This window comes from Pseudorasbora parva, chromosome 9, assembly GCF_024679245.1.
Source record: "Pseudorasbora parva isolate DD20220531a chromosome 9, ASM2467924v1, whole genome shotgun sequence".
Lineage (NCBI taxonomy): Eukaryota > Metazoa > Chordata > Actinopteri > Cypriniformes > Gobionidae > Pseudorasbora > Pseudorasbora parva.
Window position 1 is genome coordinate 23,677,561 of NC_090180.1, and position 231,106 is coordinate 23,908,666.

A 231,106-nucleotide genomic window follows, 5' to 3' on the forward strand; every position below is an offset into this window, starting at 1 on the left:
ATTTTGAATGACCTTATAGATGAAATGCCACATCACAAGAAGACCCTTGTGGTTATTCAAATAGATCAACATTGTTCAGCAACTGTAAAAACATTATAAAAGCTAATAAGCTTGTCAAAAACGCAATCAAATATGGTAGGCTGCTCATTTTATTGTCTCTTGTAGCTATAATAAAAAATGACAATAATTGCATTAGGGTCAGAGGTTAAGAAACAAAGAAGGACAAAATATTGTTGCCTCACCCAAATGTCACTCAATTGCTGGAACAAGATCTACAGAGCTCAATATCTATAGCAAAAAGTGTAAATAAACACTTTATTAATTACTCATATTTTATAGTAGGAACACTAACTATAAAAAGGTGAGTTAAAGGCCAAATGCAGGCCAATGGACAATAAGACGCTAATTTTTCCTTACAGCTTGGAACCTTATAAATTGAATGCCACATCACAAGAAAAAACTTTTGTTTATTCAAATAGCTCAACATTGTTCAGCAACTGTAAAACGTTATAAATAAAATTATTTCGCTTTATTTATTGCCTCGTGTATAATAGATTGCTTGTAGCACCTAACAATGTAAATTGAAACGACAAAAAATGGCTTGCTCTGCCCATTTCCGGTACTGGCTATAATCTCAAAAGGGGAATATGCAGAACGACGTGAAACGGAATAAAATCAGAAACCACTGTTATAATTCTTAATTTATCGACATGCAGCGTGTAACGGGTACATCGACGTGTTCTCTTTGTGTTCATTATATCGTGCACTGCCTCTTCAGCGTTTCCACTCGTCAGCTGCAATGAAACAAAGACGCTTTATTGTTCTTCCATGACGCGACTTGCGAGGAGCCCTGCGGAACAACGCGAAATGGCGGACAGAAGCGAGCGAGAGGACGGTGAAATCCGACCCAACAATTGAAGGCACGCGCAAATACACGGAGCAGAGTTCGATCTGGATCCGGATCCGCTTCACCACTGATTTAAACAACACGCAGCTTAAGCTTTAGTGACAGACTAGACAGACTAGAATAGCTACTTTAAGAATTCGCTCATTCGAAATTATTTATAATAATAATAAAAAACACATTCTTGCTTGTTGAGGTTGTGTGTTTGTTTTAACTCTTTAAAATAATAATTAGCTAAACAAGCTTTAGGCTACACCACCCAGCAGAAAAATCAGTTCACCTGTGGGGTGAAAGGAATTTTACAGGTGCAGTCTGTCATGTTCTTACATGCTGCGTTTCTTCAGCAATCCTGTGCATGCAGTGTAACCCATTTTCCATCTTTTCTCATAATCTTTGTGCTTTAATAACTTATACCTATAATTTATTTGACTAAAAATAAAGTAGCCCAGGCTACCCTATGTGGTGTTCGTTGTAGCTCTTACACATTTGTTACCTTTGCCCTTTACTAACAAAAGCAAATACTATTCAAGAAGGCGGTCAAATGTATAGATAATAATAGTCTCGGAGTGAGGAGAAGGTTGGGTCTTTGGAGACGTTTTCAAGACTTCAAAGATGTTGTGGTAATTTAAAATGTGGCATATAGGGAGACACCAGGGAGCTGCATTGTCATTAGAATTATAAATATATTTAGGAACACCTTAAGCTGGAACCTTAAGACAATTTGTAGACAAAGAAAAGTCATCAGGGATCTAGTTTAATGCTAGTATTTCTTTTAAGAAGAAAACAAATATGTAACTATTATTATTTTAGCCAAACTATTTAATTTAGCCAAACAATGCATGATACCTACTTGAGTTGGTATAGAAAAAAGGAGGGAAAATGTGCTCTCTTTCTCTGTCCCCACCTCTTCTTGTTGTAACTTGAAACCCTTGGAGGCCAGCAACAGAAGTATGGGAGTGTCCTGCTGATCTGCTCATTAAATATTCATCATCCATGAGAGTTGAGATGATAGTTCATTATCACAGCATAGCTAAAATTATAGTAATATTTATTTGCTGAATGATGCATTGTGTTTATCATGGTGAAGTTTATGAATAAACTAATTTTGATGTTAAAACCTGCTGACACTAGGGAACACGGAGGCCTTAAGAGAGGTAGATCTACATTGCAATTATGGCTGGTATATGATTATTCACCTAATTAGAGTAATGAGTTTATGACAACTAAATATGTCCAGTTTAATATGTCCTTTCATCGTAAGTAAAGCCCTCTACATTGGCTTTGGGTCCTGTAATCACAAGGGGGAAGAGGCCTGAGAGACTCCGTTAATCAGGCCTGCCTGACTCAGTGTGTCAAAGCCTGGAGACCCTCAGTGCTCACCATCTGTGCCAAACACAGACTCATTAGTGGGAGTAGACCTGATAAACACACAGGGGTCTATTTAACCCAAGCAGGAGGGAGGCAAGATGCCACAGATCCTATGACACATAATAAGAGGCCCGTACCTTCCCACTGAAAGACATAAACTGACACGTGTAACATGACATATCATCTGAGTCAGAGATATGATACGGGGAGGAGGCTGCCCATATACAAATGAACTGGAGAAATTGTAAAAAAAACAAAAACAAACCAAAGGCCTTAATCTGTGAGACAATTTTAAAATGTAGCCATGTATGAAGCTCAGTTCACAGATAACTCACTTTCAAACCAAGTTTTCTGTTGTTGAATTAGCACGAAACCTAGACTGGGTAAACCCCAGCCTAATCTTCCGGCACTTTTATTTTGCCCCGCAACTCAGTCTAGAAACCTGTACATTAATTTCTACTGCTTCTGTTACACTTTTGAGGGCACCAATCACAGACTGGCTTACCCACCTGGCGTGCTATTGGCGGGTTTAACCATAGACAGTAAAAGAAATGGACAGTGTTCCCATAGACTTCAACTGCGGAAAGTGAGGTAAATTAGAAGCACTCACTTCCTGATGGCTGAGCGTACTGCACAGGCTCAGACTGATCTTGATGACGTAGATGTGACGTGAGCAACCTGTCTGACAGTTGTAGGTCTTCTAGTAGTTGTGGAAAGTAAAAATCTGAATCCCGTTGTTTAAATGTTTTGTCCTGTTGCTTTTGGCTCACTATGGGCTTCTCCCCATTCTTCTCTCTTGACTTTATCAGACTTTGTTTCCACGTCCCCCCGACTGCCTCATAGACAGTAAAAGATTGTTTCTGAGCGTCTCCTCCTGTCTATACGGTAATTTCTCAACTGTGCGACTCGCGTTGGTTATGACGCAATCGTTAGCCTATTTTTACAAAAACAGCTTCTATGGGGCGATAGTGTAAGATACAAGGTAATGGAGCCTTTTATGCATTCGTGTTTCTTTAGAAATAAACAATGGACAAATGGAGTCTTTAAACGCCTCAGATGTAAAGTTATTCACTGCCAAAGTGACTCAAAAATGAATGGGAGTCAATGGGATGCTAACAGCAGGTAATGGCTTGGTTAGCAATGGCCGCCCCTATGGGTGGAAAGCTTTCTGAGTGCTAGATTACCCCCTTGGGTTTAACACAGTGACGGTTAGAGAAATGATAGGTTGTTGCCTGTTGATCACGCCACTTGTGATCTGATAGGTTTAAGGACTATTCAATTTTGTACAAAGTCATTCGAATAATGCTTGTTTATCACGGCTTTTGTGCAATAGAAAATACAGAGCAGACTCCCCAGATCAATGTTCAATTTTAAATTAAGCTTGGTCAGGTGATAGCCAGACAACATGAAACCCTGATCCCGATGCAAAAATCTGCATTCAAGCGAAATTCCAGATTGCATGGAAACTTGTTTCTGACCCTGATTAAAAAAAATGAAAAAAGGTTTATATCACTCAATAAACTTTTTAACTCACAATTCTGACTTTTTTCCCTTTAGAATTGCATGATATAAAATCTCAATTATGTGTCAAAAAGTCAGAATTGCGAGATACAAACACACAATTATGAAATTTCTTCTCAGAATTGAGAGACAAACTCATAATTCCATGTTATAAAGTGTGTATTGCATGATATAAACTGATAATTGCACGTTACAGTCAGAATTGATTGATATAAACATGCAATTACAAGTTATAAAATCAGATTTTAATAATATTTTAAAACGTTTTATTCGATGGTGGAAACAAGCTTTCATAAGATGAGCGGATTCCTAGCCAATCGTCTTTTGATACAGGGATCACCTGCGTTTTTTAATATGCATTAGATAAACCAGCCTGAAAATTAGTTAAGAATGACTTGAGCTTAAAAAAGAAAAAAATGATTGGACCATTATCATCAGATTTGACTGTATATTTGAAGCATTATTGAAACAACTTTAAACCATTTTGGAGGACTCAGTCTTTCCCCATTCAAGACAGAAGATTTACTTGTATAAGTGGAAACAACTACTTTTAACGATTCTTGTGCAAGCTTTTTCCCCCTGCATTGTATGACCGTGTAATGTTTACAACCTGAAAGCTGCAGATTCATTTAGGCATTGTAAGGAGCTCCATAAAAATGCATAATTTCCAGTCCTGCTCCTTTCTTACAATAATCTGCAAGCTTGCATACAAACTGCCTCATTCCATTTAACACCCAATGGAAGAAAGGATGTGCCACTACTTACATCTCGACTGTAAAAGGAACTTTGATTTTATTCATCAAGAGAATGTGTTTTTGGAGTTAAACTTGCCTGAACGGAAAACCAGACTTAAAATAGCTCCATTTGTGACTTTGTGAAGAGTTGAACAGGACAATAATCACAAGCTGACTGACGTAGAAGGACCATTGTGCTAATCACAGTCATAACTGATGAATATAGTAGCTTCTATCGGCCACGTGCGCTAAGACTGATGTGCAGACGCTGCACCTGACTGTGGGAACCGACATGGAGGGACTAAGGGCCTGTTTCCTGACATACAATGAAAGAGGAAGCTGCTGCTGCTGCTACTTTGGACAAATACGATAAAAGCTATTCTCCAAAGTGAAAGCAGGTCGCGAGACACTGGTATTTGAACAAGAAAGATTGCAGACTCGCTCTTCAATGGCTTCTCAATAGTCATTTCCACAGATAATTGTAGCACTCTAAAAAAAGTATTAAAAAGAAAGGTTCTAAAAGGGAGTTTTCACCGTGATGACATAGAATATCCATTTTTGGTTCCAGAACTAACCTTTTGAACACAAGATTTAATGTAACAAAACAAATGATTATTTGTTGTTAAAGACTTTAATGCCAAAAATACTCTCCTTGTTCGCTTGGGCAACCATGTTGCCGCTGTATGCAGGGTAATATCTCTTGTTTGAAGTAGGGTCCTGAGAATTCTTCATTTGAAGGGCTATCTGGCCCTTACATTTATTAATTTTGCAGACACTTTTATCCAAACTGACTTACAAATGATGAATACAGCAGCAAGCGATTCATCATTTAGAGGCAAATAAACACAAAACGTGCTCAAAATACAAAGGTTTGAGACATTGCTTATTAAAGGAAAGTAGATTAAAGCAAAGTGAAAGTCTATGTATGTATGTATGTATGTATGTATGTATGTATGTATGTATGTATACATGCATACTCACCTAAAGGATTATTAGGAACACCTGTTCATATGGCATCATATGGCAGTTGCTTCAATGCATTACGAAGTGTGTCCTGGTCAAGACAATCTCCTGAACTCCAAACTGAATGTCAGAATGGGAAAGAAAGGAGATTTAAGCAATTTGGAGCGTGGCATGGTTGTTGGTGCCAGATGGGCCAGTCTGAGTATTTCACAATCTGCTCAGTTACTGCGATTTTCATGCACAACCATTTCTAGGGTTTACAAAGAATGGCGTGAAAAGGGAAAAACATCCAGTATGCGGCAGTCATGTGGGCGAAAATGCCTTGTTGATGCTAGAGGTCAGAGGAGAATGGGCTGACTGATTCAAGCTGATAGAAGAGCAACTTTGACTGAAATAACCACTTGTGACAACCGAGGTATGCAGCAAAACATTTGTGAAGCCACAACACACACAACCTTGAGGCGGAGGGGCTACAAAAGCTGAAGACCCCACCAGGTACCTCTTATCTCCACTACGAATAGGAAAAAGAGTCTAAAATTTGCACAAGCTCACCAAAATTGGACAGTTGAAGACTGGAAAAATGTTGCCTGGTCAGATGAATCTCAATTTCTTTTGAGACATTCAGATGGTAGAGTCAGAATTTGGCGTAAACAGAATGAGAACATGGATGCACCATGCCTTGTTACCACTGTGCAGGCTGGTGGTGGTGTAATGGTGTGGAGGATGTTTTCTTGGCACACTTTAGGCCCCTTAGTGCCAATTGGTCATCGTCTAAATGCCACAGCCTACCTGAGCATTGTTTCTGACCATGTCCATCCCTTTATGACCACCATGTACCCATCCTCTGATGGGTACTTCCAGCAGGATAATGCGTCACAAAGCTCGAATCATTTCAAATTGGTTTCTTGAACATGACAATGAGTTCACTGTACTAAAATGGCCCCCACAGTCACCAGATCTCAACCCAATAGAGCATCTTTTGGATGTGGTATAGCGGGAGCTTCGTGCCCTGGATGTGCATCCCACAAATCTCCATCGACTGCAAGATGCTATCCTATCAATATGGGCCAACATTTCTAAAGAATGCTTTCAGCACCTTGTTGTATCAATGACACGTAGAATTAAGGCAGTTCTGAAGACAAAATGGGGTCAAACACAGTATTAGTATGGTGTTCCTAATAATCCTTTAGGTGAGTGTATATTATATATTATAAACGATCCTTTAAATATTTATATTTTTGTGTACTCAACGCGTATTCTTGTGTGATACCCCGAACGTTTGAATATTCCGATCTAATATGATTTCTGACCTGTAAGGTTGCCAGAATAATAATCATACACTGTTTGTTAATAGGCCAGAGGAGAACTGGCACCCCGACTGAGTCTGGTTTCTCCCAAGGTTTATTTTTCTTCATCATGCCCTGATGGAGTTTTGGTTCCTTGCCACTGTCGCCTTTGGCTTGCTCAGTTAAGTGTTCAACTTAATATCCAAATAAATTTAATTACTAAATGAACTGTATCAACTATATCACTGATCTGCCCACATTGTCGCTATATGATAAATTTAAATGAGCTGATAACATCACCGTTTTCATCACCGAGTGACTGTACAGCCGAATCAAATTTTGTTGAAATATTTTCCTGTTTAACACTGTTTTGAAACAATCGTCATTGTAAAAGCGCTATATAAATAAAGTTGACTTGACTTAAGTTATTCAGTCCAAAATTACACTTCTGGGTTATTTGGCAATCCAGCACTGGGTAAATATGGACAGAACGCATGCTGGATTATTTCCTGTCGTGTTTCAGCCCTGGTCACAGATTTGTTTGGTATGAGGTAAAATTTCCATGGTGGCACCGCTGCATTGAGTGTAGATTCGTACAGCATGCTGCGTTTGTAGAAGGCTAGCGTTACAAGCAGATGTTAGCTGCGACGTACATGTGAACAAATAAACTAAAATGTGAGACAACAGACATTTTCCTATTTGTACAGTAACAATTCAAAAGGAATACCTTGTAATTCAAACCTTCATTTAATTCAGGAAGTTTTCTCTTTGAAAAGAACACAAAATGACCATTGACCAATGTATACAGTTTTAACCAGTTTCGCAAAGACAACCCAACATTGGGTTACACTGACCCATCGCTGGGTAGGGATGAGAGGGGGTTCAATATCTGCATTGACAGTAAAAATTACCCAGCAGGTAAGTTACAGAAAACCTACCCACCATGTGCGTAAAAGTATTTAAAAAACAGCACAATAAAATGACAACAGACTGAACCCAACATCTCCAATTCCTTCTTTCCTGTATAAAAAAAAAAAAATCGCATGAACTACACAGCAGTACGCTTGTTGCATAACACCTCTGTCCATGATGTGTGAGAATCCTTGCTCCTCACTCAGAGAGACACGGTTCAAATCTTGTACATACGTGTGAACCAGAGGCTAAGATTAACACACTTCCAATATTCCACTTAGCATTCCTGTTCTTTTAGCAAGAAACAAAGACACAAGTGTTCCCTCAGGTAGCAGGAAGCAAAAAAAAAAAAAAAACGGCACCCTTTTCTGAACTTGCATTTCAGAGAGTCTATGGATGTGCAATTACAGCGCACTTTAAAAGAGGGCCGAATGCCTATAGAAAGGGTGCACAGAGACGTCAGAAACAGCTCTGAACACCAAAGCCAGGCCAGATCTCTGTAGAAGTTTGCCTCAAGTGTGACCTAAACGATGGCAAATGGAAGAAGAAAGGTAGACAAAAAAGGAGCAATATTAACCAAACTAGGGCAAGCTTTCCAAATCCCTTTTGACACCATAATGAGGGTGCCATAAAAAAGAAACAGGTTAATTAAATCCACTCAGTAAATTAATGTGGAGTCCTTCTCTGACTACGGATGGCACCAATTCATCAATTCATCTCCAGGGGAGCAAATTCAACCTGGAAACGAGGGACCTGTAGCTTCTGTATCACCTCGCATTACCTAACTTGCATTCAATCTTTAGATGATGACAAGGTATCCTGAATACTGCTTTTGGTACAATGCAGTGCATGTTTTGTTCTTTTACAATAAAATACCATTAGACGATTCCTTCAACAAAAAGGCCTGAATCTTAATATTCTTCTTATTTAAACAAGCTAATCTCAAATAGGAGGTAGATTTAACACACGTTTCATTTCTTTAGTCTTGCGATGCTCAGTTAAACAAAATAATTTGGTCAAATGAGGTTCACATATTCATGCCGTTGAACGTATGAAATGTTAATGCTGCTCAAATGACTAATCAAATACTTCAGCGTGCATTTCTGTAGATCAGACTCTGAGGCAAGGACACCGCAGAGAAACTGCAGAGCATCACGACTTTGAAGTGGGATGTAGGTCACACATCTAGCATGAGCGCACACTTAGCAAGCACTAACACGGTTCTTGAGCTGCAGCGTAGCAAATCATTATCTGCAGCGCTACAGTGCATGGTGGGGGGAAAAAACAGCATGATCTGAGAACGTGGTTGTGCTGTTGACCTCCAGAAATAGCAGCAAAGCCGCTATTAGGTGCACCGTGCTATAGGTAAGGGAGATCAAGTCTAGTATCCTGGCGAATAGCCATGGTGACTGGCCCAGATCTCTCGTCCCAGCATGAGGTCAGCGTTTCCATGGAGATGGACCAGCTGAGTGCTAATCTGCTGTTGTTTATGCATAGACAGAGAGGGGAGGTGTAAGAGAGAGGATTGAGGAAAGGGAGGGTGGGGGGTGGGCACGTGACAGACAACTCCTGCGCTCACATTTGCACACTAGAGCGTGCGCCGCAGCACGTTCAAACCGGAACCAGTTTTGGATTAGACGCGCAAAATGAGGTCAAAAGAGCAGCGGCACAAGATCCCTCTTGTGGAAGACGTTACAATAACACAGATGCCATAGGCGAGCTGTAAGACCGAATGCAGCCACTCACTCATCAAGGTTTTCCGCATTCAAAAAACACCACGGAATTCTATAGGCTGAGGGGAGAAAAGGGGTTTGGCCTTATGCACCACTTCACTGGCTCCACCCTTAACTCCTCCTCCACATGAATAGAATGGGATAATGCATTAAGCCACTTCAAACCCCTCCTGAGGAGCGCTGACTCTAATCCAGTGAGATTTTAAGAGGCACAAGAGACCCTATTTCTGAGGATCACGTTGAAACGCGCTCTCGAGCGTTCAGTAAATCTGTGGGTCAGGGCTGTGTACAACAAGTACACAAGCAAGTCCCTTGCCACGTCGCTTTCTCTACATTAAGGCTCATCTTTATCTCCATGGTTCCAGGATTACATGTAAAGGACAAGGAACTGCTGGCTTTGTATTTGGCGCCACCCACTGACTAAACATCCTCTTTACTGAAATCAATGTTTTTTCACAGCATGCTGTGGTTACGCATAATCCTATTTATAGGTTTCTTTTTAAACATTACTCAGCTACAACCTCAAAAAGTCCCCAATGTGAGAAAATTAAAAATAAACTATACAGTGGGAAACAAAGTATTTTTTTAAATACTTTTTTTAAACAGTAAAATAACTGAAAATAGCCTACATTTTTAAAAGTCAATCAAACATTTTTATTGGCAGAACCTAATTAATAACAACTAAAACGTGGTAACCATGTGTGGTGGCGCATGAGACATCTACAAGATTAAAAAAACATTTTCCTCAATGGTATGTAGCTTATTACATTTACATGTGAGACTTTAATTCTACATGATATCCAGTATGAGAAAAAGGATATGAGCCTTACTGGCTGTGGAGGCTGGGAAAGAGTGGCTATAAACAAAACAACCAAGAAATTAAGGATGAACGAATTCTCACACCACGCAAGCTTATACATTTTATTAGAGCAACACATACATTTGTAGAGGTTTATTTCAGCCAGTCATCAACACTGCAGTAATAGACGCCAAATGACTACTAACCAAACTATTCAAATCAAATTTAAAGCCTCACAAATGAAATAAAGCTCAACACATCAAAGAGTAAAAACTGTATAAACCCAGACTAGCATAGGTTACGCGCTCATTATTTGCTCTGCTGTGTCCTTTTTATCTGAACGCCTGTAATCAATCAGGCTAAACATCTCAGACGATTTATCATATTACACAAACTAAGCATGGTTTTGAAAATGTGAACGGTTGCATTTGATGCTTAACATTTCAACCATTACCTTTTCAAAATAATCCATTTAACTATTCATGATTTAAGGAGGGTGCACTTTTCCGTTCCAGTCATTTGTGTGTTGTCTCAAGGACACGCCCACAATACAGCAAATATAATGCATTTTCATGCATGCTCCACCCACTGGAACAGTTTGTCACAGGAACTGAATATTACACAACACCAAAAGTGTTCTTAAAGGCTGAATAATTTCCCAAATCAACTTTAGTTTGACAGAAAAATACAACAAAGAATATCATTACATATAGCGCGTCAATTCTATGTGTTATGTAAGACTCTCTCACTTTTGCGTACGAGAAAAACATGGGAGTGCATTCATTTAAGCAACGCGAGTCTGCGCCTTCGTTTACGGTGTGTGAAATATGCTGCACATCAAAATAGAGCGCTTGACAGAGAGCAAAAATCTCAAATTCAGGACCAGTGAAGGTGAGTAAATATATATAAACATAAAAAGCTAAACTTATACTTAGTCTCAAACTTAAACATTGGTGAGTGAAATCTAACAATTTATTAGCCAATGACTAATGATAGGCATTGCTTATTCGCCTATAGCATGAAAATGTAGTCGTATACGCAAGTGATTTACTCTCATTGTGGACGGTTGAAAATATTTAATATTCTGCACTATTTTTGGAACACATGCCAAATACTAATTCATTCTGTAAATTAGAAAAAGTTTCAGTGAAACTTTAAACCCAAAATATGCTGACAATTTTAATATATAATATATTTTTGTTATAATAATCAAGGTGTCATTTTTTCCAAAGAAATAAATATCCCCACAAATAGTTTTGAAAACATTATTTAATCAAAATGGCTGCAAATCCTTTAGTATCAGTAAACATACGCTTTATGAAGTGGAATCCAATCGCAGCAAATCTACAGTTGGTAAATGGGTATAATAATAACAACAACAACAACAACAACCTGGGCCAACTATTTAACTGATTGACCCTGATCTGCAACTTATTTGCAAGTCTTCATTGTGACTGACATTTATGGATAAATTAATAAGTGATAATTTATTGTTTGCAATGTAGATTTTTTGCAATAACCATTAGTATTTAAAGCCACCTGATTCCAAAATTGAGCCGAATTAACCAGAAAATAGTCCAAAAGACCAGCTGAATGACAAACAACTGTGTATAAATGGATCTACATGTACGAGTGAATCTGCAAGGACGCCGGACCCTTGTGTAATCTGAGCCAGAGCAGAACTGTACCGTGAGAGAGGCTCTGCTCACAGTCACGTTTAGGGTGAGGACATAAATATAGTGGCTCTGCAAACACTGCTTACATATGGAATGCATATGTTCTTCGTGGATGACACTCCTCATTTCCCCAGTGACAGCCTGCCAGAGAAGATAAATGCACAGATTACTGCTGAGGGAACAATGCTGACATATTGGGCATCAGTATAAACAGAAAAGAATACTTAGTAAAATGGTTTAGTGCGACATTTAAAAATGTGTTTGGTCTACTGAGTAATTGTTTAACAAGCAAAAAGTGAGACTAGTAATAAGGCCCATTCACACCAAGATAGATAACTATAATGATTATCGTCCACACCAGCGGACGATGTTATTCTGTTTATTCCAAGCGTGTGCTTTAGTCTTGTTTTTGGGCCATTTAAATGCTCAATGAAAGCAAGATGAATTCTGATTGGTTGTCAATGTTTTTAGCATTCATCTGCTGGGAAAAAATAGAGTTCTGAAAGTGAAGTCAAATCACTTTTGTATATAAAAATAGTTTTGTATAAACTCAGACAGCAACAGGTCTGGGACAAATTGTTCCAGGTCATTTCGGTGGAAACGGCTAATGAGTAAATTCTGCTGTAAAGCAGATCTAAAAAGTCATTGAAATCAGTTCAGTGTTAATTTCTTTTGGTTCAACAACTTTGTAAAGTTCATCAATTATGAAATGAGTTCAATTCAGCTATAAAGCAGCTCTAGTGAAAACAGTGATGTCATCATCCAGCTAAGTTGAGTTCTCACCAAATAGTATCAGTGCAGTCAAATCAATAATATTATTGAATATTAAGTGCAAGTGATTACTAACAAGAAGATTTCTCTCTGCCATTTTCATTATAGTGGTGTGGACTGCGTTATTCGTATTATACATTTAGAATTTTTTTACAACTATATCTTTACTATTATAAATATCCTTGTTGTGAATGGACTTTTTTAAAGCAAAAAGTATAATTCTTTTTTTTTAGTGTACGTCTCTCAAACTATATTTCTTTTGACTTATACACGTGCGCAGGTATTCGCCGCATGTTCAGTTTTGAGGAATTACTCACCAGAAGTTACAACCATTGGTGTAAAGTAACGAATTACAAATACTCTCGTTACTGTAATTGAGTAGTTTTTCTCAGGAATTGTACTTTTTTAAGTAATTTAAAAACAGTGTACTTTTACTTGAGTACATTTTAGGTGTTGTACTTTTACTGCACTATTTTCCCTAAAACTGCCGTCGCTATATTTTTTATTTATTTTCTTGTCAACGTGATATGGCTGAGACGAATAATCAGTGCTCTGTGCCATGCGTCACGCGTGACTCCCGTCAAATCAACCATAGCGACAAGCCCAGAGTGAGAGGCACGCGCGCTTTATGAAAGGGGGTAAGTGATATGATGACTGAAATCGTCAAATTGCCTTAAATTACTAAAAATTGACTGCAGAATATTACATTTTCTAATGCATTCATGCACACGCTACTTATTCTGTTAGCGATGCACAAGCTCGCGGTGCCATCTGCTGGAAACACTTCACTATTAGGCATTAACCGATCATCACTACTAGATGTTTGTCCCTTAAATCGATTTTGTTTAACATATAAACACATAAACCTGCTTTCTGTCAGCATATTGAAGTGCATATTTATGTGTTCAAACATGGCGATTTAAAATTGTAGTCCATGTATATAGCAATTAACTTTAATAGAACTTCAGATATTTAAATCAGGTTTATTTATTTTTAATTGCAAGCAAAAATAATCAGTGGGGGAAACTGAGTTACTCTATTCTGATTTCTTAATTAGGTGTATTATTTTTACAGAGAAAACATCTATTGAAAATAAAGCAGTAAAATGAATGTGTCTTGAAAAGAAAGAACTCTGTTTTTTATGTAGAATTGTTAATGTACAACATTTTTTAATCAACCGCAAGAAAACTTCTACAGAGTAGTTGTCATAGATGTTACCAGATTATTGGTTGCTGTCTTTTTTTACTGCTAGTATTTTTAGTGCTAGCAGGAAAATAAAAATACATATTCAAAGAAATATTGAAATACTGTTGATAATCTCAGGCTTTTTTGTTCTTACTGATAATCATCTGTAAAAGAGTAAGCCACATTTTTAATTACCAGGGTATAAGGTGGAATAACATTCATAGCATAATACTCACTACTCTTGAGTACGTTTAAAAGGGCTACTTTTTACTCCTACTTTGAGTAGTATTTAGGACAGGTACTTTTACTCTACTTGAACTACATTTTTTGACAAGTAACAGTACTTCTACTTGAGTATGCTTTTTCAGTACTATTTCCACCATTGGTTACAACCCATGTAAATGCTGCAAAAATTTAAATGCGCATGAGCAACCTGCGTGTACAAAGTACAAATCCAGCAGTGTGCGTTCAGTACGTGTAAAAAGTGAAGTATACTTTGGCCTTAAGACTCAGTTAGTAGAGGTTGTCCTGCACTGCTCTCAGATCACAATATTTCATGAAGAGATTTTCGAAACTACAGCTGGGAAAATTTCAGTTAGTTTTGAAGATTCGCTTTGATTGAGGAAAGAAACATTTTTAAAAATGTTTTTATGTTTAAGTACGTTCAGTGAAAAGCACTAGGATCTTACTTGTCAAAGTAGTCATCTTGGAGGTTCAAAACGAGGCTGTCTGCACTCAGGTACACCTTGTTCTGAGAAGTTGCCACCTGATGATAACAAGATTATGAGTCAAGGGCTATACACACTTGTCATGTGAAAAAAACAACAACAAAAAACACCTTAGAATTCTATGGCTTTACATATACAGGACATCATAAAAATTGATCTGGTCTTTAGCATTTTTTTTCTGTTATGACAGTATCAGTCTCTCACATAATTACAAAATTAACCAAAATGAGCATCCCTAGTTTATACACAGCTCTCGCCCTTCCAGACATCTCATACTTGTTCAGTCTTTGTCTCATTGTACTGTGATGAAATTTAACAGTTAAATGAGGCCTGTAGAGTGTTATGATAGGTGCAACCTGTTGGGACATCCACTCTTGGGAAGATTAACAACTAGTGGTGTAATGATACATTGTTATATCACGATATAAAAATATGATGATGTGCATTGTGAAAGTAAACGATATGATTTGTGATATAGTTTTATCCAAAACTTAGCTTACCGATTTTATAATTCACCCAAAAATGTTAATTCTGTCATGTACTCAATCTCATGTCATTTCAAACCTATACGAATTTCATTCAACTTCTAAACACAGATGAAGATGATTTTATGAAACCTGAGACATTTCTGTTCCTCCATTTAAACTTAACCCCTTAAGTGTCACTGGCCCACCGGTGGGCCCATTTGCCACTTCATGTTTAAAACAATATATCCTATATTTGTCCTGATCTAATGTTGACAAACTATATATCATTCGAAAGCTTACGAAGTCAAGATTCATCCTGTGCAACCCGATTTGAAATCGGACCTTGCGTTACCATGGAAACGGTGCTCTAAATTATTCTAGCGGGCTCCTCCCCAAGTGGCGTTGTCATGTTTCATATTTATTTAACATATTTATTTAATTTATAATAAAAACCTTTTCTAATCTTGACAAAACGCATATCGTCGGAAAGGTCTTAGTCTCACGGATCTATATCTGCAAACTGTTTTGTGATATTTACACAAAAATATATACATTTGACACAGGAAATTGCATTTAAAAAAATCAATGGAATTTAAATGACACCCGGTGGCTATTTGTGGTACAACGCCTAAAAAAAATTTCATGGGAACTTCAATTTTTGTGATATCAACTTCAAATTTGGAACACAAATTGATTAGACATATGGCTTTGATTTGATAGTAATTTTAGAGTCCACATTATTTTGTAACATATATATTTTATATTAAATATTAAATATCTAGTACAGTATATTTGATTTACAGTACATTTAAACTTCCATAACTTTTATAAACTTAATTTTTTTGAAGTGATTTCACTTGAGCAATACTCTGCTGACTGTCTTCTTTAAAATGAGACCAAACTTATGTCTATATTCCAAAGCATTCTTGAATTGCAACCATTTAAGTTTGGATAGTGAATTTTCATGTATATTTTCAAAAAGGGGGGTGACACTTAAGGGGTTAAAAGGTTACTTCAGCGATTAGCATATGGCTTTGTATCAGTAGAAACCCGGGAGTATATTCGAATGATTGTGCTTCCCCCCTCATATCCCCCGGAGACAAGAGATTTATGCATTTTATTTCTGGAAAAAATCTTTGGAGGATTTTTTGGCCAGAAGCTAAAGACTACAGCCAGTAGAGAGGGCTATTTCCGCTTTAAAAAAAAAAAAAAAATTCAACCCGCGCATTTAACAGAAGTTCCCTTTCAAAGCCTACAGGGAATGGCCGGTTTGGACTACACTCCTGCACTTCCTGGCATGAATGACGTCACTAGAACCGTTTGACTAACCCTCCGCCCACAAGTACACGCAAAAAAGGGGGCGTGGTCTTGTTGCTCTCTCATGTGGAGAAGAGCGCGCATTCAACGCTTGCATCTCCCCGTTATGGTAAGAGGCGGGACCTATCTGGGCAAAGTGTGCTAAGCAGCTGTCCAATCACAACACGGGAAGCGCTGGCCCAATCAGAAATCGTTACGCGTTTCTGAAGGAGGGACTTCATAGAACAAGGAAATCATCAGGCCATTTTTAGGACAGAGAAAACAGCGGTGTACAGATTCATACACAGTCAAAAATACTGTTTTTTTTACACGCGAAACATGAACTGATGTTATATTGCACACTGTGTACATAATCAAAGTTTCGAAAACACGAAGAACGGGACCTTTAAGCTTCCAAAGGCATGAATTGAAAATGCACAGTGAATGTATGCCACGAGCGTGGTCGTGGTTACCTCAGCTATCATCACGGGAGCTCATTCAGCTCATTCATCACAAGGAATGTAATCTGACTCCTGCAGCATTTGTGTTATGACACTCGCTCACCGGCTCAATCACATTGAACAGACATGTTCAGTTTTTAATTATTATGTCTGTTCTCTAACTGAACTAATTTAATGAAAATGAACTTGGTGGGCAAATTATCCAGTAGCAGTGGCTTTGGGAGTGGCCTCGTAAGGCAGCGAAGCAAGTGCATTCTGGGAGTTGTTGTCTTTCATGCCATTAAGATAAAATATAAAAAATACATTTTCACACTCTCAGTCTAGAAGGCACCAAAATCAAAAATATTTTCACATTTCTACTACATTAATGACCCAGTTTAAATACAAAGCTTAATGCTAAATCACTGAAGCACCCCCTTTAATTCCTCTAAAACAATCTTAAACTAAATCGTAATCTTGTAATATTTAGTATTAACTCAGATTTTTGAACGATAGTGTATCCACATCTTCCAATGTGAGTAAATGAAATTAAAACAAAGATTTCTTTTGTTTGAAGTGTGCCTTACCGTTTTGGCGATATTTTGGGCTGCTCTGATGCGTCTTAGTTTTAGGTATCCAGGGTTCTTTAAAACAGCTTGACCCAACTGGAGTGCACAAACACAATAAAAACAAAAGCAAATTACTCTGTACCCTTGGGTGAGCCTTTGTTTACCGTCAGCAGACAGCCATTGACCTGCAGCCCATTTTAGAAACAGAATTGCATCATATCAGCAGGAAAGAGTGCAAAAGCAAAGTCATTTCTGAAGAAAATAATATTGCAAAAATACAATGAACATGACAAACAAATTAAAAGAACAACTGAGAAATGTCCATAATGCACAAACAAAATAGAGAACAAATGCTTTCAAAAGTGTTTTTGGTTGCATATAGGCAACAGTTCAAAATAGCCTAGATGAATGACTGCAACAACTGACTGTGGCTTAATTAGCACAGAAGCAGTATTCATTAATTATATCTGATAATTACAGTCATTTACCACTCACAGATCTAGAACATAATAACAGGGAATAATAATCATATGAAATGAGGTGCTTGTGGATGCAAATAGTGCATCTGGGACATTTGAGGGTAACAACGTAAAACAGAGATATTATTTCAATGAGATTGTCAATATTTTTGCATATTAAAGTGGAATGGAAAAAGCTGCAGCGGTTTACCAGTTTAGCAGCCTCTGCTTCACCCTCAGCCTGGATAATCTTCTGTCTCTGGTCCTGTTTGGCCTTCTCTACATAGAACTGAGCCCTCTGGGCCTCCTGCTGGGCTACACATCAAGAGAGATGGATTATTTAATACCCACTCACAGATATTCTCTTTTTTCATGCCAACCCATGGATCATTTTATAAAAGTGATTTAAAAAAAAAACCTTCCAGTGCTTACAGAAATGGTTTCTGCAAGTTATCCATTAATGTTTGGTCAATAGCGAATACTGATAAAAACTAGAACAGAGTGCCCTCTAGTGGAGAGCTCTGAGAAGCAAATATTTTTTCAAGGATACACCACTATGATAACCAATGTCAAAATAATAAATAAAAAAGTTATTTTTCTACAGTTGCAACTCAGAATTCCACAGGAATAAATCTTTAAAAATATTAAAACAGAAAGCAGTTTTTTACATTATATTGGTGTACTTTAAATATTTCACAACATTACTGTTTTTATCAAATAAATGTATCCTTGGTGAGCAAAAGAGACTTCTTTCAAAAACATAAAATCTTACCCCAAACCTTTGAATGGTAGTGCATAGTGCATTACTACATTATACATAAAACCATTTTTCGTCACAGAACATTCATTAAAAAAAGAACTTATTACAGCACAGGTTTCAAACTCAAGAACCTAGGGCCTGCCATGTGTCAGTTATTTTTTTTTCTTTGTGAATATTAATTAGAAGATGCATAAGATTACACTACTGTCTTTAGAAAGTTCTGTGTGTCACATGATCTACATGATCACAGCTGCATCTGAGCAAGAGATGGACTCAATCAGCATCTGTGTTCAGTGTATTGAACAACTATTACCAAAAGCATTTACAGTCTGTAAAAAAAATAATATTTAGAGTGAAGGAAAAATTATTGAAATGACACTGATTATTGCTGATTGGTTTAGCCAACGCCTATACACTGATCAGGCATTACATCCTTCGCTCCTTTACATGCATCCATGAGCCTTGGCCACCCATGACCCTGTCGCCGGTTCACCACTGTTCCTTCCTTGGACCACTTCAAATACTGACCACTGCAGACCGGGAACACCCCACAAGAGCTGCCGTTACCTTGTGAGTGACCGTCGTCTAGCCAGCACAATTTGGAGCTTGTCAAACTCTCTCAAATCCTAATGCTTGCCCATTTTTCCTGCTTTTAACACATCAACTTCAGGGGCAAAATGTTCACTTGCTGCCTAATATAACAGGTGCCGTGATGTGTATAATATATATGTATTGCAAATTGACAACATCTGGCCCATTTTATCTGTTTGAACCAAGACAAATAATGTGGCATTTAGACAGGTAAATATAAGGTATTGTGTGAAAATGTATTATGAAGATGTCTGTCTCATATACCCAATGTAAACAAATCATATTAGTAGGTGAATAAGTACAATATAATTTTTTTTAAAGTTTATGAAGCTTACGCATGCTTCGTTTAGGGTGCTAAATTCAAAGCATTCTGTTACAGGTTAGATGAGATGTATTTCGGTACTACTAACCAACTTGTTTGGCCTCCACAGCAGCGGTGTACTCTTTGCTGAAGCTGAGCTCTGTGATGGCCACGTCATCCAGGATGATGTTAAAGTCTTTAGCTCTCTCGATTAGATCTCTTCTTATGAGCAGTGACACCTAACCACCAAAATAAAAACACACAAATAACAGCTAAGCTGATTTGCTCAGTAACTGATTACCTTATTTAAACCAGCAACAGGCATACAGATACGATAAGGGTCCAAAAGTGAAGCTGCTTACATTTTAAGATGTTCTATTTAATACAAATTATTAATGTCCTAGTATTTGCTATGTCATTGTTTTACTTTATTGATGCCAGCCTTTGAGCTGACATGAAAACCACAAGTTTGTATAAAACTTATGTTACCCAACAAAATTTGATAATGATCCAAAGAGCCTCTTGTGCGTCATTGGAATCACAGATTTTCAATGTGGACTTTTGGACCCCAATGTACAAAAAAATTGAAATACAATGAATCAAATTTGGTCACAAGTTAATATGAATAATTTCATCTAGTGTTTCTCAGCTGCCGTCCCAAAAGCATCAGATGAGAGCGTGTGAAATAACAGGCCATCATCTTAAATAGCACTGTAACTAAATAAAGCCTGAACTTTATATGCATCACTGACAGTTAATCATTTCTTTCTCACACCAGGCTTAGATCAGAGAAGTTGCTAATGGTGTTAAGTCAAAGGTTAGGGGGATGTAAATGTAGCGGTTGGGATGAAATCTTATAAGTTAAAATTGAATCCGCATTGAGAGAAATACTTGATATTGATACCATTCATTTAAGAATATGGTCACTGGCATAATATCTTACCAAACCTTAATGACTTTCCTCCATTCAAAACAAAAGGAGATATTCTAAAGAATGTTCACACTTCTCTTTTCCATGAAGCTCCAACCCCCCCCCCGAAAAACCACTATTTTTTGCACTATAACTCTTTATTTATTCCCAGAATTTCAGTTATTTACTCAAAATGGCGTCCTCTGTAACAGCTCTCAAATATTAGTACTTGTGCATATTCAAATTTGGTTCATCATCAAGTCAATGATCATCAAGTCAATGATCAATCATCTACGGCATAGCTTTTAATTTCTTGTAAACTAACCAACATCAAGTGGTTGAATGGAAAAAATTATAATAAATAAGTCATTCAGGTTTGAAACAACATGACAGAATTTTAAGTTTTCAGGATAACTATTACTTCAATACATTAATAGTGCTTTCATCTTATTCTCTAATACAGACCTGCAGATCTCTTCATTGAAACACATGCTCACACATTCCATCAGTCACACATAAACATTCAGGATTCAGGACTCAAGAGCACAGAAACTTATCTTCAACTCTGCCCTGCAACTTGTATTAATAAAACAGCTTTGCTACTAAAAGCTGCTCAACAATAAGGTGGAAGCAAAGCTGTTTTTTCAATTCACAGCTTAGAGCACATATTCAAAAGCGATTTTGGCTGTTTATGCTGTCTTAAAGGTATAGGGTAGGTAAGAATTATCTAAAACACTTCTGTCCAAATTTGTTTAAACTTTTTTATATGTCAATACATAATTAAAATTTAAGTTCTCTGAGAAGGAGTATAAAAATCGAGTGACTCTAGACTTAAATCTGCAATAAACACCGCTCATTATTTTTGTCCGAGACAAACAAGTGATTGGCTTGTGCGACTGTCACTCTCTTTCGCTACCTGCCTCTACCACCCCTTTTGCCACAGGATCTGCCCACGTGTGCACCTGTTTGTTTTTAGGAGTTCAAGACAAGGTAATCTTCATTCAGGTAATCTTTCATTTTGATTATAAATTGTTTTGGTTAATAGTTTCATGAAGTATGTATCACTAGCACACGTTGCTGCCTAATATACATAACATAATAGCGAGCCATTATTATTGATGATAAATACTCAATATGCTTAGCCCAAGTTGATCACTGTCGTGTTGAATTTTGCAACATTTAACTTAAGATAACAAAAAGCATGTGTAAAAGCTAGTAAAACCCCATCAAGGAATTTTTTTTTAGAACTAAGTTAGCTTTAGCTACTACTAGTCAACAATGCTTTCATCATGGAAACTCTTACATGCAAAACACCGTATGTGTTATGAATCTTTTTTTTTTAAAAATAATTATTTATTTTTCTATTATGACATTTGTTTTATCTGAACAAAGGTCCAAAAAAGGAAACAACGGTACGGTATATCGAATACATTAAAGTGAAGCAATTCTAGTTGAGGATAAGCATTCCTGATATGTAAAATATAGGGGATCCAAACAGACCACAGTGGTAACATCGGGAAGGTAGATTAATCGTTACAAATATGTAATGCAGTATAAGACCCAGTAATGATCATATTCTCAAGTATTCTAATACAGCCTTCCATATTTTCAAAAACATGTCAAGCTTGTCATGATTAATATATATCGTAACTTCTCAATATGAATAATGCTCACTAGCTCACTCAGTAGTAGGGCTGAACGATATATCGTTATTTTATCTATATCTAGATATGAACTTTCAAGATATTACTATCGAAAAAAGCAACGACATAGATTTCCCCTCTCCGCGCTCACCCTGCATACAACTCTGGCAGTCACAACAAACATCAGTTTTACGAGTGCCCTTGAATGCACCGCTAAAGCCTACACTACCAGGCAGGGACGTGGAAACTATATTGTGAGGGGGGGTCCATGGTGACGCATCATCAACACTTGTCAGCTTGTCACATGACACACCGCATGACAATCTGTATGCGCAATGGGCGCCGCCGTGTTAGTTTGTGCCGCAGACGCAGTTCAGAGAATCGGCTCTGTTGGATGTACAACCTCTGTTTACAACACGTGAATTCATCCACTTCTCCTGAAATACTTAAAAGTAAGTGGTTGGTGAACTGAGAATAAAATAGAGTAAACATTGAAGTTACTTACACAATGTGTATCTGATATGAATAAAACGTGTCGAATTATAATGGACAGGATTATTATTACCTCTTCCATAGACATCAGTGTGTATTTTACAAACTCTAAATGTATTGTTTTTTAGTACTTATGTGAAAAATGCTTGGTTTTCCCCGAACACGTAGTCATATCGTATTGTATCGATATAGAGATATCTGGCATGAAAATCGATATATGAAATTTTGGCCATATTGTTCAGCCCTACTCAGTAGCACATCAAATGTTGGAACAAAAATCCAGCTTCCACCTTTGAAGAGTCAGTCTTTTTGCAAGAACCATAAATATAGAAATACACTATTTTTCAAATTTAATAATATAATGTACAGAAGTGACCCCAAAAATGGCAATCATCGGATCAGGAACAATCTACTTTTTATATAATTTAGAAAGTAGGTCAAAAATGTCAGTCCAGTACTTGTGGAGGTTGCAACATGTCCATAATGAGTGAAGAAGTGTACCTTCTGCAGCTTTGAAATTATTACATACCAGTGATACTTCAGGGAAAATCTTATGTGGTTTAGTTGTACACATGTATATTCTATGTAAATATTTGAACTGGATTAAGTTGTGTCTGGTATTAATCGAACAGTTGTGAATGTTTTGTAGACATTCCTCGCATTGTGCATCCTCAACAGTGAAACAAAAATCCTCCTCCCAAGCTTTCCTAATTATAGTTGTGTCACCGTCTACCAGATCGGTTAAAATATTATAGAAATGTGTCACCGCTTAAGAGTTTTTGGCTTTAAATCTGTTGATTTCCTCTAGTTTTTCATTCTTTTTTAGTTGTTCAAAGTCAGGGAAGTACTTTCTGACATAATTTTGGATTTGCAGATATCTGTAGAAGTGAGAATTTGGTAACTCAAACTTTGATTGGAGCTCTTTAAATGACATAAATTGCTCATTCATATATAGTGAACCGATGCAGTCTATCTATTCCCTTCTGTTTCCAGAGTGAAAATACATTATCGGTGAGTGCGGAATTAAGTGATTCTTGCATATTGGGCTATCAAGATATACATTATGTGCTTTAACCTGAGCTGAAGAAGAAACCATGTGACATTCCAGGAACTACCAGACATAAACAAAGCTGCCATAGATCACTATTACATGCAGATAGGCCCGTTTGAAGACAATAAACACAAAATCGCGACAATATATGGTTGGTCTGTGTTCTTTATGCCATGTTGGGTGGTTTCATAATAGATTATATTCATAATGCAATGCTATTCGACATAGCTTTTATCATTGTGTATTTTCTGTCAGATTTTTTGACTCGAAGCCACATGAGTTCACATATGGTTATATAAAACACTCGACTTATAAAGTATAAAGCGATTTTAAGTACGTTTAGAATAAAACATGATTTTAATCTTATAAATTGTTGCTTTGCTGGTATGCTAAGCTAACATGCTAGCTTGCCCTAAGATGCACTTGCCACTGAGCAAATACTTTATTTTTATGAACATTTTTGAAATGTAAAACTACTGAAATGTTTATTTGGAAGAAATGCATTTGATAGTCTCAGGGAAGGTGAATTGAAAAGTTTGATTTAGAAATAAGGTTTGAATAAAACAGTTTGAATATTTAGAGACTAACCGAGTCGTTAGTAAATACAATGCAGACAAAGGAAAAATAATCAGAGCCATAACCAGTCCGCAGAGGTGTAAATGTGTGCTGGGGAGACAAACTGAATAATGCAGTTTGCACCTCTAAACAATAGAGGCAATACACTGAATGAAAGCTCAAAAGACATAACAATAAAAATCAGTTATCAAATCTCAAAATAAAATCACATGACATCTTGTAAAACATTGAATAAAATTCTTTTGGACTTATCATCTTCAGATTTGAAATATAACATGATCAGACGTTGCTTTAGCTGTAGTGCATTTCTAGATTGCTCCAGGACCAACTTCAATTTTATTTTCATAAAGATATTTCATACAAATACATTTCTAATAGCTTTACAAAACTTTGAAGCTTTATTTACCTCTTTTTGATTATAAAAATGATTCTAATTTTGACTTTACAGTAAACTGCCAAGTGTCTGTCAAATGAGACCATAATTAGGCTTTTAGTGCAAAAGATTCATGAACTGTATCTGTTTAGTCTGAGTATGCATTTCTAAGCATTTTTTCAACAGTGGGGGTGCAGCCTATATATACTAATTTGTTTCCAATTTTTTAAAGACTGACCAATTACAAAATGGCTTTTGTAGATAAGCTTGCTAATCTTCCCTGGACTGTTACACAGGTCATGTAATGAAGAGTTAGGGCAAAGGGCTTGTTCAATTCTAAAGCCATTCCGGTCGTTCACAAGATTCATCTATTGAATCAACTCTCTACAACGAAAATATATTCAGATGTGCAGCCCAGTGGTATGCTTTAAAGAAAAAGTAACCCAAATCCCCCCTTTTCTTTAGATTTTAATTAGTGTTTGAAATAGGATTGTGGTACATGAAGGGATAGACTGAAATAAATTGAAGAATCTTGGTAAACTCACCATCTTTACCGCATTAATTTTACCTACCATTGAAATTGGCAACATTCTCCAAAAATCTATATTCTTTTTAAATTGGCTAATTCTCTTTTGCCAATTGACTCGAAGTAGGTTTCTTGAGTTTTTAATTATTATTATACCTAGGTAAGTAAATTCGTTTTCGGTTATCTTGAATAGGATGGAACTTATATACTGCTTACAAGCATTGGGCACAATACTCATCAATTCACTTTTTTCCCAATTAACAGTAAAAGCTGATATATTCCTGAATCTTGTAATTGAAGTAAGGAGATGTGAAATAGACTTGCTGGGATTTTTCATATATGGCAGTATATCATCTGCGTGGAGTGAAATATGTTGTGGGAGACCACCTATCATTAGAGTAGGTATGTGCCGATATCAATTTTTCATGTTGCGATTAATTGCTGAAGCTTTTATCACGGTATACGATATCACAATATTAAAATAAGTTGCAAAAAAGTGGTCATAGCATAACAGCTCTAAGAACTATTTTTGTAATAACAAAAATAACTGAATGTTTAAATACAATAATACAATGCACCAAACATATATACAGCTCTGAAAAAAATTAAGAGAAATCAATGTTAAGTGGCCTCTTATTTTTTTCCAGAGCTGTAAAAGTACAATTTTCAAACAGATTAAAGTGCAAAAGAATTAGGCTATAAAGAACAACAGGTAACAAATTAATATAAGGTCTTATTATTTAATGCATTAACTAAGATTGAGCAATAGCTACATTTGTTACAGAAAGTATAACCAAAGTTTTTGGTAATGTTAGTTAAGAAATATTGATCATTGTTAGTTTTATCTTAGGTCCATTAAAAAAAGTTATTTTGTTATTAAACAGTAACTAAGAAATTAACATTACTTACAATAATTAATTCTTTATAATTATTTTTCATTGTCAGTTTGGTAATAATGAATTAACATGTTAACTAATGAAGTCGTATGTCTTTTGGACAAATAATCCCAAAAATTCTATTCATTATGGCATGTTGTACTCCAGATTATAACAATGTTTAAGTTTGAAAATAAAAAGCCTATTAAGTATTTAAGTATTAGGAATTTGGTCCTGTAATGAACAACATTGAGATTACAAAAAAGTTTACAAAAACGGTCCTTAGCGTTTGCTTTTGTTTGCTGGGTTTCCGGGGTAATCGCTGCATTCTGCAGTTCATCAGCGCCCTCTGCTGTCATCAATCAATCAATCAATCAACTTTATTTATATAGCGCTTTTACAATCACGATTGTGTCAAAGCAGCTACACAGTGTCAAACAGGGTAATATTGCGACAAAATTAGATTTGGCTGTACAGTCGTACTGGAGAAAACAGTGCTTATAAAAATCATTGAGCGGCACTTCATTCAGCAGTGCGTCTCTTTCACTTGTTCATGTGCTTCTCATTTACATCTGAGCGCATGTCCCTTTGACACAGAATACAGCGATGTTGAGCATTTATACGGTTGATGGGCAAAGTATTCTTGAGTGCACTATAACATTTTTAATAATTGTTAATAAATTATTATTTACGATATTTCGAATTACCAAAAATCAGCACATGCCTACATTAGAGGTTGAATATCAGCTAGTTGCCGAATGTATGCTGCCAAGGGCTCCATCACAACTGCAAAAAGAAATGGGGACAGTGGTCCCAATTTTGTTTTTGTTTCCATGGGAATAAAGAAATTGATCTGTATGATGACACTAGCAGTCGATCTCGACCAGGTTTAGGTATAAGAACAATATTGGCATCATACATAGATGTGGGGAAACGACCAGCTACCTGTGAATGTCTAAACATGCATACCAGCAATGGTAAAATAACCTTACTAAATCTTTTGTAAAATTCTATGCTGAATCCATCAGGACCTGGGGCCTTGTTGTTGGATTTGTTCAATTGTGTTTTTCCACCTCTTCAATACTTGTATCTGCCTCTAGTGTCTTTAAAGCCTCTTTGTTTAATTTTGGCAAATTTATTTCTTCCATAAAAGTATCTATATTTTCCTGGTCAGATTTGTCTTTGGAGGTATAGACCTCAGCATAAAACCTTGCAAAATTTAGATTTATTTCATTTGTATTAGTTATCGTTTTCCCCTCTTTACTGTTAATTTGATGTATGGCGCTAGAGACTTGATTTTGTCTAAGTTTGCTAGAAGATTTTGGGGTTTATCACCTAATTCGTAGTATCTTTGTTTAATTTTAAATAACAATTTTAGTACCCTGCCAGATAATAAAGATTTGTATTCATAAGCAATACTTTTTTTCAATAATGTAGTATTTGGACAATTTTTGTGGAAGCTTTCTAAATTGGTAAGAGTACTTTCTAATTTAGTCACGCATTCTAACTTTCTTCCTTTGAGCTATCTCATTTCCCCTCTAACTACAACCTTAAGTGTCTCCCATAAATTTGAATCATGCACTTCACTGTTATCATTAATTTCTATAAATTACCCAAACTTTTTTTCCAGAGTTTCATTAAATTCTTCATCCTTTAAAAGTGTGTTGTTTAACTTCCATCTAAAATCTCTTCTTAAATTATCTAGTCTAAGATCAACTGACTGGGGTGCATGATCTGATATAATAATATTGTGATATTGTGACTTGCATACACTCGGCACCAAATTTGAATCCAGCAGAAAAAAATAAATGCGTATGACTTATGCACATAAGAGTAAAAAGAGAAATCTCTATCTGAAAGATTAAGACTTCTCCATATGTACAGACACTCATTTTTTATACTTTCTTTTTCAGAGTACTTAAATTTGAATTATGTATTGATATATAAAGAAACTTTAATTTTGTTTGGAAAAAAAGTTTTTAACCAATTCTAACCTACCCTACCTTTAAAGGGACAGTTCACCCAAAAATGAATTGCACAATCACTTTCGGTAAGTGTGGTCAATGTGCACAATCTAGCATAGAGATACGTGCGAAAGATCGCTTGCATAAACTACGGCAGATGCTTGATGTAAATAATTATTTAAATATTCTCGCACAAACCAATCATTTCGTGTCTTAAGACATTAACATGTTGTCACGAGCCGCAGGGTTTAATATGCATTTGTCTGTGCATAAAGACTGTTTATTTTTTACTCTCATAAATTTTGCTACCATTCACAGGTATTATACGACTGACAGGCTGCAACGAGTTAAAAATCTTCATTTGTTTTCTACTGAAGAAATAAAGTCACCTATATCTTGATTTTCATTTTTGGGTGAACTATCCCTTTAATGCACAGATCCGATCTATTGACCATATCCAATTTTTTTGTTGTTGTTTACATTTACTTTAGACTGGTCTCCAATACCAGTGTATTTGCATTAACTCCCACCTAAAGTGATTGTTGGTGATAGCTTTATTATGCACATAGCAGATCCTCTACCAACTAAGTGGCCATGCTATTAAAGGGGTAGTTCCGTGGTTTTGGGGGCACAGTATAAAATGTTTTAATACATTTTTTTTTTTTTAAACGCTGTATTTTTCTTATATTTTACCTTTATTCCACACCGCTGTCTCCACTGTCCTTTGAACAGCTCATTTGCTTCTTGCTTCTATAAGCCCATCCCTCCGAAAAATGCAATGGTCTTAGATTGGTTAGATGGCCAAATGTAGTTTCATGTATTTTTATTGTCTGAAGTGCCAAGCACAGGTTGTCCAGAAACGCCACAGCCTTTACCATTACGGGCAGAAGTCCCATCCGGGGTAGTGTTTATGTTAATAGCAAGGGTTTATGATGTCACCAAGCTGAGAAGAAGCTTGTTGTAGTCCAAATCGACCATTTTTATAGGAAATAAACTGCCATAACTTTAAAAGACAATATCTCCGTTTGCATTGAACTTTCAGCGCTGTAACTTTGCAGATACTGTTTATGCTCAAGCAATATTACATACTAACTAAAGTTAAAAAAAGTGAAATCGCATGGAACCACCCCTTTAAATCTATTTTTGACAGCGTGGACAAGACAACAGCTGTCATAGATGTTTTGCAGCACAAAATCTGACCAAACGGATAGGCCTATAGACTGAAAAAAAAAACGTTTTGTTTTGTTATTTTATATGGCTTGTTAGATCTAGAATTCTGAAGTGAAATAATGTAGCACAGTAAGATTTAGATTAAACTTGAATTTGAATTAATTATCTAGATAGCGAGCTAGTTGCCTAATATAGTGAAGCTTGTTGGTTTAATTACAGTAAAGTTAAGTTCCTCATTGCTGAGAAATATAGTGTAGCTTTCAGAAGTGAAGCGGTTTTATTTATAAATCTCATGACCAGAGGTTGAAAACCAGATCCTGAATATATCTGTGTGCACGCCATTTCATTCCTTTATAAAGTTTCCACCACAATAAAAAAGCTGTGAGCAAGCACATACAAGCACGTCTGCTTCATAAATACAACATTAAAAAGATATACTTGTATATTTGCCTTTGCCATTTAGTGGCTTGGAATTCAAAGGGGAATTGGATATACACGTTTAGACGCAAGTCGAAAGTCGAGATATCCAATATATCTGATTTAAAACCACATTTGGAGATGGTTCAGTTAGGATGTCAAAAAAAAAAAAAAAAAAAAAAGATCTCGTGCTTATTTTTGTGCTTACACATGTGCAACAAATTTCATACGTGTCAGATGAGAGTAAAAAAAATATTGTTTTTGTGCGAGTGTAAACGCAGCTTTTGACCAAGGGGAAACCTTTTGGCATATGTCTTCTCCTTGTGTCTTCTAAGAGTGCAATCGTGGTTATCTGGTATTTATAATTGGATGATTATTTAATAATCGCGACAGGCCTATATAGAATGAGAAGACCCTTCTTGACTTTGTTGTTTGCTGTTGGCTTAGTGTGTCACAGACTTTAGTCTGTAAACTGTACCTGGGCTCTTTGTGTGATCAGTTGGGAGGCGTTGAACTTGGCCACCACGCTCTTGAGCACCTCGTTGACGATGGAAGGAAGCACACGCTCATCATAGTCTTTCCCCAACTGCTGGTACAAGGCTGGCAAGGTGGAGGCAACAGGCCGAGACAGGACACGGAGACCTATGTTCACCATCTGAAGATCTGTGATATACAGTCACATGAAGTCAGAAGATGCAGGTCACAAGCAACACATCCTTAATGTGCTGGTTATTGATGAGGACAATGGTAAAACTGAGGGTACATTGCCCTAACAGCAGGCAACATCTTTAAGGATTTTATCATGCAATATTTTAAAAATTTATTGCATTTAAGACAATAAAACATCTGGTGCAAGGTCACCTTTGCTTCCAGTGAGAGATGAAATCTTCCTTGGCCTGGCTCGAATATCATAAATGATGGGATACTGGAACCACGGTATCCTAAATGAAAGACAGACTTCTTGAAGCCACCATATGTACATTTTCAAAACTAGAAGTCACTTATTCAAAACAGCTTGTAGCTTGTTGAGCTATAATGATTAGTTTTGTGTCAACGAATGTATCCAAACAGTTTACCTGTCTAATAATAAACATAATACACAAAGCTTCTTTGGCGTTTACATGATTTCAACAAAATTAAACTACAAATCAGGGTAAGGCGGGTATGATGTCATTGATAGGCGACACATGGACGCTGTCCGTGTCCTGGTTAAAATATTTCTTATTTCTCTGGATTTTAACATTCTTGGAAACATTTGGGATAATGTAAGTCAACAAAATGTATAACACTGTTCTAGTGGTTTTTGGATATTTCAATACAAAAATCTTACTTGTTTGTTCCTTTAAAGGAATAGTTTACTGCAAAATAAAAGTTAGTTTGGCATCATTTACTTTTACTCATGTGTTTCTGACTCATAAAATGTTCTTCCTTTTGTGAAGCATAAAGATGTAGAATGGATGAGTTCCTTTTTTTCTGCTACAGTGTCATACAAGTCTTCTAAAGTCTATACCATAATTATGTGAACCAAAATTAGATTTGTTAGATGATGGGAAGATAAGTCTGTTTTTTTAAATAAATAAATAATTTAATTTAGGATGATAAATTGATCAAAAGTGACAGTATTATATATTCATCAAATCCCAAAAAATGTTTCATGGTTTCCAGAAAAAAAACAAATTAAGCCACAAAAGGTCTTTCAACATTTATAACATTTATATTTCCTCCAAGGAGGCAGTGCCTCTTTAAAAAAATGTAGAAATCCATATTCAGACCTGCAAACTCCTCAGAGTAAAAAAGGTGACATTTTCCAGCGGGGGTATAGGTATATATATTCATTTTTGCGGAAACCACCATACCATTCAAATATTTGTGGTAAAATAAAAAAAAAGAGAGAAATTAATACTTTTGTTGATCAGACATAGGCTACATTAAATTGATCACAAGTGATATTTTTAATATTACAAAAGATAAGAATTGATTTAATAAATGCTGTCCATTGAACTGTCATCAAAGAATACTGAAAAATTAAATGTATCATGGTTTCCACAACATTTTTTAGCAGCACAACTGTTTTCAACACAAATAATAACCATAAATGTTTCTTGATTATGAAATCCTCATATGAGAATGATTAGTGAAGGATCATGTGACACTGAAGACTGGAGTAATGATGATAAATTCTAATTCTAATTTTAATGGTATTTCACAACATTACTGCTTTAACTGTATTTTGATTAAATAAATGCAGCTTAGCTGCAGCTCCAGCGTGACAGTAAGTTTCTACAAATCCGCTTTTGGACTTTCTGTGAGAGCATGCCCTCCTCATATTTAGATGCGAATAAAATGACAGGTCATGCATAGATTATTTTTTTTCTCTGAATTTAAATCTTGATGTATTCACATTGGTTTCTATGTATAAATACGCTTGCCCGTGACCTCAAGAAGCATGCAATCAACCGAGGTAGAGAAAGCTGTCTTTAGCGTCCCTATTAACTTGCCCGACCCCGCGCAGGTAACACCGGATCGAATCCCGCTCGGAGCAGGTTGACTAGGATCGGTGAGACCTAGTAAGTGTGCGGGGGGATGTAAATACACTTTATTTAAAAATAAATCTACCCCCCATAATCTACGCCAATGCTTGAATTGAACACTAAGCTTGCTTCCATCCATCCGTCAGACTCGCGTGGTAGCCTGGCGTCTCATTCAATGGCGAGTTCAACTGACACTGTGCTTCAAGATTCTGACACAAGTGCTAGGATTCCGATTGGCCCAGAAAAATGTCAGTTATTAGAATTATCCAATAAGTTATCCAATTATCCAGAGTTTTTGTGCACGTTGCCGAAGCATGTTTTTTTTTGTTTGTTTGTTTTACTCTCATAGAACCTTACCCATTCACATGATTATACTGGCACACAGCAACGGTTGGAGTTAAAAATCTTCATTTGTGTTCTACTGAAGAAACAAAAACATCTACATGTTGGATGCAATGGGAGTAAGCAGATAACCATCTAATTTTCATTTTTGGGTGAACTAACCCTTTAAGAACTTTGTTCATCTTCGGAACACAAATGAAGATATTTTTTATGAAATCTGAGAGGTTTCTGAATCACATAAAGGCAGCAAGTCATGTCAAGGCCCAGAAAGGTAGAAAAGTTGTCATTAAAATAGTGTATGTGACTACAGTTGTTTAACCTTAATTTTATCAAGAAACGCAAATATGTCACTGAAGCACCAACAAACTACTATAATGAAACCTTAAGGCTTGAATGACAGCCGTCATGTGTAATGTACCTGATGTGCAATCCTTCTGAAAGCACAGTGTCCATCTGCATCCCTCCAATTCTGTTGAAGATAATGGCTCTCTGGCCACCCTCCACTACACACACACACACACACACACACACACACACACACACACACACACACACACACACAATTAGTTACTAAACTCCCAAAAAACGTATGAGTTTAGAACATGCAAGCGAGTAAATAATAACAGAAGAATAATGCTAACTATGCAATCCTCATTAGTGTGTGTTTTACCTGTGTATGTGGCTTCTTTGACCCCGTAGGCAAGGGCTCCGGCTCCTATGAGCAGCTTCACACCGAGCCCAAGCCCTCGAGGTCCGGACCCCATCCTGCCAGCAATCTGCCTCAGCTGCTGCAAAAAGTTCTGAGAAAAACAGACAAGTCAGATTTACATATTCAAATGGTTATTTACATTATATGAATAATGTTGTCTTATAAATAGACCACGTTATATCATATTCAACATGCTGGATCATCCTTCTACTAATGTATAGACATTATGTTTAAAGATAAATAAAGATACTTGAAGCAGCAATGATACAGAGGTGGGAACTGTGTAGATCAGTACATCAAATACTTTAAAGGCATAAAGCTGATCTCAAGGCAGTTTTTTTTCTTTCTTTCATTAACACCACACAGCTACTTAACAAAGTGGGGGAGAAAAGAAATAGGAATATATTATATATATATATATATATATATATATATATATATATATATATATATATATATATATATATAAATAAAAATATAATAATAATATTATATATACATATAGGTTTGCGCAGTAGGTCTCTCTCAAGCCAGCTTTCAAGACTTTTATAAAGTAATAATGTAATTAGTGTTTTTTTCCCTTCTTCTTCTTTTCAAAATACCAGTAGCATGCGAAGTAAGAATTCAGTGAATAAATGAATGTGGTTTCAAGTGTGCCAAACTGACCTTGTCTAGGACAAACGAGGGTCAACTTTAAAATACTGTTTTAAATTCACCATATAAGTGGCACAGATTGTTATTTTAGAAAGAGCTATATCATAATAATTATATCTCAATGAAGGTCACACACACACAATGTTGTACAAGGTGCGTCATAGTGGCATAACTGAACCCTGCAAAGCTAGCACACTACTAGCATAGCTTTTTAAAGACATAAATAAACCTACACAATAACATGCAAACTACTAGACGTCAATTATTTAAACTGCAGTTATTACCTGCAAACAAAATGTTAATTTACGTTCCCAACACTTCCTTTAAATTTTGAAATATTAAGTAACTTACTGAGGGATCTTTACTCGCCATGCTGCTGTCCTGTTCTCGACTGTACGTCACCTGTGACAGTCCAAGCACGTGATGTTACACGTCCTGGTGCACCATGGGAGCTGTATTCTACTGGTGGAGCTGTACTGCAGCAGTGAAAGGAAATTAATGTGATTAAACCGCGACGGTCTTTAACAAAGCTTTCTTTATAGACACGTGGATAACCTTTTACTTTCGTAGTTGGATTAAACTTTAATTACATGTCACTTTTGTGTCTGTTTATGTAAACATTTGAGAGTACTTGAACGTGTCAGAAGGTGGCAGTAGCGAACTCTTGTTTATAGAATAATGCCAAAGACAAACAAACTCTCAAGCTAAATCTATTCATTAGATTCACATTATTGTAACGCACATGTTTTTTTTATATCTAACTTAATGTAATTTTATTTAAATAACAGAAAGGCAGTGTGCAATTAATAGGCTTGGATGCAATGTTTTATTTATAAAATTTTTATGTAAATCAACATAAATTCTTTTTCTGATATATATATATATATATATATATATATATATATATATATATATATATATATATATATATATATATATATATATATATATATATATATATATTTATTTATTTATTTATTTAAATATATAAATTATTATTTCTGTGGTGAAATGTTTATTCACCTTTGAGAACATTTTCACAACTGCAGGATTAATTGCAGTGGCTTGCTTTTCTGAATCTTGGTGTGTGACATATTGGTCCTTACATTTCTATCTCTCACGTCCTGTACTGGGCAACCTGCCCTCGAAACCACAGAGAGATGGTTGACTTTGACTTTGTACATCACACACTCTCTCACTCATGCCAATGCCATCATAGCTGGATAAAATATTTAATCGCTTGAAAATGCTGGAACATTTATGCAAAGAAGACTTTTTTTTTTATCTCAGTTCCAAGAAGAAAATTAATTCCATCAAACATGTAATGAGTCAGAAATAAGTATAATACATTATGATGCAACTCTGCATATCTGCTTCCAACCAACCTAATCATTGAAGACAATCAACCAATGTCCTTTTAATCAAACTTTATTATTTCAAAATCTTTTACACAAGTCAGTCAAACTAATAGGTTTCCCATAGCATGTGTATTTTGTTTCTATGTGTCAGAGATACCTGACGTGATTGACTTTCCTGCTCCAAATCCTTTACTGAATCTGTCACTTTTTATCCCTGCTTGTCACAATAGCAGATGGTGGATGTATGAATTTAACACTGTGACAATAACACCCATGTGATGCTCACTGTGCTGTCATTGTGTGACCTTTGACTAGTTTGACATCAGCCCATCTGGCATCTCCAGGGCTGAGGCATTCATTCATTGGCATTCACTTCAATGCATCCATATCTGATCCGTCTGAGCAACCTCTGGTCAAGCGGGTCAAATAAATAAAAGAGCCAATAAGATCAGCCAGCTCTTTAAATTACATAACACAGATGTAAATTACATCTGTGGTTTTATTTTAAGAATGGTCAATGTAATAGTTTTCTCAGGTTGCGATGTGGGAAAAAAAAGTGCTTCATAGTACCTGTAAAAGTAATTTTTCGGTAAGATCAGGTAGAAATATAGGACTCCAAGGTAACAACTGTGCAATTTTACTTTTTACAGTGTTCAAAAATAATTACTCAACAGTGTATTGTGTTACTATGTGTGTGTTTGTGTCTGTTCCTGTTATATGTGTCATTTGTTACATTTCCTGTTTTCTGCATAGACAGTAAAAGTAATGGACAGAGCGATCCGTCAACGGTGAAAAAATGAAGTCAACCTAGGAGCACTCACTTCCTGATGGCTGAGCGAACTGCGCAGGCTCAGACTGAGCTTGAGGACGTAGATGTGACGTGAGCCTCCTGTCGGACAGCTGTAGGTCTTCTAGTAGTTGTGGAAAGTGAAAGCTGAATCACGTTGTTTAAATATTTTCTCCCGTTGCTTTTGGCTCACTATGGGCTTCTCCCCATTCTTCCCCCTTGACTTTATCAGACTTTATGTCTCCATGTCCCCCCGACTGTCTCATAGATAGTAAAAGATTGCCTGCGAGCGTCTCCTCAGGTCTATACGGTAATTTCTCAACTGTGCGACAGAGTCGCGTTGGTTATGACGCAATCGTTAGCCTATTTTTACAAAAACAGCTTCTGCGGGGCGATAGTGTATAAGATACAAGGTAACGGAGCCTTTTATGCATTGTCGTGTTTCTTTAGAAATAAACAATGGACAAATGGAGTCTTTAAACGTCTCAGATGTCAAGTTATTCACTGTCAAAGTGACTCAAAAATGAATGGGAGTCAATGGGATGCTAACAGCAGGTGATGGCTTGGTTAGCAATGGCCGCCCCTAGGGGTGGAACGCTTTCCGAGTGCTAGATTACCCCCTTGGTTTTCTGTCCCATTTTTGTAGTCCATTGTAGTTTTTTCTTCTTGACTAGTCCTGATTGTTTCCAGGTGTATCTTGTTAGCCCTTCCCAGATAGTCAGCTCAGATCTAGCATGCGTTGAATCTACATGTACCAGATGTGACCCGGGTCTGGGCCGACACTATGTTGTGTCTGGGTTTGCCTTGTACTTTGTCAGTGTTCCCTACGTTTCTTGTTTCACGTTATTGTTTTGCATTTATGTTTAATAGGCCTACACTACCGTTGCAGTTATCCATGTCTGCCTGCCGCCTCATCTTTTACACAGTTGTGCAGTCGTGTCCTAATTATTAGTTAGTTAGAGTGTCAGACTGAAGGTTGCGGGTTTGATTCTCAATGTGTGTGTGTGTGTGTGTGTGTGTGTGTGTGTGTGTGTGTGTGTGTGTGTGTGTGTGTGTGTGTGTGTGTGTGTGTGTGTGTGTGTTTGATACTCACTACTCCTAATGTGTGTGCACTAACTTGTATGGGTTAAATGCGGAGGACAAATTCTGAGTATGGGTTACCATACTTGGACTTCACATGTCACTTTTTCACCTTAATCTGCTTGTTTCCATTCACCTATTTGTATGCACATTACGGGCTATTGCATTAAAAAAGAACGCTGGATGGAAACACCAAGCTGTGCATAAATGCAAAAAATGTGCATAAAAAAACATATGCATGCAACTGAGGTGGATTTTAGATAAAAAGACCATAAACTATATGGAAACGTGTAATGTTTTTCTGAATAAATCTCTCTATTAGCAACAAAAAAACTGTGTGTTCAAATGTGATTTGGGCTCAACAGAGGTTGTGATTGGATAACTGGACTTACCAGCAGACCAATTTCATTGCACAGCATCTCAAATGTTTGTTTGGCAATAATGAAATGCCTGAGCCAATGACTATCATCAGAATAATTTGGTATAATGACCTCTCAGAAGTGCCTCACATGATTGCGCTCCCAAACACCAGGCCTCCGAATGTAAAATGACACAATGACCATTATTGCGTTTTGTCTGCGTGTAGGAAGAAAACAGTGGCTTCCCTGATTGAAGCCTCTCTTGAACACATGGGATGGAAAAGCTGCTGTATTTGCACATTTTTTATGCAATATTCCAGTTTTGTGCCTAAGTTAAATTCACAACTTTAGATGGAAACAGAGATATTGATAGTCTATGCATTTTAACATTATAAAGTTTTAAATATGAATTTTCTTACAGAAACCAATTGATTCACTTCAGATGGCCTTTATTACGCCATTTAGGATGGATGGATGCACTTTTTGAGCTTCAAATTCAATGGCATTATAAAATTAACTCTGACTGTGTTCACCAGAAAGAAGAAAGATATGGCTTGAGGTTGAGTAAATCATTAAAATTACATTTTTCATTTTAAAGTAAACTAATCATTTATGAACAAATTGTCCATTGATGCTAAAAACTGTTTTGATTGGGGGAATAGAAATACACAAAATACAGAAATGTCTAAAATGTAAATTGTTCAACATTAACATCTTGTTTATTTAACTGTTTTATATTACACTCTCATAGTTGTGCTATAATGTGAATTACTGTGATTACCTGTGGCCTTGTGCCTATATGGTCAAATCAGATATATTTAAAAACAACAACACTCTTGCTCTATGATATTGCTTAATTTATATATATATATATATATATATATATATATATATATATATATATATATATATATATATATATATATATATATATATATACAGTTTCTGTCTTGACAGGGGAGCACAAGGACATCTGTGCCAAGAGTGCAGAGAGTTCAAGTTTGACTTAGATGATAAATATTCTCCATCTTTGCTGTTTGCTGTAGAGGGTGTAGGGTCAGTCAGCGTATGAATGTCTGTCCCCAGGACATGGAGATTTGTTGGTTAAGTTGAACTTTTTGTGTATGATGTTTATAGAAAGACAGAGGTCTGTTGAAACAAGTGATTCATATAAGCAAGTGGCTTTATTTAAAGAAGAATGAAAAGATAGCTATATGTCATGACAGAAAAGAATTCAGTGAGGTTCAACAATTCCGTGTGTGCATTTTTGTTTCCACAATGTGGAAACACCACCTTGCAACAAAGCAACACCTTGAACAAAAACAGAAATTTGTTTAGTAAAACTGGCACCTTTTGGACTCAGGTTATATAATCAAAAATATCAGGTTAAATAGTCCCAAATATGCTTATGTGTGGTAATTACCAGAAATCTATATTTTTGTTGGAAAAAAATAAATAAATACATAAACAATGTTAAGTTTACACATCTTTTGTTCATCATATTATATTTTATTTAATATATTTTGCATAATATGCAGTGATCTGCAATTTATAATAATTGACATATTCTTCATAATATGTGTCAATATTTTACACGTATTTGTCTGTGTGTACAATATAGTCAAATGCATTAAATATAAATTGTTTAAACATTACATCAGTCTGTATGTATACACTGTAAGTTCAAAGAGGATATCCAGAATTCCCTCTGCTAATATCAGGGCACACATGTATAGCCACTGCGAGGTCAAATCAGCCAGCACATTAAACAACACAGAGAACGACTGACCTGAACCGCTCAGTTGGTGAATTGAGACCAGTGCAAATGAGCAAATGCTTAATGACATTAAATAATATCATAAAAAGATTATTTTCTCATGCAAAAACAATTCTGTGCCTACAATACATGACCACGAAATCAAGAATTAAAAAACACGTAAATCCACACTAAACACTAAACAAGCATTGGGGGAATATTTTTTTTATTTTATTTTTTTTAAGTAATGTATACGATATTGTTACGCCATAAAAACTAACTATTTGTGTTGCTTAAGTAATGTTAGGTCACATTACTTTTGCGTTACTTGTTCTATTTTTAAGTAATGTAAAAGCCCTTTTACACCAAAAAAGAAAGGAATAAGCCTCAGGCTGAAGGAAATGCAAATTCACACACTGTGCAGCTCAAACAAACCTTTCGGGCCCTATCATACACCCAGAGCAATGCGATGCCAGGGGCGACTCAAGTGTTTTTTTGCTAGTTTCAGCCTAACTCAGTTTTCATTTTCACATCCAGCTGTTATTTAAATGGCAAATGTACTCACGTCCATCTGTTCGCCCATGGGCGTGCTGGTCTGAAAATTAGGTGTGTTTAGGCAAATTGTTGGCGTGCTGCTATTGAGTGCTGAGGCAACTGAAAATGATTGTGCCATTGACCAACAAAAACCTGGTCTAAAGTCAATGGCGCAGTATTTTTTGTGTTAATAAAAGGGCGTGTTAGTTATATGCACCTATACGTGGGTGGACAACGTGCGTACACTCTGCTTGTTACACACATAGGGATGCGCAGCAGCACACAAACTTGCAAAATATTAAAAAGAAAAGGATTCCTTTCTGGAGAAGCGTTAAGTCTTTCCACTCACAAATTCTGCCCAGTGAAAATAGCGATTCCGCCATGGTGTAGGCACAACTGGCTTTTAAAAGGAATCGGAGATGAGACTCTGATTGATTCATTGCACATTGCACTCAAAACACACCCATGACTAAGAGACTAGGTACAACCATTTTGGACCATGCGCCTGGCACGCAGACTGTTTTTGCATCATTAAATTAGCAAAAGTGGATTCGGACACACCCCAAGTGCACCATGCGCTTCAGACCATGCACTCAAATCGTGGTCCCATCAGCAGTGCTGGCATCTGGATTGAATAAGAATAGTATGCAGGAGAAGAAAGTTCAATCTTACGTCTGAAAAAATGGAACACAAATGTGAGGTTTATCTAAGTCCTCTTTGCTTATTGATTGAATTGGATCAGCAAAGACATTGGTTAATAAAGTGAAAATAAATACATAAAGTATAATTGTGTCATTTAACATATTTGCAGATTTGCATAAAATTCTTAGTTTGTATTTCACAGTTTTTATTAATTTTGAAGAATACTGAATACTGAATTTGTGAAAGTGAGATGAATAAATGCATTCTCACATTTAGTCTACAACTAATAACCGTCATGTTCATTCATAGCGCACACAACACCTCTGCACTTACTCCTGATTTCTCCAAACATGAGGACAGGACAGCAAAGTAATTTGCATTACTTTTTTGAAAAAGTAACTCAGATATTTTGTTGTCAATTTAAAAGTTATGTGTTTATTTTCTTGTTACTTAAAAAGTAATCTGATTATGTAACTCACATTACTTGTAATGTGTTACCCCCAACACTAGTAACAAAAACTATTAATTATCCCTAGAAGATGTCTGAAGACATATTTTAGGGTGTTTACATGACAATGTATTAAAAACAGAAGTATATATATATATATATATATATATATATATATATATATATATATATATATATATATATATATATATATATATATATATATATATATATACATATAATAGATGACAATGCTATCAAAATGATTAATATTTCTGAAAACGACAAATAAGCTGCATTATGCATGTCAGATAATAGTTTGCGATGTCACTTTATAAAGAAAGACTACACACCTGTGGACATGCATTCTTTTACAACAAAGCACTCTCTCCAAACATGTAAATGTAATACAAATGCACCGTTTTCACAGATTTGCTTTTTTTTTTAGTAGTTTACACCATGGACAGTAAAAGAAATGGACAGAGCGTTCCTATAGACTTCAACGGCAGAAAATGAGGTCGATTAGTAGCACTCACTTCCTGATGGCTGAGCGTACTGCGCAGGCTCAGACTGAGGCCCTGTGCACACGAAGCCAGCGCTTTCCCAATCCGATCTTTTTCTCCCCTCGTTTCAAGAAATATCTGCGTCCACACGAGATTACAAAAACGGACTAAAAACGATGTAGTTTGCATGCCAGGCCAGTGTGTGGCGCTGTAATTCTGCCACAGAAATACACTAAAAATGGAGAAGAAGAGTTGTGGCTAGCAGGGGTACAGCAGTGGTCGGAGGTGAGGCAAAATCTCACAATAAAATAACAATAAATACATTTGCTACTTAACAGATGTGTTTTATTAACACCTACACCTACCCCAACCCTAAACATACTCTTACAACAATAGAGATATGTTAATTAAATGACGCAATATTGATGTGCGCATGCCTAGTGCCTGCAGTTGTATCCCTTAACTCTTTCACCGTGCTGGACGTAGTGTGATGACATCACCGTTTCAGAAAATATACGGATTCGCTGTACACACGAAAACGGAAGATGATCGTTTTCAGATTTATCCGCTTTGGGACCCGGTTTTGAGAAACATCGGATGCATGCTTCTAAAATGCCGGATCCGTGTGGATGAAACGCTGAGCAACGCGCGAGCAACCTGTCTGACAGTTGTAAGTCTTCTAGTAGTTGTGGAAAGTAAAATCTGAATCACGTTGTTTAAATGTTTTGTCCTGTTGCTTTTGGCTCACTATGGGCTTCTCCCCTTTCTTCACTCTTGACTTTATCAGACTTTATGTCTCCACATCCCCCCGACTGTCTCATAGACAGTAAAAGATTGCTTCTGAGCGTCTCCTCCTGTCTTTATGATAATTTTTCAACTGTGCGAAAGAGTCACGTTGGTTATGACGCAATCGTTAGCCTATTTTTACAAAAACAGCTTCTGCGGGGCGATAGTGTAAGATACAAGGTAATGGAGCCTTTTATGCATTGTCGTGTTTCTTTAGAAATAAACAATGGGCAAATGGAGTCTTTAAACGCCTCAGATGTAAAGTTATTCACTGTCAAAGTGACTCAAAAATGAAATGAGTCAATGGGATGCTAACACCAGGTGATGGCTTGGTTAGCAATGGCCGCCCCTAGGGGTGGAACGCTTTCCGAGTGCTAGATTACCCCCTTGGTTTACACTGAGATGATAATTATGTAGTTTTCAAAATCTGTTTTCAAATGTACACGTTTTCAGTTCTACAAAGCGGTGTTGTCGTATAAATGAATGTATAAACGCATAAACGTTTCCATTTGTAAAAAGTTATGTTCTCTGATGAAAGTAAATTTTGCATTTCCTTTGGAAATCAAGGTCCCAGAGTCTGGAAGAGAGGAGAGGCATACAATCCATGTTGCTTGAGGTCCAGTGTAAAGTTTCCACAGTCAGTGATGGTTTGGGGTGCCATGTCATCTGCTGGTGTTGGTCCACTGTGTTTTCCAGGAAGTTTTAGATCACTTCATGCTTCCTGCTGCAGAACAACTTTATGGAGATGCAGATTTCATTTTCCAACAGGACTTGGCTCCTGCATACAGTGCCAAAGCAACCATGTACCTGGTTTAAGGACCATGCTATCCCTGTTCTTAATTGGCCAGCAAACTCGCCTGACCTTATCCCCATAGAAAATCTATGGGGTATTGTGAAGAGCAAAATGTGATATGCCAGACCCAACAATGCAGAGCTGGGTTAGGGTTAGGTTAGGAGCTGAAAGCCACTATCAGAGCAAACTGGGCTCTCAAAACTGAGCAGTGCCACAGACTCCATCGGCTCCATGCCCCGCCGGATTGCTGAAGCAATTAAGGCAAAAGGAGCCCCAACTAAGTATTGAGTGCTGTTCATGCTCATACTTTTCATGTTCATACTTTTCAGTCGGCCAAGATTTCTAAAAATCCTTTCTTTGTATTGGTCTTAAGTAATATTCTAATTGTCTGAGATACTGAATTTTGGATTTTTCTTAGTTGTCAGTTATAATCATCCAAATTAAAAGAAATAAACATTTGAAATATATCAGTCTGTGTGGAATGAATGAATATAATATACAAGTTTTACTTTTTGAATGGAATTAGTGAAATAAATCAACTTTTTGATGATATCCTAATTATATGACCAGCACCTGTGTAAACTATGATGGAAACACATTTACCAAATAAATCTCTTTATGTGCAATAAAAAACTCACGTGACTTTGCCTCAACCGAGGTTGTGATTGGACAACGGGACTTATGAGCGGACCAATTTTATTGCACAGTATCTCAGATGTTGGTTTGGTAATTCTGAAATTCCTGAGCCAATGTCTGTCATCAGAATGATTTAGTATAATGATCTCCTAGAAGTGCCTCACATGATTTCTCCGGGGGAAAAATGGCGTTTGGGGGGTAAAATGTGTGTTTTTTTGGCAAGAATGCCTGCTAAAAGTCGCACTCATGGGTCTATATATCACATAATAGTCGCTTCAACCCGCGGACATAGAAAACAACCCGTGGGGGAAAAAGCGTGGACTTGGCAACTGAACTACACTGTAAAAAAAAAAAAAAATTGCTCCAATTGAAAATGTTCTAGTGACTGATCACATCTAAATTTTTCAGTTGGCCGAACTGAAATTCTGTGAATTAATACATTTTTCAGTTGGCCAAATTGAAATTCTGTGAATCGGTGCAATTTAAATCACAGGAATTCAATTTGGCTAACTGAAAAATTTAGATGTGATCAGTCACTTGAAAATTTTCAATTGGAGCTATTTTTTTTTTTTTACAGTGTATGTTGACATTTGACAATGCGTCGCTTCGTTGCTCTGATTGTTTGTAGGTCTATCCAATTGATGTCTTTCCTGGTTCGGTTAAAACACGCCCCATAATCACAGCCCAGTGGAGCAGTTTCAGACTCATATTCTGACTAGAATTGAGTATGACCACGTCAGGGTTTGCAGTTATTGAGGATTTCTATGTCCTGGCCTTATTATTACTCAGGGAGGAGAAATATTTGATTACATGTCAGCTCATTAATTTGAAGCTGACACGCAGCGTAGAGTGGATGACTGCGAGTGAATAGGTCACTGTGTGTCTCACTTCTGATTAAGCTTGGACTGCTACACTGAACAAGACAATCAATCATAATGAATGCCTCCAATGAGACAGTGATGAAAGGAACAGAGTACTACTGCCCTCAAAAAAACAAAAAAAAATATTCAATGTACTTATTAATCTGAAAGAATTTTCTGTATTAATTTTTTACAGGTGTTTTTTCTCATCACACACCAAGGGCACCAAGTGCTGAGGGGTCAACAAAAGAAAAGGGGACAACATAAAGGAATTATGGTATAGGGCACCAAGATGGCCAGCAATGGTACTGTTTATATTGCATTGCGTTGTGCTTTAGAGTTAACCGAAATGTCCCTAAAATTAATATATAATGAGCTGCAAGTATAATTTTTCTGTTATTTTATGGATAATTTTTTACACTGTGTACCTATAGGTCCAAGCAAGGAATTTATATGCTAAATTCTTAAAGTTTATATCAAAACATCAAAGGAGAATAAGTCAAATGCAGTTAAATTGCAGAATTACCTCAGTAATTTAGTCTATTTGACAATATATGGGCCAATGCGTTTTGCTATACTGCACTGATTTGAATGAATGAATGAATGAATGAATGAATGAATGAAATTATAAAAATGTCTCCATGTCTCTCTCTCTTCCTGTTGCTATTATAATGATAGCTTTTATATACACTTGAAAAAAAGTGTGTTGGATTTGCATTATTTAAAACTTGTACATCAGCCCCAAATGAATAATTTAATTTAATGTAACTTACGTAACATAATTTGTTCATGTAACTTCAACATCACAGAATTAAGTCATTTTAAGTGATTTAAAATAGTCTCAAAGAGATTTGTATATGGCACTGTTATTAATGACTAATAATTTCAACAAAATTGAATGTTAAATAATACTACACACACTAATTTGTTCAAAAATACATAAAATAACACTTTTACATATAAAATATTAGCATTTACATCGTGGAGCTAGCCTAGAAATCTAGACGCACCCTAGCGGCAGCAAATTTAATCTGCCCGCAAGTGTCGTCTAGCAACTCACCCTTCTGAGCTGTATTCCCCTAACTCTTGCCGGACCAATTGTAAATAATCTTTGATAGCTTGTAATAAATAAAAATTTGGATATATTTAGAATGTACATGCATGTGAAATGCTGTAAAGTGTGTCCAATATTACCAGATTAACATATCCTCTTATCACTCAGCAGTATAAATTGCATTAATAAAAGTGTACAGTAGTGTACCGACGTCTTCCTCCTCCTCCTCCTCCTCCTCCTCCTCGTTCAGCAGCAGCAGCAGCACATCTTGAGTGTTGGATGTTATTCATGGGAGGTGGCATACTGCTCAATAAGGCGTTTCCGCGCTCAAGTGGGCTGGGACCCGGACGTTTCCACTAAGGAGTGTGGAATAAACCGAGGAGAAAAAGAGGAAGACCATACTGCTTTACCCGAACCCTCTACCTCGAAGCTCACGGCGTAATATGAACGTCAGAAACTCGGATGCACGGTCTCGTGAAAGGTCCTGTAAGAGGAATCCTCACGTGGACGTAGCCGGAGCATGAAAACATCTCAGTACCCGAGACTCAGGGATAGCTCCGCTCCTCTTTCTCTTCCTCGTTGACAATTTACAGTAGTGGGTACCAACACACGGCGGGTGTTTTCAGCACTTGGACTGAATATGTACCAGGGACATTCACAGGTAAGCTGGCATGCTTCTTTTATCTATTATTGGCCAACGGCGCGTGAAGCATCTTCTCTACCGGCACGTGCGCATGTGAAAACTAAATCATTCTCAAATTGAGGAGTTTATACTATTCTCGCCGTTCAGATCTCACTCTTTATGCTCAAATTTAGCATGTGAGCAATGGGCAAAACATATTTCACGACATAAGCATGAACTGCATGAATGGGAGGTTAACTCTGAAGAAAAGAGAACGTTTCAAGGCGTTTTGTCCCATTGAAACGTTTAACTGATCTGAACACTCTGTTCTGGTTATATTTGTCTCATGCATTGAATAAAACACTGTTGTTTTAAATGGCCTAAAAAGGTAAATGTGAAGTTTGTATATGTCATATTATCGTTAGATAACTTTTAAAAGGCTTTACTATATAGTAAAATATACTTTTACTATAGTATTAAAATTATAATTATATGGCGTTTCCTCAATATCCGTCATGTAAATATAAGAAGATGCATTTTTTTAATGTTTTAATAACTTTAGGCAGTTTTAAATGCATTTATTTTCCTTTTTGTCTTAATAAAAGATATTCCATCCTTTAAAAATTGATACACGACTACAGGCTCAACATCCGTATTTTGGACTTTATAGGAATTTGACCTTCATAGAGGCAGATGAACTTACAGTAGATATTGCCTGCTGCCATTCACATGACTGATGATGCTGTGCTTGCACTTCAGGGAACTGCCATCAAGTGTGGTTTGCTTCCTACTTCTCACAATAAATATGTCTTCCGTCTCACCAAGCTGTAAATCTGAGTAGTATGGTTAAGAACACAGGTCTGAGTCACATTTCTCCATGGTCGGATAAAGGAATATCCATGTTTACGATTTAAAATTGTCTTTGCTGAAAGAAATTTGCTGCTTCGCAATTTCTGGCTGCTTCGTCTGATAGTATAGATGAACAGTGTGATGTTTTAAGTTGAGAAAAGTATAAAGGATCCAGCTTCCCACTGATCTCTGCCACTCACAGAACTGCATGCTCTGAATCAGCACATAAGACTCTGAGAGTGAGCATGATCGATGCTTAGTTCAGTGCATTTCAATCATTTGACTATTTTTGTTCTCTCTGATATAAGGAAGAACTTTTTTTTTAGGAGAGAGGGAATAATGTTTGAAAGGGCCCTTATGCCTTATCCCCTTTGATAAAGCTATTCCCCATGTATGCATGGCTTAGGCTTTGCCTTCTGAAGGTACATTAGTTCAGCCTTGCGTGGTTTGTGTGAGACTAAACAAGAGAAGGGTGAGAAAGCCCTTTGATGTTTTGTCCCCCTTTTATTATAAAAAATCACTTCCACTAAACCGTTATGTAGAGAATTTTCTTCTTGGAATACTTCTGTTGTCGTATTTAGGTTTGCAGGCTGAGATGTGTGATAATTAACTATTTGAGAGGTCAAGAAATCAAGTAAAATATTTTTGTTTTCTTATTTTTAGATATTCATTACATTGAGCTAGGGCTGGGCGGTATGATAGTATATATCATGACCATGGTATAAAGTGTCTATTGTTGATTTTGCATTATGTAAATATATCCACGTAGCAGAGTACTGCTTAAAGTTATTTACATGTAAGAGTGATTACAAAACATAAATGAATGAGAAAATAAAGAGTGGGACGTGTTTGATGTTTAGCACAAGAAGTACTCAATACGGTTGGTGCTCGCGCTTGCTGACATACATTCGAAGCATGCACATGGAAAGCTGCCTCTCTCAGTCAGCATGCAATCACTAATTTGGAACGTGTATGATGTTTGATAAAATTATTAAGCGAAATAAGCTGTGAAAAAGAGAAGTCAATTGACAGGGTAGTTGTGCATAGTGCTCTCTCAGATCTCAAATTCAGTTCTCTTTCTCGTCTTATTGCACTTGAATGGTCAGAGATGCACAATAATGCCAAAATGCCTGTTGTGTGGAGTATTAAAGTCTGAAATTAACGTAAACAGTTGGTTGAAAACCATATATGTGCCAGTTAATTGGATCCATGCATTTGGTCCTAAAGGGACAGCAGCATGGTAAACTGCTGTCTGTCTCATTAATGTTAATCAAACAACAAAAGACAAAGAGAAAATCACTCACTTCTCTTCACTTAATCATTTTTGTATATTTAATAAGAATCAGTTCATATTTGATTCACAGTGGCTAAATTTACATGCAACAAAATAATCCATTAGTGATCAGATTGACGACTCATTCGGGCTGGAAAAATCATATAAACACTTTAATCGGCCCCCTCGATCTGAATGTTATTTCGATCGGATTGAAAGGGGTGGTTTATTCCTTTTCTAATCTGACCGAGAGAGCATAAACACTTGATCGGATTGAAAAATTAAACCGAAAGGATTTCATTGTGTGTGCACATGCGTTCACATTGTTCACATGCGTGTGGAATGATGTAGTATATAAATAAAGTCTGCTGTTTAAAACAAATAAAGAACCAATGTAGGAGAATTATGTTATTATGTGCAAACAGTGGGAGACTAGCCTGACAAGCCAGACCCACATCAAGATGTTTGGTCTGGAAACTCACCATTGACAGGGCTCAATCCGAGGGGCGGGATAAATGGTTGTCTTTCAAACTCCCTCTGCACGTGATAGGATAGCGCTACCACCAACCAGAGGAACGAAGGTGAAGCAGAGCTAGTTGACAGATGAAACTTTCACTGTATCCGGTCGGCAAAACTCAGAACACATCTTCCCTTTTTAAGAATGACTTCAGTGCCGTTCTTTGTTCTTTTCTCAGAGAAAAGCTTAACTCCAAGTCTTCCAGAGTCGCGGTACAAGCTGATTTGAAAGACCGCCATTCGACAGCCTCTGTGTTTATTAGTAGCACGCAAGCACAACTCGGCCGTCACTATGTTAAGACCCGCACACCGACTCTATACACGATGTGATTAGCCTGACCAGAGTTTGCCGTTTACAGCTCAGAAGTGTATTGAGAGTTGCTAGACGACACTCGCGGCAGATTAGATTTGCTGCCGCTAGGGTGCATCTAGATTTCTAGGCTAGTGGGAAACTGCATATTTGAGCAGTATGCCCATGTCAAAAAAATAAATTCTGATTTTAAGTTTGTGACATATAAACTCGCACATCAACCCGATCATTTTGTTTAGCGTTCATGTAATGACTAGATTCAGATTCATCAATCAAAATTCATTCCGTCCTATTGAAACAAAAGTTGTGCATGTAAACATAGCCAGTGAATAAGTGATACACTTATTCTGTTTCTGTAGTATTTCTTACTACGTTAAAGCTACACTGATATTTTCCCCCATCTAGTGGTGAAAAGGTATATGACCATCCAGTGAATATTAGTTTCTGTTCCTCTCAATTTCCGATTTCGTTTTAGATCCTACGGTGACTGATTTAGTCAAAGATTAATATGGCAATCCCCCTCTTCACATTCGACACGGTGCAATCGAGTGTTAAAACGCGAAAGGCAAAGCTTGAATTTACGGGTATGTCCCTCTTTGGCTAATGTACTTTCAAGATGGAGGGGCAGCATGGCGACCATCATTCAAACCCCTCACCCGTATGTATTTTCAATGGCATATTATAAACTTACGAGAATATTTTACTTTATTACTTGAAAGAATTAAATATACATTAATGAACACATATATTTTTGAAAGAACTAAGAGTTTTTAGTTAAGAAAAAAACTACAAAAGTTACACAGGGTAGTTTTAAATAAACCTACTGTAGCTGAAAAACATTTCATTTATAAAGTTTATCCATAGTTGGATTTTGGTTGTTGAATCAGAACAACGATCCAAAAAAAACATCAAGCTTATGACATTCCCAGCTCTCTGACCTGAACCCTATAAAAAATGATGGGAATGGAGCTGGGAATCTGAAGGATTCTGTGTGAAGGAATGGTCTCTGATTAGGTGTTCTCCAAACTCATCAGGCATCATAGAACAAGACTCAGAGCTGTTATCTTGGTAAAAGGATGTTGCAAAAAGTATTTAATAAAAGGGTTCCAAAAAATATGGCCAACATGTTTTGGAGAAATGCATTTATTTCATAATATGATCCCCCCCCCCCCCCTTCATTTTTTTTTAAAACTTCAATTAAAGTTTTTAGTTTTTTAAAAGTATAAACAATGCATATTTATTTTTACAGCCATATTTGATCATATTTACCGGGGGTGGCAATAATTCCGACCACAACTGTAGAAATAATGTAGTGCATGTTAGCTTGCTATTTAAGTCCACATGTCCCCTAGTGAAAAATAAATATACACTTTTTTTTTTTGAAATACATTTATTTTATGCTAACTATACTAGCAATACATTACATATTTATGTATTTAATATAAATACCCTGCAGTTGTAAATTTGATATACTAAATTGATATAAAGTCTAAATTGAAACTAATTTTGTTTTTAATGTACTAATGCTTAGGTCCAACTAAAGATATACTTAAGTATATTGCATTGTGCTAAATTGGAGCTATTGCTACTATTGCATTATATGCTTAAGGTACACTAAATATCTTGCATATAAACAGAGATCATAGTAACTTTATTTAAAGTGATGTTATGTGATATTAAAACACATTTAGGCTTAGTATTAAAGGCCCCGTTCTTCGCGTGTTTTCGAAGCTTTGATTATGTTTACAGTGTGCAAAATAACACAGTATCTTTCACACAATTTACTTATCTGTGCAGCGCTGTTTTCTCTGTCCTAAAAACGGCCTGATGATTTCCTTGTTCTATGAAGTCCCTCCTTCAGAAATACGTAACGAGTTCTGATTGGGCCAGTGCTTCCCGTGTTGTGATTGGACAGCAGCTTAGCGCACTTTGCCCGGAAAGGTCCCGCCTCTTACCATAACAGGGAGATGCAAGCGGTGAATGCGCGCTCTTCTCCACGTGAGAGAGCAACAAGACCACAACAAACGGTTCTAGTGACATCATTACATCCCTGCACTTCCTGCTGTAGTCTAAACCGGCCGTTCGCTGTAGGCTTTGAAAGGGAACTGTTAAATAAAATATCTCGCTTGGCATTGAACTTTGAGCTTTATAATTTTACAGGTATTATTTATGCTCCAACAGAAACATTACACACTAACTAAAGTTTGAAAGATGGAATCACGAATAACGGGACCTTTAAGAAATGTGCATTGTGTAATAAAGAAGTACTTCAAATAAAGTTTTATTATAATATTTATATTAGTACGTCTCAAGAGATATGTCTGTAAATATGTTGTTATATTTGTACTAAGTGTGAAATAAATGTATTTTAATTGTTGTATAGTTTTTTCATTAGGGTCATACCAACTATGCTGCTAATCACAGGTTGAGAGCTGTTCAAAACAGTTTTTGCGATGCTGTTTGTAAATGTTCATTGGATTTTATGGTTTTGCTGAATTGTTGAGCTTTGATGCTAGCGATGGAACTTAGGACCATAGTTGGCTAACAATTTTTTGGGTTTAAAAAGTTTTGGGAAATACAACCCATAATAGCACAATCAGCACAATAGCAAATTATGCACGCACAATGGAAATTAATGCAACAGTAAACAGTAACTAATGAATTCTGAATGATTTTTGCCATGCATATTATCTGTAGCCTTCTGCTAGTTGTCTTCATGTATGTCTTCATAAAGTATCTCAAAATAAACTTTTATTTAGTTTTACAAAAAACACCTAAGAACACATGAAAGGAGCCATAAATAATGAAAGAACATATTATATATATATTTTTTTTATTAAATAAATATAGATATTTTTTATATAGATATAAACTCAAAGCTAAAAATTAACACATCAAATGAGTACTGTTGCCTTGGAGAAAATATTAAATGGATCTGAAGCACATATATAGAAGCTAAAAAGACAACAGGAGCGCCTTATTGTAACAGTGGACACAGTGATATTCTTGCACATAACAAGCCATATCAAATCCATTGGAAATGTTTAAAGGCTGATTGATGTTTGCATAACAGCCTTCCGGATCAGTGTGGTCTGCACCGGAACATTAGAAAATAGAGGACTGCTTTTTAACGCCAATGAAAGTTGAACCGTATACCATAAAACATTGATCAACGGACATTGTTCACTCATTTAGCTCACAATGTTCCAGTAACTTGAGAGATTTTCAAACTGTCACTAATACTGAGCTCTATAGATAGAGCACCAAATTGAGCTGATCTTACCAATTTCAGTGTAAGCTAATGGATCAGTCCCATTCATGAATTCAACACAGTATACTTAAATGTCATTGAATCCTGTGAGAGTTGAAGGCAGGCCACATATGGAATTCATCCTCTCCTGCCTTGAAAAAATGGGTCAGATGTGAACCCTAAGGCAGGTCGCTCTTCACTGCAGCTTAAACTGCTAATCACTTAAAGCATCTGGATTTGGCTGATGACACTGCAGCTGTTGTGCCACTTTTTCCTAAACCGGATCACATGCCACAGACCACATACCGCCATCTGACACGGCAGCCACTGTGGATGGCACACATATTCCCTGGTGAAAATAGGTGCAAAACGGAGAGAATTATTGTAAATTAAAAAAGCACAGTGCAAATAGCACAGGCTTTTTCCACTTGAACTATAAGTGTGGCGCACATGTGTGGATTAAACTCATATCCTGTCAGGCCTTCAAATGACGTCTGCAAATATGCTCTAGCCAAACATTTTCCACTTGACACTGTGAAGAGACAATTGCATGGATACATATAAAACAGGCACTTTTGTCTAACTTTGAATAGAGTATGGATGCTGAAGGTATGATTAATGCTAATAAGCCTCTGGTGGGCCGCAGTGGAGCCGACACTGACCTCGGATACTAGCTAAGATTGATGCAGCCTTAGGCTGTTTCATTCTCCAAGGTATTACTTGGAGGATTTTCAAGGTAACAAAATATTTCTGTTCTGACCAGAAGCTGTGTTCTTTGCTTGAGGTGTGCAGTAAACTAGAAGTTTGGAATTATGTTTTTCTTCTGGCTGCACAAAAATCACAAGTTTAGCATGTAAGTGTATAGCCTGTTTAATATCGAATGAGTCATAAGTTTCTCAAAGGAGAATGTGATAATAGCATTAGGATGCCGTTGTGAGGTGGGCATTTTTATAAGTGGGCAACTACACTGCAAAAATGCTTTTCTTACTTAGTTTTTTAAAGTCCAAATATCTAAAAATTCTTACATTAAGAAGCATTTACTAGACAAGCAAAAGTTTTTGTCTTGTTTTGGGGGAAAATTAAAATAAACAAAATAATCTGCCAATGGGGTAAGCAAAATAATTTTGTTTTCTGTTTGAATTAATATTATTTTGCTTACCCCATTGGCTTATTTTAAGCAAAAACTCTCTTAATTTTGAGTTATTTTGAGTTTGTCCCCAAAACCAGACAATTTCTTTTGCTTGTCTAGTAAATACTTGGACTAGAAACAAGACAAAAATACGTCTTGTAAGAAAAGCATTTTTTGCAGTGTAGTCAGTATTAGAAGAATTTAATAAAAAAAAAAATTTCTGTCATTTTAAATGTAGAAAACTCTACTGTCACAGTGCACATTAATTATCCTGCATGATCTCAGTGCTTATAAGTAACATTTACAGGTAAAGACTGTAAAGAATGTATTGACAACATACACTGCCCAGGAAAAAAAAAAAAGAGCGAAAAAAAGGCGTTGTTTGGATTTAAATTGGCAAATGCTTAACAGGTCAATTATTGGATTATTATTGCATTATTGTAGTGATTTCTCTGCTTCCAGCATGTTATGTGTTTGGCAACAGTTCTTCCAACTTTACAGAGTGCTGGACTCAAAAACCGATGCACCTCTTGATGGAATAACATCACAGGCAGCATTTATTTTCATCAAGAGGTGCATTCATTTTTGGTCTTGTATTGACAATGTAGGAGTCCAGCACTCTGTAAAGTCTCCTCCAGCACATCCCAATGACTTTCAATGAATATAAGGTCTGGACTCAGAGGTGCCAATTCATGTATGAAAATGATCCTTCATGCTTCCTCCCAACCATTCATTCACAGTTTGAGCCTGATGAATCTTGACATTGTCATCCTGGAATATGTCTTCCTACATGGTTGTTACAGAAATGAAAAGCTACACACTCTTTCAATTAAGGTTGAAAGAACTGTTCCCAAACATATAACATGATAACACAAAAATCACTGCGATAATGATCCATTGACTCTTAAAGCATTTACCAATTTAAATGGGTAACAGCTACTTTTTTTTCTTCTTTTTTTTAGGTCAGGCAGTGTATTTACAGCTGTAGAAATGTCAAATATTTATGAATGTTTTATATAATAAAATTATTTTTTTTGAGTCACTAATTCCACTCCTATTTATAAAGCTAATCCCAAGAATTAAAAAAAAGACTCTTACCCCAAATGCTGGGTTGACCCTGTTAGGTAATTTTTGGGATTATTTTTTTTCCATGGTTGGCTAGTTTTTGTGTTACCCTCCAACCTTTTTTCATTTAAAAGCTGCATAACAAGCATTATCTCTTAAATAATGTATCATAACTCTCATATTAACAACTATCCTGTTTTATACCTGAAAGACTTTTTGTAAGTCTTTAGCTATATGTCATAAAAACATAATCAGAGAATACAATTCTTTCTGGAAATTACTTTGCATATTATACTTTAAACAATAACTTGATTTTGTAGTGCATCATAACTAGAGAGGAAATTGTATGAAAACGTCATGATTTTAGTAGTTACCAAAATTATCATTGATATCATGGTGTCAACAAAAAAGGAGAAAGGTTAAGGAGAAAATGTTTTTATTGCAATACTCTTTCTTTATTTCACTTAAAAGACTTGAAAACCCTTACTTAAACTTAAAACTTTACTTAAAAAACCCTTGTACACATTCCCGGTGTATTGTACAATATAAAATAAATATATATAAAGATTTACAGTGGCAGCTCAAAGATGAACAGTAGCATTTAAGTATGAATTGGAATAATTAAATGTAGGCTAAATATTTAAACTACATATCCTTCAATATACAATATTGATTAAAAGCTACATATAAAAGGTGTTTATTTATTTATTTATTTATTTATTAAAATCATTTTAGAGGTGAACTTGCCCATTTAAGGACAGTGTGTTCACTATAGGCTGCGCTGCTGTCAATTTAAGACCTGCTCGCATCTCATAGATGCACGCAATTTCACTTTAGACATAACCGACTGCTTTTATTTGTTAACCTTGTGTGTATTTGACAGTATTAGCGCAGTAAGATGTTTTTGACAGACGTTGACAAAACAGTGCATAGCATGCAAATGAAATGTTTAACCGGCAAGGCTTTAAAACGCGGCTAACACCCCCTCCTTTAGTGCATATGATTGAATATTTGCTCATATCAGAGCATAGACTCACAGGCACACTCAAACAGAGCTGAAATAAACTGAGAGAAATATTTAAAACGGAGAAAAATAGAAATAATTAATTAAATGCAAAAACAAAAAAACAAAATTCACCAGCGCGTATTGAACCGTGAATGCCGTACCGAACGGTTAAATATTATATTGAGTATTGTGGCATCCCTATTATCAACTAACATGTACTGAAAGTTTCAAATAAAGTTTTGAAACTTCACATTTTAGAAAATCAATTAAAGAGTCAAAATAATTGTTAATAATTACTGTCATTTTATCTGCTCCATAAACAAGTCTATTTTATTATCCGAAGTTTTAAGATTTTCTGTCTTTTAAAGACAGTGGGGAGGCCAATTTTTGCACAGGAGACCAATTTAAAGGCAGACAGACTGAATGAAATGTAAATCCAATCTCTGTCAGTAGGTGTAATGTTCAATTGGGTTCAATTCTGGGCTCTGGCTGAGCCACTCAAGGACATTCACAGAGTTGTCCAATAGACACTCCTTTGTTATCTTGGCTGTGTGCTTAGGGTCATTGTCCTGTTGGAAGATTAACCTTTGCCCCAGTTTGAGGTCCAGAGTAATCTGGAGCAGTTTTTAATCACGAATGTCTCTACATTGCTGCATTCATCTTTCCCTCGATCCTGACTAGTTTCCCAGTTTTTGTCACTTAAAAACATCCCCACAGCATGATGCTGCCACCATCTTGCTTCACTGTAGGGATGGTATTAGCCAGGTAATGAGTGGTGCCTGGTTTCCTCCAAACATGACGATTGCCAATCAGGCAGAGAGAGTTCAATCTTTGATTCATTAGTCCAGAAAATGTTGTTTCTCATGGTCTGAGAGTCCTTCAGTTGCCTTTTAAGGAGCGTTTGAACATTCATGCTTGCAGTTGCCAGATTTCAATTATTACATTTTCTGTTAAAAGAACAGGTATTATATCTGGAGCTTTACTTTTTGCAACCTGATTTGAAAACACCAATAAACAAGTAAGCTGCATTTCAGCCATCTTCATTTGAGATTTTCTGCTTAAAGTGTCATTCAGGTGGTATGTGCTCTGTAGGACAAGTTGTGTGTGCTGTTTACGATTGTGTTTGCTAAATAACTACACTTGTGTAAGCTAGTGAAATTAGCCTTGCTGTGAAACAGCCAATCAGAGCAGAGCTGAACATTATTATTCATGACCCTTCCAAATAAGGTAATAACTGCCCATTTAATCTAAATTGACATGTAAAACCATATCTAGACTATTTTTGCCCTTACCTAAGCCTAGGGCTGGGCGATATGGAGCAAAAAATATATCTCGATATATTTTGCTATATCTCGATATACGATATATATCTCGATATCTTTACAGGAAAAATAACCCCCTAAAAACTACAGGAAAAACAAATATGCCAAATACCACAAAAACTTTTTTTTTTTAAATTGAAGTGTAAAGAGGTAGTGCTTTTGCGACATTTAAAAAAAAACTCCCTGATTACATAAATAATAATAATATAACTGTAAAAGAAAAATAATAATATTGCCTTCTTTTCATTTATTTCATGCTTTCAAAAGATGAATCAAAGACTCCCTTTTTTACAGTTAAAGTAAACAGTAAGCATTTTGCAGAAAGATGGGGGCATGACTGAGATATAAATAAACTGATTTTGTCATAACACCATTTCCTGTTAAATTTGTATCAAAATTCAAACAGTGATATTTGTCATGAGTTTGACCAAATTCAAACTCATCATGCGGATCATGTAGGCTACACATGAGCTGAATTTCACTTCTTTTCCAGTTACAGAACGAAATATGAATGTCAGAAGGTAGGCTATATGATAATATGATACAGTACAACTTACAGAAGAGCACTGTGTCTCAGGACACCCGGGATGTCGCGTTTTTCACTCTTGGTTAAAACGTGAATAGACCTATACATCATAATCCCGTGATAAAGCTGACAAAATAAAAATAGTAATGATATTGCAATACTTTTTAAATGTTTTCAAATGATATGCGACCATTTTGACATTTTAACCGAAAACTATGCGATCAGTTAGACACAGATCATAAACTGGCATGATTGCGACCGCTTCTCGCACCAGTAGTGTCAATCACCTGACTGTGGGTGAAACGTGCGATTTGAACTATGATGAACATTAATATTTCTTTATGAATTTTATCAAGCAGTTGTGTTAGAAGGAAAACATGGTCTCTAAACTGAGTCCTGAACAACGTGCGCGCTTGTCAACATGATAACTAATCCTCACCTGGTTGTGGAAGCAGCCGTGTTCAATGAGACAACACGCGAGGGGAGGGGGAACAAAGCAAGAGGCGGGAGGCGCGCGAGGCTCCGCGAGCACAACACAGAGAAGGCAAACAAGCAAAGTGGCGGAATCAGAATTAAATATATACAATATATCGTTATATACGATATGTCCAAATCCATATCGAGCTGAAAAAATATCTCGATATATTTTAAATATCGAGATATCGCCCACCCCTACCTAAGCCACATGCCTTCTAGGTAGATATTAAAAAACAATTTAAAATATTGTATCAATGCATTCTATGGCACCTTTTAAGGTACACTATGCAACTTTCCGTCCACTGAAGGGCGCCTATTCAAAACAAATGCGTAGTTTGATGACGCAAAGTTTGAGCGCAGCATCTTGGGACATGTGGTCTTCACCCCAGCCGGTGGAAAATAGGACTCGGGCAGAAATCACATTCATGCATGCGGTTATTAAAGGGTTACTTCACCGCTTTTTCATATTAAACTATGTTATTCCCTTAACTAAAACGAGTTGTTACATACCTCTCTCGTCTCCCTATTGACAGAAATGAGAGAGTGAGGGGGAGGTGTGAGGAAAGATGTTTCGGCCGGGACTTTTTGATGCGCCGAGCCGAAGTACTCTCAGAAGTGCTAATCCGCCATACATTATAGTTCTCATTTTTAATCCGATTAGAGAAGTACCACGTTTTATTTTGTCACCATACTTGATCGTTCAACTATTCGTGTAATTGTATTTAAATAGGAGAAACGTGGAGGTGTTTGGTACTTCTAACTTGATCTCTGTTTGGTTCCATAGTGAATGAACTGGGCTTAGTGGGCTAAGCTAAATGCTATCAGATCTTCACCGCACGTCAGAGAGATTAAGTGCACGCACTGAGACGAGAGAGGTATGTAACAACTCGTTTTAGTTAAGGGAATAACATAGTTTAATATGAAAAAGCGGTGAAGTATCCCTTTAACGTTACTGTAATGTGAAGCAGAGCAGGACCGAATGCTGTGAAGCTGAGCATGGCTGCTGGAGCGATTGTTATACAAACACATGGCCCGCGAACACCAGGACTTTTATTATGACAGGACGGGACACATTCGCTGGGCGCCTGCACTGAGCCGCTCTTCAGGTTATGATTATGATGTAATGCATCTCTGTTTATTATATTAGATACATTTAAGTGTGTTGAAAATTATGTTATGACGTCACTCCATGCGTTCACCTGTTCACACTGCCAAGAGTAAAGCGCTTCTGCCAAATAAAACCCGAAACCGAGGGTAGTGCAGATATGATGCAATTGACAGGCGACCTCCTCAAACGCTATGCTGAAACCTGTCCTTAGTTAAAATAGCAATCTTCTCACAAATAGTTGGAAACATTTGGGATATTGTAGGTACTCAACTGAACAAAATATATAACACCGGCCTAGTGGTTTTTGGATATTTTACTGCAAAAATACTACATAGTGCACCTTTAACATAAATAGGCAGTGATTTGGTTAAGAGATGTAGCTGAGCTTTATTATTAGTAGATTGTCAAAACCTTCAAGGGTAATTTGAGCAGCTATAGAAAAGTGGATGATTTAATATGCAAATACATTTTTTTTTTGTATTTGTATAAATACTTGGATGAGCTGATTAGAATGACCAAAATCTATTTTATAAAGTCTTAAGACATAACAGAAGCTATGCTATTAAACAGCTCTATAAATATGCTGTTCTGAAATTACAATCATTTACAGCTTGTGCTAGCACTTCCTACAATTCCTTTGGTTGCAGATCCTTTCTTTGGCATGATCAACTTTCACCCAGTCAACACAACCTGAGTCCATCACCATGTGTGAGAACTGAATTTATCACCTCCAAAAGCAAATATTATGACATGACACTGCACATTCTTGTCTATAGTCTGGGATTTTTTTCACTGTTGCTAATAAAACTGTCCTATTCACACATGTCCTTGAATCCATTTGCACTGTATTTAAACCTCATCTATGAAAACAAGCAGTATTTTTTGATTGGCCTTACACAATGATCATTGTGTTTTTATGATCATGTCAGCAACTTTCACATAATAACTTGTATTTTATGCATTTAAATATACATTATATTGCCAAAAGTATTGGGACACTCCAAATAATTGAATTCAGGAGTTCCAGGACTTCCAGGCCACATGTGTATAAAATCAAACACTTAGGCATGCAGACACTTCTACAAACATTTGTGAAAGAATGGGTTGCTCTAAATAATAAAGGTTGTTTCAAGCATGGTACTGTGATGGGTTTACCTGTGCAATAAGTTCATTCGAGAAATGTCCTCAATGCTAAATAATCTACAGTCAGCTGTTGGCGGTATTATAACAAAGTGGAAGCAATTGGGAACAACTCAGTCACGAAGTGGTAGGCAACGTAAAATAGAGGGTCTGAGTAGGGTCAGAGTACGGTCAGCACATGTGAGGCACACAAACTTTGTGTGGCTTTCAGATTAGCTCAAGAACATTGTGTAGAGAGCTTCATGGAATGGGTTTCCATGGCCGAGCAGCTACAGCCAAGCCTTATATCAACAAGTGCAATGCAAAGCATCAGATACAGTGGACTGGGCCAACTCCATATAAAACCCATGAGGGCATGGAGTCACATGACAAAACTAGGTAGTGCAAAGACAGAACATGACAGTGAACATGAAAACCTCAAAAACATAAACATGAAACATGAACCCAAAACACCCTGTGACAGATTTGATGTTTTTGGTCGATTTGATGTTATTGAAAACCAGAACAAATACTGGATTTGAATTATTTGAAAGAGCGCTCTCGAAAACGTCAAACCACGACTGGCTTGACTGCATGTTTAAGGCTTACGTTAAAGATTGTGGCTATATGAATGAACATTTTACTGTACCAATCTTTTTTATGGATCCTAATGTCCTAAAAGTGCCATGTAGCGCATTTTCTTACAGTCTATAGGTGCGTTTACATGAAGCACTTTAAACGGTTAAAAAGTCCAATCCGAATGAAAATGCTCCATATGCACCTCAATCGGAATAAAAATGCCCAAACCGAATGACATTGTGGGATAAACCTTTTCACAACCCGATCCAACGAAAAATTTCAACATGTAAATGATCTGACCCGATTACTTTGGAATGCATGTCCTTATATGACGTGATATACAGCGCGTTCCGCACTCACACTCATTTTTCTGAGGGGTGAACTTTGTATTTTGTAAGTTATGAAGATAATGTTGGAATAATGACATCTTTTTACTTAAACTCGTCTGACAGATGAATACATTTTTTCTGAGATGATTATTACATTTTACAACAAATAAATAGCTTTTATAAAACCGTTCAAGTCCTAGTGGTCGTTGAGAGTTGCTATAGCATCTGTGAACACATTCCAGCTGCTGGAGAGGACAGCGTTGACATTTCTGATGTGGCAGACAAACTGAAAGCTGTGATGATTCCGATTGAAAGTCAGCACATGTAAACCCCAGATCGGTTTAGATAACGTTTCATGTAAACAGTCCACTGAATCTTTCAATCTGAATTATTTAATTTGGAATGACAAAAAAGTGTGCATGTAAACGTGGCTTATGATTAGACCATTTGTTTTTTAGTTTATTGTTTGCCATCTCATCCAATAGAGGGTGATCTAAATGTATTGTAGCGTAGGCCCAAATCAAACAAATCTGTGCGCTCTGAACGAGTGTTCTCCACCACGGGGAACATCGTCAATAAAAAGAGAGCCACACTTGATCCAGATCAAGTTGATAGATTATTGTTTCTAGCAAACAATTAAAAGAAATGAATTAGGCTACGCTATAGGCCGTACTCCTGCTGCTGTTTAAGTTGTCACGTTCTTGTGCCTGTTCTGTAGGGGTGTCCGTGTCCCTAAGGATTTACACATTAGAATCAGAATTATCGAATCTTTCTATGGTCGACCGATAGTCAAATCATCTAAGTGTGTGTGAATGGGTTGGGAGGGGCACGACACTAGGCACTAGCAGGAGGGTAAAACTATTTTTGTTTTCCTTTACACACTGCACACAGCAACAACTTTTAATAAAGCGACCAAAACTGCCTGCCAACTGATAGACGAACTGACAATGGCTTTCTTATTTATTTATAAATAAAAGGTAATGTGGTGGATAAACATTAGTAAACCGTTTTCTCATAACATTTTAAAGCTGCAACCGAAATACAGAACATCGCACAAATATGTAAAAGAACATTTGGATAAATAAACCTAAAAAAAAAACCTGCCCAGAGAGGAAAAGAACACTTGTGCCGATTGTGCCTAAAGGGGGTCGCACACCGGATGCGAAGCTCAGCACTATGTCTCAGGTAACGTTATCTCACAATGCCACCAGACACGCAAATTTGATACAATCAAGCTCAATTTAGAATCGACTTCTGACAGAAGAGCTGCACGATGAGTGTATCTTGTAGCACAGGGTGAAATCAGTATGTACATTGACGGTTTGAGGGAAATATAATATACATTTTTTATAAAACCTTGAAATGGAGCTCTGTGGCACAGCAGGATTTTAAACAACTTCAGTCAATGCGGACAGACACTGAATGCCGCCGTTGCTGTGTGTACACTCATTGAATGTGTTCGAATTTTAAAGCAGCTGCGGCATTCAGTGCCTGTCCGCAGCGACTCAGGAAGTTGTTTAAACTTGTTTAAACGCACCACGTCTTTAATATATTGAGCACCCCCATATTGCCAAAATGGTATGATCCTCGTCTCATAACACCCACGAAGATTCGACCATGAGATTGGTGGTCGAATCTGGCTCCGCATATCGATGCATTGAATCTTCGACTATTCGGGGTCATCCCTACTGTTCTGATTCTGAATACTGTTTTTTTCCATGTAGCCTTATGTTGTGATTGGCTATATGCATAGTGGCACTTAATTGATATTTGATATCCATTCAAATTCGATTTTCTTAGAAATAACAGCCCTATTATGTATGGTAATGGACACAATAAAACTTATGCAACAATGCGTTTTTTTAGGGATGACATCGTTACCCACACCCTTTTATCGGTTAAAGGACAATTTGATGGAAACAGGCTGAAGACAGCTAATTTCGCAATCTTTTTTTAACACGTATTCACTTTGGTGATAACATAACAAAAAGTGGATGGAAACTTTGCTATTGATGATAACTGACATACTCAAAGTGCAAACTAAGGGCTATACATACAGGAAACAAACAAAGGAAACTAAACAAGACACAGGGGCAAATATGTAAACATGGTAACAAACAAGGCATAATCAGAATCCAAGGCAACTAAAATTAAACAGAGCTGGGAAACAGTAACTAAGGACAGAGGAACATAATGTCAAAATAAGAGTAGACATAACCATGACAAATTTAAAAGGTTTTTAAAGGTGTCAAGAAACATAATCATGAATGTATACCTTATTAAAGTACAATTAAACAGACTTTTATTTAGTAAATATTATATAACCTACAATATCTACAGATTAAAAAAATATATATATATTAAGATTTTACAACAAGTGCACATTCAATTAAATTAAGAAAAAAATTTTTTTTTACCACTGTGGCTAGTAGTTTTCTAAAGTTACCTTAAAAGTGTTTTTTGCCACTTTTAAGACTTAACACACTGATCCATTAAACGTTACATATTTTCCTTCTCAGCATTTATTTAAAATTTGTGACTGTGTTTACTTGCCAAGACCTGCATTTTGACATTATTTTGTATTTATTTGACTAAGCGCAATAATCAGTGAAAACATTTTTTATTTAGTACTGAGAGATGGCTTTATGTGACCACACTTTGGATGTTGAGCTTAAAATCTGCGGGAATGAGTAAAATTTGGCGCAGTACACACAATCCCATGCTTAAATTCAAGCCCTGTATCAACAACAATATTCATACAGAGCAATATAAATGAGTGAGTGAGGCATGTTTGTGTGTCAACTCAATGTTGGAGAGATGAGAGAGCGAGAAAACACTGCTGGTATTGTGTATCTATTCTGCTGATATTGGAAGAGCTTCAGATATTTCAGAATTGATATATTAAAAAATCTAATATATATATATAATATATAATATATATATATATTATATCACACAATTGTGAGTTTATATCTCAGAAGTCTGACTCGCAATTGTGAGGAAAATAAGATTAAAAGTCGCAATTACTCTTTTTATTTTTTTATTTAGTGGCAAGAAACGGGCTTCCATACGTTTGGAACATCATGAGAATATGTAAATAATGACAGAATGTTACTTTTTACAGGATCTATTTCATCTCTCAATAACCCATCTCCAGAACTTTGTTTTCTATTTCATTCCACTGTGTTTTAGCTGTTTTTGACCACAAGAACTCATTTTGTTTGAGCAACCCCTAAGATTACCCAAAAGCACCCTGATGTGAGGTTCTGAGATTTTTTTTAAATAAAGCTCAGAGCATGGTATCTCTGAGATGTCCCAAAACAATTCTGGGAACGTCCAGCTGTCATAGCATGATACCCTACAAAACAGGATTCCAAAATCCTATTAGGACCCCGTAGGGGCAAAACCTACCTAACACATAGGTTTGATTGCAATACAGGTTCATGTCCCCCCCACCTCTTTTTCTCAGGGTCGACATTGTCTCCTCTACTTTTTGAAACATCTTGCAGTACAGATGTAGCTAATACAAATTAAACATCTATAGTTGTCTAGCAGAGTTAAATAACGATCTGACGATCTGGCACTGGAATGTGGTTTTAAAATAATGCTGAGTGCTCGTTGCAGCTGTTATCAGTGGTGGTGGCTTATGCACAGACAAGCACTTCAATCTATTGCTAACTGTTGCGGAGACTCTTTATTTGTTCCATTGAAATCACAAACAAAATGTGCACAAATGTCCATGCTCTTGATATGCAATCACTAATGAACATCTTTTGTTTTTTTTTTTTTTTCAACTTAATTTTTATTTTCCATTTTTCTTTTTAAGAACAAACATAAATACATCCTGTGTGTAACATACATCATACATGTCTGATTTCAAGTTCACCTAATCACCAACTATATACAGAAAACATATTTAACAAGCATTATACAACAATAATCTTCACAGGAAAAAAAAAAAAAAAAAAAAAAATTTTAAAAATTAAAAAAAAAATAAATTAAATACATAAATATTAAAAAAAAACAAAAAAAAAAAAAAACACTATAAATAAGTTAATACTTGAATCCAACCAAGAAGAGTGGGACTTTTTATTTATTAATTTTAGTTATAAGTGTTTCTATTGCTGTATATATTACTAGAAATATATATTTTGCCATGTCTGGAAAGCCATCAGTCCCAGTCCAAAGCCAATCCTTCTAACCAGGCTGCCCATCTTTTTTTAAATGATGCCTGTTGCAATCTAAGAGTATATGTTATTTTTTCCATAACATATATTTCTTTAATTAAAGATAACCATTTATTACAGGTTGGAGGCTCTCTTTGGAGCCAATTTTTTGTGATAGCTTTTTTTGCAGCAACAAAGAGTATTTGGAGTAAATATTTTCGATCTTTAGATTTCACCTCTTTCATATTGGCCCCAAGAATAGCCACGATGGGGTCTCTATTTAATTTTATATCCAATGTTTTATCTACAATATCAAATACCTCATTCCAAAAACCTGTTAATTTAGGACAAGTCCAAAATATGTGTGTGTGATTGGCCAGAGCCTCCCCACAGTCTCTCCAGCAATAAGCCGTTTGGTTAAGATTGATCTTGGAGACCACTATTGGTGATCTGAAAAATCGGATTGAGCATTTCCAGCTGAATTCTCTCCAATTAACCGAATTCGTTACTTTATGCAAGTCAATAAAAATATTTCTCCAGGTCTCTTCATTTATTTCTTTGTTAAACTCATTTTCCCATTTGTGCCTTATGTGTTCAATATTATCCTTTTTCATATCAGATAAGGCCCGGTATAAAGTAGATACCGGTTTACCTGCCTTCTCATTAAGCTGAATTCTTTTAAAGTACTGTTCTACTGGTGATAACTGGTTTAGAATTTCTTTTGAATTTGGATGTTTGAGAAGGAAATTTCTTATTTGAAGATATCGGAAAAAATCAGCTCTTGGTAAACCGAACTCTAATTCCAGCTGTTCAAAGGTTTTCAATGTATTACCAACTAGTAATTGATGAATAAAACGTAAATTATATAGTCTCCACCTCTGAAAACCTGAATCTAACTGTAGGGGCATAAATTTCTTTAAACATGAGATATCTGACAGGGCAGAGTCGCCAGTTAAAAGACCAACACTCCGCTGAACTTCTCTCCACGCTAAAAGAGTAGTCCTTGTCCACCTCCCTAAACTGCTATTACAACTCTTCTCTTCACTAAAAGGAATAGCTGACAATGGCACACATGAGCAATTAGTCTTCTCTATTTCAAGCCATCCTGTATCAGACCTATCTGATATCCACACTGTCATAGCTCTTAATTGACATGCTAACCAATAGTATCTGAAATTTGGTAGGGCCCAGCCTCCTCGAGATTTTTGTAACTGTAGGACCTTGTATCTAACTCTTGGGCGTCTTCCCTGCCAGATAAATCTTGAAGTTAATCTATCCAATTGTGTAAACATGAACCTTGGAGGTGTGATGGGTAGTACCTGGAATAGAAACATCAATCTGGGAAGGATATTCATTCTAATTGACTCTATTCTTCCGGCCATAGAGAGGGGCAACATAGACCACCTGTCAAGATCATTTGTAATCTTTTTAATGAGCTTAATATAATTGACCTCGTATAATTTATCCAAATTTGCAGGGATTTTTGCTCCCAAATACGTTATGCCTTCTCTTGGCCACCTAAAATGAAAGGAAGCCTTTATGTGAGGGGAAATCCGTGCATTTAAAGCTAGGGCTTCAGTTTTATTAACATTAATTTTATACCCTGATAGATTTCCATATTGTTTAATTTCCTCCATTAATATTGGGACTGAACTTAGAGGATCTGAAACATATACAAGGACATCATCTGCATAAAGGGACAACTTGTGTACATTATTATCTATATCTATTCCTTTAATTTGTGAGTTATCTCTAATAGTCTGAGCTAGGGGCTCTATACTCATTGCGAACAATAGTGGGGATAAAGGGCATCCCTGCCTCGTCCCCCTACTTAATTGAAATGCCTGTGACAGACAGCCATTTACTCTGACCATGCTCTTTGGGTCTGAGTATAACATTTGGATCCACTTAACAAATTGAGGGCCAAATCCAAATTTCTCTAACACCTTAAACAAAAAAGGCCAGGATACGCGATCAAACGCTTTCTCTGCGTCTATCGCTAGTGCCATGCAAGGAAGCTGTTGAGAGGAGCTATATGTCATGATATTGAGTAGCCTTCGAATATTATCTTGCAAATGCCGCCCAATCACAAATCCAGTCTGATCTGGATTTATCAGATGCCCAATAATTCTCTCTATACGCCTAGCCAGAATAGATGTTAACAATTTGCAATCTGTATTAAGGAGGGCAACTGGCCTGTATGAGGCACAATCCGTAGGATCCTTCCCCTCTTTATGAATGACTGAAATTATTGCCTCCTTCCATGAATAAGGCATTTTACCTGTTTCCATAATATGGGCATATGTTCTTTCTAATAAAGGACTAATAATGTCACTAAATGCTTTATAGAACTCATTTGTATACCCATCTGTCCCAGGGCTTTTATTATTCTTTAATTTTTTAATGGCTTCCATTATTTCTTCCTTTGTTATGGGGTTATCAATTACGTTTGAAGTTAAAATGTCCATCTTGGGGAGGTTAATTTTATCTAAATATGATTTAATTTGTTCTGACTCTGAGCATATATCAGCGTCTGAATAAAGGTTTTTATAAAAAGCAGCAAAGGTCTCTGAAATTTCAGCAGGTTTATACAAGAAGGGTTTATCAACAGAATTGGTCTTTATTTTTTTCACTATATTTAAACCAATTTTTTTTCGCAACTGAGAGGCTAATAAACGGTTAGCTCTGCTCCCATGCTCATAAAATTTTTGCTTCAAAAATCTTAGGTTCCTCTCTACTTTCTCTGTGAGTAAATCATCTAGTTCCCTTCTCACCTCCTTGAGCTGTTTTAGATTCTCTGTTGTTGGGTTTTGCTTATGCTGTATTTCCAGAATTTTTATTTTTTGTTCGAGTTTGTTTTGCTTTTCTATCCTACTTTTTTTTAATGTGGAAGAACATGCAATAATTTTCCCTCTTAACACAGCTTTAGCCGCCTCCCATAATGTTATGGGTGATGTATCTGGTTTATCGTTAAGCTCTAGGTACTGTTCAAATTCATGTCTTATATATGTTTTAATCTCTGGCCTTCCTAATAGTGACGTATTCAACCTCCATCTACTACCTGAAGGTCTCTGGCCAACTTCCCATATCAGTGACACAGGAGCATGATCAGATAATGAGATATTATGAATTTCGCACTCCCTTGCTCTGTAGATTTCGCTTTTTGGCATAAAAAAGTAATCTATCCTTGAATATGTCCCATGGGGATGGGAGAAAAAGGTATAATCTCGTTGTTTTGGGTGTAAGAATCTCCAGATATCTAAAAACTCGAGTTCCTCACAAACATTCTTAAGGGCTTTGGCCATTGATGTCTGAGGTGAGGATGAGGGTGGATATTTATCTAATAACAAAGAGATTGAACAATTAAAATCTCCCCCAATCAATAAAAGGCCCTTTGCTCTTTCTGTTATTACACTAAAGATGTTTTTTATAAATTGTGGTTTATTGTCATTCGGTGCATATACATTACACATGGTAATCCATACCCCGTCTATCGTTCCATTTACTATGATATATCTCCCCTCTTTATCTTTAAATACTGAATCTAGACAAAACTGAACTGACCGGTGTAATAAAATGGCAACTCCTCTCTTATGGCCTGAACTGTAAGAAGAATAGTAAACCTGTGGAGCCCAAGACTTACTTAATTTCTTATGCTCGTCATCTGATAAATGTGTTTCTTGGAGGTATACGATATCAGAATGCATTTTTTTAAGCTGATCCATAATTTTTCGTCGCTTAATTGGATTATATAAACCTTTCACATTATAAGATACTACATTATACCCCTTCATTTACATTATCATATAGAATTGCACTTTACTCTCCTGTTTTAACCAACTTAACTCTTTAATATTGCTGCACCTATACCTTAAACCATGGCGTATTACCCAAAGATATACTGTTGTAGGTCTCACTCTTTTAATACTCTTACAATAAAGAAAAAAAACATAAAAGCAAAAATAAAATAAACCTATATTGACAAGGAACAACAACAAAGAACAATATAATGTGGAGTCTGAAAGAACATTTCCACTTCCACAACAACAATCCCCCCAGAACCATGGGATACCTTTAGCCATTTCTAACAGAGATGACAAGTTTAAGGTTTATCCAAGCAGCCCTATTAGTGCTTGGGCCTTCCCTGCCTGATGTAAAAGGCAGTAAAGCAGGTAATCTGTTAAACACTATTGATTATCTGCTTAAAAATTTTCTTCCAAGTCCCCCGTTTTGCATTAAACCCACCCCTTTAGTCTGCATCGAACTGGGTTTAATCCGTGTGCAACTAAACATTTTGTTTTTATTCTGTATTTAACACCAAATCGAACCTTTTATCAAGTGTGTGTAGTAAGGAAAACTGTTTACATAGGACAGTCTCTTACTTTTCTACCACTTTAAATCCAAACAACTTACTTGTCTGAATATATTATTCATTTAGAGAGCGATTCTATATCCCCAACCAGAGTTGTAGATAATTGTGTCTCCTCGCGTTTCCGCGGCAGCAAGCCCAGCTTGAACAAGTCTCTTTCACGCATCTCGGCCTCAGAAAGTTTCGCTCGGATCCCCAGGTGTTGAAGTCCTTCTGCCGCCTCCCAGGCTGAGCTATAACTCACTTCTCCATCTTTTAGCTGAACTTTCAGTATCGCTGGGAAAGGTGTCTTGAACTTGATTTTGCGTTCTTTCAGCTGCTTTTTGATGTCTTTATACTCTCTTCGTTTGCGTTGTACTGCATTGGAATAGTCATGATCCAGCGCGACCCGACTCCCATTAAACTGCAAATCCTTAGTAGCCCAGGCTTTGTGCAAGATCCGTTGTTTCGTCTGAAAATGCAAAAACTTTACCACGACTGATCGCGGGGCCGCGTTTGGATTTGTCGGTTTCATCCCTAGTGATCTATGTGCGCGCTCTATACCTAAGTCCTCATCTTCGGGCAGCTCAAGTATCAGTTTTAATGTTGTCGACACGAATTCAATCATGTTTCTGTTTCCTTCTGCACCTTCTTCCAGTCCATATATCCTCACGTTTGAACGCCTTGAGCGGTTTTCCAAGTCTTCTAACTTCTCCTCCATCTGCAGCTGTTTTTTCATCATATATGTCAACAACCTGTCTGATCGCTCGCATCTGTCCTCAGTAATGCCGATTCTTTCTTCGGATTCATCCATTCGTTTTTCGAGTCCTTTTATCCCTTCATTTACTTGCTTGATCGATTCCTCCAATTTTCCAAACTTCTCGTTTATTTCCTTTCTCATGCCACGCATTTCGTTGAGTATTTCAGATGTCGGCGAGTCGTTGAAAGCATCCTGGTTAGCATTTGCGCTAGCCCCCTGGCTAGGCTTGAAGGCATCGGTTATTTTACCAGTTCCCTCGCGATTTCTTCGACTTTGCATTTTAGAATCTCTGTTTAGTTACAAGAACGAATTTTCGTACATTAACAACCCATATGTTATTCTGAATCGATGTCTGGGGCAAGTTTTAACTTCTTAAGTGAGGAGCTCTCTTATTGTGCTGCCATCACAAGGCCAGACCCCAACATCTTTTGTTTTAATGAGAAAAATAAACTATATGAGGATGGATCAGAACCCAGAACCTCTGGCATGCTTCACAAAAGTCCTACCACTAGACCATCAGAACTTAAGAGCATTAATAGCGGGTATACACTTGTCTGGCTATCACCAGACCAAGCTCAATTTATGATTGAACATTGTCTGAGGTGTCTGCTATGTATTGTCTACTGCACAAGAGGCGCAATAAACAAGCATTTTTCAAATGACTCTGTACGCAATTGGATAGTCCTTCAACCAATAAGACCACAAAAGGCGTGATAAACGAGCATAATTCAAATGACTCTGTATGAAATTGGATAGTCCTTCAACCAATCAGATCACAAGATGACGTGATTAACGGGCAAAGACCCATGACTTCTCTAACCGTCACTGTGTTAAACCAGCCAATAGTTTGCCAGGTGGATAAGCCAGTCTGTGATTGGTTCCTGCAAAAGTGTAACAGAAGCAGTAGAAATTAATGTTCAAGTTTCAAGACTGAGTTGCAGGGCGAAATAAAATCGCTGACAGATCAGGCTTGGTTTACCCAGTCTAGGTATACACTAAATTGCCAAAAGTATTGGGACACCCCTTCAAATAATTGAATTCAGGTATTTCAATCATTTCCAAGGCCACAGGTCACAGGTCAAATCAAGCAGCTAGGCATGCAGACTATTTCTACAAACATTTGTAAAAGATTGGGTTACTCTTAAAAGCTCAGTGAATTAAAGTGTGGTACTGTGATGGTTTTCACCTGTGCAATAAGTTCATTTGTAACATTTCCTCACTTCTAAATATTCTACGGTCAACTGTTAGTGGTATTATAACAAAGTGGAAGCAATTGGGAACAACAGCAACTCAACTCCGGGGTAAGTGCATGCTGAGGCACACAGTCGCTAACTTTCTGCAGAGTCAATAGCTCCAGACTTCCAAACATGTGGCCTTCAGATTAGTTCAAGAATGTTGACGTAGAGAGCTTCATGGAATCCATGACCAATCATCTGAATCCAAGCCTTACATCACCAAGGGCAATGCAAATCTTCAGATGCAGTGGTGAAAAGCACACCGTCACTGGACTCTAAAGCAGTGGTGTGTCCTCTGGGTAACGAATCACACTTCTCTGTCTGGCAATCCGATGGACGACTCTGGGTTTGGCGGGTGCCAGGAGAATGGTATTTTCCTGACTGCATTGTGCCAAGTTTAATGTTTGGTGGAGGGGTGATTATGGTGTGGGGTTGTTTTTCAGGGGTTCGGCTTGGCCCCTTAGTTCAAGTGAAAGGAACTAATAATGCTTCAGCATACCAAGACATTTGGAACAATTTAATGCTCCCTATTTTGTGGTAACAGTTTAGGGATGGCCCCTTCCTGTTCCAACATGACTGCACACCAGTGCACAAAGTAGGGTCTATAAAGACTTAGATAAGCAAATTTGGTGTGGATGAGCTTGACTTGCCTGCACAGATCCTGACCTCAACCCAATAAAAAACCTTTGGGATGAATTAGAGTAGAGACTGCGAGCCATGCCTTCTTGTCCAACATCAGTGCCTGTCCTCACAAATGCACTTCTAGAAGAATTGTCAAAAATTTCCATAAACACATAAGCCTTCCCAGAAGAATTGAAGCTGGTATAGCTGCAAAGAGTAGGCCAACTCCATTAAAGCCCACAGATAAAGAATAGAATGTCATTAAAATTCATGTGCATGTAAAGGCATGTGTCCCAAAACTTTTGGCAAAATAGTGTATCTTTTATACATTAAGTAGAATCTCAGGACTAACAAGATATTGTATTATAGTAGATGCAATAATGAAATTATCACATTAAATGTAAGTTCTATGTCGATAAATTAAAAATAATATACTATTGAAATTGATTTCTGGACATTGTAATGTCCTTTTTGTGTCTATATAATAATTACACAATAAAAGTCAAAATAATAATTTTTTAAAGGCCGATTTTTGCTCCTAACTGAAAACTGTAGAAACCAGACCGTTAATTGTGGTTTTAAACTACTCTTTATTGTCAGAACATTACAAAAACTTTTCTAGTAATTTTTCTTTAGAAACATTTATTTCAGCATGTTCTAATTTGTGATATTGTTTCAAGTCATGAACATTTGTGTTTGTGTTGCCTGACTTTCAATGCACATATCTTTGGCACAATTTGCAGTCCAGGCTGCAATATTAATAATATTACATGTTTTGTCTTATATAAATGAACATTTGACAGCTTGAGTTGGCTTGAGTTAGGATGCAGAAGAAAATGTTCATAAACAAAAATAGTAACATGATTGTAAATTAGGGCTGTGCAATATATCGAAATTATCGAAATATCGCAAATATACATATCGCAATGGCTCGCAATATCTGAATGATTTTAATAGGCTACATCAAAATTGTAAAAAGTGTACATTTTAGGTCACACATTGGGCAGAGAATAGACTGGGGACATTACTGTTACTTATGTGACTTGCTTGACGTTAAAAATAGATATTATTAAATTATTAATTTATAAACAATAATTTGCAGTCTCACGCTGTTTGACACACACACACCGAAACGTGAACAATTTGTGACACAAATTTTTCTACAACACAGCTGGTCACTTTCAGAAGTTGTAGCGATGCTTTCTTTTCCCAGAAAGAATGAAACGCAAATGGTTTCATTCTCTGTTTTTTAAATAATTTTTTTAATATAATTTAAATTTATTACATAATCAGAATAATTTTACACACTAATTGCAATATCATCGCATATCAAATCTCGCATTATTTAACAAGATATTGCATATCACATTTTTCTTCAATATTGCACAGCCCTATCGTAAATTATGTTACAATTACAATAAAAATGGTAACTTTGAGCCGAACAGATAAATGTGTGGTGTGCGGTTCAAATGAGTAGCGCTGTTTCACTCTGCTTTCTGTGCATAGCGTTGTATCGGATATGTATCAAATGCTTGTTATCGTTTTATTGGGGAAAATTATATTGCGATAATTATCGTTAACATTTTTCCACCCAGCATTATTTAGAGGTAAATCATTAATCATGAATGTTTCAGGTTTTCGACAGTGTCAGTGTTGCTGAGGTTATATTATATTGGGATTTTTAAATGTAATGGGATGGTGTGTCCTACATGCATTCTGGTGCAGGACCATCTAAAGGTCAAACATGAGCTTGATGGAGTAGTTGTCAGGATTGAAATGTCGCTCAGTGTGGGGTTTGTAGGAAGATACGCTAATAAAGAGGATAGATGGATGATCACAGACAGGCCTGAGAGAAACTTCAGAGCCAACATTGAGAGCATAAAACTGACAAAACTGACATTTTCAGTCTAAATAAAGGCCATCTTTGCCACAAGGCTTTTGTTATCTCCTTTAATGCTTAGCTTTTTTAAACACTGTCTATTTAAGCTGCTAAATGTGAACATATTCCTCACTTCTTAAGATGAATAATGTAAGTGAAGACCAATTTACCTTCAAAACAAACCTAAATATTTGGCCTGTAATTACGCATGAAAAGTGTATTTAACACTAAGCATAATTCTGAATGTCTTTGATGTGTAAGACTGAAAAAACTAGTATATGCCGAAATGTCTGAATGAAGAACAAGGACTCTCTGAGAAAATAAAGGAAATTAGCATCTGAGCTTATTCATAGAGTTAGAGTCTCTGTCCGAGACAACATCACACTGAGTGAATCATCTATGAATGACTCTAATTTACATGCCTTTCCTTTCACATGAAACTTCCCCCAAACTACTGCTCCCACAAACTTGAGATCACCTGAAATGCACCAGAAATGTCTTTGTTACAATGTCAATCCTCACAATGCAGTATTATATGTGTTTGATATCATTTGAAATGTCTCAGTGCGACTGGTACAAATATCTCAACTCCACAGAAGTTAACCAAAAGATAATCAATGTTTTAAGGGTTTAAAGATATCTTTCCTTGGTGTATGGTGGGTGTGGCTTTCAGCCATTTGGCCTTTACATCAATACAAGTCTTGATCAATGCAAATTCCCATTGTGCACTCGTGTTTACATTTGAAAGAGTTTGTGCATTTGTTTCTGGGTATTTAAGGAAATGTTGCAAACAGCTCAGGGCTTGACACTTTAAACCGGTCAGCCCGTAATGCTGGATGTCTCTCAAGATAGCCAGCATTATGTAATTTTCACAAGTCAGGTATACATTTCATTCTTTACTTCAGACTATTTGATGTTATATATGGATTACCTTTGAATTGACTATGTAATTGGCTTTATACATTTACCTGACTGTAAAATAAATTGTTACACTTTGATAGATTCTGACTTGCTCTGGAATTATTCAGGTTGGGTATAATTTCAACAAAGGGTTAAACGGAATAATTAAATGTGTACGTAAACTATTAAAAATGAATGACCAAATAACAAATTGGCATTCTAACCTAAATTCTAAATTATAATTAAATGGAGTCAGATTAACGAGGAATTGGAATAAAATCCCCTTTTCCCCGCTGAAAAGACGAACGCGCAGCGCCCTTCACCCGCCGATCGTTAGCCTCCATTGGGACGATTTGGGCGGCCTTACAAAATGGTGACCAGCCTCCGTGATGTTGCGACTCTCTTACGAGCAACGTCTTTTCAGCGAAGTATTCGATTTTAAAATCAACAAGAGGTTTGAACTTCTCTTTCTTCAGCTGTTCTGGTAAGTAAAATTCTTTTTGCCTTTTTAGAAATGTTTAGGGAAAAACAGACGCATCCCATATAGACACATTAATAGAATGGGTCGGAATACCCAATGTTAGACCGGAACCGCAATCCGGTGGGGTTTAAGAATTTAGATACAATCACATATCAGGGACATGATAGCGACAGCGCAGTAGAGGAATTAAAACTCATGTTATGGATTTTAAAATATTTCTTTGTCGGCGTAGACCTACAACAACTAAACCTAAATTGGAAAAACATCTTCCAAACTATTTCCTGAGACTCGATAAGCATTTGTAAATTAGAGCGTTTTTAAAATCAGCTAAATGCTTTCTCCGTTGTTTTATTAGCTGCAACAAACTAGCAACACACGATGAGAACGAGCAAACAATAGAATTAAAAATCTAAGTTTGTAAACAATTGGAAGGCATTTGTGATTTGATAGATACGCACGTTGATGCATTTGTTTATGAAAAACAAAGTTGGGAAAAACAGGCTGATGCATATGCAACATGTAAAAATGAAGAGAACTTTTTGTTTGATCAAAATTGGCTACAGCTATTATTGCCACACAGCTAAATTACTCGTGGCTACAAATGATTAAGAGGTGGTACGATTCAAATCTAAGATTGATACACAGAATGATAGTGATGTTGTTACTGTATTTTTGTTAAGAAACCTCATGATGTTCCTGAGTGGCTCAGAGAGTCCACGGGGCGTACCACGCCCACTCGGAGAACAAAGACTTTCTCTCTATGTTCAATGGGAGCGTTTAGCCAAATAAGTAACACCTAAATCTATCACATTTTGTAAATTCAGTTAAAATTGCCACTGTGCACTGAGCAGATTAGTCTGTAAATAGACTAAATCAAGCAATTAGGCATTTGTAATCTAAAAAGAGATACAACGCATGTGCTTGCATCAGTCTTGAACCAGTCTTTCATATTCAAATGTATTGGCATGAAAATAAAATCCGAAACCTCACTCAAAACAGAATTCGAGCAGGAATTTGACTGCACTCAGCATGTACAGCTAGTTCATTGGATGTTAACACCAACAGAGTCGCTCATTGGCCTTAAGCCTGACTGTTGTCGTGCAATCAATGTACATGCCAGCCAGTTGTGACTGCAGGGCCGAATCAAAATCATTATCTTTAAGACACTTTGATAAATATGTTGTTGCGTTCGATTTAATTTTGATTTACTCTGAAATTATTGATTTTAGTGCATTAGGATGTATTGTTACCGCAAATCTGTCAGGTTAGTAACGGACTGGAGTTCAGTTTTTGGGTGGAGCTTTGAGGCACGCCGACTGAGATTTTAGAGTTCCGCCTAACGCTTGGTATTAGTTCGTATGCATTTTCAAATTTGTAATTGTACTAAACACGTGCGCATTGAACACACGATAGTTGTTTGTGTTAATAAAAACACCTAGGCTATTTAAGTTTATTCTTTAAAACACAAGATTGCTTTACTGTAAGTGTATGAAACACTTAGGATAAAGGTTGTAGATGCTATATGCATTCTAGACCATGTATCTTGAGAAAAACTGAATAAATGTGGTTCTTTGTTGAATTTGTTTGTCTCCCAGGTGGAGCATAGGATTGCCATGTGGCTACAGTGTTATTCAATTGCATTAACCATGAAAATGCTATAACGTATGTTGTGTTAATAACTCAGTGGATCATGTACATCCATGACACCACAAGACTACGCTCAGGTTAGTAACACGGACTAGAACACAGTTTTTCGGTGGAGCATAAAAGCACACCAGGCTGATGTTTTAGAGCTCCGACTAACACATTGGCGTTCAAATACGTAGACTTGGACTGCGGGTTGAAAGACTAAAGACGTCTTCCGTTTAGAACAATAACAAATTGTTAGACCAATCTAAATAGGGCAACCCTAATTCCTGATTGTTGTAATATTGCTCTAAATTACGTAGACGTGGAAAACCACGGCATGATTATAGAAAGTCACCATTAGAGATAGTAAGTTGGTCACTTGAATCTGTGGTGATGGTCATGGGCCTCTGATTGAAAGCAGTTTGCATTAATTACGAGAATTCAAACCCAAGGGGACTGAACAAAAATATCTTGGAATGATCAACGTGTAGCACGGGCGTCCAAGATATCAGTCGTATGGCCTCTACTGACGACCAAGACTGACGAGTTTGTGAATACTCATGTTATCGGAATCTTAGTTTACTGACTATAACTCAATATAAAAGATTTAACCTCTGTCTACTTGACCAAGACTGATAAGTTTGTGATTATGGGCCCGCATACTGGAAAGTGCGAAGACCCTGTGACTCTAAGAACCTAATGAATGATTTCAATAAAGTAAAGAGTTAAGCAGAATAATCAGACGTTTATTCATATTTGTAAAGTATTAGAAATAATTAAAACGTTTACATTATTGAGTCAGATGAAATATTGAGGTAATGCAAAAAGAAATGAATTGGATTTTAATCTTGTGTTGCATTGGGTTAATTCCCAGTGCCAAAAGGGAGGGGTTGTGCTGTTATCTTTTGCCTTTACAAGAACACAGCTATATGTGTGGCACTGATAATAGCAAACCAATTCACCCTTCACCACAGAAGTACCTCAATTTTTTTACAGGTCACAGAGACCTCAAATAATCAAATGTGTGTGCGACACCGTAAAACAAAATTCAAAGCAGACAACACCCAAACAGGTGAATCAATTTCTGCCCACAGATCTGACTGTAAGGAGAGCAACTGGAAATAAAGCCATGGGAACCAACCCATCAGAATTCATGACAATATGAGCGATAAAAGCTCTGATTAATTCAGAAAAATTCTCCAGCAGAACTGGGGTCTCTAATGCTCACAGCAGACTGTGAAGGCTCGACTGTAAGAACAGTTTTAAGGTGTCACACACTTTACTAAAACAACAGCAACAATTCAGACCTGGCCGATGAAACTCTGTTTCATGTGACAGCTAGGATGAAAATTGCAACAGGCATAATAGTGCCATTCAAATAAGTCCACACCTGACTGAAGCTGTTGATAATGTCAGAATTAACTGTGATTCTCTGCATTATTTTTGTCTCAGGTTTACAACTGCAATTCCTTGTAGGATGGACACCAAGATGGGGCTAACACCCCCATCAGAGCCAGAACAATGGAATTGTCAGAACAACCTGGAATGATGGAGATGGGTGCGAATACACTTGATGGGGCCATTCACACTTCACAAAATGACCTCCCAGTGTAGCACTGGAACTAAATTTTGCAACACAGATTGTTATTGATAAGACTCCACCCATCTCCCAAAAACAAACACACACACAGACACACAGACACTCACTCTCTCACAGTCTCTCAAAGTCTCTCTCTCTCACACACACACACACACTCACACTCACACGCACACGCACACACTCACGCACACACGCACACACACACTGTGACAAGGAATACACAATCTCCATTATTGTATGACTAAACATATTTAGATCTGCCTTAATTGCATTGGAAGATTCCTGAACACACACAGTGGTTATTATATATATATGTATATCTTCATAATTGTGATTGAATATTGAATATTATTGATGATGTTATTATTATATGCATATCATCTATTTAAATATATAAACTGCACTGACTTTTTGCTACATTTCCTTAGGTAATCCAGACCAAGAATACTTAAATTCCGCTGTCACTTTATCACAGTGATAGTGAAGAATTAGGTGATTAAATACCACCCCACCAATTATGACCTTAAAAAAACACTTGAGAGAAGGTGTACCAATCGCACTGCTGACGTGAACCCACATTGTTTTTTATTTTTGTTTTCTTGCATTGTATGTTCTTATGCATTTCTCTATGGCTTTAAGTTCATCAGTGTTCAGTCGTTAAGTGGACATTAAGACTCTTTTCAGGTGTCAACTACGGAGAAGCCTTCCACCCATTGAAATCTACCCAGTGAACCACACCATTGGAGGTGTGAGGATTACACAAGGAGAGTCAGATTATCGGGAAGGTGCAGAAGCAGAAGCTTCCCCATGAAGAAGTGACACGTTAACTGAACATTCACCAAGGTCCGAGACTGACTCTATGAACATGCTGTGCTGAACCACAGGTAGAACACCTGAACACATTCACCCACCAGCTTAAACTCAAGCTACACACACCTGGTAAGACGGTGTCCTGCAGGTGAACAAAGAACCTTCCAAAGGGCTCTGCAGCTGCTAAGACAATTTCGTCATCTCAAGGATTGAACCAACGTCTAACCAACGTCTAACAGTGATCCCATAGGACCACCAGAGTTTGACCCATTGGGATCAAGAGGTGGAACTGTAAGACTGAAAAAACTAGTATATGCCGAAATGTCTGAATGAAGAACAAGGACTCTCTGAGAAAATAAAGGAAATTAGCATCTGAGCTTATTCATAGAGTTAGAGTCTCTGTCCGAGACAACATCACACTGAGTGAATCATCTATGAATGACTCTAATTTACATGCCTTTCCTTTCACATGAAACTTCCCCCAAACTACTGCTCCCACAAACTTGAGATCACCTGAAATGCACCAGAAATCTCTTTGTTACAATGTCAATCCTCACAATGCAGTATTATATGTGTTTGATATCATTTGAAATATCTCAGTGCGACTGGTACAAATATCTCAACTCCACAGAAGTTAACCAAAAGATAATCAATGTTTTAAGGGTTTAAAGATATCTTTCCTTGGTGTATGGTGGGTGTGGCTTTCAGCCATTTGGCCTTTACATCAATACAAGTCTTGATCAATGCAAATTCCCATTGTGCACTCGTGTTTACATTTGAAAGAGTTTGTGCATTTGTTTCTGGGTATTTAAGGAAATGTTGCAAACAGCTCAGGGCTTGACACTTTAAACCGGTCAGCCCGTAATGCTGGATGTCTCTCAAGATAGCCAGCATTATGTAATTTTCACAAGTCAGGTATACATTTCATTCTTTACTTCAGACTATTTGATGTTATATATGGATTACCTTTGAATTGACTATGTAATTGGCTTTATACATTTACCTGACTGTAAAATAAATTGTTACACTTTGATAGATTCTGACTTGCTCTGGAATTATTCAGGTTGGGTATAATTTCAACAAAGGGTTAAACGGAATAATTAAATGTGTACGTAAACTATTAAAAATGAATGACCAAATAACAAATTGGCATTCTAACCTAAATTCTAAATTATAATTAAATGGAGTCAGATTAACGAGGAATTGGAATAAAATCCCCTTTTCCCCGCTGAAAAGACGAACGCGCAGCGCCCTTCACCCGCCGATCGTTAGCCTCCATTGGGACGATTTGGGCGGCCTTACAGATGCAAAAAGCACACAGAAAGATAACACAAACAGAGATATAAGGACAGAACACAGCTGGTGAAGGGCCCTTTTTTGTGTGCCAATATTGAGCATATAAAGAAAACAATTCTTCAAAAGAATGTTAATGGCCCAACATATTAAGGGGGGGGGGGGCACTCAGTTTCAGTCAATCTCATGTCAATCTTGAGTACCTATAGAGTAGTATTGCATCCTTCATATCTCCGAAATGTCTTTAGTTTTATTATATTTATAAAAGAAATATAGGCTGTACCGAGTCTTTCCGGAAAAAAACGAGCGCCTGGAGGCGTATCGTGTGGGCGGAGCTAAAGAATGACGAGCGTATAAAGTGGTGACGTCCTCAAGCTTGGAGAAAGCCATGGCTATCGAGATCAGCTAATACAGATAATGATCCAGAATCAGATCCGGAGGCTGAAATAAATTGAACAGGAGAAACAGCAACAGCAGGACGTCCGTCTCTGTGGTATGTACTGTATTTAGTGGCCTGTCAACATTTGTGTGTGTTTACTCGCAGTTTATGAGGACATGATTTGGTTTATTCGGTTTATTCGGTCTATTGTATTGTGTTTCTGCGCTCAAATCGGTTCAAATGCAGCGCTGCCTTCCCGGAATGCTGTGCTGAAGCGTTGAAGTCGCTCAACGTCACCCATAGGAATAAAGTGGAGCGCGGCACGACCATAGGGCGCGTCAGAAGTGTTCACGGATGACTGGATCTGCACCTTGAAAGAGTGTTTACGTGCGTGCATTTTCTCTCTCGCTCTAGTCACGCGCGCATCCTACCGGGAGAAGAGCCCGTACGGCCCATACAAGGACCTTCCGCTCTGTTCACGTCAAGCCGACCCATACTCGAAAAAAACGCTCCGAAACTTGTGAGAAACCGGAAGGAGTATTTTCTGTATCAAAAATACTCCATCAAACGTCCAACATTAGTTTTTGAAACTTTGTCTATGTTTAGGATGGGAATCCAAGTCTTTAACAGTGTAAAAAGCTCAGTATACATGAAACAGCATTTCACCCCCCCTTTAAGCATTTTACTTAAACTCAAAGAGTATATAATATAGTCTACTACACTCTCAGAAAAAAGGTACAAAAGCTGTCACTGGTGCGGCACCCTTTCAAAAGGTAACAAGAATACAAAAGGTTTCAAGTTTTTACCTTATTAACCTTTAAAGGGTTCATTTTAGTACCTAAAGGGTTCACATTAATACCCTTTGAAAGGGTAGCATCCCAATGACCTTTTGCATCTTTTTTTTTCTGTACATTATTATTATTGGTGCTGGGGCTCATTGCTTCATTACCACTAATTACTGTTAAATTTCCCACATCATTCATGCTACAAACATAAATGATACTTTCAACTATGCAGCTTAAAGAGGATGCATTGCCCCATATATTTACATTGAAGGGAACTGAGGGACCCATATCTATAGTTGAAAGCCAACCCAGCCGTTGGTAAAGCTGTATATTAGTTGGGACGTAATTTTCACAATAAGGGCTTTTTAACTACTAGTTTAATCTAACTCTACTTAATTTGCACCATTTGGTCTTACAGCAGAACCTAGTAACTTATAAACTCTTAGTAATTTATAGTCACATAATGTGATGTTTGTTCTAAAGGGATACTCCATCCAAAAATATATAATTATTAAAAATTAATTATTAAAAGATGCCTCTAAATTTTTAAGTAATTAAAAAAATTTAAGTCTACATTTTATTTTTTTCATCTTGTTACGATTGTTTCAAACTTTTTTTTGCAATTTAGCTGTAATTAATAAAAGGTCCATTGAAACAAAATTAAAAAATAAAACATTAGCTCAGTCATGATTCAATCAGACTGCTATTTTATTCTAAGCAATTCTGGTCGATATTTCTGAATATTTATAGTTTATACTTTACTTTTCCAACTAAATTTAATGGTGCACTCAAATTTAAATTATTGCCCATTTACGTCATGAGCAGGGTAAGTTTTAACAAGGCAAAACCGGCCCTAGAATATCACAGTTCAAAGATATTCTTATTATTGAGAATAAGGACATACGTCATGGTAGCTTGCTGTCACGTCACGTGACAAATTGAGCGGTGTTTGGGCCCATCCACCATTTTGGGATCCGAAGCTATCGGTTGCCAGGGGCAACACTGTAAGAGCGATACAGAGATCGGAGCAGGAAAGATGGCTCGGGGAATTATCACGTCATTTAAACTGAGAAATTTTAAAATGGAAAACAAAAAGAAATGGATGTTAACTACAGGGAGAAATTGCTACCAGCACCAGGCAGAGGTATATAGAGGAGCTGGATGATATCAAAAACGTCAATCCATACGAGCTGCCTGCAGCAGAATGGAACAGAGACCTAACATTAGACGCTTTAACTTACTACCTTGCACATTCCTGAAATGTTTCCATATATTTTTTGTACACTCTGAATAATAAATTAATATATCTCCCCACTATCCCTGCAACAGTCTAGTGCTCGTCCTCTCATTAACAGTGTTTTTCTCATACTGACCATATTTTATACCTGATGACAATTTTACAAGTATATTTTGACAGAACTTACTAAACATCCAAAACAATGCTGTGTACTGGGCTAAATGCAGTTGTTGTACAGTCTTGTTCAAAATAATAGCAGTACAATGTGACTAACCAGAATAATCAAGGTTTTTCGTATATTTTTTTATTGCTACGTGGCAAACAAGTTACCAGTAGGTTCAGTAGATTCTCAGAAAACAAATGAGACCCAGCATTCATGAAATGCACGCTCTTAAGGCTGTGCAATTGGGCAATTAGTTGAATTAGTTGAAAGGGGTGTGTTCAAAAAAATAGCAGTGTGGCATTCAATCACTGAGGTCATCAATTTTGTGAAGAAACAGGTGTGAATCAGGTGGCCCCTATTTAAGGATGAAGCCAACACTTGTTGAACATGCATTTGAAAGCTGAGGAAAATGGGTCGTTCAAGACATTGTTCAGAAGAACAGCGTACTCTGATTAAAAAGTTGATTAGAGAGGGGAAAACCTATAAAGAGGTGCAAAAAATGATAGGCTGTTCAGCTAAAATGATCTCCAATGCCTTAAAATGGAGAGCAAAACCAGAGAGACGTGGAAGAAAACGGAAGACAACCATCAAAATGGATAGAAGAATAACCAGAATGGCAAAGGCTCAGCCAATGATCACCTCCAGGATGATCAAAGACAGTCTGGAGTTACCTGTAAGTACTGTGACAGTTAGAAGACGTCTGTGTGAAGCTAATCTATTTTCAAGAATCCCCCGCAAAGTCCCTCTGTTAAAAAAAAGGCATGTGCAGAAGAGGTTACAATTTGCCAAAGAACACATCAACTGGCCTAAAGAGAAATGGAGGGACATTTTGTGGACTGATGAGAGTAAAATTGTTCTTTTTGGGTCCAAGGGCCACAGGCAGTTTGTGAGACGACCCCCAAACTCTGAATTCAAGCCACAGTACACAGTGAAGACAGTGAAGCATGGAGGTGCAAGCATCATGATATGGGCATGTTTCTCCTACTATGGTGTTGGGCCTATTTATCGCATACCAGGGATCATGGATCAGTTTGCATATGTTAAAATACTTGAAGAGGTCATGCTTTCCTATGCTGAAGAGGACATGCCCTTGAAACGGTTGTTTCAACAAGACAATGACCCAAAACACACTAGTAAACGGGGAAAGTCTTGGTTCCAAACCAACAAAATTAATGTTATGGAGTGGCCAGCCCAATCTCCAGACCTTAATCCAATTGAGAACTTGTGGGGTGATATCAAAAATGCCGTTTCTGAAGCAAAACCAAGAAATGTGAATGAATTGTGGAATGTTGTTAAAGAATCATGGAGTGGAATAACAGCTGAGAGGTGCCACATGTTGGTTGACTCCATGCCACACAGATGTCAAGCAGTTTTAAAAAACTGTGGTCATACAACTAAATATTAGTTTAGTGATTCACAGGATTGCTAAATCCCAGAAAAAAAAAATGTTTGTACAAAATAGTTTTGAGTTTGTACAGTTAAAGGTAGACACTGCTATTTTTTTGAACACATCCCTTTCAACTAATTGCCCAATTGCACAGCCTTAAGAGCGTGCATATCATGAATGCTGGGTCTTGTTTGTTTTCTGACAATCTACTGAACCTACTGGTAACTTGTTTGCCACATAGCAATAAAAAATATACTAAAAACCTTGATTATTCTGGTTAGTCACATTGTACTGCTATTATTTTGAACAAGACTGTATGTACGTAGCTACATATGATGGTAGTTTGACCAAATAGGAACTTATGAAGAGCTTATAATATGTGTAAAGGAGTCAAAACAACAGCAGAAATCCCTCCGGCACACACAAACGAAGATCCGCTGCGAGGAGATGCGTTACTGACACCTGTACCGAACTGTGATAGGCAACATTGTGACTATGATCAGGATGATAGAAAACAGGTATGCTTGAGCATTATGTGCTTTTTAGGGTCACATCTTGTAACATCACGTCCTGTTTTTGGTTTGTTTACATGTCATTGGTCTGTGTTGCATCGTCATTTCATTCAAAGTGCACCAGAGTTAATTTGCAAACGGACAGAGACCCATCTTTTCAGCAGTCTCGGTCCGCTTGTTTGGTACGCACCAGGGTTCAGATGGCAGCATTCATACTTATTCAAATTAACCACACTAACAGAGATATCACACCAGGGTTTGTTTAATTCGAACCAAACATGCTAAGTTTAACAAAAATTTGGTAATCAACCTCAATATCCCACCATTAAAGGCTTTTTTAAAAAAAAAGGTTAAATAAGTTAAAACCACACAAACTCATTGATACCATCAGTTTTCAATAGTCCCTTTTGTTTCTTATGTGTCTCCAGAGTTTAAAAAAATATTTATTTTAGGCTGTCTTTGTTCTGTCGCTGTACCACGGGTTGTTGCTTTAGCGGTTCACTTCATTGGTCACTGTGAAACAGCACAGTTCGATTCTTGGATTGCAATATGGGGCCAACAGTGTTGTTGTTCAACTCAGCAAATACATTGGGGTTTAAATTGCAGTTTGCAGTGTTAAACATCACAGGTGAATTGTTTCCACTCCAACTCTCAGTGTCCCAGTGGTGGCTTAAGTGCTTAGATATGTTTGAGTAGCATGGAGGCTGGATAAAGCACAGTTGTAAGCCCTGTGTTTTCAGATGGTGCCTAGTCACTGTATTCCTTAATAGAGCAATGCTCTGAAATTGTTTACTACTCCATGTATTGCTGAAGATGAGTAGGTTTTCGTTGTGGCACAGTTTTGACAATAATAACCAAATGGAACTTATAAGGATTCAGTGATTTGTCAATATTTATTTTTATGTTCTGGTTGATAACTTATAAATAGCCAATGTTCAATTGTATACTATTTAGTCCAAATGCATTAAAAATAAAACACTAAATTATAATATATCTAATAACCATGTAGATCCTACATGGTAATTTAGTTATCACAAGGTTTGTAAAGGTTACTCTTTTAACTATTTCCCCGCCATTGATGGAGATTTCGGTGTTTCCACTGTTATATGGTAGGGGAGCGCTATTGCACATTGTATCACACAGTACAGAATCTTCCGATCAAAAGTCATATGAAGAAGAAGTAGAAATGAGTGATAGCATATGCAGTGTTGGCTACTTTTAAGTTGTTGCCACTGGTAAAAAAAAATGTATGTGGGTGGATTTCCATCTCCTTATGTAGGATTTTGGCACTCCAACTAGAGTGTGGATCGGCCGCATTTTTCTGTCCGAGCCCGGCCCTCGTCCAACAGAGCAGTAACCGAACCCGACAGGCATTAAAATATTTATGTCCAAGTCTGACCCGAGCCAGTTAAAATATATTTTTTTTCCTCATATGCTACCGACACATGTACGTTTGTTTGTGTGGAAAGCCCGCTTTTATTAAGCAACTCTTGGAAAGCATTCTGAAATGTTTACAGACGAGCGCATCAGCACGCACATGGGGCATTAAACATTACACAGAGCCCAATCAAATAGCCAACTGAAATTAAATGAACAAAGGTCTGCTAAAAATGGCCCAAGCTAACAGAACAAAATTAACGTAACACAATTAAAATGCTAATTGAAATAAAAGTCATCATACCATTTTTCTCAAACTGTATGTTACTAAACTGCAATATGGGATCTATTTACATAATCTATCCATCAAAGTTTAGGCTAATCGAGGTTTTATGCAGAAAAAGGATTGCATCATCAACTGTGGATGGCTTCAAGGCTGTCCTCCTGCCAGCAGCACTGAAGTTGCACTTGCTGTTGCTGCTGGCTGGAATGACAAAAATGCCACGGGCAATATGCACGCACGTGTTGCGCGTTGTTGTCACAGCGACATAACCAAATTTCCTCACACAGGAAGATGGATGTTAGAGTAATATTTTACATTTATTTTAATCACAAAAATAAACCATTGCATCAAGTTAAACAGGCCCACTGCCTACTTACATAGTAAGCAGTTTAAAAGGTTCAATGCCTTATCGCGCTGATGTGACCGAGCCCCGTCCCGAACCCGAATGTCATTTCTAAATATCTGTCCAAACCCGGCCCAGCCCGTCAGGTACCATCGGGACCCGTCAGACTCGTGTCGGGTATCCATCCTCTAACTCCAACCGCCCTAAAACACTCCTAAAATGTTAAAAAATACTGGTGGTGGCTGGCAACTTAAAAAAAGAAATCTTGGCAGGGAGGTCAACATTGTTATAAACTTAAATGATGTGTTATTAATTAAATCTTCCTAAAGATTATCATATTGACCAATATCGATGAATAAAAAACTATTTGATAAAAAGTCAGCCAATAAACTTTATTATCCCAATACTTAGTGCATCGCTACTCATTTATTTTATGCTGTAGAGCTGATAGATGATAGCATGCTAATCATGCACATTGTTTTGTGTCAGTTGGGTGAACTTAATTTTTTTCAATCAACAAAATGTGACTTAAGAGAGAGAAAGAGGGATTTTTTTCTTGTAAGTCTGCAAATTATAATTTCATTTAAATTGGTAATGCTTTATTAGTGTTTTTCAAGGAACCCACAAAACCACTGCAAGAATCTAAACACAAACTGACTGACACAACTCACTGTTGATTTCACTGTTGTAGGAGAAAGACTCTAGGGCGGTTGCTATGGTGCTGAAGGAGCTACCAAGTAAGGCATCCTCAGATGGAAAACCCCTGCTCACCGTGACAACCAAGGTGGGCTGAGCACATACACCCACCAACAGGGAGCACCAAGCGTTAGTGTGACTGTGTGAATAAGCCAAGTAAACCCAAGAGCTTGGTGCACCCTGTTTTGAATATCCCTTAGTGTTACGTGACACACATGAGCCATGTGTGTGGAAGTGCTAAAGTTGCTTCTTTTTGTCCAAAGCAAGCTGCTCTATGGGGTTTACACTAAATGATGTCATCAAGACCCATGGCAATAGGATGGTCCTTTGGGACCACTCAGTATTTCACAACACAAACAAGAGTGGTATTCGCTTTATGTGAGCGCTACTCTCCCCATAAACAGCTGCTGAATGTTCTGTTGCTTGAATTTTATTTCTGTTGTTGTCTTGGCTTTGATTCGCATGTACGTGACCTGTTTTTTACTGAAGCCCGAACTGCATGTTGATGTTACTTGTTTTTGTTCTCACATTGGGAATAATTTGTTTGTAGGAAGCAAATTAAATTTGGATTTTGTGGATGTAGATTCTGGCTGCCATGTGGGGTGGCTTATGTTATTTTTTGTGCCACCTCTCTGCAGTTACATGGATGCAGTCAATAAATAGATGTCATTTTTGGCTGTCTATAAAAGGTTTACCCAAATGTTGAAGGATTTTGTGATTTGGAGGGCTTGGTTCTATTCCACTGAGGATGTGGCAGAGAGCCATGCATTTCTCAATACAAAGTGATGAACTGCTCAATGGGGAATATACTGCCAGTTACTGCTGAGATTGTGTATTGTGAAAATGGGCTGAAAACACATGCCATCTCATCCTTTACAAAAGACCAAGTGAAATTGAAAGTAACTGGTGAAGGTGCGATTTAGACTGAATTTCAGGTACACAAATATCATTTTTTTTGAGTTATCAATTACCTATTTTAATAATAAAGAAATGAGGAAGATACTTTCCGGCAGGGCTTGACATTTAACACCTGCCAACCAAATCAAATGCGGGTGGATTTCAGCACTGACGTTAAACAAAGTCACTCCTAGACACTTTGGTGGGTTGAATTTTATATGATATACATTTGTATACATACAGTATACATACAACATAATATAAAATACAATTTAGTCTCTTAAAAATGCATCTGAAATAATAAACTAAGCGCAATGTAGTGTTTTCAAAAATATAGATTTTTCTATACATAAAATTGATATTGAAATCTGAAATGCTTCCGATACTCATTTTCCGCGAATTAAGCCCTATTTCGTATGGGATTAGTATTTTTGGGGACCTCTGGTGATTTGTAATAATTGCAAAGAATGTCTGTGATCTTAAAGGGTTAGTTCATCCAAAAATAAAAATTCTGTCATCATTTACTCTCCCTCAAGTTGTTCCAAAACCTGCATGAATTTCTTTCTTCTGCTGAACACAAAAGAAGATATTTGGAAGAATGTTTGTATATAAGCAGATATTGGGCCCCACTGACTACCATAGTAGGGGAAAAAAATACTATGGTAGTCAATGGGGCTCAAAATCTGCTTATATACAAAAATATCTTCTTTTGTGTTCAGTAGAAGAAAGAAATTCATGCAGGTTTTGGAACAACTTGAGGGAGAATAAATGATGACAGAATTTTTATTTTTTTGGTGAACTAACTCTTTAATCCCGTGCGAATCGGCCATGTCTGTAATTTGTAAAGTAAAAATTCCCTCGCAAATTACCTACCATATTTTGCCGAACACCGAGGTGTGTGATAATATTTGTCCCGTGCGAATCGGCATCTCTGTGATTTGGCCAGGATTAGGTGGATCGTATATAATTTTTGCAAGGTTTTTGTTTCCTGTGCGCATTTCTATCTTTCACGAAGAATGGAGGCTGCATTCATAATGCACACCGTTATGAATTCCCACATGGATTATATACTTTCACTTTAGAATGAGTACCAATTTGGGAGCAAAATGCTTAAATGGTGTGTTTAATATTAATATCAATACTATTCTTAATGAAAAACATAACAACAGAACAGTACAATGACAATCTCGCTTAAATGGGTTTTACATTTAGCATCCGCCATATATTGTCAGCTTCTCACTCGTGATAAATGAAATCTGATTCCTGCTGTCTGTGCTCAGTTCAGTTTTTAATTGTAGTGTCTGTTCTCTAATTGAATGAAATTATTTTTATTATTATAAAACTATCAAAACGATATCGATACATATGACTGTTTATGATTTCATACAGCTATATAACGAAAAAAACATATACAAGTCTTGACATATCCAGGAGATAAGTAAGTTAATTTAAATAAAATCACAGGCTTTGCTTATCCCGTGCGAATGCTCCACGAAAAACTCAGAAGTGGGGGAATAATTTCTAGATCGCAGTGGTCCCTAGATAATACTAATCCCGTACAAATAGGGCTATACATGATACCAGCTGCTTTTTCTCGCTTTATCATCTGTCTGACAGCGAGTTGATACACCTGCCTCCCCTCAGTTTAATTTGCTGCGGCTGTAATTTCAGCGTGGGATTGCCGCAGATTTTGTGCTCACACCCAAAGTGCGCACACAAAAAGACAAAAGTCAGGTTAAGTGACAGCAGCCTAATATACCGGCTCCCAGATTATGAGATATAATATCTATATGGTAGTTTTCCCCCATGGTATCAATGTCAAAATTGTGACCAGTGACAATGAGTGGCTAGGAACTTTACAAAATCACTAGCCACAGTGGCTGGTGAGCAAAAAAGTTAATTTCAAGCCCTGCTTTAAGGTATGAAACAGTTGGGTAATATGAAGTTTACCTGGATTCAGATTGGCAGATTGGCAACCAAACTAAAAAAAATATGAATTATGAAAATCAAGTAACAGTGCAAGCATGCACAAATCTTAAATGCTAAATGCAATTGTCATGCTTGGTTGTGTTGGTCTGCAGTCTGACATACTTTACTGGAACTCAAAATGTCAAAGGTTTACTTGATTGCATGACATGTCTTGATTTTATATATCTTTTTTTTTTTTTCAACGGACAAAAATCCCTTTTAAATAAAATTGACTGGCTTTTTTCTCTAAGTGGCCATAGCACAATTGTAATATGCCAGACAAATAGCATTGGGTTTTGGGAATAAGGCACAATCTATAATGAGTCTAATTTGCATAAAAAAGAGGTTTGATTGTGCTGAAAAGAATGGCCATAAAACACCTGTACATTTAACTAGATTACCTGTGGTTAATCAATGAATCATTGAAATCAATGAAATATTAATGATTAAACAATGAAATAATAAGCAGAAGTGGTGCAACTTTTTAGTGATTTCACTCTAGAATGTCAAAAGATGGATTTGGTGTTTGCAGGGTCTCAAGATGGACCTCATGTGTTCTTTACACATTATCAAGAAGCCGTTAAGGCTGATAAATGGATTCACTTGTGTGCTGCTATATATCAATGTTTTAGGACCTCTGTTAGGAAGTGAGGGACACTCTTAGTGCTGACCTGGGTCAAGGGCAATTGTTTTCTAAGCAATTTAGCATTTCTTGACAGCCATAGATTTTACCATTGAAATTTGTATCTGCGATCTATAAGCATAGATTTTAGTACTGTATGATTTCCAAAAAAAGGTGTGCCACAATTTGTGTCACAATCTGCTACACCATAGACATATTTATTATTATATGTATTGTATACAAATGACATGTAATGGTTTTTTTGAAATCAATATATTTATGAAATTATATTTCTTAGAAGTCAATATGTTACTGTATTGTGTCTCTGAGATGTATTATTCCTGATTGCACAGTAGTTTTCTAATTTTTGGTCTGATTCAGTGGTTACTATTTAAGATATTTCTAATATCCACAAGTAACAAGACAACCTCTGTTGTGAGATTATTTGATTTCCTGTAAAGTATAGAAATCTCAGTTTTAATTATTTAATTTTCTTACTGCAATAATTAGTTAATATGATAAAGTAACATTTATTTAGATTACTTCTGTCGGCAACTATTGGATTGGAAATATGAAGCTGTTAGGGAGTAAAGCTTCTTCAAATGTACAAGTCTTTCCACATCAGTGGATAAAACTTTTCTTTATCAATTAGTGCTTTGCTAAGGCACTAGATTAGCTGTTAAACTTGCCAACTAAAAACTAAAACTAAATGTTGCATTTACATTTAAAATGGAATCCATGTAATCAGGAATTCTGCTTGAAAGCGAAAGCTTTTCCCACACAGATTTCACATCAGGTTTAAGTAGGTCACAAAAAATGGTGCTTTGACCAAAAGAAAACTGCTTAATTTTTGACTTCTGTGTGATCTGCACTTCATGCATAGCTACACTATTGACAATTGACATCTTAGCCTGCAAAATTTTACCACAATTTTGCTAATGTGAAATTTTGCTAACAATTTTGCACATAACTGTATGCAAAGGGCACTGTTTAATTTGACCATTTTGAGCTGTGAATGTTGATGTCACCAGGGGGACAATCAGGATCACTGTCCTGGGCCCTGTGATGACTGACTCACTAAGGTCCTTTATGACATAGCTTCATTGGGCCCAGGCGAGAGGGAACTCATCTGAAAACATTTGTTTTGGTCCCTTTTAATTTTACTGCACAAAGTAATTAGATTAATCAAATATGTAACATTAATTAATTATATGTTGGTTATTTTACTTGGTAACACTTTATTTTACAGTGGCATTGTTACATATGTTACATGTATAGTAATAACTATAAATTATGCATAATTAATTAATGAATTCAACTAGCCCTGCACCAAACCCTAACCCTATAGTAAGTAGTACATGTAGTTTATTAATATATAGTTCTTAAATGTATAAACAAAGTGTAACAAAGCTCCTTAAAATAAAGTGTAACCCTTAAGGTGTCCTTGTTACAGTGTAATTATAATTAAGTACTGAATAATAATAATAATAATAATAAAGTTCTTATTATGTGGTTAGGATTAAGGTTTCGTATAGGGTTAGTTGCATGTAGTTTGTACAATTTTCTGTTAAGACTATAACAAGTACTTGTAACGTGTAACAAAAACACTTTAAACTAAGTGTTACAAATATTTTAGTGATTAAGAAAAAAATACACAGTTATGCGCTTTTGTCTAACTTTCAGTCAGGCACAAATAAAATACCTAAAAATGTTCAGCCACTGGAATCACTTAGTACTTTGTAGTTGGATAGCATCTTGCACAAAAACGGCATCTACAAACAGGGGCGGTCCATGCTAACTGGCTGATCCTAGACCCTTTGGGCTAGTCGGGACACAAACAGGTTCATTTGAAAAATGTTTTGAAAGCACCACAACATTGCCACTTTTTAGGAAAATCAACCTACAAATGGTTTACTTATAGTGGTCTCTGTGTATTAAGCAGAGAACAAGTATTTTAGCAGTGTGGCTAAACAACGAGGGGAGGGATAAAGAGACAAGGACATAACAAGAACAGAAACATAAAACGGGAAACAAAATAAATATCTATATAAATGTTACAAATAAGATGAATATATTGTGGAAATGGTTACACTCAAAGGGAAATGTTTGGTTATGTGTTACAGTTGTGTAGTGAGCAGCAAGAGAGCCGTCCGTTACTGAGCCCTTCTATCGATGACTTCCAGAGTGAGAGCAAGAGTGATGGAGCGTCACGACCAGTCACCTCCAACACAGCAGGTTCCCTCATAATTACTGCTCTGTCATCTGTTCCTCCTCACTCATCTGTTCCTCTTCTTTTCCTCTATCCCATAGCCATTAGGCACCAAGTTTTCCCAGATTGCAGCGCTACCTTGTTTACATAATGTAGTTTTACAGTTACTTTGTGTCCTAATGAATTCTTTAAACTTAACTAGAGATGCACTGATGTATCGGCCAGTAATCGATATCAGCTTTTATCCATCACCTTTTATTTTTTTGGTATCTTTTTTTTAAACTTTTATACAAATTTACAAAATACGAAATAGATTATACAAAATCTAGAAAACATGCATGAATATGCAGAAGGTATGTTGAAAGATACAGTACAACTTACTGAAATCCATATATGACTCATCACCCAATCGGTTTCAACTGCAGAAAGATGTCACTAAAACAGCTTAAACACAATGTTATATTTAAAAGTTATCCAGTGTTCACAGTTTGTTAGTTAGCTTTAAAAAAACACTTGAGAAGTATATGTGTTTAAATAAATCAAATTTGCCATGAGGAAGTGTTGATGAAAACTACCTAATGTGCAACAAACATTTCAGATTTCATTTTAGTATAATTATTATATCTGAAAATAAATTGCAGTTGAATGTAAGGAAAGGCAAGGCAATTTTATTTAGCACATTTCATACACAATGGCAATTCAAAGTGCTTTACATAGAAATTACTTAAAATAGTGATAAACTACAGTATGCATAAGAAATAACCATGTGTAATAATTAAAATAAAAACAAGGATAATTAAAATAGTGGTAAATAGAATTTAAAAAATAAAAATAAAACTGATAAATGTGATAATTAGATCCCTATCTGCTTGATTCTCTAAATTCGATTCCTCCCCTTTCTTGAGTCTGCTTCTTAGCACTGTCTGCTATTGTTCTACCATTAAAAAGCAGAATGAATCTAATAGTCCATGGGCCCAGGCCACAATTTTCACTAATTGGTACTACCCAAGGTGGCAAATTCTAGTTAGATTTTTTGTTTTAATCCATATCTCTAGAGGATATCACAACATGATAACATTTTGTTAGTGGTAGCTTTGTCACAAAAATCAGCCTTCAGTGACACTAACCATTGAGGCAAAAAATTAAAAAATCTTGTAATTATTTGAACAGAATATTTCATTCAAAGAAAAAACTAAAATAATTTTACCTTGTTTAGGAACTTATTTGTCATTACAAACAGTTTCTGTTAATTCATCATCATCATCATCATCATCATCATCATCATCATCATCATCATCATCATCATCATATTCAACCAGTTTCATGACATCAGTATCCTCCTCCCTCTGATTGCTGCAGGTTTGTAGCTTGCAAATTTCTGTGCACTTTAATTTGTTGGCAAGAAAGGAATAGTTGAGAAGCTTGCAGATCTGTGAACACTTGCAGGCAATAAGCTGCAGTACAGCCATTGGTGCTGGGGGTCCACACATCCAGTCTAACATCAGCATACCTGTACAAATAAGTGGACGATGTTTCTCATTAATTTCAGCGAGGCCTCCAAATGTTTCGAAATTACCTAACAATATAAATATAAATATTTAGTCTATAAATATTTAATTAAATATTTATTCTATAAATATAAATTATTTATAAATATTTATAAATATTAGAATATTTATAAATATTTTTCTATAAATAAAAACATATAAATATTTATTCTATTTTATTATTAGTTGTTAGAAAATGTAACTATTGTATTTATTAGAAGTTTGGGAAGGCTTTGCAGACCTGTCCGACAAGAACATGGCCACCTCCATCACCCTACAGCTCTCTGGTGGCCTGACCAAAGCTTGCTACCTGGCAAAATAAAGGTTTGGTGTTTACCAGTTTACCTTTGTACCATTGCTTGATGTGGCCCCTCAAACTGTGTGACATTGGAATATCAGCAGTCCAGAAGATGGACTCAAAGTCTAACAACTATATCCGGGAGTGGTTGGGCATTCCCCAATGTCTTTCAAATGTAGACCTGTTTGGAAGAAACTCCTTGAGGCTCCCAATGATAACCATCAACTTGGGCAGGGCATGGCATGCTTTGGTTGGGGAATACGACCTAAGATGGGGTCCAAAGCCTCAAAGGTAGAGAAAAAAAACCCTGCTGATCTCTGAAGTTGTGAGGGAGCAAGAGGAGGGCTAAAAAATCAAACCAATACCAACAAAGGAGATGGACAACCTGTGAGGTTGTCATCAACAGGTCTGTAAAATGGGCTGATTTGTGGAGGATGCCTCAGGCAAGGCTGAACTTCCTAATCAGGACACGTACGATTCCCTACCAAGCCCCTAGAAGTAGCCTAGTGTCTTCTTTTGAGAGGAAAAAAGAGAAGTACGCAGACCTATCAGCTGCATGCTCAGAGGCAGGGTGGCACGCTGTCACATACCTTGTGTAAGTCGGCTGTCGAGACTTCACTTGAACCTCCATGCAACGGCTCCCTAGGTGTCAGAGGTGCCAGGTTATCAAAGACACTGAAAGAGCTAACAGAGACGGCAGAGCAAGGGGGCTTCTGGTTCTAGCTCCGGAGAAAGGACAAGGTGTCGGGAAGAGAAGGATCCTAAGACTGGCTGCAGTGAGCAGTAGGGAGACGTACCGGAAATGTTCCGGGATAAAAGGAGCGAAACATCAACTAAGGGTGGCTCCTGGCTGATGACTCTGCAGCCAGCCCAAATGGTACCTTTGGACGTACGTCAGGCAGAAATGCCTTGCAGGTATTACTACCTGTGCTTACAACTAACCAAGCATACCTTTGTCATCAGTTGTCCATCCATGTCCATTCTGTTGTCACCTTTCCTGACAGCTGATCTCCTGATTGTATCATCAGCTCTCAACTTTGTGCATTTTGTCAGACTCTCTTTTGTCCTTTGACCTTTTAAATACTTGCTACATTTGTCAAAAAATATACAGTACATTTGGCATCATACACCCTTTATGCCGGTGGACCTAGTCTAGTGGATTTTCTTAAGTCTCCTGTGAGATATGTTTCTGAAGAACTTTATTTTGCTAGGATGCTGTCAAGCAGTTTCTTCATAGTGAAGATGCTACAAAATTTCCTGAGATACAATACTGATGGTATTCTACCTTCAGGTAGGTCTTTAGTTCAAGAATAGGGCTGTAGGCTCTTATTATAGCCTCTCTGAGTAGTGTGTTCCACGAATCTATATTCGTAGATGCCAAAAGGTTAGTCATCATCCGAACAGTGTATTAAAGATTCTGGCTGTGTACCACTTGCACTTTGTTCTGCCATACTTCTCTATTCTGTGATGTTCATTACTCTGAAAATAACAGAAATACCGGGATATCAAGAACAAGGACCATTTAAATATGTGGTGCTTAAAATAGCATCCGAAATAGCCGTTTCCAATTACGCTATGTGCTAGTCTGTGAAACACAGTATTGTGAAGTAATCTGGTTGAATTTTTTTTAGCCGTCTTAAGATGCTTCCATCTCTGCATCTCCACACACTCAATCTTTTTTTTAATTACTCATGAAGTTTTTACTATATAAAACAGGTATCAAATGAAAGAGTGGACATTCTGCTTCACAGTGTAACTAGTACCTTACTTGTAGAACAAAGATGGTCGGAGTAATCTTGATTTGAAAATGCATCATATTAAACAAAGTTGCAATCCTCTGTAATTTCTTCACTCATTTTCACACAACTGAATAAGTTATGTTACTAGTTACTAGTTACTTACTAGTTCTAAAGTTAAGTACTTAGGTTAACAGATATCTAAATAAACAGCAGGACTTATTATGATGAAAGGACCTTTTATGATGATGCTAGTGGCTTATGGTGGTATGGTGGTGTATGGTGGTTTTGAAACTAGCACCAGTCATTGTTGTTGCATAATATGTAATTTCATATACAGTACATGATTGTCTGAAACTGATTGTCCTGAAAAAAATCAACATATAGCATATGGCTACCTCTTACAATAGACTTTCTATAAACCTCCTGTGCAGAAACTGTAGGACAATAATGATAAAAATAATGATTCCCTCTCCCGCAAAAAAAAAGCTAAAAAATTGAAATAAAAGCTACTCATTTGAAATGGTTATCATGTTTCAAAGTACTTGTATGGACTCTACAAACAAACTGATACCAAAGAGATTTTGCCACCTTAGGTGTTACCAAATTCTTGCTTGGCCCATGGACTATAAGCACACTGCTCTCCTTTTCTAATCTCTTCCAGTCAAACAGCCCTAACCAAAAATAATAATCAACAGATGCATTAGAAATATACAGTTGTTAAGAGAATTAATAAGAATAAAATGATGATATATAGATAAAATAAAAATAACCAAAGATAAGAACAAATGTAAAATAGTAAATAATGTAAAATGAACTGTTGTTAAGTTTAACCTCTAATATTATATTAATGTAGCAAATGAGAGGGTTACCTGTTTCCTTAAGAAAGATTGAGCTATTGGCTTCGGTATCGGCATCAGCCGTTATAATTCTAAATAATCGGCTATTCGTTTCGGCAAGGAAATGTAATATCTCTAAACGTAACTCAATTCAAAACTATAAATTTTTAAGGTGTCAGTTTATCACTATTTATGTAAATGACAATATCCTGGCCGGACTACTGTTGTCAGTGATATAAGTATTTGAAATTAACATGATTTCTTAGTGTCTAGTGACATATCAGAGCCATTTTATGATTAATTGAAATACATTTCTTACATAGAGTTCCTTTAAGTATTGAACTTTAAAAATGAATATTTCTTCTGTAAATGAAAACCATACAGGAATATTTCATCTATAAAATAAGACCATACAGGTTTTCATTTTGGGTGGCTTTTGTTGGTAATGCTTTGTTTCCTATGCTCTAGTCTTGTCCACAGCACTAGACTTGGTGGACTTGAGTGAGCCGTGTGAGAGAAGGTGGAGCTGGGACAGACGAAGTCCCCGGGGGTCTCGTAAGAATGGTTTCTCTAAGAGTAGCCTCCGCAAGAAGAAGACGGAAGAGACGGAGTTGATCCAGGTGGAGACAGAGCCATCATCCCCCAGCCGTTCTAATCCTGAAAGAGCCTTGTTAGATTCAGGTATTTTACATGTTAAATAAATATACTTTTATAATGTTGTTTAAATTCTCCATGTTTTGTTTTGTTTGTCAACAAATTTTGTTGTTAAGTATTGCATGTAAAAATTGCATTTAAAAGGTTCCCTTTTTTTGTTGATTACACACCATGACAAAACAAATTTCTCACTAAAGTGCATAAATTACACACTTCACTTTTCAAGGGTTATTTCACCCAAATGATACCTCACCCTCGTCATTCCAAACCCATAATAGTTTAGGTGATATGTAAAAAAAAATCATATATCACCTGGACTATGGACTATGAGACATTTGGTACACTTTGTACACCACAGTTTGGGGCCCTTAATATTTTCAGAAATCAATCAAACATGATAAAACAGAAAATGTGATGTCTACCACTATGTTTTGATGGTCAAAGATTACAATGATATAAAACAAACTGTTCAGGTGAATATTAAATGGTGAATTCAGTGACGTGAGAAAGAAATCACAATCTGAAAACTTAAACTAGACTTTATAATATCATGTCTGTTGGATACAAAACAAATGTACACTGCTAAAAAATAACAAACATCTTTATTCATATATATTCTGTAATTTGTCAATAACAGTATTATGTGATGACAGTCAACAAAATACACCGAGGGCTGGATTCAAAAATCATAAGCATAAAGTTCATCACAGGCAGCAACTCAAAATGCAAGTCAGTAGTATGGGCTGAATTTGATCAAATTTATAATCTTGATTGCATTTTCGAATGCCACAATTATTTAGGGGAGACTGGGAGATTGTTCCAAAGGACCAATTTGTATTTGTCATCACCTCACAAAATCTTTGATATAGTTGAAGAACTTTAAATTGTCATTTGTAGTAGACAAATGTGAGTACTTAGCCTAAAGGTTTCAGACGTATAGCTTAAAAAGGGGTAGTTTTAGGTGCTGAAAACAAAGTGTTACAAACATTCCTGGTCTCCCTAATCGTTCAAAAGTGCCATTACAACAAAAAAATAAATAATAATAATTTTGTGTTTTAAGATGTTTTAAGATTTATTTTTTAGTTTTGGTATAACATTATAACATATTTAAAAAATAAATTAAACCAATGACATTTGAGGCTTAATGCTACAGAAAAGTAATACAAGTTTTTCAAGAAGAGTTTTCAGCTTGCTTTTTTTATATAAAATATGGCAGCTGCATGCAGTTGCTTCAGACAATTGCATAAAGCTATTCAAAACATAATTCAGTGTAAACTTTGATAACCATAATTAATAATTGCAATTACAATTTCAAGGAAATAATCGATACTTATGATTTTTGTCATAACTATGCAGCCCTAGTAGTGAGTATGGCCATGACGTGCCTGTGCACTCACAACAACATCTGGGTATGCTCCTGATTAGATGACAGATGGTGTCCTGCGGGATCTCCTCCAGACCTGGATCAGACCTATGGATGCTCCAACACAGTATCCAAGAGGTTCTCAATTGGATTCAGGTCTGTGGAACGTGAGGGCCAGTCAATGGCATCAATGCCTTCATCATTAAAAAAAAATGCCTATACACTCTAGCCACATGACGCCAGTCATTATTATGCCCCCCCATCATGGACCGACTTGTAATGTCCAGAGGATTTAAACTCTGAGATGGCTAAAAACTCTTCCATCTCAGATAGGGGTACCCGAGTTTAGAGAATCAGGCAGATAGGTATATATTCATCACCATTTTAATTTTATTTTTTAAATTCTCTTTACAAATGTTTTAATTATTTTTGTATGTATCTTACACATGGTATTCTTACTTTTCATGCATATGTTATTCCTAATTTTAATTAATTTCTATGTAAAGCACTTTGAATTACCATTGTGTATGAAATGGGCTATACAAATAAACTTGCCTTGCATTATCATGCACCAGGAGGAACCCAGGGCCCACTGCACCAGCATAAGATCTGACTATTTCTATGAGGATTTCATCCTGGTACCTAACAGCAGTTAGGGAACCATTGGCTAGCATGTTGAGGTCTGTGTGACCCTCCAATGATATTCCTCCCCAAACCATTACTGACCTACCATCAAACCGGTCATGCTGGAGGATGTCGCATGCAGCATAACATTTCCCACGGCATCTCCAGACTTTTTACAGTTGGTCACATGTGCTCAGATGTATAACTGCTCTTATTATTGATGATAATGGTGTGCCAATGGCGTATTTACCAATTCGGTGTTCTCTGGCAAATGCCAAATGAGTTGCATGGCACTGAGCTGCGAGCACAGGTCTCATTAGAGGACGTCCGGCCCTCATGCCACCCCCATGAAGTCTGTTTCTGACAGGTTGGTCAGAAACATGCACACCAGTATCCTGCTGGAGGTCATTTTATAGGTCTCTGGCAGTGCTCCTCCTGTTCCTCCTCACGCAGATACTAATTCTGATGCTAAGTTGTTGCCCTTGTACATCCCTGTACAGCTCTCCTAATGTAATGGCCTGTCTCCCAGTATCTCCTCCATGCTCTTGAAACTGTGCTTGGAGACACACCAAATCTCCTTATGATGACACATATGGATGTGGAATCATGGAGGAAATGGATTGTTTGTGCAACCTAATTGGGCTGCAGATACTGCCTCATGCTACAGACAGTGACAATGACCCCAACAAAACACAAAATTAAAAACAAATAAGTCTGGGAGAATCAGTTTTATTTGCACTAAAGCAGGTGAAATTGTAACACAATCACAAATGCTTCCTAATTGGACAGACTGATATCACTAAAGTTTAATTGACTGGTTTTAAGTTGAACTATTCTGTCATGATTGAGTGTTTTCTTAATTTTTTTGCTGTGTATTTAGAAACAAAAACATTTTGATGTGGTTGTTGTTGAACTTGTCATTCAATGTCTCCATCACAGGTTCCTCTACATTGACACAGAGCTGTGCACTTTAACAGACTGAGATGGCATATTTGGTGCCACCTCAAGTGTCTGGCCCCAACAGTGTCCTCCTTGGTACACTTCTCTTTTGAGGTGCTGCACCAGTGCATCCCTAGATGGGGGATTTGTTCCATTCCTTTTCTTTTCTTTGGGAATAACTCAAGACGAGCTTGATCAATGTTGTCTGCTGGTGCGATCATAGTGGAGAATTGTTAAGTGCTCCACAAAGGAAATTGCCTCCTCTGAAATGCTTTTTGGAACTCTTGACAGGGCATTGAAGGCATCTGTTGTCATGTCATCTGCAGTCCAGGTATCCCCTACTCTCTTCTTGACCTGGTTGCAAATGTAGATACTGTGTCACACACAATGAAGGCATGGAACACAGGAAGGGTCTCGGATGTGAAGTTCTTGCCAGTCTAAATGCCGCCCACATCTCCTCAAAGTCCTGCTCTGACACATGTGTAATGACTAAGATCTCATTATCCTTGTTCACAGTCCACAGGGTGATTTTAAAAAAAATCCTTTTCTTGCAGATTATGCAATCTGATTTGATTCTTGTGCAGGCCAATGTGTCAAAACAGAAACTGAGGACTTTCTTGCTGTCTGATGGTAAACCAGTTGTCAATGTTGGCAAATTAGCAGATAGTTTTGATTCAGTGCACTGGTTGTAGACCCATGTCATCAGGATATGGATACTACTGGCAATTACAAATCCAAGGACTTTTCCTGTGTTCTATGCCTTCACTGGCTGTGACACAGTATCTGCATTTGTAACCAGGGGGAAGAAAGGTAGCATGGGATACCTGGAATGCAGATGACATGGCAACAGAGGCCAAATCTCCCCAATTAAGAATGTATTGGTGCAGCACTTCAAAGGAAGAGTGAACCAAGGAGAACACTGGTAAGTGACAAGTACTTGAGGTGGCAACAGACTGGGATTGGTTGGACCTAAGCATTTGGAGACCATCGTGGTCAACACTCTTCCATAGCCAAGCCAGACCATCCTTGATCTCTTAAACTGTGGCTCTAAGAAAGGATGCTGGTCGGCACTGCAAATGTAAAAAAAGCCTCCTTAAAGTGCACTACTGTGTGTCAATGTGGAGGAGACTGGGAAGGAGACTAAAGAATAGGAACAACAACAAAACAAACAAACATGTTTCTGAAATAGATTTTTTGAAGTAAATCTTTGTTTGTCATTCTTTTTAAGCTATGTTGCTAAGGTCATATTGAATATTCTACTATTTACAGTCAATGCATTATCAGGGTTAATGGACAAAAGGATTAAGCTTTTGCATGTTACACAACATGCATGCAACAAAGTCTGTCTAGTCAGGTACTGTCTAGATTTCCTTCTCATGTCACTGGATTGATCATTAACTATTCACCTGAACAGTTTATGATGTTTTATATGGTATTATTGTATCAGTCACTTTTTCTGTTATTATGTTTAATTCAGGAGAAATTATATAAAATACATAATTTATGGCCAAAAGTAAAATGGTTGCCACAAGGCGTTTTTGAAATGGCTCCTTTTCTGAAAATGCTTAGGGCCCTAAACTGTACAAGTGTACCAAGTTTCATGCTTTTTTTGGAAAAAGTTAACATAATTACCTCAACTTTTGCACATATCACCGGGACTATCAATTTTTAATTCATATTCAAAACACAAAAGATGATATTTTTAACGAAACTCAGTTGATTTTTGTCCCTCCACTGAAAGTCCATTCCACCAAGTCTTCTGAAGAGTCACGATTGTTTTATGTAATGCACAGATCGTTTAGGCTTTTATTCACATATTGGTCAATGCACATACATAGAGAACATCAAATATGGTTTGAAATATAACAAATATTGCATGACGTCTTTATCAACGCATCAACATTTTAAGTGCAAAATGATTATTGGTTTCTCAGTCTGCCATTAGAGGGTACTGAGACTTAGTGATGAATGTACTATCAGGTGCAAAACAGACTTCTGAAAGATAGCAGTGTGATATTATTATGATCTACTTGGGCTACCCCTGTAGTACTTGATATGGTAGCTTTATCTCCCTACTTGAAACTCTATAACACATTAGGAAAGTTGTCCATTATAATCTGTGATTAATATTCAATTGATTTAAGTGTACAGTTCTTTCAATCAATTTAAGAGGTGCTTATGATTAAATTTACAGCTGATTTAATCCAGGCTCTCAGTGTAATTAGATTTTTGCCCTTTGTTGTCTATTTTTTATGCCCTCAGCCACTTCATCAGGAAGCAGTTACTTTGCACTTTAGCATCCACATTAGCATATTATTAGATTTAATGTAGTGGAACTAAATTGTTGGGAAATTATGGAAATGTTTTAAACACACCAAACTGTGGTTTTCATGACATTGCTGCCCCAAGAAGAAATGTACAGATTTTTTATTTTATCCCTTACGTTTTTCTCAAACTCATGCTAGAAATGGTTTAAAACGAAACACTACACAGGCTTATCATAATCCTCTGGAAAGCATTAAACAACTTGCACTGTAAAGTTCATTTCCAGTAGATTACGCCTTAAGCTACTGTAAGCTTAAACCATTGCCATGTTTTCCCTGTTGTGCTAAATTTATCATTCTACAGCCTAGCTGCTTTAATCAATTCCCAGCTGCAGATTGTAGCCTGGTTGAGATAAGCAAGCCTTGTGCTATAAACTGTATCCTTATCTGCTGCTGGTTAGCCTTGATCTACCTTTTTGCACCAATATATTGTTTAATTAAAAACAGTGTTTATGACATCCTGTCATTTCCCCCCCTCGTCTTACTGCATGCTAACCATCCTGTTTCCAGTGAGCGGCTCACCCCTGGAGAAATGGGAGGAGGTGAGCCTTCACCCAGACAGTGCCTTTAACGGAGGGCGGAAGTGGAGAAATGAGAGGAAGAGGTGCACATCCAACCATTCATCCACTGAGCTTTTGTGGTACGGTCATATTTCCAGCTCATCGTTAATGTATTATTATGGTTTCCTAACCAGGAGGGTCAATATGTTTCCATATTTAGTGATTAATGTACAGCCACAAGGTACATAACACATGTTCTTCTGGAGCCACTTTATGTTGCTTTAATAGCATAAAACAAATAGGATTTATTTACATTTTATTGTCCAAAAGCCTTTAAATGTCAGCATGTAGTCATCTTGCACAAACTAGACGCAGGAGTATCCAAAATCAAACGTGTTTATTAATAATCCAACCAAGAGTCATAAACCACACAAAGTACTAACAATAACAGTTCCGACAAGGATACACAGGGCAAACAAGAGAACTAAACTAGGCACGGGTGACAGCAATATGAAACTTTAGAACCCAACAAAGACATAATTAGTAACCAAGGAAACCAACATTGTGTCGAAATTGAATACTTTTCTTCTATATAGTATGCAACAGTAAGGCAATAGAGTAGTATGTCTGAAAATATAATATTTAAAAAACAATAGGTGAAAATTACCCAAATTACCTGCTACTTCAGCCAAGATTCTTAAAGGTGGGGTAAGTGCTATCTGGTAACCGTTGTTGATATTTCAAATCACCAAAACAAACACGCCCCTACCCCCAAAAAGGGTCTCGGACCTATTTTGATAGCTCCGCCCCACACATACGCAACCCAGGCAACGACTATGGCAGAATCTGTGTGTAACTAATCCATCTCGAATATTCAATGAAAAAGTAACCACTTCCATCACAAAAACACAAACCGTTCTCATGAACAACTCAATAGTACACAAGCACGACAGTCCAGCTAACGATATATTACAATTATGACCGGATGAGGGTTATATAGATAATGAAAAGAGGAAACAAACATATATTAAGGGTATAGTATCTTACTTGTCGGACACATTTGAACACACATGAACAATTTGATAGAACATGAGCCGACAGTCCAGCTAATGACATATTACAATTATGACAAGAGTTATAGCGATCACAAAACACAAACCGTTCTCATGAACAACTCGATAGAACACGAGCCGACAGTCCAGCTAACGACATATTACAATTATGACCAGATTAGAGTTATAGCGATCACAAAACACAAACTGTTCTCATGAACAACTCGATAATGTTAGTATACAAGCTCGATAGTCCAGCTAACAACATATTACAATTATGACCGGATGAGTTATATAGATGAAAAGAGGAAACAAACATATATTAGGAGTATAGTATCTTACCTGTCGGACACATTTTGTGAGCTGACGCTTGAAACCTTGAAACACTGAGGGGATTTAGATGCTCTATACAGTGTGGAAATGAACGGGTCTAAGTGAGTGACAATACAATTGCAAATGAACAAACAAGCGAACGTGACACACAAGCATATCCAAGCAAAAGCCAGCATGTATTAATTCTTTCTTGGCTAATGTCCGTCCTGTGTGACTCGTGTGTTTCGAATAATGTTGTGAACTGAGCCTCTTTTTTCACCATAGACACGCCCCTTACTGTTGATTGGCTAAAAGTTTATTATTCCACTCGGCCCGAGTCCTTTTTCTAAAACGGTTTTGAAATAACACTTACCCCACCTTTAAGTGTGAATTCGATGGACACTTTACTGTCTTGTTAGGACATGGGAGAGGATTTATGAATGGCAATCAAACGGCAACCTCCCCCAGTTTTGTGTATAAGCCAATAAGTAACTTAAACTACAATTCATCGACTGACCACTAGGGACAGGCTCCAGAAGGGAGCAGAATCTCAGTGAATCATCACTGAAGTGTCTGGAGAGACCATGTCATTTAAAGTCCGCCCTGTAAATGCCGCATTGACACGACATTCTCAATAAACCCGTCTATGGCATGACATCTCCAATCTTTCTAACAATCTTACGAATATATATTTACCTAATATGACTTAAGACCTGCAATGCTGACAGAATTATTATTATACACGGTTTGTTTGTTGGCCATAGGAGACCTGGCACCCTGACTGAGCCTGGTTTTTTCCCAAGGATTTTTTTTCTTTTTTCTCTCCCAAGGTTTTTTTGTTTCCTTGCCACCTTTGCCTTTGGCTTGCTTAGTTGGGGACAATTTGATTTCAACTATATGACCGATCGGCCTGCATCTACTATAACTATAACTGTTTTCACCAGAGCGGCTGTACAGCATAATCAAATTATGTTGCTTGAAACAATTGGACTTGTAAAAAGCGCAATATAAATAAAGGTGATTTGATTTGATTTGATTGAGCCCCATGTTAAAATGCCCAACTTTATAGCATAAAAAAACATGTTTACAGCCTGGTACAAATTTTGGTTTTGGTCTAAATTTGCCCTTGATGAGAATTGTGAGGGGGTGAATTTTTTTATTTATTACTAATTCGTTTACATTATATAAAGCTTTTAAGTTTTGCATAAATAATTTGAAGGCCACTTTGATTGACAGGTGGATAGCCATTTATCCACTGTCTGTTAGTCAATGTGTCAACCAAGCCCTGCCCACGTCCCGCCTCTTTGCCCATTTTCTGCTGTCCGGGTATGATGCGCTGCCAAGTTGGCAATGGCCAGCTCGTTCTACTTTACGCCTCAAAACTGCTCATCAGGATGACGTCACAGACACTACGTCCATATTTTTTTACAGTCTATGATGGCAGTGAAGTGACGCAACTGACGCTGGTAGGTCACGTGCCAGTGACAACAACACGGAAGGATGTAGTACTTCCGAATTTCATTCATACTACGTATTTTTAATGGTCATGAAGTATGTTCAAATTCAAATGCAAAACTAAATAGAGCCGGGAAACAGGAACTAAAGGAAACAAAACAGAATCTCGAAATAAAACACAACAAAACGGAACATAAACCTTACATTAAATTAGCCATTTTAAACATAAGATTAACACACCCACTGTGTGAATGCAATGCAGTATTATTATAAGAAAATTGTTTTTGAATACGTCATACAAACATTATAAATGGATGCAAATATTTTATATACATTTTATATATTGTATTAATTTTCTATGAAATGGACTCATTTTGTGTTTTCGACACTCTGAGTTTAGCAGGGTAACTATATCCATTCATTATAAAAGATTAATAAATACCATGCATTTATAAATAGTTTTTTCATTTATTATGGATGTATAATTCAATTCAGATTGCATTCGATTAATTCAATTGCCCCTGTGCATTATTGTTATTATTGCAACCAATAATATTATTATTCACTGCATTTGGTCTTTTTCAGGTCTGCAGACTTTAAAACAGATTTCTCTAACAGGCATAGCACCCTGGAGCTCAGCATTAGTACGGAGTCAGACCCCGGGCCGGCCCCTCAGGTACACTCTAATGATACTTTGATCTCATGTAAAAGACTTCAGCAGCATTCAGTATTGATCATCATCTCCTCTCACTCTCTGAAAATGGTTTCTATGTGCACTTAAAATGATGCAAACCCTTCTCACCGAGGCCTTCTGGGGGCAGATTTGTTCCATTAGATAAAAATAAAATAAAAAACTGGAAGTGTTAAACTCCAAATAGCGACAAGAGGCATCTGAGGAAAGTCTTGTACATCATTCTATATGACAGGTACAGAATGATACTCTGATACTCTGTTTCTAAGGTGCTGTTAATCGAAAGAGACCTGTTTGTTGTTTGAAGTAGAGTGTGCCAGAAATATGTTTTTGTCAGATTTGTCAGCAATGATTTCTTTTTTGTGTAAGACAGGCTTTGTACTGAGTACAGGGATAATATACAGTTGCCCCAGAAGTATTTAATAACTAAAACACTAAATGTCATAAAAGAAATCTTAATGAAATGAAGAGTGAGAATCTTAATGAATGAATAAGCACACAAGGAAACGTTTAACAAAAACATTTGTTAGACTCTATACACGATTAATCAATAGATATACTGTTCAAAAATAAGACAAAGTATTTGGACACTATCTGCTTGTCTAAAATAACTCCAGTTTCAAACCACTAGCATCAGCTGGGCGGACTTTTTCGATGCACGTTAACAAATGAGAGTCATTTGTTAACATGGGCATCGAAAAAGGCCCCCCAGGTAATGCTAGTGGTATGTTCACATTGGCAGCTTGACACCGAACAATATATATCATATACATGCAAATGCAGGAGAGCAGATATGCAAGCACATACAAAGGTTTTTATCTTTGTATGTAAATGTATTGCTGCTTTAAGTTTAACTCTGACCATAGCCAAAAACATCTGACCAATAGTTTGTCAAAAAAAAACAAAAACAAAAAAACATTTTTTTGCAGTGTTGCAGGAAACTGGTAGATAGAAGAGAAGCAGTGTAACACATTACTCTTACATTTACAACAACATATATAAATTACTTTTTTAAATAAGTAATGCATGCTATTTGTTTTCCCATTTATTGACTGACAGCTCTCCTGTACACATGTTGGGGGAAATTGGGAATAATGCTGCCTTCACGTGCTATCGGAAAACTTCAGAATTCCCACTTCAGAATTCATGATTACGAGTTTGTTGCATTCAAGTGCTTTTTGTCAAAATGAACAGGAATCATAGAGGACACCAGGTTTATTTTTGCTTATTTATTGGGAAAATCTTATTAAAGGGATTGTTCACCCAAAAAATTGTATTTGATGTTTATCTGCCTACCCCCAGGGCAGCCAAGATATAGGTGATTTTGTTTCTTTAGTAGAACACAAATGAAGTCAACCGTTGCAGTCTGTCAGTTTTATAATGCATGTGAATGGTAGCTAATTCTATCAGAGTAAAAAACAACAACTGCACAGACAAATCCATTTTAAACCCTGCAGCTTGTGACAACACACTGATGTCTTTAGACATGAAACGATCGGTTTGTGCAAGAAACCGCACGATCACTTCTGGTGAGTGAGGTGAATGTACAATGTACATGATCTGGCGTAGTTTACGCAAGGGCCGGAAGGGATCTCTCGTGTGTATCTCTACACCAGATCGTGTACATTGTACATTGACCTCACTAAACGGAAGTGATCACACGGTAAAGGCTGTTGGACATAGTGGTTTATATAAATATAAAACATTATATAAATACTGTTTGGTTTCTCGCACAAACTGATTGTTTCGTGTCTAAGACATCAGTGTGTTGTCAAAAGTAACAGGGTTTAATATGGTTTTATCTGTGTATGTTTTTTTTACTCTCATACATTATGCTACTATTCACATGAATTAAATTACTGACAGACTGCAACGGTTAAAAATTTTCATTTGTGTTCTACTGAAAAAACAGTCACCTATATCTTAGATGCCTAGGGGCTAAGCAGATAAACATAAATTTTCATTCTTAGGTGAACTATTAGCCTAGAAATCTCAATACATCTCAATAACTCTCAATACACTTCTGAGCTGTAAACGCCAAACTCTGGTCGGGCCAATCACATCGTGTATAAAGTTGGTGGGCGGGGCTTAACGTAACAACAGCCGAGTTGCGCTTGCATGCTTCTAGTAAACACAGAAACTGGCGAACAGCTGTCTTTCGAATTGGCTTTGGAAGACTTGGAGTTAAGCTTTTCTCTGAGAAAAGAACAAAGAACGGCACTCATTCTTAAGAAGGGAAGATGTGTTCTGAGCTTTGCCTACCGGATACGGCGAATGTTTAATCTTTCAACTAGCTCTGCTTCACCTTCGTTGCTCTGGTTGGTTGTAGCGCTATCCAATTGCCTGCACCCCGTGCAGAGGGAGTTTGAAAGACAACCGTTTATCCCGCCCCTCGGATTGAGCCCTGTCAATGGTGAGTTTCCAGACCAAACATCTTGATGTGTGTCTGGCTTGTCAGGCTAGTGAACAATCCCTTCAAAACCAAAATTGTATGTAGTGTCCCATACACTGCCAAGCAAACATTTGCAATGCCATCCAGATCCAGTCCGCTTGCTAATGATTCTGTAATTTCAGTCAAATTCAGGCTTTTTTCACTGTGAATACAACAACAATATACTTAAATATACACTACATTAATGTAAGACATGATGATTGTGCTGATTTGGAGGAAAACAATTAAATAAATCATATCTGTTACAGCAGTAGTTCTCCGCTGCTCATCTCTGGAATTTGGGTATCAAAATTATTTCTGAACTTCCCAGTGGTAAACACAACATCATGTGCATTTTTTACAGAGGAAACTCATTGAATGATAATTTCGATAGCATGTGATGGCAGCATTAGTGCACAGGCGTTGTGTGCGCTGTGTGTGAACATGATGGTTATTATTTGAAGACAAAGGGCCCTATCTTGCACCCAGCGCAATTGACTTTGTACACCGACGCATGTGCCATTCCTATTTTGCACCCGCGCAAAGCACGCTTTTCCCTCGACAGAAGCACTTCGCTAAACTAGTGAATGAACTTGCGCTCCCTGGGCGGTTCAGCGCAAAAAAGGAGGCGTGTTCCGGCGCAAACAATCCCTGGTGCTATTTTGCTGTTCCATTAAACAATTGCGCCACTGACCAGAAAAAACCTAGTCTAAAGTCAGTGGCGCATTGCGCGTTGTTCATTATGCTATTTTAAGGGCGCATGCTTGACCATAATCAGTGTTGGAAGTAACGCATTACAAAAGTAATACATTACAGTAACTTATTACTTTTTGCTGTAACGCAGTAGTGTAAGGCATTACTAATCAATTTTCAGTAATATTTTACTCGGTACATTTCCAGTAACGCTTGCGTTACCCCCCCCCCCCCCATACAATAAAACGAAAAAGGAAAAGGAAAAAAAGGCGCGATACATTAACGCATGAAAAATGCAAGTTATTACCTGTTCGTAGTCAATAGCCGCGTGTGGTGTCCAGGTTAGTAATTAAATACTAAATGACAGCTTCTGATATATTTTTGTATAGCGATTTACTTCATTTTCCTTCAATTCAGTACTTCAATTCATCTCCCTCTTGCTGGTGTACATTTGGATATTGTGTGACATAGTCCAGTGAAGGCGTACGTGTTTATTGCGGATTTTACAGAAGTGCCGCAGGCATGATTTCAGCCTCTGTGCTCGCGCTGGCCAGTGAAAAGTGGCTAAAGAAGGTTTAAAGGCTCTGTCGTTTCAAAGAATAGCACAACGACAAGCGCATCGAAGGACGGACGAGAGACGAGGCGCGCGCTGCAGAGCCAAACTATAGGCCTAATGCCTATAACACTTGGGTGAAGATGACAGAATAAGACTACTACACACCGTGACACCGTCGTTTAGATTTTTTATAGTAATGCAGTAATATTTAGTTCCGTTAGAGAACAGGCCGTTCAAATAAAAACGGAAGGTGCCTGCTGCATGATGTGAACGTGTGATCTTGAGCTGACAGATGATCGCGGAAGATTTCAAAGTGAAATGTAAAAGCACCTATTAAAGGGGGTTTGTCATTGTGTTGTGTATTTCATTAAGAATAATAGGCTAATTTTAAACCGAAAGTAAAATCTGCTTGGCCGCACGTGAGCGCGCATTTACTAACGAGCTGTCATTCAGGGTGGAGCGTTTTCAGTTCATATGGAAGCTTAACTTTTATAGGAATTAATTGAAAGCATTCGCTTTGCATCCGCTCCCGTTATTAATGCCCAAGCAGCAGTGCGCATGTTCCTTTCGGTTAAATAGACTAGTGATTTAAAAGCCCAGATACCGGTGATGTCATCACACTTTGATTAACCGGTGGGAAAATGTCCCCACCGTCTCATCCCTACTGTACACTCGCGAGATGAATGCGCATTGCTTAGTTTATCAGAGATAAGGACAAGAACGTAGGCTAGTCAAATGCAAATGCAGTCAAATACAACCTTTTTCTAAAACCGAAATAACTATCTCGCAACTATGTTGCAACAATAAGAAAAGAACAAATGCGCATATTGTCAGAACTTAGTTTACACAGTTCTGTTGTGTCTATGAACAGAAGCTATTCCCAGATATTGCCAGATAATCATTTTACCTCTAAAATAATACTTATAACAGAGTTGGATCGTCTTTCTTGCATTGTCTTGAGCATTCACTTTTTTGCCAATTCTCTATTGTTAGCCTGGATAGCCCATGTCATTATTCTTCATCATATTGCCTTCTACTGGATGTAAAATGCTCTCTGCCTACATTTGAGAATGTTAAGAGCTACTTCTGAAGTTATTTTGGTGAAAGTAACTCAAAAGTAATACAGGAGTAATGTAACGCATTACAATTCTGAGACAGTAATATTGTAATGTAATGAATTACTTTTAAATAGCAGTAATAAGTAATCTATAATATATTACAGTTTGGAAGTAACTTGCACAACACTGACCATAATGTATAGCGTGCACAACGCGCATACACTTTGCTCATGTAATCTACACAGATGCAACAGTTATTTTTGCAAATCATAAATTGTTACACTAAAAAAATATTAACACATTGTGGCGTGCCACGAAGATGTGAAAAAATAGGCATAAATCTAGCTTACAAATTATTCAGGCTTATTGTAGTAATTAAGGATCAGACCTGTTTGCCCAATAGTGGCAAGACATATATGTATATAAGGACATCTGACAAATTGGTTTGTCCGTCAAGAACCAGGAAAAAAAAAATCGACTGAAAAAACAGTTTAACCGACGCTATTTTGGGTGGGTTTCTCCCATCCCCGTACAACACAACTTCTCTGTCTTTCACTCCCTTACGAAAGGAAAATATATTTACCAATATATTACTTGAAATATATTTTAATATATTGTAAATATATGGAATAATATATTAATGGTATTATAAAATATATTATATATTCATGTAATATATTGCAAAATATACAAATGATTGCCGCTTTCAATATATTGCAATATATTGAAAAATATAAATATTAATTCCCATATATGTGAATATATTGCCTAATGTATTGCATGAAATTTTCCAATATACTGCAATATATTTTTGTTTCGTATGGGCTGCTCTTACAAGAACATCAGTCTCCTCGGCTGTGAACCGCTACTGGCGTGCGCCTGGTAAATACGCCATAATAATAGCAATCCATAATGGAACTTGCGCACCTGCTTTTAAAGGGAATGTTGGATGACGCTCTGATTGGTTTATTCAGGTTACGCCCAAACCACACCTATGAATAATGAAGCTACTTCAGACCAACCCATTTTAGATTTGCGCCGGGCGCAAGAGCCATTTATCCCGCCGGGAAAATAGCAACAGCGCCGAGACCCGCCCACAAAGTTACTTGCGCTTCGTGCTTTGACACTTGCGTTTCAGATCGTTAAAATAGGGCCCTAAATGTGCAAAATGCATTTACTTAATTGACTTGCTGTTGATTCCAAATTCCTCAAAATGAATAAAAACAGTAAAGTGCAACTTTAGATTATTACGCAAATCAGCAATAATTAAATGTAAACAAAAATGCTTTATGTGTTTAATCTCACTTTATTAACCAATGGTGACCTCCGGTGATCCAATTCAACCATACTAATAAGCAAAAGGACTTTAAATTTTAGACTTTAAAAAGACTTTATTTTAATTTATTTTTTGCTGAAGTAAGATTATTGAACGTCTCCTCCCATCTGTTCATCCATGGGCGTGCTGGTCTGAAAATGAGGTGTGTTCAGGTGCATTGTTGGCGTGTTGCTATTTTGAGGCAACTGAAAATGACTGCGCCATTGACCAGCAACAACCTGCTCTAAAGTCAATGGCGCAGTATTTATTTTTTGTCATTTAAAGGACATGTTAGTTATATGCACATACAGGCAGTGCACAACGATATTACATAAAGGGCAGCAGCAAACAAACATTTTTAAATATTTAAAAATAAAATGATTACAATCTAAAAAATTATTATTGTGTACATAAAATGGCTACATGTCATAATGGTTAATCATTGCATGCATCAGAATGACCTATTTGCAGTAATGACAAATTAAATTGGCTACTTATTCAACCAATCGTGGCAATACACATATGTATTTAAACTAACTCGTCAGGTTGAGGGTGTCTATATTCCACCATGTCAATAGCAAATCTACCATGGTGCGAGTGCAACTGGCTTTTAAAGGGAATGGGAGATTAATTGGTTTACGCCTAAAACACAGCCATGACTCGTTAAGAGACTAGGTACACCTTTTGGACTATGCTACCATTTTTTATGACGTTAAACTAGCAAAAGTGGATTCGTAAATGCCCTAAGTGCACCATGCGCTTCAGACCATTTGCTCAGATTGTTAAAATAGGGCCAAATATTGTACTGCATTACTATATTTGGCCCCACTTTATATTAGGCGGCCTTAAGTACTATGTACTTACAACAAAAATAAGTACAATGTACTTTCTGTGTTCAAATTGTATTGCAAAACACCTTTGCTGATATTGAGGACAGATGGGGTGATATTGGTAAGTTTAAGGGTAGGGTTAGGTCTAAGGGAAGTGCCAACTGTGTAATTACAAATGTAACTACAGAAATTAATTACAGACGTAATTACATGCAGGTATTTTTTTTTAAATGTAAGTACAATGTAAAAACATGTACACAATAAGTGCATTGTATCAGATGACTTATTACAATGTTAGTACATAGTAGTTAAGGCCACCTAATATAAAGTGGGTCCGTAAATTTTCCCAGCACTGCATAGTAGTACTAGTAAATATTATAGTGTTGTTTTATTATTTTACTAAAATGTATTTTAAAAATATATATATATATTAGAATTTGCTATTTGGGATCTGCTATTTTATTAATAACATAAACCCCTGAGCAATCTTTTTTTTGTTTTGGGGCCCTGTGATTACTTTGCTAGGACACCTGTGTTCAACTTGTACAGCCACTAAATATCACATAGAATCCAGATGGTTACGTTTAATTCCTAATATGCCGATTTTGTAAGTTCTAGACATATTAGTTGCGAGAAAAGGTCAAAAGTAATTAGTTTGCGGATCCCTCTTGGTTTGATAGTTTATCATCCCATTTATTTTTTAGTGTGGCTTAAGTGTCCAAATACCTTTGGGGCCACTGCATACTAAAAAATATATTAGCCATAACTTTAAGTTTGCTTATTCAGCATGATCTGAAGACAAAGACTGTGGTGTGAGTGACTGCTGGTTGACCTTGTCTGCATATGTGTATGACCATCTGTGTGCACAGCGGCAGAGGCCCCAGCTGGGCGGCACTTTACTGGGGAGACAACACTCATTAGAGGAGGAGTTTGTTCGAGCCAAGGCTGCTGTGGAGGTGAGACCAAGTCCCTACAACACTCGCACACACATATACATACAAACAAGAAAAACACAGCTATGTATTAATTAAAAAAAGTTTGGGAAAATTCTTCTCTGCTGCCACGGTCATCTTCATACCTCAGGACTTATTCACAACATATCTGGCCACCTGGGAATTGCAGTTTCTTGTATTCTGTAAGGTCAGTCTCACCCTGTAAGTTAAGACTGCATAATTGGTGTATTTTTAGCCAAAGAGTGCAGCATCAACACAAATGGCATCTCTGCTTTGTGATGATGTAAGCTCTTACCTCTCTGGTCTCCCATTCAGAGATGCTTATTGGACAGTAATATTCATAAGACATCCATTTTAAAGTGATGTGTGCAGTTAAGGCTATATTTAACAGTGACAGTAAGATCTAGTCAATATCCTGATGTAAACTGTCTGAAGTGTTCTCTACTTCCTTCGCATGAAACTTCTGTACCTTTTGTAGTGCGTTCTCTAATGCATCAGCTAGAAAATAACAAGGTTAAATATTAGTATCATATTTCTGTTGTGAAGCAATTTTTTTTTTCAAACAGTTCATATTACAGTTGAAATGCGTTTTTCTATATTAAATGTTCAATAATCATGTTTTGAAGAAAATAAAAATAAAAACTCATTATGAGAATTAAATTCCCTATTAGGATGAACCTTAACCTTAACCGACCTCAGTCCGGCCCACAACATTTGAGCTCGGGCAGTTTAGTCTGGACTTGATCCATAGAGGAGTAATTATGCCTGAACAGAAACTGTTCAGACCAATTAAATTGTCAGGGCGGGCTTTAGACTATGATGGACAGATGATCAACAGTAACGTAATCATGCACGTCATCAAAGGCGCTTGGGTTGAATTTGTCCTAATCCTAAATAGAGAACTTGTTCATATATGCATTCACCTTCACTTTTTCTCTCAGAAATGATAATCGTATTTGTAAATACTCTGTGTATCCTTAAATTATTATTTTTTAAACACCGGCAATGGTCGTTTACACTTCTTTTTCTTCTAACGTTGCTAATTCCAGTGTGTGTGCAGACAGGAGTGCCAAGTTTTTACAGCAAAACCCGCCAACTACTAGCCCAAAACAAGCCCAATAGCTTTTTGGGGGGATACATATAGAAACATATATGTGACAATGAGTGTATAATAATATATTGTACTGTTGAACTGACTGAAGAAATATATGTAATGTATAACAACTTTGAGTTTTTTTTTTGTTTGTTTTGTTTCTTGTGTATGTTGTTCCGTGTTCTTTACTAAAACAATAAACAATATGTATAAAAAAAATAAACATAAAAAAAGATGTAAATGTTCAGTTATATATATTTTTTATGTCGGAGCGCTCCCACAGGCCCACAGGGTCTCCAACATTATGCAAACATTTTTTTTCCTTAAAATCAAAGTCATGTTTGGCATGTTGTGTAGTAACCAACATGTAGAAATATGCAACAAAAAAAAAACATAAAACAGGAAATTATATCATAAAGAGGATCCTTATTAATGTGTGTCAAGGTCAGTAAGTCTCTTACTGAAGTTATATTTATAAAAATATATGTATGTATATTTGGAAAAAATAACTTTAAAAATAACTTTAAAAAAAAATTGAGATGCTTTCACAGATTTTGTATGGAAAACTTATTAAGGAAATATTATTTTTCCTTCATTACACTGTCACTGTATTTAAACTTTTCTTAAAATGGATTGAAATCAGACATGAAACCAACACAAATACACAGAGAACATTTCTAAGAACTTGGCATTTTTAAATGAGATTGTCAAAAAGATTTTCCTTATCCTTTATCGAGAGCTCATAGTTCTTGTTTAATGATGAAACACTTTTATTTGTACCGCTAGTGTGCAGGTTGTCTGTGCCAGTGGGTTATTATTTGAGTACAGATGAATGACTCTGGAGATCCCTTGTGGCGTTATATCTGCATGGCCTCTTCGTCATGACTACAGAACCGCTTGAAAGAAAATGCACAATATGGGAAAAGATTGATCATGCATATTCTATTAGGCCATTTATTTATATGATTTATCCCAGTGTATCAATCATGCAAATAGAAAAGATGAATGTGTATGTGACTGTTTGTTGTACGTGATAGTGTGCGGCTTGCAGGATTTCCTGTGATTAATTGTCCCATCCAGCGGGTACCTTCATCGCAGATGCAGCACTCTCCCCTCATCCCCCCTTAATGCAAACACTCAGTGAATCAACTCTAGGAGGACCGTTGAAGCCTAAGCAATTGTTTGTGAGTTGCAAGATTAATTTGAGCTGCCAATGAAAATAAAAACACTGAGATATTCCAGTCAGTGGTGCTTTAAGAACTGGGTTATTCAAGCTGTACTCTTAAGGGAGCCAAAGCAAGCAAACAAATAATGCTAGATGGACTAACAAACCATGCACAAATGCACAGACGGATGAATGAAAGTATTTTAGATCAATGTCATGGGTGTGAATAGTAGTAGTGAATATTATTCAGAATTTGATCATATCTTAATATTTATTTGTTGTGATAACATGTCAATCCGTAAAGCGGTTAAACTGATATTCAGGTTTCTATAGATATCTATATGAATATGCTGATCACATGTATGCAGGAATATTGCAGAAGCTGTGGATATAACCCTATTTTTAGTAAAAGTATGTGGTCACTAAGAAGAGATTGCGTGACCCCAGCTCTTACCATTTTAAAGCCCTTAAAAAACACAAAATGAGCACTGAAAAAAGTCCTCTGATTTAGATGGTCCTGAAGCTGCAAAAACAAACATGAATAACAACAGCCAGCATCAGGACACCAAAACACTCATCCACAAAATTCGGCCCAATTCAAATTATGAAAGCACAAAAAGAAATGTATTTAATTATTGGACTGAAACAACAGAAAAATGCCCTAATTACACAACAGAAAAATATCTAGATGCAGTGGAACACTAAGAAGAAAAATTATGAGGTAAACAGAGCAATCACTCACTGACTATACTGATATCGAAAGAACTGGCTGCCCAGAGAGAGACACTTCTGCCCATACCGTATAGAGAAGTAGAGACAGAGCAACACTTCCTCACTAGCTGCCCCAACACAATCTAATTAGCTAGACTTACTTTAAAAAAAAACATGTAAACCTATTGGCTTAACAAAAACAAAAAAGTTAAATTAAATAGAAATAGTATGTTGTGCTAACAAATGCTTAGTTAGTACTTACACAAGTTCTTGTAACTAAAAATGAACTGTAGAGAGTACTTGATCATTTACTTTAAATTTACTCTTGTCTTAGTATAGCTACCATTGTTTTTACCATTGTTGTGTTTTGATGCAAAATTTTGAAGTCTGTGTGTGACTCAAGCATGGTCAACTGCAATATATTGTTACAAATATAGAGGGATTATATCAACCCAATTAAAAGTTTCACAGGTGTTTGTGATGTAAGTGTTAGCACTAAAATTGTAAACGATCATTATACGACATAAAGGGAAATAATACATACATTATTAAAAGGTGACCTTAATTTCGGACTAAATCATTAACTATAGTTTGCTTATCCATGTCTTTATGGACCCTTGTGCACTGGTGCACAGTCATGTTGGAACAGGAAGAAGGCCATGCCCAAACTTCCCACAAAGTTTGGAGCATGAAATTGTCCAAAATGCCTTGGTATGTTGAAGCATTAAAGGGGGGGTGAAACACTCAGTTTCAGTCAATCTCATGTCAATCTTGAGTACCTATAGAGTAGTATTGCATCCTTCATATCTCCGAAAAGTTTTTCGTTTTATTATATTTATAAAAGAAATATGGGCTGTACCGAGTCTTTCCTGGAAAAAAACGAGCACCTGGAGGCGTATCGTGTGGGCGGAGCTAAAGAATGACGATCGCGAACAAAGCAGTGACGTCCTCAAGCGTGGAGAAACTCATGGCTATCGAGATCAGCTAATACAGATAATGATCCAGAATCATTCGGAGGCTGAAATAAATTTAACAGGAGAAACAGCAACACAGGACGTCCGTCTCTGTGGTATGTACTGTATTTAGTGGCCTGTCAACATTTGTGTGTCTTTACTCGCAGTTTATGAGGACATGATTCGGTTTATGGACTATTGTATGTGACTAAACCTTAGCAGTAGCAAGCAAAATGGTTTTGCACATCAGACTAGTTTAATGTTATAACTTACATAGAACAACAATAGAGTCCGTTAGCGCATTTGAATGACTAAGCACGCGATCGTGTCGTTTACTGATGTTTACTCATGCGACGAGCCAACAGCATAGACATTTGAAGCAGTTTTACTCACCGGCTGCTTCCAAAGCAGGACCGAACCTTTATCGCTGGGACCGCTCCGTCAAAAACACACTTCTTTGGTATGATTTGGTAAAGTCCTGACAGCAGTGAACGGTGGAAATCCACTTTTGCGACGCAACTGAAGCGATGTTGTGACGCTTCCTGTCATTTCTGCGTTCAAATCGGGTCAAATGCAGCGCTGCCTTCCCGGAATGCTGTGCTGAAGCGTTGAAGTCACCCATAGGAATAAAGTGGAGCGCGGCGCCTGGATCGACTGGATCTGCACCTGAGAGAGTGTTTACGGGCGTGCATTTCCTCTCTAGCTCTAGTCTCGCATGTGCGCACCCTACCGGGAGAAGAGCCCGTACGGCCCATACAAGGACCTTCCGTTCTATTAACGTCAACCCGAGCCATACTCGAAAAAAACTCTCAGAAACTTGTGAGAAACCGGAAGGAGTATTTTTAACACAGAAATACTCCATCAAACGTCCAACATTAGTTTGTCTATGTTTAGGATGGGAATCCAAGTCTTTAACAGTGTTAAAAGCTTAGTATGCATGAAACAGCATTTCACCCCCCCCCCCCCCCTTTTCATCTCCTTTCACTGGAATTAAGGGGCCAAGCCGAACCCCTGAAAAACAACCCACACCATAATCCCCCTACACCAAAGTATACAGTTGGCACAATGCAGGCAGACAAGTACTGTTCTTCTGGCAACCACCAAGTCTAGACTCGTCCATCAGATTGCCAGACAGAGAAGCATGATTCGTTACACAGAGAATACACCTCCACTGCTCTAGGGTCCAGTGGCTACGTGCTTTACACCATTGCATCCGACTCTTTGCATTGCAGTTGTTGATGTGAGGCTTGAATGCAGCTGCTCGGCCATGAAACCCATTCAATGAAGCTCTCTATGCACTTGAGCTAATCTAAAGCCCGCATGAAGTTTAGAGGTCTGTAGCTATTGACTCTGCAGAAAGTTGGCGAGTTCTGCGCCTTAGCATGCACTGAACCCGCTATGTGATTTAATATGGCTTCCCAATTCATGGCTGAGTTGCTGTTAAATATACTTTGTTATAATACCACTAACAGTTGACTGTGTAATATTTAGTAGTGAGGAAATTTCACTAATGGGCTTACTGCACAGGTGGCAACCTATCACGGTACCACACTTAAATTCACTAAGCTCCTGAGAGCGACCCATTTTTTTTTTTTTACAAATGTTTGTAGAAGCCTTCTGAATGCCTAGGTGCTTGATTTTATACACCTGTGGCCGTGGAAGTGATTGGAACACCTAATTTCAATGATTTGCATACTACCCATACTAAATAGTATTCAAAATAAGAATTATTATGTTTGCTGAAAAGAGTATTCCAAAGATACCCGAATGGTCAACTATTTCCAGTCCGAATTCGAAGTGCGGATCGATGCGCACTCTAACAGCTGATATTACCCACAACCCATTGCAAGTTGGACGATGATTCGATTTTTTGGTGAACTAACCCTTTAAGTATTTTTTTGCATTAAATTAATGCAGTATTAATTTCGCCAAAGGGGGAACGTTAATATAATAAAGAAGAAAAAATACAAAATAAATAATAATAATACAAATAATTTTATAAGGTAATATATTGTCTTAAAGGGCTCAGTGGGGAGAGTGGATGCATCATCAAAATCTGCAGCATTGATTCGTCAAGGAAATATATGTGGGTTTTTCCCCTGAGTCAAACAAAAAACGATTGTTGATCATTAAATCATTTGATCATTTGTACGTATTTGTACAAGGTGGCTAATTCGTACAAACTTGTACAACCTCATTTGTATGAATTTGTACGATTTGTCTAAACAGCAGTGATTGGTAGGTTTAGGGACGGTGTTAGGAGTAGGTCATTTGTTCGAGATCATACGAATTGGGCAACTCTTCAAATACGAGTGAGGTCGTAAAATGATTACGTTAGAATTTTCAGTTTTTCCAAAATTTTGTGTCATAACCAAGTGGCAACCTCCCGCGATCTCTCTTGAAGCCAATACGGAAATAATGTAAACTGCAATTCCTAAACTGGCCACTAGGGACATGCTCCAGAAGGGAGCAGAATCGCATTGAGCCCCATGTTAAAATTATAAACTTTACAGCAGAAAAAACATGTTTACAGCCTGGTACAAATTGTGGTTTTGGTCTAAATGGCTAATTTTGTCCTTCATGACAACTCTGAGGGGGGATATTTTTTTATAACTCATTCGTTTACATTATATAAAGCCTTAAAGTTCTGCATAATTAAGGGCGTGGTTAGTTGAGTGGCAGGTGGATAGCCATTTATCCAGTCTATAGTCATTGCGTCACATAAGCTCCGCCCACATCCCGGCTCTTAACCCATTTTCTGTTATCCAGGAGTGACACGCTATGACGTGCTAGCAGGATGGCAACGCCCAGCTCACCCCTACTTTACACTTCAGAACGGCTTATCTGAATCATATGGGTGACGTCATTGACACTACGTCCATATTTTTTTACAGTCTATGGTCATAACTGCCTGTTTATGTGTCATGGCTGGTAAAAAAAAAAAAACTACATATTTTTGTCTGGTGCATTTTCTTACGTCACCTGCAATTGGCAGGTGTGGCAAAAAGTTAGTTTTAGCCCTTTTTTCACCTGTGTTTTGTTTAGTTACTTATTACCCTGTGTATTTAGAAGCCCTCGTTTAAATTAGGCCTTTGTTTTGGTATTGTCTTTATTCTGTGTGAAGCTGTTAGGGACAAAATGGTAAGAGATGGTCTAATGGTAAAAGAGTCAGACTGGTAACTCAAAGGTTGTAGTTTTGATTCATTACCGGCAGGAAATGACTGAGGTGCCCTTGAGCAAGACACCTAACCCCCAATCAGCAAAATGGCTGCCCACTGCTCTGGGTGTGTGTGTGTCCACTAATCCTAATGCTTGTGCATGAACTTGGATGGTTTAAATGCAGAAGAGAAATTCTGAGCTTGGGTTACCATATTTGTCACTTTCACTTAATGTTTATCCTTCCTGTTCCTGTTCCAGTGAATTTTTGCTAATAAAAGTAAAAAGATCTGCCCAGTCATGATATATACGCTGTGCACACCCACACATGGTCATTTATGATAAAGCTTTCCTCTAGGGGTCTGCAGTCAATAATGGACTGTAACTGGAATCTGCTTTTAACTGATCCGACCTGATCTGACACATTAACTCACATATGCATACATTGTGCGCGGCTTCTGCTGACCTCACAGATTGATAAGAACTAGATGAAAAATGAGAGGTATGCCGGTAATCCAATCACAAACATGATATTCTGGTGAATCCATAAATGAATTCAATGAATATGACCTTTTGACCTTGCTGCTTTAAATCCCAGTGCAGATTTTGTAGACAAAAACAATATGTCCTCATAAAACTGGAGCATGATTGTGTGCTTGGCTAGTCCTATGTGGACCAATTAAAAACACAGAGCAATTCAAATGCTATGAAGTCTATCCTCACTATTCCCTGCTGGGATAAACTACTGTTTATAAAGCATTTTATAGATGCAAAATAACATCTCTTCACATCTTGTTTTGTATGATATTCCAATATTGTCTGTCATAAAGGGCTGTGTAACTGTCTCCCACAGTCAGACACTGAGTTCTGGGATAAAATGCAGGCCGAATGGGAGGAGCTGGCACGGAGGAACTGGTTGGAGGATGCTGACTGTGAAAGCCCGGTTCCACCTAACGTTTCATCTACTGAAAAGGTATTCTCAACCAATCAGAATGCTCTACATTAGTGGTTCTCCACCATTGTGCCGGGGCCCCCTAGAAGACCGCAGCAAACTTCCAAAGGGCCCTAACTTAAAAGTATTTCAGTTATTATCCATATATTCATTTAAAATGATTAGTGATATATTAAAATAATCTTACTTTAAAGCTGCAGTCTAGGGGTGTCCCCGACTAAGGATTTACACATTCGAATCAAAATTGTCGAATCTTTCTATGGTCGACTGATAGTCGAATTCTATTTGTGTGTGAATGGGTTGGGAGGGGCACGACAATAGTCAGCAGGAGGGTAAAACTATTTTTATTTATATTTTCCTTTGCACACTGCACACAGCAACAACTTTTAATAAAGACCAAAACTGCCTGCCAACTGACAGACGAACTGACAATGGCTTTCTTATTTAGGTTTAAATAAAAGGTAATGTGGTGGATAAACATTCGTAAAACGTTTTCTCATAACATTTTAAAGCCGTAATGGAAATACAGAACATCACACAAATATATAAAAGAACATTTTGATAAATAAACCTAAAAAGAATACCTGCCTAGAGGAAAATAACATGCACGTTTACATGCACGCTTTTAAGCCGGTTATGCCTAAATGGGGGTCGCACACCGGACTCAGCCTCACGTCTCAGGTATCTTACACCGGATGCGCACATTATATATGCGTGAGCTCAATTTTGAATCGACTTCTGACAGAAGAGCTGCACAATGAGTGTATCTTGTAGCACAGGGTGAAATCAGTATATTGACGATTTGAGGGAAATATAATATCATTTTAATATAATACCTCGAAATGGCCCTCTGTGGCATGGCAGGGTTTTAAACAACTTCCTGAGTCGCCGCGGACATTGTGTACACTCATTGAAAACGTGTTCGAATTTTAAAGGCGCGGCGCGTCCGGTGCGAATCTCAGCTCCCTTAAAGTGGTCGCACACCGATCATAACACCCGTAAGGATTCGACTGTAAGATCAGTGGCCGAATCCGGTTCCACATATCGATGCATCGAATCTTCGACCATATCTGGGTCACCCCTACTGCAGTCCGTAACTTTTTGCACTCTAGCGGTTAATAAACAAAACTGGATGCCCCTTGTGGAAGAATGTTGCAGCCAGAGCTACTTCTCTCTGTTTATGTCTATGGCCCTGTCCCAAATGGCACCCTAAACCCTCACGGTCTTCCTCTGAGTCCGCACTTTCACGATGTAATGCCACTTTGACTGCCGTGTAGAAGTCCTCTGCATAGCTTGCAAATTTGTGGGTTCAGCTGATGAATGACGAATGGGACACCCTATAGTCTTGTGGACTTATGGAGTCCTTGTGGAATGGGCATGCGCACGCAATGGCCATTGTAAGTCCAAAAGACCGAAAGGGCACATGAAGTGTGCCATTTGGGACAGGGCCTATGGCAAGTCAGGGACTGGTGCCCTCCAAAGCGGTTCTTACCAGACCGGTCTGAAATGGTCCCAAAATAAACACTTATTATAAGTGTACCATAATGAATTAGGGTAAGACAAAAACACAGTTTGGAAAATGGATTCATGTTATACATTCTTATTATATAATTTTTGTAAATCTTTTGTAAAAAAATAAAATAAATTACGTACAGCAGCTTTATTCTAAATATAAAAAAACACCTCCCTGATTAACTTTGTTTTCATTGAAGAACATACAGTTTTAGAAAGTTCTCGAACCTCAAAATGATTTGTGGTTAATTAATATATCAATACTCCCAAATACCAGGTACTCCCATGGTATCGCTATCAAACAGCTAATAACCAGTCCCTCCAGCATTCTGCAAATATGCGATTGCAGAATTGAACATAAAATCACGTCAAAATCTAACTCTGCACGTTTAGGAGGAGATTGGAATTTTCACAACACACAGCCAAAGGAAGCCCACTTCGAACTCAAATCAATCAATAAACTTCTCTTTGCGCCATTGCTTTGGCAATGCATCTGTCAGTCAACCACTGCAACCTCCTCCTTTCTCACACACAAACACATCAATCGATTCAGTTTATCAACTGTATGCTACATAAAATTGGCTCGTGCACTCTGTCATCAGCCCCAAAATGGAGCAAGACAGAACGAGTGAAGGAGACGCTGAATACAATTTTTATTTCAGCAGGCTACATTACTGACACTACTTGTGTAGGCCTACTGATTCTTTACCTTTAAACTTTTATAGTCAAGGTCTTCTGCACTTCATCTGTTTAAAACAGATATTTACTTTATACATTTTTCTGTATTCTTCAAAATTATTATTTTAAAATTTTTATTTTTAAGGTTATTTTTGTTATAAAAATAATTACTTAGTAAAAAATAAATAATAAATCGAAATTCAATTTCCTTATTTTAGGCTATTGAATTTTGATTTATTATTTATTTTTTACTTTTAGACAAAATATAAATAAAAAAATGTATTACTTTTTTATTTTAATTGTTTTATGTTTTGTCATATATATGGTACATATGAGATTTATAACAGTATAGCATACTATTTAAATAAATGCATATAAATATCATAATAATATGTTTTGTTAGATGATATTTAAATACCTAGTTTTATGATGAAAGCTCTTTCAGTTTTATTGTGGTGTGGCAAAACACAACTCAGTGCTATAGGCTTAATGATGAAACGATGATGATCAAAACACTCCTCAAAATGCTGTTGTGTCTGATACTATATATTTAAATATATACTATATATATAAAAAATGTATTGATACATTAAAACATTGTCCAAAGTGGGAGGATATACCCCCAGCCCCCTAGAGGGCCTGATAACCATAGCTTCATAAAATCCTGTTGGAAACATGGAATTATAATGTTTTAATGATTGTGTTTGTTTTATTTGGTGTTGCTATATTTTTGAAACTATATTTTTATATTACAAGTTATATGTTATTATCAGTGTTCTCTTTTTAGAAATGACTGAGCCCAATGGGTCAGAAAAGTCATAACAATGTTAAATTCTCACTGAAAAACTACACAAGAAATGCTACAAATATTGCAGCAAAATTGGAGGAAAGCATTTCAGGCTGCAAAAATCTGCAACAAATTCTGAAAGGACTGAATATGAAATGTGTTGCTAACGTTACACAAACGTTACCCGTCGGCATGTTTACATGATTACAATGTATTTTGTGACGTAAGAAACACCGGTGATTTCAAACAGCACTTTTGCGATTGTTTCAATGCAGTTTTAAGAGAAATTACTCAGCAATGGTGTTGACTTGTGAATTTGCTCATGGTTTGTCTTTAAATATCTTAAAAACTCCACATAGATATATAAACAACATTAAAAACTTTATTTTCACCTCAGGCGGTCTCTAAATAAACTAAAAAAAGCAAAAAAGAAACTTCCTTGCACAGCACAGCGAGAGTACACGTCCATGTGAGAGCACGCTTGATTGAACTACAATAGCCATGATACATTTTACTACAACACCCGTAGTTATTGATATTAAAATGATAACCCATATTTTCCTCTCCCATAACAAGCAGAAATACAGAAAATATCTTATTAGGTCTTCAGAGCAAAAAGGTTGCAACCAAGAACATTTTCATTGTAAATTTAATTGTACACCGTATCTCTTAAAAGTTTTTACTGCTGTCAGCATGCAAGATCTGCTGCTTCTGCATGAATAGGCGTACATAAATCCAGTAGCAGATCTAGGCAGGCAGATCAGGGGGAGGTGGAGTGTTTTAGATATCGCTCTACAGCAAACATTGAGCCGGACCATTTAAATGTAGAGCAAGTAAGTTCATTGGCAGCAGAGGCTCATAAGATTGTGTAATATAGATGATGAAATGACGTGATAGCTAGCAAATTGATAGAGTTTCATGACTGAACTAGATACTGTATTTCCAGATTTTGAACCAAAGAGATTTAAGACAGGGTGGCGAAACCTATCATGGCTGATTGGGACAAAAAAGTGAGCATGGAAGAGAGGTTTTACTGCATCACACCTGATTAGGCCACAATGTCAATGAGTGGATCTAGTTTACATAACATTAACCAGTGGAAGCAATCCTTTGAACCAATCAAAGTTACTGTTCCACACAACTGCATGAGTTTCAGAATTACTGCCTGTATTGCATTCTCTATGACGACAGAACTGATACAGGGGTAGATTATCACTTCAAAGGTTATAGACTCCAGATGTCAGATAATGCTCTCTTTCATCTAATATTCACTCTTATGTTCCATCGTTGTATGCTTCCAAACAGGCGGACAATGTTCTGATATAGCCATAAACTACTGTGCTTTCTTATTCTTCTTGGCTTTTGGCTGGGTCTGATCATTGTTAGTGATATGTAGCATGACAAATTATATGACTATTTGTTTTGTTTTATTATGTTACCTTATGCTTGTAGATACTGCTACACTATAGCAGTATAGTGTTATGCTATTTTATGTACAGCACTTTGATAAATCTTTATGGTTTTGAAGTGTTTTTTAATATATATTATAATATATTTATAATATATTTCATATATTTGTTGCTGCCTATGTTGCAGCCGTCTTAAAGATGTAGCTTGATTAATCGTAATTTCTAGTTGAAAATCTATGCTTTTTGGCGGGGTTCCCTTGGTAACATCTGCATTTCCGGGGCTAAATATCACATTATTGGGGTTGCTTCAACCCTCGAACATAAACAGCCCAACAATGTTAAAGTAGCCCAATTCTAATGCATGTGGCGTACTTATCTGGAAACATTTCAGACTAAACACTGGATTTTTTTTGCTGGAAGTATGTGAAGTTCGCAGCTCCATTGTTGCAGCAATCTTGCGCAATGTTCTTACATTTATAGCATGCCGGTCTGTTATTGCAGGGACATCTACTTTACATTTTCACACCCAGCATGATGCGGAACAAAACAAACTGTGATTGGTTGTGTTACATGTCAGTCAAATGTCCTCTTGGGCGGTCCTTAACCAATGAAAGCTGCGACAGAGTCTAGACCTTCTTCTGTCAGTCTGAAGGTCTGGCTATGCGAGACTAGATGGACGAGTAAAAAATTAAGAAATGTTTTTAGATCAATTGTAATATCTTGATTTTTTTTTCTCAAGATTGTCTTTTTTGTTCTTAAAAAGATAACAACAGGGTTTAGTAGTGTTATCTTACTGTATAGACTTGCTGATCAACTCAAAAGCTTGTCTGAAATCAAATACTTGCTATAGTATGCGGAAAAAAAGCATGACCTAGACCAGGGGTGCTTCTCAATATCCATCCTCGTTTCCTCACTTCTCCGTCCTCCATCCTATGATCTGGAAACCGATGGAGCTCAGCCATCTTGTAGGAACTTTCAATTCTCTAATTGGACCACGAGGAGGCGAGGATGGAGGAGTGAGGAGGCTTCCTGAGGAGTCGTGAGCGAGGAAACACAGGTGTATCCTTTGCGGAAGTGTTATATCGACTAAAAGTGACGCAAGCATTAATTCTCCTCCCCCTTCACATCGTGCCACAGTTTATTGTGCCACAGTTTATAAATCATTATTATTATTATGTTGACATGTACAAGACACAAATGTTTGTCAAATAGCAACACAGTTGCAGAATTATATTAAAGCACAAGAAAATTAAAAAAACATAGAGAAACAAATAGAAACTAATACTACGAATAAAAAGCAGTTAATAACTGGAATTCGTTGTTAATAATAACTGGTAATATTGATTAAAATATGGGCAAATTATGGTATTTTGTGTAGGATGAAGCTTACAATATAAATAGTTATCTCTAATGTCCAAGAATCACGACTAAATCAAGCGGTGCAGTCATTATAATCATCTTAATTGACGCCGCTTTGAAGTGACGTTAAAGGGAGCGAGGAAATATCATTTCACTTGATTCAATTCCTCCGTCCTTGCACCTTTTCCTTGCGTCCCCATCCTGAAGGGGTGAAGCTAAGGCGTGAGGAAAGGAAGCTAGGAAAGGAAACGAGGATGCACAAATAAGAATTGGGAAGCACCCCAGGTACTACTTTCGACAAGATTCTAAAGTGTGCATTTAATGGACACTTTACTCTCCCATGAGGCCATGGGAAAGGATTTTTGAATGGAAGTGAAGCAACCCAATACTTTTTAACAGTTGTGAAGTAAGTTTTAAATTAAAATGTAGTAACTAGTCAGAAGGTTTGGGATTTTTTAAATGCACCAAATGAAAAGCACCTCAAAGGGTCTTTTTTCACAGCAAAAACAATACACACGTTTTAATTGCAACTGGCTTGATGGGAGCTCAACACTATTACTCGCATTCATCGTTTAATATTTTAATTATTAAATATTATTTTTAAAGAGCTTGTCTAACCCTAACCCGTAGCAATCAATTACATTGTCACGGAGTGCCATTTGAAATTACACAATATGTAATAAAACAATAACAACAAAAATATTTGCTTAGGGATGTAAGAACATTTTAAAAGGTTATTTACAGTGATTTTTAAGAACATTATTTATTTGTTTTACTTTAAAACAATTCTAAGTAAAAGTATTAGCCACAGTAATAATGAAATAATTGTTTATTTCCTTTCAAGCTTAAAAAGAGACTTAGTTTATTGTGTAGTGTCACTGAATTGTGTGAATGTTAGGCATATGGCTTTGCAGTGGATCATTTGAAGTGTGAGTTCCTGTGCCCTTTTATTCTCCCCACGCCACTGATTAGTCCGACTGCACTTTTCTCTGCAATATTAAAGACCTCAGCGTGATCCAATTATCAACACTCCAGCATCTACCCCTCCAGATTTATGAAAGGCTTACTCGGAGTCCTGCACTTAAGCATTCTAATAAAATTAACATGATATTTACTTGTGGTTTGTATTGTTTTTTTAAAGCTTGTTCTTTGGTTCTGTTGCTTACAGGGTTACTTATTCCATGCCAATAACCCTTACAAAGACTACACCAATGCTTTTGAACAGGGGCTGCAGAAGTGCAGGGATGGGGATCTAAACAGTGCTGTACTACTCCTGGAGGCGGCCATCTTACAAGACCCTCAGGACTCAGAGGTAAAGAACCCCATATGTAATCTGGCCAGCCCATTTGTTGAGCATTTACATGTTTTTAAGCTGTCTTGCACAGTATTTGTGTTCCAAAACCTATAGTAAGCAACTTACTTAGACATAATTTTAAGACATGAAGACTTGAAGGAATCCATAAGATACTTTCGTCTGACCAAAATCGAGCCTTGTGGTCTCTCGTCCGTGTGCGGAGCATGGTGTTGTGATCCTGGCACTCCTTTCTAGTTTGTTGGGGTTCGGACATTCGTGCTCCATGTTTTGTCTTCTGCTGTGAGCGCAGGTGTTAAGAGTTTGCTCACTCCCCGTGTGCTTTTTCCTCGTGTGTTTTTATCAAGCACCTGGTCTTTGTGTTCATTGTTCAGGCATTCTTGTGTTCTGTGCAGCATACAGATCATGTTTTTCATTGGCTGTGTGCTTTCTTTTTGTCATGTTTTGTGTTGACAATGGACACGCAGTCAGTGAGAGCTCTTATTGGCTGTGTGTTTGTGTCATGTTAGGACATGGCTTTGTTTTATTTGTTTCTATTGTCTTTACCCCATTCTTCTTGTTACCTATTTATTGGTTAATTTACCCCACCTATCCTCCCTCGTTGCCCTCCTAATTTCCTTCTTTATTTATTACCCTTGTGTGTTCTGTCCTCCCAGAACACATCCACATCCACCAGAACACTGGCAAAATGTTAAAGTTACACTGTGTAACTTTTTTAGTTTATTCTTAGCTAAAAACACTTTGTTCTTTCAAAAATATATGTGCTCATTAATGTATATTTACTTCTTTCAAGTAATAAAGTAAAGTATTCTCGTAAGTTTATAATAAGCCATTGAAAATGGGTTCGAATGCCGGTCGCAATGTTGCCCCTCCATCTTGAAAGTACATTAGCCAAAGAGGACATACCCATAAATTCAAGCTTTGCATTTTAACACTCAATGGCACCGTGTCGAATGTGAATAGGGGGATTGCCATATTAATCTTTGACTAAATCGGCCACCATAGGAGTTAAAATAAAACTAAATCAAAATTGAGAGGAATAGAAACTATTATTCACTGGTTGGTCATATACCTTTTCACCGCTAGATGGGGGAAAATATCACAGTGTAGCTTTAAGTAGCTGCCAGAATAATCACCCCTTTGGATTATATGCACTAGGTCTCATTGAATTAGCCCTGGGGCTTGGTTGCGTTAATTAACTTTTACTTGTCTAACTGGACGATTCCATGTTTCTGGTTGGAGTTGGGCAATTAGAAATCATGGACTTACTGGGAAGTGGTTGACCATGTTTGCCATATAAAGGAGACGGAGGAGTAGGAGGAGTGGGCCCCTCTCCCGGTCAATCTCAACTCCCATCCCTCCATGTTGTCTCGCTCTCTGAAAAGGAGAAGGGTAGGTGGGTTATATTTATTTAGTGGTCCTGACCACAGTGGCCATCACAGAGTTTGCTCCAGCTCCGTATCCTACAGAGTCTGCTCTAATGTCTCCCCCGGCCACGGAAACCACTCCAGAGCCTGCTACACAGCCCGCTCCAGAACCGGGTCCTTCAGAATCTGCTCTAGCCCCGGAGTCACTGCTATCCAGGCCATGCCTCTCCGGCACCACCCTGGCCATCCGTTAGGGCACATCCTGGCCTCCCTTGCCCTACCCTCTCTGTGGTCATCTGTGTTGCCATGGTGTATGTCTATTTTGTACTGATGTGTAAAAAAAAATACTGACTTTAAACTTTTGAATGGTGCTGTGTATAAAATGCCAATTGTTCAGCCTAAATCAGCCTCTTATCCGCTTACTTGGTTTTGGAACATAACTATTATGTCCTTTGTTAAATAATTTTTTATCACCTCACAAACGATGAAACATTAGGGACAGACAGTGCAATTTCATTTCCTTTCTTTTCCTTCATCTTTCTATTGCCCAGTCAGCACCATTGAACATTTAATGCAATTTCCCATGCTTTATGAGCCACGGTGATGCCAGACAGATGGCGCACACCTCTGGGATGGCTTATGAATATGATCCTGTTTAATTTGAAAAAAAAAAAAAAACATTCAAGTCCATTGCCATTGTCCCCAGAGTGGCATGCCATTAAATGCACTGGCCAAGCACATAAAGAGAGGGAACAACAATATGTTGGCAGACCCAATAATTGAACACCGTTTTTACAGAGCCCTTCGAGCTATTTATGTTCAAGTCTTTTTTATTTCTGCTTTTCTCTAATAATTTAGTGACAATTGTTTCAAACTATAGTGATTTTCTTTCCTCTACAAAGGCTTGGCAGGTTTTGGGCACCACACAAGCAGAGAATGAGAATGAGCAGGCAGCCATTGTTTGTCTTCAGAGGTGAGTAGAGAATAATGAGCGGTTTTGAGATTTATGCTTGAGTCTGATGTATGCCAGAGGAGCATTAATGCTCTGTTCTCTGAGGGGGAATGATGTTGTAAATACAGCATTTGAATGTCTTTTCATTGGGGATTACACACTTACTAGACACTCCAACAAGCCAGAATCTTCTTAACAAGGGCAATGTTCAGGATTTCTTTCCTAAATCCACTAATCATTGAAACATCTGTTAGATAAAGGCTGTACAAATAGTCAATTTCTAGTTTCAGGCTTTCAGCAAGTCTCAAAAATCTATTAAATTGTACATTTTTAAATTAGGCCTTAAAAATCTAAACAGGAGCCAAAAATCTAAAATTCTATGCATTAAATTATGCATGTTGAAATTTCATTAAAGCTTCTGCCCAATAAGTGTTAATGAATGGTGTTTCAAAAACAAAGCTTGTTTTCAAGCTGTTTTTTTGGAAACACTCTCCTTATGCACCATTTACTGGACAAGCAGATATTGCTGCCCTAAAATTGGTTTAATCAGAAGTTTTAAAAAAAATCAACAAACAAAAAAACATGTTGGACCAACTCCCTTCCTTACTTATTTTGCCATGTGTGGTCTTTCTGTCTTTGTACAAATAGATGTTTGGAACTGCACCCAAACAATCTAAAGGCCCTGATGGCTCTGGCAGTGAGCCTGACCAACACAGGGCAGCAGCCGGAAGCCTGTGAGGCTCTTCACCGCTGGATCAGATACAACCCAAGATACAGACATCTGCTCCAGAACCGCAGCCCTCTGGATGGCTCCCCACTGCCCAGCCGCAGAGGGTCCTCCGTCTCCCCCATCCCCACTCTCGGATGGTACGTTCCACATAGTCTCACATTAATCTATTGGTGCGTCTCAATCAGCTCCCGATCAAATCAGCTTCAGTAGTCAGGGCACTGATCAGGGAGTCAGCCCATTGACTTATGTCTTTATCAGTGGCCTGACTAGTGAACTAGGGAGCTGATAGAGATGCACGCAATGTCCACATACTGCATATACAGTATAAAGCATTATGTTTGAAGTCTGTTCTTTGAGTTTTGTGAGATGGGAGTGGTGTGGCTTAGATCATGTAATTTTATTTCACTATAGCATAGATATCTTCACCAACTAAATTTAATTATGGATCCCTACAAGAGTGTTTGATTTTGCCTTTTTCTTTTTTTGTTTGACTTAAAATTCACCCAGATAGTAGCATGTAAATTAGTCTGCTTTAAGATTTAATGCATGAATCGAAATTAAATCAAAATTGCAAGTTAATTTAAGACATAATTGAATGTGTTTACATGAATACTCACTGTAACGGAAGATCCACTGAGAGACGAGGTTGAGAACCCAAGTGCCGTTTCTTTACTTAGTTAACTCAAAATCCAAAACAACTAAAGGCTAAACTAAAGACTTGACTTAAACAGACTCCCCACCCATGGGTAACAACATACAATAACAGACAAAAGACACATGGCAAACTTGAGGTCTTAAATTCACAGACTAATGACTGGACAAGGGACACCTGTGAGCAATGATCAAACAATCAACCAGTGACACAACAGAACACAAGACAAGGGAGCACATGGCAGGATTACATGACAAACCAGGAATTGCATGACAAAACATGGCTGTGAACTTGATAACTCAAAACACGAAACAAGGACCAACACCAAAACACCCTGTGATACTCACCAAGACTTGCATTTTTTGGTGCATATGCCTATTAACTCTTTCCCCACCAGCGTTTAAAAGAAGTTGCCAGCCACTGTAAGGGTTTTTGATCATTTTCACAAAAACGTAATGGCCCATAGAATACTTTATTGTATGAATATCTGAACATGCTCTCTGCTTTTAAACAAAAAAAAAACTGTTTTATTCGAGCTTCATGCATTCCTTTTTTATCAACACTTGAATATGTGTAAGTTTCATAAAAAAAGCAACATTTTAAACAAAAAGCTGAGAAAATCACGTTTTTGTGAAAGACTACATCCTGATCAGATTCAGAGCGATGATCAAAACACAGATGGAGTTGTTTGAGTCCATCAACACCCCTAATGCTGGCACAGTTCTATAGCTTGCCCTGGGTCGAATTTTCATTACGTAAAATTGGATAGTTTTGATTTATATGACGTTTAATGTTGATGATCATGTTATTTTATATATGCATCTCCTTACATATGATTGCTTGTGTTTTTTTTGTTTTTTTTTGCATCTTCCTCGCAGGTTTTTTGATTCTGTACTCATTCAGAAGATGCGTAATAGCGCCCCCTAGTATCTAACAGGGAAAACCCGGAAAGCCGTAAAATTCTGTGTTTGGCAGGGAAAGAGTTCAGAAAGCCACCTATTAGACAGAATAAACTGAATCAGTAATAAATTGTAAATGCTTTCAGCATTCTGTAACAAATATAAAAATATGATTTTCAAGACTATTTTAAGTTGTAAAATGAGCAGGATATATTAAAATACAGTTTATGGATTCAGCAGATATTACGGGCCTGATCCCCCAGCTCTTAACGCCCCAGTATTTTCTAAATCTGTGGTGAAAAATGGAACTGTAGTGCACTCTAATTGAGAGTCATTGGGGCAGATTCCAGACTGCCACACTTATTTTTACATTACCTTACATAAACCTTGCTCCAGACCCAGACAATATCAATCCGCTTCAGCTACTGTGTGTGTATATTAATCTGCAGCAGGTCAATAACTAGTTAGCATGTCTGTTCTTCGTACCAAATTAAAGCTTAAATGTACAAATGTGAATAATTTTTATATAGTTATGTTGTGTTTGTTTTGTGTACCAGTCCACAACTGGTAACATTGTAATTTCGGAGGCAATAAATACTACATGGATTGAATACTAAGATAGCATTATATGCATGTGTGGCGTACTTAAAAACCTGTCAATCAACATTAGAGCACCACACTCAGTCTGAATAACTCCAGGGGACAGGATATGAGACATCTGCACAAGTTTCACAGGTGGCACCAAATTAATATTGTGAGTGTGAGAATGTCAGATGACCTCTTACTCCTCTTTCCCCGGGGACACCCGCTAAGGCGTTTGTCATTTGACTAATCTGAAGGATTTGTGAGATATCATTATTTTTTCGAACCTCTTCTGTATTATCAACACAAGGAAGATACACATAATAAAATAAATTGTATTAACAAAAAGATAAACGAGTAATCAACACAAGTAATTAATGAATTCCATGAATGATAAAGGATTAAAGATGCATAAAATGCAAGTGATTAAGTTGGGTGTGGCTATGGCAGTTATATTATCTTATGGGAAGATAAATTATTTAGATGAGAACCTTATTATGCATCAAACAAATAAATGAAAGATTATTTGTTATCAAATAGCATTAGCTATATAACATATAATACAAATTAGAAAATCATAAGCTGCTAATATACAACAATGCCATGGTTTCAAGGACAGGTCAAGGAACCTCGTTTCTCATATTTATGATCCATGTGGAAGCAGATGGTAATGTGCTGGGTAACAATGCAGTCGGAAAAGGAGCCGGAATCCTTTTCAACAGCCTTGAACCCAATGCACTGTTGAATGCTCTCCTGGAGCACCAAAAGGGTCCTACAATCTGGAACACTCAGATGAGGCTCTAAAGTAGTTGCAGAAGGTCCTTAACAATCTGGAACACGCAGATGAAGGTTTGCTCTCCTGAGCTTAACCTTGTTGTAAATGTCTATGTGTGTATTCTGCCTTTCTGGGCCAAACACTTTCTCAACTTTCTGAGCTTGGTCAGTCTGCTTTTGTCTCTGTCATGGAGACTCTGGACACGCTGCATCTATGGCCGTAGCCAGCTATGAGTTCACCGAGATCAGAGGTTCAAATCAATAAATAATTGCCTATTAAAGTATTAACTTTACTTTAGTGCTGCAAGGATAATGCACAGCACCAAGATCTTCTGCCTTATTGGTCTGTCTGTCATCACTAATCAATATATTCGAGATGACCAATCAAATCAAAGTAGGCTTGCAGGCTGTGCACCTGCTTCCATCATGAACAGCCATCCACAATCTCCTCCGCCATCTACACAGAGATTGTCAGTATTTCGTTCTCCATTATTCCACCATTCATCCCGTCTGAAATACTCACCTTCTCGTATACAATTCCTTCTGCTGTTAATAAACTCGTTTTATATAACTCCATTTCTGGTTTTGAGTCTCTGTTCCATAACTGAAGACCAGACCAACACAGTGAAAATGAGTGTTTCGGATTCCAGGAGGTCTTAGAGGTGCTCAAGCACGCACTGTCTGGCACCACTTCCGCATGACCATCACCTCCATTTCTTCACTACCAGTGGGATCCAGTTCCGTGGCCCAACCAGCGCCCTAATTTGGTTTGGAGGAGGATTGTGACGGATTCTTGGCCATGGAGATGCATTTGCAGGTATCCTCTTCCCCTCGTCCCTGCGGCACTGGAACAACTTTGTGGAGAAGCCGTGTTCACAAAGTTGGACCTCTGCAACGCGTTCAACCTCATTCGGACACATGAGGGGGGCGAGTGGAAGACTACATTCGTGACCCCTACAGGACACTATGAGTATCTTATGCCTTATGGATTAGTATACGCCCCCTCCGTGTTCAAGGTGCTCTGGGACTTTCTTCATCAATTCGTGATAGTCTACATAGATGACATCTTGATTTATTCCCTGACAAATTGCAGAGGTCCTTCAACACCTGAGAACACCAGTTGTTCCTGAAAGCTGAGAAGTATTCCTTTCATCAACCCATGGTCCAATTCCTAAGCTACAACATCAGTGGAAATGGCTTCCAAATGGACGAGGGGAAGGTCACTGCACTCGGGTCATGGCCCCTGCTTCTAGCATCAATAATATGTGAGCAGCATGTATATAAAATGTTGTAGTTTTGAGAAAATTATGTTTATGCGTGGTTTGTGAAAAAAAAGTAACTGAAATAAGGCCATAAAACCCATACCTTTGTTCACAAGACTTTTAATAAGTGATCTACTGATCACCTAGGCTAAAATTTTTGCTTCAAGATAAAAAATCACTCTGGCCACTTATTCAAATAAAATGATATACTGATTTTTAAAATTTGTAAGAGGTGTTTTGTGTCAGGAAGGCTTATGTGGGGAGATATTTTTCACACCTCCAGACAAAGACCCCTCCCCTAATCTTAATGGCCCTATATTAGCTGAATGACTGTGAGGGAACTAGAACAAAGAATGTGAAGAGATGAAAAATAATGGCTTTTTGAATTGTTTGCATTTATTTACAACACAACATAACAAATGACAAAAAGGTGGGACAAAAATAAAGTTAAATGGGCAAATGAAGAGGAAGATCCAGAAGATTAGGCACTTCCTAGAAACCTTCTGCCACGGCCACCAGAACTCTTGGAACCAATTTCTAGGCTGGGCTGTGTACGCCCAGAACTCTCTCCATTAGCCTGCCACTAGACTCACCCTCCGATGTCCCATCTGTCGACTATTGGTTCAGAAAGAGTGAGAGGGTCTGGGACAACACAAATCATCATCTTTAGAGAGCAGTGCACAGACAAAGAACCGAGGCGGACGCTCTGAGATCCGAGACACACATCTGAGAAAGTCGTTCCACACGGTCTCTCCCAAAATCAATTCTGGAGGATGGAAAGGTCTTCACTGAGATTTTGCACTCCTAATGCCTTGGTATTCACCTAGAATATATTGTGGACTGGGAGGGCTATGGGCCAGAAGAACGCTCACGGACTGCCAGAGAGGACATCCTAGATCCAACCCTTCTTACCACATTCAATGAATTTCATGATACACCCAAATCGTCCAGCACCTGGGAAGACTACCTTAAGCCGGGTGCACACTGTGCGATTTTGGCCACGATTTGGCCGTCTGAGACAAATTTAGCAAATCCTAAAAGATTCCTCTGATCCTAGGCTAAAATCTGACGTCTTTGGTCGTTAGTTTGACATGTTCACCGGCAGCCGATTAATGAGCGCTGCGATCAAATTTTATCTCAGACGAAATTCTGGCAGTGTCAGAAGATTGGGCACACAATCCTGCAGTGTGACTTCTCCTACGACGAGAGTGAAATATCTCCGCTTTTCAAGACAAACTATGACCAAAACGAGAGCTAGATATTTCTTTGTAGCCGTCATTTCAGTCCCGCGTGTAATGCAGCTCACTGTCACCAAACGTGTCATTCATTGATGATATAAAACTCCGGACGATTTTTCTGCAGTGCAGTCTGACATTAATGCCAACTGAGATCTTACAGTGTGACATGGCTTATATCGGTGATCATGTTCGTACAGTCTGACAAGGGACATTCGCAAAGGATTTTGAAAAATCGCACAGTGTGCAGGACCCATTAGGAGCGGACTGTGGAGGGGGGAGGAGGGTTACTGTTAGAGAGCAGCCAGGTTCCACCATCTCCCAATCACAGCGTTTAATGTCTCCCGAGTTCTAATCACCCGCACCTGCACCTCATCTCCCCATCAGCACTGGCCTATTTGAGATTGATTCTCCATTCATCTACCATTAATTCTGTCTGAAATACTCACCTTCTCGTATATAATTCCTTCTGCTGTTAATAAAAGATTTTTATATTACTCCACTTCTGGTTTTGAGTCTCTGTTCCATAACAGATAGAAATGATTGAGAAATGACGATTGACAAAAGGAATTTGGCAAACTAATAAAATTTGTCTAATTTCTTCATTTGACATGATTCTTGGAATGTAATAATTAGTACTGCCAATGTGAGAGATATTAGACATTAAAGAAGTAGTTTTAATCCTATTAGGCATAAAATAATAATTCACGAGTTTGTGTGCCCATATAATCTTAGTGAAAGTGGTAAACAGATTTGGCTTGCTGTCTGCTTTAGAGGGGCTCGGAGAGGATATTCTACCCGAGCTCCGATTGCCCCCCCTATAATAGGCAAATTGAATGAATAAAATAATGAATGAATGAGTGATTTATATAGCGCTTTCATATGTACTACTGTACACCCAAGCGCTTTACACTCGTGTCAGGGATCTCTCCTCAACCACCACCAGTGTGGTGTACGAAATTGTACAAAAGGAGGAGCAGGGAAGAAGGAGGGATGCTTCAGGAACTAAAAAGGGGAAGAGGTAAGCTGCTGGTTTTATACCTTGGTATTAATTGAAAGATTAGATGGGTGTACTCCTCCCGAAATTACGTTTATTAACTTCACTAGATTTGAACAAATTTAATAAACTTAGTTAGTTAGCTTTAACAGTAGCCTTTAGTAAATTAATGTGTATAAGAAAATGATTCAAATAACATATATATCAGTTGACCCTTAGTTTACTTTCTTCACTGACACAGATGAAAATTAAAAGACTATATCAGTCAAATTCAGATTTAGGAGGGGAAGAAATAGGACAAGGTAAAAATGAAGAGAAAAGGAGTGATGAGGAGAGACAAATGCCCACTGCCCACAAAGGCCCACTGACATTGTTTTAAAGCTATTGTTATCCAATTGTTGTGCCTTCTAACATCTTAAAATGCACATATGTAGATGAGAGAAGTCTTTCTAGAGAAAATCTGAAAAAAATTCCTCAGGGGACCATGCTCCCGAACCCCCTAACTAACTCACATTTGAGACCTTGATTATTATAAAACCCTGTCTACAGCCCTGACCTCATCTGTATTGTCTCACTGGACGAAGACTCTGAACGTTCAAATACTTACTAATGCAGTTGTCCTAGTGTCCTTATCTAAGGGTGTTGGACATTTGTTTGTGCTAGTCCACCAAGATCCAATCGTAATATAGCAATTTTTCCCCCATTGTTACAGTAAGAGAGGGGCCAGCCATAAAACTCAGCCTTGGAATGCGCTGTTCCCTACACTATCAAATGGCAATTCATATCTTTGCCACAATATATGTCGTCATATTGCCCTGCTCTAGTTCACGGTGTGTGTTGTGTGTAGCTCTCAGCTGGTGGAGGTGTTGGAACTGTATCAGGAAGCAGTGCAGAACGCTGAAGGGGTGGACCCTGACCTCCAGACAGGCCTGGGTGTGCTCTTCAACCTCAGCTCAGAGTTTGACAAAGCTGTGGACGCTTTCAACGCCGCACTGTCTGTCCGGCCTGAGGTAATCTAAAAGTCCTATAGTGGCCGTTTTTAAACTTGTTAAAAAATTAATACAGTAATCTGTAATGCATATTAATTTAGTAGTTCCTGCATACAATGTTGAAAATTATGTATTATGATTTTGATATATTATGATGATGCCATTGTGGTGCAAGATTTCTTCTTCAATGCCTGATCAATAATTTACAGTTTAATCATGATTCCCAAATTAATACTGATTTTCTGTTAGTCATTTAGTCAAGCTAGTAGGCTAAGCTGTTACCTTGATAACCAACAGATAACGGAAAGATAAAAGACTACTTTTATTACTACTTTTAGTTTTGCTAATATTATGTCATATGTGATTTGAGTAAGGGATAATCCATGACTAGCTGACTGTGCATTAAACTTTTTCAGTGAAGGGGCAAAGAACGTGACATTAAGCAGAGTGCATTCAAATAGTTTAATGTATTAGAAGCTTGTATTATCCCACTTATACCATGGCCATTTGCCAGCAAGTTAGAGCTGTCATTTATGTTCTAAATATGAATGAAAGAGTTAAAATTATGATTCTTTTAGTCAGTTATGACTTGTTAAGGTTTAACAAACTCTCTACTTTAAATCAGACACATGATAAAGTAGTGAATAAGATTGAATTATAACATTTTAATGAATTAGTCGAGAGAGAGAGAGAGAGAGGGAGAGAGAGGGAGAGAGAGGGAGAGAGTTGAATTACTTCAGAAACAGTGACTTTACAACCTCCTTGCTGAGAATTATGAAACTGTTCGTTTCAGTCTTTGATTCTGATGCACAATAAAACACGAATATGACCGCTTCACACAATGGTTCTGTGTATATTTACACTAACCCCTTAACAATCACTCTTAGCAAAGTAAACAAATGTTTGTTCTCATTACTGTTGTTAATTAAAGCTTACTGTATTATGTAGAGTATTAGAGTATTGTGAGAGAGATTGAGCGAGTGTATAACCTGCATTTAGATATAACATTTTCTTTCAGGTTAGTCCTATGTTCGTAATCAAAATCTGTTTGAATGTCCGCCATGCTTTACACTGACAGCGCTAGTTAAAGCATTTTTCAATTTTGTCTTGCTAGCCTGTTCCTACCAGACTCTTATACATTTTATTTGTACAAAGTGTCTGGCCGCTCTCCATTGACATGCGTTAACTTACTTGAAGATGGCATTCTGTTGAAGTTTAAAACTATTGGATACTACTGCCCAGAGCCAGATGCTCTAGATCTGCCATAACCAGCTAATAACTTTTGGTCTTGACGTATGTCATGCGCAAACTAGCGCACAACATCAACGGCATCATTCTCATCCACTCCCTGTGTTTGCTGATTGGATCGGTCACAATTTGGCCAGATAAAACCAATGGAAATAGTGCAAGCCCGAGTGACGTATTGAAGGAAAATGAAAATTGAGCGGTAGTGTGTAAGGAAGTTGGAGCCAGGCTAGCATCTTGCTCCGTGTTCATAGACATCATATAGATAGACGCCCTATCGAACGCTACTGCCTATTGGCACGGTCGAGCCGTGGAGCTGCCATCTTGCACCGGTCGCCAGCTCCACTCAGTGTAACTTGTTTGCCAGGTGCAGTGAGCTGTCAGTTTAATTAATCATCTCTCACTGAATACCTAACCAATTTTAACACAGGTTTTTTGCTGCAAAGGTCATTAATGTAGCTATGATAAAGGACACATGGTTCAGCGTATTTTAATGTTCTTAACCCATATTCGGATGGTAATTGTTTCTCTTGGGGTCGTAAGGTATTTTTCGGATGCATTTTAAAGATTCAAAGCCTACACTTTAATCACTAAAGTGTACTAAAGTCATTTTAAAAATGAGCCGTTATTTCCGCTCATTTTTAAAATTACTTTTTTTTTAAACAAGACATTTAAATAATTAATAATGTCCTATTATTAAATATGATTTTTAAAATTCTTTTTATTCCAAGCATATGACATTTTTCCAGCAGAAAATAATTTGCCTTACCACGTGTTTCCCAGGTGCGGAGGATCACTCGCTCCTCCACCGGGAATAAATCGGCTTCCGAATAGACTAGTTTTATCACTGAGGTGGCATGCAAATGTATTTTTTACAGATGTCCACATGAGAAACAATTACCGTCTGAATAGGGCTATAGTGGTCTTAACAGTTACATAATATTCTGATATAAAGTGACCAGACGTCCATATACAGTGATTTATAAAACCACACACTATAAATATGATGAAGCAGAAACAGATAGTTGAAGTAAAATATGATCTTTTAATAAATTGAAACAATTTATAATGATTTGTGACATTCTCTCTCTCTCTCTCTCTCTCTCTCTCTCTCTCTCTCTCTCTCTCTCTCTCTCTCTCTCTCTCTCTCTCTCTCTCTCTCTCTCTCTCTCTCTCTCTCTCTCTCACTCACACACACACACACACACACACACACACACACACACTCACAAACACACACACTAAATATATAATATTCTGATAAAGTTCCGGCATCAGCCTTTGTGATTGGGATTGTTCTGTTCGCCTTCATCTGCAACACAACGACAGTTATTATGCCCGGTCAGCAATGCATGTATTAACTTCAGATTGGATTGTGTTGGTACTAATAGGAACTTAACGTTACCAAACGCTAAAAGTAAGTTTGGTGCATCTAACAAGTGCTTTCTAACATCTTTCTGATCTGAATAGTAACTTTTGTTATATGGAAAACACTTGAGTTGAGGGAGATACATAGCTTAGCTAACATTAGCTAGCTACGATTTCAGTATAGTACTATCAAAGATCCTTGCTCCTTCTCAATTATCTGGATTTAAGGACAAAATACAACCAATAGTACGATAGCAATGTTAAATCTTATTTGTGAAAAGTAATCCCGCGAGCCCTACCTGCGATGGTTCGCCGATTAGAACAGGAAAATGCTGCACAGTGCTCTGGCATCTTAACTGCTGCTATGCATGGACTGATTCAAAATGGCCACCGCAAATCTCAGCACCCTGCAGCCAATAGTGCGTCTACCTATATGATGTCTAGATCCGTGTTCACAACAAGTTTCAGTCCTTTCAATATAAAAGTCTTCGCTTCAGACTGTCTCACTCATAAATACATTCTTTGCTGCCATCTAATGGTGTAATAATGTAACTTCTGTTGCTGTTCATGGTCAGGGACTATTTTTTCCAGTGTAATTTAATATTTGTAACCGTTTTACAAAAGCAATAAGGTTCTCGAGGCCAGTGCTGTGTCATGACTAAGCAATATCATCCAACTGCGACCACAAATGGGCATTATCGTGCTGGTAGGGGTTTCTGTTTTTGCAGAGTGAAACGCCCCCTTCTTCTTCTTCGCCTCTTCTGCTGAACTGCTAGATGTCAACATCCCGATTAACATGTTCAACATTCGCCGCTAGCTAGCTTTTCTCAAACAGAAGCTTCAAAATAAGATCCAGCATCTTGCAACATGACATCATGACTTTGCGTAAACATACACATCACTTTCTAAAGCCAAGTGGCGTGTTATCTGTACGTATTTTCAGCTAACCGCGTGTATGTCTACGCTCAAACGAACCATTATGTGTGTGTGTGTGATTCCGCGTGTATTTATACGCCGAAATGAACCATTATGTGTGTGTGTGTATGTGTCCACAATGTAAATGGATTAACTGGAATTAAATTAAATGGAAACTTACTAAATTATGTTTTTTTGAAAATGTAAAAACGCTGAATGTTTCTTGTGATGGGTAGGTTTAGGGATCAGGGTTAGGTAAATCATTATTGTGATTGAGATTCATCGCGATTGGTCAAAGAGACGCTACCAGGAACGCCCAATAGGCGTTCTTGTTTCATGACGGGAACGCCCAAGCCGCAGCTGGACCCTTCTCTGAATAAGTCACGGCTGAAAGGGTTACAGGCCCTCAACTTCACATCATGCTTAACAACACCCTTCAGCTGTGACTTATTCACAATATAGCACAGCCTCTCATTCCTTATTGCTTATATATTGCTTATTGCTTAGTGATTCAGTAGCCAGCTAATTTATTAATTAAAATCAACATTGATAAGAAGTTTCTGTGCTCCTGAATGTTTCTGTGTGCGCAGCATGATATTCAATCTCTGCATGTGAGTGATGTATGTGTGTGCTTAAGGAAAAGCAGCACATTTTTATAGATTGATGATTAAAATGACTTGGAAATACTTGTTCATTAACACGGTGGTGCATCTTAATGCAGACCTTCCAGACAATCAGAATTCAGACAGACCATGGTATAAAATACACTATTTAACATACTTTATGATTAATGAGACAATGTGCTGTTTTCATGTCATTGTACCTGGAAAAAAGTCCTAGTGAGCAAGCTAAATGCATGAAAAAAACAGTGATACTTTACAATTTCAAGGTTTAATTAGTTAACATTAGTTCACGTATAAACTAATAACTAACCATGAGCAATACATTTGTTACTGTATTTGTTAATGCAAGATGCATTATCTAATATTTGTATCTGTTAACGTTAGTTAATAAAAAATAGAGCTGTTCATGGTTTGTTTATGTTAGTTCACAGTGCATTAACTAATGTTAACAAGATTTTAATAAAGTATTAGTAAATGTTGAAATTAACATTAACAAAGATTAATACACACTTTATAAGGGCAGTTCATGATTAGCTCATGTTAATTAATGAACCTTATTGTAAAGTGTTAAACAATATAAAAAAGTAAAACAATATAAAGGATTAATAGATGAGCTACATATGTTATATAAAATTAATACAGAGTTGTTTTACTCTCTTAATTGTTTCTTACTAATAATAGAGTATAATGATATATAATATAACAACAACATTCTTTATAATGCAAAATAAAAATAAATAAAAATCTTTATATTTGTTACTAGCTGGAAAACCCATGTCTTGGCTCGCCCTTCACTCTGCTAATTCCTGTTTTCATAGGATTATCTACTGTGGAATAGGCTCGGGGCCACGCTGGCAAATGGGGATCGCAGTGAGGAGGCCGTGGAGGCCTACACCAGAGCTCTGGAGCTCCAGCCAGGCTTCATTCGCTCAAGATACAACCTCGGCATCAGCTGCATTAACCTGGGGGCACATCGGTAATGAACTGAACCAATGAGCAAGGGTTGATGGGACAGTATGTCTCCTTAGTATGGATACTAAAGCAAGACTAAACAAGCAGATGGCTGGACAAAATAAAGTCTGAAACATTGAATTTCAACGTTTTACTTCTCTCTTTTTTCTTGCAGGGAGGCAGTGAGCAACTTCCTGACAGCTCTGCACCAGCAGAGGAAGAGCAGGAGCCATCAGGTGATGTCCAGCAATATCTGGGCAGCTCTGCGGATCGCCCTCTCACTCATGGACCAGCCAGAACTTTTCCAGGCAGCAAGCGTGGGAGATCTGGACCTCCTAATGAGGGCCTTCAACATGGACATATAAAACTCGGACCTGTGAAATCTATTATTCACTAACAGTAGGCACAACGTTTGGTTCGAGTGAATACGGGATGTCAATTTAATATGCAGAGTGTGCACAGCTATTTTTGTTGTATTTATGGGCAGCCTTTGCTTCATTGAGGCCATTGAAGAGGGCATTTATATTCTATAGAGCACAAATAGAACAGGTAAGTGAAGTTTTTTTGAAACTAGAGGAATACATGACAGAAAGTAAGAGCAAAAGCACTTTTTCTTGATGTTAGTTATATTTCACTATAATATTTTTAAGCTTATCTGAAAACTTTGTATACTTGAGAAAAATGAGCCAAACCTCATTGGGGAATATAGGAGGAATTTTATTTAGTTGATTGATTAAATTTGGATATTAATCTAAAGAGCCTAGCTATCTATCATGGCCAATTCAGATCTCAAGGTTCAACCTGTGTTTTTTATCCGTTCATTTTACAATGTTCATTCAAATCCCTTACCTCAAGGTGGTGCTGTTGTTCCGCTGAAAAGAGTATAGCCTTATAGCCAATCACTTCATCCTCTACCAAATCCAGGGATGGCAACTTGCATTGTGAGGAATGACACTAGGGCTGCATCTGAAATTGCATAAATAATATATTGAATAATACGTTAAATTAATAAGTAATTACTTAATAAGTACTTCTGGAATGTTATCATTTTCATGTGACCTGCTAGGTCAAGTTGCAGCACTTAATTGTCTTTCATAAATCCTCTGTTGTGGCCTCATGGGATAGTTAGGTGTCCATTGAATGAACACTTCAGAATCTTGCAGGATGTGTTAGAGTAATTTTTGCCTGCTCTTTTATGAGTATTCTTTTTTGCACATTCTTGTTTTTCACCTACTATATAACTATAGAAGTATGCTATTTCATTTGCAGCCTAACTGAATTTGACTTTAGGACACAACACCCTCTCTGGGTGATATATTCCCAGGTGTGGCAGGGCGTGTTCCCCAGGCCATCTGTCTTCCAGTGAGCCCCTTTTAATGCTGTGTGCTCTAGGGCATTGTGGATCAGGGCTCGGTGGGGAGCAACTTCAAAGACTCTGCATGAAAGGTCACCGCAAAAGCAGTATCATGTTGAAAGTGAGCGAGATCATTTAAGACTGTTAGCCCAAACGTTTAAAGGGAGAAATTAAAGTCACAAAATCTATGTACAACAACATCTTGGTCATACAGTTGAGTCATTCGGCGGGGTACATTTGTTGTGCATTTCATGAGACTGAAAAATCCCTTTATCGTGCATATACATATAACAATTTATAGTTAAGAAGCCATTTGCTAGAACATTATGATTTCAGCTCCTTTGTATAGTATTAGGCTGGATATTTTCTTTAAAGAAATAACTATGCAAACCAGCATTGCTATTTTAATTTATTTATTTATTGTGCTAAATTTACCAAAAATCTTAGTGGGTGTCCTTATTCAGATTTGTCTTTATAATTTTGACACTATGCATTATTAGTTATAGACAGAGTAACAGGAGTGGGTTGAGATGATTGAAGGGCACTGAATGAGACACATTGTTTAAAGAGACAAATAACATTAATAACCTTAATAATGTTGTTTGGGCAAAGACAGATTAAACTGCTTCATTAGATGCATCTACAATTTAAATATTACAGAAGATTTGGAAAATCTGATGATTGCATGTGATACAAAAAAAAAAAAGATTTTCCTCTCTTCATTGTCCCATATTTTAACTTTAAAGTGAATGTAACTACTATTAATGTACATTTTTGACATTAGCAAAATTCCAACACAGAGCATACTATATATGATAATATTTAAAATCATATGTCATGTATGAGCACAGTATGCGGGCATTAATGACACCTGTCTTGTAGTAAATCACACTAGTTTTGATATGATCAGAGCTGTCATTTAACTATAAATATAATTACTGGCGAAACAATTGTAGAATAGCAGAGGGAAATATATTTAATTTTAATCATGTAAAATAACTATTTCATGGAATGAACAGTCATAAAATGTATGCATGTCTACCCATCAAGTATCATCTTTCAGTCTCACCTACATTAACAGGTAATATAGCCAAGATGCATTTATAACCTATTTATTAAAGCTGTATTTTAGAAGAATTGAAATATGATGTCTCTTTTTTTTTACATTTGAAAACTAAGTGCACATGGTGGTTTCTGACCTTTAATGATCTAGAAATGGTGTTACCGGAGCACCCCCCACAGGCGCACACAGAACACTGCTTTCCTACAATCTGAAGTAATGCAGTGGTACAAATGTCACCTTTAAATGTGCACTATGTAGTATTTTTGCAGCAAAATATCCAAAAACTACTAGGCCAGTGTTATATATTTTGTTCAGTTGAGTACTTACAATATCCTAAATGTTTCCAACTATTTGTAAATTGTGAGAAAATTGCTATTTTAACCAAGGACCCAGGACATCTGAGCATATCGTCTGAGGGAATCGCCTGTCAATTGTGTCATATCTGCATTACCTTTCCAGAAGTGCTTTACTCTTAGCAGTGTGCAATAAGTGCAGCCACCGAGCGAACGCACAGAGTAACGTCATAGCATCATTTTCAACACACACAAATGTATCTAATATGATAAACAGAGCTGCATTACCTCCTACTCGTGACCGGAAAAGCGGAAATGGTGCCCGGCGACTGTGTCCCATCCCGTCATAATAAAAGTTTTGCTGCACGCAAGGGGTATGTTGTTCATCTCATTAACAATCGCTCCAGTGGCCTTTTTCCACTGGTGTGTGAGGTAAAGACCACATGTCCCAAGATGCTTTGCTCAAACTTGGCGTCATCAAACTACGCCTTTGTTTTGAATAGGCGCCCTCTAGCAGAAGGAAAAGTTGCATAGTGCACCTTTAACCAGTGTTGGGGAAAGTTATTTTTAAAAGTAATGCATTAGGATATTGTGTTACTCCCTGAAAAAGTAATTGTGTTACTTAATTAACTATTTCTCGTCTGGGCTAGTTTTGCTTGTTTGTTTGTTTATTATTACAAAAAACTTGGCAAATGTAAAACGCACCAAACGTGAAACAAATAAGCCTCAGGCTGAAGGAAATGCAAATTCATGGCAGCACAGTAGAGGGCGCAGCTCAAACAAACCCTTTAGCAGTGCTGCCATTTTGTATCACAGAAGAATAGGAGGAGAAAATTCAGTGCTCTTACTTAAAGGGTTAGTTCACCCAAAAATGAAAATCCTGTCATTAATGACTCACCCTCATGTCGTTCCACACCCGTAAGACCTCTGTTCATCTTCGGAACACAGTTAAAGATATTTTATATTTAGTCTGAGAGCTTTCTGTCCCTCCATTAAAAATGTATGTACGGTATACTGTCCAGAGAGGTAATAAAAATATCATCAAAGTAGTCCATGTGACATCAGTGGGTTGGTTAGAAATATTTGATGCATTGAAAATACATTTTGGTCCAAAAATAACAAAAACTATGACTTTATTCAGCATTGTCTTCTCTTCTGGGTCTGTTTTCAAGCAACATTCACGACCCCAGTGATGCTGCTGACGTGTTATCAGGTGCACCCAAGCTTCGTTTATAGTCTAGACTAAGGGAGACGCACACTGTAAACAAAACAATCTTCGCAAACATGTCTAAGGGTTTCGAAACCTGCATTTTTTTCTCAGCCATATTTATTTGAACCAGTATACACGGGCACACAAGATAACACGCCAGCAGTGTCTTACGTCAGCAGCAGCACTGTGGAGTCACAAACGCGGATTGACAACAGACCCGGAAGAGAAGACAATGCTTGAAATAAAATACGTTTTTTAATTTTTTTTTTTGCACCAAAATGTATTTTCGATGCTTCAAAAAAATCTAAATAACCCACTGATGTCACATGCACTACTTTGATGATATTTTTATTACCTTTCTTGACATGGACAGTATACCGTACATACATTTTCAATGGAGGGACAGAAAGCTTTCAGACTATAAAATATCTTAAACTGTGTTCCGAAGATCAATGCAGGTAAGTAACCCTTTAAGCAATAATAAAAATAACATTAAAAAGACATTAAACATAAATGTGTTTATCTAAAGTAATTTTTGCTTATTAACATGCTTAAATTTGATCATCAAAGGTCAGCAGCAAAGAAATTGCTTAATAAAGTGAGATTAAATACATAAAGTATATTATAATACATAAATTATATAAAGTGTAATTTAACATATTTAGGCGAATTATTGCAGTTTGAGTGATATTCTGAGTTTTAATTCATTGAGGAACACTGAATCTGTTTTTGTGCAAGTGAGATGAGAAAATGTTCATATTTAGGCTGAAACTAATCTAAACTTATTTTTTACGAAGAAAAAAAAGTAATTTGATTGTCAAAGATTCGATGCATCGATATGCGGAGCTGGTTTCGACTAGCCTGACAAGCCAGACCCACATCAAGATGTTTGGTCTGGAAACTCACCATAGACAGGGCTCAATCCGAGCGGCAGGATAAACAGTTGTCTTTCAAACTCCCTCTGCACGCGATAGGATAGCGCTACACCAACCAGAGCAACGAAGGTGAAACAGAGCTCGTTGATAGATTAAACATTCGCCGTATCCGGTCGGCAAAACTCATCTTCCCTTTTTAAGAATGACTTCAGTGCCTTTCTTTGTCCTTTTCTCAGAGAAAAGCTTAACTCCAAGTCTCCCAGAGTCGTGGTCAGAGCTGATTCGAAAGACCGCCGTTCGCCACTTTCTGTGTTTACTAGAAGCACGCAAATGCAACTCGTCAAATCGTCAATATACTGATTTCACCCTGTGCTACAAGATACACCTATCATGCAGCTCTTCTGTCAGAAGTCGATTCAAAATTGAGCTTGCACATATATAATGTGTGCGTCCGGCTGAGACACGAGGCTGAGTCCGGTGTGCGACCCCCTTTAGATATAATCGGCTTAAGAACGTGCATGTAAACGCACTCAAAGTGTTTTTTTCCTCTCTAGGTAGGTATTTTTTTAAGGTTTATTTATCAAAATATTCTTTTATATATTTGTGTGATTTTCTGTATTTCGATTGCGGCGTTAAAATGTTATGAGAAAACATTTTGCGAATGTTTATCCACCACATCCCTTACGAAAGGAAAATATATTTACCAATATATTTTCTTGAAATATATTTTAATATACGGAATAATATATTGATGGTATTATAAAATATATTATATATTCATGCAATATATTGCAAAATATACAAATGATTGCCGCTTTCAATATATTGCAATATATTGGAAAATATAAATATTAAATCCCATATATGTGAATATATTGCATGATATTTTCAAATATATTGCAATATATTTTTGTTTCGTAAGGGATTTCCTTTTATTTAAACCTAAAAGCCATTCGTCTGTCAGTTGGCTGGCAGTTTTAGTCGCTTTATTTGAAGTTGTTGCTGTGTGCAGTCAGTGTGTAACCCATTCACACATACATAGATGATTCAACTATCAGTCAACCATAAAAGATTAGACAATTCTGATTCTATGTGATCCTTAGTCGGGAACACCCCTATTGATTACATAAATTGCGTTACTAACACTGCCTTTAACCCATTATATTATAAGCTGTCGTGTGTGGTGATGCCATCCAAAACGAGAACACAGAAATTCAGACAATAATGCTTTAATTCACAAAATAGTTATGCAGGCAGGAGAATCTCATAAGAACACATGCTTACCATATTAAATACTGATAATCACAGACAAAGAAATGAACTAAACAGAAAGTACTTATACACAGAGGTAACAAGGTAACTAATGATCGACAGCTGACCAAGTAAGTAACCAAGGAGACAAACTAGAAAACAATCCAGGCTAAACTGAAGCATAAGAAACAAACTCAATATCCTCCTGCTGTTGAGGGAGGATCACGGTCCTTTTGCTGAGTTTGTGGATTACACCTTTTGTACATACAGATCCTTCCTCACTGTGTCGTCGAGAACAACACCACCATTACCTCACCATTACTCCCAGGCATAATTTTCATCACTCGCAGTCTGCCCTCTCCAGAAAGGAGAAATCCTCTCAGTGTGTCTCTGTAAAGCAGAGAGATCTTGCACAACAGATCCAGAGATGACACCCATGACTGCTTCAAAAATTTGATTCTGAGTCCAAAGCAGCGAGTTTGAGCCAAGGCGGAGCCCTGATTATCTTCCTATAGGAATCAACTGACAGTGGTGCAGCAGGGCAACGAGGAGACCCAAGCAAAACTGTGAGGATGATGTCACTGGGTTACATTGCAGGCCATTGTTACGTTGAAACAAAGGAAAAAACTGGCACAAGGATTCAAGTGCAAAAAGAGGAAAATTTATTAACAAATAAAACATAAACAAAACAAAAACCCACGAGGAGGAAAAAAAATAGAATAATAACTTAAACAAACCAACATATATCACGGGAAACCAGGAGACGTAGACAATACAACGATCTGACAAAGACTGATAAAACACAAGGAGGTTATAAAAGGGAACAAATGAGGCAGTGAACGAGGTGAAATGAGGCAGGGAACACAGGTGGGTCAAATGAAACCAATAATGAGATAACAAGGGGGGAGGGATCAAACAAAGACAGAAGCACATGCCACACTAACAAAACCCACATGTGCACACAAGACAGGACAGGCATGTGACAGCTTTAAGGGCTGAAGTGATGTCAGCTCAAGTTACCAATGCAGAACCAGAGGAAAGAAGGATCCTGGTGAAGCTGGAGGGGTGGAGGCCTGAGACGCAGCTACAGGAATCAGTGTGATGAGAGACCAAGGTGTAGCAAGGGGGCAAGGGATCCTGGTGGTGCCTTACTGATGGAGGACAACGGTGGAGTTAAGGGAGCGCAGAGCCAAGGTGGAGCCAAAAGGCTGATAGGTTGAGGTGGAGAATAGGCTTGGAGGCCTGAAGTGTAGCCTATAGGGATCCGCTTCAAGTTCACAGAGCTGTGCTGGTGGTGAAGAAACCTGAGGTGGAGCCAAAGTGCTGGAGCTAATCAGCGGCGAGGGCAAAGCTGAGGAGCTAAAAGACACCAGTGGGGTAAGTCTGGGAATTAGATGCAGTCAGCAGAGAGGATGGTGACAATGTTGTAAGCAGGATATTGGGAGAGATTGGGTCATTTCAGGGCTGGAGAGGGACGAGCTCTGCCGTGAAATTTATGAGCCAGCGCTCCTCTATACTGGCTCAACAGAGGACTGTCTCCAGACTTTCCTTCTCGCTGGATCTTGTGATCAGCTCCAGCCTCGGGATGGGTGCATCTTGGGGTGGACTCTGTGAAACTGTTGCGGGAGATCTCTCTACTTAATTGAGGCACTCCGGCCTGGGATGATTTCTCCTTTCTGGAGTGGGCAGAGAGGTGACTGCTGGCACTGGAAAATGTGCCTGGGAGTTGGGGGTAATGGTGGCATCATTCACGACGACACCTGCGTTGAGGGAGGATCCACATATCCACAAGGTGTAATCCACAATCTCAGCAAAAGGACAGTGATCCTCCCCCAACAGCAGCATCATTTTTCTTTTTGAAGGTGGGTGATTCTCAAACAAAGCACAAGAAACAAGTAATAAAAAGACAACTAAACAAAACATAATTCTCATAATTATTATATTATTAGTATAAAGGATTAGTATATATATATATATATATATATATATATATATATATATATATATATATATATATATACACACACACATACACACACACACACACACACACACACAAAATTCAATACATAACCTTGGATGGCCTTACACACAGTATTAGATTTGATATGGCTTGTCTAAGATTTCTTCCTTTCACAATGACTTGAAATATTAGACAACTTACACCAACAAGGCTCTGAAAATAAAACTGTGGTTGAAAAGGAGAATGTCTTAAATTAGCTTATAGATTTCTTTATGATTTTAGGCAACAGTGAGGATGTGAGGTGGCTGTCTTGGCAAGGTCAAGTTTTTTGACTTGTCATATCATCCTCAGATCTATAGCGACTTGGAAAATACTTCCTTTGCAACTGGAATCACTTTATTGCTGTCAGTAGCCTACTTTTGGGTGGATACTTATTTTCCACCATAATTTGCAAAGAAATTCTTTAAAAATCAGACAATGTGAATTTCTGGATTTTTTTTCTCATTATGTCTCTCATAGTGAAGTGTACCTATAATGAAAATTACAGGCCTCTTTCATCTTTTTAAGTGGGAGAACTTGCACAATTAGTGGCTGACTAAATACATTTTTGCCCCACTGTATGGAAGGCATCTCTCCCTAAACTCCCTAAATGTGACTTTTGACTGTCAGAATTGTTGTTTTTCTTATGTAAGCAGTTTCAAACACGTTCATTTAGACTGAAATCATATGATCAATCAATCAATCAATCAACTTTATTTATATAGCGCTTTTACAATCACGATTGTGTCAAAGCAGCTTCACAGTGTCAAACAGGACAACATTGCAACAAAATTAGATTTGGCTGTACAGTCGTTCTGGAGAAAACAGTGATGTTATCAGCTTATTTTAATTTATCATACAGTGACAATGTTGGCATATCAGTATTATAGTTTATAGAATTAAATAAAACCAAATTCATACATTTTATTTGTATAATTAGTTGAATAACTTTAATCATAATTAATCATATAATATGATACATAACTTTAACTTTAATCATATATGATACATAAATGCAGATATGTTCATTTAGTGGAGCAAAGATGTGTGAAATCAAGCTAGAGGGCATGTTTTGATCAGAAAATTCAACACAAATTTGTCTGTGAACATGAACATGATTAACAGTAAGCGATTCAATGAAGCACTTGAAATGAAAATGTTGACAATGGACTACATAGAAAAGCTTTCCATTTTAATGAATTATTGACAGCCCTTCATTACATATCCTACATTTAGGAATCATGCCAGCTTTTTGTGCATGTGCCCAGATAATGTAAACAAATGGTAAATAATTAAATGCACAGCACAGTCTTTCTGTTTATTTTGTTTAACAATGATTCCAATGCGACACTGACCAAATCAACCAGACAGTGACAACTGCTGTCTCTTTAAGACCTCATCTCCCCACTTTCACTATTCAGCCTCCCCCATCCAGCCCCACCTTGTCACCACTAGCAGCTCTCAGTGTAGATCTTCTGGCCATTAACTAAAGTCCCCACTGCCTATCCCGGTGGCAGTGCTCCCATCAGCACACAACCACATACACACACTACAGAGGGGGCTGTGCGCTTCCACTGACCAACCTCTCACTGGTGGACTTCAACATTCTAGGTAAGGCTAAATGTCATTTAATACCGGTTTTGTAACATAATTATATTTAATTTGACAGCTTTAGACAGGGTTTATAGATCAGCAAGTGTGAGATGATGAAGCTGTGAGTGTGTGGTTTGCATTTCTTAACCCATGGATTGCCACAGATGGTTTCAGTCTTGCCACTATTGCCTAATGCTTATTTGTATATTGCCCCAACATATCACATGATAATTCACTTTATAATTTAATTCCAAATAGCTCTCATTAACAAAATTATTATTATTATTATTATTATTATTATTATTATTATTATTATTATTATTATTATTATTATTATTATTATTATTATTTAACACATTCTCTGAAACTGATAGTCTCTATCTAAGTAGCAAACTGGCAACCACCCAGTGTATCCTGTTGCTTTAAATAGGTGGGAATCTTACACTATGACGAGGTTCACTTAAATATAAATATTTTTTAACTTTAATATCATAGATATTAATTTTCATAGTTATAGAAAGCAAATTATAAAAGACATTTATGAGTTTTTAAATATATTTGCTTTTTAAAATGGCAGAGCACACTGTTTTCTTCTAAGTCTAATGCATGCGTATTGTTACAAATTTGTGACTGCATCCAAATCTATCAAACTACTTCAGTCATTTTGATAATTGAGGAAGCTGATAGCCAGAACCATTTCACGCGCGGGTGACTTGATTAGGTAGGCGTAGACAAATATCAAACTCTTTTGATAAAAATAAATTAATTGAATAATAATATACTATGTTCTGTAAAAAATGACTCATTTTAATCGTTTTTATACATGTACACTAAATATCATTTGTTAAAAAAACTATAAACTGTTTCATTTCCCCCTGCATCCAATTGTTGCCATGCTCTCAATATCAGTATGGGTGTGGTAATCGCTCTGTGAATTGCCTTGAATCTAGTAAAATTGGCGCCCGATGTCTTGTTTCGGATATTAACGAAATGACCGCGTTAACATTTTGAAAAAGAAAAAAAAGGCTGCTAACCCTTACACGCGGAAAGAGGATTTATAGTGTTTTTACACCAGGTAATGTGTCAGTGTTTGTGTGGTGGTCTGGAGTAACTGACATGATACAGTCACCGCTCGCTAGCCTCTGTGCTAACCAAACTAACACCATATCATAATATAACTCTGATTAGCTTGACGGGTGGCAAATCTGCAGAGAAAGGTTATTTTATGCCATTTGTCGCGTTAATAGTAGATTATATAGAGGTTTATGCCGAGTGCAACATGTGGTGTTGAATCTGTTGTCAAAACAGTTGGCTAGCTTCGAATAACGTTAATGTGAAATGTACGTGAACATGAGTAACGTTATTACACATTACGTTTTATCGTATTAGACCTGGTGACCAACACAATTACATTTTCGTCCCTGTGTGAATATTTTATTTACAACTGCGTTTTCCGAATTTATCACGACCAGTTTAACAGGCTCACAGGTTAAATAAGAGGTTAACACATCTGGATTAAGGATTATAAACGCCCGGATGTACATTATTCAATTTTGGATTAAAACGGATTTCATATGACCGAACTAGCTGGATTAACTTTTTTTTCCCTTGAGAAGATGCTCCATTATTTTAATCAAGCTGAGCTGTGTGTGTGTGTGTGTGTGTGTGTGTGTGTGTGTTCATATTATAATGTTGTCAGTTAACGTGTACAGTTTGTTAAAATGGAAAGTGTATTTAAAATGCACACTGTTACTTGCTTTTCCTGTAATTTGGTTGATAGGGTTGGGACAAGCAGTCTTCCTGTTTTTAGCAACATTACTTGCAATCATGCTACTGCTTCCCTAAAAACAAAAAAACCTTATGCTGAAATGTACAGATTTCAGAGGTCAGTGTAGTCCTCAATGATCTCTAGGGGTGTTCCCATATTGTGTCAAACCACCTATGTTAGAAGTCCTATTCAGTTACTTTTAGGTTAATTGAGTTATGATTTCCAAGCCTTAAAACGCAAAGTCTGAAAAAGTGTCGAAAATAGAAGCTGTGCTCAGCTAGAAATTAGTTTTTGTTTGTTTAATCTTTATTCTTAAATTTCTAGATATGAAACTGATACATTTACATATAGTCTTTTGAATGTGTGATTTTTGTTTCCCTTGCTGTTGAGTGTCATACTGCACCACCTCCTAATTTTTTTTAAAATAACCTTTTACTTTGCAGTACATTTTTTTTTAGAGCTGATGTTAGTTACATTTTTAGGGAAATCAACTAGTAGGCAGTGCCAAGCAGTGCTGCCCCCTCATTTAACAAAGGAGCTTGGCGTGCCCAGCTCTTCAGTTTGCAGTGCTATAGCTGGAGTGTATAGTGGGAACATTGATGCTACTGGACCACTTTTTGTGTTCACCACAAATTGTATCTAAAGCTACCATCTTACTGGGTCTGTGAGACCTCTAACATGACATTCTAATGAATATTATTTGCGTGAGTGGCTTGAATTATTGATTGAGCATGAGTGCTCCATTTTACTCCCTTTATTGACTACTTGATGTCATTTTATGTTTGTGTGTGTTCAGTATTATCAAAGCTGGGAAGGGAGTGAAACACCTGGAGGACCATGAGTGAGCTGGAGCAGTTGCGGCAGGAGGCCGAGCAGCTGCGCAATCAGATCAGAGTAAGATCCGATCATTTTTTTGCTCAGCCAATCAGATCAAAGGATGCTTTCTGGGGACTTGTATTCAGAAAATAAATTTACACAACAACATATTACATTGGAACAGAATAACACAAAATGTGTATCATTTTAGAAACCTAGCTTTTTAATGCAGCCAACCATTTCTGATAAACCCTTAACAAGTGCTGAGTAGTCCCTTCTAAAACGGAGTGTACTGCCAGTGGGCTCCACCTATCAATAATAAAATAAAAAATAATAATATTTTTCAAAATTATTGCCTTGATCAACGCAAATGACAATAGGTGTAATTGTCACCCCTTCCATCACAAAAACAAACCGTTCTCATGAACAACTCAATAGTACACGAGCACGACAGTCTAACTAACAACATATTACAATTATGACGTTTAGAGTTATAGCGATCACAAAAACACAAACCGTACTCATGAACAACTCGATAACATTAGTATACAAGCTCGACAGTCCAGCTAACAACATATTACAATTATGACCGGATGGGTTGTATAGATGAAAAGAGGAAACAAACATTAGGAGTATAGTATCTTACCTGTTGGACACATTTTGTGAGCTGACGCTGGAAACAGACAGTGAGGAGATTTAGACTCTCCATACGGTGTGGAAGTGAACGGGTCAGAAGTGAGCGACTATGATCGCAAATGGACAAACAAGCGAACATGACACGTGTGCATATTTAAGCAAAAGCCAGCATGTATTAGTTCTTTCTTGGCTAATGTCCGTCCTGTGTTACTCGTGTGTTTTGAATAATGATGTGCACTGAGCCGCTCTTCTCACATAGACACGCCCCTACCTACTGATTGGCTACAAGTTTATTACACTCGGCCAGAGTCCTTTTTCTAAACTGTTTTGAAATAACTCTTACCCCACCTTTTAAGAGCTATTTGCTGATAAATACAAAGTTTTCATAATTTATCAAATATCCCTTCTGTACTATGTACGTACTGTAATATGTCAAAAACATCTTTTGTCATGTTATCATATCATTTTAAGGTCTTTCTACGTAGAATACAACAAGCATACTTGTTTTGGGCTTTGAAAATTGCACACCATTATTTACAGCAGATTCTCACGATTAAATTTAGTCTAAAATTAACATAATTCATTCTGTCAATCACAAGATATTCCTCACAGAGTTATGATGCATAACTTTTCAGGCACACATGTAGCTAATCAAATGTAGCTTTCACTTAGCATTTTCGTTTGAACTTCATGAAACATGCATAAATCGTTTTTTTGGCACATTTTTGATTGGAAAATTAAATCCCAGTTGAAATGAGTCCAGAATGAACATAATCCATTGCGTCAATCACGAATATTCCTCATGCAGGAACAATTAAAAAAAAAAAAGCCCATTAGGAGGGTGTCAAGGTTAAACAAACTTTTAATTACTTTGATATCACCAAAATTTTGTACAGATCCAGTTTACACGTAAGGGAATTGTTAATAGATATGTAAAATTAATGTAAATATATCTTTTTTGTCTTTTAAACTATCAAAACAATACCTACATTTTGACTGTCCTTGCTATAGTTTTGGAGTTATGAGAAAAGTTTACTTTTTTTGTGTTATTCAGCCTTCAGGGTTAAATAAATTATTTTTGGCAGTAACATTCCAAATAAATGATCTGCTGTTAAACTTTTTGTTCATTAAATAATCCTGAAAATGTTAATATTAAGCTGCACTACTGTTTTCTACATGGATAAATGTTGGTAATACTTTAGATTCCAATTCTCAGTCTTAGCTAGTTACTTAGTAAGCATATTAACAAGATATTGGCTGTTAATTATCACTTATAAAGCGCATATTTATGCCTATTCTGTATAACCATATTCTACATTTCTTAATCCTACCCAATACCCAAACTTAACTACCTTGCTAACTATTAAGTAGCAGTAATTAAGAGTTTATTGAGGTGAAAGTCGTAGTTAATAGTAAGAATAATAATAATATTTCAATAATAATGCAGCCGTGGTGAGCAGATGAGATATATATATATATATATATATTACCAATGCCAAACTTTAGAATGGTAGTGTATAAGTAATGCAGGAGTTCTGATTAATTAATTGTCTACATAGCTCTCAACCTCTTTTGGACTGTGAAATATTTTTTTTATTGTTCTAAAACTTCTGCAGCTGTAGGCTCTATAATACATAATTGCATAACTGCCAAATTACTTTCTTAAAAATAACATCACATTTTGATATTGTACTGTTTATTAAGTTAAGTTTTTATTGACAGATTTTCAAGCATGAGACTAGGTATTTATAGGTAGGTGTTGCTTAATAGAGATGCTATAGAAAAGAATATATCTTGAATATATTCTCTTATATAGGTTGCCCTGATTTGAACAGCATATATCAGCTTTGGTTATTGAAATAGTCTTTTTACTTTAAATGTTTTTTCAAATGTTTATATTTGATGCAAACTTAGTTTGGTTTTTCGAAATGCATTTTCCTCAGCCCTGTTTATTAGAATGAATGCTCTCTCTCTGACTTGCTGCTGTTCCCATTGCAGGATGCCAGGAAAGCATGCAGCGACTCCAGCCTGTCCCAGGTAAGCAGCTCTGCCAGCTTCCCTGTTGGGTCCCCCTCCATCATAAGAGCAGCACTGGTCTAACCCAGCTCATCATGGGGCGTGTCTATGGAGGTTCCCGTTCTCTGAGCTCAGCACAGACATGCAAATTGGCCACTGACGTACATGCTGAACACGCTCTTAAGTGCACTGAAATATTAACCACAATCTTACATGCCAAGTCCTCCATCAAAATTTAAACATTCAACCCATGCAAGGGTAATTTTTGTGACTTGTGATTTCATAATTTCTGTTTGTCTTCAGTCAGTGCTATGGTAATTTTTAGAGTCAAATCCACTAATGCAGTATTAACACGCGAATGATTAACAGCGTAAATCTGGTTGGTGTAATGTCTGCTTTGTAGTGTAACTGTAAATTACAATTTTTTTTGTGTGTGTTTAGATTACAGCTGGTCTGGATTCAGTCGGAAGGATCCAGATGAGAACAAGGCGGACCCTCCGAGGCCATTTAGCCAAAATCTATGCCATGCACTGGGCCACTGATTCCAGGTCAGTTGACAGAGAGATTGAGGGGGCTGGATGATGGGCACTCTCAGAGGAACCCTGCAGCTCTGTCAGTGTACACTCAATGAATAATACAGCAGGCCTCTCACAACTCAGGGGTGTTCTGGGATTATGTAGGCTGCCTTCTGCTCAAGTCTTTCTTTTCCTCCCGCTTCCCCTCCCTCTATCATTCACCTTTTCTCTATCCGTGCATCCGTTTAGACACAATTGTTAGATGGACTGAGTTTGTGTTCATAGTTACCGCCATGCGTTTGTCTTTTAAAAATAATATCACAAGCATTTAAATACCATGTGTATTAATGTTATATGCTGCAATTGTTCCACATTCACCTTGTTGCATTTTTAATCTGTGGCGTTTTGTATTAACAACAGTGGTTTACTCTTTAAACCTTTTTCTCTGTGTGTTTAACGTTTAAGGTTACTAGTTAGTGCCTCACAAGATGGTAAACTCATCATTTGGGACAGCTACACCACAAACAAGGTTAGTCCAGCCCATCAAGTTAGAAAGAAAAATTATATATATATATACCCACACACAAAAATAAAGTTCTATCATATAAACATTGTTTCAAAGCAGCTTTACAGAAAATGCCTTAGAGCTGGGCATTAATACTGGGAGCTGATTTTATATATACATATATATTTATTTGCTATACAGTATATTTATCTTTAATAATTATGCATACTGATTTGCTATACAGTATATTTATCTTTAATAATTATGCATACTGTATGTACGCAAGTAAGATAGGATGAGTTAGCCTTTTGCTGCTTTAAACCCTTGGGCGGAGTTGTGGAATACCCTAACTCTTGTGCTCAATTTGGATTTCATCATTTACTAGCATATTACCATATCGTTATGGCAGAATTAGCAAGAGTAGTATGCATTTCCAGATTCAGCATTTGTCTCATTCTTTATAACACAACTGAATAGCAACTGCAACTTTTTTTTGTGATTCTTTCCAGATGCATGCCATTCCATTAAGGTCATCATGGGTGATGACTTGCTCCTATGCTCCCTCCGGGAATTATGTAGCCTGCGGAGGCCTGGACAATATCTGCTCAATCTACAGCCTTAAAACCCGTGAGGGCAATGTCAGAGTCACCAGAGAGCTGCCTGGACACACAGGTGAACCTTGTCAACAGCAAGATTAGCATCATTAATCCATGTATCTCATGAAGCTCATGCTTTTTTTTCCTTTCCTCTCCAGGTTATTTGTCATGTTGCCGCTTTTTGGACGATAGTCAGATTGTCACCAGTTCTGGAGATACTACATGGTGAGTCCATCACAGCTTTGCATGACCATTTTAATAGGTTATTTACCTTCAACAACATTTTTAATTACATTGGCACACATTTTTAAATTACATTTATGATGAATCGCTGAGCTAGAGGCAATGAGAAATAATTATATTTAAGTATTTCACAGATGGGCATTTTGTAACATTGTGTGATAATTGTTTGAGTGATGCTGATTTCCAAGTGAACTTTAAAAAAAAAAAAAAAGACATAAACGCATTTACGTGATCAAGGAATGTAATAAAATATCTGATGAGTAGCAATCCCATTTCAAAATCTAAAAGCAAAATTCCAGTGTTTGTGACTGCTCCATAAACTGCAGTACAAAGAGTGTTAAACTTTTAACAAGCTTAATTTACCCAAAACATAACTGAACATTTAGCCCGCTTTGTAAAAGTACAGAGATATATTATGTTTATTATCAAGCCTAAAAATAAATCCAAGATCCAGAAATCGCCCAGCCTTACCCTGTGCCATCTTGATTGTTGAGCTTTTAAGCAAAAAGCTTTTATGCTTAGAGATTTAAAAACACTTTTGTCAAGGTTTGTTTGATCTTGTACTGAATGTGAACCAACTATCCTTCTCCTTTGCAGTGCTCTTTGGGACATTGAGACGGGTCAGCAGACCACCACATTCACAGGGCACAGTGGAGATGTGATGAGCCTGTCCCTCAGCCCAGACTCTAAGACCTTTGTGTCAGGTGCCTGTGATGCGTCCTCCAAATTGTGGGACATCCGAGACGGAATGTGCAGACAGTCTTTCACTGGGCACGTGTCTGATATAAATGCTGTCTGTGTGAGTGTCAATGAGAAAAGTCCTTAGTAGTGTCTGAGACATCCACCGTGCTGGTTTATTGAGCATGTGCAATGCTTTTTTAAAATTGTGTTAATTTGCAAATGTTCATATCATCTAGTTTCAGTTGTTCTTGTTTTTTTCAGTTCTTTCCAAATGGTAATGCTTTCACCACGGGCTCAGACGATGCAACTTGTCGTTTGTTTGACCTTCGTGCGGACCAGGAACTGATGATGTACTCGCATGATAACATTATCTGCGGCATCACCTCCGTGGCCTTCTCTAAGAGTGGCCGTCTGCTGCTCGCTGGCTATGATGACTTCAACTGCAATGTGTGGGACACGCTTAAAGGAGAGCGTGCAGGTCAGTACTTCACAACCCTTTGACCACCCAGAAAAAACCTCACTGACCGTTGTTACAGATCACAAAAGCTACAGGACCTATTTGAATTCTACTGAATCTTTTCTGTTTTAAAGCACAATAGAAAGTCAAACATCTCGTGTTCTCATCTCAGACAGTCCTGACTTTCTAAACAATGTCGATAAACCAAAACAAAGAAGGCACTGTTATGGCCAGTTATCATTTTTTTTTTACTTTAGTGACAAACCTTGGTGTTTTCGCAAATCTTGTATTAAATATCTTATGGGAGAGAGGAATTCTACTGATATTAGAGAAAAACAGGCTTTGTTTGCATTCATACATCCCGAGAGATGACTTAAATCATTAAGACTCTGATGCGGAAGCAGAAAAATTCCAGTGCACCATCTGTGCTCGGGCCCTAATAAACGCATTGCTAAGATTATGATTATCCCCATCCGATATGGAGGACCAACCCTGCACAAATTAAAAATAAATAAATGAATGAATGAATAAGTAAATAAATAAATGAATAAATATACACCTATGTAAATTAATAAAAACATAAATAGATAAATAAATGTGATAATAGGAAAATAAATAACAGAATAAACGACTTGATAAAATAAATATGAATCATTTTTAATCAAATACAAGTACAAATACAATAGACTGTGGTGAGCTCTCAACCAATGATGTGCTGGAGCTACACAAGAACCGACTCCTCATTTCCATGTTGCACACGGAAAAAGAAATGAATCAATCGATCAATAAATGTAAAAATAAATACATGAGGGAAAAATAAATGTAAAAAAATAAATGAACGCATAAATGTAAAAATAAATGTTAAACGTGCAGTATGCAACTTTTGGCCACTAGGGGTCACTCATTCAAAATAATAACAACAGACTTACTTTGATGACGTCGGGAAAGTGCGTGGGCTCATGGGAGTTGTTGTCATTATTGCCACTGTCAACCAGCGAATCTGGCATCTCCAGCAGAAAACATGTTCACTGACAAGGTAATTGTTATATTACATCTCTATTATTGTTAAGTTTCGTTACGGCTTTTCACTTTATGTTATGTCAATCTAATGAAATAGCAGCGAGCTACTGTTACTTAACAAACTTATCAGTAACGTTAGATAATGTGCGAGACAGAATGTTGTGCGGGCGGTCGCTATGTCAACACACCTATAAGTTGGTAGGCTATGTTGACATATTAACCGCGCATCATAATTTGAGTTACTCAAATTATAGATATGTTGACATGGCATCCGCGATTGTCGAACATTCTGTATATCAACTCTTCAATAAGGAAATAAATTTCAATTTAGTTTATCATTACCAACATAAAACATAGTAAATGAGAGAACCAGCACCAGCAATACGTTGTTTATTGGAACACGCGCTGTGTCGCTCCCCACGTTCATCAATCATTCTAATAAACATTTATTTTGGAACACAGAGATATATGAATAAGTAGATCATTATTAAATCAATATTATATGTAGCTAGTATTAACATATGATAAAAGTGACGGTCACCTTATATTAATTGACCAAGATAGTGGCATATTACCTTATGAAGCTAACGTTACTTTCTCCAGCTACATATAAAACCAATAATAGCTAACAGTTAGTCCATCTGCGTTTTACACATGACATCATCGTGTCACCAAATATACGGATAGAAATACTTTTGAATCAGTTTTTAAAAAAATAGCTGTTCAGTCTCCAAAAACAGAGAATCCGCCTGTTTGAAAAGCCGATACAAAATGTATACGTATTCAGCTAAACGCGTCTCAATGTGGTCAAGATCGCTATGCAATATGCAAACATACAGCATGTTATGATTATATGATTATTATGTTAGCTGAATGGTTACTTAAATGACCTGTTTATTAAAACGCAAGCGAGATCAGCATCTCTGCAGTCCGAGCTTGTCACGAAGATTTCGCCATCTTTCAAAGGCTTCTCCAAGGTTTACACGTCTCTTGCTTCTTCTACTGTCCCAAAATCTTCTCGGGTCATTTTTTTCACCCGTACGTTTGCGCTTTGTTGAGCTGGCAAAACGTACAGGCAAAGAGTAGTCATGATCCATTATCATACAGACTTTTTTATACGGGTGTTCCCCTTATACTGTCTGTCAGTGTTCCTCTTTGAGTTTGGCGGTTCCGCCGAGTTCGCAGGAAGCAAGACGCAAACGTGGATATGACGTGAAAGACTGGCGACATAACGGAAATAAAGACACGGTCCGTGTCTTCGAATTAAAATGTTAATTTCTCTGGATTTAGAAGTTAATTGGAAATGTCGGGATAATGTAAACACACAACTTTAAAAAATATATAACATAGATATAGTGATCTTTTATATTTTTAATGCTGAAACATTACATATTGTGCCTTTAAATTAACAAATAAATAAAAGTTAAAAAGATATATTTTTATAAAAGCAGGAAATAATTTATTATGGGAAAGATAATACAAAATTGTATTTGATTAAAAATGAACCATATTTATTTTTATCAAGTCTTTTATTCTGTTATTTATTTTCCTATTATCACATTTATTTATCTATTTATGTTTTTATTAATTTACATATGTGTATATTTATTTATTCATTTATTTATTTACTTACTCATTCATTCATTTATTTATTTTTAATTTGTGCAGGGTTGGTCCTCCATAATCCGAGGCCCCCCCCTTTTTAGAGTAAAAATTTATGAATAAAACATAAATTATAATGTGTGTGAAAAATAGTTAGAATTATATTAGAGACAACCTTTTAAAATCTTAAAAACCTTTTAAAAAAGCACCAGGCAGTGTGCAAACTCCAACCTGTTAACATGGGAACCGAAACAAAAACGGACACGCCACGCAGCCGAGACGCTCATGGCACGCTTCAGTGTGTCCCTGGATTTGATTAGCCAACTTGTTGATATTTAATCAATGGGCATAGCCTGTAGGCTGAGTTGCATACATAGAAAAATCGTATGTGTGTACTTATGTTTTCAAGGTTTTATTGAATGCATTGCTCTTGTATAGTCTTTTACTTTGGAATTTTAAGAGCAATAAACATATATTGCAATGTTAAGGAATTTTTTTTTTCATTCAGATAATTAAATCAACATGTATAAATTGCTATTATGCAATTAATGGGGAGATAATCGAATCGGACAGGGAAAATGAATCGTTAGATTAATCAATGCATCGGAAAAATAATCGCTAGATTAATCGTTTAAAAAATAATCGTTTATCCCAGCCCTAAACCACAGTTTTACCCACTATTACTGTTACTGACATCACGCATGCAGTTTTCTTTACATGTTTTGTAGTACATTTTGTTCTACAGTGGTTGCATTAAAGTTAGTGCTGGATAGAAAAAAAAACAATTTTTCTCCAATATTGATTCTTAAATTCCAAGAATCGTTTCATCACTTTTCAGTTGATGAATGAATGGAACATTGTACCGTGCCTCCCATCCAGTAAATCAATCTTTGTGGTTTGTTAATATTCATATGAAACAAATTCTCAAATGTCAAATTACGTTCATTTTATTCCAAAATTCAAAAACTTAAATTAAAAAATAAGTTTTGATGCTGTGGTGTAACTTAAGCGTTTTTGTACAAATCAATCAAATATTTACCTTCAATATTATAGAAGGCTAATGTGTATATATCCAAAAGACAAATTAAATCGTAATGGAATCGAATTGTGAAATTTATCAATAACATCACATTTATCTGAGGTAAAAGCAAATGATTTTGTTTACACTTTTCAAAATAATACATTAATTTTAAAATGTTACATTAACGTGTAGCAACTCATAATATAATGACTGCACACAATGTAAAAACTACACATAATGTAATAAGTATTACATTATTATTCTCATAATGTAATCTTATGAAAATGTAGTAATAAGCTTGAGCTCAGAATGTAATAATAATTTTTACTTCACAAGAAAATTATTACATTGTCAGCTCACCAAAAATGTCCTATTTACATTAATGTAATGGCTTTTAAAACATATTTTTTTTTAGTATTCCCTAAAATCTAAAGCCAGTCTTAAACTACCTGTGAAATGCAGCATTTAAATATATATGATAAGCATAAAGCATTGGTATTCCTTTAGGGTACATTTTAAAAACCCTTAAAGGGTTAGTTCAGCCAAAAAAGAAATTAATGTCATTAATGACTCACCCTAATGTCGTTCCACACCTGTAAGTTCATCTTCAGAACACAGTTTGAGATGGTTTATATTTTAGTACCAGAGCATTTGCAGTCTATGCAACACTGTAAATACATCATAAATAAAATCATCATCAAAGTAGTCCATATGTGACATCAGTTGGTTGATTAGAATCTCTTGAAGCATCAAAAATACATTTTGGTCCAAAAATATCAAAAACTATGACTTTATTCAGCATCGTCTTCTCTTCTGCTTTTTTTTTCAAACCACAAATAAAGATTCAAACGGCCATGAATCAGTGAATCAATCAATGATTCGGATTGCCAATGTCACGTGATTTCAGCAGTTTGGCTGTTTGACACGCAATCCTTTATTTGAGGAACACGGAAGAGAAGACAATGCTGAATAAAGCGTAGTTTTTGAAATTTTTAGACCAAAATGTATTTTTTGATGCTTCAGGAGATTCTAATTAACCAACTGATGTCACACATGGTTTACTTTGATGATGTTTTAATAAGCTTTCTAGACATGCACAGTAACGTGTGCACAGACTGCATATGCTCTGGGACTAAAATACAAAATATCTTAAAATGTGTTTTAATGATGAACGGAGGTCTTACAGGTGTGGAACGGCATTAGGGTGAGTCATTCATGACATCAATTTCATTTTTGGGTGAACTAACCGTTTAACCTACCCACAAATTCCACCAGATTACTACTACTACTATTTATATTTGTAGTATACATATTGTATACTTAAAGTATAAATGGCAAACAGTGTTAAATACCAACACTGTTAAAATGTTGTTTAAAAAAAAAAAAACGCAAAGTGCGTGCGTACAGGTATATGTGGTTTATGAGGACACAAATGTGTCTTATGACATGGGTATTACAAAGTAAACATGGTTTATGAGGACACTTCCTTTGTCCTTGTAAACCAAATGGCTTAAAACAACATACCAACATACAACAAAATGCAGAAGTTTTGTGTGCCAGGTAGGGTAGGGGGATAGAAGAATACGGTTTGTATAGTATAAAAAAATATTACACCTATGGAGAGTCCCTGTGAATTGCATGTGTGTGAACTAAAAAATACAGTATAACACACCCCTGCTAAAACTGGGTTTTGTGATGTAAAAAAAGCAGTAGTAGCACTACCAGTAATCTGGTGGATTTTGTAGGCAGGTTAAAACTGGATTTCATTTTTTTTTATGTACTATAAAGGATTAATTTATAATTAATAGTTGTTCCCCGTGTATCAGCGCGCTGTTAAAGGAAATCCACAATGAGAGTCAGAGTAGGGTCAAGCTCATCTGCGCATCCGCGTCCTTTTCCACAGATGCAAATTGTAAGATTACTTGTTTAATAATTGATTATATGTTGTCTATATCTGAATAATCTCATATAGGACGGCGTTTGGTTGAGTTTAATAACCAGCTAGCAAAGCGCTGCTGTTATTTCGGCTGGTGTTCATTCTCTTCAGCCCAAATGCGAACAGCCCGACATTATCGACTCTGGATTATTTGAGACGGTCATATTATTTTTAGATTAGGCTATTTCTTTTTCAAAATCATTGGTGATATTAATAATGCAGAAGTGTTACTCATTTTTTAACTGTAGATCTGTTGTTTCTCAATGGATTCGAAAACGCGCAGTGATGCTGTAGAATACTGACTTTGATCATGAAAAATAAAATTATGTGCAGCGCCAATCTGTCATGTAGGCTACATAGAATTATAATGAGAACACGATTATAGTGTTGTAAATTATCTGTGTTTTCGTTGCCCGTGTATTAGCGTTGTTGTTAAGGGAAGAGCGCATTCAAAATAAGTTTCGTTTTCAAGCCTGTAAAACACTAGCATGGCCAAGTTCATGTGCGCATTTGCGTCCTTTTGGGCAGATGTAAATTGTAATAGGCATATATCTGATTAATCTCATATAGGATGCGTTTGACTGAGTTTATTAATTCTCTAGCAAAGCTCTGCAGGGTGGTGTATTGACAGTTTCAGCTCAAATACAGTGACGATATCATTGACTGGATTATTTGAGACTGTTATTTAGTTTCTTTTTCAAAGACATTTATGCATCATCTAGCAGTTTTTTTTTAAAACATTTTTTTACATGTTCATATTTGCATAGACATCTCGTTTTTTGTCAGCATATTTTCGTCAGTCTAAAATAAACAGTCTAAAATAGTTTCATATCTCCATGACTGAGACGCCCCGCCCCCTGCACAAGCCCCGTCCACGGTTAATCAATTACTCGTTTTTTAAGACCTATCAGTGATCGAAATGAAAAATTGACAAAATTGCTCTCTGTTGCATTATTTTCCGGTTACCATTATGAGGCTGCTTTGAAACAATCTTCATTGTAAAAAGCGCTATAAAAAATAGTAATATTCTCTTGGTTTTAAAAGCTAATACAGCTTTTGACTGAGCTTTTTTTTTTTTTTTTTTTTAAAGAACTTTCCTAGTTTGTCTAACTTGTGGATCAGTTTGAGCGAACTGAAAAGGTTGAATAGTTATCACCAAAATATAACGCGTAAATGCTAGAGGTTGACCGATAGTGAATTTCACCGATGCAATGACTAAGATGGACTGTATTTTCTGATAACCAATTTATCAAACGATAGTATTCAAAATAAATACTGGATAAAAAATAAAATAATTAAGTGACACTTCAAGTAAAACAGTGCTGATATTTATTACAAAAAAGTACTGAACCATGAAAATAAGTATTAAAGTAAATAAGACATTTAAACTGAAACAAAGTAACACTGTGTATTAATGTTAAATGTATTGGTAAATGTTTAAATTAAAAAAAACTAACAATGAAAAATACTTCTACAGCATTTCAGCGCTGGGAAGATGAATCTGTATTTAAACTGGGTCATTAATGTAGTAGAAATGTGAAATTATTTTTGAATTTGGTGCTTTCTAGACTGGGAAAATGTGTTTTTGTCTCATGGTGATGAAAGACAACAATTCCCAGAATGCTTTGCTGCCCTGTGAGGCCACTCCCAAAGCCACCACTACTGAATCACTTTTACTTTCCCACCACCGCTCCCTCTGCTGGCTGTAGTCTTTAGCGTCTGGCCAAGCATTTTACTGATGATGCAAATTGACTATATTTGGGTCAACAGAGTAATTTTTCCAGAAATAAAATGCAAAAATCTCTTATCTCGGGGGGGATATGAGAGGGGGGAGCACAATCATTCGAATATACTCCAGGGTTTCTACTGAAAAAAAAGCCATATGCTAATCGCTGAAGTAACCCATTAACCTTAGTTAATGTTACAAATGGATTTTTATTGTGAAGTGTTGCCATTTAATTTAAATCAAACTGTCAGGCTTAATTATAGTAATCTTTACATTATCTACACTAAGGCCAGAGCATTGAAATTAGGGGTGCTCTGATTGATCGGCTACGCTATCGGCCAGTAATCGCTTTTGAATGATTGATCGGCAGTCTCTATAAAGGCAGATCCTATAAGCCGTTCTCATGCTGATGTCTCAGACACGTACCTGCAGTGAGAGGTACAGCATGACATATAGTGGCACAGTCTCAATCTCTGTCCGGCTGAGATAAAATAATTAGAATGCTGAAGTTAAGGTACAATTCATATTTCTTTATTAAATAACTTGGACAGTAATTTGAAAACTTTCTGTGAGACATCATTTCACAAACAACCTGAATCACTGAGCGTGCGATCTCTCTCTTTCCCCCTCAACGTGCAAATGGCTTCACATCAGCATATTGTGTCTGCACTCTAAAGCAGCATAGGTGACGCAGGAATCGTCACTTGCACAACCAATGCTGTGTGGGATTCTCACTAGTTATAATTTGCATTTCTTTTTATGTCTTGCATACATACTTACAAATGTTTAACCCCTCAGCGCTTACACACTTTCTTAGAGGCTCATGAACACTCAAAGAACACATGCATAGGCCACCTTAAGCAGATTGTGAGAAAATCACCTTTAAATGGTCAAAAACAAACACCTGTATGAATAAAAATTACCATCTTGAAGAGTGTGCACACAAACCTTTGTGAACTGTATATGTTCACTTGTCTTAAGTGTCCGTATGCAGATTGAGAACTGATCCTTGCAGCTCTTAAAGTGACAGTCACAGCATCTAATAATCTTGCTGCTGTCTATTTTTTCATTGTCTTTTGTTGTTTGATTAACATTAACTACACTAAATTTTGTAACCTTAATGTAAGGATTAATCTGTTTTTAATTTTTTCAGAGAAGACCATCCAATATTTTTTGTTTAGATTGTTTTTGTGTTACTACTTGTTAATTAGTTTTGTTCTTATTTTATTAATGACTGTTTACTTGCCCTTTTTGTGAATTAATTTCTGAGTTTGAAATCAGCCTTGTGCTGTGTGTAAGCTATTGTTCAACAATTGCCCATTGTAAAAACAAACATGCACTGCATGATCAAACATTTTGGTGAGATAATTATATATTTTTTGAAAAATATCATCAAAAAGGCCCCCTCCAGTCACCTAATGGGGATTCAAACAAGAAATGCAGGGCCTGAATGAATGTCAGTAAAAAAAATCCAGTTTAGAGCATCCCTATAAATAAGTCTACATAATAAAAAGGTGGCTTCAAATAAATCGATGAGCAGTATCGGCAGAATGTGATCAGCGATCTGTGATCAGCTCCAAAAATCCTGATTGGAGCACCCTTAATTGAAATAACATAAATGTATTGTATAGGGATGAGTCACGAATTTAGAATATTCGATTAGTTGATTTAATTATAGAATATTGAATAGGTTGTGCAATTATCGTCCTGTACAGAGCCGAACAGCCCTATGCTCTCACTACGCAAGCTGCGTAGGGCCCCGCAATTTTCTCAAGGCCCCACCTCCCCTTCGTGTCAAAGCGCGTCAATCAATGTTAAACACTGATGATAAAATGAAGCGGAATTATCCTTCTGGCCATGAAAAGTGGGAAAAAACACCATGAGAGTGAATTGCAGGAACAGCAATTAGGTAAACTTGTGTTCTCTATTCTCCAAGTTTGATGTCAGCAAATAACAGTACCCTAAAGTAAAGTTGATATGCATCTCTCTTCTGTTGTCTTGCGAAGCTGGAGAGGCAAGCTGTACATCTCTTGGTCTGTCTAGCTAGCTAATGCCAGCCGCTTTCAGGGCTGTGTTCGGTGTCTTTGTGCCTGAAAATTAAAATTATTTAAGTTTTGTTTTTGTTTTTGTTTTTTGATAAACGGCAACGGTGTTTGTTTACTGCAGCTCGGAAAAGATCCGTGTCACGCATGAACATGCGTTCATATGCGCGTGCACGAAACGAAACGTGTATTTTCCAGCAGAAATATCTGTGTGGATACCAGACCGACAGAACAATATATGGGCGTGATGGTCCTCCTCCTCATCATAAGTGCACATAGGCCAGGGTTGCCAACTCTCACGCATCTGGCGTGAGACTCACGCTTTCAGGCTCTGTGTCACGCTCTCACTCCGCCCAACTCAATCTCACGCCAAATTGCCAAACCTGCTTTTGATATTAAACAAAGCTATAAGCTTTAATTTTTTTAAATGTGTTTTAATGAAATTCAAACAATAAATAGCGTTTTGGCGCTAATGTGGCATAATGTTAAAGCCAGAGGCGTTGAAAAGCGGAGTGCATGCTCTCGTCTCCCTGCGGTGCGCGCTTTCTTTTACTGTCTATGGGTGCGCGCTGGTCACGTGGCCCATGAGCGCTCAATACTTCTAGCGCTGTGCCAATGAATTTAAACGGCTTAAGCGGATACACAACAGTTTCACGATATAGATGTTTGCTGCAAGTTTTGATAAACAGTACAGCATAGTGTTAGTGTTTATTGATTATTAAGTCAGCCATATTTACAGGAACGTTTTATTATGGAGAGTGATAGAGATTCAACATTGTTAACATTAATGTTATTCTTGTATTTAGCCCTCAGGTATTCCTTACTAATAGGTCACACCCATACTCATTAAATTATATTTATTGAATATTTTGAGGAGATCTTTTGGTACTAAATACTATTTGTGCAACAATTATTGTCAATAAATGACCACTTAAAACATTTTTCTTCTAATATTTGTATTTCTTCTAAAATTTATATTACAATTAGTGTAGTAATTAATATTAAAATAGAGAATTCCAATTCAAAGAGGCAAATTAGAGTCATTTTGTGGCTAAAAAATATTAATGTTTATTTGTAATGCCATTATGTTATGGTTCTTTAATAAATATACATGTATCTAATCTAGTTGTTCAAAAATATATTGCAGTCTTTGCATTCTAATAAATATTTAGATATGATGATCAAACACTAGATTTCTTTAAATGTGAAATTTCAAAACTTAAATAACTTGCATCCTAATCTTTTTAATGAATAATGATACTTATATAATCACTCACAAGTGAATATTAAGGAATGGCATATAATTTGACCCAAGAAATGTTTAAACTAGTGCCAAAACAAACATATTATTATGTACAGTATATATACTAGATATAAACTGATACTGGATGAAGATACCCCCCCCCCCCCCCGGCCCTCAAAAAATCTCACTCCAACCTAAACTTAAAAGTTGGCAACCCTGCATAGGCTACATACTTTTAAAACAAGACGATGATTATAGTCTTAGTCAATGTTTAGTTAAAACTCTAAACTACTGCACAAATTATGCAAGATGAAAGAAATGTATTGACAATTTGACATTGATTGAGTATTGATTTATAGGCTATATTGAATTTAAAATGTTGATATTAATTAGCTGGACATACTGGTCAATATTGATGCCCATCCCTCAGTAAATAATAACCATAAATCAAATATTGCTTTAACATGCATAATATAAAACACAGTAGCATCCTATGGCAAGCCATTTTAGCTTTTATTTATTCACAATTTATGCATTTTTAATGTCAATAAATAAATGTTCACTGTTTACATTGTGAATTCTTGATATAAGGTATGGAATTTTTACTAGTAACAATGTTTTTTTTGATATCAGGGATTACATGTTCACTTCTACAAAAGTGAATTCTTGATATCAACAATGATGTCATCACTCACAGATTCTTGGTATCTGAATCACTAGTTTGTTAAACATTACAAGAACCAAGCCATAGTATAAATAGTATTTTATATTTGAAAATGTATAAAAGGAAATCTGGGGGAGCCAATTTGAATGGGTCGGATGCTGCTTATAAAATTGTTTTATCTATAATTTGCAAGTGCTATGCTTAAGTTTGTACGTAGAGGAGATGCTGGATCATCTGCCAGTACTAGCACAGACCCAGATGATCCACATCCAGCCTCAGCCAGTACTAGCACAGACCCAGATGATCCACATCCAGCCTCAGCCAGTACTAGCACAGACCCAGATGATCCACATCCAGCCTCAGCCAGTACTAGCACAGACCCAGTACAGCCTGATACACCAACAGTAAAGCCGTCTTCTTCAGCAAGTACTATCTTAAGATTATATAGAAAATACTCTTTAATAAATATTGTTTGTTTGAACCTCATTGGCAAATGGTTTAAATAGCTTACGGGTCAGATGGGAGGAGAATTTTGCTTAGGGCCCCAGGGAGTTCAGGATCGGCTGTGGTCCTGTATTTACCTGTAACTTACATTACCAGTGTATGGTTTCGGTGCTGATGTGGTGGTGATGCGTTCATTTTAGGCATCTCCTTTTTATATTTTAGACATTAATTCAATAAAAGAAACTATGAGAACTGGTGGAAACAACACAAGTCCACACAATACAAATCAGTTCTATCACGATGTTTGAGCATGAGCTGATTATGAATTAAATGCATCTCGATCATATCTGTTGCTTACGTTGATGTGAACTCCGTTAAATGTGCATATACAAGGAATTAATGATTGGATTTATATAAATTTAAGGTAAGACATCCTGTATGTTTTTTGTAATAACATTTATTATTTATTTTTATTTGTAGATTGTAGGCCTATGTAGCCCGTTTCGTTTGCAAGCATCATTGCAAGCAGCATCAGCCCATGCCTCAACATGTCAAAAACACATTTTTACTGTGGTGGTGATAATAAACCGAAATATTGTGATATAATTGAAGTGTTTTATATCTATTGACTTTAGGCAAGACAAGTGAAGTGTTGATTTGAGAGGCTAAATTGATCAAACGTGGTTAACTCACTGTCTGCCGCTGGCCGCTTGCTCAGCACTTAAAAAAAAAACAACAACTTGAATTTAACAAACAAAAAATGCTGCAAACATTTTTCTAAATTAATTTAATAATGAAAAAAAATGAATTATAACTACTTTAACATTAAAAACAAAAGTGACCTATTTTAGTGTTTGTAACAGTGCGAATTATCAGATGGGAGGATTAAAGAAAAGAAAAAGGAAAAAACTGTGAACACAGGCTCTCGGTCATATCTAAGGTAAATCCTCAACAACACTATCATCATCCCTTACGTTATTGAACTAATGACATTGTAATCAGCTAAACCGCACGCTTCCTGAACAACGTGCACCAGAGTGTTGCTCACACACGGCTACACTTGCGTGGCATACCTCAGTTACAGTAACTTGGGGTGATGTCAAATAACATCAAATAATGTTTCAGCATGTTACAATAATTATATGGCTTGAGTTAATATAGCCTATGCCCTAATGAATTAAACAGTTTGTTATGATACAGAATGAGAGACAAGAATGTGAATAGTCTCTCATCGTGAATAGTCTCTCATAGTCTCTCTCTCTCTCTCTCTCTCTCTCACTCTCACTCTCACTCTCACTCTCACTCTCACTCTCACTCTGCATGCGGGGGAGGAGTTGCGATTTTCGAATAATCAAATAATTCCCATCGATCTTCGAATATTATTTTTGCTTGAAATGCCCATCCCTAGTATTGTATGTATAGTCTCACACTTTATTTGCTTCTATTTTAGAACTCTTGATGCTCAAAATAACAAAATACATGTGTTGATAAAGTACTGAAATCGGATGTGTTTCTAACAGTGTTGTCACATTGTTTTAACCGCTTGAGGTACCAGTAATGTTAGTGTGCTTATCGACAGCAAACATAGGGTACTGCTGTTCTTTGTCTGCTAAAGAAACATCTAGTCAGCCAATTAATTACTATTTAATGATGCGACAACACGTACTGTAGCAATTTGTATTCATACCGTTTAGCTCTCTAAATGTTTTAAATGGGCATCTTAAGTGTCAGTGCGCAGCCTCGTGTGTTTAAATAAACAGCACGAGGCATCAGTAGCCAGGTTTCCATCCAATTTTTTTTTTTTGCGAAAAAAGCTTAAGCGCATCTTAATGTTTACCAATATAGCTGATGGAGTTGCCAATTATCAATACGTTTTTTTGCAAATGTTGACACAATTTTTTTCCGTTAAAAGCAATTTTGCAAAAACTAGTTTGTCAAGAAGGGCTTTAACGCAAATAAATGTAATTTCACGTGACAGAATTAGCCTATAGAGGCCACATTGATGGCGTTGCTCCCATTTAAGCACTCTGTAGCTCAATAAAGTGCAATAAATAGCTTACCTGTGTTTAACTTGTCAACATCTCGTTTTAGTCACAGAAAAAGTGGCCATTGACGAATATTTTTCGTCATTGTCTTCATTAACGAAATTAACACTGCTTCCCAAATATCTTCAGCAATGGACGCAACCCAGAACAATTATCGGCATAGATTTTTGCAGATAACGATTGTTCCACCAATCAGCTATCAGTGCCAATGAATCGGTCGGCCTCTAGTAAAATCTTTTGTTTCACTGAAGAGAACACCATTCACTAGAGATTGATCGGTTTTGCCGATTAATCGGCACTGAAAGCTGGAACAATAAGTTATCAGCAAAAATCCATACAGATTTTCCTGATTGTGTCCATTTCTAGAGCGACTGAGAAGGGTGCACTGTCATTACACAGTACCAGAGATTTGATAAAGGTCTGCTGGCATAAATAAAAGGCCAAATAATATAATAGGCAAAATAGAAACCCACTGAAGTTGTTTATACTAACAAGTGAGGCTGCGCTGCACAGAGAGTGCTTATATAACTCCGATAACTCCGATCTTTCATGTATTCATACTCTTGTGTAATCGACGTACCATCCTAAATAAACCCGTCTCTTGCGTGATACCCTGAAATTTTGAATATTCCGATCTAATATGATTTCTGACCTGTAAGGTTGCCAGAATAATAATCATACACGGTGTGTTAATAGGCCAGAGGAGAACTGGCAGTCTGGTTTCTCGACTGAGTCTGGTTTCTCCCAAGGTTTATTTTAGCAGTACCTCAAGCAGTTAAAGGTGTCATGAACTGGCTTTTTAAATTTTTTTATACTGTTGTCTGAGGTCAACTAATGATATTTGTGTTTTTTACATTCAAAAACATCATAACTTATAAGTTTTGAGGCTCTCTCCAAAACACTGGGTTTTGATGGGCGTGCCGCACTGGACACTTAGAAGTAAACGGCCACGGCTAGGATTGGATAAGATTTGCATATTTAATGAGCTTAAGCTCCCCTGCCAGTTCAGGGAAAGGAGAGATTGAGGAAGAAGCAGCAACCGGAATGATTTTCTCGATCACAGGGCTCGTAAACGTTTTTATCAAACAAACACAATGATTTATTTCTAATCTACCCTTGATTGATTGGACTGTTATTTTTATATTACACATAGCCTGCAAGATCGGACGATATAAACGCGAACCGCGCACGCGCACACACACACACACACACACGTTCGGCGCGTGAGCCGCCCTTCAGATGTCAACAAGAGAGAGAATAGCAAAACAAGAACGGAATATAATAATTCATCGGCCTGCCGGGCTTTGCGAGCCCTGGCCCATATGTGTTGGAGTCCAGCGTGCAAAAGGTATGTTTCTGCTAGACGCGCAAACGGAAGCAAAACGATCTATAACAATGCAATACTATTACATATAAAAACATGTTTTACTCACATTAGTGTGTTGCACCATTCCTGTCGGATCCAAATCCATCATAGACCGGAGATTTGTTTACAAAATGGTTCCGCAGTGAACTGAAGTGAATGTCTTCCCCACGTGAGCTGGAAGTTCAACCACTCATTCCTAATATTAGGATCCAAAGGAATCTTATGCAGTGACTGTATGCAAAGAACATTCCACGACCAGGAATAGCGCAATATCTTGCTATCTTCATGTTTATTGTTGTTGACCAGTTAGCACGAGCCCGTGAGTCGGTGGGTGAGGCTACTGGATTAGACGTGCTGTAGAGGCGTGTTTTGTCGTGCAATGACGCAAGTATGAAGCACAGGACCATTTGCTCAGCCTGGTGTCTATAAAAGCTTTTCTTTGACTAACAAGGAAGTTTTCAGCTCTGAAACTTACAGGATAATCTTATATTTCCATGACCTTTTATATATCAAAAGCCCAAGGGAAAGTTGATTTCTCAATTCATCACCCCTTTAAAACATCAACTAGTGATGTGAGAGCAAACTGTATCGTCATGCAGCCGACAGAAATATAAACAAATCAGAAACGCATTCGATTTCAAAATATTTGGTTATTTTGATTAGATAATCGTTGTGTTCTTAAAAAGCATGGCTGTTTGGATTTATACAAATGGGAACACTTTACAATAAAATTCCATTTGTAACATTAAACTCAATTAAAAAATGTATACAATACTTAATGTTTATTTTGATCTGTTAAACTTAATGCACTATGAACTAACATGAACGATCAAGGTACAATTTTATTGCTCAAATATCAATATATGCTGTAAAATGTATATTGCATAATGCATATCGTTCATGTAAGCTAACAAATCTATGTTAACAAATAGGACTTGCAAAGTGTTATCTATAAAATTTAAATGTTTTTAGGTTATAGCTAAAGAAACATTCTTTTATAATATTATTTTCTATAGAAATAGTTCTGTAGAACTTCTCATTTTAATATATTCATATTTGCATATGTATTTCATTTAGCACTGTTTCATGGCTTCAGCACTGTTTTACTTGTAAGGATTTTTTATTTATTATCCAGTATTGATTTTAAAAACTATCGGTTATTTGCAAATGCTATCCAACTAAGTTATCGGGAGGGATGCCAGATATATATTTGCAACATGTCGTTCTCGGCCGATAAATTATGATTTTTAATGTTATCGATCCGATAAGAAAATTTGACCAATATATTCAGGCCAATAGATAATGTATTATTCCCTTCAGATGATACACTTTAGATGTGCCAGCTGCCATGATAATGGGTTTGAAGTGCTTGAAATATGATTGGAATCCCTTCGAACAGGAAAATACAGTTATGTGCAACATGTTCAGTGCAAGTCTGACATATAGGCTACATAAAAATATAATGAGAACACAACTGTAAAAGAACATTGTTTCCACGTGTTTGTTGAGGAAGAGCTTGTCCACGGAGTTACACCTTCATGACAAGCACCCTCTTGTAATAAAACATTGTGAATTTTCTCGGTTTAGTTGTGTTTCAGCATGCTGTGATGGGAAGCGTGCGTCCACAATGCATTCTGAACAGCACAGTCAAGTTTGTGTCATTATAAGAATATAAATCGAATCGTAATATTAAGTTTATGTAGTATAAACATCTGATTCCATTGAGTTAATAACCTAGCCTGACAAGCCAGACCCACATCAAGATGTTTGGTCTGGAAACTCACCATTGACAGGGCTCAATCCGAGGAGCGGGATAAACAGTTGTCTTTCAGACTCCCTCTGCGCGCGATAGGATATCGCTACGACCAACCAGAGCAACGAAGGTGAAACGGAGCTCGTTGATAGATTAAACATTCGCCGTATCCGGTTGGCAAAACTCCGAACACATCTTCCCTTTTTAAGAATGACTTCAGTGCCGTTCTTTGAGAAAAGCTTAACTCCAAGTCAAAGCTGATTTAAAAGTTTCTGTGTTTACTGGAAGCACGCAAACGCAACTTGGCCGTCGTCATTATCATAGACATCATATAGATAGACGCCCTATCGAGCACTACTGCCTATTGGCACGGTCAAGCCGTGGAGCCGCCATCTTGAACCGGTCGCCAGCTCCACTCAGTGTAACTTGTTTGCCAGGTGCAGTGAGCTGTCAGCGCATTTAATTAATCATCTCTCACTGAATACCTAACCGATTTTAACGCGTTTTTTTTTGCTGCAAAGGTCATTAATGTAGCTATGATACAGGACACATGGTTCAGCGTATTTTAATATTTATTATTAAATATTATTTTTTAAATTCTTTTTATTCCAAGCATATGACATTTTTACAGCAGACAATCATTTGAATTACCACGTGAGCAGTGTTTCCCAGGTGCGGAGGATCACTCGCTCCTCCACCGGGAATAAATCGGCATCCGAATAGACTAGTTTTATCACTGAGGTGGCATGCAAATTTATTTTACAGACGTCCACATGAGAAACAATTACCGTCCGAATAGGGCTATAGTGGGCTTAACAGTTACATAATATTCTGATATAAGATATAAAGTGTCCAGACGTCCAAAATCAAAATATGTGATATAGGATATACTGGGATTTATAAAACCACACTATATATATATATATATATATATATATATATATATATATATATATATATATATAATATGATCAAGAAGCAGAAACAGAGAGTTGAAGTAAAATAAGTAATAAGTAATAGGTTGAAAATGAAGTAATAAGTTGAAACAATTTATAATGATTTGTGACACACTCTCTCTCTCTCTCTCTTTCTCTCTCTCTCTCTCTCTCACACACACACACACACACACACACACACACACTCTCTAAATATATAATATTCTGATAAAGTTCCGCATCAGCCTTTGTGATTGGGATTGTTCTGTTCGCCTTCATCTGCAACACAACGATAGTTATTATGCCCGGTCAGCAATGCATGTTTTAACTTCAGATTGGATTGTGTTGGTACTAATAGGCACATAATGTTACCAAACGCTAAAAGTAAGTTTCGTGCATCTAACAAGTGCTTTCTAACATCTTTTTGATCTGAATAGTAACTTAAGTTATGTGGAAAACACTTGAGTTGAGGGAGATACATAGCTTAGCTAACATTAGCTAGCTACGATTTCAGTATAGTACTATCAAAGATCCTTGCTCCTTCTCAATTATCTGGATTTAAGGACAAAATACAACCAATATAACAATGGCAAAGTTAAATCTTACTTGTGAAAAGTAATCCCGCGAGCCCTACCTGCAATGGTTCGCCGATTAGAACAGGAAAATGCTGCACAGTGCTCTGGCATCTTAACTGCTGCTATGCAACGAAACTAGGAGTACGACTGGTTCAAAATGGCCGCCGCAAATCTCGGCGCCCAGCAGCCAATAGGGCGTCTACCTATATGATGTCTATGGTCATTATGGCCCCGCCCACCGACTCTATACACAATGTGATTAACCCCGACAAGAGTTTGGCCTTTACAGCTCCGAAGGGTATTGAGAGTTGCTAGACAACACTCGCGGGCAGATTAGATTTGCTGCCGCTAGGGTGTGTCTAGATTTCTAGGCTATTAATAACCCGCAGCTCAGCTCAAACCTGAGAAGTCAGGAGTTAAAGGTCTTCTGACTACTAGTTCACCTGTGTGTGATTTTTGTGCCAATATAAGCTCTAATATTATATTTATTTTGCATAAATTACTGATTGTTCTATGATGCGTTTAGTTGTTAATTAACTCTAAGCACTTCAGTTTACAGTTGCTCTTCAGCTTCAGTGTGTGCTCTTAAGCAGCATTGTTATTTGAAATATATTAAACATGTTACTGTGATATTAAACATTTAAAAAAAGTATTAATAATAAATTATTAATAAAATACGAGAACAATAGAAGTCCTATTTCTTTCATTAACAATATGTTTTGATTCAAATCATTTCCTTATTGTTTGGGCAGAGGCCCGATTTCATGCATGGCACTTGCATATTTATTCTTTATGACAACTTTGGATCTGAAAATGTAGAGATTTATAAATCCTGTAGAAGTATTACCATTCATTGTTGGTTAATTAATGCTAACAAAAATGAAACCATAGGCTATTGTAAAGTGTTACCATTTTTTAATAAATTAAGTTGGCCATAGGAGTGTAAAATTCATTAGAAAAGTTAAGGAACTGCTACATTTTTTTAAAGAGTAGTTGTATGTAGAACATTTATTGTGTGAAACTCTAATGATACAACATAATGTTGCATAAATACAAATCAATTACACTAGATAAAGAGACTTTAACAAAGAATAAGCTTAAAGGGATAGTTCTCCCTGAAATAAAAAAATAAAGCCATCCTTTACTCACCCTGCTGTTGTTCCAATGCCATATGTTCTATTTTTTCGGACCTCAAAAGCAGAAAAAAGAAAAGAAAAAAGTCCTGCACGCAGTCTTTCCTATAATGGCAGTGAATGACACTCGGGCTAAAACTTTACGAAAAGGATACAAAAGTATCACGCAATGATAAAGTGAGACGCGCTCCATATATGGAAAGTGTTCAGGAGGCATACTATAAGGTTTTGCGAGAAATAAATATTATTCAGTCAAAACACTGAGCTCGGATTACAAGAACATTACATTCAAGTTTCAAAATGTGAGGGCGTTAATTTATGTGTATTTATGATAATTTTGAGAGCATGTGAAGGCAGCATTACTATATCTTGGACTGTTGTCATGGCACCCTGGGTAAGTGCGCTCGCGCGCGCACACCATTTGCCCTACACACTATAGTTTGCTGCAAATATTGGATGTGTCACCAGCTTCTCCGTTTTGCTTTGTGTTTACTCAAGATGACGAATACGATAATGTGTTTCAGTCAGTTGCAGCTTGTGGCTCTAAATTCGCGGGTAGATTGCATCATCAACACATATTATCGCAAATTCAAATCTCTATCGTAGGCCAATTTTGTATTGTTTATATTGCATATCATTCATATCGCCCATCTGTACTGTACGTGTTTGTTCATGTTGAAGTGTTTAGGATATGGCTTTTAATGGTGAGCCTTTTGTTTTTGTAATCAGGCTCTCAATGTTAATCTCAATTTTTATTAAGATTCAAATATAAAGAGTTATCGGTTTTCGGCCAAAATGTTCATACTGGTGCATACATAGTTACCGGTCGGTATTGGTAAAATCCACTGTCTACTAATCCCTCAAAATATAACACTACTTGTACACCAAAGTGTAATCAAAAATTTTTTTTGCAGCTAAAACTTTGATTCATTCTGAATAACAAATATTTATGCCAAGTCCTTAAGACCGTAAGTCGCTATTCATGTTTGCCACTGCAATGCGAGTTTAACACACCTGAGGAAGGTTTCAAAATTTTGAAAAGTCCTGTAGTCCAGAAAATACTTATATTAACCCCTGCTATTTTGTTGCTGTTGTGTTTTGAAGGCGTTCTAGCTGGGCATGACAACAGGGTCAGCTGTTTGGGGGTGACCAGTGATGGCATGGCTGTGGCCACCGGTTCTTGGGACAGCTTCCTCAGGATATGGAACTGACCTCACTGGGCAGGACTTCGAGGAGCCACTCTTTCTGATCACAGAGTCACTGTAGTGCACCACTGCCACACAGGACCCCTCCCTTTCCTTCTCCTCCTTACAGATGACCTGGTTTTCTTCTCTCCGCACTATCCCACTATCCTAGAGTCAGTCAAAGAGGTGAGGACCAGCAGTGAAGAGCCTCCACTGGCTCCCTCTCTGTCTCTCTGGCTTCACGTCTCGACTCGAGAGGTGGGGGACAGACTGTGTTGTATATATCTGCCATTCTTTATGCTTGTATGTATAACATATGCACTTCTGACAGTGTTTGGGTGTTCTGGTGTGTGGATACTCATGATGGGTGTCTTAGCTGTGCCTGTTTTATTTTCCTGTGTAAAAGGATTTTTTTTTTCTTTGTCCCCAATCACAGTGCTATTTGCCACACACAATGGCCAATGTAATGAACCGAAGGATGGTGCTGCCACAGTGTTGTAGGGCCGTCAGTGTTTGAGCTTTGACCTTAAGTTTAGTTTGCATTGGCTAGCTTTGTCAGTGTTGGTCTGTTCTATCATAAATGGTTCAGGCTGAGGTTGGTAGTATGTAGTTGTGAGAGAAACGCTGATGTTTGGCATGTTTCACTTTATTACTGAGTGCACAGAAGGATTTTCCATCAGCCCTTCTGTCTTTATTATAACTAGATTTGCTGCTTTCCATACTGATCCAGCTGGACATGCATTATATACATTCATGGTTTTTGGGATAGTTTACCCACAGATGAAAATTGTCGTCATTTACTCACATTAATCTGTCTATGACTTTTTATTCTTTTGAAATTAGAACAATTCTGAAGAAGACTGTGCTGTTCTATGTTTTCCAAGAAGTCACAATAAATGGGGACTCTGATGCATTTATGCTGAAAAAAACAGGACACAGATGACTTTTGCCTGGTGCCTAGATCTACATTCGAAGAGTAAGAAGCAAACTGAAATTTTGCAATCTACATTTTAGCTCTGCATCCAGTTCGAGGGTATTGAATGTTGACTGAATCGGCACGAAGCAATTCATGAACATTTCAGGAAGACCTAGTGCAGCATTTGCAATTATCAGTGAATTACGGGGCTGTACAGTCATACAGCATCAGAAGACATGGGGTTTGGTACACAAGTCATATGAGCCTCTTTCATGGTGCATTTACATGCATGTAAGCGCACAAAAATTTGGTTTGGAACAGTTTGAGGCTGAGTAAATGACGATGCATTTTTAGCTGAACTATTTCTGCAAGGTTTGGTTTGGTCTTGTTTTTAATCCGAACACCAAGCATGGCCTTTGCTTTGTGACACTTTGCCATTGGTTTAGCAAGCTGGAAGTGCAACCTAATACCTGACAAGAGGCCTTGGTCACTGCCACTCTGACATTGTCTGCCTTCCTACACACACTATGAGCCCTTTTAGATGAGAAACTAGCTAGGATTGTAAGCTTTTGCACTAGAAAATAGTCACGCAAAACAGCACACACTAGTGTTTCTGCACGTATTTGAATTAATGTGCTTTAAATCTATGACAAGAAAGCTTAAAATCTGTCATAGACCACAAGCTACACTGTGCGTATTTTTCCACAAATGTGAGTATTGAAGGTATAGAGCCCTCTACCAGTTTCTGTAAAACGAAGAAAAAACAACCTTAAAGCAAGTCATATTTCACTTGAACCATCAGTAATCACCTTCATTTTGTGCCAATCAGTATGAATGAACCTACAGACTGGCATTGTGAGCATATAAAAAATGCTTTTTGTTGTGGTTGCTTAGTTTTGGGCATTGTTTTTTTTTTCTTCTCTCTTTTTTTCTGATACGTTTAAGAATACATGCGAAATGAATCATCCTACATTTACATTACATAATTGCTTTCAGTATTCTGAATAAGATTTGTGTTTTTTTGTTAATGCCTTTAATTTATATTACTGTTCATTAGGTAAACGTATGTAAAACAATTAATTTGATATTTCAGTTGATTCATGCAGTTAGTTATGATATGCAAGGACATCCAACAAAGGTGGAAGTGATGTTCCTCTTTTGTTTTGTGTTTACAACATTTAGACCGTTGTATTAAGGTCCATGAAGAACATTGCATAGTATGATGAAGGTTTAGTAAAACCAACATAATTCCTATGACGTCCAAGTCCCATCAAAATAATAGTCCTTTAATTGACTAGAAGGAATGTTCCAGTCCCAATACAAGTTAAGAAATACCAACAATGTGAGTTACACAAAGTAATTTTGTCTCATGCCTTGTTTTCTAGGAAAAATTGTGCACCTTTTAAAAAGCAGAAATTTGTGTTGAAGCACATACAATGTGTTATTTAGGTTTTCTAAGTCATCATTACCAACGTCATTCCTCTTTTTGTTCAATTTTGGACAGAACGCTTATATTTAATTAGTCTCATGTTGGTGTTTAAGTTTTGCTATACTTTTGAAATTGTATTTTACTGCAACATTTAATTTCGGTCTGTCTCTGTGTGTGTGAAGACCTTAACTTGCATTGAACATGGAACATTCATTTCAGATTATTTGAAAGTTCAACCTTAGTTCAATCTTAGTTAGCCCATACATGAGCATGACCGTAAGGAGCAAGCTACATACTATCCTATGGATATTTCAGCTAGCTTACTGAGCCTTATCCCATGGATAAGATCAAACACTGTGCTAGCGATACCACAGTCTGCTAACTCTGAAGAAAACGGCTTGCTCCTTCAAATGTTCACAAAAAAAACACCTGAATGGTTTATGATTCACTGCGCTCACACACATGAAGAACTAAATCATTGTGAACAGTTACCAACTGTGAAAATCATTTTAAATCTTAAGTGTTAGAACTATCATGTTTAATTGATGTAGCTTCTGTGATATCCAGAGCTTTGCAATCACTTTTTTTGTGGTAATTTACAGTAGGCACTTGGTGCATTACTTAAGAGCCTTGGATATTTATATTTTTTGAAAATGGTTTTCCTCACAACATTGGGTTTCCAAGTGTGCTGGCCTCGTTGTTAGAGGAAGTGAGCAAAAGCTGCATTTTTCTATGTCGGAACTAGGCCATGGTTGTTTTTGCTGAGGTGGTTTACTCTGCCAAACATTGAAATTACTGCACTGAAACCCTAAGGCTGATTTCCTTATTGCAGCAGTTCACATCAATCATGTGATCACAATAATACAAAGAAACGCCCTGCCTACAATTCTAAAAATGAAAGTGTGTCAGAGGTAATGCAATGTTTGCTGTATTCAAAGGTGTTAACGACAAAGGCGTGTGATGGCTTTTTCACTTGCTACAGTACATAGGAGGAACTTTTGTTTCCATTAGTAAACATACAGGATACAGATATCAAGCATAGAAACAAAAGCCTGTCACCAACCCAAGCTTGTGACTCAGTGGTTTTGATGTATTTTATATAGCGATAGATCCACTTGTGGATAATTTGTTCATTGTGCAAAATAAATGATCCTGGATGGTCCTGCATATGCCGTAACTATCTGATTAAAGACCAAATGATTTTGTTTTTAATTCACTTTAGTAATTCTGCGTTCTGCGATTCTGTCCCTCATTGTGTGTGTACATCATGGATGAAACCAGCAGACATAACTGCCTTTTGATTTCTAACACACATTCCTCTTAAATCACTTTAACTGCTTTATTGAAAAACTATTTGTATTAGGCTATTTCAACTGTTGGTTCAGAAAACAAGGATCACTTTCTGTGGGATTTTTAAAAAAAATATTATTTTAAATTTTAACACCCAGAATTTATTTGTATTTGTGCAGTGGCAGTGACACCTGTTACTATTTGTTCTCATAACCAATAAATGCTTTTCATCAAGGAGGTTTGTCTGCATGTTATTATTTTGTCGGTAAGAGAACTGGGTTCCTGAGGCTTGTATGAAATCAATTTTCATTCAGCAGATTTTACGTTGTTCCAGCACTGAACACTGGAGGACAGTCTTGCTCCTGCTTATCCACATTTTCTTGCTCCTCTGGTTAATGATGAATCTGCAGATACTGTGCTGAAAAAGACTCCAGTTGTGATTCCAGATCAGTGGCTTTGTGCCTGAGAATTAAACAAGACCAATAGTATCAGTTAAAACCACTTAAAACAGAAGTGTGTGATTTGTGTATCAAAAAGAGTCACCAATTTGTTTTAGTCCTTTAGTCTGCTCTTAACTTTTATATTATTGGTTAAGCCAGCATTACTGTGTTGGAGTGGCAGGGATGATTTTCTGAGACACTCCTCTCAAACCAGGTTTAAAGGGCAAAAAAAAAAAAAACATTTTTTCTGTCTGATGAAAGTTTTTACAGGTGTTTATTGTTATAGTGACTAACACAAAACTGGTTGTGAAAGTTTTGTTCTGGTACAAGATTGTGAACAAATGCTGAACGAATCAGCTGGGCACAGTGACAAATCTGATGTAATAAAGCCCCGCCCTCTGTATCTCCAAATTAAAGTAAAAATAATATAAAGCACAATTTTTTTAAGACAATCTTTTTTTCTTTTTTTTTTAATCACTTTTATATTTATAGTATTGTATTTACAGGAATTTAAAGTCGCATTCTGAAATCTTTGCAAGTTAGGTTTTTTTTTTTTTTAAACACAACACTGGCCATTTACACAACACCGTTTCAGCTAAAACCAAACGTTTTTGCAGTTCACTTACACAACCACGCTGTTTTTGGAGTCCTGAAAACGCAAACTTTTGAAAACGAGGTTTAAAGTGCAAGGTTTTGAAAGGGGTACTGTTATCGTCGATGTGTAAACGACGAAAGCATGACTGCGCATTGCTTTTAGTCTAGGCATGTAGTGTTTCTTGACTACTACTGTGACAACTACTGGCCTGAGAGCATAACAGCATTTTTTTAAATATTTTTTTTTTATTTGTGATTCGTTTGAACAGGGATTGTTTTGGAACAACGTAGTCATCTGTACGCTAAAAATGCAAAGGGAAAACTTTACAGTAAATTAACATAATGTTTGTTGTCAATTAAACACACCTTTATTTGCAAGCAATTGTATGTTCATAATTAATAATAAACTAATGGGATTTAAATACACCGATCAGGCATAACCATAACATTATGACCTAATATTGTGATGGTCCCCCTTTTGCTGCATGCCAAAAAAAGCCCTGACCTGTAGAGGCATGGATTCCATGACTATTAACTAATTGATTAAGTAATATGTAATTGTGGTTATGGGTTTTGAATTAGTTAATATTCATGTGCCCCAACAAGTAAAGTCATAACATAATGATACCTTTATAAATCATAAGCTAATGATTAATTAAAGCAGACAACTGGAAGTTGAAATGCTTGGGTTTGGCCCCTTGTGGTAATTAACACATTCATTTACATTATTAGTTAATGAATTAATACATTGACACATTTAACTAATACCAATTTAATGATTATTTAATCTATTAATCATGTTCATACATTAACTCATGATTATCTGTGCATTAATTAAGCATGAATTAATGCATATTCATGCACCCGAATTGTAAAGTCTTACCATTTTAATTTCTTGTGTTGTAGAAACAAAAAAGCAAGTGAACATGCAATGTTGTTTTATGAAGCTGCCCCTCCTTTCCTGTGCTTACAGAATTACCAATCGACAAGGATTTGCTCTTAATTAAGGGTAATTATCTACAGTATAAGCTGTCGTCCTCTCTCACGCACATAATGACTCTTCTACCTGAGGGTTTTGGAGTGTCTCTGGACACTCTCCAGGCGCTGGATCCTGGCGCTGAGTCTGCGGATCTCAGTTTCAAGCTCCATCTCGCTCTTGTCAACCTGTTGGCACATGCGGGCAAAGACGGCCACCATCTCCCTGCAAGAACGCAGAGAAGCATATCCTTCACACATCACCCGCACACCCTCATCCTAAAGATCATATGAATCAATATTTCAAACATCCAAGTATGTTTGTATGCAGGTCTGTGAAGTGCTCGTTGTCTTTTCAGCTGTCATCAGCTTGTAGATTAAATATTCACTTAAAATCACAAGTGCTGGGAAAGGCAGGTGATGTCACATTATTTAAGTCCATGTCCTTTAGTGTGCAAATTTGACATGGACGGATTTTAAATTTAAATAGCTCGGCAAAAAAGACACTGTCTTTTTCTGTACTGTAACAATTTTGACCTGAAATGGGAATTCAGAGTTGATTCAGAAAATTGCTTATGCTATCTGTTCTTAGTGTTTCTGGCATACTAAAGGTGCGGTCACAAGAAAAAGCATTTTAATAGTTTGTGGAATTATCATCTGGAATTTTGCATGAGAGCTAACAATTTCCTTACAGATTTCACATTAGGTTCAAGTTGGACATGTGAATTTGACAGCTGCTTGGTTTGAAAGTGACTTCTGTGTGAACTGTCCTTCATTCATCGCTGCACTATTTACAATGGACTTTTTTTTATTCCGATGACTTCTAGTCATTTCAGCTGGAACCTACGTGATTAGAAATTTCACTTGAGGGTAAAAAGATTTCCCTATGCAGATTTCGAAATGAATGTCAATTGACAATAGAACATGGACCTTTTTTGTCCCTGAAATTTCTCTAAAATGAAAATCTCTACATTTTAAAATGGAATATTCTAGACTTTGCTGTAAAACCTTTTTGTAAAATATAATTCTAAAGAATTATATTTTACAAAATTGTTTTACAGTAAAGTCTAGAATATCCCATTTACAATTTTCTGGCCTGTGTGCTTCAATAGAAACTCACTAAAGATGTCTTAGATAGAGGACAAAAATGAGGGGAAAAGGAAGATATATGAAATTCAGCAAGAGCTCTTCTCATCTCACACAGTTATCTGTATTATGCACTTAAATGCAACCATCCAGGTGTGGTTATTTATAAAACTAAATGATTAGTTCAGTTTCAATACAAGGTTCAATTCTTCAATGTTGTTCTCTTCCTCACAAAAACTTAATATCCTTAATATGATGTCAGAAGACTTAGAATAATAGAATGTGGACCACTTTGCATTTGATTTGCTTGCTTTTTGAGGCTTCAAAGCTTCAGTGCATTTATTGTAATTGGACAAGAAAAATCCAGCACATTCTGTTTAAGGGATAGTTTACCTAAAACCTTTTATAGTAACAAAAGTTTACTTCCAAACGTGTATGACTTCCATTCATCATTGGAAAACAAATGAAGATCATAGTTAAGAGATCAGTGAACATGAAAAGAAGCTCAACCAAACCTGCTAATGAATGAGAAACTTCTTGCAGAAGCTCAAAAGTGCTTTCCTGACAAGCCAGACCCACGTTAATATGTTGGGCCTGGGAACACACCAATAGAACATTTTCAATTTATAGTATTCAAATCAGTTAAATTACTGTTTTAGGCTACATTAACTAGGTCAGCTGGAACCGGGAACACTTGCCATAACACCTGACGTACTCGTTACATCATAAGAATGGCATCTACACTAATGTTAGTCTCTCTGTTTATCCCGAGGTTTACTGCAGTCAGACGAATTCCAGGTTGCATCCAGATCAGATGGTGGACTTGCGCCTAGACATGACCAACATATCCCTGAAATGTCTACAGAAAGCGTGTCAATTAAACTCCCCCTGTAAATTGCGCATTGACACGACATCCTCATTAAACCCGCTCCGGTGTGACGACTCCAATCTTTCAAATAATCTTACGAATATCTTTTGATCTAATAGGACTTCTCGCCTGTAATGTTGCCAGAATCATAATCATAAACTGTTAGTTCATCGGCCAGAGGAGAATTGGCACCCAGACTGAGACTGGATTCTCCCAAGGTTTTTTACTCCATTCTGGCCGCTGAAGGAGTTTTGGTTCCTTGCCACCGTCGCCTTTGGCTTTTGTCTTGCTTAGTTGGGGACACTAACATTTCAACTATATTACTGAACTGTGAAGCTGATTTGAAACAATCGCCATTGTAAAAAGCGTTATATATAAATAAAGATGACTTGACTTGACCATTGACAAGGCTCAATCCGAGGGGGCCGGATAAACGGTTGTCTTTCAAATTCCCTCTGCACGCAATAGGATAGCGCTATAACCAACCAGAGCAACGAAGAAGGTGAAGCAGAGCTAACTGATAGATTTAACTTTTGCCGTATCCGGTCGGCAAAATTTTGAACACATCTTCCATTTTTAAGAAAGACTTCAGTGCCGTTCTTTGTTCTTTTCTCAAAGAAAAGTTTAACTCCAAGTCTTCCAGAGACGCAGCCAAAGCCGATTTGAAAGACCTCTGTTTGCCAGCTTCTTTGTTTTCAAGTGGAACCGTCACAACTCTGCCGTCATTATGTTAAAATCGCCAGCGACTCTATACACAATTTGACTGGCCAGACTAGATTTTGTTTTTTTAAGCTCGCAAGCCAACGGAAAGTTGCTAGAGGACCATGGCTGCAAATTAAATTTGCTGCCACTAGCAGCTACCTAGGCTACAAAAGTGCTGCATAACATGAGAATGAACTTCATTGGATCTTGTGGAAGCTCAAACGTGCTGCGTAACATGAGAATGAACCTCATTGGTTCTTGTGGAAGCTCAAACATGTTGCGTAACATAAAAATGAACCTCCATGGTTCTTGTGGAAGCTCAAAATTGCTGTGCAACATGAGAATGAACCTCACTGGTTCTTGTGGAGGCTCAAATGTGTTGCCTAACACAAGAATGAACCTCATTGGTTCTTGTGAAAGCTCAAACGTTGCTTAAAACATAAGTGAACCTCATTGGTTCTTGTGGAAGCTCAAACGTGCTGCGTAACACATGAATAAACCTCACTGGTTCTTTTGGAAGCTCAAATGTGTTGTGTAAAATGAGAATGAATTTCATTGGTTCGTTTTGAAGCTCAGATGTGCTGCACAACACTAGAAATTGTTAGTTGCATAGCTGTCAATAGAGGGACAGAAATATCTCATATTTCATCAATAAGATGTTGATTTGTGTTCCGAAGATGAACAAATGTCTTATGGGTGAGTAAATGATGACATAATTTAAATGTATGGGTGAACTAACATCTTTTGTGTTTCATTAAAGAAGTACAAGTGAGTAAATGATGACAATCTCATCATTTGTTCAGTCTGTCACTCACTGTTGCACCTGCTGTCCACAGTCACTGCTGATGATGTGTGAGATGGCTTGTAGTCTTTGAGTGGCGTGATCCACAAACTGCTGCTTAAGGGCCCTTTCTTTAGAGCTGTTGGTCCAGGTTAGCCTTTCATACAGATAGAGCAAACTGTAGAGACTCACAGAGAGTACAATAAACCTCCATCCCACAGAACGCCACACCTGTACAAAAATGGCATCAAAAAACTCAATTGTATTCACGCTATAGAATGTTATTAGAACTTAGACGTTGCACCTGATGTGCTTTTAATCAAATATTTCTTACCACTCCAGCAGTGACCAACATGCCCACTGATGCTCTGGAAGTGAGAGACAGAAGTCCTGTTGCCATGGAGATAGCCAGTTCCTCCTGGGTCTGGGATCCCATGGGATCAGAGGAAGAGGTGACCTGTGCACAAAGCATGTTGAGTCACTTTAGGCCTATTCACACTTCATACGCTTGTTACTAGAGATCTTTAAAACAAGTGCAAAATGAAGGCCCTGTGTAGACTTGTTAACACGGATCACAAGTGGACAACTCTAAAAACAGATGTAAACAGGGTCAAACTTTTTTTGAGCTTGTTCACTTTCGACCACTTCCAGTGGTAGTCCAAAACGTATTCGGATTTAAACAGCCACAATAAAAAAACACCTCTTCAGCTACTGACCTAGTGCATAAACAGTATGGGAAGACAGCTAGCCAGTCAGGATTTATACTTTGTTTACCAGAGACCCAAGTTTGGTTTGAAGACGAAAAATTCACCAAGCTCATGTTCTCTCACCATTTCTTATTTCTAACACTCACCGTGTTCGGCATGATCTTACAATTTTCAGAGAAGAATTGAAAGCTTCCGCTATCCATATGTTTTTCCATTGTCTCCAGGCATTTATATGTAGATTGCATGAGCTTATTTTGTACACTAAAAAGATCTGAAAAACAAAACAAACAAAAAAAACACCCAAAGACCCTACCTTTAAATAAATCAGGACAGAAGTGGTTGAAAGTGGACAAAAGAGACTAAAATACCAGGTGTAAACAGGAGTGTGTCCCTCATCTTCTGATCCAATTGACCAAAATGCAAACTAAACAGTCAATGAAACACTTGGACAGTTACTTTCAAATTCTGGTCCAGCAGACTCAAAGCTTCTTTGGCTTTAACAGGCCCCAGGAAACGATTCACCAAGGATATTAGACCCAGTGAGAAGTGAAAGTCGATGTCCTCAACAAAATTTTCACAGAGATTAGTGAGGTTCAGGTCATAGGTCACAGAGAACTTCCTATTGGGGAGCTGTAGTTGACCTCGGGCAGCAGGGGGCAGCAGAGGACGCAGAGTGTCTAGGCAAGATAATGACAGGAGGGCAGTCAATGCTGACAGCAGTTTAGTCTGAAATATCCTTTGCCAAGGAAAGCTTGTTTACTGGAGACTTTATGTCTGAAGTGAAAACTGTGCATGAGTGCGTACCCATGATGTCTCTCTGAGATGACAGCACACAGCCGTTTATAGTGCTGGAACAGCGCAGGTCTAAATTCTTCGCCATTCTCTCCTCTACGTAGGCCATAAGCTTCTGCAAAATGCACACAAACATGACTACAGCCTATTTGCCTATTATATACTGAATACAACAAATCAGGGCCGGCTCTAGCTCTTTGGTTGCCCTAGGCGAGATGAAGTTTTGCGCCCCCCCCCCCCCCCCCCCCCCCTCCACTCACTTTTATCGTCTCTATTCTAATTCAGCACGTCTGTTTTCCTAGGCCTACCCTTAACCGAGAAGCACTTATTATTCAACACGTTAGATGCTTTATTTCCACTTTTCAAACATTTTCTCACTTTTGATTGAAAATAAATGCCTTTCCGATCTGATATGTGATGGGAAAAGGGAATAGAGCGAGTGTGGCAAAAGGCAGGATCGAACCTCTGATCGACCTGCATCAAATCTTGATGCCATGCGTGTTACCACTACACTACAGCCACTGTAGAGAATTTGGTGAACACAGCATATTTGTGTTTAATGTAAATAATATGGCATCTTTCGTTAGGCTGCTCTAGTACAAACAAAAAACAAAAACAAAACGAGAGGCCGTATTTATTTCCTTCCGACGCCCACGCAGAGAGCGTTTGTACTTTTCATAAATAACATGCATACGTTATCCATATTCATAACGAACTGGACTTTTGATATTTAAATGACATCCATGTAGGTTATTGTAGATTATTGTCAGTGAAGTTATGTTTGCAATACGTATAGTAATTATGTAGAAAACTAGCAAGTGATAGCTTAGTGACAATATTAATAATATTTATAAAATAAATATTAGTTGATAAGATTGATACTAAGTAATGTTATTTTGTTTGACAACTTATTGGCTGAGATAAGAAGACTAACCTCTATACTGGGCTTTCTTTCAATTTTCTTCCTTTCTTTTTTTCTCTTTTTCCGTCCCTGTGCATCCGCGGGTTTAGACGCCTCACTTTTGATGAATGCGCAAGATGAGCACTTGCCTGACCTAACGCCTGAACTAATAATCAATAATCACCATCAATTCAATCCAATAATCAGGTTGATAAGTAATTAAACGTGTGGCTGAGGGGGCGCCCCGTGATGATCATGTTTCATGAACATTATGTTGTATTTCGCTTGTTCCGATTTTATGCTTAAAGGGAAGTAATGGGCGGCGCTAGAGCGCGCTCGCGCCCCTAACACAATTGTCGCCCTAGGCAACCGCCTAGCTCGCCTATAGCAAACGCCGGCCCTGCAACAAATATTCTTAAAACAATTTAAATACAGCTCATTAGAAAAATTGCTCCAGATAAGACCTCAGGTTTCAGCCTTGAAAGTTTTATTTAATTTAATTAAAAGTTTATTTAACAGGAAGTTTAAAAATTATATAAATCATCTGAACTTGCTAAGTAATTATGTTTTATACATGAACCCAATCTGAAGTGGCATATACTGGGATTTCTAACTTCAGTGTGATATCTTGAAAAATAATGGAATTCAATAACATTTTCGATATCACAGGGAAAACTGCCATATAGATATACAGGTAATATATATAATTTGCTATACAGACAATCTGTTATTATCTTATATTTTTTTTAGAATTGGGGTCATTTAGTTGCAATAGCTTACACACAACACAGGGAAGCTTTATTTAAATTGTTGAATGGCATTTACATAAAAAAGATAAGTAAACAATCAGTAATAAAATAAGAACAAAAGAAAAATGCAAATGATGGCACAAATAAATACAATAAAGAGACAAAATAAATAAACGTGGCTTTTAGTTTTTCAGGTGGGTCTAAGAGTATTTTCAGGAGAAATGCTACAGAAATGAAATAAATAAAATGTAAATTTTTAGAGTGTTGTGTTGTGGCTTGTTTCCGTTGTGTTGTGGCTTGATTTCGTTGCGTTGTGAACTTATGTATGGGTTTAAATTTCATTGTGTTGTGCACTTACTGGGCCATCATAATTTTGACATAATTTTGTATGCATTTATTTAAACTCTCTGAAACTCTCCATCTCCCCATCTTTATCTGCCTAGATCTGCTCTAGGATTAATGTATGTCCATTTATCCAGCATCAGCAGATCTTACATGCTCACAGCAGCATGCCTGTGGATCTATTAACTGTAGCAAGTCCATACTTGCTCTGCAGCAACAGATCTAGTCCGCTGAGACCAAATACATTTACATCCTAGTTTTGAGAGTTGTCATGATTGAAATAAATTTACACAGGAATTATTATATTTATAAAAACAAACCTTTTACGTTTTAGTATGGCTTTTATGGAACATTGTGTCTTTAAACAGAATTTGAAGATGGCACACCACTATGTATAGACCTGTAGATTACTCTCATGAAAGAACAATGTGTCTAGACTTAAGATCAACCTTTCTCTGTGCGTAGAGACCAGGAGGACATTTAGACACCAGCTCCTCAAGCCTGTTACGCTGATAATCCTGTAGACAGCTGTCATTTCAGGTAACTCTTAAGACATGAGTTTACCAACAGAACATGACAGCTAATGCACTGCTTAACAATGGTCATTTATTTAGGTTCCTTTGTAAATGTTTCAGACTACTTCTCTATGATTCTTTCTAATCTGACTTAAAATAAAATAAAATAAAACAAATAACTCACAGTTTTGTACAGGATTAAGGCATTTGGGGCAGGGCTAAAATCAGTGCAGAATTCATCCACAAGAACAGACAGGCAACAAATCTCTTCTTCCATGGCACTGGACACCTAGGGAGATATATATATTTGCAAAGATTTTTAAGAGTTTAGAATTTTGAGGAAGATAATTAATTTAATACATTTTGGAATAAGGCTGCAACATAAAAAAATGTGGAAAAAGTGAAGCGCTGTGAACACTTTCTGGATGCACTGTTTAAATCAAGTATACTATATGGTCAGAACTATTGGCACCCCTAGTAAATATGATCAAAGATGGCTGTAAAAATAATTCTCAATTTTTTATCCTTTTGATCTATCATTTAAAAAATATTTATACTCCTGTGCACCAAGACATCATAGCTAGATAATTTCATGCTCCAAGTCACCCTGGCGTGCAATTTTTTAAATATATATATATATATATATATATATATATATATATATATATATATATATATATATATATATATATATATATATATATATATATATATATATATATATATATATATATAAATAATAAATATATTAATGAGAATATACTTCAGAGATATTTTACTCATAAACAATTCTAAGGGTGCCAATAATTGTGGCCAACATGTTTTAGAGAAAAACATTTATTTCATAATATTATATTATGTTAGGGTTTCCCAGTCTGGGGTTTGTGAGTTTAATTAAAAGCTATTCAATCATGTAAATGCAAAATTAAATAATTTTAAAATAAAAGAGATAGAAAGAGTGAGACTGAGGGAGTGAGTGGGAGGGAAAGGATAGGCAGAGGAAGATTCAAAACATTTGACAACATATTAAACAAACAATAAAATCTAAACTGTGACCGAGTCTTTGATACTATTGAAATATTCAATGCCAAGTATAAAGTTTGGTGGGGGGGGGGGGGGGGGGGATTATGGTATGATGTTGACGTTTTTAGGGGTTGGGTTTGGCCCCTAAGTTCCAGTGAAAGGAATTCTTAATGCTTCAGCATACCAACACATTTTGGACAATTTCATGCTCCCCACAAAGTTGGTCGTTGACAAGTCACCTTAATCATGTGGCGCTTTTTACAATGCATATTGTTTTAAAGCAGCTTCACAATGGTAACAGGAAAATAATGCAACATAATTATATAGAAAGTAATATAGTTAAAATATTTAGTGTCCCCAACTGAGCAAGCCAAACGCCTGAGGCAACGGGATACGGTAGTAAGAAACATCAAAAATACACCTGAGGTGGTAATACAGTAATGTGCATTATTTTTCAATGTGAGAAATATCATCTAGCAAGTCATTAAACTATTGTACTGATAAGATCATCAGAGCAATGGTGACAAGTTTCTGTGTGTGTGTGTGTGTGTGTGTGTGTGTGTGTGTGTGTGTGTGTGTGTGTGTGTGTGTGTGTGTGTGTGTGTGTGTGTGTGTGTGTGTGTGTGTGTGTGTGTGTGTGTGTGTGTGTGTGTGTGTTTGAGTGGAAGAAACTGTAAATAGGCCTAATGAAACATATTTTTTATCCTTTTGTTTACTGTATGTATTTGCTTGCTCTGTGTCGTTGTGGGTTTAGGTTGTTTTGCTGTAAAGACCTTTGAAGTAACTGAAATCATTTGGCGAAGTGATATGCTACTGTAATGTGGTCAAGACCTGCCTGGAACTACTTTAGTCATGCGCTTCCCTGAAAATAATTGCACACTTTAGAACATTCAACCATCAGATTCAAGCATTCAACAAGCCCCATAGTATAATTATGAATAATTTACTGCCATTTTGAGAATAACATGCAATCTTGTAATCAATAGAAAAGTAACTGTGGTCCGATTACGTGTATTTTAAAATGTAATATAATCTACAAGTACTAATTTAGTACTTTTTTTTATCTGATTACATAATCCAGATTACATGTAATCAGTTACTACCCAATACTGATTTAGTTTTTTCGCAGACACTTCGGTTGCCAAGATACATTTTGTAAGGGGTGATGATGCAAGTTACCTTGGCAGCCACTTCGTCAGCAATGGCCTTTATCTTGTCTTTGATGTCCTCGGTTAGGAAATTAATCTGATTTCGCACAAACTCTAGCCGGTCCATTAGAGCTTCACGCTCTTCCAGTGAGGACACCCTACAGATTTACAGAACATTCAGATTGTTACAACAATAAAGTAAAAAAAAAAAAACACACACAAAAAAAAACAATGAGATTTATGCAGAATACCGTACTAAAGAGCCAATGTTTTTAATCTGACTGAGAGAATGTGACGTCTTTGTTTAATAGTGGGACCAATTATTGTCTTTGGGAGCTTTGACAGAGACCCTCCATTACAGAGCAGACAAGGTTTTGGAACTCACTTCTTTTCTGCTGAAGAAATATTGATGGCATCCATGATAGCCTTGACCGACTTAATGATCTGCCAGGCTCTGATTGTGTGCTGCTCAAACTTGGTCTTCACGGCAGATTGGGATATAAATTCCTGTGGAATCCATGAAGTGCGTTCTTGAGCCATCATTGTGCCACAATTATCAGGGAACACGTCATTATTAAAACTAATCAAAACAAGATTCCAACGATTAGATTTTATCTGTACCCATCAACATGCTTTTCACTCTTGTCATTGGTTGCTTGCATGGCTGAATCACAACAGACCCATCTATTAATGTCATCGTAGATTACTGTGAATTTTCATCCCTGGTTCCCAAGAATGTGAGGTACGCTCACCTACTCAAATCCGCTAACTTGGCTCAGGGATTGCGACTACGGTAAACGGCTGCCTGGAATCTATGAGGAACACCAAGTATCTCACACATCTGGGAGCCAGCAGCAGATGGCCTGAATCAACGCAAAACAGCTTGCTTAAGGAGACCGTCACCACGTTACGGCAGCTCTGGGTGAAGCTGTCATAAATTCTCATCTAGTCTAAACAGCATACAGACAGGGCTAAGACTCAGTTTCCATGAAGCTCCTCTTAATCTTCATTGTTTTCATCCTTATTGTCAGACAACGATTATCCTGGAGCCAGTGACTACAGTTTGAGTGCATTCTCACCTCAAATGTTCTTTCAAAACTCTGGAACTCCATCAGTCGCTCTTGGAATCCTTCAGCCAAAGCACCGCCTTTAAACAAAAAGCATATGCCCCATTTGGTCCCCATGATACCAGACAATAAATGAAAAAAGAAATTAAGCATGTGTGATGAAGCATAATTTTTGCATATTTTTCACGCTTCAAGTCACACCTCAAGTATCATTCTCAATATCATATGGCCACTTTAAGATTTATTAGCATCTGCCTTAGAGGGTTTTATGGTTGTTACACTCATTTTTAACTTGGCTAGGCCTAGTTTTTCCTGGTCTCCCTCCAGAACTGTGTCAAAAGCAGTAGACTCGGCACTGTGTGACCTAAAGCGCTGGAGCCTACCAGTCTCTGGCATTCCCTGGGCGCGGTGGATCCTGGCACTCAACACCTCCTTGGCAGAGACAAAGAAGATGCGGTCAGGTGCCTTGTTAAGGTCCACTACCTTCAGCTCCTCCACTAAAAAACTGACACAGCGATCCATGTGCTGTTTTCGCACCTAAAACAACGCACTCCATTAAAACAACTTTCATTAATATCATTAATAAATGTATAGTCAATGAATTTATTCAATGCAATTATATATATATACTAGGTACACAAAAATTCACTTTGTCATAATTTAGTCACCCTCAAGTTGTTTCTAACCTGTATGAATTTCTCTCTTCTGCTGAACACAAAAGAAGATATTTTGAAGAATATGGGTAACAACTGATGGGAGCTTTCTGTTCCTTCATTGGCAGCTACGCAACTACCACTTTGCTTAGAAAAAAAACATTAATCAACTCACATCAGTTGTGGTAAATGGAAGCTCAAGATTTGTTCCCGCATTACACAGCACCTTTGAGCTTCCTCAAGAGCCAATGAGGTTCATTTTCTCTCATGTTACACAGCACCTTTGAGCTTCCTCAAGAGCCAATGAGGTTCATTCTCTCATGTTACGCAGCACGTTTGAGCTTCCTCAAGAGCCAATGAGGTTCATTCTCTCATGTTACGCAGCACGTTTGAGCTTCCTCAAGAGCCAATGAGGTTCATTCTCTCATGTTAAACAGCACCTTTGAGCTTCATCAAGAGCCAATAAGGTTCATTCTCTCATGTTACGCAGCACGTTTGAGCTTCCTCAAGAGCCAATGAGGTTCATTCTCTCATGTTAAACAGCACCTTTGAGCTTCCTCAAGAGCCAATAAGGTTCATTCTCTCATGTTACGCAGCATGTTTGAGCTTCCTCAAGAGCCAATGAGGTTCATTCTCTCATTCTCTCCGCAGGTCTTTTCTTCCTGCTGCAGTCAGACTATACAATGATCATTCCTAACAGAAAACTCCTTTTTACTGGGCAATGTTTTATATTATGTTTTTATGTTTGGTTATATAAGTAATGTGCTATTTGACTGAGCAATAACTTGTAATGTGCAATACCGATGGGCATAATTTAATCTAGTTATTCATAGGTTATTTGATGTTTTTAGTGTTTGTGAGATTATTATTTTACCTACCCCTGCATCCCTGCTGTTGCTAAATGCAATTTCCCCATTGCGGGACAAGTAAAGGCTTACCTTACCTTACCTTACCTTATGTTACGCAGCACGTTTGAGTTTCTACAAAAACCAGTGAGGTTCATTCTTGTTTTACACAGGAACATTGAGCTCCCACAAGAACCAATGAGGTTTATTCTCGTGTTACGCAGCATGTTTGAGGTTCCACAAGAATTAATGAGATTCATTCTCTGGTTACGCAACACATTTGAGCTTCCTCAAGAACCAAAGAGGTATATTCTTGCGTAACACAGCATGTTTGAGATTCTGCAAGAACCAATGAGGTTTGTTCTCTTGTTACGCTGCATGTTTGAGCTTCTACAAGAGGTTTGTTCTTGCACGTCATGCTGGTTCAGTTAAAGGGTTACTTCAGCGATTAGCATATGGCTTTGTATCAGTAGAAACCCTGGAGTATATTCGAATGATTGAATTCCCCCCCCCCCCCCCCCCCCCCCGAGACTAGAGATTTATGCCTTTTATTTCTGGAAAAATTCCTCCCATGACGCAAATATCGTCAATTTAAAAAATTTCAAATCCTTTAGGAATTGTTGGCCAGAGGCTAAAGACTAAAGCCAGCAGAGGGAGCCATTTCCACATGTTTTCAACTCACACATGGGGGATGGGAGATCACACTCACAGCACTCGGCTAGCAGCCTCAGGCATTCGTGTAAACAGTGCGGCCAGCAGAGCAAAGTAAGTCTTTCAACTTCTCAAACTAATTCCTATGAAAGTTAAGCATTCAAAGGCATGAACTGAAAATGCGACAGACTGAACATGCATGAATCTATGCCGCGGACACGTTTACCTCAGCTCTCATCATGAGCTCATCCATGACTGTCAATATATCTGACTCCTGCAGCGTTTTGGGCTGTGAGACTCCCTCAGCGGCTAAATCACATATTGAATAGACATGTTCAGTTTTTAATTGTAGCATCTGTTCTCTAACTTAACTGATTTTATGAATTAAAAAATAATTTCACATTTCTACTACATTAATGACCCAGTTTAAATACAGATTCATCTTCCCAGCCCTGAAGTACTCCTTTGAGCTTCAGTTTATGTTCTCTGATCAATATTTTTATTTGAATAAAAACCTAAATTAAATCTGTTCATCATATAAAGCAGTCAAGTCTCTTCAGAAATGTTTTAATAAACTTATCAATCATATATATAAGTGTTATGATCTCTTTGTGAACTTTTTCAAGCACAGTTGCATGGATTGCCAATGGAGGTATCAAAAAGATCTTTATTTGTATTTCAAAGACAAACAAGTCTTAAAGGTTTTGAACAATATGAGGGTTAGTAAATAATGACAGGATTTCTATTTTTGAGTGAACTAACCCTTTGAAAATTGGGAGTGGATGAATGACAAATGTTACAAAAATTTCACAAATCTCTATTGTGGTTTTGTGTGGTGACACTTATAAATATAGGTCATGAGTCATATGTAATAAAACTTACATCTTCCAGATACTCTGGCTCTAAGACAGATGCGTCCCAGCGATTGTTTAGGATGAAAATGTTGGGCTTTGATATGCGCTCATTCACTTTGTGGAAAAAGTGCTTCTCCTTTCAAAGAGAAAAACATTGAAATAAACAAAAGGGGAAATAATGAAACATTTCTGGGAAAAAATACTAAAAGTTTTTTTTCTTCTAATAAATAATAAACGTAAAATGGGATGCATCGATACTACAATTTCGGTCAATACTTTGATAATTAATGAAAGATTAAGATCCATCCCACCAATACCAATAAATGAAAAAGCCCTCTTATATTGACTGATAACAGTGATAAGTTGCTACTCACGGTGTTCATTATGGTAGACTCAGAGTTGGCCACAAGCACAAATACATCAGCATCTAAACAGAACTTGTCAATCCAACTGTCCAGCTCTGATGTGACATCTGTGCCTGGGCTGAGGAGTGAGGACAGACCGGCTCATTAACATTCCATCAAGCTTCACATAATGTTCTATTCTTTATTGCTAATCTGAGATCAGGCAATTTGGCATCTGCGTTTTTTTTTAGCAAACAGAAATCATATAAACCAAATAAGTTGTGACCACCCATGATACCTCTAGAGCAGCACTGCCAAAACCAACCATTAGAGCTTCACAACACATCAAACCTTGTAGAGTTCCTTGCAGAAATCCATATATCTGCCAACGATGCAAAGAGTAGAGGAGCGTGGGGCACAACCTAACGTGGGTTTAGTTGCAGCATGCAACACTTTCCACACATGCCAGGATGACGAAACTTGTGTATTTACTAGTTGACATATCAAAACTATATCTAGAGAAAAAAATTGTGCCAATATTAAAAAATCTTTTGAAGATATCACTGAACATTTTTTTTGTGTTTATTTAAAATAAGACAAATCTAATATTATTTAAATCGTATATCTGTTATTTAACAGTTGATATTGTTCTTTAATGCTAATCTAACAGCAGAAGACGGTTTAAATCACAGTCGCACAGATGGGGTTCATGGTAACACTGCGCAACAATGAGCCCCTCATATGATATTATATTCTATACTTTTGTGAAACTTTTTATTGACAGAATATTTAAGTTTGTTTTTGGATTTTTTTATTTATTATATCAGATAACATTTTAAGTGGTCATCTGCTCATGTTACAGTGTACCCCACCTATGGGGCATGTTGTCACATTTAACTTGGTAAATCAAGAAAAAGGTAATTGTACTAGACATGTGTGCAATTAATGTGAAGAAAAAAAAAATACTCTAAACCCCAAGTGGATTTACACAAACTGAGACAGTCAAAAAGCGTTAGGTTGTGCCCCCGCTTTCCCCTATGCAGAGTATTCAGGTTTGCATTTTCTCAAAATGATTATGGGCTAATTTTATTGTGGTGCTCAGGCTTACAAAGTGAGCAGCTCAGCTCAGGTCTGTTGTTCATGTGTCAACACCCTGCAGAACTTTAAAGGTGCATTATACAACTTTCCGTCCCCTAGAGGGCACCTATTCAACACAAAGGTGTAGTTTGATGACGCCAAGTTTGAGCTCAGAATCTTGGGACATGTGGTCTTCACCTCACAGCTGGTGGAAAATAGGACTCTGGCAGAAATTATGTTCATGGATGTGGTTATTAACGTTACTGTAGTATGACGCAGAGCAGGAACGAGTGTTGTGGAGCTGAGCACGGCTGCTGGAGCTATTGTTACACAAACACACGGCTCGCAAGCACTGGGGCTTTTATTATGATGGGACTAGACACAGTTGCCAGGCGTCTGCACTATTCCCGCTTTTCTGGTCATGAGTATAAGGTAATGCAGCTCTGTTTATCATATTAGATACATTTAAGTGTGTTTAAAATGATGTTATGACGTTACTCTGCGTTCGCTCGGCACTGCTGTGACATGTTCAAACTGCTAAGAGAAAAGCGCTTCTGCAGAATAAAACTGAGGGTAACACAGATATGACGCAATTAACAGGTGACTCCCTCAAACGCTATGCTGACACGTCCCGGGTCCTTGGTTTAAATAGCAATTTTCTCACAATTTACAAATAGTTGGAAACATTTGGGATATTGTAAGTACTCAACTGAACAAAATATACACTGGCCTAGTGGTTTTTGGATATTTTACTGCAAAAATACTACATAGTGCACCTTTAATTCAGCTCTAACAACACAATAGCTTGTGTGGAGGGGTCCATACCTATCCATCAGAACCAGATCATCTCTCAGCACTGCACACTTAGTTTTGGGCCAGAACACTCGTACTAGACAGCCTGAATCTTGGTTCCTGTCCATATGCAGAGCATGGGCCAGATGATTGACTGTCTGTAAGGTAAAGTGAAACATTTTTACATGTATTATCATTGTTTTGAAGGAGGCATGGTTTTGGAGATGCTCTTTCAAATCTAGCACTACACCTCGCTGAAATTGCCTATCCTAGCATTAACTGTAAGTAATTGTGATTATATTTTCTCACACTCATGATGCCAAATTAAACATCAAAGAAACTGTAGTTTTAGATTTAGAACTAAAAGTTTTAGAACTAAAAAAGGTTTTTAGTTTTGTCCCTGTATGCAAGAATAAGAGTAGTTTCATTAAATATAGTATGAAATAATTATCTCTAAATAACAGTTTACAAACATAAAGAGGCTTGGGAACTGCATAATATTTGCGTCATACTTCAATGCTTTTCCTCTCTTCAGAGTCCTCAGTGGTAAGGTAGGCATGTTCCCCATCTGTGCCCTCCACACTCAGGAAACAGTTTGTGGTGTGGCCGATTCCACTGGGCAGAACCCGTTCCCTTAGCATGGCATTAATTACTGTACTCTTTCCATTACTGGTCCTGAGAAACAACATATAGTATCCAGTAACAAACTGTCTATTTACACTCTGATTCAAGAGCAACTCATATCCAAATTAATGAGGATGAAAAAAAGAGCGAGGGATCTATGTACACAAATACTTTTTAGTGTCTTGCTTATTTATATAAAATAATTCTGAATGCCAAATTGATTTATTTTGGCTGAACTGCTTAAAAACTAAAGCACAAACATTATAGACCTATTTTATTCTACTGGCCTGTTGTGATTTTATATATATATATATACAAGTATGCTGAGACCACTGTTGTTTTACCTGCCAAAGAAGGCCACCTTCATGTGTCTGCGGGCTAGCACATCTTTGATGACCGTAAGTTTCTTGGAGCAGGCCTGGATCTGCAGACACTGTTCTTCCTCAGCTACATGCTCGAGATCCTCACTCTTCCACGTCTCTGGGTACCACACACACACACACACACACACACACACACACACACACACACACACACACACACACACACACACACACACACACACACACACACACACACACACACACACACACACAGTTCAATTGGAGACCTGAGTTATTTTTTACAGTGCATTTGCTGCTATAGTATTTTTCCCTATGGCAGTCAATGGTTGCTCTCTGCTTGGTTTCAAACATTCTTCAAAATATCTTCTTTTGTGATCAGCAGAACAAAGAAACTCATACAGGTTTGGAACAACTTGAGGGTGAGTAAATGATGACAGAATTTAATTTTTTTGGGTGAACTATCCCTTTAAGCCAACATGGCTTTAAGCCAACTATCCCTTTAAGCCAACATGATTAAATTCATTTTGGTGGTGTTTTTCTTGGTGTCCATTTAAGTCTTATATTTCGTATATATCTCTTTTGGACACATGCTAACCAGTGACAGTATGGAGTACTTTAATGTGAAAAATTATTTTAAAGAATTTTACACTGTAAACCCTAAGGCTGTGTGTCCACTAAATAATTTTTAGCCAGCTGTGGGGGCTTAAGAACATTTTGGCAGCATTTTCAGTTGTGATTCTTTTCTTGTTATAATACAGAATATCCGCGGAAGTTTTACTAGTATCGCATTTCACCTAGTTTGTTTCTTTATTGATAAAATGCAGATACAATGTAAAGCATTTGCTCTGGTGCTTGTTAAATTATTTTGTTCCGTTAATATGCTGCATGTTTTGCATCATGTGTCAACACCCTGCAGAACTTTAAAGGTGCATTGTACAACTTTCCGTCCCCTAGAGGGCACCTATTCAACACAAAGGTGTAGTTTGATGACGCCAAGTTTGAGCTCAGAATCTTGGGACATGTGGTCTTCACCTCACAGCTGGTGGAAAATAGGACTCGGGCAGAAATTATGTTCATGGATGTGGTTATTAACGTTACTGTAGTATGATGCAGAGCAGGACCGAGTGTTGTGGAGCTGAGCACGGCTGCTGGAGCTATTGTTACACAAACACACGGCTTGCGAGCATATTTCATTAATATGCTGCATCTTTTGCATCTGTTGACGTTGTACAAAAATTATGTGGTAGTTATATTTGTCCCGCCCCTCCTCCACTGTGATTGTATGGCTGGGTGAAAAGTGACAATAATGTGTTTTACTCAAAGTTGAACATTCTTCAACTCTCGGTGACCAGTAAAAACACAGTGACTCCATTTAAAACAATTGAATATGCAAGCCAGCTGCATGAAAAAACAAAAAAAAAAAAAAACACTTTGGTGGAGACATGTCCTAAAGCTCAAAATAGTAAATTGATTTGAGTAGAGCGAACTTAAATTAAACTATTTCATTTAAATTAACTTTCATGGGTATTTAGAACTGTCTTTTTCTTTTAAGTTCACAAAACTAATCTGAGATCACTAAATAATTAATTTGAATTGTTTTGAGTTTTATGAACTTGCTTTTAATTTAGACAAACTTAAATAAAAAAAAATTAAAAACTGGGCTGGGATTTTTATTTCCCATGCATGCTTCGCCATGACATTCAAAAGGATGAATAAATGCTAAAATTAGGTGTTATATGATGTTTGAAGGGGGGGGGGGGGGGCTTGTTCATGTTGGGGGGATTTATTAGGGTTTAATGTTTTATGTTAAGCAAAAAGAGTTTATTTTATGTGGCTTTTTTTATAAGTTAAATATATGAATGAGCTTACTCAAATATTTCAAATTAAGAGCAATTAAAATGTTTGAGTACAAAATAAAAATCTGAAAGTTCCCCCTTAATAAAACCTTGAATTTCCAAAAATATACAATGGTCTATATTTATATACCACGGTGTGATGCTGAGAGATCTGGAGGATTTTAAATCTAATCTAATGAAATTCATTAAGTTTAAGTAAATATTTGAGTTTATGAAAATTTATACAACATTATTGCAATTTTTTATTTATTTTTTTACAACAAGCATTTTCACTACAGTGTTCTCAAATGTGAAGAACAAACAAACACATAATAATACCATGGTACCTTTTGTAAATTAAATCGATTAATTACTAAATATTTAATTAAAACTATTATACATATATCCCAAATGCAATGGTTAATCATTCCATCTTACCCTCTACAAAATCTGATCCCTCTCTAACAAACTCCAGCAGCTGGTGAAACATAGCACTGATAGTCCTCTTTGCCATCACAAAGTGCTGCAGTGGCGAAACATCGTCCTGCTCCATGTTTAAATACTGAAAGTACAATGAGTATAATTTGCAGTTCTCAGATTACTAAAACTAGTAGCATAATGTTATATAAGCATAGTGCTAAGGGTTTGGTACTCACCCGCTCTGACAACAGAATTAGAGCACAAGCTAAGTGGTGCCGTTTCTCAAATGAGGTCAAAGAGCATATTCATTACCGTGACATGAAACCTTTTCCAAAACCTCTTTTCCGGTCCTCCTTTAACAATTAGAGAAGTATGTCTGTGTACAGAATATTGAGAATGTCTGATGATATTGGTAATACTGAGAAAGTCTTTACAGAGCAAGACAAGTGACCTCAAATCCTCTTATCCAGGACTTAATTAGGCAGACAGCGTCCACTCACCCTTCTCTAACCACAAACCTCTATTTCCGAAATCAGTTAGATAGCCTTGATTGTAGTAAGTGTGTTTATTTATTTTACAATTTTCAGTGCATGCTTAAGTGATCTGTAGCAGTGGTTCTAATTTAACCGTTTAAACTCTGTGGACTCGGTATTATTCAGACCCATTTGAATACAACATGACACAAACTTCTTTTTTCCACTATTTTCCGGAATTTATTTATATATATATATATATATATATATATATATATATATATATATATATATATATATATATATATATATATATATATATATATATATATATATATATATATATATATATATATATATATACTTACATGGTACTTACATGTTTATCACTTTTAGCAGTGTTGTATATAACTTCAAAGGGTGTCCTGTAAAATGAAACCAGCATTTTGAACTTAGACCACTGTATGTTTGTATGGGAAGCTTTTCAATTTGGGTTGGCCAAATCCAGACGGAAATCCCAAAAAATGGTCCTGGAGTTTAAGAGGTTAATAATTTAAAATTGCATCTATACTACATTGTAAAAAATGACCAGTTGACTTAACTTAAAGCATGTTAGGAAACCCATTGCCTTTACCAGTTTCTTCACTTCCTCGTTTGATAAGTCAAACAGATCACTTTTTTACTCAAAACACATTGATCCATGGTAAAAAAAACAACAAAAAATCCATTCTGGTAGTCCTGATCAATTTGAACAAATTTTGCCATAAGAGATGGCGCCAATATTCCCTTGTGTGAATTTTGAAAATAATGACATTTAATTAAGCTCAGAGAATCCAGCATTTTAAAAGCTTTATTAGTTTTGTGCCCAGTTGTGGTCTAGTCTAAATACCACACAGATGCTGTTCTCTCAGCCAGGAAAATGCAAGAGCAAGAAGACTGATAAAAAGAGAGGTGTGGTGTTTTGCTACATGAAAGTGTGCAACTTTCATCTCAACTGTCATCATTTTTAACAGTACAATTTAGCATATCTGCAATGCACATTTCTGCCACACCCAAATGTCTCCCACTGCTTGCAAATTTAGGATAGAGACTAAATGAACACTATCTTCATCATTTTTCTGATATTTTAAATCTGTAAGATTTCCATCACTTGTAAATCATCTCAAAGGAGCATCTCTGAGCACTATATAAACCCATAAAAGAGGCACTAGGACCCAGCAGCGGAGGATGACGGAGAGAGAAAGGGCTGGCAGAGACAAACGAATGAGCTAAACACAAGACAAACAAAAAAACTCAGTGTAGGAGAGAGACAAGGAGAGATCAGATAAATTGGGAGTTCAGATAAATGGCATGGAGGCTGAAGAGAGACAAAGTGACAGGTCAAGATTCAGCGGCCGATATCAGGAGGAGTGGACAAACTAGAAGAAAAGGAGGAGTCTGGTCTGAGAGGAAGCTAAAAAGAGTGGAGCGCGAAAAGGAGCCCTTCAAAACGGACACTGATGTGGAATAAACTGGAGCCTGGCAAAGGGGACCTCAACTGGCAAAAAAAAAAAAAAAAAAGATACATATATATATATCATCACTGAAGGAATTACTGAAAATATAAACAAACGGAAAGGAGAGCAGAAGACAATCAAATATTATTAAAACAGAAAGAAGAAGTGGAGATACCACCCACAAAGAGAGACTGAGTATACCACACACAGGGTTTATCACAGGTAATCACACCACAACTGAGCAACAGACACTAACTATCAACAAATACATTCACATAACCACACACATGTATTTATGGAATACACACCTACACAGTGGGTGACTATAACACATACGCTGAACATCCATAACTCAAGCTGAGATAGTTTAGACTATAATCAGGAGGCACGGAGAATCTTGGCTGTCACAGGGGACAGGCTTACTGTGAATGGGTAGAAGAGTGGTGAGGCCCTACAGACAACTCTCATGGCACTCTGTGCTGAGGACAATCAAAATATGAACTGATCTGAGGACGGATTTTCTTCTCCATGTCAAAAAAAAACAACAACACCTTGGAGCATCACAGACCAAATCATCTTCTCTAAGTCAAGTTCCAAAGTGTGTTCACACTTTGAAGAACCAGCACTCTAATTTCTCACCTTCACTTTTGGATATCCTTCTGCTCTAAGGACCGATTCCATTGTGTTAGCCACGGGACATCTTGTCATCTCTCTGTGTTGGGATGGAAATTGTGCACTGAGATACTGAGAAGGGGTTGAGTGAGTTAGACGTTTACCTACTGACACTGCAGCATGAATCTCAGGCATGGGACACGAGGGGCACTGCCGGCCTTGCTGCTGAGTTTACTGCTGACTACTTGCACCACACAAGAGAGTGAGGAGAGTCTGGAGCTCCAGGAGGAAAACAATACTGTCAGCACTGAGAGCCCTGTAAGTTAAATGCCATACACACACCTGCTGTACACCTGTCAAGACTTACACAATGGCACTGTGAAATTTTGTAAATCAAATCTTTGAATTTTACTTTATGGGTGTGACAACCATTGAAAGGAACTCAGCAGAAAAGCAAATTTCTTAACGTGTTAATATTTGTATGAACATAAAAACATTTCACAGATAAATGAGGAACAGAAATGGAATGAGTTGATTTAATACTACAGTGCAACTCATCCTCATGGACTGCACCAGATATGCACCGTTTCTTGCATATGGTTACACGTGGTTTGGCACTGTAAGGACGATAAGCTATCCTTCCTGTCTTCCTGTAACACTGGCCTCTTGGGCCTCTTGCATTACAGACATTGCAGTGTAATGCTCTGTTCACATCTGCAGTCCTCTTGCCTCCTGCTGCAAGATGTGTGGCATGTTCACACAGGTGATCAGGGACTCTGGCCATCTTTTTCCTGGTGCTTTTTAGAGATAGAGTTTTTGTAATTGTGACCTTAATTATCTACCGCCTGTAAACTAAAAGTGTCTAATGGACTGTTCCACAGGTACATTTGCAATAATTGTTTATGGTTCACTGAACAAACATGAAAACAAGAATTATTTAAAGTATTTCCAATAATGGTCTGTAAAGCTTTCTTGGGTTTTACAAAAATAGTTTTACAATACATTATCCTTAAAAAGGGATGCTTCTTTTTAGCTGAATTTATATATGATGAAAGGATATATGTATAATGACCATCATGAAAACGACAAAGATTACTTATGGATTACTGATTACTTTCTACAGGAAGAGTTTGCATATTTGCTTTAGTGAAAGTTTGCTACATAGTTTAAAGCGCTGGGATGCTTAACTTTTACAGGAGACTGTATCCTCTGACTTAACCATCGTGAGCCCCCACAGGACATGGATAGTCTTTAGGGACAACTCCAACAAGGGTGGAAATAAGAAACCAAGAGGAAATAAAAGACTCTCCAAGGTAATTTATGCTACTTACACACCATGTTAAACATGAATAATATTAATACATAGTTCAAGTGCATTGATATATTGAACAAAGGCTTTATGAAGTCAAGTATGTCTATTTGAACACAGTTTTATCACAGCATACACAGATAAACCTAATGAGGCCTATATGTAACAAGATGCCTATGTGAAAGTGCCTAATCCTTCACCTCTTTAAATGGATTTCTCTTATTATGCAATGTAACTTGAAAACTTTCTACATGTCCAGCATGGCCTTCCAGGTCCTCCAGGTCCTCCTGGTCCCCAGGGGCCTCCTGGTCCTCCAGGCCCCCTACTGCCTAATCATGCAGAGTTGATAGAGGACTTCCAAGTCAAACTGAAAGGTATACTGGGATTTGTGGACAGAAGCTCATTCACACAAAATTACCAATTATAACATACCAAAAACAAGAAATCTCATAAAACATCCATCAGACCTGAGCAAGATTTAAAATTGGTTAAGATTCTATTTGATTAGTGGATTTAGATCATCACCATGTCAGCCGGGAGCCCTATGAACAGATCAGAGTGTGGGAATTGTATAGAGGGGTGGGTCTCCAGGTTCAGGATCGAAAACCACTGTTCATAGTTTTCATAAAAACTATTGTGGCTTGTGTAAATGTGTAGGTTGCCCTTTGGTCTACATCGTGCACCATCTACATATTCAGTGCACTTCGGCTAAGGCAATAGTTTTGTTGATGAAGTCATACTTCAGATGCAGGTGCACAAATAAGCTTTAATGGTGTTAAGTAACTGTTTTGAAATCAACACCTTTCAAAGAGTTTGTTAAACATCTGAATATGTTGGGTTTTAATGGTCTTGTATGTTTTTTTTGTTTCGACTAGGTCACTTTCAGGATTGCTTGATGTTTGGGATGTGTGTTGTCATGCTCATTTGTTGGGGCGGCTGCTAGTCTGATTGTGGGCTGGCCTGATCTCTTAATAGGTGTAATTTTCCAGGACGTGGATTTGACTTGGCCTGGCCAAAGAATTCCACGGATTCCAGATTTTGTGTGTGTGCATGTGTGTGTGGAATGAGTGTTGGAGCATTGCCAGGAAAGCAGACACAGGTCTGTTTGTGCTCTGGTGCAGTGAGCTGCAGGCTGTTCTGACAGCAATATAAAACATAAAGGCTCTTATTCACACAGAAAAGTGCAGTGGCGCCGCACGCTTATACATTCTAGCATTCTCATTCCCTCACACTTCCATCCACTCTGTCTGCTCATACACACACTCAAACACTCCAAATATTTACATCTTCTATTCACTTTGAGATTGTTTAATGAATTTATATGCAGCCAAGTGTCAATCAAAGACAATCTCAACCATTTCCCACTGGCTATATTTCAGTGTTTTTGAGTCTGAGAAGTTGCCTAGTCTACTAGATTATACCTTGTCCCACATTCAGGTGGGAATTAATTTTGCTTACAAAATCTTGATTACAATCTTGCCATTATCTTTCCACTCAGAGATGGTAGGAACTCACTGTCTGCTCTGCGATCAGCCGCCACGTGTGGCCACGGCTTTCCGTTGCCGATTGCACCACAACCTGCTGGTCCACCGTCGCAGTCTGCAGGAGCTCCAGCCCTTCAACACTGTGAGTGGAAAACAATCCCTTCCAAACTAGAAACAATTCTCAATACTCAATTCATCAACCATTATATATACTATCCCCAGAGCGGTGAAATTAAATTTAAACTTTTAATTAGGCTTTCATCTGTCTGAGGTAGCCCTAACTTCTAAATATGTTGGTTTAATAGTGATGTTAGCTTTGGCTGATGGTGAAACAGACTGGCAAAGGATTGGATAAGGGTTGGCGAATGAAGAGATCGGCAATGGCATATTCAATAATTCCATTTCTGTGTGTTTTCCACAGCCTTCAAACACAGAGCAGTTCCACCAGAGAGGACAGGGCTTTAATGCCAGCAGTGGCCGGTACACGGCTCCAGTGTCTGGGTTCTATCAGCTCACAGCTAGTCTTCTACTTGGTACGTAGTTCAAAAATGTTTTGGGGTGTGTCCCTGCCCCCAATATCCAGACTTGTTATCAACCAATATGGTTAAACTATTTCATGCCCTTAAACTTGAAAATATGGCAACAACCTTAGTTTAGATTAAAAATTGTGCTTGTGATCAACATCACTAGCTCTAAAACTTGAAGTCCTAAGATAGAGATTGCATCAAATTCTTTGTATAGTGAAGTGCATTCTTTATATTTTCCGATGTACCTTTAGACTAGGTTTTCACAGGCATTTCCATCAAACCTTCAAAAGGACCCTCTCATTTACATTAAATATATTTGTACCCTGTCAAACAGAGATGGGCAACGCCCTGGAGGGCCACTGTCCTGCAGAGTTTAGCTCAATCTCTATCCCAACACACCTAAAAAATCTAAAGTCTTCAAGGTTTAATTGACAATTACAGGCAGGTGTGTTTGATTTGGTATGGAGCCAAACATTGCCCTTCAGGATCAGAGTAGCCCATCCCTGCCCTAAAGGGCACATATTAATGCTGCCCTACACACTTTAGTCTCTCTATTGCCATCTGTGGTTAAGACATAAAATTGTATGCTACTTGCAGAGTAGTTCTTTAACTTAAGTTGCGGTTCAGCACTGTTCTTCTGTATGGATGAATCTGATGGTTTAAGGAAACCGATGGTTATGTTATGGGTGATCACCATACAAGATTGGATCTGTTGCTGCACTGTCAGTAAAGGTGATGCTGATACACGGGGAAACTTTTTGAGCAATGTTGCTGGGCAATGTTGTCGTCAATGGGAAACGAGGTGAGGCACAGGGCCCACGACCGATCTAAAGTATCCAGATAGAAATTTGTTGCCCATTCTCTATAGGAAAGTGTCCGAACAACATCACTTGGCAACACTGCCTGGCAACATTGCTCAAAAAGTTACCCTGTGTATCATCACCTTAAGAAGAATTTCCAACAAAGCGTACATCAAAACAATAATAATTCATATCTATCACTGTGGTTCGGATCTTGTTTTGGTGCAGTTGCTTTCCCTTTGTGAATGCGAATTCTCAAAAGTTGGAGATTTTTTGTTTTGATAAATGGTGAACTCCCAGAGGTCAATGAGGTTAGCTGTTTTAACTGTCCATATGACATGCTAGCTAGCTGACTAGCTGTATTATGCACAACTATACTATTTATTGCAGAAACAAGCTACATGTCAGCATACACAATATAGTAGCTGGACCTTTTTTGTGTTAACTGACATGACATTAACACTCAAGAGTTACAATGAATACAATTAACAATGACGTCAGTCTGGAATTTCCTGTGAAAATTGACTCGACAGCTCAAAATTGAAATAAATATTGTCAAGTCTGTGGTGTTGAACACAGATTTGTTATATATTTCAATAATTACATTTCAGACTATCCATCTATTCTTCAAACAAACCGATTGTCCATGTCGGGTCACAGGGACACTGGAGCTTTTGCCATTTCAGCCTATCCCACCTTAATGCTTTAGGCAAATGGAAATGTACTCCTTTATAGCCAAACAAAGCTTCAAAGCGCAGATTTAAGGTGTACAGAGGATACAGTAAGTGTACTTTTGAGGGGACTGCCCCAGTTATAAGATGTTGTACCCCTAAGGTATGATTTCCCAACCTTGAACACTGGCTTGCAGTTCTTTTTGAATCTGACAGCTCCCCAGCTTTCGAGGCCTTATGGCAGGGCTATTCAAATCTTACACTGGAGGGCCAATGCACTGCAGAGTTTAGCTCCAACCCTGATCAAACACACCCACCTGTGATTTTCTAATGATCCTGGAGACATTGATTAGCATGTTCAGGTGTGCTTGATTAAGGTTGGAGCTAAACTCTGCACTGCATTGGCCCTCCAGGGTAAGATTTGAATAGCCCTGCCTTATGGGATAGTGTCCATTGGCTGCACATTGGTGTCCATGGATGCAGTATATCATATAGCAGGGCTTTAGCTCTAACCCTGTTCAAACTCACCTCCCTGTCCCATACAGCAACATAGTGTCAGCACAAACCCAGGGTAGACTCAGCTCTGGGGTAGCTTTCTATTAATCTTAAAGACCTTTATTAGCATGTGTTTGATTGGGGTTGAAGCTAAACTCTGCAGGAAAGTGGATTTTGAGAACCCCTGTCATCCAGGTACTATATCAAGAATATACTGTGTTTTTAGGCACCCAACTCATTTGACAAATTGTTTTTTTTTTTTGCACATGAAGTATTAAGTATGTCTATTTGACACAAGGAATGGGTATATAACAATATGTACTGCCAGGTAATTAAGTTGTTCCATTTAGACAGATAGAAACATAAAAGATAAGCTTCGTAGCATCATTTAGCAAGCTGAAGCACATGCAATGTCTTATTCCTGATTGCATCATGCTGTTTCTTAGAGAGTGTGTGGTAATTTGACCCATCCAGCAGTCTGTCCCTTAGATAAAGCTCAGTGGAACAGGGGTGTGGTGCTTGTACTACTGAGAATGGTCTCTCCCTGTCAGAATCCCTTTAACTTTGCATCATGCATCTGTGTTTGTATGTTTTCTTAGAATCCAACGAGTCTCAAAAGAAGCCTAATGCCAGGCAGAGAGACAGTGTCAAGACCTCCATATGCATAGAGTCTCTCTGTCAGAGTAATGTGTGAGTAGCAATGGTCCATGATCACAAATAGCACTGACCATTTGAACTGTTATTCTAACACCACACAGTCAGCAAAGCAAATGAGTCCCAAACCATGATTAATGTGTTTATAATGATGCAGGTCTCTTGAGACAGTGACTGGAGTGAGTGCTACAGGAGGAGTATTCAGTATTCTCCTGACCGGTACACTTTACCTACAGGTACCACAAACTGACACACTCAACGCAAATCATAAAAAGCCTATTTAACTTAGAATTATACAAATTACTGGAATCATTAGTGCCAATGATGCTGACAGAAATCAAAGGCCTGGGAAAATGTCCATATTTTGGCTACCTTTTTAATTTGATCTCTCCCTTGACAATATGATGAATCCATGTGCATGTACATTATTTCCATCTTTCAATGCAACCCGATCACACATAAATGCGTATAAATAGTACGAGTGTGCAATGTCGTGGAATGTATACGCTTGTATACGGAATGTATGCACTTTATGGCGTATATATGACACGCTCTTGGGTAGGTTTAGGGTGGTGGGGCGTATATATGACACGCGCTTGGGTAGGTTTAGGGTGGTGGGGTGGGGGGTTCGTATGTATAATACGCCATAAAATGCGTATGCACGCGAAAAACAGCATGCCATAGACACGCCAAAATGAGTTTTGGCGTATACATTCCACGACATTGCACACTCGTACTATTTATACGCATTTTTATTCAATTTATTCAAAAACATATAAATTAAATTAATATATACAGTGATTTGAATACACGTTTTTGTAAAACTTACATCATATTTTTTTAATGTTTAAAGTCAGGGTTGTGCACCTGTCCAAATCTCATAACGAAGAAAAAGGCATTATTAAATAACACAGTTTTAAGTAGTTTGGAATAATCTTTTATTGTATTTTCTTAGAGAAAAAAATATGTGCGTCACAGTCATGTGTTGCAGCTAGCATGCAGAATATATATATATTATATTATATATATATATATATATATTATATATATATATATATATATATATATATATATATATATATATATATATATATATATATATATATATATCTTAATTTGAGCTTTTTAGGACAATGATAGGCAAAAAAAAATTGTAAGAAAAATAGATATTACTTTTTACTTGGTTACACCACATGACATTATCACATATACACTTTTCTTGATGGTGTACCAGCACACCAACCAAAGAGTGTATATCTAAAAATGCTTTTTATCATGAATACTCTTATATTATTGACCCATAAAATAAACAATAAGCTTCATTAATGTACATATATGATTTCTTTTTCACAGGCTGGAGAGTATGTGTCTATTCTCATAGACAATGGGACAGGCTCAGCCCTCACAATTCTCCAAGACAGTCTATTTTCTGGCATCCTTTTTGGAATATGAGGACACCAACAAAGCACAAACCAACAGCTACAAAAAGCCAGGTTTCACTGTGCTGACAAAATACACATGAGGTATACAGGACATATTATAATAATAATTACTTAAGGACCATCTAAAAGAGACTCTGTGTATAATGATCTTTGCCATTGTTTCAAATAGCAGCAGGGTTGCGCTGCTATTTCTTTCCAAAATAATGGCAACCCTAAACTGTTCATAGAGGTGTATGTATGTTTTGTCATGCTGTATGTTTATGTATTCCATTCTTAACAGGGTTGAAGTTTTATTTATTTGCATTTGCTTTTTGAAACAATATTGATATGTGTGTATATTTGAAATAAATTCTTCTATAACTGCTGAAACCTCCTCTGGGAAGTTATTAAGTGATTACAGTTATTGATTTAATGTGGAGAGTCCTTGAGGAAGTGTTTCAACATGCATTTTAAGTTTCCTGCTGTATAAAATATGTTAGTGTTTTGCGATTTATAACTAAACCTTTTAGGAAAACAGATACATTTTCATAAAAATCAAGTCACCTTAATATTTATACAGTGCTATATACATTACATGTTGTTTCAAAGCAGCTCTACAGTATTAAACATGAAAATAATGATAAATGATGCAAACAGAATTCAGTTCTGCTTTAAAGCAGCTAGACAAATAGTGTCATTTTTCAGCTAAAGTCTGTTTAGTATTGATTCAGTTCAGTTCAGTTCAGTTCAGTTCAGTTCAATAACTGTGTAAAGTTAATCGGTTATGAAATGAGTTCAGTTCATCTATAAAGCAGTGATGTCTTCAAGCTCAGTTCAGTTCTCATCCAATCAGTGGAGTCAAATCAATAATATTTCTAAATATTAATTGTCCCCAACTAAGCAAGCCACCCTCAAGCCATCCTAGGTGTGTATGCATTCTCCTTTTAGACAAATACAATCAGAGTTATATTCAAAAATGTCCTGGCTAATCCAAGCTTTATAATGGTACATGAGAGCCAAAAATTTGAGCCAGGACATTTTTATATATAACTCTGTTTGTATTCATTAAGTAATCAACATTTTTGATTAAAGGGATCTTTAATTGTTTTATTTATTTTTTTATATATGTATTAATGCCACTAAAAAAGCAACTAATGCCACATTTGCAGGATAAGACTTGCAAGAAAATCTTAGGAGAAAACCCTATTTCCACAGCATTAATAAAAATAAAGCTACAATTATTACACAATTAACATAAAAATGCTAGTATTCTTTGGTAATGCTGGTGAATTTCATTGTGCTAGAACGAAGACACAAACATTACATTCAATGATGATGAATGTAGACGATATGTTCCAGTAGTGGATGGGGATGAGGTCATCATGCTGGAAGAGTGGCGCCTGGTGTTTGGCACTGTGCCCGGCCACCCCCCCCCCCTGCTCTCTCTCTTTCTCTCTCTCTCTCTCTCTCTCTCTCTCTCTCTCTCTCTCTCTCTCTCACACACACACACACACACACACACACGCACACACATCCAAATTAATGTTCTACTATACCTTCCAGGGAAACATCTAACGAAGCATTTGTGGTCAGACTGCATTACCTTACAAGGATGGATTGCTGTCAAATAATGTGCAGAAAGATAAATGAGTGTATGGTAATGACATGCTTATTTATCCCACGATGGGTTCACTGAAAGCAGAGTCTCATCAACAGAGACAAAGAAAAACATGGGCCAGTTCACACAAACACTTCACTTTATCCCAAAACATAGTTGGCACACTTGTTTCCTGTTAATTGCACAAGATGGCAGGCTTTCAGCCAAAACTAAATTACATTTATTTTTCAGGATAAATAAGTGCGTTTTTCATCCAAGACATTTCGACTCTTCCCACTCTGTGCTGTCTTTCTCAGCTTTCAACACATTCACTCACCCCCATCCAAAGAAGCATGTCTACAACTTCTCTCCCCTCACTCAGCACCAACAAAACATTGCCAAAAGCACTAAACACACATGATTAAAAGAGAGATTGTGAGGGATAGACCTGTATTATGAAGGTGACGAATGATAACCTCAGACTTTTTTTGTCTCATTGAAATGCTCTCCTTGTGTCACAGGACCAGATTCAGGACCTTCATAGATGACAAATTTAAATTCTGTCCACTTCACTTAAACATATCTAATTTTGTCTCAACTTAATTTAATTGTGTTCAATCAACCTAATACATTTCAAACGGAAGTTTATGTAATATGAAATATTTGTGCCGACATAACTAACTGGGCAGTGGATCTGTAGTTCCCAGCATGCTTTGCATGCTTTTTTTCAGTAAAGGGAATGTTGTAGTTTATGTTAGTGTTTAATGTTCAGTTATGTTGGACTTTGAGGAGATTCTGTAATTTTTTGGTTACCATTATGCAGAATATCAATGCCTGTGTTTAGGCTGTGGGCACTTATACACAAATTTATTGGATGGAATTCCTGCTCTCAATTAAATTTGAGTTTGTGCTATGAGTTATTTTTGCATTATATTTTTAAAAATATGTTTGTTGTTATTTAAAAGTTTTAAAGGTAAATTAAATTGATACATGTGTTCACCTTACATAATACATGTTTATACATATAACAACATTATTAAGTAAACTGCACATATAAATAGTATGTAACAGTGACAAATTCAAATGGTTTGTATTTATTTAAAGACATTTTGTCAGCTTTACTTGAATTTCTTTTGTTCATATACTAAATTGTTATTGCTCAATATAGTTGTGTGGAACCACTTGACAAATCTTTTTAAAGTAAATTCAACAAGTCATTTATATAATATAATAGACTATAGATGTAAATAGAGATTTTAAATAATAACAATATTTATTTTAAATAAATATCTAGCAGTGTTTTTATGCAATTCCAAAGCTGCCACAATAATAAACAAACACACACGCACACATTTTATTTTCTTATTTATGTATAGTTGTATTTTTCCACATTTATTTTTGTTTGTTTGTTTGTTTCATACTTATTTATTTTATACATGTATTTCTTTATTCATTTTCACATTTATTTAAAAAAAATCACATTAATGTCTTCATCCATATGGTAATGAGGGGAGCCTGTTTTACTTTAGAATGGAAAGGGCAAAGGGCATTTTTTTATAAAACAGGATGCAGAACTGCAATTTGAGTTTGAAGTTAAAAGTACTTTTAAAATTAACTGAAAATGTAATTGTGATTAAAGGAAAAAATAAGTTTAAAAAGATTTAAGCTGCAGACTCTCATGCACATCAGACTCTAGACATCCAAGCAAATTTAGCTTTAGATTGATTGAGATAAAGATGTTCAGATTTATTCTCAATTTCCATTGAGCCTTCCATTCATTAGCCATGGGCCCGTTCGTGCATGGAGTGAGTTTGATGCTCCAACAGTGTCCTCTGTTGGTTAAATAATGCAACATAAGTTTTTTTTTAAACTTTTCATTTATTCCCAGAATTCCAGCCAGGCCAAATCAAAAATGAATTACGTTATAAACCAGGAGGAAATGGCTAATAAGCTCTTTTATTTTTCTGAAATGTGTTGAAATCTAACCACTTCATATCTGTGTGCAAAAAATTAAGCATTATGACAAAAAAAAACTTGCACCTGCTATATGACTCGCCCAACCACCTACCCATTCATTTTAATGGGAATTCCTAGGTGCCTGTACACGTATGTGTGTATGCATGTGAGTGTGTTGTGCATTGGAGATTTTTGGAGAAATATATTTCTATTTTCTCATGCCTTTATTGCGGGTGATTGTGCCAGATTGGTTTGCCAAATAAAAAAAATAATATAAAAATCCCCATTTTCTATTCATTCCTGATACAGTTTTTATTACAACCACATAAACTCCTTGAATCCATCAGATTTTTGTGTAATTCAAGTTCAAGTGCAACAAAAGTCCTAAGGCCTTGAACCACTCTGATGAACACTCAGTTTTTAGAAATTAAAAGAAAATGAATTCCTGGTCAAAATGACCCGAGGAGTGGATGCAAAAGAGGCAAATCTTCTAAGCTGGCTCAGCCTTGGTGATGGAGGACAGTGTCTCATGTTGTTCTTGGGAGGTAGTATTGGTGTTTTGGGCATTGGCAGTGGATTAAGTGGTTCAGCAACCTTCACAGTGTTCTTACCGTAGAGTTTCTTCTCATAATCCAGAAGCTGGTTCCAGAATCCTGTATTAAGGCGGATGTAGGGTCTGCTGTCTTTAACCCAGTTATGTGCCTGCCGCAGAGTCACTCCTTTGTACTTCATGAGGTAGGCCATTATTAAAGCAGGTGAGCGACTCATGCCCGCAGCACAGTGAACTAGGGTTCCTCCGGCTCTGTTGTTGTGGATTCGAGCTGAAATGTGGTCAAAATGATCACCCAGACGGGCATTTGGGAGGTCGGACACGGCAACCCGAAGGCACTCCACACCGGGGTAGATGGGGCAGGTGTGGGACAGGGTCACGTTCACAATGAGTGTAATGCCTTTGCAGGTCATAAGTGCCTGATTCATAGGAGCATCAGCCCCGCTCAGGAAGAGGGTTGGTGTTATCTGTGATATCGACATAGGGCTGCATGGAAAGAAATAACATTAATGTTTTAATAATAGTAATAATAAACACAACAACCAACAACAAGACAATTTAGAACCAGTTTGGGCATTAAGCTATTCGTTTTATACTTTATTATTATTATTATAAATATTATAATTATTATTATTATTATGAGTCAATATAAAATTGAATCTGAGGTAGTCAGCTAGCAGTTGCATGGTACAAAGAACCTCTTAGAAAATTCCCAGCTTATAAATTGTAATTGCAAGCTCTACAAAGACGTAAAAATTGGAATCTCATAATTATAGTAATTATGACATGGGATATGTTTTGGGATAAAGTGAAGTGTTTGTGTGAACTGGCCCATGTTTTTCTTTGTCTCTTTGTTGATGAGACTCTGCTTTCAGTGAACCCATCGTGGGATAAATAAGCATGTCATTACCATACACTCATTTATCTTTCTGCACATTATTTGACAGCAATCCATCCTTGTAAGGTAATGCAGTCTGACCACAAACTCTACGTTAGATGTTTCCCTGGAAGGTATAGCAGAACATGAATGTGCCTTTAGCTCCAACCCTGATCAAACACACCTGAACAAGCTATTTAAGGGCTGTGTCAGAAATCGCTCCCTATATATCCTTAAATAGGGCACTATCTGAGTCCATTTGTGGTGGTGTCTGAAACAATGCTGTCTTGGATTTCGTCCATGTGCTAATTGTTACTGTTATCTCATTCAGTGGTTCAATAGATACAGTTTTTTTTCACTACCTCACCGAGACTCTTACAGTTATTTTGAACACAAACTATTGGCAAAAGTGAATTCCCATTTATTTGTTGAGGCTTTCTTATTGTATAAAACAAAAACAAAGAGACAGTTACAAGCATGAAGGGGTTGGTTTGTGTTTTGATTGTTTATTTTTGAAGTCTAATAAACAGCTCATTACCCTCTGCATCATTGAGTCCTTCATCCCTTGCCTCACATGACAATAAGTACCATTATACATATTTTATATTTTAAATCTAATTTGTCATAGTATAGATTTTAAGACTCTACGACATTTGACTGTGATAGTGATTTGTAAAATTATCCAGGCCCTTTATAGGTATAACAGATTTAAATTATGTTCACTTTACTTAAACACATCTAATTTTGATACAATTTAATGTAATTGTGTTTAATCAACCTAATATATTTAAAACAGAGATTTACTTAATTAATTTGTGTTAAACTACATGAAATATTTGTGTAGACATTAACTGGGCTGTGGCTCTGTAGTTCCCAGCATGCTTTGCAAGGGACTAAATTATGAGAGTATTGCTGAGAAAGTTTTATTGTACCGAGTTGTTGAGAGAGTGAGTTTATTTTGTTTGTATCTGAGAGCTCTGAATAAACACGAGTGAACTTTGCAACGTTATTTCTCTCACAAAATGCTTTCACCACTAACAACTAACACAACATCGACATGAATAGCTGATAGCTACACATCAGAAATCACTGATCCCAGATCAGGCATTAATGAACACTGTTACTCACTGTTTGAATCCATATGGTAAAGCCTGTGCTGACATAGCGAATGATAAACTGAATCCATTCTTTACTAAACATTTTTAGTAGAGCATGAGGAAGGGGATGAAACCTTTCCTGTTATGATGTCATAACAGAAGAATTCAAGATCAGCTTCTCTAAGCTCTCATTTTCTCAAAGGCAGAGAAAGACAGCCAGAACTCGGTTTCAGTGTTTCACTGTTTTGGATATATAACCAAATCGAATCTATTGCATTAGTTTTCTGTTAACACTGTGAAGCTGCTTTAAAACAATCTGTATTGTAAAAAGCACTATACAAATAAAGGTGGCATGACTATAACATACTTTTTAGTGGTTGTGAAGTAGCCTAATTACTTATTCAAAATAAGTACCTACTCTATGAAAGTTGTGCCAAATTAGTTCCTGCATCTCGCAAGAAGATGGTGACGCAAATTATCCATCCATAATTTTCCAAACTGTTGATCCATTGTGGCTACAGTGCAATTTTCGAAGTTACAGACAAGTTAGTTTGATAAAGGTTGGGGGAAATTGGACCTTAAGGGCCAGAGTTGAGAACCCCTGTATTCACCCAATATCCACAAATGTATACAGGTCAATTAAAATATAAGATAATGGTAAGTAGCAAACGCATTTGCTAAGTTATAAGAATTTCAGTATTTCATATTCATGTCAGCTATGATTCATAGGGTTTTGTAAAACTTTCAAGGAAAAAACATGGTTTCAATCCAACAGTTCTTCATCAGGCACAAAACAACAGGCCACATCATTAAATACCTTTGTGTATAGTTGAAGATGCACCTCATAGAAGATGAGTTATTAAAGTCATTGTATAGCTAGATGAACAGCTTTTTAAATGTATTTTTTAATAAATTGACCTGTACACATGTTAGAATGATACTGTAAATGAAGAGTTAACAGGACACAGACAAAGCAGCAAAAAAAGTTGTAATACTGCAGAGGAAAATGTCAAAAAACAACAACAACACAAAACACGAAAACCCAAACTGCAGAGATATTGCTAGAAATTACACTTGTTATATTTAAAATATGTGAGAAGACAACAATGGAAAAGGAATTTTCCTACCAGTTGCTGGCTACATAACATGTGCACAAAGCTAAATAAAGACACGTGAGTGTTTCATAACTTTCCACTACGATGTAGAAAATGCGCCATATGTTGCTTGCATGAAGTTTATGAATACACTGTCGGAACACTTCTTGACATCTCTACTTACACTATTCAAGTGCATTTAAAATAGTATCAATCTTTGTTTATTTGTATTTTATTGTGCTGTGTTTTAAGGTTTATTTTCAGTAACTGACCTGGTCCCTGGTCCTGGTCTCTCTTTGAGCTTGGACTAGAGTGCAGGGGAGATCCCCTGTTGGCATGTTCAAACCCTAAAAAGGCTTTGAAGACAACTGGCCAATGAAGAGAGCGATTAATTTTAAACTCCCTCTGCTGGTGGGGAATTAGCTTCCTGTCTTTGTAACAGACAGCATGTCTTTTTATTAGGGCTGTCAATCGATTGAAATATTTAATCGCGATTAAACGCATATTGTCATGATTTAACTCGTGATTAATCACACATTTTTATGAGTTCTAGATGTATCTTAAATTAATATGTTTTAAAGTTTTAATACTCTAATCAACATGGGTATGGACAAATATGCATGCTTTATGCAAATGTATGTTTATTATTAGTGAAACCATACTCAGAGCATGAAGACTAGACATGTTTAAAAGGTCACAGATGTTTTTCAAAGAACTAGTTCATGTCTCAAGCCTATGCTTAAAATTTCAGAATAAGCAGTGATTTCTCTCATTTTAAGAATATAAATAAAGGGAGTTTTTACATTGGCAGCTTAATTCAGAACAGGGCACAGTTTGTATGAAAAGTTGGTAATGTGAAAGCTGTCATGCGGACCTGTGAGTGCACCAGTACCACACTATACCTGGAGGAGGTCCATATTCTACGAGTAGGAATATAGGTGACTTGGGAAAAAGTGTCCCAATCAATCTGAATTCACCCTACATAACAATAGACTGAAACAAATCTTAACACATAAGAAATATACAAAGCAGCCACCCGCAACCTTTGAGTATATACTGTAATTATCACCGTTTTCACACACACTGATTTCACACTTCTCCAAAATGCTCACATTTTATCAAAATGCTTACTCTTTAGTAATGCTTATTAGGCATTTTCCATTACAGAAAATGTACTGTCTAAAATAAAATACCAAATATTATAATCTCTATGGTAAATGACCACATATTTGGATTGTCTCTCATCATAATCATAATGTCACAAAGTCTCGTCTGAGTGGTCGCTGTTACAGACAATTGCAGCAATTTTAATTAATTTAAATAAGAATAGATGTTTAAGGGGGGGGGGGGGGGGGAACACTCAGTTTCAGTCAATCTCATGTCAATCTTGAGTCTTGAGTACCTATAGAGTAGTATTGCATCCTTCATATCTCCGAAAAGTCTTTAGTTTTATCCTATTTATAAAAGAAATATAGGCTGTATCGAGCTTTTCTGGAAAAAACAGAGCGGCTGGAGGTGTATCGTGTGGGCGGAGCTAAAGAATGACGAGTGCGCACAAAGCGGTGACGTCCTCAAGCGTGGAGAAGAAAACGCTACCCAGATTCAACTAATACATATATGATCCAGAATCAGATCTGGAGGCTAAAATAAATTGAACAGGAGAAACAGCAGCAGCAGGACGTCCGTCTCTGTGGTGTGTACTGTATTTAGTGGCCTGTCAGCATTTGTGTGTGTTTATGAGGACATGATTTGGTTTATGGACTATTGTATGCGACTTAACCTTAGCAGTAACAAGCAAAACGGTTTTGCACGTCAGACTAGTGTAACGTTATACATAGAACAACAATGGAGTAACCGTTAGCGCATTTGAATGACGAAGCACGCTTTGTGAGAACGCTAGGTGTATGTTTGGTTGATTTTACAATAAACAAACTGACACCTATAGTGGTCAGCTAAACAAATGTATTTAAACACACACCATAGATCGCATGCTCCATTGATAAATTAACTATACACGATCGTGCCGTTTACTGTTTACTCATGCGACGATAGCCAACAGCATAGACATTTGAAGCAGTTTTACTCAGCGCCTGCTTCCAAAGCAGGACCGAACCTTAATCGCTCGGACCGTTCCGTCAAAAACACACTTCTTTGGTATGATTTGGTCAAGTCCATCAACAGCAGTGACCGTGGAGATCCACTTTGCGACGCGACTGAAGCGATGTTGTGAAGCTTCCCGTCATTTCTGCGTTGAAATCGGTTCAAATGCAGCGCTGCCTTCCCGGAATGCTGTGCTGAAGCGTTGAAGTCGCTTGATGTCACCCATAGGAATAAAGTGGAGCGCGGCGCAGACTATAACAACATAAATGTTCACGGGCGACTGGATCTGCAGCTGAGAGAGTGTTTATGGGCGTGCATTTTCTCTCTCGCTCTAGTCACGCGCGCGCACCCTTCCGGGAGAAGAGCCAGTACGGCCCATACAAGGACCTTTCGCTCTATCGACGTCAAGCCAACCCAAACTCGAAAAAAAAACTCTTCGAAACTTGTGAGAAACCGGAAGGAGTATTTTTAACACAGAAATACTCCATCAAACGTCCAACATTAGTTTTTGAAACTTTGTCTATGTTTAGGATGGGAATCCAAGTCTTTAACAGTGTAAAAAGCTCAGTATGCATGAATCAGCATTTCACCCCCCCTTTAAGCTGTGGTAGAAAATGGCATTCAAACATCCAAATATATATTTTTTTATGTACAAATCATACATTTTATTTTATTTATTAGAGTTTAATGTAAATATTTGTTCATATGTATATTGAATGCTATAATTAATACACATTTATAAACGTAAATATTGGAATTGTCATCTCTTGTGCTTTCTCTTCCCTCGTAAAATTATGACAGTTTTTTTTACTCCAATGGGGCCAATTTTTATGAACTTGCCTAGGTCCCCACAACCTTAAGTGCTGGCACTGACTGTAAGTGGCGATGGTGTTAATGATTTACCTGAGCGAGAGATGAGCTTGCAGTGGATCGTGCTCAGACTGCAGAGAATGTGCTCAGTGAAAAAAAACACTTTTCTTTCGACATGGAGTCTAATAAAAGTTCAGCAGAAAATATGGTAGCTTATGTAGGGTATAACACTTGTTTCAGAGTAATGTTATTATTAGCCCTTTTCTTTCCCTATTAATGTTTGCTGCTGCATCCTTTATGTCTGGCTGATCTAATTTTGTTCATTAAACATGATTAAACAAAAAAAAATGCGCGCTGCATTTATCGCGCATTAATAAAATGAGTCCTGTAAAAATACATTTGCATTATTAACATTATTAATGCGTTAATTTTGACAGCCCTACTTTTTATGAAACCAAACAAATAATTAATATGCACTTTTATTAACTGATGTCAAGGTTTGGAAATGTAGAAAAAGAAGACTTGCGTATACTTAAAAGGTTAGTTCACCCAAAAATGAAAATTATGTTGTAAATGACTCACAACTAACGCCGTTCCACACCCATAAGACCTCCTTTCATCTTCAGAACACAGTTTAAGATAATTTAGATTTAGATTTAGTCCAATAGCTGTCTGTTTCTCCACTGAAAATGGATGTACAATATATATATATATATATATATATATATATATATATATATATATATATATATATATATATATATATATATATATATATATATATATATACTGTCCCGCTCCAGACAGGTAATAAAAACATCATTAAATATGTGACCAAAAATAATAAAAACTATATGACTTTATTCAGCATTGTCTTCTCTTCCGGGTTTGCTTTCAATTCACGTTCCCGAATGCTCAGTGATGCTGTTATCCGGTGAGCTTCGTTTATACTCTGTGGTAGACACAAATCATGAACGCGGATTGAAAACAGAGCTGGAATAGAGTTTTAGGCCTACTTTTCAATGGAGGAAATATATAAATATAAATATAAAATATCTTAAACTATGTTCCGAGGTCTTACGGGTGTAGAGTCATTAATGATATAATTTTCATTTTTTTGGTGAACTAAGCCTTTAAATTCAAACTGAAATTCAGCCCTTTATAAATGAAGCAAATCAAAAAATAAATAAAAAATTGAAACATTTTTCTTATTTGTAGCACTTTGTTTTAAACTACTGATTTTATCAACAATAATACAAAATACCATAATAAATTAATTTAAAAAAAGAACATTTGTTTGTTTATAATATATTATTATATTTATTATTATACAATTTATTTTAATTTATGCTATAAAACAATACAATAAGAAATATGAATCCAAAAGTTTAAAAAATAAATAATAAAATGTAATAAACCAGTGCCAGAGTACAATACAATACAGCACTAATATATTATATATATAATATAATAGTGCTGTATTGTATCACAATATGCTACTTTTTTGAGAAGGACCTGTGTATGTACGTATATATATATATATATATATATATATATATATATATATATATATATATATATATATATATATATATATATATATATAT

General features: G+C 37.0%; 6 protein-coding genes across 10 annotated transcripts; 3 read left to right on the forward strand and 3 right to left on the reverse strand.

The window, feature by feature from the left end:
* Positions 1-10,328: 10,328 nt before the first annotated feature.
* Positions 10,329-34,185, reverse strand: phb2a (prohibitin 2a). The gene is made up of 10 exons (XM_067454366.1): positions 34,047-34,185; positions 33,003-33,132; positions 32,751-32,835; positions 30,321-30,400; positions 29,938-30,122; positions 19,572-19,701; positions 18,022-18,125; positions 17,371-17,448; positions 14,542-14,618; positions 10,329-12,037 (listed from the first exon to the last, which is right to left on the reverse strand). The coding sequence occupies exons 1-10, from the start codon at positions 34,065-34,067 to the stop codon at positions 12,019-12,021; spliced, it is 909 nt and encodes a 302-aa protein (XP_067310467.1). The 5' UTR covers positions 34,068-34,185; the 3' UTR covers positions 10,329-12,018.
* Positions 34,186-45,550: 11,365 nt separating this feature from the next.
* Positions 45,551-148,634, forward strand: pex5lb (peroxisomal biogenesis factor 5-like b). Of its 3 annotated transcripts, none has more exons than XM_067454367.1 (14): positions 45,551-45,952; positions 87,651-87,743; positions 93,266-93,377; positions 98,240-98,452; positions 104,186-104,315; positions 107,580-107,670; positions 115,438-115,524; positions 123,453-123,572; positions 130,465-130,608; positions 132,878-132,948; positions 133,576-133,794; positions 140,906-141,068; positions 146,017-146,174; positions 146,325-148,634. In XM_067454367.1, exons 1-14 carry the CDS (start codon positions 45,932-45,934, stop codon positions 146,512-146,514), a joined length of 1,812 nt encoding a protein of 603 aa, XP_067310468.1. In that variant the 5' UTR covers positions 45,551-45,931; the 3' UTR covers positions 146,515-148,634. The 3 variants fall into 3 exon arrangements, with proteins under 3 accessions (XP_067310468.1, XP_067310469.1, XP_067310470.1); XM_067454368.1 differs by having other exon boundaries at positions 130,522-130,608; XM_067454369.1 differs by lacking the exon at positions 87,651-87,743.
* Positions 148,635-155,672: 7,038 nt separating this feature from the next.
* Positions 155,673-188,584, forward strand: gnb4a (guanine nucleotide binding protein (G protein), beta polypeptide 4a). 3 transcript variants are annotated; one of them, XM_067454372.1, is made up of 10 exons: positions 155,673-155,808; positions 158,355-158,452; positions 161,009-161,047; positions 161,468-161,574; positions 162,007-162,070; positions 162,556-162,718; positions 162,801-162,867; positions 163,483-163,684; positions 163,828-164,044; positions 184,633-188,584. In XM_067454372.1, the coding sequence occupies exons 2-10, from the start codon at positions 158,396-158,398 to the stop codon at positions 184,737-184,739; spliced, it is 1,023 nt and encodes a 340-aa protein (XP_067310473.1). In that variant the 5' UTR covers positions 155,673-155,808; positions 158,355-158,395; the 3' UTR covers positions 184,740-188,584. The 3 variants fall into 3 exon arrangements, with proteins under 3 accessions (XP_067310473.1, XP_067310474.1, XP_067310472.1); XM_067454373.1 differs by lacking the exon at positions 155,673-155,808 and adding an exon at positions 156,485-156,511; XM_067454371.1 differs by lacking the exon at positions 155,673-155,808 and adding an exon at positions 156,694-156,865.
* Positions 188,585-188,655: 71 nt separating this feature from the next.
* On the reverse strand, positions 188,656-209,932 carry mfn1a (mitofusin 1a). The gene is made up of 18 exons (XM_067454370.1): positions 209,713-209,932; positions 209,495-209,618; positions 207,222-207,357; positions 206,766-206,928; positions 206,287-206,411; positions 204,415-204,523; positions 204,069-204,176; positions 201,421-201,574; positions 201,050-201,117; positions 200,356-200,477; positions 200,002-200,128; positions 197,984-198,088; positions 195,305-195,407; positions 194,957-195,177; positions 194,128-194,250; positions 193,828-194,024; positions 190,448-190,582; positions 188,656-188,809 (listed from the first exon to the last, which is right to left on the reverse strand). Exons 2-18 carry the CDS (start codon positions 209,607-209,609, stop codon positions 188,740-188,742), a joined length of 2,181 nt encoding a protein of 726 aa, XP_067310471.1. The 5' UTR covers positions 209,610-209,618; positions 209,713-209,932; the 3' UTR covers positions 188,656-188,739.
* Positions 209,933-211,164: 1,232 nt separating this feature from the next.
* Positions 211,165-219,802, forward strand: si:ch1073-184j22.1 (erythroferrone). The gene is made up of 8 exons (XM_067454374.1): positions 211,165-212,375; positions 213,254-213,370; positions 213,626-213,740; positions 214,865-214,992; positions 215,272-215,383; positions 217,943-218,033; positions 218,155-218,233; positions 219,351-219,802. The coding sequence occupies exons 1-8, from the start codon at positions 212,238-212,240 to the stop codon at positions 219,447-219,449; spliced, it is 879 nt and encodes a 292-aa protein (XP_067310475.1). The 5' UTR covers positions 211,165-212,237; the 3' UTR covers positions 219,450-219,802.
* Positions 219,803-222,527: 2,725 nt separating this feature from the next.
* si:ch1073-184j22.2 (dual specificity protein phosphatase 18) lies at positions 222,528-226,935 on the reverse strand. Its single transcript, XM_067453192.1, has 2 exons — positions 226,862-226,935; positions 222,528-224,007 (listed from the first exon to the last, which is right to left on the reverse strand). The coding sequence occupies exon 2, from the start codon at positions 224,001-224,003 to the stop codon at positions 223,392-223,394; it is 612 nt and encodes a 203-aa protein (XP_067309293.1). The 5' UTR covers positions 224,004-224,007; positions 226,862-226,935; the 3' UTR covers positions 222,528-223,391.
* Between the last annotated feature and the right edge of the window lie 4,171 nt (positions 226,936-231,106).

Bases quoted from the DNA above. Each gene is read 5' to 3' on its own strand.
- si:ch1073-184j22.1 (XM_067454374.1), top strand. From the start codon at position 212,238: ATGAATCTCAGGCATGGGACACGAGGGGCACTGCCGGCCTTGCTGCTG. The intron at 214,993-215,271 runs GTGAGTGGAAAA...TGTTTTCCACAG, and splicing joins AGCTCCAGCCCTTCAACACT to CCTTCAAACACAGAGCAGTT. The intron at 215,384-217,942 runs GTACGTAGTTCA...ATGTTTTCTTAG, and splicing joins CACAGCTAGTCTTCTACTTG to AATCCAACGAGTCTCAAAAG.
- phb2a (XM_067454366.1), bottom strand. From the start codon at position 34,067: ATGGCGAGTAAAGATCCCTCA. The intron at 30,123-30,320 runs GTGACCTTGCAC...TGTATATCACAG, and splicing joins ATCTCTCACTGGAAGCAAAG to ATCTTCAGATGGTGAACATA. The intron at 17,449-18,021 runs GTAAACCGCTGC...TGTGCACTCCAG, and splicing joins AAGCAGAGGCTGCTAAACTG to TTGGGTCAAGCTGTTTTAAA.
- gnb4a (XM_067454372.1), top strand. From the start codon at position 158,396: ATGAGTGAGCTGGAGCAGTTGCGGCAGGAGGCCGAGCAGCTGCGCAAT. The intron at 161,048-161,467 runs GTAAGCAGCTCT...GTGTGTGTTTAG, and splicing joins GCGACTCCAGCCTGTCCCAG to ATTACAGCTGGTCTGGATTC. The intron at 164,045-184,632 runs GTCAGTACTTCA...TGTGTTTTGAAG, and splicing joins GCTTAAAGGAGAGCGTGCAG to GCGTTCTAGCTGGGCATGAC.
- mfn1a (XM_067454370.1), bottom strand. From the start codon at position 209,609: ATGGAGCAGGACGATGTTTCGCCACTGCAGCACTTTGTGATGGCAAAG. The intron at 206,929-207,221 runs GTAAAACAACAG...GTTGTTTCTCAG, and splicing joins AAGGTGGCCTTCTTTGGCAG to GACCAGTAATGGAAAGAGTA. The intron at 198,089-200,001 runs GTAACTTGCATC...ATATCTCCCTAG, and splicing joins CTGACGAAGTGGCTGCCAAG to GTGTCCAGTGCCATGGAAGA.
- si:ch1073-184j22.2 (XM_067453192.1), bottom strand. From the start codon at position 224,003: ATGTCGATATCACAGATAACACCAACCCTCTTCCTGAGCGGGGCTGAT.
- pex5lb (XM_067454367.1), top strand. From the start codon at position 45,932: ATGTACCAGGGACATTCACAG. The intron at 104,316-107,579 runs GTACGGTCATAT...GGTCTTTTTCAG, and splicing joins TCATCCACTGAGCTTTTGTG to GTCTGCAGACTTTAAAACAG. The intron at 115,525-123,452 runs GTGAGACCAAGT...TGTCTCCCACAG, and splicing joins GAGCCAAGGCTGCTGTGGAG to TCAGACACTGAGTTCTGGGA.